The 216,675-nt window shown below is 49.8% G+C and overlaps 12 protein-coding genes across 31 annotated transcripts in view; 8 read left to right on the forward strand and 4 right to left on the reverse strand.

The window, feature by feature from the left end:
- TIMELESS (timeless circadian regulator) overlaps window positions 1-17,746 on the forward strand; it is a 22,629-nt gene extending 4,883 nt beyond the window's left edge. Inside the window, exons 1-29 of one of the 3 annotated variants that reach the window (XM_075551465.1) lie at window positions 3,078-3,621; window positions 5,484-5,643; window positions 5,794-5,947; window positions 6,044-6,158; window positions 6,234-6,296; window positions 6,590-6,691; window positions 6,863-7,018; window positions 7,245-7,378; window positions 7,580-7,667; window positions 7,932-8,108; window positions 8,698-8,915; window positions 9,138-9,241; window positions 9,362-9,531; window positions 11,238-11,375; window positions 11,472-11,623; window positions 12,759-12,856; window positions 12,945-13,071; window positions 13,175-13,376; window positions 13,636-13,781; window positions 14,364-14,446; window positions 14,530-14,647; window positions 14,725-14,807; window positions 15,195-15,337; window positions 15,485-15,656; window positions 15,729-15,797; window positions 15,904-16,022; window positions 16,553-16,751; window positions 16,902-17,009; window positions 17,142-17,746. In XM_075551465.1, the coding sequence (XP_075407580.1) occupies window positions 3,595-3,621; window positions 5,484-5,643; window positions 5,794-5,947; window positions 6,044-6,158; window positions 6,234-6,296; window positions 6,590-6,691; window positions 6,863-7,018; window positions 7,245-7,378; window positions 7,580-7,667; window positions 7,932-8,108; window positions 8,698-8,915; window positions 9,138-9,241; window positions 9,362-9,531; window positions 11,238-11,375; window positions 11,472-11,623; window positions 12,759-12,856; window positions 12,945-13,071; window positions 13,175-13,376; window positions 13,636-13,781; window positions 14,364-14,446; window positions 14,530-14,647; window positions 14,725-14,807; window positions 15,195-15,337; window positions 15,485-15,656; window positions 15,729-15,797; window positions 15,904-16,022; window positions 16,553-16,751; window positions 16,902-17,009; window positions 17,142-17,215 (3,699 nt within the window). In that variant the 5' untranslated portion in view covers window positions 3,078-3,594 and the 3' untranslated portion in view covers window positions 17,216-17,746. Of the gene's footprint in view, window positions 1-3,077; window positions 3,622-5,483; window positions 5,644-5,793; window positions 5,948-6,043; window positions 6,159-6,233; window positions 6,297-6,589; window positions 6,692-6,862; window positions 7,019-7,244; window positions 7,379-7,579; window positions 7,668-7,931; window positions 8,109-8,697; window positions 8,916-9,137; window positions 9,242-9,361; window positions 9,532-11,237; window positions 11,376-11,471; window positions 11,624-12,758; window positions 12,857-12,944; window positions 13,072-13,174; window positions 13,377-13,635; window positions 13,782-14,363; window positions 14,447-14,529; window positions 14,648-14,724; window positions 14,808-15,194; window positions 15,338-15,484; window positions 15,657-15,728; window positions 15,798-15,903; window positions 16,023-16,552; window positions 16,770-16,901; window positions 17,010-17,141 lie in introns of those variants that run through there. The other 2 variants (XM_075551464.1, XM_075551466.1) reach the window with 2 other exon arrangements.
- Window positions 17,747-36,780: 19,034 nt separating this feature from the next.
- APOF (apolipoprotein F) lies at window positions 36,781-37,575 on the forward strand. The gene has a single exon (XM_075553241.1). The coding sequence runs from the start codon at window positions 36,781-36,783 to the stop codon at window positions 37,573-37,575; it is 795 nt and encodes a 264-aa protein (XP_075409356.1).
- Window positions 37,576-39,086: 1,511 nt separating this feature from the next.
- On the forward strand, window positions 39,087-66,949 carry STAT2 (signal transducer and activator of transcription 2). Its single transcript, XM_075551467.1, has 24 exons — window positions 39,087-39,244; window positions 46,510-46,646; window positions 46,805-46,958; window positions 47,275-47,370; window positions 48,966-49,055; window positions 49,147-49,222; window positions 49,628-49,713; window positions 49,871-50,022; window positions 58,876-59,034; window positions 59,133-59,225; window positions 59,437-59,496; window positions 59,912-59,932; window positions 60,112-60,205; window positions 60,365-60,412; window positions 60,492-60,575; window positions 60,762-60,860; window positions 60,976-61,111; window positions 61,225-61,274; window positions 61,392-61,486; window positions 62,342-62,478; window positions 62,673-62,867; window positions 63,101-63,158; window positions 64,951-65,243; window positions 65,518-66,949. The coding sequence occupies exons 2-24, from the start codon at window positions 46,516-46,518 to the stop codon at window positions 65,661-65,663; spliced, it is 2,553 nt and encodes an 850-aa protein (XP_075407582.1). The 5' UTR covers window positions 39,087-39,244; window positions 46,510-46,515; the 3' UTR covers window positions 65,664-66,949.
- A 1,549-nt stretch (window positions 66,950-68,498) lies between these two features.
- Window positions 68,499-73,145, reverse strand: IL23A (interleukin 23 subunit alpha). 2 transcript variants are annotated; one of them, XM_075552815.1, is made up of 6 exons: window positions 73,078-73,145; window positions 71,411-71,507; window positions 69,566-70,133; window positions 69,238-69,339; window positions 68,960-69,106; window positions 68,499-68,860 (listed from the first exon to the last, which is right to left on the reverse strand). In XM_075552815.1, exons 3-6 carry the CDS (start codon window positions 69,740-69,742, stop codon window positions 68,699-68,701), a joined length of 588 nt encoding a protein of 195 aa, XP_075408930.1. In that variant the 5' UTR covers window positions 69,743-70,133; window positions 71,411-71,507; window positions 73,078-73,145; the 3' UTR covers window positions 68,499-68,698. The 2 variants fall into 2 exon arrangements, with proteins under 2 accessions (XP_075408930.1, XP_075408931.1); XM_075552816.1 differs by having other exon boundaries at window positions 71,411-73,116.
- Window positions 73,146-73,376: 231 nt separating this feature from the next.
- PAN2 (poly(A) specific ribonuclease subunit PAN2) lies at window positions 73,377-87,732 on the forward strand. Of its 10 annotated transcripts, none has more exons than XM_075551474.1 (26): window positions 73,377-73,509; window positions 74,110-74,501; window positions 77,700-77,869; window positions 77,974-78,094; window positions 78,262-78,339; window positions 78,722-78,989; window positions 79,339-79,681; window positions 79,853-79,949; window positions 80,647-80,766; window positions 80,894-81,013; window positions 81,265-81,393; window positions 81,520-81,719; window positions 81,795-81,946; window positions 82,074-82,180; window positions 82,322-82,420; window positions 82,537-82,610; window positions 82,715-82,862; window positions 83,596-83,739; window positions 83,860-83,919; window positions 84,157-84,247; window positions 84,811-84,968; window positions 85,069-85,212; window positions 85,318-85,497; window positions 85,621-85,714; window positions 86,555-86,752; window positions 87,100-87,732. In XM_075551474.1, exons 2-26 carry the CDS (start codon window positions 74,220-74,222, stop codon window positions 87,132-87,134), a joined length of 3,612 nt encoding a protein of 1,203 aa, XP_075407589.1. In that variant the 5' UTR covers window positions 73,377-73,509; window positions 74,110-74,219; the 3' UTR covers window positions 87,135-87,732. The 10 variants fall into 10 exon arrangements, with proteins under 10 accessions (XP_075407589.1, XP_075407590.1, XP_075407591.1 ...); XM_075551475.1 differs by having other exon boundaries at window positions 87,445-87,732; XM_075551476.1 differs by having other exon boundaries at window positions 81,810-81,946.
- Window positions 87,733-88,368: 636 nt separating this feature from the next.
- Window positions 88,369-91,022, forward strand: CNPY2 (canopy FGF signaling regulator 2). The gene is made up of 6 exons (XM_075551479.1): window positions 88,369-88,579; window positions 88,975-89,087; window positions 89,238-89,353; window positions 90,087-90,290; window positions 90,449-90,545; window positions 90,856-91,022. The coding sequence occupies exons 2-6, from the start codon at window positions 89,000-89,002 to the stop codon at window positions 90,897-90,899; spliced, it is 549 nt and encodes a 182-aa protein (XP_075407594.1). The 5' UTR covers window positions 88,369-88,579; window positions 88,975-88,999; the 3' UTR covers window positions 90,900-91,022.
- Window positions 91,023-98,670: 7,648 nt separating this feature from the next.
- CS (citrate synthase) lies at window positions 98,671-131,313 on the forward strand. Its single transcript, XM_075551480.1, has 11 exons — window positions 98,671-98,878; window positions 116,330-116,380; window positions 116,778-116,885; window positions 117,946-118,011; window positions 118,628-118,759; window positions 118,941-119,129; window positions 127,855-128,054; window positions 128,550-128,679; window positions 128,779-128,880; window positions 129,261-129,470; window positions 129,843-131,313. Exons 1-11 carry the CDS (start codon window positions 98,837-98,839, stop codon window positions 130,011-130,013), a joined length of 1,401 nt encoding a protein of 466 aa, XP_075407595.1. The 5' UTR covers window positions 98,671-98,836; the 3' UTR covers window positions 130,014-131,313.
- Window positions 131,314-131,954: 641 nt separating this feature from the next.
- COQ10A (coenzyme Q10A) lies at window positions 131,955-135,497 on the reverse strand. The gene is made up of 5 exons (XM_075551481.1): window positions 135,228-135,497; window positions 134,615-134,758; window positions 133,544-133,736; window positions 133,051-133,152; window positions 131,955-132,753 (listed from the first exon to the last, which is right to left on the reverse strand). Exons 1-5 carry the CDS (start codon window positions 135,338-135,340, stop codon window positions 132,586-132,588), a joined length of 720 nt encoding a protein of 239 aa, XP_075407596.1. The 5' UTR covers window positions 135,341-135,497; the 3' UTR covers window positions 131,955-132,585.
- A 6,311-nt stretch (window positions 135,498-141,808) lies between these two features.
- On the forward strand, window positions 141,809-158,568 carry ANKRD52 (ankyrin repeat domain 52). The gene is made up of 28 exons (XM_075551482.1): window positions 141,809-141,956; window positions 142,290-142,373; window positions 142,781-142,859; window positions 143,043-143,113; window positions 144,059-144,259; window positions 144,780-144,867; window positions 144,965-145,107; window positions 145,328-145,540; window positions 145,752-145,830; window positions 146,329-146,443; window positions 146,651-146,733; window positions 146,828-146,945; window positions 147,157-147,225; window positions 147,601-147,741; window positions 147,823-147,903; window positions 148,848-148,959; window positions 149,152-149,223; window positions 149,435-149,636; window positions 150,184-150,271; window positions 150,354-150,471; window positions 150,875-151,094; window positions 151,261-151,348; window positions 151,478-151,561; window positions 151,664-151,809; window positions 152,030-152,112; window positions 152,240-152,322; window positions 152,460-152,551; window positions 152,974-158,568. The coding sequence occupies exons 1-28, from the start codon at window positions 141,930-141,932 to the stop codon at window positions 153,222-153,224; spliced, it is 3,231 nt and encodes a 1,076-aa protein (XP_075407597.1). The 5' UTR covers window positions 141,809-141,929; the 3' UTR covers window positions 153,225-158,568.
- A 71-nt stretch (window positions 158,569-158,639) lies between these two features.
- On the reverse strand, window positions 158,640-162,665 carry SLC39A5 (solute carrier family 39 member 5). Its single transcript, XM_075552817.1, has 10 exons — window positions 162,382-162,665; window positions 161,734-161,917; window positions 160,829-160,991; window positions 160,538-160,707; window positions 160,180-160,323; window positions 159,742-159,838; window positions 159,487-159,660; window positions 159,300-159,380; window positions 159,000-159,190; window positions 158,640-158,783 (listed from the first exon to the last, which is right to left on the reverse strand). Exons 1-10 carry the CDS (start codon window positions 162,663-162,665, stop codon window positions 158,640-158,642), a joined length of 1,632 nt encoding a protein of 543 aa, XP_075408932.1.
- A 1,329-nt stretch (window positions 162,666-163,994) lies between these two features.
- Window positions 163,995-168,462, reverse strand: NABP2 (nucleic acid binding protein 2). 2 transcript variants are annotated; one of them, XM_075552820.1, is made up of 7 exons: window positions 168,357-168,462; window positions 167,913-168,014; window positions 167,326-167,464; window positions 167,136-167,207; window positions 166,876-166,957; window positions 166,713-166,782; window positions 163,995-164,530 (listed from the first exon to the last, which is right to left on the reverse strand). In XM_075552820.1, the coding sequence occupies exons 1-7, from the start codon at window positions 168,460-168,462 to the stop codon at window positions 164,331-164,333; spliced, it is 771 nt and encodes a 256-aa protein (XP_075408935.1). In that variant the 3' UTR covers window positions 163,995-164,330. The 2 variants fall into 2 exon arrangements, with proteins under 2 accessions (XP_075408935.1, XP_075408933.1); XM_075552818.1 differs by lacking the exon at window positions 168,357-168,462 and adding an exon at window positions 168,166-168,314.
- Window positions 168,463-168,588: 126 nt separating this feature from the next.
- RNF41 (ring finger protein 41) lies at window positions 168,589-206,960 on the forward strand. Of its 7 annotated transcripts, none has more exons than XM_075551484.1 (7): window positions 168,589-168,767; window positions 173,392-173,576; window positions 195,810-195,922; window positions 202,936-203,207; window positions 204,205-204,340; window positions 204,876-204,979; window positions 205,736-206,960. In XM_075551484.1, exons 3-7 carry the CDS (start codon window positions 195,833-195,835, stop codon window positions 206,085-206,087), a joined length of 954 nt encoding a protein of 317 aa, XP_075407599.1. In that variant the 5' UTR covers window positions 168,589-168,767; window positions 173,392-173,576; window positions 195,810-195,832; the 3' UTR covers window positions 206,088-206,960. The 7 variants fall into 7 exon arrangements, with proteins under 7 accessions (XP_075407599.1, XP_075407604.1, XP_075407600.1 ...); XM_075551485.1 differs by lacking the exon at window positions 168,589-168,767 and adding an exon at window positions 170,812-170,963; XM_075551483.1 differs by lacking the exon at window positions 168,589-168,767 and adding an exon at window positions 170,824-170,993.
- Window positions 206,961-216,675: the final 9,715 nt, after the last annotated feature.

A 216,675-nucleotide genomic window follows, 5' to 3' on the forward strand; every position in this document is an offset into this window, starting at 1 on the left:
TCGTTCTCAAAACATTTGCTTTCCACTTGAGCCCTTGGTATCAGCTCTTCATTTCCCCCTCCCTCCCCGCCCCCATGTACCAGTGATTTCTAGGATCCCTCATCTGCTTCAAATCATTTTCTCTTTATGTACCTAGATTTTATATGGTGGTTCTTGTAAGCATTCATTTCATATGCTTTTTCTCTCTTCCTTCTTTTATTGAAAAGGGCTTTTGGGTTTTGTAGTCAGCATTGTTATTTTTATGTACAGTGTTTAATAATATACCAAAGTTTCTGCAGCTCTTCCCAGCTTTTGACTATTTGGGCTGTTTTCAAGACTAACTGTCAACCCTGATCGATGTGGTGCTGTCGCGTTCTTCCGAGCCGGACCTAAGCCGCGCCAGACGAGGAACGGACATTCATGGCGAATGGGACCGCTCCTCTCGCTCTGTCCGCGGGCCCCTAGCCTCTTCCCGCCATTCGCTTGTCGGTGCGTGGGGGAGGCAGGGGTGCGGAATCCGGCTTGCCCTCGCACGTGTGCTTTTTAAAGAAATTGTTATTCATCTGTCTTGCTTTTGCACGCTAGCTGCTTCCGCATCTGTGTCTGTGTCAATCTGTATTTTTGGCTGGTGTGATGTGTGTCTGCAGTGAATAAACCGAGCATTCGAAAACGTCAACAACAAAAAAAAGACTAACTGTCAAGAGACCACTTACCTTCACACATCTGACTAGGGTGTTTATGCTCTGAGCTTGTTGCTCATCTGGAAAATGAAGATGGCTGCACTTGCCACCTGCAACTGCGGCCAGAGTCAAAGTGGAACAATCCGTGGAAAGCGTGCACTAGAAGTACTGCTCTGGTCCAAGTAGTGTTCTCTCCTGCCCCTCCCTCCCTCATCTTTTCCTGGATTTTCCGTTCTCCAAAATAGGCTCACTCGGTCAAAGGCTCTGACGTAGAATGATCTGTTCGCTCATTCAGCAAGTTATTTATGGCATGTTGACTATGTTCCAAGCTCTGTTCTCTGCACGCGGTGGGGTGGGGATGCTGCGCCGAACAGCAGCAGGAAGCCATTTCTCAGGGAGTTTCCTGCCCGTTAGTTTAGCCGCTGACCTTTCTTACTCGGGGTCCCGATGTGGCAGCCAGAGGATAGACATGCTGTCTTCATTCCTTATCAAGTGGAACAACAGGCGTAGTTTATGGACCCTGATTGGACGATAGGCCCTTATACTGAGATTGCATAGATACTTTCTTGATGTTAAACATTTTTATGAAACAATGGTGCTAATAAATGTTAGTGTGTTTTGTTCTCATTTTTAATATCTGCCCAGAAAAAATACCAGGACGTTTCAGCCTTTTGTTGGTGCCTCCAGTGCTGAGGGACATATTCTGGTTCGTGCAACCCTGGCGCGTGGGGACCCCTTGATCTGTACGTTTGTATCATCCTTCAGAGTTTACAGAGTGCTTTCTTCGGGGGGGAGGGGTCGTGGATTCTCAGAGGGACTGTGTAAGGAGGTTGAGTAGCCATTCCTGTCAGCCTGGATTCTCTAGGAAGCTGACTCTGGAAGGGTAGGAGTGCGCGGGGTTATTAAAGGGTATCCCTGTCATAGAACAAACTTTGGGTAGCCTCGAGGAGAAGGGGATTCTAGAATGCTTTGCTGTGCTCATGCGGAACCTCTCCATTGATCAGAGGCAGTTGTGCAAACAGAACAAGGGAATACTGCATACTTTTAAAAAAAATCATTTTATTAGGTGCTCTTACAATTCTTACCGCAATCCATGCATCCATCCACTGTGTCAAGCACATTTGTACATTTGTTACCACCGTCATTCTCAAAACGTTTTCTTTCTGCTTGTGCCCTTGATAGCAGCTCCACTGCATGCTTTCAAGTCCAGGAAGGTGTGCATCGGGGTTGTATCCTCACCATACTTACTCTTCGCTTTTTAAATTAATAAGTCATTTTATTGGGGGCTTCTACAGCTCTTGTAACAATCCACACATCCATTGTGTCAAGCACATCTGTACATATGTTGCCATCATCATTTCAAAACGTTCTCTTTCTGCTTCAGCCCTTCAACCACACTTAGGCCATCTGTAAACAAGCAAGTGATCAGCGACTGCCCCCACCTGGCAGCTTTACAATGGTTGCCTGACCCATTTTCCCCTCGCATTCTGCCTGTTGCTCCGCAGCCTGGTTTTTGTCCAAGCTGCAGGGGATTAGAACCTGAAATCCTAGATCTCTGACATAGCCTCTTCTCTTCTTACACCTGCCAGGACTGGGCCTTCCTCATTTCCTATTCTTCTTCCCCACATCCTCCTCTTGGTAGCCAGGATGATGCCGTGAACCACCTCTGATTTTTGTTTTACAGGTGAAGAAAGAAAGAAAGCACAGATTTGATTGATTTGCTGGGACTTTTTTTTTTTTTTTGAAAGAGTTTGGGAGTTTTCAGTCTTTTTCTATGCCCTGGAAGAGGTTTGGTTTTTTAAAAATCATTTCCTTGGGTGGGGGGGTCTTACAAATCTTATGACAATCCATCATTCACTTGTATGAAGCTCACTTGTCCATATGTTGCCATCAACATTTCCAAAACATTTTCTTTCTGCTTGAGCCCTTGGGGTATCAGCTCCTCTTTTTTTCCCCTCCCCCCCCATGACCCCTTGATCAAGTATACAGTATTGTTATTTCATGTCTTTTGTCTCCCTTGTTCGTCCCCCTGGGGGGTGGGCTATATATATATCCAGCCTTGTGATGGGCTCTCTCTTTCTCCCCCTTCCCTGCCCCCACCATCCCCTACCCTCATGACAATCGCTACTCCCACTGCTGTCCCTGAGGATTTTATCCGTCCTGAATTCTGTGTGTCGAAAGCTCTTATCTATACCAGTATGTGTACTCCGGTCTAGCCAGGTCTGTAAGGTAGAACTGGGTCATGGTAGAGCGGGGAGGAAGCAGCGGGGACTCTTTATAAATATTAAATCCTTATTTGGAATTGGGTGAGCAGCCAGAAGGACTGAGGGAGGTGGTCAGCCCGGGAGCCGCCTCTGCTTTATTGGCCCCGTTCAAAGACTCCCCTGTCACACCTTCCAGGACCAGCGTGAGCGGTGGTCTCTGGCTCAGCATCGGGACAGACTGCCCTGCTCTCTGTTGTTAGCTTCCTAGGCTGCCGCTTGGAGGAGAGAGCGGACGGGGCAGCCCTTCAGTGTGTGTGTGTGTCCATACGTGCACACATGAGGGTGTCTGGTTTCTCTTTGAGGAGAATCGGAAGCTCACCCACAGGTGTCGGGTTGGCAGGTGCCATGAGAAAGGGCTGGGCACAGGGTCTCCCTTCGGCCCTCCTGGTCCCCCAGCGAGTGTTTTCACTGATGCCCGCTGGGCTGAGCTGTCAGAAAGTAGGCTAGGGCTGGGCACGGCGGGGGTGGATGATGGCAGGCAGCTGGCAGACTGGGAGCCAGTGACGCAAGTGCGGGAGCCACAACAGGCTCTAAACCTTAGGCCTGGCACACGACCCCCTTCCTGTGGGGGGGCGGGGGTGGAGTCAGGCAGGAGGTGGGTAGGAGCATGAGAAAAGGGCTTTTCAGAAGATTCTGCGCTGGCCCGGGAGCAGTGCCGACGGACAGGATGGATGGATGGTTCTGATCCCCGGGCCAGGGTAAGCAGCCCCGTGGGCTTCTGGTTGTGTCTGTGTGTGTCTGTTGCGAGTGCTGGGATTCTGGGTCCGTGTCTACTCCTTTCTCAGAGGAGGGATCTTACTAAAAGGGGGGGTGAGGGGTGCTTTTAGAGAGAGCCGACAAGCCAAAAACCAAACTCATGGCCATTCATAGCGACGCTATATGACAGGGTAGAACCGCCTCTGGCCTTCTGAGAGCATCACTCTATGGAAGTTGAAAGTCCCATCTCTCTCCCTTTCCCTCCACCTTCCTGGCTTCTACCCTGATGACCAGAATTTAGGGTCACTTTGGGGAGCAGAGTGAGGGCGCTCGGTACACCCCTGGTGCTGCATGCAGAAGCCTCGGGGCTCCTCAGACCCTGCTGAGCAGAGAGGCAGCATGCTCAGAGCTGGGTTCCCCTCATACCCGTGGCACGTGATGTTGAGCGACGTCAGCGTGTGTGGAGGGGCTCGGGAAGGTGGGGGGGTCTTGAAATACTGAGCGAGAAGCCTGTTCCCCCCCCCCTCCCAGGGGTGGAATGCCCAGTGAGCATGGGTTTACCCCAAGCCGCGGTGAACAGCCTCGGGAAACTACCGCTTAGTAAGTTCGCCCAAGGCAGGCCGCGCTCCCCTTGCTTACTGGGTACACCTTTGGAAAGAGGCCTGATTCTTACGGAGGAGCTTTGGGTCAGGAGGCAGACTGGGGCAGAGTCTGGTGTGGTGGGAACTGGGGTGCGAGTGTTCGTTGCTGGTCTGTGAGTAGGCACCATGAGCCCGGGCTGGAGCTCTGGTGGTGTGGTGGGCGCCACGTTGAGCTGCTAGCCACAAGGTCCAGCCGTTCCCTGGGGAAAGCTGAGCCCGTCTGCTCCTGTGAAGGCTGAAACGCAGAGGGGCAGTTCCACCCTGCCCCTCCCTAAGGCTGGCTCTCTGAGCGCGAGACTCTGAGCTCGTGTGCTTCTTTCTAACCAGCCTTCCTTTTGACGAGGCTCGTGGGCTCTGAAATAGACTGGCTCCCGTTTATCAGAGCAGGCCAGCATAGGGGCCAGTTGTTCATGTTTAGCTCGGCCCCGCGCTGCGTTTCAAGGTTTCCTGGAGCGGGAAAGAAAGACACAATGCACAGGGGGCCCTGAGCTTCGGTTAAGGGTGATGCTGAACACATGCGGAACTTAATGAACTGAACTCAGTCCTTGAGGACTCTAGAAACGGCAGGCGTTTTAGGCCCTATATGTGTATCACAAAAATAAAATGGAATATTGAAGAAGAATTAAAGGTTTCCTTGGGGTTTTGGGTTCTGAGCAAAGTGAGGCCGTGTGTTCAGAATAGTCTAGAGCAGTGGTTCTCCACCTTCCTGCTGCCGCCAACCTTTCTTATAGTTAAAGGGCCTAGAGCAGGGTCCTCAACCTTTCTAGTGCTGCGACCCTTTAATACAGCTCCTCCTGTGGTGGTGACCCCCCAACCATAAAACTATTTCCGTTGCTTCTTCATAGCTGTCATTTTGCTATAGTTATAAAGCATCATGTGACTATCTGATATGCAGGATGTATTTTCATTGTTACAATTTAACACAATTCAAGCATAGTGATGAATCACAAAAACAGTATGTCGTCATATATTGTGAAATATTTTTTCTAATGACAAATAAATGAAATTTTGTCTTGAAGCATGGTGTAGCATGCTCTTGACACCAGGTACTGGTATGTGGGCATATCTGCATGTGGGTGGACCCGCCTGGAGACAGGAGCAGTGTCTCGGTTCCCAAGACCATCAGAAATATGTTTTCTGATGGTCTTAGGTGACCCCTGTGAAAGGGGTTGAGGCCCACAGGATGAGAACCGCTGGCCTAGAATCTTTGCTTGTCTCTGCAGACAGCGTCCTTCCTGCCTCTCCTGCCTCCGTGGGCCGTCTCTCTGCTGGCTGGTCACTGTTGTATGGACTTGTACATGATGAATTGTGAACTCCTGGCTACGTGTAGTGCCCTGGGGTACTTGGAGGGAGACACTTACCACAAGGAGCCAGATTGCTTAGGTGAGTTCACCTTGTGAAGGAAACAGGTTTGGGGTGTGTTTTTTTAAGCTCCAGCTAAGGTGGTCTGTGGAATTTCTCAAGCCATTAGTATGACAAACTCCTGGAGCTGCTGGCAGAATTCCATGTCTTTGTCTTGTTCTGCCCCTGCAGAGTGCGTGAAGGATTTGATTCGGTACTTGAGGCATGAGGATGAGACCAGAGACATACGACAGCAGCTGGGGGCAGCCCAGATCCTGCAGAGTGACCTCCTGCCCATCCTCACCCAACACCGCCAGGACAAGCCTCTCTTTGATGCTGTCGTCAGGTTGAGTCCCCAGTCTTTAGTGTTCAAGCTGCTACGCTTGGGTGTGGGCTCGGGGAGGAGATTATACAACTTCTCTCACCGCCACTGTCCCCGCAGGCTGATGGTGAACTTGACTCAGCCGGCCTTGGTCTGCTTTGGCAGCCTTCCCAAGGAGCCCAGCTTCCGGCACCATTTTCTGCAAGTGCTGTCCTACCTGCAGGCCTACAAAGAGGTGCGGCTTTCAGTTCTAGGGTAGTAAGGCAGGAGCGAGAGGGTGGTATCTAAGGCCCCTTCCCCCATTTCGCAGGCCTTTACCAGTGAGAAAGCTTTTGGAGTTATCAGCGAAACCTTGTACGAACTGCTGCAGCTGGTAAGTGCGCCTCTACCTCACAAGATCCCGTGGGCCAGTTGACAGACACCTCATACCTCGCCTAGGCAGCACTCGGCCTAGGCACAAGAAGATGGGGTCGTGCCTGGAGATGTGATTCTAGCCTTTGGGAATATAGTAGTCCCCTCCCTGGCTCTGTCTGCCTCAGGATTGCTTGAACGTTTCCTCCTCTTGCTTCATGGATCCTGGTTCTCGTGCTTGCCCCGTCCTCCAGCCAGGTTAGGTGCTCCTGCGGCCGTGTGGAGCCTTCATCTCACTTTCCCGCTTCTGACCAGGGCTGGGAAGAGCGGCAGGAAGAGGACAACCTGCTGATTGAGCGGATCCTGCTGCTGGTCAGAAATATTCTGCATGTTCCAGCCGACCCCGATCAGGATAAAGTAAGAGTGTTGGGTAGGCTGAGTTCGCGGTCCTGGCTGGGTTTCCTGGCTTCTCTGTCTTCCGATGAGATGGGGCAAAGACGCGTGGTTATTGGAATGAGTGGAGCGCATCCCGGCAGGGCAGTAGACCTGAATGGCCCTCCCTCAATCCCCTGCCCACTCACTGCGCAGAGCATCGATGATGACGCCAGCGTTCATGATCAGCTTCTCTGGGCAATGCACCTCAGTGGCCTGGATGACCTGCTTCTCTTCCTGGCCAGCGCACCGGCGGAACAACAGTGGAGCTTGCATGTGCTAGAGATCATCTCCCTTATGTTCCGTGACCAGGTGAGGTCCTGGACTGTCGCCCCAGTCCCCTCTCCCCTGGTCCTTTCCCGCTCTGCTGCCAGAATTGTTCTCTAATTGCCAGCTACGTTGTCTGCTGTATCCAGGGGTCTATCAGCCGCACCCGACCATGAGTTCCCGTTAGTTACGTGGTCCTGTTGTGTTCACAGAGGCCCGAAGATGAAGAACGACCATCCTTTTGACTCTCCCCTCCTTTCTGCAAATCTAGAACCCTGAGCAGCTGGCAGCAGTAGGGCAGGGACGCTTAGCTCAGGAGAGGAGCGCAGATGTGGCGGAGCTGGAGGTGCTGCGCCAGCGAGAGATAGCAGCAAGGAAGACTCGAGCCCTCCAGCGAAGCAACAGGTGCGTGGCAGAGATCTGCGCTCCCCACTCCCTCTCGGGCTGTGCTTGCTGACGGCCGGGCCAGAGCCTCAGGCAGTGTCCGACAACATTCGCAGCTGCACTGTGCGCACGCGGATGTGCTGAGAAAATCAGCACAGGGATGAAGCTTCCAACGAATCGAGGAATCACCCCGAAGGTGGTTGTTTTTGTTTTCTCCTGTAGGCATTCTCGATTTGGGGGCTCCTACATTGTCCAGGGCCTGAAATCCATTGGGGAGAGGGACGTCATCTTTCACAAAGGTCTTCATAATGTGAGTATGCGCACGTCTGGGGCAGGAATGTCGTGGGGTTGAAGGACCAGACCTCAGAAGGGCCAGCTTCCCCGAGGGTAGAGCTTCTATGGACTTAGGCCTAGAGAGCTGGAGACGGGGCATGGAAGAGGGGCGTGGGCATTAGCCATGTTGTCCTCACTTCTGTCTTTGCCTAGACCCAAACTAAGGGAGATAATTGTAGCCCCAGGGAGAGGGGAGAGCGCTGGCCAGGATTAATTCTAGCCCCGCACCCCGTATCCCCAGCTCCAAAACTACAGTTCCGATTTGGGGAAGCAGCGGCGAAGGGTCCCTAAACGGCGCCAGGCTGCCCGGGAGCTGTCTGCTCAGCGCCGCTCGGCCCTCAACGTGCGCCTTTTCCTCAGAGACTTCTGCTCCGAATTCCTGGAGAACTGTTACAACCGGCTCATGGGGGCCGTGAAGGTGAGGACCTTGCACCTAGAACTGGGGAGGAGAGAGGAGGGGGTGGGGGGCATGGACAAGCAGAGCAACTCGGGGTGGGTAGCCGACCCTGGCAGGTGTGTGGTCCAGGTGGTAGGAAGGGTTTAGAGCAGCGGTTCTCAACCTGTGGGCCATGACCCCTTGGCGTGTCAAACGACCCTTTCACAGGGGTCGCCTAACACATCCTGCATATCAGATATTTACAGGACAATTCATAACAGCAAAATGACAGTGATGAAATAGCGACGGAAATAGTGTTAGGGCTGGGGGGTCACCACAACACGAGGAGCTGTGTGAAAGGGTCGCGGTGTGCGGAAGGTGGGGAACCGCTGGCTGCAAGGCTTCTGCCAAGTGTTTGGGAAAGACGTCAGCAGGGAGGTCTTGGTGACAAAGGAGGCTCTGGAGAAATTGCCCCCAAAGAAGGGGAAAGACTGTGGAGAGACTGGAGAGGTGTTGGAACTTGTGGCTCCCAGAGCCCTGTCCCAGGGTGTGCGGGGTGCCCCCTGCCGTGCCGGGACGGGAGGACGTGGAAAGCCTGAGGTCCGAGTGGCCTGTGTTCTCTGGACCTTAGGACCACCTGCTTCGGGAGAAGGCCCAGCAACACGACGAGACCTACTACATGTGGGCTCTGGCTTTCTTCATGGCCTTCAACCGAGCCGCCGCCTTCCAGCCAGGCCTGATTTCCGAGACCCTCAGCGTCCGGACCTTCCACTTCATTGAGCAGAACCTGACCAACTACTACGAGATGATGCTGACCGACCGCAAGGAAGCCGCGTCCTGGGCACGCCGGTGAGTCGGGAGGGCGCTGAGGTCAGCGTGGGGACTCTTGGGCAGACTCTGACTGCCCGAGTTCTGGGAGATGTCCCTGTCCCATCCCCTCTGTTTCAAGGTTGACGTGATCAAGCTGGCGAGGCGGGGACTCTTGGGGAGGAGTAGGTTTTTCATACACGGGTGCTGTGTCTGTGAGCCAGAGCCTTGAGTTAGTCTCCAGGTCATCCTTTGTCCTCGCAGGATGCACTTGGCTCTGAAGGCCTATCAGGAGCTGCTGGCCACAGTGAACGTGATGGATATGTCCCCAGACGAGGCCGTGAGGGAGAGCAGCCGCGTCATCAAGAGTGAGGCCCTCGTCTGGTCCCCCGGCACCGGGCCCGAATCTCTCTTCCCAGCCCCGTCCACTTCTTGCTCCTGAGCTGTGCAGACCAGCCCTCTCATGCCTCGCTCTTCTCTCTTCCTAGACAACATTTTCTATGTGATGGAGTACCGAGAACTCTTCCTAGCGCTCTTCCGAAAATTCGATGAAAGACACCAGCCCCGCTCCTTCCTTCGCGATCTGGTGGAAACAACCCATCTCTTCCTCAAGATGCTGGAGCGCTTCTGTCAGAGCAGAGGGAGCCTGGTGGTGCAGGTAGTGGGCAGCCCCAGGGTGTGCGAAGACCCACAGGGGGCTGGAGGGGCCTCTTCTCACATTCCCTGCAGCTCAGTCGTGTTCATTAGAACTGCTCTGTACCCAAAAGACCAAAGGTTGGTTTGTGTTGCCGCTCTCATCGATCCTTGTCGTGTTGGTGTTACCCCGATTTGGTGTTACTTTTGCCAGCGAGTCGATTCTAGCTCGTAGGGACTCCATACAGATGTGCCATAGTAACTGAAGTCCACACAGCAAGCGTTAACTGAATACCGATCATGTTCCTCGGCACACAGGCCCTGAGAACTAATTTCAGAATTTAATTTTGCTGTAGGATTTCCTAGCTATGCCCGCAACATTGTCCTGAGACGGTGAGAGCCAGAAGGGCAGGAGCTCTGGGACCTCGTCCTGTGGTGGTTACTGGTAGAAAAAGTCAGGCTGCTGCACTTGTTCGTCCTCCAGCTCCCCCAAACTGGAATGATAATCTGGCCCCGATTTACTCCCACTTACCACCATAGAGCCGATTCCGACTCAGCAACTGCAGGGCAGGGCGGAACTGCCCCTGTGGGTTTACGAGACTGCATTCTCCCTGGGAGTAGAAAGCCTCACCTTACTCCCGAGGAGCAGCTGGTGGTTTCAAACTACTGACCTTGAAGCTATCTGCCCGGCAGGAAGCCACCACACCCCCAGGGCTCCTGGTTCTCTGAATAAGGGACTTTGTGGGGGGGCGGGACAGCGGGGAATGGAATGTGAGTTTTGCATCGGAACCTTCCTATAATTTCAGTTGTTGCTGCTTAAAATCCTGTTAGAACTAAACTGGGAGGTGGTGCCGGTGAGGCTTTGTTAAAAGGGATTTTTCCGCTCAAAGTTCTGCGGTGTGATCAGTAGCGATAAAACAGAAAAGAAAAGCTCCTCTGGCTGTCGAGTCGATTGAACTCATCAGTAGCACCCCTGCAGGGCGGGGCAGAGCTGCCCCCTCGGGTTTCTGAAGATAGGCTTCTCACCCCCCTCCTGTGGAGGGGCTCGTGGGTTGGCACCACAGTAGGTGCTGCTGGGTACATGCTGCCTCCGACTGTGCCGAGACTTTCACGCGATTCTCACGACCGCCCGAGGGGCTATGCAGCGAGCTGTTCAGCCACTTGGTGTCACACGATGCTTGTGAGTGTGCAGAATCAGGTCTCAGATCCAGACCTTCTGGGCCTTGAGTGTCTGTGATCACTTCCTTGAATGGAGCATGTGTTCTCTGTACTACGAACCTCAGCGGTCCCAGGCCACCTTATGGGGCTTTTGAGGTCCCGTGCCAGAGCCGGTTCACAGCTGTCACCTGTGGGCAGGTAGGATTTGAGTATTGACTCTACTCTCTTGCTTTTTAAGAGAGAGAGAAAAAAGCAGCGGTTCTATTCATGTAGTGCTTCCCATATTTCAAAACCTTTTCGTGTGGAATTTCTTCTATAGGATCCTCCTAGCCCCTCAGCTTCCTCCACAGGCTTCTGTTTCAGGTGGAATCTCTGAACTGGGCCAGGTGCTGTTCCTGTGTTCTAGTCCCACATTCTATGCTCACCCGTCTTTTAGCTCTCCTCCTCCCGCCCTCTCATCCCATTGCTTGGTTATTGTTCTGTCCGGTTAGTTAATTTTCCGATCAGGAAGGCCGCCCTTGGAGAAAGGCCTCCGTGCCACCCTGTGCCCTCACACGGTTCTCTTCCCTCTAGAACAAACGAAAGAAGAGGAAGAAGAAGAAGAAGAAGGCGCTAGACCAGCCTGCTGCTTCTGGCAGTGTCCCTCTCAGCCCGGAGGAGCTGGAGGCTAGGTGGCCAGCCCTGGCTGAACAACTACAGTGCTGCCCCCAGGTAGGTGGTCGCAGAAGTCCTGTCTTTCCTGAGGGGCCCTGGGTAGGCCATCCGGGTCTCCCTCCTCTCAGCCCCCATAGCCTTGTCTTCCTCTAGGCCGCGGAGCTCAGTGTGGACTCTGTGGTTCCCTTTGATGCCGCCTCGGAGGTGCCTGTGGAGGAGCAGCGGGCAGAAGCCATGGTACGGATCCAGGACTGCCTCCTGGCTGGCCGGGCACCACAGGCGCTGCGCCTCCTGAGGTCTGCCCGGTAAGAACCTGCCTCCCAGCTCCTGGGCTTCGGGGCCGCAGAGGGCTGTCAGTCTTCAAAAGAGAGGCAGCCTCAGAATCTCGGGGCTCAGGACTGAGCAGTAGGTCCTGGGGGGTTTGATGGTGGGAGCTGTTTCGAGACTGACCAGAAAGCACAGTTAATTAGGGGGAAAAAACAAACTAACGATACGTGTCAGAGATAACCGCTATTAAATTTTAATGCGTAGCCTTCCGGAGTGTTTCTCCCCGACTCTGTGTCCTGTTTAAACTGACCACACACATGCCTTCTTTACGAAAATGAAATGCTCCACGTGCTGACTAGTACCTTCTTTTCTTCACTTCTCAATCCATTGCAGCACCATTTCTGCTCAGATAGGTTTCTCTAATTGTTAATGGCTGTGAAATACCATTATGTGAATATGCACATTTGCATAAATCAAGTGTGAACATGTAGATTGTATGTATTTTGTTCTTCTGTGCTTTCCATTGAAAGGTGGCTTAGAAGGAGAATTGTTTTATTTTCTCCGAGAGTTTTGTGGGGTTTTTAATTGGAGAATCTTGTTGTGTGTGTGTGTGTGTGTGTGTGTGTATACACATATATAGTTGTTTGTTCATCATTTTATTGGGAGCTCTTACAGATATCACCGCCACATTCCATAATTCAAATAGATCACGCATACTCGTACAATTGCTATTCCAATCAGTTTCATAGCATTGACTTTCTCCCTGGGCGCTTCCATAGCAGCTCCCCTTTATCCCCTCCCTCCCCGGAACCCTTGCTGTTGTTATATATAGTTACTAGGATTCTATTGTTTATATCTATATGCATATGATTGATAGATGGTCTTAATTATACATGTGAACATACGTAGGTCTAACAGTATTGATGAGGTGAAACCTATGCCTTAATAGTAAGGGCAGGAAATGGTAAAGAGCCTGAGGAGAGTTATGTGTTTTATCAGTGCAATCCGCACCTCGAATTCCTCCCTCCCCCACCCCGGGGCCCCTTTGTGGGGGCCTGCCCCTAGAGTTCTTTGCGGTCCCACTGCATTCTCTTTCTGGCTAATGAATGAGATGACTGTGACTCGCTTCTCCCGGCCCAACTGTTGCTCAGCGCCTGTCTCTCCGTGCGGCAGGGAGGTGTGGCCGGAGGGCGATGTGTTTGGCTGTGAGGACATGTCCCCAGAGGAAGAGGCCCAGCTGCTGAAACAGGTCCTCTTGGCTCCGCTTCCCCGTGAGTTTCCACTCCCTTCCCAGCCGGGACCAGCCCGCTCCTCCTAGCAGGTTACTGACCCAGTCCCCCCCACCCCTTCTCCCTATAGGGCAGCAGGGGCCAGAGGAACATGGGGCGGAGGAGGAAGAGGAAGAAGAGGAGGAGGAGGAGGAGGAAGAGTTGCAAGCGGTGCAGGTGTCGGAGAAAGAATTTAATTTTCTGGACTACCTGAGACGGTGCGGGCCAAGAGGACTGAGTCGGTCCGGGGGTGGCGACTGGAGCCACGAGGATGGGCCCTGTCCGTAGGCTGACGCCCTCTCCCGCCCTGTCCTGCTTCAGCTTCGCTTGCTCGTCCGTGGTCCGAGCCTACGTACTGCTGCTGCAGAGCTACAAGCAGAACAGTGCCCACACGAACCACTGCGCTGCCAAGATGCTGCACCGCCTGGCCCACGACCTCCGAATGGAAGCCCTGCTTTTCCAGCTCTCCCTCTTCTGCCTCTTCAATCGTCTGCTCAGCGACCCTGCAGCTGGGGCTTACAAGGTGAGGGGCCCCCACGGGCTGGTGCTCTGGAAGAGTACGGGAGCCCTGGGATCAGAGGAATCTTCAGGGAGCTACAGGATGCTGAGGGGTGTCAGGGCCTGGGAGTGACAGCCTGAGAGGAAATGGTTGAGGGAACTGCACGGGGCAGGGTGCTGGAGAGAGTCACGAGGGAGCAGGAGCAGAGGTAGAAAATACCGAAAGGGCTGGTTTATGTATCCCTTTGAGCCAGACTCCTCCAGCCAGCCCTCTTCTTCCCTAGGAATTAGTGACTTTCGCCAAGTATATCCTGGCCAAGTTCTTTGCATTGACTGCCGTCAACCAGAAAGCCTTTGTGGAACTGCTGTTCTGGAAGAACACAGCTGTGGTTCGAGAAATGACCGAGGGATATGGCTCCCTGGATGGCGGGTGAGCTTGAGGCTGGGGGACGAGGGGCAGAACGAACGGGTGGATGCAGTCACAGCCCGGAGCCTTTATTTGCTCTTCCCAGGGTACCTCACTCAGCTCCTCTCGGTCCCTGCAGAATGGACCTTCACAGGGCTCGCTTGGGAAATCGCTTCATTTGACCTTTGCTTCTTATGGGCGGGAGGCAGGGGTGGGAGAGCGAGGGGAGGGAGGAAGCGTGCCCTTGACTTCTGCTAACTTGCTTCTTTGAGTTAGTTGCCTCACTCTTTAGATCAGGGCTCCTCAAACTTTTTAAACAGGGGCCAGTTCACTGTCCCTCAGACCCGTTGGAGGACCGGACTATAGTTTAAAAAAAACACAAAAACTATGAACAGATTACTATGCACACTGCACGTATCTTATTTTGAAGTTAAAAAAACAAACGTGGCAAAAACACCCAGTGGGCCGGATAGATGTCCTCGGCGGGCCGCAGTTTGAGGACTGGTCTAGGTGGTTTGTTCCTTGCAGAGCTGAGTAGGACGGGCCTTTGGTTTTCTCCCTTGGGGTAAAAGCCCTGTGTTTCCCTTTACCCCGTCCACCATGAAGGTCTTCCGGTCGCAGACCTGCGTGGAGCCCAGAGGAGGAGGCCCAGCTTCGGGAACTGTACCTTGCCCATAAGGACGTGGAAGGTAGGAGGATGCCCCGAGCCGAAGTGAAAGTCAGCCTGCGCTCCTGGCCCCCGATTGACTGCCGACTTCCTTCTCCACCGCAGGTCAGGATGTGGTGGGTGTCATCTTGGCCCAACTGACCACTGCCCCTCGAACCCGCAAGCAGGTCATCCACCATCTGGTGCGGCTGGGGCTGGCCGACAGTGTCAAGGACTTCCAAAGGTAGAGGACGTGCCCGGGAGGAAATGGGGGTAGGGAAGCCTCTGTTCCCTCCCTGAGCCCCCTCTCACGCTGATCAGGAAAGGAACCAATATTGTACTGTGGACAGAAGACCAGGAGCTGGAATTGCAGCGGCTCTTTGAGGAGTTCCACGGCTCGGATGGTAAGTGGGGTGGAGCCTCTAAGTCACAGCGGCTCCCAACCTGGGGGTCGGGCGACCCTCTCACAGGGGTCACCCGATTCATAACAGTAGCAAAATGACTGTGTTGAAGTAGCAACGAAAATAATGTTAGGGTTGGGGTGTCACCACAACACGAGGACCTGCATGAAAGGGTGGCAGCCTGAGGAAGGTGGAGAACCACTGCTCTGAGATGAGAGCCGTGCCGCTCAGTGGTCTTCCCTCTGTGTCTTGTTCCTTCTTCTCCATTCGCTGTGTTTCTAGCTTCACATTTGGATGCATTAAGTGAAGTTCTTTCTAGAGAGCTCTGATTCTCTTTAGGAATCCCTTCCCCCATTGCTGTTGGCAAGTCACACATTCCCTCCCCTCTAGATGTCCTGGGTCAGATCATGAAGAACATCACAGCCAAGCGCTCCCGGGCCCGGATAGTCGAGAAGCTGCTGGCCCTGGGGCTGGTGACTGAGCGGCGGGAACTGTACAAGAAACGCCAGAAGAAGTTGGCACGCTCTAGCGTGGTAATGATCTCATTCCGCTCTGCCCACATGGGCCACTGAAGTGCCCCTGAGAAGTAGTTGGAGTGATTCTCCCCACCTCAGGCTTTTTAGGTAGATCAGCTCCTCATCTGGCCTCCTTTTCTCATTTCCCACTCCCATGAATTTCAGCCCAGTGGAGAGGAGCCTCCAGAAGACTTTGACCAGGAAGATATGGAAGAAGAAGAGAACCTATCAGGGGGAAAGAGTGAAGAGGAGGAAGAGGAGGGCTGGGGAGTCGATGAAGGCCAGGGGAGCACAGTCCTGCCAACCGAAAGCCTTCAGCAAAGCCTGCAACAGGAAGGTGAGGGCTTGGGGTGGGGAGAGGCTGGGACGAAAGCCTTGGGGCAGGGCCAACGACTTCTCCTCCTCCTAGGCCTTTCTGCTCCCATCCTGTGGCTCCAGAGCTGCCTGGTTCGAGTAGCAGATGACCGGGAGGAGGATGGTGAGTGGGCACCTGAGGATGGCGGTGGTTGGGGACCTGGTCACGGCACAGAAGACGGGTTCTCTCTTCTCCACATCCTCACCATGCAACCACTGTCCCCGGCCAGGTTGTTCCCAGCCAGTTCCGTTGGTGCCGCTGACTGAAGAAAACGAGGAAGCCATGGAAAATGAACAGTTTCAGCAGCTGTTACGCAAACTAGGGGTTCGGCCCCCCTCCTCTGAGCAGGTAAATCCGCCAGTGCCGTCGCTAACACGGGAATCACTCCTGCCTCCAGAATGCAGCCCTTCTCCCTCGTTACAAATTGCTTTGTTGCTGCTGACCAAGACTGGCAGCAGCCAGACTTCTTCTCTCGTCGCCCGTTTCTGGGTCCATCTTGTCTTCCATGCTGCCCGCCCGAGTTGAAGTGTCCACGTGGGCAGTGGGATGTATCCATTCCCTTGATGTGTCCCCAACTGTATCTTACTAGACTGTGGAGTCCTGGGGAGCAAGGTTCATGTCCTGTTCACCTTCAGTCCCCAGCATCCATCCAGTCACTTCTTCATTTGACCAACAATAGATTCACTGGGAACCTTGTGATATCGCAGCCATTGGTTCTAGACTTGGACCATAGATAAAGGAGCGTAAGTGAGGTTCACGGCCCTTGTGGTTCTTGGCGAATGTACGCTCAGATTGAGTCAGTGAATGCTATCAAAATCTGAAGAAGGAGATCCTGATGCTTCCCCTCTGCTGTGGTTTCCGCCGCTTTGACCCTGTAGGAAGCCTTCTGGCGAATCCCAGCCAAGCTGAGCCCCACGCAACTCCGCAGAGTGGCAGCTTCCTTGAGTCCGCAGGAGGAGAGGGGACCGCTGCAACCAGACGCGGAACTTGCAGGCCCTGGAGAGGAGGCAGGGCATGAAGCGGAGCACCGAGCGCAGGCCCTGAGAGCCCTCCTGTTAGCCCGGAAAAAGAAAGCAGGTGTGGCGCCCCCCACAGGTAATGGTGCCACTGTCCCGCTCCTGGGTGCTGACTCTGTGCCAACCGTGTTCATCCAGGGGGCGGCTGGGGCATTTCAAGGGCGTGAGGACCCGGTCCGCTCAGTCTCTGCCTCTTCTGTGGCTCTTCCAGAGGAAGGGGCTACTACTAGTGGGACGGAGCAGCTGCCGGTGGCTCCCGCAAAGCGACAGCTGCTGGACAGTGATGAGGAACAGGATGGAGAAGAACGCACGGGCAGAGGTAGGCAGTCAGCCGGAACCTTCGTCTGTCTTCTTCCCTCGACCACGCTGATATTCAGCCTTCCAGGCAAACTCCCAGCCTCTTCCCCTAAACATACTTCGGCATTCTCTCTCTCCCGTACCATCCCCTTAGCACCGGAGCTGGGAGCTTCAGGAATCCAAAGGAAGAAGCGACTTCATATTGAGGATGAAGACGAGAACGACTGAAGAGCCCGAGGCCAGGGGTAGAGACAAGCGTGTTTGTAGGTGGTGGATGAATTAAAATCAAAGTTGAAAAGGGATCACCCAGGAGCCAAGGTCACTCCTGCTGGACTGAAGCAGCACATCTAGGTGCACGGCACTTGCTGGCAACAGTGCTGAACCTCTCTGCACCTGTTTTTCTTCTCCCGGTTTGATCCATAGGCCCTGGAGAAATACTCCTCTTACCTCTACAAGTGACTCTGAGAGCGAGCCCCTTAGCTACCGAGAGGAGTGAGTGAAGTACAGAGGGTTCCCTGCATCCCCTATGGGTCTGTTCCTCTGGGCACTCTGCTGCAGGTCGGTCCCAGGACCTAACGGGAGCTTTATGATCCCCACCAAGGGCTCCCATGGTCATTTTTACCCCCTGTGGGTACTCCATAGACACTGCATTTAGCACACATCCTCTAGTTGATGTAGGCTTGTCATGTGGTCACCTCCAGTTGACGAGTGTTTTGTTTGTGGTTTGTACTGAACTGAATTAAACAAGTAAAATTAAAAGTTGGTCTGGTTTGTCAATCTGCCCATCTCCAGGTCCTCCGAGCCCTTCACCAGCTATGCTCTTGAGAGAGCTGTACTTAACGATTAAAAGAATCAATAGTGCTCCTTTATGTCGCCACCCCACCCCAGAAGTCACAAAAATTCATCTTAAGTTCTTTTGTGTGGGATAAATCTGTGTATAACCGAGTACAGGACAAGGCGAAGACCCTGGTGAATGGCTGATCCACCTCTATCGAGGCATTGGCCTGTTATGGATATTTCATATACGTGAGATTAGAACAATGTTTGCCCTTTTGTGTCTAACTTACTTTACGCCGCCTGATGTTTTCAAGGTTCTTTCTTGTTGTAGCTTATATCAGAACTTAAATTTCTTCTTATGGCTGAAAAATACTTCATTTTTTTATATCTGCTTCCTTGTGATAGGGTTTTTATCACCTGGGCGGAGCTCGACTTCTCAGTGGTTTGGTAGCTGAGACATGGTAATGCCCCATGAGCTCTCCTGAGGGATGTCGCCTGCTCCCAATAGAAGTGAACATCGTGGGAAAGCTTGGTTGCTCGCTTTTAGCTGGAGCTGGGTCCTGCATCTGACCTCTGATTCTTTGGACTTAGTGACCTGCTGTCTATATGACTTGCTGATCCGAGTTTCTTCTGACATCCAATTTCATCTTTTCTGCCTTTGCCTTTTCAGTGGCCTTTTGATTTCTTCATGATGATGTCTTTGTCACTGCACACCTAGTCTGGTATTCAGTTATTAATGTTCATTCCACCAAATCTATTCCTGAGATGGTCTCTAAATTCAGGTGGGATGTACTTAAGGTTGTACTTTGGTTCTCGTGGCCTTGTTTTCGTATTCGGTGTTTGGTTATAATGGCTAAGGGTAGTTCTTATTCAGAAAAATTTCAATCTGGACCTGTGTTAATCTGGGTAGAGAAACAAAATTCATAGACACTCGTGTGTAGAAGAAAGAGCTGTATATAAAAGACCAATTGTATCTTGAGAAAACATCCCAGTCCAGTCCATAAGTCTGATATTAGCTTATATGTCCGATACCAATCTATAAATTCCTCTTCAGACTCATGAAACACATGCAATGACACCAGATGCAAGATCACAGGCCAGTAGGTGGAAAGTCTTGTGGATCCAGTGGCAGTGTAAGCATCTCAGTGCTGGCGTGAGTCTGCATGTGGTTCCTCCAGCTCCAGGGCACTAGGGTAGCTCCATGTGTCTTGTCAGCAGGAATGTCTCACAGGGAATGAGTGAGTGAGTGAGTGTCCTGCCTCCAGCAAGCTATTTATCTCCTTAGTGCCTCCGGATGAGGTCATCAAGCTGAGACCTGATTGACAGGCCAGACTCCACCCCTTCCTGAAGTAGACAGATGATGTAACTGCCACAGGACCCCAAGGTCAAAAGTGGCGATCAAACTGCTGTGCAGCAGTGCGATTCAGGATGTCCAACTAAGATTCCTGGAGGTGACAAGGGCTAAGTCCTTGAGCGGAAATGAAGATTGTTGCTAGCACTACTGGGTCAAGACTGCGTGGTGGATTCAAGCACTTCCTGCAAAATCTGCTTATGAATAATACAGTGAACGGACACCCATAGAATGGCGACACAATGATCTGTGCGAGTAAAAAATTGTGAACTGGTGTATGTTTGGGGATATTACCACCAAAACGAAATAATATGAACAGCCATAGGCTTTAAACATCCACCACAAGCTTGTTTTTAACTCGTGATTTGGCTAGTGTAGGTTATGTGTTAAGGGTTTGGACCCACCAGTCACTTGATGGGAGAAAACAGGCTTTCTGCGCCCCTAAGGATCTACTGCCTTCGAAACTCTAAGGGCAGTTCTGCTCTGCCTATCGGGTCGCTGCGGGTTGGAGTTGACAATGACAGTGAGTTTGTTGTTTTTTTTTAACAGAGCAAATTGGTTTTCCACTCAATAGCTCATACACATGTTGTTTCATGCTGTTACTTGCAACTCCCATAGCTCCCATAATTGTTTTCCCACTTCCTCCCTATAATTACCAGTTCTATTCATCTGTGTTGGCTAGCCCTTCCTTCCTTCCTTTGGAAGTTTTATCTCTGGATCAGTGCTTCCCCATTGATCTCCTGTGGCTGATTATTGTAAGCAGCAGCTCTCAACCTGGGGGGTCAAACAACCCTTTCACAGGGGTCGCCCGATTCATAACAGTAGCAGGATTACAGTGATGAAGTAGCAAGGAAAATAATTTTATGGTTGAGGAGTTGTATTAAAGGGGTGGCGGCATTAGGAAGGTTGAGAACCGCTGTTCTAAGCAATGCATGCAGTACTTCCCTGGTTACTGTCCACTCTATAGGCCAGTCGTTCATTTGGCTGAGAGCTGAATTACAGGGTTGGGCTGGGTTCCAGACTGAAGCATGCCTGAGGATCATAGTCTCGGTTAGTCCACTAGTCTTTGTCCCACCATGAAACCGGGTCTTTTTAAATTTGTGAGCTTTTGAGGTTTGTTCTTCATTTCTCTCCCACTCCATGCAGGGCCTTTGAGAGTCGTCAGTCGTGGTACCTGGCCACCTTCCAGCTCTTTCGGGCTCAGGATCAGGGGGGCTGGTGCTTGTGGTCCAGTCGTCCTCTGGCCCCGTTTTTGCCATGTAACTTTGATTTTTGTTACTCTTCTTTGTCCTGGGCAACCAATAGTTGCACCTCTGATTTCTGTTCACAGCCTTGAGAATTGACTCAACAGCAGTGGGCTCTTTGACTTTAGCCGGGTTCTGTTCCATATGGTTTTAATACCACCTGCTCTATACTGCTTACGTTGTGCTGAATCGGTGTCTACTGTGCTTCTACAAGACTCTCACCTGTCGTGCTGCACAAACTATTCCTACAGGTGAGTCGGCAGTCCCTTCATCACTCCTCAGCTAGACAACTGAGCAGCATTGAAAGTATGAATGCGGCTACCCAGTAAGAGTCAAGGGGGACCATTCAAAGTCATTGCCTTAACTTTTAGTTGAATAATGATGTTTCCAATGTCAATTGTTGAACAACTCTTAACAAAAGGCTAATCATAATTTTTTAATCATTTTATTGGGGCTCATACAACTTAACACAATCCACACATACATCAATTGTGTAAAACACACTTATACATTCGTTGCCCTCCTCATTCTCAAAATGCTTTCCGCTTGGGCTCCTGGAATCAGCTCGTTTTTCTTTTCTTCTTTTTTTCCCCCTCCCCCCTCCCTCATGAACCCTTGATAATTTATAAATTATTATTTTATCATATCTTACACTGCCCGACGTTTCCCTTCACCTACTTTTCTGTTGTCCATCTGCCATAGAGGAGGTTATATAATTGGTTCCCCCTTCCTACCCACCCTACCCTCCTTCCTCCTGGTTTCACCACTCTCACCACTAGTCCTGAGGGGTTCATCTGTCCTGGATTCCCTGTGTTTCCAGTTCTATCTGCACCACTGTGCATCCTCTTGTCTAACCAGGTTTGTAAGGTAGAATTGGGATCATGATAGTGGGGGCGAGGGGGAAGGAAGCATTTAACAACTAGAGGAAAGTTGTGTGTTTCATCGATACTACACTGCACCCTGATGATTCATCTCCCCACTAACCCTCTGCAAGGGATGTCCAGTTGTCTACAGATGGGCATTGGGTCCCCATCCCGCACTCCCCCTCATTCACGACAATATGACCTTTTCTTTGGTGCTTGATATCTAGTCCCTTCGACCCCTCGTGATCACACATGCAGGTGTGCTTCTTCCATGTGGGCTGTTGCTTCTGGGCTGTGGGATTGAAAGGGGTGCCGGCCCCCCACCACTCATCATGGATTCAATAGGCACAGTTGTACGGTTGAGATATATAAATATGAAAGTCATCAAGAGCATGAGGGATAGAAGAGAGATACAAATAATGGAATCTGACACATTTCATGATAGCAATGCTCACCTCAGCCTTGCTTGGTGGTCCACATGGAGAGAGGGGGAAGGGAAGGAGGACAGGAGAGGAGAGGGGTAGCTGACAAGAGGTCAAGGGAGAAGCCCAGAGAGCTCTTTATTGCTAACCCAGGCCTATATATCTTTGGGAGGAGTGCAAGCCCACTAATTACAGGTAAAGACATACTTCACAGGAAGGGGTTGCACTATAGGTTATACAGCAATGAGGAGGACAATCTAGGATATACACACAATAGGAAGAAAAGAGGAGGGATTGGGGGCACACGTGATAAGAAGGGCGGATCCTAGATTCAGGATGGCAGCCTAACTTTGGATGTCATGGAGCTGGTTTGACCTGTTCCCTGGCACCATTTTCAGTAGGGTGTGAACTCCACCAACAGGAACCAAATCCATGACTGCAGGCCTTTAGAGAGAAGTAGCCCATTGTCCTTAACAGCAGGGAGTGGAGCCTATAATTGCCTTCAGGGAGGATGTCTGTAAGCATCTGACCACCCCCCATATGCTGGCAAAAAGCCCCTAATGTTTGGCATGTCTTTCGGGGAGACAGAGCTGGGGGAAAATCTCTTTATAATCCCACACTGGGCTGGATGGCCGCTTGTTTACCTTCAAGCCTTTAACAAAACCCCTATATCTCGATAGCCGGGCACCATCAGCCTTCTTCACCACACTTATGCACACATTTGTCTTCAGTGTTTATATGGGGAAGGTGAACACAATAATGACAGTTTTTGTTCTTCTGTGTCTGCTACCTGATCCCTTCAAAACCTAGTGATCACACAGGCTGGTGTGCTTTTTCCCTGCGGGCTTTGTTGCTTCCGAGCTAGATGGCCACTTGTTTACCTTCAAGCCTTTAAGACCCCAGGCACCATCACAGCTTTCTTCACATTTGCTTATGCGCACGCTTTGTCTCCAGCAATCATTTCAGGAAGGTGAGCATCATGGAATTGTTAGGCAGATAGGCAGGGATGGGATGTCCATTGACACATGCCCAGGAGAGCCAAGCATAGAACAAAGGCCTAGGTTACCCCCGCCCCCGCCGGTGGGCAGGGGTGGGCACTAAACCTGGATCAGCCCACCTGGGCCAGGTGATTGCAATTCAGCCAATGGGATCGACCTGGGGTCGTTCACCACGCCTTCCCCGGGAATCCTTGAAAAGGCAGGAGCCAGGGGGAGAAAGGAGAAACGAGAGAAACGAAAAGAACTGGGGAGAGAACCTGAGAAAGAACTTGAGACAGGTCTTTTTTTCGGAGGAAAACTTGAGAGAGATCTTTGCATGACCCCGAGCAGTCTCTGCCAGGCTGCATGGTCAGGAGGAGTCCTAGGGGTGCTGCGTAAAACCTGAAGGTTCTTCTAACTCTCATTAAACTCACTTGGATCACGAGCCCGGCTTCCGCATGAATTCTTTCTCGTGGGGGCCAAGGACCGAGGTGTAACTCTAGGGAGAGATCTTACATAAGTCCAGTTTAATAAAACAAAGTGTTCTTGTATTGAGGGAGGCCCAATGTCCATCTGCTGCCCTACTACTAAACCTATAAATATATGCACACAGATCTATTTCCCCCATAGTCATAAATATATTTGCATGTGTACATGCCTGTATTTAGGCCTCCATGTATGCTCTTTGCCTCCTACTTCTTTCCTTTATTTCCTTTTACTTTCCTCTTGTCCCACTACCATGCTCAGCCTTCATTTGGGTTTTAGGAATTCCTCTGGGTTACATTGCCCTTGATCACTCCCTATCAATTCTCCCACCCCCTCCCTGCCACTGGTTTTGAACCATTGTTGTTCCCTTGTCCTTGGGCTGGCCAACACCTCTTCCCTTCCCCCACCTCCCACTCATCCAGGTCCCCCCCCCCCCACTGTTGGTCCCATTGTTTTCTCTCCACATTGTTTATCCAGCCTATCTTATCTAGAGGGACCTGCAGAGATAATATACACATAAAATTGCTGATGGCCTCCACAGACAGCACCAAACAAAGTGGCACATAAGAAACGGAGACACCTACACACTAACAAACAATAAAACCACCGACATACAAAATCTAAAAGAAGGGGGGGGGGAAGAAAAGCCTGTTAATAGTTCAACGTCTGTTTGTTGATGTTTACGAGTGTTTTCTGGATGAGTCTGGTGGGGTGCCACACCCTGGTCCCAAAGTCCATCCTTGATACTCCCTCCAGACCTCCTTGCTCTGCTTCCCCCGCTGCTTTATTGCACACCCCCAGTGTTTGCCTCAGTGTGGGGCGGCCAGCTTGGTCACAGACCCCACACTGTCCCCGGTGCTGTCCTGTGTAGGGCCATGGGTCTGCAGGATGTCGCGTCTCGCAGTGGGGCTGGCCATATGGTCCTCTCTGTGCATTGGGCGCTCTGAGCTTGGTGGGCCCTGGTGTGCTCCACTGCCTTCCTTCCCCTTCATTTGTTTCAGCTTCCTTCTGGGTGTGGTAGGTCAGTTCCTTCCCCTCACCAGACAATCTATTTTCATTTTCTGTGGAACTCCATGGTGGGGGTCAGGCTGGTTCTGGCTGGCTCCAGTGTTTTTATGGATTCCTCCATGCTTTGCATTGCCCTCCTGGTTTGGTGCATTATGGTGAGGTCTATATGCACATTCCAGTTCTGTGGGGACACAACCAATACTTTCCCCCTGGGTGGGTTAGTGCCCTGTTCCCTGCACGTCATCATCTCAGTTTCTCCTCATCCCGGTTCTCCGTCCACCTGCCCCCCTTCTCCTTCTTTATGTTGGACTCACATGTACCTCTCTAGGTGTGGCCTGCCCTCCCCCCAACTATCTAGACTTCCACCCCTTTATTGCGAGATTAGTGTCTATTCTTCTATTTATAACTTTAAATAACTATTTTGTCTGTACACATTTCTTTGACTCCTAATTATCAAATGGAATTTAATTCCTTACTGCCAAAGAGTTATCCTTGCTTGGCTGACACTTGGAAACTGTTTACAGCTTCATTTTTATTAATTATTTTTGTGAAGAAATTCTATGAGGAGACTTTTTTTTTTTTAATTTCTAAATGTTGCCTTCTGTGAGTTGGGAATAGTATTATGAAGAATGTGATGTGTTTTTTTAACTCTTCATTGTAAATTAGAGAACAGTTGACAGGTTAGATGGTCATTTTTACATGCAGCAGACCCCCCAGTGGCTTGTCTGTTTCTGCCCCCACCCCCCATCTCCCTCCTGCTAGATCTTACCTTCCCCCAAATCTTAGCTTATTATTTCTCCTTTCCTCCCTTCTTTCACCTTTGGTAATTGTTAAAGTTGTTTCTTTTGGTGTGAAAGCTTTACCCTGTCTATTTTTCAGCACAACTGTAGTGTCGTGGAGCCTGGTGGTGTAGTGGTTAAGCACTGGGCTGAGATCTGCATGGTCAGCAGTTGGAAACCACCAGCCTGGCCTCGGGATGAAGCTTTGCCATCTAATTCAGTAACAAAACAACCCAGGTTCCATTGTTCCATTCTGTGCAAGGTAAAAAAAAAGTATGCGAAGTGATGAGAATGACACACCTGACCTCTGTTGAAGCTCCCCCCACCCACCCCGTTTCCACCGCCCATGCTCATAGGTCTAATGAAACCATTGTTTCAGCCACAGCTGCTACTGAAGTTGCTCAAGCAACTGAGCCACCTCCTAACGAACATTGTTCCACTTCCAAACGAATCCCCTCCTTCATTTCTGACCGAACCTATTGCACTAGCTAACCCTCTCAGGGTCCTGCCTCCAATCTCCTCTTTTCTAGTCTATTTTCCATGCTGCCAGCAGGATTTCTTTCTGAAATGGTTCTTTTTTTAACATTTTATTACGGGCTCACACAACTCTTATCACAATCCATACATATACATACATCAATTGTATAAAGCACATCTGTACATTCTTTGCCCTCATCATTTTCAAAGCATTTGCTCTCTACTTAAGCCCTTGGCATCAGGTCCTCTTTTTTTGGTTCCTCCCTCCCCGCTCCCCCCTCCCTCATGAGCCCTTGATAATTTATAGATTGTTATTTTGTCATATCTTGCCCTGTCCCACGACGTCTCCCTTCACCCCCTTTTCTGTTGTCCGTGCCCGAGGAAGGAGGTCACATGTAGATCCTTATAATCGGTTCCCTCTTTCCAACCCACTCACCCTGTATTGCCTCTCACACCCCTGGTCCTGAAGGTATCATCCACCCTGGATTCCCTGTGCCTCCACCTCCTATCTGCACCAGTGTACATCCTCTGCTCTATCTAGACTTGCAAGGTAGAATTCAGATCATGGTAGTTGGTGGGGAGGAAGCATCCAGGATCTGGGGGAAAGCTGTGTTCTTCATCAGTGCTACATCACACCCTGACTGTCTCATCTCCTCCCCTAGACCCCTCTGAGAGGGGATCTCCAGTGGCCAACACATGGGCTTTGGGTCTCCACTCTGCACTTCCCCCTTCATTCACTATGGTAAGGTGTTTTTTCTTTTTCTGATGATGCCTTATAGCTGATCCCTTCAACACCTCATGATCGCACAGGCTGGCGTGCTTCTTCCATGTGGACTTTGTTGCTTCTGAGCTAGATGGCCGCATATTCACCTTCAAGCCTTTAAGACCCCAGATGCTATATCTTGATAGCCGGGCACCATCAGCTTTCTTCACCACATTTGCTTATGCACCCGTTTGTCCTCAGAGATTGTATCATGGGAGTGTGCACCCAATGATATGATTTTTTTGTTCTTTGATGCCTGATAACTGATCCCTGCACCATCAGCTTTCTTAGCCACATTTGCTTGTTCACCCACTTTGGCTTCAGCGGTTGTGTCGGGAGGGTGAGCATCACAGAATGCCAGTTTAACAGAAGAAAGTATTCATGCATTGAGGGAGTGCTTGAGTAGAGTCCCAAGGTCCTTCCCCCACCTTAATACTAAACCTCTAAATATAAGCACATAGATCTATTTCCCCATCCTCATATATATTTACATATGTATACGTCTTTGTCTAGACCTCTATAAATGCCCTTTGCCTCCTAGCTCTTTCCTCTATTTCCCTTGACTTTCCTCCTGCCCCACTATCATGCTCCGTCCCCACCTGGGTTACAGCTATACCTCTTCTTTACGTTACCTTACCCTTGATCATTCCCTACCAGGCCTGCCACTCCCCCCTCACCACCAATTTGGATCCCATGTTGTTCCCTTGTCCCTGGGTTAGTTAACACCACTTCCTTACCCCCACGTCCCCCTATCCTAAGTACCCCCGGGACTGTCAGTCCCGTTGTTTTTCCTCCAGCTTGTTCATCCAGCCTGTCTTATTTAGACAGACCTGTAGAGATAATAACATGCACAAAAACAAGACAGAGCAAACCAAGCAACAATATACAACAAAACAACAACAACAAACCACTGACAAAGAACAAAACAAAACACATCAAGAAAGAAAGCTTGTAGTTAGATCAAGGATCGTTTGTTGGCCTTTAGGAGTATTTTCCAGTCCAGTCTGTTGGAGCACCACACCCTGGCTCCAAAGTCCACTTTCAGCATTCCCTGGGGACCTTGCCGCTCCATTCCCTTGCTGTTCTGCTGCGCTCCCCCAGTGCTTTGCCACTGTGTGGTGGGATCAGGTCAGGCGCAATTCCCACACTGTGTCTCTGGTGCTGTCCCCTGTAGGGATATGGGTCAGTGAGGGATGTCGTATCTCTTATTGGGCTGGCCATGTTGTCCTCTCTGTGGACTGGCTGCTCTAATCAGGAATATCATCCTCAGGCCTGGTGGGCCAGGCTGTGCTCTACTCTCTCCTCCTGCCCCTTCATCTGCTCCCGTGTGCTCTGATCAGATATGTCCCTCTCCCGGAGCTGCAGATTCAATGTCATCCTTTGAAGCAAATTCTTCTGGGGGGAGTCTGAAACGGTTCTGATCATGCCATTTTCTTCCCGAGAGAATTTGATGGCTCAGCCTTTCTTTCAGGAGAGAATCCAGAGCTGGAGTGTAAATAACACGACTGACCTTCACCCTCTTTCCAGCCTCACTGCCATGCATGACTCATCTTTTCCACTGCTGCCTCCCTGAGCCACTTATTTCTTTGTTTTAACTATTTTACTGTTGTTTTGTTTTAACTGTGGACATTTAATTCACCAATCGTCCAATTCAATGGCTTCAACCCAGCAACAAGAGTTGTGCACTCCCTGACCCACTTCCCGTCAGCCCGTCCGAGCAGGCCTCTTCATGCTGCTCTTGCCACTGAGCCGTCGCTCACGCCTGCTCCTTTCTGGGAGTCTGTCCAGCCCAGCCCGTCCTTCAAGGCTCAGCCCGCCTGTGATTTCTTTGGGGCCCTGGTCACTGAACCCCAGAGCACAAGACAGCTGGGAATTGTTCACTCCCTTCACTTGATACAAACCTTACAGCGTCACACGTCTTGTTGTTTTTCATTCAATACACCATGCACTGTTAATGCAAGGATCATGTTTCACTTGCATTTAGAGCCCAAAGTACATTGATCATCACAACCAATTAAGATAACGTGTGTAAAGAAAACAATAGTGTGTGTGTGTGTGTGTGTGTGTGTGCGCGCGCGCGCACACACATCAGAGGCCCTGGTGCCGTAGTGGGTATCAAGGCATCCCAGCCCAGTCCAACTCAAATCCCTAAGTCAAATACTAGTCCATAAATCGCACTTCAGACTCATGCAGCCACATGCAATGCTGCAAACTGCGGGAAGATCCCAGGCCAGTGGGTGCAGTCATGTGGATCCAAGGTCAGAAACATGGCGGGGCACTAGCCACTGTCAAGGTGGCCACCAGGTCCCAGCAAGCAGGAAGGCCGCAGGGTCCTCCTTAGAAGGCCACGGCATCAGGCTGTGCCGTGATGGACAGGTATGGCTACCCTGGCAGGAGTGTCTAGCTGACAGAATCATCAGACTACCACAGTGGGTTATCCGTTGGGCTGCTCCCCTTTGTTGCCATTTTTAAGGTTTTTGTCATTGTAGGAAACGCTATAGAGGCCAGACATGATAGTAGTGGTGAGGAAGCATTAAAGAACTAGAGGAAAGTTGTATGTTTCATCGTTGCTACATTACACCTTGACTGGCTCATCTCCCCGCGAACCTTCTGTAAGGGGATGTTCAGTTGCCTACAGATGGACTTTGGGTCCCCACTCCACACTCCCCCTAATTCACATTGATATGATTTTTTGTTCTTTGATGTCTGCTACGTGATCCCATCGACACCTCATGATCACACAGGCTGGTGTGCTTCTTCCCTGTGGGCTTTGTTGCTTCTCAGCTAGATGGTCGCTTGTTTACCTTCAAGTCTTTAAGACACCAGACACTATCTCTTTTGATAGCTGGGCACCATCAGCTTTCTTCACCACATTTGCTCATGCACCCATTTGTCTTCAGCGATCATGTCAGGAAGGAGAGCATCGAGAAATGCCAGTTTAATAGAATACAGTATTCTTACTTTGAGGGAGTACTTGAGAAGAGGCCCAATGTCCATCTGTTACCTTAATACTAAACATATGAGAAAATATTCTCAATCTTTAGCCATAAGAGAAATGAAAATTAAAACAACAATGAGGTACCACCTAACACCCTCAAAGGTAGCCCAATTCAAAAAATCAGAAAGCAACAAGTGTTGGAGGGGCTGTGGGGAGACAGAAACTCTCATCCACTGCTGGTGGACCTGTACGTATGAACAGCCACTATGGAAATCAATCTGGCGATATCTCAAATAGATGGAAATAGAGTTACCATATGACCCAGCAATTCCCCTACAGGGCATATACCCAGAAGAGGCAAGAAACAAACCAAAGCCAGACATCTGTGTTCCAATGTTCGTTGAGGCACAATTCACAATTTCAAGGAGTTGGCCGCAACCCAAATTTCCATCAACTGACGATTGGATTGAAAAACTGTGGTACATATATACAATGGAGTACTACACATCACTAAAAAGCAGTGATGAATGTAAGAAGCACATAGCGGCATGGGAAGAACTGGAGGAAATCATGCTAAGCGAAGTAAGTCAGGCACAAAAGGACAAGTACAACATGAGCCCGCTGAGGTAAGAATTTTTAAAAAATGCTAAAGGGGCATAGGACTGTATAGTATGACAGAGACCAGATCAAATCCAGGGATGCACATGGTAGACAACTGGGGAGGAAATAGGGAAAGGAAGAAAAAAAAAAGGATGAATATAAGGAAGAAAAGGGAAGTGGGGTCATGGGGCACTAATCCACCCAAGGGGAGGGTATTGTTTATATCTCCACAGGGAAAGAGGGCCCAAACTGCAACCCAGTGTCTCAAGGTGTGAATGCAAGATTCCGGCGTGGAGTAGGGAACTAGTGGAGAGGTCTGGGAGGCTGGCCCCAGTACCAAATATTAAGTGGATGCCTGCCCCTCCCCGCAGAAGAATTTGTTTCAAAGGACGACATTGATTCTGCAGCTCCGGGAGAGGGTCATATCTGATCAGAGCACACGGGAGCAGATGAAGGGGCAGGAGGAGAGAGTGGAGCACAGCCTGGCCCACCAGGCCGTGAGGATGATGTTCCTGAGTAGAGCAGCCAGTCCACAGAGAGGACAACATGGCTGGCCCCACTATGAGAAATGATGCCCTTCAGTGACCAAGGGTGATACAGGGGACAGCACTGGAGACAGTGTGGGAATTGCGCCTGACCTGATCCCACCACACCGAGGCAAAGCACTGGGGGAGTGCAGCAGAACAGCAAGGGAATGGAGTGGCAAGGTCCCCAGGGAATGCTGAAAGTGGACTTTGGTGCCCCAAGAGACTGGACTGGAAAACACTCCTAAAGGCCAAATAAAAATCCTTGAACTAACTACAAGCTTTTTTTTCTTGATGTGTTTTGTTCTTTGTCAGTGGTTTGTTGTTGTTTTGTTGTGCACTGTTGCTTTGTTTTCCTCTGTCTTGTTACTGTGCATGTTATTATCTCCACAGGTCTGTCTAAATAAGACAGGCTGGATGAACAAGCTGGAGGAAAAACAACGGGACCGACAGTTCCGGAGCAGAAATGGGATAGGGGGAGGTGGGGAGTAAGGAAGTGGTGTTAACAAACCCAGGGACAAGGGAACAACCTGGGATCCAAATTGGTGATGAGGGGGGAGTAGCAGGCCTGGTAGAGAATGATCAAGAGTAAGGTAACGTAAAGAAGAGGTATAGCTGTAACCCAGGTGGGGACGGAGCATGATAGTGGGGCAGGAGGAAAGTCAAGGGAAATAGAGGAAAGAGCTAGGAGGCAAAGGGCATTTATAGAGGTCTAGATAAAGACATGTGCAGATGCAAATATATATATGAGGATGGGGAAATAGATCTATGTGCTTATATTTAGAGGTTTAGTATTAAGGTGGGGGAAGGACCTTGGGACTCTACTCAAGCACTCCCTCAATGCATGAATACTTTCTTCTATTAAATTGGCATTCTGTGATGCTCACCCTCCCGACACAACCGCTGAAGCCAAAGTGGGTGAACAAGCAAATGTGAAGAAAGCTGATGGTGCCTGGCTATCAAAAGAGATAGCGTCTGGGGTCTTAAAGGGTTGAAGGTGAACAAGCAGCCATCTAGCTCAGAAGCAACAAAGCCCACATGGAAGAAGCACACCAGCCTGTGTGATCACGAGGTGTCAAAGGGATCAGCTATAAGGCATCATTAGAAAAAGAAAAAAATCTTACCATAGTGAATGAAGTGTAGATTGCAGAGTGGAGACCAAAGCCCATTTCTCAGCCACTGGAGATCCCCTCACAGAGGGGTCTAGGGGAGGAGATGAGTCAATCAGGGTGCGATGTAGCACCCATGAAGAATACAGCTTTCCTCCAGTTCCTAAATGCTTCCTTCCCCCCAACTACCATGATCTGAATTCTACCTTGCAAGACTGGATAGAGCAGAGGTTGCACACTGGTGCATATAGGAGCTGGAGGCACAGGGAATCCAGGGTGGATGATACCTGCAGGACCAGGGGTGTGAGGGGCAATACTGGGAGGGTAGACGGTGAGTGGGTTGGAAAGAGGGAACCGATTACAAGCATCTACATGTGAGCTCCTCCCTGGGGGACGGACAACAGAAAAGGGGGTGAAGGGAGGCGTCGTGGGACAGGACAAGATATGATAAAATAATAATTTATAGATTATCAAGGGCTCATGAGGGAAGGGGGAACGGGGAGGGAGGGACCAAAAAAGAGGACCTGATGCCAAGGGCTTAAGTGGAGAGCAAATGCTTTGAAAATGATGAGGGCAGTGAATGTACAGATGTGCTTTACACACTTGATGTATGTATGGATTGTGATAAGAGTTGTATGAGCCCCTAATAAAATGTAAAAAAAATACCCAAAAAACAATAGAGGTACATACACTGGTTCATACTAACAAACAAACAAGCAAAAAGAGTGAAGGGGTAAAATTTAGACTGTCAATCAGGTCACCGCTTGATGACCTTATTTGGAGGTGCCACAGATAACTAGCTCGCTAGAGGCCAGACCCACACTCTGCTTCATATTTCTGATGACCAGCCACATGGAGCTACGCTGATGGAGCCTGAGCCTTGGAGCTGGAAGAGCCAGGTAGAGACCCACACCAGCATTGAGATGCTTTCATCACCACTGGATCCACAAGAGTTTCCACCCACTGGCCTGTGATCTTCCTGCATTCAGAATCATTACATGGCTACATGAGTCTAAAGAGGAATTTAGAGACTAGTATCAGACATATGGGCTAATATCGGACTTACGAACTTGATCTGGACTGGGCTGGGATGTTTTATTAATATACAATTACTCTTTGATATAAAGCTCTCTCATATGGATATATGAGTGCCCTGGATTTGTCAGTCCAGATGAACACACCCACCATGGCTCTAGGGCAACCCTGGGGATGTCAGGCAACAATATTGGGAAGAATGAAGGAGACCTTCTCATTGGCCTCTTCCCTTTGGCCCCATCGTTAGAGAGGAAACTTTGTGGCACAATGTTATATGGGTGTTTGCATCGGTTTCAGAAGTCATGGTTTCTGTCTCTGTTTTCCACAGGGCAATTCCTCTTAGATGCGAAATAAAGCCCGCTTGCTGTAGGTTTGATGTAGACTTAGAAATAGGTACTGAGCACCATGGCAATGAAGCTGTTTTGTTTATGGATTGAATTGGAATTTAAAAAGATCAGATTGAAAAATCTGTTCTGATTCAGTCAGACTTGCCAGGAGGACCTACCTAGTTTCTCAGTCCTCCATCTGAAATGTCATTGCATAAGAATGATTTCAAGGTCACCTACCCTGAAATTGAGATCCCTGGGTGATGCAAACAGTTTGTACTTGGCTATCACCCTAGGAAAAGTGACTCAAAGCCACTGCAGAAAAAACACCTGTCAGTCTGCTTCCATGGAGCATCCTGTGGAGCAGTGTTACTGTGTGACACGGGGTACCATGTGTCAGGATGGACTCCACGGCTGCAGCTTTTACTTTGTGTTGAGAACCTGAAACCACTGACATTCCTGCCTTCCTCTACGCTTATGCCTAGGGCAAACCTTAGGGATATGGGCCAGGCAAAGCAGGAGCCACCAAGAGAGAAGGCCCGGGGCTCACTCAAAGTAGCATGCACATGCTGATAGTGATTGTGGCATTATGACTTTTTAAACAAGAAGGCCTGTTTGTCAGCATGGGACAAAGGTGAAGAAGCCAAAGTTGGTCCCAAGAGATGGGTAAATATTTGTGGCTGTTATGACCTTCACTGTTCTCTGAAGGGGCCAACTGTTGCAGCCGTGGTAGGAAGCAGGGCTCAGGGAGCAGCCTTTCCAGTGAGGGAGGCATCAGGCAAGAGGACGCGTGGGGACCATCACATCCCTTGCTCTTTTTCCAAACCGTTGAGGATCTTTCCAAGCCCTCCAGGCTGGAGATTAAGGTATGTCCAGGGTCACTGAAGTTTCCACGGATGAGACACTTTCTTGCTCTGCCTTCTCTTGGTGACTCTTTGTCCTGAGCCGCTCCGCATTTCCTAATTGGAGCACTGCTCCTTTCCAGTGACTTACTCCTGCTGTGCCTCCGCAATGCCATCCGTGCTGCCCTGCTGTGTCTTGCTGTCATCAGTGGCTGCCTTTCCAAGAAATGCCCAGAATGGGGCCCTGCCCTTCCAGCCATCTTTCCCAGAACCTGGGCCTCCACCAAGCATGCCCTCCAGCCAGATCCCTCTCCTGGATGCCAGGTCCTGCCAGGCTCTCTTGCATAGAGTCCCATCTCTAGCCCCACTGCCTGAACACCTGTCTAGCTTAGCTCTGAGTGTAGCCCTGAAGGAGATTGGCTGCCCAAGGGAGGCCCACCTTTTGCAACTTCAGCAGTTTTCAAGGGAAGGAAAGGACGCCTCCGAGGTCGTCGCCCGTGAGATTCAAAGGTTCAACGAGGAGGAACGGATTGACGATGCTGAGCTGATTCTGCAGCATCTGGAGGGAACCTCAGGGGAGGGTGGCCGGGCCCGGCGTTCCGCTGAGCTTCCTGAGGGTTGTGCCCATGGGCCCGGGAGGCTGCGGCATGACATGGCAGTGCTGTTGATTGACTACATTGAGAAAGTCCCTGCTACAGAACTGACGACCAAGCTCAAGACTGCTGCCATCCTTGTCACCCAGGACTGCACTTATGAGGCTTGGGTGCACGTGGACGAAGTAAGCAAAGAACTGATAAAGAGCCAAGAATTGAAGAACATACCATTGTCTATAGAGAATGAAGTCTACTTTTCAATGCGTGCTGTCGCATATCTGACTCGCTTTTTCTTAGAGGAGGCACAGAATCTTTTCCAGGCTTTGCTCGGGTAGCGAAGGCCTCCTGGCAATTGAGTTCTTTCCTCAGAGGACTCTAGAACGATGCATAGAACTAGGCACAGTAGCTAGTGAGCCATGTTGAGGGCAGCTTAGAATCAATATATGCTTTTCATTAATCCTAAAAGAAACACGTGGCCGCAGGTCGTCTTGTCCCTCTGTGAGTAGGGCCTCGTCCCTACTGTCCCCCAATATCTCTTTCTTCCTTTAGAAAGTTATCAAATAATGTGCCTTTAGTGAGAACGAGGGAAACTGTTACTTGGAGGACTAAGATGTGCCTGCCCCGAGCATAATATCTTCAGTTGCCCTCTATGGATTTGGAAGTTGGACAATGAGTAAAGAAGACCAAGAATCGATCCCTTTGAATTACGGTCTCGGAAGTGAATCTGAGCTATATCACGGACTGTCAGTAGAATGAACAACTCTGTCTTTGGAAGAAGTCTGGCCAGGATGCTCCTTAGAAGCAAGGTTGGCAAGACTCCGGCTTTCATAACTTGGACGTGCTGTAGGAAGGACCAGTCCCTGGGGAAGGACGTCATGCTTGGTGAAATAGAGGAGCAGCAGAAAGGAGAAGGGCCTCCGCGAGATGGACTGACGCCATGGCCACAGTCGTGGGTTCAGCTGGAACCACTGTGAGAATGGGGCCGGCCGGGCAGTGGTGTTCTGTCGTCTGTGGGGTCACTGTGAGTCAGAACCGACTCGATGGCACCCTACCATTAGCAAAATCATCCCTGTTTTCCCTCCATTTACCGTGTACTTCCTCATTCTGCAACCAGATGCTGTGGCCTGCTCCTTGTCAAAACAACAAAGAGATGCTCTATACAATTGATGTATGTATATGTATGGACTGTGATAAGAGTTGTGTGAGCCCCTAATAAATTGTTTAAAAAAAAAACACAACTTTGATAACTGTAAAAAAAAAACAACAACAAAGAGAAATAAAAGATGCTTCTTAAATCTGAATCACAGCAAAAAAAAAAAAAAAGCGATCTGTGAGCTCCCTGGACTGTGTGTCTCCTTGATTCCTGTCGTGGACTACAACGGGTATTTTGTGTGGGACAAGGTCGGCAGTTCAAACCCACCAGCGGCTCAGTCAGAGAACGACGAGGCTGTCTGCTCCCCTGGTGACTTAGAGTCTAGGACCCTCTATCGAGCAGTTCTACTCTGGCTTATAGGCTGGTTGTAAGGTGGAGTTGGGTTTAGCAGGCAGACGTTGTGGGTAGTGCACACATTAGGGAGCCACGCTGGGCCACATGCGATTTCCTCGAGTCACGGTAGACGCAAAGGTCGTGGGCTTGAGGAGGGAGAGGCATTTTAGCCTTTCCTTATTTAGCTTCCCTACACTTTCGAAATGCCAAACTAGATGGTTATTTCATTTTTAAGCTGAAAAGAGAAAACAAAAGAGAATTACAGATGTCTAATCTCTCCTCAAGGAGCCCTGGTGGCGTAGTGGTTACATCTTGGGCAGATGTTCAAAACCACCAGCTCATTGCAGGAGAAGTGGGGGCTTTCTCCTCCTATCAAGAGTTACCATCTCAGAAACTCACAGGGGCAGTTCTACCCTGTCCTGCAGGGTCGCTATGCGTCAGCATCAACTTGACGGCAGGGAGTTTTGGGGATCACTCTTGACTCTGATTCTGCCTGGCTTCTAGCAGGGACATACCCCGGGAGGGACAGGGTTTTCAGGATTGAGGGTGAATGTGTCACCAGAGGACAAGGCTTGAGCAAGCAGGACAAAGAGGCAAATATTTGCAGAGGTTATGTTACTTCGGATCCCGATCATCCAGCAAAGCAAATATCTCCATCCTCACGGGCAGGCCACTGGGCAGAGCGTGGCTGAGAAGCAACCAAACCTACCAGGGTAGTCTCACTTCTCATTGACTGGACTGTGCGGTAATCTGGGACCCCTGGAAGTGGGTGGGGGCCCCGGGGGGGGATTGCAAAGGGTTAGCACTTGACTACTAACCTAAAGCTTACCTGGTGGCGCTGCAAAAGAGAGACCTGGCAGTTTGCTCCTATGAGAATGACGTCCCAGGACACTCAGAGGAGCGCAGTTCTCTGTAACAGGCGGGTGGCCGTGGGTCGGCGTTGATTCGAAACCAGTGGGTTTGGCTTTAGTTGACAAGGGTGTGGAAGAAAAGCCGGGGAAGTCCCTAGTGACCTGAAAACGGGGTAGGGGGAGCAGGTGGGAGCAATTGGGTCCCACTCATTTCCTAGGCCTGTCCCTTGGGGGTGATGGATGAGATGCCTTGAAGTCACGAGGCTCCCTTCAGACCCCAAAGCTGAGGGGAACACTTTGTGTTGTGTGCCTCTCCCCGCTCCAGAGTACTCTGTGCCAGGCATGGGTGGCTTCAGACCCGTCATACCAGCCGCACTGCTGCTTTGCTCCTGCCTGCTCGGCCATGTCAGTGCCACTTCATATGGAACCCAGGCAAAGACCCTGAGGAGCCCTCCCTCCGTGGGGACCCAGCCACCCTTCTCTGATTCCCTGCTCTGCCAGACCCTGCTCCCAAAGTCCCTGCCTGGCTTCACCTACATGGCCCCTCTGCCCAGGTTCCTGGTCGGCCTGGCCCTCAGTAATGCCCTTGAGAATGCTGGCTGCCAGGCTTATGGCTGGTCTGTGAAGCGTCAGCTCTATCGCCTGGGAGGTGTGAGAGCCACACAGCTCCTCATCCACCATCTCCAAGGGCCCCAAAGAGGTGGAAGTGTACAGAAGGCAGTGTCCCTGGATGCCCTGATATTGGCTTTGCATCGGCTGGCTGGGGAGCAGCCAGGGCCAGAGAGAGCCCGACGCTCTCTCCACCCCGAAGACTGTGAGCAAGAGCAAGAAGAGACTGTGCACAGTATCCTCCGCTGGGTGCCCAACGTGGGTACCTACTACAACTTGGGCACGGCTTTGTACTACGCCACTCAGAACTGTACGGACAAGGCCAAGGAACGCGGCCAAGAAGGAGCCATGGATCTGGGTTATGACCTTCTGATGACCATGGCCGGCCTGTCTGGGGGTCCTACAGGACTGGTGGTCAGCTCTGCGCTGAAGCCTGCAGTGAAGGCTGGGGTCCAGCAGTTGATCCAATATTTCTATGAGAAAGAGAGGACCACCCCAGTGCCAGCAACTAGCCAGGAGTATTGGTGAACACTGTCAGGCAGAAGCAGGAGCTAGTGGGGTGGTGGTGGTGTGGGGGAGATAACCCGAGCTGGTGAAAACACTATAAGGATGTTGTGAGAGGCCAGCCCCACCCTCCCCACTTCGGTGGCCTTCAAGCCCAGATGTGAGGAGCTGGCTGTTTCAGATAACATTGAAGATGGTTGCTTAGCTCTGGGTCTGCCGACAACAAACTTGCAGTGGAAAATTTCCTAGCTACTCTCTCCCCATAGACCTGAGCTAGAAAACTCTCCACCTCCCCTCCCCACAGTGCCACTTCACAGGCCCCCAGCTAGGGATCCCTGAACCTCCCAGTCAGAGCTCAGGACGCCCCAGTCCCTTTCTTTCCTTTCCCCTCCCTCCCAGTGGCGCAACTTCTCTGACCCCAATTTAGGGACCTGTGAACCTCACCAGCGAGCTCTGAAATAAACCTTTGAAACTGTTTTCTGCCTTTGCCTTCTTTCTTTCTGTCGTCAAATCAACCTGACAGACACCACAGATGCCAGTGTCAAGTACTATGGACGCAGGTAGTCAGTTCCGCTCCTGACCAGAATGGACCGGCTCAAGAGCCATTTCTTAGACTCTGAGGCTGAGGTGTGTGTGTGTCTTGCCTAGGCTATACAACGGCAGCAAACACAAAATAAAAGCTCCTTAATTAATAATGATTCCGTGCTTGGCTGCTAACCTAAAGGTTGGCAGTTAGCACTCACCCTGTGCCCCCAAGCGATCTACTTCCGTAGCGCTTGCAGTCAGGAAAGTCCTCTGCGGGCAGTTCCACTGCCCCCGGGGTCGTTATGAATAATCAAACACCGACTCAAAGGCACACAGACACGGAATAAATGTAATATTCGGACAATTTGTATGTGCATGTTCAAATTCCAGATCTGGGGTTTATTATTCAGGGGGAAGGCGGTGCTGTAAACTGCAGCAACTTAAAAAATCTGCAGTTTGGAGTCAGAGGATTGGGGTTTGGATCCAGGCTCCACCTGTCAGTGCCTCTGGGATCCCTGACAAGCCATTGAACTTCCTACTCGACGCTGAGTTTCTTCATCTGGAAAACGGGGATAATGGTTCTCACTTCCGGGGGCTGCTGGAGTAACGGAAATGTACGATGACGAGCACCCTCAGCAGCTGTTATTGTTTTGATTTCCTCGACCCTCCTCTTCCTAGTTCTGCATGGCGACATTCCGGTTCCACCCCTTCCGTTCAGCTCGGAGCACCTCCACGGCTCGGAGCTAGTCTCGCTTCCCAGGCTGCGGCGCAGATTCTCCGAAATCAGCTGGTGCCCACGTCGGCTGCTCCTTTCGGTGGACTGCCCCCCTCCGCAGGCAGGGGGCGGGACGAGAGAGGCCTCCCCCACCAATCGCTGGAGCCGGGGGTGTGGTTTCCCTCCCCGCCCCCGACGTCGTTTGTCCCGCCCCCACCGTGGCTGCACCAATGAGCTCGCAGCTTCGCGGAGCGGAGCACCGGCTCGCGGGAGCGGCGTCCCGGGCGGGGCGCCTGCCGCGTCACTGGCTCTCGGAGGCCGGCTCGGGAGGGCAGGCCCGCGGGGCGGTCCGAGGCCTAGGGCGGGGCGCGGGGTGCGGGTGGCAAACTCGACTTGGGCACTGGAAGCCGCGTCCGTAAGCCGCCGGAGGGAGCGGGGCCTGCGACCCAACAGGTACTCGCTCTGAGAGGGCGCGCGGGCGTGGGGGCTCGGGTTCCTCCGGCGAAGGGAGACAGGTCGTGAGGGTAACCACCTGGAGGGGTCCCTTTCGCCCCCCGGTGTGGAGTCGGGGTGGTCTGCCCTGCCTTCGTCTGCCCCCCTCGGCCGGCCTAGTGCCTCCTTCCCCAAATTCCTCGGCAGCCTCGGAGCCCCAGAAGCCGGCCCTCGGGCAGAAGCTGCGTGTCGCAGCCAGCGCATACCAAACACATCCATGTACCGCCTCCGATGCGATTTCTCCCTGTTACATAAAAAGTGTAAAACACAGAAGGGCGAGCGCGAGCCGTGGTGGTATCGTGCTTACAAACTGGACTAGGAACCCCGAGGTCCGCAGTTCGAGAGCAGCAGCCGCACCTCTGGAGAAAGGCTTTCTCTTCCAGTGAAGATTTGCAGTCTGTGGAGACCCACGGGGACGGTGGGGGGGGGGCGGTCAGCTCTACCCTCCCCTGCAGGGTCACCACCCTGAGTCAGAATCGTTTTTTTTTTAGTGCAAGTGTGTGCCTGGGAGAAGAGACTGGAGGAAAATGAGGGGTGCAGCCCCTCACCTCACAATGTTTTTGGCCATTGGGGGAGACCAGGTCTTTCATATTTAAATCTTAAGCGTCTGCTGGCTGTTTTCCTCCTTGATTTTCAGCTGATCACTTCCTGGAGAACTGAAACCTCATGAGTTTTTTTTCTGAACAGCAGTGCAGGTACATTTGGTGTAAATTCTGCCATAAGAGTACCATTTACTAGCTCCAGCATGTGAGGCTTCTAGGTTTAATGATAATTGTCAAACACACCCCAAATTAGAGTAGGACAATGATCGCCTGTCTGCCAATCATTTCAACACATAATGGCAAACCCACCATTCTTATCGATGTCACCAAGCATGTGGCGAATGTGACACGTTATTGAATTGTACACTTGGAGGGAGTTAAAATAGCAATTTTTAATTATATGCTCATATTTCTTACCACAATCAACTTTGTTTTTTTAATCCAAGCACTACTAAGAACGTTCAAGTTAAAAATAGGAGTCTCTGGGCCGGGGGGTAGGGAGGGTGGTGAAAAAATGAGGAGCTAATACCATGGGCTCAAGTAGAAAGAAAATGTTTTGAAAATGATGATGGCAACGAGTGTACACATGTGTTTGACACAATGGATGGATGGATGGGTTGTGATAAGAGTTGTACAAGCCCCCAATAAAATGATTTTAAAAAGAAAAAAAATCAAAGAAAAAATAGGAGTCTCATAAATAAATTGCAAAAAGGAGGAGTCTCCCCCTGCCTGCCAGCGCCCCACCATCCCCAACCCCCAGCCCCAGCCCTGCCCTTCCTGGTTCGTACTTCCCAGTGGTAGAATGGAATCTTAACCATTGCAAACATTTTGCTTTGCTTTGTAATAAAAGCATGGGACTTTTTAGACCGCAGAGGTTCCTGATTTTGTGTTACTCTGTTGTGTTGAGGCTGCAACAAGAATACATGTTAACTCCCCAAACAGACATCAGATGTCAGTGGACTTGGAAGGGTGGGAAGGGAAGATGCTGGGCCCAAGGTGCTTGGTGATAGACAAAAACCAGTTTTGAGTGAAATATCAGGGTTCTTCACAAAATGAACAGAGGTGCGCAGAGGTCATAGTATTTTTAGATTGAAAGCATTACACTGAAATGAAGTAAGTCAGCTACAAAAGGACAAATATTGTATGAGCCTTGCTTATTTGAAATAGCGAATAGGTAAGTAGACAGACCAACCTTTGTTAATGGTTACCAGGGATGGGAGGGAGAAGGAAAAGGAGGAACCATTATTGATCAGGCAGTGGGTATCTGTTAAGGAGCCCTTTTGGCACTGTTGGACTGCTAACCTCAGGGTTGGTAGTTCAAATCTACCAACCATTCCTCGGGAGAAAGAAGAAGCTGTCCACTCCCATAAAGATTTACAGCCTCAGAAATAGGGTTGGAATCTACTTGATGGCAGTGGTTGAGTATCTGCTAGTGGAGATGGAAATTTTGGTAACAGATGTAGATAGTGCTCACTGAGTTGTACATGTGAACAATGTTGAGCTAGTGAATATTGTGGTATACAGATACAGATATTTATCACAGTATTTGTTTTTGTTTTAAATCATTTTATTGGGGCTTATACAACTCATCACAATCCATCCATCCATTGTGTCAAGCACATTTATACATTTATTGCCATCATCATTCTCAAAACATTTGCTTTCTACTTGAGTCCTTGGTATCAGTTCCTCATTTTTCCTCTCCCTCCCCACCCCCCGCAGTATTTGTTTTTTTGAGAACATTATTTTTCCTAATCATTTTATTGATATAAAATTAATCTATCATACATAATGATGGAAGTTAAATCACTTTTAAGAGAGTTGTGTGTACATCACAATCGCTTCTAGTGCTGCTTCCCCTCCTGCTTTCATTATCTGCACCCTAGTTCCCCACATTCTCACTCCCCACCCTAGATAGACCGTTGCATCAGTTATTATCTCTGCATTTGCTCCCTCTGTGTTTCTTAAACTGGAAAACATAACAGAAACTATGAAAAATCAAACCAAAACAAACAAGCAAAATAAATTTTTTAAAAATATAATAAAAATAAAGAGGAAGAAAGAAAAGACCACTAGCAATATTCAAATAATCCAGAGAGAAAATTTCTGTCATGGAACAAACGAGAGATCTTTAAACCCAGTGCAAATCAGGACGGGCCAAGGTCAACTGACCAGGTATAGTCCCATCCGCCATAATCAAGCTTACAATTTATCACAATTTTTAATAAAGTATTTCTAAAATTTCCACGTGATTTGATTGAGAATGATGTTCAGATCAAGACAGGGAGCAAGGGCCTGAAGGTGCATTAGAATAGAGCCAGTCACACTTTGCATAGTAGGTAGACATCTTCTAAAAGGAAACTCCTTCCTACATGGAGGGCTGTTTACAGGGTGGACTTGAACCTTATATCCAAGGAACCTATAGCCCCTAAAAAGCTATGCGTCAACCAAGATTATGCTATAATAAAAATTAAGACCAACACTTATCTTTAAGTCCTTCATCATTAAAACACGCACACACACAAGCATACACAAATGAAGGATTAACTGGATGCGGGAGGAGAGTGATAGGTGAAATTAGAATGATGGGCATGTCATTAATGGATGTGGAATTAGATCATGGATCTATAGGTGATCATGGTAGGATGAGCAGTTTGAAACTACCAGCCCTCCGGAGGGAGAAAAACTGGCCTTATATCTAGGAAAGAGTGAGTCTTTACTTCCCCTGGAAGCCCAGAGAAGTTCCAGCCATGTTGTGAGTACTCCATACTAGCATCTTTGGGCGACGGAAAATAGCCTTTTGCCATCACTGCCGCTACAGGTACGCGGTGAAGATAAGCGCATGTGGTGTGGAGGAGAGCAGACACTGACCTCCCCAGAGTCGAGGTTGAGTGGGTCATGACCATCATGCAGAATCCAGGGCAGCACAAGGTTCTTGCAGACTGGTTCTTGAAGAGACAGACAGATGTGAAGGGTGGCAAACAGCCAGCTCCTGGCCAACGGTCTGGATAGCAAGCTCCATGAAGGTCTGGAACGACAAGAAAGTTCTGGCCCCACAGAGAGGTGTGTCGCTTCTGGGGTCTTCAAGTTTGAGACCAGCAGCAAGGCCACTGGCTGCCATGGTGGAACCATTAGTGCTCCAAGAAGAAATAAGGACTGTCAAGCTTGTCTGTTAATAAATAATTCACACACATACACACATAAAGAGTTGTCTTAAAAAGTCACCAAGGAAGTCCCCCCTGATCTATAGCGTCTTATGCACTGGCATCGATTGGATGGCAGTGATTTTGAGCTTGTACTCACTCCCTCAAACGTGAAGCCATTGAATCGATTTCGACTCCTGACTAATTTGGTATGTGTTTGACAGTTACCATTCAACCAAATTAACATACACATTGGAGCGATTAAACTGGAAGAGTTTAATATAAACTCCAAAGTATAATAGTGGTTACTTCTGGAGAGGAGGGAGGGGCCAAAATTTGGGGTGGGGTCAATATGGACCTTCAAGTTTTCCTGGCTTTCTTTTTGGCAAGGAAAAGCATATTCATGTCTCCCAAAACCCAGCTCCCTGCAGTCAAGTCAATGCCAAGTAGGTAAAGTCAATTTGTAGTGAAATTTGCATAACAAAACATCACTATCTCAACAATACCCTTTTTAAAAAAATAGTTTTATTGGCATATACTTACATATAATACATTTTAGTCATTCAATCTTATTAAGAAGATTTGGACATTCTTCATCATAATTTCGTAATTCTTTTTTTGAATGTACAAAATTAATGTTTATTCCACTTTTGTTTTTATTTAATCATTATATTGGGGGCTCATACAGCTCTTATAATATATACATGCATCCTTGTGTTGAGCACATTTGTACATTTGTTACCATCATCATTTTCAAAACATTTTGTACTTGAGCCCTTGGTATTTTTTCCTCTCCCTCTCCCCCCCTCCCTCCCTCCCTCCTTCCCTCACCCTTGATAATTTATAAATTATTATTTTTTCATGTCTTACACTGACCAATGTCTCCCTTCACCCATGCTTCTGTTGTCCGTCCCCCACGTAGAGGGTTATATATAAATCACTGCAATCAGTTCCCTCAGAATATTTTCTTTTCGTGTTTGTTGTTGGCTCCCCATTTGTCTCCCAAACCCCTAGACAACTATCAATCCAGTTGCTTAATGTCTCTATAGATCTACCTATCCTGGACTTCATATACAGAAAGTCATACAAAACACCAACAAGAAGTAGACAAAAGCCAACAACAATGACTAGACAAAACCTAGAAAACCTCAATCAAAAATAAAGCAGAAAATGTTAAAAACTGAAACAACTTCAAAATGGATCAAAAGGGAGGGCAAATGATAGCCTAAATCCATCTGCCATCATCAACTTGACAGCGCTCTGGTTCTGAGAGCACGGTTACTCAGAACTGGACGCTGGTTGGAGGTGTGTTCACTGGAGACAACCCTGCCAATGGGTTTTGAACTTTCACCTTCACCTGTAACCTGTAAAAGCAATGTAAACTCTGGCAGCATTCCCTCCTTGGGATCTGGATTTGATTTCTATAAAATCCATGGCTGGTGTGCTTCTTCCATGTGGTCTCTGTTGATGCTTTACTTAAATGACTGCTTGTTTGAAGATTAGCCATTAAGACCTGCAATAGTTTATTGTGCCATCTGGCCGATAAACACAAGTAGGATTGACTGAAGGGCAGAGGGATAAGTGGCTCGGTGAGCCTCGCCTTGCTTGTTCTTTGCCTCGATTTAAAGGCTACACTACCTGTGGGATGCCTAGCCTGTGGACTGTGTTGCTGTAAGTCAAGGTCCCTTTAAGCCCACACGATTGAAATGTTCGTCTCTGGAGCTGGGGACTGACAGTTGATGACAGTTGGGGACCTACCTTGCTGTTTGCTGCCTGGATATATATAGCCCAGCTCTCTCTATAGAAAAGGGACTGGCAACTGGCAGCTCTCAAGCCTTAAAGGACTGCTAGTGTCTCACTGCTTTATAACTTAACTGTTAATTTCTTGTATCATCTATCTGTATATAATTTAACGGTTCATTTCTTGTATTATATATCTATCTTTATAAATATATTTATATATAATTACTAGCACTCTGGTTTGTCTCTCTAGAGAACCCTGTCCAACACAAGACCCCAGACACTTACTTTGTTATTATTATTTAATCATTTTATTGGGGGTTCGTACAACTCTTATCACAATCCATACATCCATCCATTGTATGCCAAGCACATTTTGTATATTTGTTGCCTTCATCATTGTCAAAACATTTGCTTTCTACTTGAGCCCTTGGTATCAGCTCCTCACTTTTCCCCTCCCTCCCTGCTTCCCCCTCCCTCATGAACCCTTGACAATTTATGAATTATTATTATTTTGTCATATCTTACACTCAGACACTTATCTTTTCTGACAGCCAGGCACCATCTGGTTTCTTCACCACACTTTGCTATGACCCCCATATCTTAGTGACGAGAGTGAGCTCTTCATGAGGTTGAGCAACGAGTAGAGGAGCCACTCATAGTACTTAGATTGGGGCTAGAATTAAGTGTGAGCCCCAAAGTCACGCATGTGTTTATGGCTTCTACGTGTCTCTACTTCACTTACAGGATATCATTATCATGTTATGTTAGAGAACTTTATCAAATATCCTCCTGGGATATAAGGTGATTCTACTGATTAACTTAGTAATTTAGCCAATGATACAGGATTTCAAACACTGTTGAGAAGACAAGACAAAATTGTACATATGTAGGCTGGCTTCAGACTGTAATACATGAATTATTGTACAGAGTAAACTCATCAGTGACTGGGCACTGTTTTCACAAATAATGGCTGCCGGGGCAGCAACAAGGGGCTCAAGCATAAGAACAGTTGTGAGGACGGTGCAGGACTGGGTGGTATTTCTGTGCCACTTAGGGTCACTTGCGTCAGAACCAACACAACAGCAGTGTGGCCTCAGTCAATATTTGCCCTTTTGTGATTGACTGACTTCAGTCAGCATCATGTTCTCCAGGTCTGTCCAGGTCACAAGAAACTTTATGGTTTCATCACTGTTTTTCCAAGATGGATAGTATGTTACTGTGTGTGTATGCACCAAAGTTTCTCTACCCAGTCCTCTGCTGATGAACATTTGGGCTGTTTCCAACATCTTGCTGTTGTGAACAGTGTGGCGATGGACATGGGAGTACATACGTCACTTGTGTTGGGCTCTTACATTTTTCCGTGTAGACCCAGTCGAGGCACTATTGCTGGATTAGTTAGGATTTCGAGTCCAGTGATTTTAGGTCGCACCATATTGATTTATGCAGTGGCTGTACATGTAATTAACACTTTTTACATTAGCAAAGAATCACAAGACGGATGATTTAATCCAATATTTCCCAAAGTGGATGATACCCAGCCCTCAGGAGTATCAGGGCTGGAACAATCCAGAGGTGGTGGTGGTGGTGGTGCATACTGCAAAAACAAATTCCTACCCTTTATCCAGGATTATGGGCTATCATACAAACGTGTTTATTTGTTTGTTTCATACAAACGTTTTTAATTGTCAGTGAGGTTCAGAGTGATTTTTTTTTTTCATGAAAAGGAGGCAGTAGGCCAAAGTTTAGGAACCTATGATTTAGTCCATCCAATTTCCCAATTGGGACTATGTATCCGCAGATCCAAATGGCCCAATGGGAGATGCTGCAGAATCTCAACAGCCCCTTTTTGGAGAAGCTTCACCAGCTGTACTCAGATAGCCTCCTGCCAATGGACATTCGACAGCACTTGGCCGCCTGGATTGAAGATCAGAACTGGTGAGGCCTTCAGGCAATTGGGAGTTGGGGGGGAAAGGTAGTTTCTTTCTTTGGAACCCCAGGACCCTGGAGACACCGAAGGCAGGAAGGGGTTGGGCGGCGTCAGGACAGCAGCACCCTTTGCTGGGACATTAACATTGACCCTTGCTGGTCCCCAGGCAGGAGGCTGTCCAGAGCAGTGATGACTCCAAGGCTAAGATGCTCTTCTTCCACTTCTTGGACCACCTCAGCTGTGAATATAGCCCCTACAGACACGACCCCGAGCTCCTGCTGCTGCAGCACAACCTGCGGAAACTTGCCCGGGACATTCAGGTGTTTTAAAAGCTCAGGCGGGAGTGGGATCTCAGGATAGTGGTATAAGGGCTGAAATATGGAACAGAAACTGGAGGGCCAAAGGGAGGGGGGTTGATCTGAGAGGAGGGGGCAGAGTTTGGATTGCAGCCAGTGGCAGAAAGAAAGGTGACCCTATGGGAGTGGGGCGGGGAACCAGGGTCCAGGGGCCCACTGGTGAAAGAGGAAAGGTCTAGATACTCTGAAGGAGGGAGAAATATGTAGGGGACGCTGGTGGGAGACTCCGAGGTGGTGGGTCATTGGGAGTCATTGGATCCTGTTCCTTTCCCTCCTTCAGGCATATTCCAATGGCCCTGCCCAATTGGCTGAACTGATCTTTAATCTCCTTCTGGAAGAAAAAAGAATTCTGACCTGGGCTCAGAAGGCTCAGTCGGTGAGGAAAATTTGGTGGTCACCTAGGGCGTTCCTGGGCAGAAAGAGACATGGGAAGTCTGAGGGGAATGTGTCTCTGAAGAGGGTTCACCGCATCCCATCATGGAATTTTAGGCCCGTGGAGGAAAGGCCAGCCCCCCACAACTAATCGGGGTTTGATAGGCGCAGTTGTACGGTTGAGATATGTACAGATTATAATAAAGTCATAGAGAGCATGAGAGATAGAAGAGATTGAAAAATGGAGTCAGACACATTTCATGGTAGTATGCTCACCTCAGCCCCACTTGGTGATCCACATGAAGAAGGGAAACTGGAGGGCAGGAGAGATTGGGAGGGAAAGGACAAGGGAAAGGGAATAGGGGAGAGAGGATAGGAAGAGGGGAGAGAGGCCAAGGGGAATCTTTATTGCTAACCAAGGTGTAAAGGGGAAACTGAGGTACAGGGAGGAAGACAGACATAACTGACAGGACAAGGGAGAGCAGAAACAGATAGCTTTATTAGGGGGTGGGGGAGCTCCCAGACAAGGTTCCCTGACCTAGGCCAACAGGTCAGGGAAGTCTGCTCAGCAGCTGGGGGCTCAGGTTTTTAAAGGGGTGGTGAGGAATGTATGGCATTATGTATGGCATTATGGCAATTAGCACATGGGGCCTGGACACTCCGAGAATTGCTTGTTGACTCCGAGCACCATCTGGTTTCATTGGTTATCTTATCTGGCGCCCTCTGCTGCTGACCTTCGGGATGTACAGGGAAGGATGTGCAAGGCCTGGACCTGCTTCAGCTTAGTCCAGACAGGGCTGCCTAGTTCGGACCTGGCCCAAACACAAGATTTATATATCTTTGTGGAGCATGCAAGCCCACTAATTACAGGTAAAGACATTTGTCACAGAAAGGGGTCGTACTATAGGTAATAGAGCACGAGAGGGGGCCAATCTAGGGACATACACGCAATAGGAAGAGGAGGGATTGGGGTACACATGTGACAAGAAGGGCGGATCCTAGATTCATGATGGCCTAACTTTGGATGTCATTGAGCAGGTTTGACCTGTTCTCTGGCTCTCCATGGAAACCATTATCAGTAGGGTATAAACCCTACCTACAGGGACCTGACTAATGGTCCCAAGCCTTTAGGGAGAAATACCCCATTGTCAGCAGGGAGTGGGCTCCACCTGTGGTGGGCCCAGAAAGTAGTCTGGCAACTGACTGCCTTCAGGGAGGTAACTTGACAATCATTTACCATTAACTGCAAGCCGTGTCCTAAGTCTAACATATATTTGGGGGAGGCGACTTGGGAGAAATCATTCTGTTTCCCACATAGGCCTTGATCTCAGGGATGAAAAGTCAGAGCTAGAATGTACTAAACCACACAAACGGCAGCGACATAAGCCCAGCTGTGGAGGAGTCAGTTCTGACTTGCTCTGACTCGCAGTGGCACACATGCACAGAGTAGAACCGTACTCCATAGAGCCTTTTGGAAACAGAATGCCAGGTCTCCAAGGCATCTTTGGGTGGGTTTGCAAGCTTTTGGTTCGTAATAGAGTACTAAGCCTTTTGTGCCAACCCGTGGCTCCAAAATGTACTCAGAGCCCCTTATTTCAGGACCAAAGAGAGCCAGTCCTCAGCCCACCTGTGGAGAGTCAGCAGCATGAGATTGGATCCCGGATCCTGGAGTTAAGGACTATGATGGAGGTTGGTAGAGAGGAAAGAGATGGGGTGAGGAGGGCTCGACCCCATTCCCTCCCACAGAAACAGCCTCACCTGGGTCCCTTCCCTTTTGCAGAAGCTGGTGAAGTCCATCAACCAACTTAAAGACCAGCAGGACGTCTTCTGCTTCCGGTACAACATCCAGAGCTTGGGTAGGCAGCACATGGAGGAGTGGGGATAAAAGATAGGTACCTGCTGGGAGGCCAAGGGTGGAAGAGAAGAGAAGGGAAGGGAAGAGGTCCTGGAAATTTGCTGGCGACAGTCGAGAGCTGCCATGCAAATAATAAAAGTGCCAGGGTATGTGAGGGTACCAGTAGTGACGACTGGAGGAGAGGCATAGAAACCACCTTAGTGGATTTAGTGGGCATCTGCTCCAACCCTAGAAGTGCCTGTGCTTTGCTTGGTTTCTCCTCCTTCTCCCTCCAAATCCCCCCCCATCCCCCACTCCCCGCGCCCCTGGCCTGACTGACTGAGTTGGACAAGGGCCCAGTCAGGAAGGGGAGGGACCCCAGGCCTGGGTCCAAGCACTGGTTTGACTCCTGCTTTCTCCCATCCAGTGAAGACATCCTCTTCGAACCCCCATCACAACAAACAGAAGCAGATTCTACAGGAAACGATCAATGAAGTGGACAAGAGGAGGAAGGTAGGAGGCCAGGGACAGGGCATGGGGAGTGGGGCACGGGAGGAAATGAGGGTCCCGGAGCCCTGGCCTTTTCGCCTTGGTTCCTCTGTCTGCTCACCCTAGTGGGTAGGCAAGGAAGAGGGTGAGAAGTGCTCAGCGCTCACGTCTCTCTCCCCAGGAGGTGCTGGATGACTCCAAAACCCTGCTGGGCCGGCTCACCACGCTGGTGGATCTGCTGCTGCCCAAGTTGAAGGAATGGAAGGACCAGCAGCGACAAGCTTGCATTGGCGGCCCACGCCCGAAACACACGTTAGAGGAGCTGGAGAAATGGTAAGAGGTCCCTCCTACCCCAGGCTCGCTCCAGGGCGGCCACTGCCCTAGGCTTTGTAAATTGTCATGTTCTGTATCCATCAAGGAGCCCTGGCACATAGTGGTTATGAGTTGGGCTGCGGTTTGTAAGGTCAGCAGTTTGAAACCACCAGCCTCTCTGAGGGAGAAAGACAGTCTTTCTACTCCCATAAACGGTCACAGGATCGAAACCGACAGCAACAGTTCTACCCTGTCTGAGCTTAGGGTGTGAATTGGCCTGCACTCAGTGACAGTCAGGATCCGCTCAGAGAGCGTTGCTCTCATCAGTCTCTGCTTCTCAGAACGACAGCCCCACGGCCCTGACTGCTGCTGGACTCTGCAGCTTCTTCCTCGCCCCCCAGGAGCCCAGAGCCCACTTTGTGAAAGAGAAGTTAACTCACAGTTTGGTTTCTCTTTCCTTTTTTAACCATCTGGGAGTTTCTGCTTGTTTTTGTTTTGTACTACAGTGAATATATATTTCTAAAAAACCCTATTATCTTATTTCTCAAGATATAGTTACTGTAATATTACCAAAAATTATATTTTACTTTTATACCACTTGGAAATCTATGTTTTGTTTTTCACTTAAAGCATTTCATAACGTTCCCCATGTTCTTTTTAGCAGCTATATAAAACTAAGAACTCCTGTGTTTGGACATTTAGGTTTTCTTCAATTTCTTGCCATTTCCCCCAATAAACTATCTTATGTTAGTTTTATTGTGACTTGGGGAAACTGTCTTTGAGCAACTGAAAAAAAAAAGTATTCTTCTAAATATTTTCCTATGAGAAAATTCATCATAATTTAAGCAAAAAAAACCATTACAATTGTGAATTTAAAAGCACATGTGAGTAAATAAGTGGCCATCTAACTGAGAAGTAACAAAGCCCACATGGAAGAAGCACGCCAGCCTGTGTGATCATAAGGTGTTGATGGGATCAGGTATCCAGCAACAAAGACCTAGAATAAATGTGAATGAGGGGAAGTGTGGAATGGAGACTCAAAGCGCATCTCTAGACAGTTGAACATTCCCTTACAAAAGGGTCACAAGGAAGAGATGAGACAAGCCCGTCAGGGTGCAGTATAGCATCGATGAAACATACAACTTTCCTCTAGTTCTTTAATGCTTCCGCCTACCCCACCCCATTATCATGACCCCAGTTCTACCTTACAAATCTGGCTAGACCAGAGGATGTACACGGGTACAGATAAGAGCTGGAAACACAGGGAATGCAGGACAGATAAACCCCTCAGAACTGATATTGAGAGTAGTGATACCGGAAGGGTAAGGGGCAGGTGTGGGGAGACAGCGGGAACTGATCACAGTGATCTATATAAAACCCCTTGCCAGGGGATGGACAACAGGAAAAGTGGGTGAAGGGAGACCTCAGTCAATGTATACTAGTTTATCAATTATCAAGGGTTTGGGGGAGTCAATTATCAGTGACCGCTTCATGAAGGTGAGTATCATATAGGGCCATGTCATAAGAAATAATTAATTGTTCTTAGATCAGGGCTAGAATCAAGTGTGAGCCCAAATCCTTACATTTATCTATGCTTTATATATGTTTTTGGTTCACTTTTTTAAAAACTATTTTCTGTTTTAGAAATATTTTGTGATAGAGAACATTGAACATCACCCCCTGAGGCATAAAATGATTCTATTGATAGCATCATTAATTTAGGCATTGCTATAGAATTTAAAACTTCTGAGAAAAAGCAATTACACCTATATATAGGCCGACTTTTCAGACCACAGTACATGAATACTTGAGTTATATAAATCAAACTCAAAACAAAACAAAACAAAACAAAAATCAAACTCTAAGTGACTGGACACTGTTTACACAAACAGTGAGGTTAGCGATAGGGCTAAACTTGCAGCAGTGTCCTTCACAGAGACAGAACCTTGCCTCCCAGACTCATATATGTGCTAAGAAAGCAAGGAGGGCATTAAAATAGTAAGTAGATGATAGTCCTGAGCTGCCATTCATTGGACGCCCATAAATCAAGAGATCTGAACTGAAGTCTAGCAACTACAAATTCCAAGACTGCTACACTTTGGGGTAGCAGTCACCTGCTTCTTCTCACACTTGGACATTTCAGCCTCAAGTCCAAGGAACTGTGTCATTTCCTTAAATCTGCCACAGGTGAGTTTCAGGTAAAGCCCAGTTTTTTCAGTGGGGTATCCATATTGAGTTCTGTATGGCCTATGAAGGATGCTGTGCATCTCAGAAGGACAGTCTAAAACCCCAGTATCCTATAGCACAAGGCCTGGCTTACAAAAGGCTAGATAGAAACTAGGTCAGAAGTCTCCACTTAGGAACATAATACTGGGCATATATTTCCCTTGGGTCCATATAAGTATTGTTACTGTTTTTTTCCTGATGGTAAGTTGTGTCACCTGATTCACCCACCAACAGAAAGAAGTGTAATCTCCTTCTCTGAGACACACGTAGCTCCCACCCCTCATCTTGACTTGAATTTCCAGTAAGGTTCGCTGACCTTGTAGGACTGTCTGTTAATTTGGAGTAACCTTATCACACTGTTGTCTGTCACCAACTCAATGCACTTCTCCCTCTCCCCGGCTTGGAAAACTGCCCCCGTCTGAGGTGGGGTCTCCTCCGTCAAAGTTGTTCTTAAGGTGTACATATACGAGGGTGGGGTGGGGAGTGCTATATGGTGCATATGCACGAGGCAGGCTCTCTACCTCATTGCTTGGGAGACTGGATTGGGAGGTGGAAGATTATGTGCCCTGGGAGCAGATGCACTGACTTGCCTTACTGTTGGGGTCTGTCCTTACAGGAGTGCACTCATACACCATTTGCCCTGTCGTGATTGACTAACTTCACTCAGCACAATGGTTCCAGGTCCATCCATGCCATGCGGTGTTTCATGCTTTCATCGCTGTCTTTCAGGGATGCATACTACTCCCCTGTGTGTATGTAGCATCATTTCTTTAAGCATTCTTCACTGGTGGGCATTTGGGCTGTCCTTCACGAAAATCTAGCAAGATTACACCGTTGGGATCCCCAAAAACAACCACCATAACCTTTTGAGCTGATTTCTTCACCTTGAATTGAACGGGTCCAGCCAATCCCCTCCGAAGGCACTGTTTCCCATGGGCCTTTTTGAAAGCATCCCCGCTGAGGTGAAGACAAGTAGATTCCCACGAGAGTTGGCCTGCTGCCAGCTCCTGGCTGCAGAAACGCGTTTAAACATGTTTTGTTTGGAATACACTCATGCATGTGTGAACTGGGACTCTAGTAGCAACACTGTTTGACTTATCCTCACTTCTTAGAAACAGAATGCAGCAAAATATAAGCACTTTTTGATATGGACATCTTTTTGAAGCTTTGGAAAAATGGTTTCAAGCCATCTCTTAGAAAAGTTGTTTTCAGTGTGTCTCCTTACACGTAGTGTTTGAGTCCTCCCTACCCCCACAGTGCCTATTATAATGTTGCATTATACAGACAGAAAGATGCCATGGTTGGACGCAGGGACTCTGCAACCAGGCTATCTGGGTTCAGAATGTGGGCTTTGTCTCTTAGTAGTTAAGTGACTCTTAGCAAGTCAGTTGGTGATACCTCTCTTGTCATCTGTCACATAAGGATAAAAAAGTAGCTATTTCATAGGATTAGGAATCCCTGGAGACATAGTGGGTTACATGTCAGCAGCCCCTCTGCTGTAGGAGGAGGTAAAGATTTGTATCTTGGAAACCCATAAAGGCAGTTGTAGGCTGTCCTGTGGGGTCGCCGTGAGTCCGAATGGACTGGCTGGCAGGGAGTGTGGTTTTTTGTCTACCTCATAGGATTGCCTCCCCAGTCATCGCTCACGGAAGTAGCAGTCAAGAAATCAAACTGGGAATTGCATTGGGCAAGTCTGCTGCAAGTAAGTTCCTTAAAGTGTGAAAGTGGAAAGCTGTCACTTTGAGGGCCCGCTGTCACTTTGAGGGCCCAGGTACGCCCGACGCAAGCTGTAGTATTTCCAGTCGTCTCCTGTGGCTGTGAAAGCTGATCAGAGACGAAGGAAGATCACAGAGGATTGGTGCGTCGGACTGTGGTGCTGGCGAGAGGCAAGGAAAGTACGATGGTGGCCAGTCTGGAAAGGAGTGCAGCAGCATGCCCCTCAGAAGTGAGGAAGTGACTTTGTGTCAAAGTGTACTTTGACCTTGTAGCAGGAGAGACTAGGCCCTGGAAAATATCACTACACTGACAAAATAGAGAGTCAATGAAAAAGAGGAAGATCGTCAAGGAGATGCATAAACACAGTGGCTGCAACAATGGGCTCAAGCATAACAATTGGGAGGACTGGGTGGTATGTCGCGTCATTGGTTCTGTTGTACATGGGAGAGCTAGGAACTGCCCAACAATAACCTCCAAGAATTGTCGTGAGAATGAGATGCAGTAATACGGGTGGAGCACATGGATTCACTAGTACATTCCCTACTGCCATCAAGTGGATTCTCACTCATAGTAAACCTGTGTAGGGATTGTGAGACTTTTTTTTAAAAAGATAAATGAATTTTTTATTGTGAATCAGGTAGGGGGGTTTACCTTTCACACCATAAACTCTAGATTCAACTGTTGAAATCACTCATCGACAACCCCCTATTCTATCTGTTCTCACTCCCCGAATTCATCTTCTCCTCCTTGTTGATCTTATCTGTCAACCCTCTAGTCCGTTGCTTCCTCTGCCCATCCACTCTCCCTCCCTTGGGAACCTCCTCAGTCTGCTCCCGTTGGTATGCAAGTCTGCCGTGTGTTTTGTACGTACAGTAGCGATCTCATCCACTGTTGGTTCTACTGTGATTGACTGGCTTCACGCAGCATGATGGTCTTCAGGTCCATCCATGTTGTGAGGGGCGTGGTGGTTTCATCCTTGTTCTTTCATGACGCATAGTATCCTGTTGTGGACACATACCAAAGTTCCTTTTTCTAAATCATCTCATTGGGGGCTCTTACAGCTCTTATAACAATCCATACATCAATTGTATCAAGCAGAGCATGTACACATGTTGCCATTATAATTTCCAAAACATTTTCTTTCTACTCGAGCCCTTGGTATCAGTTCCTAGTTTTTCCCCTCCCTCCCCACCCTTCCCACCTTCGTGAACCCTTGATAATTTATAAATTATTTTTGTGTTCATATTTTACACCATCTGCTGTCTCCCTTCACCCACGTTTCTGTTGTCCGTCCCTTTGGGGGGCGGGAGGGGGTGTTAAACATCGATCATTGTGATCCGTTCTCCCACACCAAGGTTTGTTTACCCATTCTTCCACCTGTGGGCATTTGGGCTGGCTCCCGCTCCTTGCGATTGTGACCAAGCTGCAGTGAACGTGGGGAGCGCATGTGTTTACAGTGTGGTGGCGCTTGCTTCTCTTGAGGGCAATGGTTCTCAACCTGTGGGTCACGCGGCTCCGCTCACATGCAGATACACCACATACGAGTACCTGATGTGATAACATCATCGTGTCAATCCCATCACATACACCCCTTACATTACAAATACAGGTGTATGTGACAGAGTTGTGCCATAATGTACTTATGTGAACCAGTCACACGTGTGTAGAGAGCAGCAACTGTGTAGGAAGCAACTGCTGTATTGAAAGCAGCTACTCTGTTAAAAGCAGCTACTGTGTTGAAAGCAGCAGTATTGGGGGGGTAAAACGACACTTGAATTATAATTACTGGGTAAATGTAAAATCATGTACTGTAAAATCATCAACTACTGCAAAAAATATATCTATATCTCTGTACCATGGGAACTTAATCTGGATGCTGATCGGTCTTTTTATATTTAGCTGACCCCTTGTGATAGTAACAGGTATGTGTAAAAAAAAAAAACCAACCCAGAATGGTAAATCATAGGAAACTCTAATGAACTGTATTGACTGAACTATGCTATGTATCATCTTTTGTATTATTAAAGCTATTGTTATATATTATTTTAATTAGCAAACCATCCCTTGACAGTGGATTGTTAGAGAACATTAAAAAAGAAAATATAGTGAGGATTTTTTTTAACATTTTATTGGGGGCTCGTACAACTCATCATAATCCATACATCTATCCACTGTGTCAAGCACATTTGTACATTTGTTGCCATCATCCTCAAAACATTTGCCTTCCACTCGAGCCCCTGGTATCAGCTCATTTTTCCCCTCCTTCCCCATTCCCCACTCCCTCAGGAATCCCTGAAAATTTATAAATTATTATTTGTCATATCTTACAGTAAGGATTTTTAAAAAATCATTTTATTGGGGGCTCATACAACTTTTATCACAATCCATACATCCATCCATTGTGTCAAGCACATTTGTACATTTGTTGCCCTCATCATTCTCAAAACATTTGCTCCCCAGACTGAGGATTTTTTTTACAGTATGGTTTTACCTCAATAATTACAGCAGAAATTGAGAAAACGCAATGTGTTATTTGTTGTGAAGTTCTATCAGCCAAATCTATAATGCAAGCATCTGAGCTTTGCCAGCAAGGTTACCAACTATTTTAGAAGCAGCGCTGATGGACTCAAAAAAGCCAGGCTTGACACTGGTGACAAGTACCACAAGCAAAACGTAGCAGCCATTGAAGCTTCATATTTGGTGGCACTCAGAGTCGCCAGAGCTAAGAAACCTCACACCATCCCTGAGGATTTACTGTTGCCAGCAGCCAAAGACATTGCTCCAGTTGTGATCGAAGATGAATTTGTTACGAAATTGAGTGTAATTTCCTTATCTAACGGCACTGTCCATAGAATAGATGACATGTCTGCTGATATCCTTGAAATTAAATCTGCTCCACTTCCAATAGTTAGCATCCAGCTTGATGAATCTACAGATGTTACAAACTGTTCCCAGTTACTGGTTTACGTGAGGTACATTAATGGCGACTTTAAAGGTGAGTTTCTTTTTTGCAAACCTCTTGAAACAACAACTACTGCATGTGATGTGTTTGACACAGTTGGTTCATTTCTGAAAGAGCATAAGATCTCTTGGGAAAAGATTTGTGGTGTTTGCACAGATGGTGCTCCAGCTATGCTAGGATGTCAGTCTTAATTTCAACTTTTGGTACTGAACGAGTCACCAAAAGTCATTGGAACTCACTGTATGATTCATGGGTAAATATTAGCAATGAAGACACTGCCACAAGAGTTACCAGAAATAATTAAAAACGTCCTACGTTCTGTCAAATTTGTAAAGGTGAGCACTTTAAACAATCAACTGTTTACGCAACTGTGCAATGAGTTGGATGCACTGAATGATGCGCTGCTATTTCACACTGAAGTGAGATGGTTGTCAAGAGGAAAAGTATAAAATGTGTTTTTGAGCTTCGGGATGAACTCAAAAAATGTTTTTTAATCAGAAAGCAAGCTGCAGTTCAAAGCACTTTTCAGCGATACAAGTGAAGTGCAGAAAATAGCTTACTTGGTTGCCATCTTTGCCATCTTGAATGAGTTAAATGTATCACTGCAAGGACCAAATGCAACATGCCCCCATTTGTCTGAAAAAAATCCGACCATTCCAAATGAAACTTCAGCTTTGGCAAAAAAAAATTTTTTGATAAAAATAAAATGTATTTGTTGCCTACTTTATCTGCTTTCTTTGAGGAATATGAGATTGAACCGGAAAAAAGGATTACAATGATAATTTATGTGAAAGAGCACTTGCACGTGCTTGTAGATGATATTTCACCATACTGCCCAAATCTCCCTGACACCCCATTTGCACTTTCCAGAAGCCCATTCACAGTCAGAGTGGAAGATGTTCCTGAGACAGCACAAGAGGAGTTCATTGAACTTGTTAGCAGCAATGCAGAACTGATTTCTTGACAATGCCAGTTACAAAATTCTGGATCAAGTGTTTGCAGTCATATCCTGATCTGTCGGAGACCTCCTTCTTCCATTGCCAACAACATATCTTTGTGAAACAGGTTTTCCAGCGTGTTGGTTATCAAGTCTAAATACAGAAGTAGACTTGTGGAAGATATTTGTTGTGCTCTTGCAAAGACCGCCCTGAGAATTTCTGGTCTGGTGAGAAAGAAGCTCTCTCAACCTTCCCACTGACGTTGGCTTTTTACGCATACTGCTGCAAAATGTCGCAATGTGCTTTAATGTTGCTATATTAAGACTCTTCTCCATGCTATACCATGCTTCAAGACAAAATTTCATTTGTCATTAGCAATATATATTTCACAATATAGAATTACATACTGTTTTTGTGATTCATCACTATGCTTTAATTATGTTCAATTTGTAACAAGGAAAATACATCCTGCCTATCAGATATTTACATGATAGTTCAAAATGACAGTTATGAAGTAGCAACGAAATATATTTTATGGTTGGGATCACCACCACACGAGGAACTGTATGACAGGGTCGCAGCAGGAGGAAGGTTGAGGACCACTGCTGTAGGGTATGTACATATATTATTGTTGGATGGTACGGCATTTCTATCCAGTTGTTTGAGGTAGCGCTGTCTTTCTTTCCATAGTGGTTGTGCAGAGACTGAATCTATGGGAGCAGATAGTCTATTCTTTCTGCTAGTGGGCAGCTGATGGGCCCCCAGTGAGCGGCCCCCACATCTCACCCCCAGTGTGACCAGGCTCCTAAAGAGTACAGAGCAATCAATCATACAAAATTGGCTAGGATTTTAATCCTGTACCTGTTATCCATTTTAAAAACGGCTTGACTTGTTGGCTGTTGAATCATGCTGCGTCATCGTTCATCTGCCCCTCCGTTCCTGGCTCTCCACTGGGCTGAAGGAGAGCCCTTGGCACCTGGATCAGGCCCAGGAAGCCCATTAAGCCCCTCTTGTTTGGCCTCTCTCCCCCAGGTTCACCGACGGAGCAAAGCTGTTGTTCCACTTGTGGCAGCAATTGAAGGGGCTGAAAGGGATGAGCCTGGAGGTTAACTACCCCAAGGACCTTCTGGCCAAAGGGGTGTGCTTGCGGGAAGCTCAGGTCACTGAGCTGCTACAGCGCCTGCTCCAAAGGTCTGCAGTCAGGGAGGCCTAGGGCGGGACAGCGGGGAGGGCCGCGCAGGGCCATTGGTGAGATGATGAGCTGTGCGTCCTCACACCTCTCGCCCCAGTGCCTTCGTGGTAGAGATCCAGCCGTGCATGCCCCAAACGCCCCATCGACCCCTTATCCTCAAGACTGGGAACAAGTTCAGCGTCCAAACAAGGTCAGCATTCCCAAACCCAGTCCTGCTTTTCTCCACCCCACCCCCGCCCCACCCCAGGGCACTGTGCGTTTTCTGCCTTCACAGGGTTTTCTACTCTAGACCATTTCTCCAGCCTTTGCTCCTCTGTCCCCTACCTCCTCGAATCTCCTTCTCTCTTTCAAACACCTGACTCTAGAAGATTGAGCCGCCCCCCTCGCCCCTCTCTGTGCAGGCTGCTGGTGAGGCTGCAGGAAGGCACCGAGTTGCTGACTGTGGAAGTCTGCATCGACAGGTAGCTCAGGGCCGGGGGAGAGTGGGACCAAGTGATGGTCCGCCTGTGGGCGGTGGGGCTGGGGAAGTCCCCACTATGCAGAGTGGGGCCCCTTTCATTCCTACCCCGGGGCCCCTCTTGTGAGACACTTAACTTGGTGGCATGCAGCGTGTCCAGTCCTAATTTCCCTGTCACAACAAACCTGTGCATTCAGGCACTCTCAGAGCACCAGGCAAACAGAGGACCCACGCAGAGAGGCGACATCTCCTGCACAAGGCCACAGCGCTAGGCCTGCACCCACATCTGTTACTCCCAAAGACCCAACTCCTGACATGGACACTATTGTTTCTCAATTATTAATATCATTAATCTGTTATTCTTAATGCATTGTTTTTCAATTACAGTATTTTTCCTGTGTTTTCTTTTTTCCCCCCAGGAATCCTCCTCAAATACCAGGGTAGGTACCTGGCCAGGATGCGGTTAGCCACGGGGTACCACACGAGCTGCCCCAGCTGTGGTGGATCGGGGTTCGCGTGGGGAGTGGAGGTCTGAAAGGTAGCGAGACTCGGGCTTCGCCTGCTGGGTCTGTCATTTAACTCTGCTCTTGCCCTCCACATCTCTTCTTCCTTTTGGCAGCTTCCGGAAGTTCAACATTCTGACTTCAAACCAGAAAACTTTGACCCCCGAGAAGGGGCAGAGGCAGGGCTTAATTTGGGAATTCAGGTTCTTGGTAAGAAGCTTCGGAAGCTTAGACTGAGCTTCATCTCCAGTGGGACAGAGGTGCCTGTGAAAAGTGTCTAGGCCTTGGGTGGTTCTGGGGGCAAAACAGGGCTTCCAGGGCACCTGGAGGCCCTCTTGGGCATTGGCTCTCCTCCCTCTCCACGCACAGACCCTGGCAGAGCAGCGTTCCACCGGTTCAGGAAAAGGCAGCAACAAGGTGAGTTCTGGATGGACAGAAGCTTGCAGGGGAGCCTTGCTAAAGGGCCCTGGGCTCACTGTCTTCTTGGCTGCCCCAGGGCCCGCTTAGTGTGACGGAGGAACTGCATATCATCAGTTTCACGGTCAAGTACACCTACCAGGGTCTGAAGCAGGAGCTGAAAGTGAGTGGAACTGGAGGCAAAGAGAGACGATGCCGATGTGGGAAAAGGCACAAGATAGGAATAAGCAGAAGCCTCGCTCGGGGTGGGGCGTCATCACTCCTCCCTCCCATCCTCCCCCACACACAATGTCTGCAGCTAGAAACACCAGCTTCCCTGCCCTCCCAGTGACTTCCATCCTCTCCCCAGACGGACACCCTCCCTGTGGTGGTGATTTCTAACATGAACCAACTCTCCATTGCCTGGGCCTCCGTTCTCTGGTTCAACCTGCTGAGCATAAACCCCCAGGTAGGAGATGGGGAAGAGACCACCCCCCAAGGGAAGGGAGGGAGAAAGAGGGTGAAGGTTGGTGGGGGCAGTGGGGGCTGCATCTGAGCCATCCTGTTCTTGCTCTACCCTGCAGGACCAGCAGTTCTTCTCCAACCCCCCGAAGGCCCACTGGGCCTTGCTGGGCCCTGCTCTCAGCTGGCAGTTTGCCTCCTACATCGGCCGCGCGCTCAACAAAGAACAGCTGAAAATGCTGAAGGACAAGCTGTTTGGTACGGACTTCGTTTGTGCTCAGCCTTTCCCCAGCCCGTCTGCCCAGCCCTTCAGGCCGCCTAGCCTGGCCTCTGCCTGTGACCAGAACCCTCTGTGGCTACTTGTTCCACAGGGCAGACGTCTGACTCGAAGAGTGAGCTGTCTTGGGCTAACTTCATTAAGGTAACTCCCTGCAGGTGGATTCATCCTTCAGCTCCAATTCTGAACCCCCCACCAATTCCTTCTCCTTACCCCAAGGGCAATTCCATCTCTCTTCCTGTCTTGCTCTTCCACCTTTAGAGAGAAAGCCCCCCTGGAAAGCTGCCCTTTTGGACTTGGCTGGACAAAATTCTGGACCTGGTACATGACCACTTGAAGGATCTCTGGAACGAAGGGTGAGGCCATGGTCAACCCTCCCTGGTTCTCCTAGCACCCTTTCTGGCCCAGGGAAGACTCCCATGTGGCAAACCAGAGAGAGGAACCTGGGACAAAGTCACACCCCCTCATATGTAATCATCCAGGGCAGGAAGCGGAGCCAGTTTTTGTCCACCCCTACTTGGGGGAAGGGGTGGTTTCTCATTTAATCTCTATAGGCTCCTCGCCCTCACATTCAAGTGAAGAAATCAAGAATTTACCCAAGGAGCACAGTTGGCTTCAAACTCAGACTCAGCAACACTGCCTGCAGATCTGGGTAGAATTAGCCCATAGATAGACATGCACAGGGTGGTGCTCTTAACCACACGGAATCCTCCCTCTTCATTGAAAAGTGACATGGTCGATACCAGGGGGGTGGAGGGAGGGAGGGTGGGTGGAAAGAGGGAACCAATTATAAGGATCTATGTATAACCTCCTCCCTGGGGGATGGGCAACAGAAAAAGTGGGTGCAGAGAAATGTTGGACAGTGTAAGATATGACAAAATAATAATAATTTATAAATTACCAAGGGTTCATGAGGGAGGGGGGAGTGTGGAGGGAGAGGAAAAACTGAGGAGCTGATGCCAAGGGCTCAAGTAGAAAGCACATGTTTTGAGAATGATGATGGCAACAGATATGATGACCCAATGGATGGATTGATGGATTGTGATAAGAGTTGTAAGAGCCTCCAATAAAATGATTTAAAAAAAAGAAAAGTTACATGGCTTGGCCAAGGTGGGACAATGCATAAGTGGCAGAACCAGCCACAGCCTGGCATGTTCCCCCCTTGCAGGGGGGAGGGAGGGGCAGGCCTCACACATGTTCTCTGTGCTCAGCTTCATCATGGGTTTTGTGAGCCGGAGCCAGGAGCGCAAGCTGCTGAAGAAGATGCTCTCTGGTACCTTCCTGCTACGCTTCAGTGAAACCACGGAAGGGGGCATTACCTGCTCCTGGGTGGAGCACCAGGAAGACGGTCAGCCCTGCCCTCGGTTCCCCCAGCCTCTGCCTTCTTCCTGGCTCACCTCTGGTCCTTCTGCCTGCCCTGGGCTTCGCTGACCCTGTCTTGAACCCCTCCCTCGGCAGGTTTTTGGTTGGGAACCAGGGAGGGGAGCTGCCAGTCCCGGCCGGCCGGCCTCGTCATCTCGCTGCCCCTGTGCCCTTTTCCAGAGAAGGCAGTGATCTACTCCGTGCAGCCCTACACCAAAGAGATGCTGCAGTCCCTCCCGCTCACAGAGATCATCCGCCACTACCAGCTGCTCGTGGAGGAGAACGTGCCCGAGAACCCGCTGCGCTTCCTCTACCCCACCAGCCTCCCCACCATCCCCCGGGACGTGGCTTTTGGGCGCTACTACCGGGAGAAAGGTGGGAATCCTGGAATGAGGCACTGCTTCCTTGCGTGAATCCTGGGGCGTCCACAAACCCACTCCTTTTGCAAAGATGGAGAACCAGCACACAGAAAAGTTGAGGGTTTGTTTTCCCAGCAGCCCTCCTAGTTACAGAGGCGTGATTTCCAGGACTGTCTATACTCATTTCTTGGGCCTGGGACTATGCTCAGCCTGCTGACTCCCTCTGCCTTCCGTATTTGCCCTCCACAGTTAATCTCCAGGAGCAGAGGAGATACTTGAGACACAAGCTCATCGTGGTCTCCAGCAGGTGAGATGTGACCTCCTCACCCGTCGTTCCTCATCCTTTTTGACTCCGTTCCACTCCCCCGGCCCTCTCTCCACACCCCCCACGTCCCGGCCCTCTCCTCTTCCCTCCAGTCGCTCTCCTTCCTCGTGTTTCCCTGCTTCCCTCCTGACCTTGGCTCCACTGATGAAAATGAGCACCTGCCGGATGCTGCCCACAGTCGTGGTTGTTTTTAAAACATTTGTTTTCATTTGTTTTGTTTTATGACAGCCTCTCGGAAGAGGCAGTGATGCTCAGTAGAACAACTACCACATCTACTGAAAGTTTACTAGGTGCCAGACACGCTCAGACCAAAAGTCGTTTCCCAGGAAGCAGATCAGCACAGCCATCCTGGACCATTGACATGGTTCTTTCTGCTTTCGGCTGAGGACCCTGAGGTGTAGAGGGCAGTGGTGGTTGTTAGGCACCATCAAGGCAGTTCCGACCCACAGCGACTCTGTGCACAACGGAACGAAACACTGCCCGGCCCTGCCCCGTCCTCGTGATGGTTCCTCTGAACCCAGGACGGCAGCCACAGTGTCCATCCTCCTCCTGGAGGACCTGCCTCCCCTTCACCGCCCATCCACGTGACCAAACATGATGTCCTCCAGGGACTGCTCTCTCCACACAAAGTCTCGCCATCCTTTCCACGAAGGAGCCTGGTCGTACTTCTTCCAACACACACTTGCTTGTCCTTTGAGCAGTGCCCTGGTCTTCTCCAGCACTGGAATTCTAACACAGCGATTCCCCCAGCTTTCCCATGCACACGAGGCCATCGAAAGTACCACTTCTAGGGTCAGGCGACCTTCATCCTCAGAGTAACGTCCTTGCTCTTCAGGGCTCGAACGAGGTCCTGCGCCCCAGATTTCCCTCCTGCAGCACTACTCGGGATCTCTTGACTGCTGTGTCCATGAGTAGTTTGTGGGCCCAAGCAAAAGAACATCTTGGACAGGCCCTAGCGTTTCTCCGTCTCTTACGACGCTCCCGGTGGGTCCGCCCAGTGGTGAGCAGGTGGGTCTTTACACTGAGTTGTCATCCATCCTGAAGGCTGCAGCCCTTAATCTGCATGCACAGGTGCTTCTCATGCTCCATTTCAGCCAGCACAGTGGGTCATCTGCACACTGCAGGTTGTTAACAAGCCTCCCTCCAGGTCTGAGGTCACAGTCTTCGTATCATGCAGCTTCCTGATGGTTTGTCCAACATGGAGATTGAACAAGTGTGGTGAGAGGGTACAACCCTGACTCCACCTTTCCTGACTTTCCTGATTTCAACCCTGCAGCATTCCCTTGTTCTGTTTGCCCAGCTGCCTCACGAGCACAATGAAGTGTTCTCGAATGCCCATGCTCTTCAAGGTTATCCATAATTTACTATGGTCCACACACTCAGATGTCTTTTGCAGTCTCTGCTTTGAGCCAAGAACCATATGACATCAGCAAGGCTATGCCTTGTTCCACATCCTTCTGAATCTGGCCTGAGCATCTGGTTAGATGGTCAATACATGACCCTGGTCTGTCAGACTCCAAAGCCCAGCTTTTCACAACCCTGCTCTGCCTCTCAAGTATTATTAAGTAGCATTGTTTCCGTCTGAGCCTCAATGAAATTTGGTAACTTGCTTGAGGTCACCCAGCTAGTAGTTGATAGGATTCTAACAGCAAACCTCACGCCTAAGCTCTCACGCTGCCTGCTCCACGGACTCCGAACTCTTCCTCCTGCTCTCCTATTCCTTGCCACACCTCGCCTTCTGAGCCCTGCCCTTTCCCCGTCTTTGCCTATCCAGACAGATGGACGAGCTGCAGCCAGCCCTGGAGCTCGTACAGGAACCCTTAGACCCAGGCCTGCCACCAGGGCCAGACCCCGAGGTCAGCGTGGAGTTGGGGTCAATGCTGGATGCAGGACTGCATCTGGGGCCGGCGATAGAGCCCGCGCTGCTGGAGCCTCTCCTGGAGCCCACACTGCCACCACTCATGGTACCACAAAGAGCGCCCGCGGCACCCACACTGGGGCTAGAGCAAATGGCAGAGCCAGAGTTGCCGCCCGATCTGATACACCTGGACACGGAGAGAATGAAAAGTAAGTGAGGAGATGGACCTAGGGCAGAGGGGACCCATCCCTTTTCAGCCCCTCCGCACGCACATCCAGAAAGGACTGTGCTCAGGCTCTTCATTGGAGGGAGGCTCGCTCGCTGGTGAACCCTTTGAAAAGGAAATGCACAATCCTCTGCTCCCCTACCCCCTGGAAGCTTCTGTGGGCCCCATCCAGGGACACCGCCATCCTCCTTCACTTCCCCTGCGGGGTTGCTGACTCCTTGCTGGAGAGTCAGCAAGGTTTCCCCTGGTTCCCCCAGTTTTCAGAAACGATGCTATCAAGATTGAAGAAATCTTGATGGGCGAGGACCCTCTGTTGCCTGCCCCGAACACCGTGGATGACGCGTACAGCTCCTGTGCCAGCCACTTCCAGTTGGATGGATGCTGGAATCCCACCGACTTCTAGGAACTGCATACCGCCTCGGTCCTTCTCCCTATGTCTTGACCCTCAAGCCCCCTCCCACACGCACGCCCATGTCATGGTGTTCCTCCCCAGTGTTGGGAAAGCAGGCATGTCTAAACTCCGCCTAAACCGGGGAAACCCCGGGCGTTTGGGGTGAGGTGAAAGCATTGCACGGCTACGTACAGGCGGGTAAGAAGCTGCCAGACCGCTGGCCGTTGTTCTAGCCACTGTGCCTGGTGTGCCCATGAGGTTCAGGGGTGCCAAGGATGAGCCCAAATAGTTGGAAGTGTACTTGAGGAGCCTAGGGAAGTGTCGGATTTCCAGTATGGAAGCCTCTCATGAGCTTAATAACTGGTAAAGTGCCCGACCCTGCAGCCAGGCCAGGTGCCATGGGGAAGCAGTTAGCAGCTAACCAGACGGCCAGTAGTTCCCACCCAGCAGCCCCTCCAAAGGAGAGGGCCGAGGCAGCCTGCTCCCTTAGAGACGGAGGCCCTCTGGGCAGCTCTCATCTGCCCGGTGATGTTGCGATGAGTTGGAATCAGCTCAACCAGCAGTGGGTTTAAGTTTGGTGTAAAGGAAAATTGGCGCACCCTGACACTGCAACCTCTCAGTGGGGAAACACAGACACAGGAAAGGACTCCTCTTCAGTCCGGGGCCTCCCTGGTGTCTCGGGTCACTGTTCCTGTAGTTTCCTCCTGACTCAGGCCCATACTGGCTTCTTCTCCCTCGGGGGCAGAGGGCTCTCTGCCTCACCCCACCATGCGCAGCTCTGTCCTGAAGAAGGCCATCAGGAGGCAGGCCTCCTGCCCTTGGCAGCCTCCCAGCTGCCCCTAAGTAAGCTGCATCCTGCCCCCCCCTGCAGACGGGTGCCGCCAACCCACCAGGCTCCTGGAGCTGGGCACCCCGTCTCCTCTTGCCCATGGCTGAGGGCACAGAGCACTCCTGGCGAGCATCTTCAGAGGAAAACAAGTGTCCTGGGCCTCAGCTCTTTCTCTAGTAAGGTAGCACCCCTTTTTGTCCAGTAACAACGCTTACCTGAAGGAAGGGCATCTCTTCCTCGGGTCTGCGCCCAGGTGTCTGGCGCCTAAAACCTTCAAGGTTCTTCATGGCATGGTGGCCCGCCTCACACTCTCGCCAGCCCGGGAGCCCCAGGGTTGGCTGCTGGTGTCCCGGGAGGGGGACCTGAAAGTGAGACCCAGAGCTTGTAGCTCTTTCCTGCCTGGTGCGTCTGGAGTGGCCCTGTTTGGAAGGGGCCTTCTGAGCAGGTGTGACCAATAAACCCTGTACTGACCCAGGAGTGTTTCAGCTTTGAATGCCTTCATTTCTCTGCACACACAGACTCATGTCCTTTGGGACACGGGCAGGTCTGAAGGACAAGGTCCACAAAATGGACAGCCTGTCCCCCCCCCCCCCCAATGCCCCTAATGTCACGGTCCTTCCTTGGTCTTCCCTCCTGTTGAGGGCAGCCCTTTCTGTCTCTTAGACTCTTGTCGTGGGAGCTTTGAGCCGTCGAGCGCAACTCTGGTGGTGCTGTGGGGTTAGCACTGGATTACTAACCACAAGGCCAGTGATTCAAACCCACCCATCCCTCCTGGGGAGAAAGATGAGGCTACCTGTCCCGTAAAGATCCACCACCTTGGAAAGCCTTGATAGGGCTCTTTGAGTCAGACTCGATGGTAGTGGGTTTGCCTAGGTGGAGTGAGCACCAAAGGTGTTGGGAGGGGACAGATACTTACACAGCCCAGTGGTGGTAAAGCCAACATACAAACCTGATTCCGCATGCCTCCAAACCATGTCCTTTCCAACAATGCATCTATGGAGAGAAGAGAATCACAGGCCCCTTCTTCTTTCCCAAGGCAGTTCAGTTAGCACCTCGGGAACCACATTTCCTTCCCCAGGGGCCAGCAGATGGCCCCCTTGAAGGGGGAACCCTCTTGGTTAGGAGCGTTTGCCTTCATCTTCCGGGAATGCTCTTGCGCAAGAGGGAGTCCGATTTTTGCGCCTGCAGTGAGCAAGGCTCTTTTTAGTTTGTTTTTTTTTAATTTTTATTTTAAAGCTTTATTGGCACCAAATTCGCATATCACACAATTCAATAGTTCGATCATATCCAGGAGAGTTGTGTAGCCATTACCACAATCAATTTTAGAATATTTTTTCCACCCCACCCCCATGGTTAAATACATAACTTTAAAAATGAGTGTGTAATCATCAGTTCTAGAGTGCTCCCTCCCCTCTCCCACATACATTGCTCCCTCAACCCCCGCATCCTCCCCATCTCCCACCCATACTCCTCCCTTCCCTATAAATCCTTGTAACAGTTCCTATCTCTACACCTCTACTTCTGTCCTTCGAAAACTGGAAAACTCAACAGAAACAGTGAAGAGCAAACAAAGTGGTAAGGATGAAATAATAGATAAAAATGCAAATAGTGGATAAGAAAAGACCACCATAAATATTTAGCCAGCGAGGAATTTTTGTCATGGAACAAGCAAGAAATACTCGCTCCTAGAAGAATCTTGTGGGGATCTGCCAGAGGCTTGATCGGGCTAGATGGTGAGCAAGGCTCTTGTCCTTGGCCAGAGAGTGAAGGAGGCCCTGTATGATCTAGCCTCCATCTCTACAATCCCATTCTGCTTGCTCAGCCATTCAGGGATCAATGTCGGGAAGATCCCAGCTATTTCAATCTATTCTAAGGGGTCATGGGAAAATACCACTCTTCACTATGACTCTTCAGAGAAAGAAAAAAGGGATACATATTGTAGTCCTTTGGCCTCGTTTTCCATTTCATGCATCTCTCCCAACCCAGCCTAGAAATTTGACTCGGACATTCACATAAATAAATCTTTATTGAAAAAGCACATCATTCAGTATAAATATAATAAATAATCCTCCCATGAGCATAAAGAACAAATATTCCCACCAAATAAATACTCAGTCTTGTCATCGGTCAGCCTCATCAGTCATCCCATTGCTGGCTCGGTAGATTTGATCTCGCCCTTGTTGAGCCATGGAGACGGCATCACCAGAAGGCGTTGGTGTTAGGGGCTCAGAGTGGCTGCTCCGTGGGCAAAGACCCGGGCAACCACAGCCACAAAGGCCTGCAGGTTCCGTAGGATTTTGAGCCTCAGAAGGCTGCGCTGCCAAGGCAAGCTGGGACTGGGGCTGGGTGCCAGCTGAGTCTCCTGAGGGTGGTCCTCGGACTGAAAGGACAAGACACAGTGAAAGAGGGCTCCAGTCCCTGGGTCCCCCAGCCCGTCTGACATCTGGAAGCCCCCATCCTCCGGGTCCCCAGTTCATACCTGCACAAGGTGACGGAGGACCAGGAGGGAGGCATGCAGCTGGCTAACGGGGCCATCAGGGTGTAGGGAGGGCTCCCCAGTGAAAATGTCGGAGCCTAGCAGGTTCTCATAGAACACTAGGCCCTGGTGGATCCTTTGCAGGCAGAACTAGAGGGAAGATGGCAGTCAGGGAGGTGAGGAGCTCCACCCTACTCGGGTGCTTTACCATCTCAGACCATCCTGCCCAGCAGGCTTCCTGGGTGCCCCTCCCTCGTGGCCCAGCCCCATCTTCCTGCTACCTGACTATTGTCTCGGAGTCCTTGGGGATCACAGCCATCCCTGCACTGGATATGAGGACCATCCTCTGTCGTCTCGTCCTCGCCCTCCTCTCTTGGGAGCTCCTGAAACGTAGGGAAGAAGGGGTGGGAAGAGTGAAAAGGTGACCCGAGTCCTTTCAAACAGGTCCGTAAGTCTCCCTGGGACCCCACTTCCTGGTCACCCTCTCGCTCTTTGATGGCCATGAAACAAACCACCCTCCCCGCCGCCCCCCGCCCCGCCCTAGCCCCCAGCCTCCCCTCTGCCACAGTCCTTGAGGATTTGGAGAGGCTCGCTGAAGCTGCCACTCACCACGTGTCCCACTGATGGATGTCCACTCCAGGCCAGGGTGCAGAGCTTCTGGGAGAGCTGTTGGCCCTCAGCCCAGGCCGGGCTGCTGCTCCCAGGTACGGGCGCGGCCCGGCCCTCAGTGGTCCAAGGCAGCAGCCACAGCAGCAGCATGGCTATGCTCCCCTGCGGCGGCCGCATCTCGGTGCCTGACACCAGTCCCTGTGGAATCTGTCCACTTCCCCGTCTGAGCCGATGCTCTCCGGTTACTGCTGTCTTTTCTCAGCTGCTTCCTGTTCTTTTCCTCCTCTTATCTCGGAGTCTCTTTTTAAGGTCCCTGCATGGTGGGCCCGCCCTTTATCCCAGAGGTGATTCACTGCAGGTGGGATTCCCCTCCCTGCATCATCCGCGGTGGGGAGCCCAGGTATGCAGCCTCCGTTCCAGGGGATTTGAATCTGGTTGCTGTGGCTGGAGGCCAGGGACGGGTCATATGTGTAATGCTCTCCAGGAATCACAGTGCACGTATGTAGACAGGGCGGAGCTTGTCTTGATCAAGTTCCTTCCTGAATAACCTTTCCCTGATCTTTTTGTCCTTCAAAAAGAAAAACGGGAAAAAGCTATGACCCAGGTGATCTCTTATTTTCTCACCTCCCGCTGGGGAAACAAACCAAGAGAGAAAAGCACATTCATTCATCTCACAGTAGATTGACAAGCTCAGCGTAGAAGGCCTTTGGGGTTCCCACCTGATGCCCCTTATTTCAGAACAAACGAGAGAGGACCGTGGGTGGGGGTCAGGCAGCCCTCCCTGCAGAAGTTGGAAGTGTCGCTGCGGGGGGAGAGAGAGGGTTGATGCTAAGGACCACCTGCTTCCTCAGCGAAGGGCTGCAGCCCACAGCTGTGTTGGTTGTAGCTGAGGCGGCGCGGATTGCCAGGCTTTTCTTCAGCACCATTGTTTGGTGGGTTTCAATGATCCGTCTTTTGCGTTAGCACTTAGCAGGGACCCGTTGTGTCATCCAAAGGGCCTGCCTTACAATGGTTACTTTTCTCTGTTGGGAATGGTGTTATTTTCACTTGGTGGTTCTGCTTTCGGAGGAGACGGTGGCTGTGAAGGCACCTTGTGGACAGCGGCGACGTACGGATGCTGTACGCAGTCTTACTGCTCTCCCACGGCAGGCCTCCCGGCAGAAGTCAGAAGGGTGGCTGCAGAGGGAGGGTTGATGCTAAGACCCACCGGAGGCCTCAACCCTAGCGGTCCAAGGGTTCTGGTTCTTTGGGAGCTGCAGTGATCAGGGGCTGAGAATCCGACTCTGGTATTCCAGCGGCCAGCGCCTAACCTTAGCCTAGGAAGGGCAGGAGGTCTGGGAAGGGGAAGGTACACAGAGCCAGGGAAGTAGGCCAGTCCTTGAGCCTGTTGCACCCCTGGGTAAAATCCTGTCACCGATGGCGTCACCCTCCACGATGCAACCCACAGGGAGACAGCTCAGAGTGTGAGATTGGGCGTGGGAGCAGGGGGAGGGGGGGTCCCAAACTGGGGCTGCCCCAACCCCAGTGGAGGGTCCCAGGGCAAAAGGGACGTCAGTATGAGGCCACAGGTGACCACACAACCGGCTCCCCCAGCCTCCCCTAGAGGATGACCCTTTTCCTCTGAGAAACTTGCCTTCAAGGGGGGTCTCCCTTCCCTTCAACACTGCCCAATGAAACCTCTGGCCCAAATAGTATGACTCGGTGGTGAATCTACCCTTTGGATGAAACGTAGTTTCCGCACCAGAGAGGTTACCGAGGTTTGTTGGGCAACGGTTTGCCTCCCACGCACGCAGAGGGGACACGGGTGGCATAAGGATATTGGAGGCAGTAGGGTGGGGACCTCACCTCACTTGTGTATCGTCTTTCATGCTCTTCTCACCTCTGGGAGCCATGAAGGATAGTGGATGAAAAGTGAAGAGGAGGAGGAGGAGGAAGTAGGACCCTGGGGGTGAGAAGGGCAAGAGTGAGTTGGAGGCACGGGGCTGGGTCACTTTGTTTCACTTCCTGGTGCTGCCGGAGCTGCACAGGAAGCAACGCTGGTGGGGCAGCTGTGGGGCTGTTGTGTTGCAGGAACTGCTTCCAGGGCGGCATCGGACTTGGAGCTACTAAAGGCACTTGACGTCAGCTGAGACAACCGGTATGCAAATCACATTTCCCAGACACTCCTAAGCTAGCCTTCCTAGTTAGGTGTTCAGACTCTAAATCCAGGTGAAGATGGTTAATTAGTAACCTAGATGATAGTAATAGCCAGGGCTAAGATCTCTCCAACTCTGACTTTACAAACGTTCATGCTCACAACCACTTTGGAAGATTGGTTCTATTGTGATCCTTCTGTTACAGCTACAGGGAGCACTGGTGGCAGAGTGGTCACGAATTGGGCTGTGACCCTCAAGGTCTGAAGTTCGAAGTCACCAGCTGCTCTGAGGGAGAACGATGTGCTTTCTGTGATAAAGAGTTAGTCTTGGAATCCCAGGGGCAGTTCTACCCTATCGGGTCACGATGAGTCGGAACTGACTGGATGGCAGTTGGGTTGAAAGAGCTGTGTTACAGATAAAGAAACCGAGCTCCAGCGATCACTGACTTGCGCACACAGCTAGTACGTAGCCAGAATCCCAGGGCAGACAGTTTGGCTCCCGAGAGCCTGTATTCTTAATGACTGCATTACATTTGAGTACTGCCGAGAAGCCGACTTAGAATAGAGCTCATTTTTTGTAGGATCTCAGGGTCCCTCCGGTTCTGTAACTCTTAGGGGTCTGCAGCAGGGTCTCTCTCGACTGGAAACCTCTGCATGCGCTATAAAAACAAGTCAGCAGCTGAGTTAAAGTGCCCTGCAGACACGCCACATTCCAGGTCCCATCCAATGCAGTGTAAGACCCTAGAACTCCCTTGGAATTGTTGCTAAAAAAACTCACTGCCATCGAGTCGATTCCGACTCATAGCGACCCTGTACGACATGACAGACCTGTCCCTGTGGGTTCTCGAGACGGTAACTGTTTCTGGGAGTAAAAAGCCACCTTTTTCTCCCTTGGAGGAGCTGCTGTTGAAGCTAATGCAGGAGGCAAATGTCTCCCTCAGCTAAGCGTATCCCCCTCTAGCCGATAAAGTCCAGGTCAACCGGCCAGCTGGAGGAGGCAGCTTGTTCCCTGGCAGGGTTCGGGCCGGGTGGAGGGTACAATCACGGCGCCAGTTTCACATGGATGTCTTCACGGGAATAACTTGAACCACGTAACAAGCCTGGCTCCCACTTCCTTTTTTCTCTTGCTATCTGGAAACGAGAGGAAATGCCAGCGAGTTTCAGGAGCAGCAGTCAACGGCTGACTGTGGGGAGCGCAGTACAGCCCGTCCTGGGAATGCCCGGCGATCGTTTTAGTTTCCAGAGGTGGTTTTTTTTTTTGCCTTTTTAAATCATTAAAAAACCCTCTCAAACCCACAACTCGAGGTGACGACAGGCCGAGTGCGGCTGCAGCCGAGGGTTTCTGAGGCTGCAGATCGTTCGGGGACAGCAGCCTCACCTTCCTCCCGCAGAAGTTTCCTGTCCAAGTTTGGAGCTCGTATTTTCTGTTAAACATTTTTAAAAAGCATGTGTGGGCGGGTGCTTAAAACGGAAGTGTTAGCATAGCGCTCCCGCCCGTCCAGAGGCCGACTGCGTTTGTCCCCGTCGGCGCCCCGTAAGCGCGGGGCTGCCCGGCGCGCGCGTCACTCGAGCTTTCCCGCAGCCGTTAGTACTTGGCTCCTTCTGATTGGCTTAGACGCCCGCCGGCTCCTCTCTGATTGGAGGGTGTGACTGGGAGTTGGCCGTTCTTCCCTCCATAGGGCTAGGTTGAGCCCGAGGCGCGGGGGAGAATTGGGGAAACTGGGATTTCCCGCGGACCTGACGGCGCTTGCTCTCCCCCTACTCGTTTTAAGTCCACGCGCTCCAAAATATCCGCCATGGAGAAATCTTGGTAATGACCCATTCCCCAAGCACCCCAGGAACACATCTGACCTCTGCCCTCATCCCTCCCCTCCTTGCCGCCGGGGGAGAATTCTGGGTAACCGATTTCTCTGGTCTCCCCAGAGGCTTCTGGGTAACTAGCCGTGTTCATCCCCCCCCACCCCCCACCCCGCCCCAATTGTGGGTAACTGGCCATTCTTATTCTTCCCCAAGGAACATTAGGTAGTTATATTGCAGAGAGTTTTAGGAAACGGACTTATCTTGTTCTCTTTACCTCCCAATTCCCCGCCCCCAACTCTGGGGAACAACCAAGCCCCCTTCCCTGCAATTTCTGCTCCCTTTATCTGATGCATGGGACAGAACCAAACATATGAAGCCAGATGGGAGGTACAAAAGAAATCAAGGATTAGGTTAAATAGGGGAGTGGGGCGGGGAGGATGGAAAGAGACATTGGCCGTCCCACCTCCACCTACTGCAGTCCCTTCCTGCCTATTTATCCTCCGCCTGACAGCCTTACCCTTTTGCCGGCCATGTGTCCCACACAACCGAGAAGACACAAAGCATCAATAGCTGGGCCTACCCTCACTCAGCCACCTTTTTCCCATTGCAGGCCATGATGCCAGCTGTGTACCTCCCGGTGCTGTGCTGTCCTGCTGAAGGTGGGGTCAGGCATCTAAAGGGGCCGTGGCAGGGAAGGGTCTAATTGCTGCCAATATCATCATGAACTTTGAGAGTCTGGACCCTGGTCTGGCAGAGTATGCCCCGGCCATGCATTCTGCCCTGGACCCTGTCCTGGATGCCCACCTGAACCCAAGTCTGTTGCAGAACGTGGAGCTGGATCCAGAGGGAGTGGCCTTGGAGGCTCTTCCGGTCCAGGAGTCAATGCACATAATGGAAGGTGTCTACTCAGAACTGCACAGTGTGGTGGCTGAAGTGGGCGTGCCTGTCTCCGTCTCCCACTTTGACTTACACGAGGAGATGCTATGGGTGGGGAGCCATGGGGTAAGCACTGTACTACTAACAACAATAGCAACAAAATAACTACTCTTTTGTGAGACCAGAAAGGAGATGGTGGAGGTCTTTTGTCTGGTTTTATCCCCAAGATAGCTGCTTTGCAGAGTCTGAGTGAGTTGAGGTGATTGATGAGTTAGCTGTGTCTCTTAAGACAACAGGAGTGTGGAAGGAGCAATGGGGAGCCAGAGGCTACAGAGAAGACACCCTACTTTTACCACAATTTGCCTATCCCCGTGCTTTGATTAACCTTGATAACCAGTTCTGTAGCCACCCTAATTCAACCTGGAATGCCCCTCCCTCCTGTCTCTTGTTTTTGTAATGATAGACTGCTTAATGCATGTTTCCACATATCTTACATGGGCTATTTATTTTGCCATTTGGTTCGTAAACTGTGTTTTGCCAATATGGGATGGAGCCCAACGGTTCTGTAAGAACTAATATGCATATAGTCTACCTTCCACAGAACGTAGCTTGTTCTGCCAAGAAGGGACGCATTTGCTGTGTATGATTCATTCAGTTCCGTAGGCAGTGCCTGGTACTATAAGGATGAGTTACACATAATTCATGTCCTCAAAGAGTTTACAGGAAAGTAAGGGGGGGAAAGGCAAATAGCGAATTCCCCAATACTAAGTGCCATTGTGTAAGTAAGTGCTGGATCCTAGAAATCATAAAAGAGAGTCAGGGAGAGCTTCCACAAGGATGTGACATTGAACTAAGCCTTGAAAGAGGAGCAGGAGTCCAGGTGGAGAAGCAGAGGAAAGGCTGTCTTGGCAAGAGCAACAATTGCAAGAGAAATATATTACCCTGCATGGGGAGCACAGCGAATATAAGCACTCAGGTTTATCTGGACTGGAAGCCAAAGGTAAAGAGACATTTATTCATTAAACCAGTGCTTTATGAACATTTACTCAGAACAACCCTTGTTCAAGGGTCTGAGTGTGGAATAAGTCAACCTCCGACCCCTCCAAAATCAAACAAAGCCCCCTGGCATCCAGTGGTTAAAGAAAGCCCGGGAGTGTTTCTGAGATGTGACGTGACCGGAGCAGGGCGGGAGAGGCTGGTGGGTTGCAATGCTGACGCTGTGCCCAGCCGCCCAGCATGCCACCAGTGTGCTCCTCACCCCTCCACGTGGAATAAGCAGTTAACAACAACAACAGAGACTGCTAGGCCACAGCACATCAGGGAGTTGAGGTGGGAAATGTTGCTATTTTAGATACTGGCAAGGGAATTCTGCTAAAGTAACATTTGAGTAGAAACCTGGATGCAGGTCCATTAGCAAGGCTGCAGGGAGCCCTGCAGATAGCTAGGGGAAGAACTTTCCCAAGAGCCTCCAGTGCCGTTAGGTGTTTGAATTTGCTCCTTCGGATCTATAGTGACAAGTCTGATTTGCATCTTAGGTGGAATGCTGAGGTCGCAGTTTGATGTAACGGGGAGGGGTCAGGGAAATGAGTAGTGAGGTCAATTTATAGCCCATTGTAGAAACTTGACATAAAATATGAAGACCCGAATGAAGCCCCATAAAACTGAATGCATAAGATTAGATTCGGGAAATGTTAAGGGAATAAGTAGGATTTAAGTTGGTCACCAGATATGTGGCTTAGATCATGTTACCACAAGGGATATAACAACTGAAGTAGGGGAAGATGATGAACTTCGTTTAAGATGGAATGGGTTGGAGGTTTATAGAGGCTATCGAAGGAGAAACATTTAGCAAGGATTGGAAGCATTTTACTATAAAATGCTTTAGGCACTGCCCAAGGGCTTAGGCAGTGGTCTGGGCTAGGGATAAAGAAATTGGGGATCATCAGCTTGAAGTGGATGCAATCTGTGAACAGCTGCCTCCTTTGCTGGGACTCCGGAAAACTGATCAAAGATCCTGTAGAAAAACCCTTGTGGACTCCAGGCTTTCTGGAGCCCCAGAGGGTAGATGAACCTATGAAATGATTTCCTAGAGGTAATCTTTAAACTGAAAATAACTCGGGAACAATTCTTACATGAAATGATGGTTTAGTTGAACTAGTAAAGAACTTTGAGCATCATGCTTTTAAAATCCATTTGTCTGGAGTCAAACTGAGGAGAGCAACCTGGAAGATTAGGTAGGCACCTTTGAATTTGAGGGCAGTGAGTGTGAGAGGAGGAACAACCGGGCAGGAAGTGAGAGTTGTTGCACAACAGAAGAACATAAGCAGTGTCAGTCACCTACATGCTCACAGAAGAACAATCGAACTGTGTGTATTTTTGCTGTGTATATCCTCGATAACCACAAAGTGTTATTTTTTCTTCCTTTTTTTAAATTAAAATTTTTAATTGTATTTTTATTTTATTTTTTTTACAAAGTGTTATTTTTAACAATAGCAGTGAATGGTTGTCAAAGTGGATGAGATTACCTAGGAAGACAGTGGAGCGAGGATCTAGTGGGCTGGGCACGGCCATGTTTGAGGAGGAGTCTGACTGGAAGAGGGGAGCCTATCAGGGGAAGGTGTGAAGTGAGAGAGCAAGGGAGCAATGAGTTTCACCCTCTGTCTGCTCCAGCCTGTGACTCATAGTGCAACTGGTATGAGGACCTGACTGTGGAGCATGAAGTCAGCCCGCCAGCGGAGGACTGGACTTGTCTCCTGACGTTTCTGGGAGACGTTGGAAGGCTGGGCTAAATGGATTCATTAGAGCAACGCAGGGGTACAAAGGGTCCTCTTCTTGCCAGTCCTTGCCTGGCCCTTAGAGCCCTGCTCTAACCAACTGAGCTGTTCCCTATCCGAGAGAGTCATTGTAAGGATGAAGTAAGGTTGAGCTTACAAAAGTACTTGTAAAGCTTTAAACAAAAGTAATCCCCCCCCAAAAAAAATCAATGCCATCGAGTTGACTCATAGCAACCCTATAGGACAGGGTAGAACTGCCCCGTAAGTTTCCAAGACTAACTGTTTACAGGAGTAGAAATCCCCATCTTCCTCCCTTGAAGTGGCTAGTGGTTTTGAACTGCAAACCTTGCGGATCGAAGCCCAGTGTGGAACCACTACACCACCAGGGCTCCTAGCAAACACATGGTAGTGTTTATTATCAATGTCTTTATCACTGAGATTGACTTGCTAGACATGGAAAAAGGCTGAGTAGTGCCCAGTCCCAATCTGTATCTGCAGTGGCCCTTCCTCTCCACCCAGAGGTGTCCCTGTCATCTTCTATCCCATGCAGGGCCACGCCACTTCTTTTTTTGGCCCCGCCTTGGAGCGCTATTCATCCTTCCAGGTCAATGGCAATGATGACATCCGGCAGATCCAGAGCCTGGAGAATGGTATCCTTTTTCTCACCAAGAACAACCTCAAGTATATGGCCCGTGGGGGCCTCATCATATTTGATTACCTGTAAGTGGCTCCTTAGGCATGGACTGAGGGTTTCTCAGAGAGTGGGCAGGCTTAGGGTTGACAGTGCACGAGACCCCGAGCCTGTGCCCCTCCTGTGCCCACAGGTTGGACGAGAGTGAGGATATGCACAGCCTCCTGCTGACTGACAGCAGCACTCTGCTCATTGGTGGGCTGCAGAACCACATCCTAGAGATTGACCTTAACACTGTGCAGGAGACCCAGAAGGTACGAGGCCGAGGCAAGAAAGGGCCATGTGGGGCTTGGGGTTATTGGGGAACGTGGGGTGTGCCTGGGTTGGCAAAGTGCCTGCAGTGGTCATTGGCCTTTCTGTTCTTTAGGAGTCATTCTTTCACACTGCTTTCTCCTGTCCCCCCCCCCCCCCCCCCCCGCAGTACGCAGTCGAGATGCCTGGGGTCACCATCATGAGACAGACAAACCGCTTCTTCTTCTGTGGCCATACGTCTGGCAAGGTGGCCAAGTTCCGTTTCTCCTCACAGCCTGGGCTCCCTCTCACCAGTTGTCTGATTGGGGTCTGCCCTTTCCCTTACCTCAGAGAATGCAGTTGGTTGGAGAGGCGGGATGAGGGAAGGGCATTCACTTCCTGTGCAGCCAGCCAGGTTCAAGTTGGAGGTTCTCTTGCAGCCTGATGGTTTCTGTCATAACTAGATACCTCAGAGGCAGATGGGCGAACAAGAGTTCTCTTTGGGGTCCCTGGCAGCTCTTGGCTTGCCCTTTTGCTTTTTCTGTGCTTCAGTTGTCCGTACCCTAGAGTTCGGGGGCCCACAGGATCAGGTAGGCCGTAACTGCTCTTCTTGATAAGGGCCTTAGCTGGAACAGCCCTCTCTTCTTCAGGTTTCCCTGCGAGACCTCCGTACTTTTAAGGTGGAGCATGAATTTGACGCCTTCTCGGGGAGTCTGTCAGATTTTGACGTGCACGGCAACTTGTTGGCTGCCTGTGGCTTTTCCAGCCGCCTCTCTGGCCTGGCCTGTGACCGCTTCCTCAAGGTGTACGATCTCCGTATGATGCGGGCCATCACTCCCCTTCAAGTTCACGTGGACCCTGCCTTCTTGCGCTTTATCCCTACCTATACTTCTCGTCTTGCTATTATCTCCCAGTCAGGTAGGAAGGGGATGCGGGATGGAGGAGGAAGGGTTGGTGAGTGATGGGAAACTAGGCACTCCCAGAAGGGGTGGGGGTGGGACAGAAAGGAGCCTTTCTGTGGGTCCCAGGGTCTCCCTGAGGTTCGGACAGGGAGCAAAACTGTCCTCTTTACCCTCGGCGTGAAGAATGGGGAAGACATGAAAGGTGGCGTAGGCAAAACAGCTCTAGGCTTTCCGTTGCCGTATGAGAACGTAGCAGACACTGTTCTGTCACCAGGCGGAGTGTGGAACCCCTCTGGCTGAGGAAGAGGGTAGGACTGGCGCTTTGGCACTTTCCAGGGCACAGCGGGCTTTCTCCTCTCTCCTAGGGCAGTGCCAGTTTTGCGAGCCCACAGGCCTGGCCAACCCAGCTGACATCTTCCATGTGAATCCCGTGGGGCCTTTGCTGATGACGTTTGACGTGTCAGCCAGCAAGCAGGCCCTGGCCTTCGGAGATTCTGAGGGCTGTGTGCACCTCTGGACTGATTCCCCGGAGCCTTCCTTCAACCCTTACTCCCGGGAAACGGAATTCGCTTTGCCCTGTCTGGTGGACACCCTTCCTCCTCTGGACTGGAGCCAGGACTTGATGCCTCTTTCCCTCATCCCGGTCCCACTCACCACCGACACCCTGCTCTCTGACTGGCCTGCTGCCAACTCTGCTCCGGCTCCCAGGTTGTACCTCACATCTGGGCCAAAAGGAGGGAGTGCGGGGAAAGGGTGATGTGCAGGAATTCTCTGTTAGCCCTATAATTAAGCTCCTTTTCTGATTTTTTCCCCACCTCTGCATTTTCTTCTGTACCCTTTGGGGCTGGGGATTGGATGGGTGGATAACGTGCACTGCAGGCGAGCACCTCCGGTGGACGCGGAGATTTTGCGCACCATGAAGAAAGTGGGCTTCATTGGCTACGCACCGAACCCCCGCACCAGGCTGCGCAACCAGGTATGCGCAGCGGAGCCTGGGGGCAGGGGGGGGCAGGAAGGGGGGGAGCTCGCCTCTTTCCTTTGCTCCTTTGTTCTCAGTCAGCAGCCTAGGCTTTGAGAGTGCTCGGTATTGAAAGTATTATGCCAGTGAGAAGTAGCCATCAGAGAGGGTCCAGAGGCAGAGAAGGCAGAGGCCCTGCGTGGTTGATGAAGACACTTACATCAGAGAATCTGGGGCTCTTAGAGGCAGTCAGTGCCAGCGCTGTGTGACGGAGACTGTCTCTCTGGCCTGAAATGGCCAGAGAAGACGGAAAGAAATGGGGTGTTGCCCTGGAGAGGTTGGCTGTGGGTCGCAGTCACGGGAGAATCCTTGCAGTGCTAGAACGGTGACAGTCAGGGTGTCAAAGAGACAGACGTGCAGAAGGCGTGTCTGAGGAGTAGCCTGGGTGGAGTACTGGGAAGTAGTACGAGATTGAAGTTTAAGAAGGGCCATGCTGGGAAGCTTTGAAGAAGGCAGAGAAGGCGGACCTGGTAGTGGGCTACTGGACAGAGTGTGGAGGAGATGAAGTGGCCTGATGGCCGTGGGGGACAAAGGAAAAGTGCTGTGGAAACACGTGAAGAGAGACGTTTCAGGACTTGGTGGCTCGCTCAATGCTGGCAAAAGGTAGGGAAGTCAAAGATAAGTAAGATGGCCTACAACTTTTTTAAAACCCTAGATTCCCTACCGACTCAAGGAGTCCGACAGTAAATTTGACAGCTTCCACCAGGTCATGGAGTCACCAATAGGGCGGGAAGAGGAGCCGCATCTCCACATGGTCTCTAAGAAATACCGAAAGGTGCTGGGCCATCAAGCTGGGGCCCTGTGGGTTGTGGGGAAGGGGATAACGTGAGGAAGTGGGGCGCTGGGGGAGGCTGGGGACTGGGAGGCCGTCCTCAGCCCGGCTCAGACTCCTTCTGCCGCAGGTGACCATCAAATACTCCAAGCTAGGGCTGGAGGACTTTGACTTCAAACAGTACAACAAGACGCTGTTTGCCGGCCTGGAGCCCCACATCCCCAATGCGTACTGCAACTGCATGGTCCAGGTGATGCTGCGGCGTCCCCGTGGCTGGGACCCATCCACTGCCTGCCTGCCTCCCTCCCTCCCTGTGCCCACAGCTGCTACCGTCTTACCTGGTCTCTTCAACCGTTCCGTATCCAGCCCTCCTCTCTGAGCGCCGCTTCTTCAACAGACTCCTGCTTTGTATTCTCCACCAGCCCCCTCACCACCTCCTCGCCCCCACTCCCTGTCCTGGTTTCCTGAACCTGCCATCTTGTCCTTCCTTCTCCCTTCCAGGTGCTCTATTTCCTGGAGCCTGTTCGCTGTCTAATCCAAAACCACCTCTGCCAAAAGGAGTTCTGCTTGGCATGTGAGCTGGGCTTTCTCTTCCATATGTTGGACCTCTCCCGTGGTGACCCATGCCAGGTCTGTGCTCGGAGACGTGGGCTATTTTAAATGGAAAAGGGAGGGAAGTAGGCGGTCGGCAGGGATCCTGCTGGGAAAGTGGCCACAGAGAGAAAACTCTCTCCTACCAACAAACTTCGTTTCCAGGGCAGTAATTTTCTTCGGGCCTTCCGCACCATTCCTGAGGCCTCAGCCCTTGGTCTGATCCTGGCAGACTCAGACGAGGCATCAGGCAAGGGCAATCTGGCCAGGCTCATCCAGAGGTGGAACCGATTCATTCTCACTCAGCTGCATCAGGATATGCAGGAGCTGGAAGTACCCCAGGCCTATCGAGGTGCTGGAGTCAGGTACGCAGTTGGGGCTGTGACAAGTCTCTCTCTGCCTTAACGCGTCTTCTAATTCCCTCGGTGTGCATATGTCAGTGTTCCCACTTTCAGCAGCATTTGCTCCTCGGGGGACTCGGTCATTGGGCAGCTGTTCAGCTGTGAGATGGAGAACTGCAGCCTGTGCCGCTGTGGCAGTGAGACTGTGCGAGCCTCGTCCACCCTGCTCTTCACACTCTCCTACCCCGAGGGTAGCAACAGTGGTTTCCCTGCGGCAGCGGGAGGGGGCTCCTTCAAGCGTCCTGTAATGGCAGGAAGGGGTCTTGGGGGTTGGGGGGAGATGGGAGAACCCAGAGTGAAGCATCAGTTTCCTCTCAGATAAAACCGGGAAGAACTATGACTTTGCCCAGGTACTGAAGCGAAGCATCTGCCTGGAGCAGAACACACAAGCCTGGTGTGACAACTGCGAAAAGTTCCAGCCCACGGTGAGTGGACAAGCGCCTGCCGTGTTAGGGACCCGTCTGGGGTCAGGTGCGTCAGCAGCATTGGCAGCCAGGTGTTAGTGTTCCCGCCAGGCTGCTTTCCCTGTAGGCACCCTGCCACTCCTGGCTTGTTCTCTCGCCCAGATTCAGACCCGCAATATCCGACATCTGCCAGATATTCTTGTCATCAACTGTGAGGTGAACAGCTCAACAGAGGCTGACTTCTGGAGGGTGCAGGCTGAGGTGAGGACTTGGGCTCAAAAGCGGCCTTTTAGGCCTGCCTTCTCATGTCCCCTCCCTCTGATCTCCACACACGACTGTGTCCCTGAGGAATCGGATGGCTTTCCCTTTGTGTTCAGTTTGCCTTCAAGATGGCAGTAACGAAGCCCGGAGGGGAGCTCTCCAAGAACAAGGACTCCGCTTTGTCCGATTGGTAAGTCTGTCACGGGAGCGGTCCAAAGATTGAACTAGCCAGTGGCTCCACTGGCCAGGGGCTAGATCTTTTCGCAACCAAGTTCCGATTCCCATGTCCTATAGGAAGGACCTAGGGAGTCCAGAGGGCATGCTGATATGCCCCTCCACGGAGGAGATGAAGGATATCTGGCTTCCTTTCTCCATTCGCATGAAGATGACCAAGAACAAAGGGCTGGATGTTTGCAATTGGACTGATGGAGATGAGGTGCAGGTTGTTGAAAAACTGGGAGTAAGGGGAATAAGGGAGAGAAGGTTGGGCAGAAGGAAATGCCTGCGGAGGACTTGGTAGAGGGGAAGGGGAGGGGAATAAGGCTTAGTATTGACAAGTTGTGGGGTTTTCTAGAGCACTGGTTCTCAACCTTCCTAATGCTAGGACCTTTTAATACAGTTCCTCAGGTTGTGGTGACCCCCAACCATAAAATTATTTTCATGGCCACTTCATCACTGTCATGAATCATAATGTAAATATCTGATGTGCTGGTTGTATTTTCATTGTTACAAATTGAACATAATTAAAGCATAGTGATGAATCACAAAAGCAATATGTAATTATATATTGTGAAATATTTCTAATGACAAATAAATGAAATTTGGTCTTGAAGCATGGTGTAGCATGGGTCACAGTCTTCACGCCAGGGACTCATATGTGGGAAAACCCACCTGGAGATGGATAGAGGAGCTGTCTTGGTCCCTAAGCCCATCAGAAATGTGTTTTCCGATGGTCTTAGGCAACCCCTGGGAAAAGGTCGTTTCGACCACCAAAGGGTTGAGACCCACAGGTTGGGAACCGCTGGCCTAGAGTGACTCGGTTAATGTTCAAAGCCACTGGAGGGAGCTAATCTACCCTAGCCTATAGTCCCCCATGCTCCCACCCCCTGCCCTCTATCCCCTCCCCCTTCCTTCCCCCGCCCTTGAACTTAGCAGCCTGGGTGTCCCCTTCGCAGTGGGGCCCAGCCAGGGCAGAGGAGGAGCATGGTGTCTCTGTGTATGACCTGATGGCCACTGTGGTACACATCCTGGACTCACGCACAGGGGGCAGCCTGGTGGCTCACATCAAAGTTGGAGAGACCTACCACCAGCGCAAGGAGGTGAGCGAGGTGTGGAACGGGGCATGGACACGCCTGGGGATGACCCTAGTGGAGTCCCAGGTCTGTCCCAGAGCACTCCAGCCACCATTTAAGGCTCCACCTTTTTCTGTGTCTCCCCAGGGCGTTACTCACCAGCAGTGGTATCTCTTCAATGACTTCCTTATTGAACCTATTGATAAGGTGAGTTGCAACACATCCCACAACCTTTTCCACCCCCTGATTTTCTAGTGTTCTTACCCTCAGAGCCCTAGGGAATGCCAAGCAGAATCAAGAGAGGGTGTGTGTGTGTGGGGGGGGGGGTGCAGGGTGCAGGGTGGCCCCAGGAACTAAAAGTAGCAGTTGAGTCCTGTCCTCTAATTTGGGAAGAAAGAGAAAGGGGTGTGTAGTAAAGCCCTGAGTGCTTTTTCTCTTCTACAGCATGAAGCTGTGCAGTTTAACATGAATTGGAAAGTACCTGCTATCCTTTATTACGTCAAAAGGAATCTCCATTCCAAATACAACGTACACAGTAAGTGGGTGGGTCAGAATAGGTCCAAGGGTATGTCTGGGCAATTTAAATTGGTCTTTGGAAAGAGACCAGGGAAATACCTTGTTAGGATTAGGAATACTACCTAGTTTTATAACCTCCGGGGAGATTAGAGATAGAGATTGAGAAGAACGTGGGAAAATGGTGAGGGAGGGACAACAAGGGTGGAACAAATCACTGAAGTCTTGTCAGAATGTCTTATGTTTATGACTGCAGGGCTAACCATTCCACGTTTTATTGCCAAGAGTTCTTCTTTCTTTGGAGATGAACTTGTTCTTAAGTGCTTTCAGCCCCTAAGGTTATCTGTTAATTTATTTTTCTGGATTTCTAAGCTAAGGTCCAAAATGAAAATTTTGCTCGCTCTTGTGTATCTCCACAATTTTCTTTGCCAATTTCCTGATTTGTCTCCCGCTGTATTCGTCAGGCATCTTATTGCTCACATGCTTTTATCATTGAGGGATCACAGTGTAGACCCAGTCCACCTGGACTTTCCTCCCCTGGTCACTGCCCTGCCACCAGGTGACTGCCTTCTGCCTTTCCTCTAGTCAAGAACCCTATAGAGGCGAGCGTCCTGATGGCTGAAGCCTCTCTGGCACGGAAACAGCGCAAAACACATACTACCTTCATTCCACTCATGCTGAGTGAGATGCCACAGGTTGGGGACCTGGTGGGCCTCGATGCTGAGTTTGTCACCCTTAATGAGGTAACCAAGACCAGAAGGATAGGGGTTGAGTGGCACTTGGAGAACGTCCAGAGCAGCAGGCATGTCTTTGATTTCCTTATGAGCTCTTCTTCGCATGCAGGAGGAAGCTGAGTTGCGCAGTGACGGCACCAAATCTACCATTAAACCAAGTCAGATGTCAGTAGCAAGGATTACCTGTGTTCGGGGCCAAGGACCCAATGAGGGTATTCCCTTCATTGATGATTACATCTCTACACAGGAGCAGGTATTGGGACATGGGGTGCCAGTGAGGCAGACCCTGCTCTAGGACCCAGCGAAGACTGGCATGGGGAGACTGCACACTCCTTCGGGTGACTTGTTTTCTCTCCAGGTGGTGGACTACTTGACTCAGTACTCAGGGATAAAGCCCGGAGACCTCGATGCCAAGATCTCCTCTAAGCACCTCACGACTCTCAAGTCTACCTACTTAAAACTCCGTTTTCTGATAGACATTGGAGTCAAATTTGTAGGTCATGGTCTACAGAAGGACTTCCGGGTCATCAACCTCATGGTTCGGACTGAGCTCTTTTCAAAGTTTTGGCGGGTGGGCCCTCCAGGTATAAACTTGTGCTTTTGGAGAATGGGATATTTTGGATCCCCTGCCCTCAGTCTCCCCCTCTTTTTCCTTTGCCAGGTGCCCAAAGACCAAGTGCTTGACACGGTGTACCTCTTCCATATGCCTCGAAAACGAATGATTTCCCTGCGGTTTCTTGCTTGGTACTTCCTGGGTGAGCGTTCTACCTGTGATGCTCATACAGAGTAGGACAACATGTTGGGGGCCAAGTTAGAATAGGGAATAACCTGAGTTAATGGTGAGAGTCACTGGGCAGAGATGCGAGACTGTTTCCTGAAGAGCCCTGTTGACGTTCTGGTTATGTGTCAAAGGGCTGCAGTTTGAAACTACCAGCCATTCCAAGGGAGAAAGCTAAGGCTTTCTACTCCTGAGAATTACCATCTTGGAACTCACCGATGCAGGTCTACCCTGTCCTATAGGGTCGCTATGAGTCAGCAGTGAGTGGATGGCAATTGAGATCACTTCTTCACTCAGTGAGCTATCTAGTCTCCAATCCTAGGGCTGCTGCCATTTATTTGACCCCATTAGCTTACTCAAGAACCTGGTCTTGCACTTTGCATCCTTGAGTGCCTGGCATGGGCTTTAGACAGAGTAGTGCTCAGTAATTACTGTTGGGATAACCACTTCCTTATTACCTTCTGATTGAGTCATGTTCCAGAGATTTTGGAACAAACTAGATCCTTCATCATGTAGTAATTCATCCAAAAAGGCTTCCTCAGCACTTATGTTCAAGGCAACTTATGAACAGCACTTATGTTCAAGGCAACGTCCCCATGTATGCTCATAAAAGTAGAGTGACCTCTAGTGTGTCACAAACATGTACTATGAAGCCATTGTTTAGAACTAAAAAGTGGGGTTCCTCTGGCCACAGTCACAGTAGTAGCACTGGCTGGTTAGGTGTTTTAAAATTTGCGTTTCCTAACGTCAAGAATAGGGGGAGGAATAGGTTCCCACTCTGCTGGGTCCCAAATGCTTCCACTTCTGTTTCTGCTAGACCTGAAGATTCAAGGAGAGACCCATGACAGTATTGAGGATGCCCGCACAGCCCTTCAGCTCTACCGAAAGTATCTGGAGCTAAGCAAGAATGGGACTGAGCCCGAGTCCTTCCACAAAGTGCTCAAGGGCCTCTACGAGAAGGGCCGCAAGATGGACTGGAAAGTGCCAGAGCCTGAGGGCCAGGCCAGTCCCAAGAGTAAGCCCTGGGATGGGCCAAGGGAAACTGGACTGGGTGGGTTTCATTTCTTAGGTGGGGACTTTACTCATCTCCGTGACAGTGATGATGATGTTGACGCCAGCCCAGGCCTATATTTGTAATGCATCTCAGTTTACAAAGTACTTGATCTTCCCACCAGTCAGTGAAAACATTTTTTATTAAAACTCTCCACAGGTCTCAAAGCTTCCTCTTACCCAGTTGTAAAGTGGTTGGGGCAGGCTCACTCCTCTCCTTGCCTGTGTATTTTGTCTCCCAGGAAGCACCCAAGTTCTTTTACTTCACAGACCTGAAGGGTCGGTCATGGCTTTTGCTTTTGTCTCTGACAGATGCAGCTGTCTTCTCCTCCGTGCTGGCACTCTGACCCACGTTCTCTCAACACACTACTCCCTCTCCTTCTAGTCTTTGTGGCCCCAGAATTGGAAGATGGTTTTCTAAGTGGGCTATCTACCCCTTCCACTTCCAGTCACGGACCCGATCAGGGTCTGCAGGTGGTGCTGTGAAAGGAGTTGGAGTGCATCAGAATTGTCACACAGGGTCCTTCTCTACCTTTGCAAAACCGTGGACCAACGATACGAGTCTAGAGCTGACCCAGATGGGTATTCTTAATAAACACCCTCCTGGGTAATTAATCCAGGTTAGAACACCCTGAAACCAAAACTCTCTTTTCCCAGCTGGCTGGGGACTGAAGCCCTAGGCAGTGGCCGAGGATCCAGCAGTAGTCCAGGACTTAGCTCAAGTCTGTTTGAGGGATGTCTGGAGCAGCCAGCACACCGGGTGACCAACAAACAGCACCATTACCAAAAGGCCTGTGGCTCGTGGACAAAGCCTGCTGCTGGCGTCCCGCTGACAGCTAAGCAGCATCTGTCTTCCATCCACTCTCCTGTCCCAAGTTTTGTTTCATGATTTTAAAATTTTTATTTTAAACCGCATGTTTTATAAAATAAAACCCAAAAACACGATTGGCTATTGTTTTCCCTTCGGTGGATTGCTAGTGTGCCGTCCTCTGAGCTTCCCTCCGTTTTCTGTTAGCTTCCTGTTAGAGCTGGAAAGAGGACGGGAAGGCTGGGTGCAAACGCCCACCTAAAAGTGAAGACAGTGCCCTGGGCTACACAGCCCCGCTCTGGAGGTGCAGGGCTTTACGTTTTCCCTGGGAGGGCTTTGCCAGAGCGAAGGTCGGACCTCTAATAAACAACAGTACCGTTTCCCATTAATTCAAAGGCAGTCGGATGCGGACAAAGTACATCCATCCAAACACACACGTCTCAGACCAATTTAGGGCAGGGTGGCGTGCCCACTCGGCGTCGCAGGTTGTAAACTCCGGTGAGGCCGCGGCCCAGGCCCAGCGAGAAGCGCGAGCGCTCGTTGGCGCAGGCGCCACGCGGCGGCTGCCTTCCGGGAGGCGAGGCCGCGCACCTGGCCGACGCGCGTCTCCGCCCCCCCCCCGGGCGGGCGCCCCGTCCGGGTCAGCGGGCTGCAGGCCACCCCTCGCCCCCTGACCCCGCGTGGTTACGTGGCGCGCGCCACGCAAGTCGGGGTCCTTCGGCGAGCGCCGGGGTCCTCGGCGCGGGGCGGCCCGCCGCTGCCTGTTCGCGCGAGCACCTGCGGCGCCGGGCCGGGCTCCGCGGCAGCTCCGGAGCCTGCACCGGGCGCGGGCCGAGGGCGCGGAGCCGTGCACGGGAGCAGCCTGGGCAGCCGCCGCCCCCTGCCAGCCCCCAGCGGCGCGGTGCCGGAGTCGGAGGCCGGGGAGGCGACGCCGGGAGCCCCACGGGTGCCAGCGCCTGGGCCGCGGCGGCCCTCGGAGCAGAGGTGGGGCCCTCGGGGAGGCTGGTCCGCTTCGGCTTCGCGTTGGCAGTGCCGTTTCTTCCGCGCCGCGGCCGAGAGGGTCTCGTTCCCGAGCGCGCCCCCCGCCTGCTGCTGCTCATAAATCAGTCAGGACGCAGGCTCCCTTGCACCCGGTCCCGGCGCCTAGTTGCCGGCGTCCCTTCTGGGGCTGAGCCCGAGCATCCAGGCCCCCAGCTCGTGCTTCCCGAGGAATGGAAGCCGTCCAGAGAGGCCACATAGAAGCCCCTTTGTGTTCGGCCACTTCCTGGAAGAGAGTCCTGGGGAGCCCTCTGAAGGCCTTGGAACCGGAGTGAGAATAGGACCGGGAAAATCTGGGGTTGGCCTCTCACTTCATCTGTTGTACTCCCACCCAAACCCAGGTGGAGCGGCCCCGCTACCCTGAAGATGAAAGGCTGGGGTTGGCTGGCCCTGCTTTTGGTGGCCCTGCTGAGCACTGCGTGGGCCCGGAGGAGCCAGGATCTACACTGTGGAGGTAAAGGCACACGAAGAAGTGGGAGGAAGGTAAAGGCAACGTGAGGCTTTGAGATCCAAGGACTGGGAGAAGGACCCATGAGAATCTGAGTTGCACCCAGCGTCCACCCTCCTCTTCTTCCCCCTTCCCCCATTCTCTCCTGTGTGCCAGCTTGCAGGGCCCTGGTGGATGAACTGGAGTGGGAAATTGCCCAGGTGGACCCCAAGAAGACCATTCAGATGGGGTCTTTCCGGATCAATCCAGATGGCAGCCAGTCAGTGGTGGAGGTAACTGCTACTGTTCCCCCACATAAAATCGCTTTGAGTGAGACCTCAACTAATTAGAAAATGCTTTGATTTAATACAAATGGGGGGAAAAAAAACACTGACCTACAGAGCTATCTAAACAATTTTGGAAGAGGCCGGGGTCTATTCCTTATGTACTTATTTCCCGGCTTCAGACCTTAAGACTTAAGGTTCTATTGAAGTGACGAGCAGACAGAGACCCTTGATCAGTCAGCCCTCTTCTCTGTGTACTTAATCCATATGACTCATCACATTCATGCTTTGGTGGTATTGCAGTCATTCAAAAAAGAAATAGAAGAACTCGTAATTACAAATGTCTCTAACATTGAAACACAACGTACACACGCACAACAGTACTTAGGGAAGATTATGTAAAGAAAGATGTCTTTGAAGTGTTTCGCTAGTCATTATCTTCCCTCCTTCAAATGTTCTCTCAATAAGGGCAGGTAGTAACCTCATCCTAAAACCAAGAAATAACATTACCTGAGCTCTTTAAGAGCAAATGAAGAGAACATATAGACTAGAGCTCATCAACAAGATCTCTGGTCACTGAATTGAAAGTCCTTTGGAAATATGTCAATAAACTATATTGTGTTTAATTTGGGAAAGATTTTTGTAATATGTTGGTTGAGCTAGCTATGGAAAGAGATTAAGGGCATAAATCACTGATGTGCCAAGGTAGAAGATAGTGACCCACGGCTGAGGACATTTCTAGGTGCCTTATGCCCGCTCAGAGGCCCACCTCACCGAGCTGCTGGAAGAGGTGTGTGACCGAATGAAAGAATACGGGGAGCAGATTGACCCTTCCACCCACCGCAAGAACTACATCCGTGTAGTGGGACGGAGTGGAGAAGCCAGTGAGCTGGATCTCCAGGGCATCCGAATTGATTCAGACATCAGTGGCACCCTCAAGTTTGCGGTGAGCTATGGGAAGGGGGGTTACAGCTGTGTGGGAGTTAGCTTGTGGGGTGGGGCCCACGTAGAAAGTTGGATTAATGTCCTGGTCCTCTCTGGAGGCTGGGGCACAAGACCCCTTCCTGCTGCCCGGTCTCAACCATTTCTCTCTCGGATTGGTAGTGCGAGAGCATCGTGGAAGAATATGAGGACGAGCTTATTGAATTCTTTTCCAGAGAGGCTGACAATGTTAAAGACAAACTGTGTAGTAAACGAACAGGTGAGCTACCCCTCCTTTATCTCCCCTTCTCAGAACTCTGTAGAGCCTGGCACATGCCCGAGTTCCCCAGTAGCTCTATGATGTTAGCCTTGGAGTTGGCTTCCTTTGCCCTCCCTATTCTCTCCCTGTCAGCGTTCAGATTTTGTGGCTCCCTGAACTAACATACATGAGAGGGGTGGTGGGGAAGTTACGTCGCTTGTTACTCACAAACATAACATCCTAAAGAATGGTGGAAGATATGCAGGATGGTTGGGGGTATTTTTTTGATAGTGGCGTACATCAGTTTGAGAGTGTGATGTGCTGTTTACAGATCTATGCGACCATGCCCTGCACATATCTCATGACGAGCTATGAACTATTGGAGTGACCCAGATGGACAGGCTTGATGGAGCACCCCCAGGAGGGGAAGAGGGTGGCTATGCCTTTTATATTATGTTTTTACTGAAATGAACTGGAAAAAATATGAAACAAAAAGTACATTCTGTCTTGTCTTTTCATGTCTGAATTGACCCTGGAAACTAGGGGATTCCAGACAGGAAAGAAAAGGGGAAGGGAAAGAAGACCGTTGTGGTTGGTGCAGAACAAGAGGAAAAGGAAATGGAACCTGTAACTCTTCTATCCCACCAGATTCCTACTTCATTCATAAACTGGATAAGCATTCATCCATTGCCTACGTAACGCAGTGGGCTTAGCGTCTACTCGAGAGAAGAATGTCTGAATAAACAAGGGAACTTAAGTGTATGTTACTAACAGGATTCTAGAAATTCTCGTTATTCATACTGATCAAACATAAAGTAAGACAGGACTTAATCTTGAAGGAAATAATGGACATGCCTTATTCTTCCCTTCCTGCCCCCTTCCAGATGTAGAGAACAAGCAAGAGCAGAGACAGGAAGGGGAAAGTGGCTGTGACCAACTCAGCTGGAAAGTAAGGGCTTTATCGGACAGGGAGAAATGAGGGAAGGAACATTGAATGAAAAGACCTTGCTTGCTGGCCAAAGCTTTTCAGTGGGATGCCAACAGCAACAACAGAGATTGTCTTCCTTATTTCTGTCAGCTCATTGTCAGTCTGGAGTATAAGTGTGCCTACTTTCTGTGCACCGCAAACCTCTACAGGGAGACAGGCATCAGCACCCAAAGGAGGCCATTCGGGAGCTGGTTAAACACCATGGTGCTGAGTAAACATGCCAAGACCTTTAAACTGCAGCAGTGAATTTTAGAATCTAAAGAGACCTTGACGATCATCAAGTTCACCTCTGCCCATTTTATAGATGAACAGGCTCAGGCCGCAGGTCTCAAAGTTTTGTATTTAGTGGCAAAACTGGATTCATAAGCCAATGTTACCAGATCTTCACTATTACTACTGTAGAGTGCCTTCTAACTTTTCTATTTTTAAGACCTTGCACTTGTATGCCTGACAGTATAAATATACTCAACAAGGCTTGCTTATACACACACACTTAAGAACTCTAGCACATCACCTACCTCTGAGCCAGCGCTGACTTTAAAGGACAACTAAATGCACAGCTGGGTGGATGTTCTCATTGTCTCACATCAGCCACCGGAAGTACTCCATCATAGCATGTTTTCCAGACCAGCTGTGTGTGTGTGTGTATGTGTATACATGTCTGTGTGATGCAGTTGAGTGATGTTTACATGCTTCACCCCCACCACCCCACTTTGAGTATGCTCAGGCATCTGGCTCTTGCCTGCTTGGCATCTAAATACTGCTTTCTTTTCCATCAAAAGCTTATCAGAAATGTTTATGTATTCTTGTAGGGAACTTGAAACTTGATAAAAGATGCAAAGTATTCACAAGTTTTAATAAATTTAATGTTCGCTGAGAACAGTTTATTTGTGCTGTACCTCACTAGGTAGTCAGTACAGCTGTTGAGCGCTCCAGCCTGAGAAGCTGTCATTGATAAACAGGTGTAGGAGTTCTGGTGGCTGCTAACCACAAAGTCAGCAGGTTGAATCAAATGACAGCTCCACAGGAGAAAGAGGAGGCTCCTCTCATAAAGATGTTACAGCCAGATTAGGTGCAATTCCTGCACTGTCTCCAGTGTTGTCCCTCGTAGGGTTATGGGTCAGTGAGGGATGTTGTGTCTTGTAGTGGGGCCTTCCATGTGATCCTCTCTGTGCATAGGCTGCCCTGAGCAGAGATAACGTCCTCAGGGCTTGGTGGGCCAGGATGTGCTCCACTCTCTCTTCCTCCCCCTTCATTTGCTCCCGTGTACTCTTACCAGACATGTCCCTCTCCCCAATCTGACCCCCACCACACTGAGACAAAACACCTAAAGGGCGTGCAACAGAATAAAGCAAGGGGAACAGCAGTGAAGTCCCCAGGGAATACCAAAAAAAAATAGACTTTGGGGCCAGTGCATGGCATCCCACCAGACTCAACCTGGAAACTCCTAAAAGTCAATAAACGTTTATGTTCTTTTGTTGTTTTGCTCTGTCTTGTTTTTGTACATATTATTTGTGCAGATCTGTCTAGATAAGATAGGTGGGATAAACAAACTGGAGGAGAAAACAACGGGACTGATGGTTCCGGGGGTCATGGGAGAGGGGAATGCAGGGGAAAGGAAGTGGGGTTAAACCCAGGGACGAGGGAACAAAAAGTGATCCAAAATTGATGGCAAGGAGAGTATAGAAGGCCTAGTAGGGTTTGATCAAGGGCATTGTAACCAAGAGGAATTACTGAAACCCAAATGAAGGCTGAACATGATAGTGGGACAAGAGGAAAGGAAATAGAGGAAAGAACTAGGAGGCAAAGGGAATTACAGAGAACTAAATATAGGCATGTACATATGTAAATATATGATAGTGAAATAGATCTATGTGCATGTATTTATAGGTTTAGTATTAAGGTAGCAGATGGACATTGGCCTCTACTCAAGTATACCCTCAATGTAAGAACACTGTTCTGTTAAATTGGCATTCCATGATGCTCACCTTCCTGACAGGATCACTGAAGACAAAGCGGGTGTATAAACAAAAATGTGAAGAACACTGATGGAGCCTGGCTCTCAAAAGATGTAGTGTCTGAGGTCTTAAAGGCTTGAAGGTAAACAAGCAGCCATCTAGCTGAGAAGCAACAAAACCCATAATGGAAGAAGCACACCAGCCTGTGTGATGACGAGGTGTCAGTAGGATCAGGTATCAGGCATCAAAGAATAAAAAAATTATATCATTGTGAATGAGGAGTACAGAGTGGAGACCCAAAGCCCATCTGTAGGCAACTGGACACCCCCTTACAGAAGGGTTGTGGGGAGATGAGCCAGTCATATAGCACTGAGGAAACATACAACTCTCTAGTTTTTTAATGTTTCCTCCCCCCACTATCATGATCCCAATTCTACCTTACAAATCCAGCTAGACCAGGGGATGTACACTGGTACAGATCAGAGCTGAAACGGAATCCAGGACAGATAAACCCCTCCGGACCAATAATGAGAGTAGTGATATCAGGAGGGTGAGGGGAAGGTGGGGGTAGAAAGGGGGAACTGATCACAAGGATCTACATATAACCCTCTCCCTGGGGGACAGACAACAGAAAAGTGTGTGAAGGGAGACGTTGGACAGTGTAAGATATGACAAAATATAATTTATCAAGCGTTTGGGAGGGAGGGGGAAAATGAGCTGATACCAAGGGCTCAAGTAGAAAACAAATGTTTTGAGAATGATGATGGCAACAAATGTACAAATGTGCTTGACACAATGGATGGATGTATGGATTGTGATAAGAGTTGTACGAGCCCTCAATAAAATGATTTTTAAAAGGAAAAAAACGTGTTACAGCCTCAGTAATGCAAAGGGACAATCTACTCTGTCCTCTAGGGGGCGTGAGTCAGAATGGCATGTGGGCTGGTTCTAGTTAAGCAGGACCCAACTGGAGGTTAGGAGGACACACCTGGTATCGCTCTTAATTCCTATCACAGTTTACCATAAGCAGTCCTTCATGAACTTATTTCAGCCCTTCTGAAAATTTGCTGTAGTATAAATCAGTTCTAGCTTGTTGTGTGTGATGGAGTGTTTAAGCTGTACAAATTTGGTTGTACTTTAAAACTTTAAATGCCTTCTAAGTCGGTGAATCAAGAAGATTGGGCCTTGGAATGATATGCCCAAAGACAGTGTTAAAGGAGGCCAAAGTGTAAGTAGGAGCATATGCTACGTGTTAATCGAGTCCTTGAAATTTTCTTAAGAGGATTTTTGTGGTGTTTTAAAAGGATTGACAGTGGAGCAAGTCTTTTCAATACAAAATGAACGAATAGCAAGGTAACTGATACATGTTCAGTACCCAGATAACAAGAAATACATGTTGGCATGTCATCTTTACATCTCCTGAAAGATTTCACCTCTGGGTGGCAAAAACGGTTAAGCTTGGCCATTAGTCAAAAGGTTGGTGTGAGCCACTCCACTGCTAGGCACTCCGAAGACAAGCGGCCATGGAGCGGAATCTGCCTCCTAGCGGCCCTGTGTGGTTCTGAGGCTTTCGGGAGCAGACGGATTCAAACTGCTGACCTGACAGCAGCCCAACGCATAACCCACTGTGCCGCATTACCTCAGAAGACCACAAGAAAGGACAACAACCCTTCTGCCATTGAGTCTGTTCTAACTCACAGGGGCTCTATAGGACAGCAAAACTGCCTAAGGTTTTCTGAGACCATCACTCTACGGAAGTAAAAAGCCGCCTAATCTTGCTTCTGCGAACACAGCTGGTGGTTTTGAAATACTGATTTTGCAAGTTACAACCCAACCCTTGCTCTCCGCAGCTGAGAGGCCACAGCTGGGGAACCCCTATGGACTGGTTCTACTCTATACACACGTGTCACGAGTCAGAATGAGCAATAACATTCTGAGTTTACAGCTCTGAGAAGTTGGTTTCTTGCTACTCCACAGGGAGTTAAAACTTCAACCCCAGTGGCGATCTTATCTCCATTCATGTAGAAGCTCCACATGTCTCTCGTGCCTATATAAAATAGTCCTTTTCTTGAAACCTGCCTCTAGATTTGAAGGCATCCCCTCGAATTCTAGTATTCTGTAGTGACAACCTACCCCTCTTCAATGGTTTCCAGACCGGTTGCTCCTTGTAAAAGGCCCGTTTTGTCTCTGTGCTGGTGCTGTTGGAGTTGAGCATTGGGCTCCTGACTGAGCACAGATGAGGCTTTCTACTCCAGTACAGGTTAGTTCTACCCTGTAGTATAGAGTTGCTATGGGTCTAACTTGTTGGCAGTGATGGTTTTTAAGCATGAAGAAAACCTTCCCTTTATATATAAACCTTCTACTGATACATATTTTAGGGGTCTCCAATTATGTATTTCAGATGTAGATAAATGTACCAAGGCTTTACAGATGTGCAAGACTACATATAGTTTTGGAAGAAGTACAGTCAGAGAAGGGAGGATGGCAGGTGTTTGTCTTACAATACTTTGGACTTGTTAGTAAGAGAGAGTAGCTCCTGGAATGGGGCATCATGAAGTAGACTCGGCTCCAGCGAAGAAGCGGAAGATCTTCAAGAGATGGCCGGGCACAGTGGCTACAACAATGAGCTCAAACGTACCTACCTACCATTGTCAGGACGGCACAGGACCAGGCAGCGAGCGTTCTGTTTGTTTCACCTAGGAGGCTTAAGAGTCAGAACCGACTCAATGACACCTAAAAAGAGGACTACTTTATCTTTCTAAGTATCTCTAACAATAAAAACAAGCTCATGTCCCCAGGAGGCAATGACTCAGCAGTCCCCTTCCTTCATTGCAATGTTAAGTCAGTCCATCACCTTATAAAAAGTACAACATACAGGCTCTGGGATGAAGCCAACTTCCGTCTGAACTCTAGTCATGCCAATTATGAGCTGTGTGACTGTGAGCAGGATACTTTTAGCTTGGGTTTCCCCTTTAAAAATAAAGGGTCACGAGGAAATCCTCTGTGAGATGAATCGGGAGCAAATACTGTTGAAGAGAGATTTGATGCTTTCTCTGGGCATTTGGAGTTGTGAGGATCAGTAAAGTACTGTACATACCATGTTTATGTAATATTTGGAAGTTGTAAGTCCTCAATACATTTTCGCTATTAAACGCAGGTGGTTTGGATTACTGGTGTAAACAGTTGAAAAGGGTTTTTAATTTAGCTGCATTCTTTTACTTGCCCTCGACCACAAGGGGGCGCCATTGCCCCATGTAGATTTTAAAGTGGTCCTCCCTCCCAAGGTCAGGATGACCTCAATAGTTGGGCCTTCAACCTCCCTTGCCCTTCCGTTGTAGTTGTATTTGGAGCTAGCGCAAACTTGACTGCTGTAATCATGCCAATCTCTCCACGAGATCTTCATCTTGCCAGACCCCACGCGCTGTATGTGCATACAGCAATTCTAAGCCAATGGGTGGGAGATCTTAGTCCCTAGGTTTTCCTATTGGCCATTGACACCGGCTATCACAATCTGACAACAACAACAAAAACACACACTAACCATTCAGTCTTCATAACCCTAGGCTCCAGGATGCCAAGAGGTTTAGAGCATTGCTGTTTCCTACCCTCCCTCCAAAAATAGGTAATCCTTCCTAGGCCACCCAAGAATTGTCCCTTTGGAAGCGTCACCCTGATGATGCTCCTATCTGTTGGCACTGACTGGAGTTCCGTCTTCTGATCTGTTGACTAGTCTCTGTGGATAATTAACCAGAGGGAAGAAGCCAGGTCAGACTATTGTAGGGTTACGAGGAAATCCTCTGTGAGATGCTAAATTGGGAGCAAATATTGATCAACAGAACTTTAAAGGCACCGATGAGGTAACTGAGATCAGTGCTTGCTCTGGGCATGGCTTTGTTTCTCTGTATGAAGTTCTTTCCTAATACCCACCCAGCTGGTTCCCAAGCCAAAGGAGTATTAGTTGGTAGGTATGAGACTTGTTATGAGAACATAGGGAAATTTTGTTTGCCCAAGAAGTACAACCAGAATGCTCCTTAGAAGGGAGGACACGAAGACTGTGCGTTATGTACTTTGGACATGTTATCTGGAGGAATGCATTCCTGGGGAAGTTTCTCAACAAGATGAACGCACACAATGGCTGCACAACTGGCTCACACCCCAACGACTGTGAGCGGTACAAGACTGGGCAGTTCTGTGCATAGAGACACTGAGTGGGACCTGACCTAACAATATAGACACTCAGTCTATTAAGACCTGACTCAGATGGGTATCGAAACCTGTGAACCTTGTTAATGAGGGTTTGGAGCTAAGCTATACATTTCCCTTGCCCTTGGGTCGATGGCAATGACAGGCTTAAGGCAGTATAAAGGTCCTAAGGTCTTGTCCACCCAGAGGGATTAGTCAGGGTGGTGCGGAAAATCACTAGTGCCATGGGTCATTCAGGTCTCTGGGGAGCACAGGATAAGAACATACATAACACTGCCAAGGCCCCTTGGGTCCCCAAGGCCCTGTGGAAGTGGTATGAAAAAGAGAGGGTGCCTGATGCCTGGTTTCGGATAGGGGATGATCTGCAGCTGCTGATCTTGAGGGGTGGTCCCGCTCTTCCAAGTGTGCTCCTGGAGCGGCAGTGAGCCCAGTGTCCAGAGGTGCTGGAAGAAGGCCTTGCATTAGCTAGGCATTTTTGGATTTTGGATTTTCCAGCCCACATAAAGCACTGGATATTCGGTCTCTTGCCTTTGCGCCCATTCTCCATACATAGTAGTCTGTTCGAGTCTCTTGAACTCGAGATCACTGCCTATGTCCTCGTGATGTCACCTCCATATGCGTGCAGTCATTAACCAAAGACATTCTTCAGGAGACCACGGAACAATAATATATTAAGGGATAGGAGCTCAAGAACTTTCCAAGATCAAGGTTCTGAGGCTTTTTCCTCTACCACTCACCTTAGAATTCACCTCGCTTGGCTTTAGTGGTAAAGGGGAAACCCGAAAAAGGAAGTTAACTGAGTTATCAGGCATATTTTTAGCCACCTACACGATCCCCCGCCTCCACCCTTTCCCTTCATTAGCCGAATTCCGGCGGCCCAATCCTCCCCGCCACAGCCGCTCAAGCCCCGCCCCCCTCCACAGCGGGCCAATGGCCTTGGCCCCCCAGCGAGGGGCGGGATCCGGCTCGGTGCAGTAGGCGGGGCCTCGCCGAGGACCCCGAGCTGGGCGCCGCCGCCGGTTCGTCTACCCTCTCCCTCAGCCGCCTCCTTTCAACCTTGTCCACCGGTCGGCGCGGCTTCTGGTGCAGCGGCGGCGGCTCCCATTCGTGCCGCAACTCACCCCCTCCCTCCCTCCGTAGCCAGATTCCCGAGTGCGCCGGCCATGGCTTTACTCACTGCGGCCGCCCGGCTCTTCGGAGCCAAGGTGAGCGACTAAGGAAGGAGCGTGCTGTCCCCGGGTGGGGCTGAGGCGACCGCCCGGCCCTCGCGCACCGGGGTCTCCCTCCCCCATCCTGGCGCGCCTTAAAGGGGCCGAGCGCTGGGCCCGCAGCCCGCCCTGCGAGGCGCTCTCGGGCCATGTGTTCCTCTGGCCATCCAGCCCTGGGTGTGCCCGGGGCTGCCCACCGCGCGCAGGCGGGTCTGGGCGGGGTGGGGGCCGGACCTTCTTGCCCCTTCGCGTGTCTAGGGTGGTGGGAGGTTAGGCATGGCCCTGGTAAAGGAGACGCCAGTAAGGGAAAGGGGTGGTTTGTTCCTAAAGAGACTGGGAGAGGGGGACGGGGGAGGAGGGGGGAGTGGGAGGGAAAGCCAAGGCGTTCACTTTGCCCTTGGGCAGAGGCTTTCCGACTTCTGCTTTGTAGGGAGGACCTTGTCAGTTCCCGAACACCCTCCTGCTGCACCCCCAGGCCCATTATCTACACCTTCAGTGACCTAGCCTGAGTCGTTCCTGCGCCAGGCGTGGGACTCCTTTTTATCCTTGGGACGCGTAGGCTTTCCGCCTTAGGAGGAGCTAGGGCGGGGTGGAGTGGCCTCTGTAAACCACCTCCGGGATTGTCATACGTGGTCGGCATCCGCAGTGGTGTCCGCCTCGAGCGGGAGGCGCAGCTGGTGAAGCCGCCCCCCAGGGTTGGCAGCTGCTAGCCAGCCTAAGGAGAAGAACTTCCCGTCGCCGCTCCGGACCCTGGGATGAATGTCTTTTGCCTCTGGGAATCCTAAGAAGGCTTTCCGAGGGATTTGCTGCCAGTTTTCAAATTGCCAGTAGTGTGGGTCCTGGTGTAGGTTGGCCCTTTAAACGGAGCAACTGCTGCGCCGAGGGAGTACCAGCCCTCTGATCCAAGCCGGGATGACCTTGACTTCTGTATAAAGAATGTATGCTTTCTCTTCTGTAGACCGGTTCAAGCACTCCACACCTGAAGTGTAGGCACTTGTAAGAATGTGTGTTACCCTCGAGGTTGGCTGAGATAAGGTGGAAACTTGTAGGGTTTGCCATTGGGGCTTCCGGACCCCTAGCCCGTTTGGGACTTCCTTGGCTTAACTTGGCTGTTGCTTCTCTGGCTGCCAGGGAACAGAGAAGGGAAGCCTCCTGGGAAATGAAGCAAGTTGGAGAGAGTGTTTTGGCAGAATAGGGGACTCTATAATTAGTTCATTCCAGAACTGCTAACCCAAACCAGAGAGTCTACCCTTGGTGTGGATTTGAGAAAGCCCTCAGACTTTACTTATTGGATTTGTTTTCTCATACACCTTCAGAAGACATTGAAGGCAGCTGCGGTCTCTTGCTGTCATTCTTGTTTTTTCTACTTGTTAAGAGCTAGGCCTGTGGATCCCAGGAACCCATGGATTTTGGAAGCAGGGATGGATTACTCCGTAAGCAAGGTAAACATGGACTTGTGGTCTTACTCATCTGTAGTGAACAATTTCACATATAAACGTACTGTGCATGGTGGGTACTCCACCCCTGTCTGGGGGTGTAAATTGGAAAAGAGGCTTTGATTCTGTAGGAAGGTGCTGTGGTACTGGGACTGAGACAGATGCCAGACAACTAGAAGCACAGTATCTTTATTGGGAAAACAGTAAGATTGTTCATTCACTACAGATTAGTAAGTAAGCCCATGCTTACCTTGTTTGTCGGGTAACCTGACCCTGAATTGGAAGACCTTAGACTGCCTTTGGCTCTTGAAACTAGCAAACTACCAAAGCCTGGTAATCTCAGGAGTGGAAATTTCCCTTGAACTGAGCAGTGTGACAAAGGGAACCAAGAAGCCTTTCCATTTGTCAACTTTGCTAGCATCGGAGCTTTCCAGGTTAGCCTGCTACTTAATTGTTAGCTGATTTTATTTTGGTTGTTAAGGCAAAGTAGACATCTCACATGGAGGAACTGACCCCTGCCACTTTGCTTCTCAAGGACAGGTACAGTTTCACTTTTCTAACAAGTTTTCTTGTGTTCTGTGTTTTTGTTTGTTTTCTAATATATATTATATCTATATAATATGTTAGATTACTGTATATACACTATATCATGTTATATCACTAATATATTAACATGGTAGTATATATTATATTGATACACACACAATCCTTTCTGGGAAACTCAGATGTTAGCCATCGTTCTTGTGTTCCGGCTCACTGGCAGGTAACTTAAATGAACACTTGAGTTGTTGAGACAAACTGATTTAAGACATATGACTAATTTATTCAAATGAAGTAATACAGGGGGACTTTAAAAAGTTTGTGAAAAAGTGTAATTAAAAGGTAGTGGAATTTTTGTATGAGCTTTTCTGAAAGCTCCCTCATACTAAGCAAGGGCCTTTTCGTTTTGGCTGTTATGTTAATACATCACGATTAGTTTCGTGATCTTGAAAGCTGCCCGTTCACAGATGATCTGGGTTTGGCTTTGGGCTAAGAATTAGGCCAGCTGTTCATGAATGGGTTCCTGAAGTCATGTGATTTAGCCAACCCTGGCTAAAAAGAGTTATTCCTTGTCCTGTTGAGATGATTTGATAATTTCCAACCCCAAAGTGTTTCTAGATTACTTCTAGCCTTTTCTGGATAAGAAATTGCAGTTCCTTCATTGTACCCGCACTGTTTCCACTTCCTCCCCGCAGTCCCGTTTCTATTTGCCCTTTTCTGCCTTCTGAACTTTGTTTTTTGGGAGAATTCCTGTGACCTTTTGGTCTCCTGGTTGATTGTTCTGGGGCACATGTTCCTTGGAGTGTGATTGTTAACTTTAAAGGCATTTGTACTCATATTGTCTGAATGTTATCTCTGAGGGTTGAGGATGCTTAAAGACCACAGTTTCATCAGTCTCCTGACAAGCCAATAAATTGTTTTTTTCTATGATTTTATATTTTGCTATACTTTTCTTACTCTGTCCAAGAACTCCTCTTGTGACTTGGATCAGAGCAGTCCTCAGTGGTTGCCAAGATACCATCTAGTTCTGGTTTTAGGCTAGTAGAGGCTGTGATTTGCATGGTCTGTTACGCCTTTGGATTACAGTTGATCCTTCAGCATCATGGAGTGTTGCAGGCCCACTTACACACATTTTTCTTTTGGCTACTATAGCGAGCCCTGGTGGCACAAAGATCTGCTTAAAATGCTATAACACTAATCATCTCCGTGTGTGCTGGTGTTTAAGCAGATACTTAAAACACTTCAGTTGACCACATCGCCATGGAGAAAAAATCCTCTTAAGCCTGTGTTGTTCCATGGTCAGCTGTAAGTTTCACGCACATTTTCAATTGTGGGAGGCTGACACGCCCAACCCCTGCTTTGTTCAAGGGTCAGCTGGGATTGTTTCCTTGAGTCTTTTATTTTCTTCACCCTTTGCAGAAAGAGATCAGTAGCTGTATCTTCGATGGCCCTTTGCAAGCTCAAAACTTTTAAAGGCAAAGGCACAGTTAACTTCTGGTGAGTGTGCCTTGCCTTTGGTTATCAGTCTGTCCAAAGTGATGTCAGTGGGCAGCAGGTAAGGACTGTAGTCAGTCAGCAAGGAAGACTGGTGTTCTGGTTCTTGTAATTCCAGTGGGCAGCAGGCAGAAAATTGGACTCAAACCACACCACCTTCTGTTTTGTCCCAGTGTGTTCTGTAGTTCTGTAGAGTTCAAGTAGGATGTGAATTTGTTTCTAACTGTAGGGGACTCAGAACAAGCTCTTTCTTAGGATCTAAATAGATTTCATCTGCTTCCCCGCTACTGCCAAAATCCTTTAGCGTCCTGATTTCTTTTTAACATTCTGCTGTTTTTAAAGGTTGCTAATTCAGGTTTCTTGTGGCTTTCTATTACTGAGGGTGAATGTTCTGCTGATTTCCAGAATCTAATTTCTAATTCAGATTTAACAGAAGGGGGGGGGGAGAGATCTAGAAACTTACATTTTTTCAAGGACTTGATTTGACTAATGGTCATTGCTTGGTGGCCCAAGATCACTGTTGAGTAAGATTCTGCCCTTTTGACAACTTACTAGATGCATTCTGCACAACTGTTGAGTGTTTTGGGTGGGGGTGGGAGCAGGAGGGGTCTTTTTGGGAGATAGAGAGTATTTTAAAGATCAGTTACAGAAATGACTTTTTTTTAATTAGGGGTTCATACAACTCTTATCACAATCCATACATACATCAATTGTGTAAAGCACATTTGTACATTCATTGCCCTCATCATTGTCAAAACATTTGCTTTCCACCTAAGCCCCTGCCATCAGCTCATTTCCCCCTCCTTCCCTGTTCCCCCCTCCCTCGTGAATCCTTGATAATTTCTAAATTATTATTTTGCCAGATCTTGTACTGTCTGGCATCTCCCTTCACCCACTTTTTTGTTTGTTCCCTTTTACCAATCCACTCCCATTATCGCCACTCACCTCACTGGTCCTGAAGGGTTCATCTGCCCTGGATTCCCTATGTTCCCATTTCCTGTCTGTACCAGTGTATATCCTCTGGTCCAGCCAGATTTGTAAGGTAGAATTGGTATCATGATAGTGGGTGAGGAGGAACCATTTAGAAACTAGAGGAAAGTTGTATGTTTCATGGTTGCTACATCACACCCTGACTGGCTCATCTCCTTCCTGAGACCCCTCTGCTAGGGGATGTCCAGTGGCTGACAAATGGGCTTTGGGTCTCCACTCCACATTCCCATCCTCATTCACAATGATATAATTTTTTGTTCTTCTGATACCTGATAAGCGATCCCTTTGGCACACCTAGTGATCACACAGGCTGTTGTACTTCCATGTGGGTTTTGTTGCTTCTGAGCTGGATGGCTGCTTGTTTACCTTCAATCCTTGAAGACCCCTATATCCTTTGCTAGCCAGGCACCATCAGCTTTCTTCATCACATTTGCTTATTCATTCGCTTTGTCTTCAGCAATTGTGTCAGGAAGGTGAGCATCATAGAATGCCAGTTTAATAGAACCAAGTATTCTTGCATTGAGGGAGTACTTGAGTGGAGGTCCAGTGTCCAACAGCTACCTTAATACTAAACCTATAAATATATGCACATAGATCTATTTCCACATCCTCATGTATAAATATATTTACATATGTATATGACTTTATTTAGACCTCTATATTTAGACCCCTTGCCTCCTACCTCTTTCCACTATTTCCTTTGACTTTCCTCTTGTCCCACTATCATGCTCAGTCTTCATTTGGGTTTCAGTAATTCCTCTTGGTTGCATTACCCTTGATCATGCCCTACCAGGCCTCCTACTACACCCTCCTCACCACCGATTTGGATCACTTGTTGTTCCCTTGCCCCTGGGTTTGTTAACACCACTACCTTTCCCCCACACCTCCCATGTCTCCCTGGAACTGTCAGTCCCCTTGTTTTCTTGAGATGATCAGAAATGACTTATCTAAGTAGTCTGTTTTCTCTTCCCCCTCGCCCCCCACCCCCCCAGTGCCTTGTTTCTTGCTTGGAGCTGAAATTTACAGCAAAATTAAGAACAGCTTCTACTTCTAGGCTGGCACCTTATTCACTAGTATATACATGTATATCAACAGAGGGTCAATAAATATTGAATAAAAGAATTACGAGGGTTTTTACAAAAAGGAAAACTAAGACTAATCCTTTTTTGAGGCCAGAAATGGCCTCATTCACTGTCTCAGAGTGGTTGATGAACCTTTCGTGAAGAAATTGCTGGGGAATGACACTTGGGTAAAAAATAATAAGGAAATGTCATGAATATAAGGGGGGGCCAGCTTTTCTCAGTGACCTGATCCAGTAGTACAGGACAAGTTCAGTGTCACCGTTGTGAAACATGTTGAATGGCGTTAGTTCTCTGACCTGTTCTGGGGAGACAAGAGCTGTTGTCCTGTGCTTACTCCCTAGTGCAAGTTGTTCCTGCTGTGTCGGGGGCCTCTGTACAAGTTTATGCCTTCCAGTCGTCGGTACATTATATTGGCTTCATTAGCTAAGCTAGTCCAGCTTGCTTGGCAAGCTCTGATCTTTTGTTGAAGGATGATGGCTTTATTATTAAATTAAAAGCAGGAGTTTCTCTCAGAAACCTTTTACACCAGGACTCCTGTGTCAGTAAACCAGCCTCTAACAATCGAGGGGTCTGTAGGCACAATTGTTCGGTTATATTAGCGATCATAGTAGAGTCATAGAAGAGAGAGTAAAATAAAGCAGTTGGACACATTTTGTGGTAGCATGTTCACCTCAGGGACGGCCATGATATAGCAGCCAGGTCTGCACAGAGAAAACACATTTCCAATCATGGCATATATACACATTCAGGGACATGCAGGCCCCTCTGATTACATCATAATGGGAAGGGGTTGTACAATAGGCATACATCAATCGGAGGGGGACAAGCTAGGGACCATCTCAGAACCAGAAGGGGCTGCACTAGGGGAACACATGCAACAAGATGGGCCCGCCCTAGATTCAAGATGACAGCCTACCCTTGGTCGTCTTTGAGTTGGCTTGACCTTGTCCATGAGCTCTCCTTCAGGAAAACGATTCACTATCCTTATCAGCAGGGGGTGGGACAGACTGTAGAGTCTGATTGCTCTAGTTGGCTGATACCCTTGGAGATAACCTCTAAGCAGTTTGCCTTGACCTCCAAGTGTGCAATCAACTACGATGTGATGTAAGCAGCACCTTAGGTATGGCATATATTTCGGGAACAACCTTTATGCATCCCACACTCTTGGATATTTGGCAGGTCATAGTCCTGTTCCTGGAGTGGAAGTAAAAAATTGCTTAGCTTATCCACTGTAGAGGTGAGGTAAGGGTTCTGAATGTGGATCATTACTGATGATAGGCTAAGAGGGATAATTGGGGCGTCATTATTGAGCAAGTGCTTATCTGAGTAAAGTTCTATTGTTTCTGGAACTTGGGGAAGGGGAGGATAGTTTTAATTGATTTTTGATAGGTAATCTAGCCAAAACTCCTCTAGGAATGCGCTTTGACAGGATCTCCTGTGTTCATTTTTTTCTCACTTTTGAAATAGAGGTTCTTTTTATTATCTATATTTTTACCTCCTAGCTCATTGGGGAACTACAATCCACTCTTTAGTAATCATCAGTAGAGGATTTTGCCCAGGAGTGTCAGCATATGAGGTTTCAAAAAACCTCTTAGGAATTGTGACACCCCACCAATAGAGAAGCTGGTCACCAGACCTTGTGAGCCAGACAGACCCTTGAATTTGGAAATGTCTGGCATCATCTCACTAATGAATGTACTCACCTGTTGAGTGAAGTGATTACCTGAGTCACCTGACAGCTGCTGTTCCACCTGTGGTGTGCACCCAGAACCAAGCCAGGGCCAACAGTCTGAGCCCATCAGGCCCCCTCCAGAGTTGGGGGAGGAACAGGAAGGTGAAAGGTGTGGGGTGTTACCTGCCAGTCTCACCAGTGAATGTAGCCTGTCTGGGTGAGTGAGTTGTGAGGTCTGGAGTCTGATAGTTCTTCAGCCCTTCCTGTCTAGTCATCTTTGCTGTGCTTTGTTGTTGTTTGTTGTTAGGTGCCACTGAATCACCCCTACGGAAAACAACAAAATACTTCCTGGTCCCCAGCCAGGCTCTGTCTTTGTGTTGCTGCTGACTCATAGTGACCCTATAGAACAGCAGGGTTGAATTGTTCCCTCGTTTCTGACTCCCATGAGAGTAGAAAGCCCTGTCTGTCCTCCCTGGAGCGGCTGGTGGTTTTGAGCTGCCGACTGTAGCTTGTGGCCTTTCTCATAACTACATCACCATCGGTTTGTTGAACGTCTTCCTGTTTCTCACACACTCTTTACTAAGCCTGGCAAGGACTGGTCACCCCGATAACATGTCTGAAGTAAGTGTGATGAGGTCTCCCTAGCCCTGCTTCTACAAATCATCTGGCTGCATTTCTTCCGAATCTGTTTTGTTGTTCTCTCATTTTATGATGTGGACAAAACTGTAAATCAAAGATACTAGTTCTTTGGTTTTCCTTATTCATTCTTCAGCTTTCACATGGATATAGAGCTATTGAAAATAGCATGGCTTGCGACAGGCACAGCTTACCCTCAAAAGTGACATCTTTGCTTTTTAACACTTTAATGAGGTCTTTTGCAGCAGATTTTACCCAGTACATCATTTGATCTCCGGACTGCTACTTGCATAGACATTGCTTGGGGATCCTAACTAAGGAACCTTGGGTTTTTGCATTATGTTGAGGTGTAAACCGTATTGTAGACTTAGTGTCAGTGGCCTTGTGTAGTCAGTAAAACAGGTAATTATTTTAATACTTTGCTCTTAACTAAGATCTGACGATATCCTTGGCTTCCCTAGTTTCACATCTTCTGAACCTGGCTTGAATTTCTGGCAGCTCCCTATAGATACCCTCTTTGCCCGCCCCTGCCCCCCAAATAGAATCCCACCCAATCTTTTTTTCCCCCGTAGTCAGTGTGGATGTACCCACCCAGTCTTACAGGTGCGCTTCAACAACTGCTCTTTGAATAGCTTAAGCAACGTTTTATTTGGGTGGTTGTTCAGGAGTGTCTGCATTAGTTTGCTCACCTTGGGAATGGGCACGGATAATAGATCTATTCAGTTGGTCAGGTAGTTGTCTTCCAGATTTCCTGGCATAGATGAGTGAGTACTTCCAGTGCTGCACCCATTTACTGAAACACCTCAGCGGGTGTCCTGTCAGTTCCTGGAACCTTGTTTTCTACTTTTGCCCTTGATGCACCTTGGATTTCTTCCTACAGTAGCATTTCCTCTAGATTATGTGCCACCTCCTGAAATGATTGAATGTCAAGCACTACTTTTTGGTACAGTGACTCTCTATTCCGTCATCTTTTGATACCTTCTCTAATTCAGTCAATCCTTCAATACTGCAACTCATGGCATGAGTCCCACACCCCCTTTCGGTTTTCTAACTCCAAGTCTGCACATTCATTATGCTTTACCTCATCTCTTCTACTTCATTAGTCCTTTTTTGATTTTTTTTTTTAGTCCTTTTTTTCTTTAGCCTCTCTATGTTCTGGAATCTAGAGCAGGTTTCAGACTGTCTTCTGACATCTCTTTTGGTCTCTTCTGTCTTGTTTTCTTCATGACCGATTGCTTTTTTCCTGCCTACATACATGATGTTATCCTACAACTCAGCTGGTCTTCAGTTGATTGAGTGCATCAAATCTGTTCTGGTTTCTTAATTCAAGTGGGATATACGCATGATTATGCTTTTGCTTTTGTGGATTTGCTTTTATTTCCTTCAGCTTTTACTCCAAACTTGCATTTGAGCAATTGATGATCTGTTCCATAGTTAATGCTCTGCCTTGTTCTGATTGGTGGTGTTAAGCTTCTCCCTGGCCTTTTCCACAGATAACTGTTTGATTTTAGTGTATTCTGTTTGGTGAGTTCCACGTGTGTATGGTTGCTGTGTATGTTGCTGGGGGAAAGAAAAAGTATTTCTAATTTCATTGGTCTTGGATAATTCTATATTATGTTCTCTGTTGTCAGTTCTGTACAGCACCAAGGCTGCATTTAAGCACTACTGATTCTTTGTTTCTCAACTTTGGCATTCCATTCACCAGTAATTATCAGTGTATCTTGATTACACGTTTGATCGATTTTAGGCTGAAGAAGTTGGTAGAATTCTTCAACTGCCTCATCACTAGTTGGTTGGTGCATAAAATTGATTAATAGTTGTATGCATATAGATATTATCCAGACAGCATTGTACTTAAAGGTACATGCACTCATACTTCCCTGCCATCGAGTCAATGCTGACCCTTATCAGCCCTATTACAGGACATGGTAGAACTACTCCTGTGGGCTTCCAAGACTAACTTTTGGCGGGAGTAGAATTTTTTTTTTAACGTTTTATCAGGGGCTCCTACAACTCTCATCACAATCCATACATACATCAGTTGTGTAAAGCACACCTGTACATTCATTCCCCTCATATTCTCAAACATTTGCTCTTCATCAAGGCTGTAATTTTTTGCAGAAGTAGACTGCCACAGCTTCCTGTGTAGGATGGCTCGTGGGTTTGAACCACCAAGATTCCTCATTTAAAAAATCGCTGATTTTTTTTTCCACCGCCAGCTTCCAGCATTGTACAGACCCAGTTGATGGGGGAGATAAGAGCCATAGCTGCTTCCTCTTCTAATTTTCACTATTAGCTTTGCACCTTGAATATTCTGACCACAGCATCGGATCATTAGAAGAAAAATTATTCCCAAGCAGGATCTGTATTTCTGTTATTTACGGCATCTGCAGCCTTGGCAGCTTTTAAGTTCTAAAATTGTTTGTTTCTGCACCATTATTTTTTACTATGAGGAATGGATGCAGGATTTGGAACATATTCTTTTATATTTGTATTGCTGTTAGTAATTTGAACACAAGCAATATTATATTAATTTGCCTGTTAAACTTGATCATTTAACAGAAATGACTTGTGCTTCATTACATTATAAAAAGGAAGGTAATTTAGGAATTGACTTTAGGGGTTTACAAATTCTTTTTTGTATCTTCTATGAGCTTTTTTTGTCTTCACCTAGTTGGCTGTAAAATTATGTCACTTTTCAAATTCCATTTATAGAAATAAATTTGAATTATCTGACAATAGCACAAAATTTTATATTTGAAAATCAGTATATAAAACAAAATTATTTAGAACCTGTAATTTCATTATTCAGATTGGCGATACAGTCCAAAAAAGTAGGTACTTATAAAGGCAATCAGAAGTAATTTCATTCATTTATCATGTGTTTGTAGATAGCAGGTATTTTTCGTCTTGAAATGATACTTAAAAACTTGTGAACTCACTTTCCATCCTGTAGCGCTGCCCTTCCTAGCTCACTAGCCTGCTACTGATAGCCACTGGTGGGGAAGGCCATGGTGCACATAGAAGGGCATGTTCTAGCTGAAGAGGCATTCAGTTTGGCATTTAGGACCAGAATGAGATTATACCAGATTGGTCCCAAGTGAACAGGAAAATGTAATTGTTACCACATACAATTATATAATGTATATTGTCTTTCTTTGTGGACTTTTCCAACTTCCATAGTCAGAGATACATACACAATTGAGGTAACCATGTTAGCGTTGGACAAGCATGTTTTTGAAGTCATAATAATTTCAATTTCATAAAGTCTGAAGGAAAATGGAAAATAGAATACATTCATATCGCTTATTCTCTGGATGGTCACTTATTTCTCTGTGATGCCTTTGGTTCCTCTCTTGAAAGGCAAATATAGAAATGCAATCACTGTTGCAATACAAATTGATTTTACACAATCAATACTGACTTGCATCCTTTCACTGTACCTCCTACCATGTTTATGAGCATATAACAGTAATGTCAGCACTTGTGTCTCAGACAGCAGACAATAAAAGTACAAACTCAATGCACAAATTAAAATTTTTCATGTTAGATAAATATTATTTCCAGTATTTTTCCCCAACAGTTTTATTGGCATATAATTCACATATCGTACAATTCAATAGTTAAGTCACATCAAGAAGAGTTGTATAAGCATCACAAGTTTTAGAACATTTTCTTTTTTTCCCAAAGTATTTTATTAAAAATAAAGGCTATATTTTATTAAAAATAAAGGCTGTTAACCAAGCCCTCATGTTCCCTCTTTCCCAATGAGCCATTAGGTCATTAAAAGTCTTGATGTCATTTTCATTCTTATGGATTTCATATACAGAAAAATATTAAAAACAAAAAATAAGAATAGCCAAGTAAAACAGAAAAACCTCAAGCAAAAAGGAAGAAAATATTAAATGGTAGAACAAATTTAAAAGGATTATAAGGGAGACCAAATGATAGGGTGCTAAATTTTAATCTACCTGCGTCTGCAACAATTCACTTTTTTTTTTTAGTTGCAACAGCTTTAAAATAGGTTAAAGGGGAGATTAAATGATAAGCTATTACATTTAGACTCAACTAGGCCTGCCATAATGAACTTTATAATGTTCTCTGTTAAATACCCGGGCTATTTACATACCTCGACTATGATTGGAGGGATTCATCAGAGGTTTGATCCATGTGTGGACCCTACAAATAGATTTTTATATTCCCAGTACCTTTTTGACATTCACTATGTTCATATGATATTAAATTATTATTTGTTAGTATTACATTAAGTATAGATACTGTCTGTGTGTGCCAAACATTTTAAAGTTACAAATATTACTGTTTACATAATGTAGGCTAGAACTGCAATTAGATGCTGTCCTGTTAAAAAGTGACCTGGTGCTCTTACTCTCCCTCACTCACTCTCACTCTCTCACTCTCTCTCTCACTCTCACTCACTCACTCATTCTCACTCACTCTCACACACTCTCACTCACTCTCACTCGCTCGCTCGCTCGCTCTCTCTCTCACTCTTTCACTTACACTCTTAAAATAAATAAATAAAAAGTGACCAGGATTCATTGCAATGGTCAACTTACTTGAGGTTCCCTTGTTTTCTACGTCATCCGCGATTAGTGTTCCTGTTACATGACAAAGGGCATGACTGTCCCTCTGGTCTGGAGTTGTTAGATCAGCAAAGGTGTACGTATGGATAAGACACTTTCAAAATGGACCAGAGAGCTATTATCTGTTCATTAAATTTGACTTGCTTGAGTGACTGCTGTGTCAGATCCAGTTTCGTCCTGGGCGAATGTAACAAGAGTTAGGTTCCAAAGGCCACCTCCATGTCTTAGAAGGAAATAGAATGCTCCCACGAGACCCACCGAGGTAGGAGTTTCAATTATATGGTGCTTTCTATCCCTGTAAACAGGGGTCTCAGAAACCTGCAGCAGGGTCACTAGGGGTCAGCATGGACTCAGTGGTAATGAGTGCTTATCAAAGTCACATCAGTTATATGGAGGGGACCATAGAAGACATAACTATGAAAGCGTTGAAGTGGTAAGGGCCTCATAGCTTAACCTAGTACCTGGGCTCCCTCGTGACCCTGCTGAACTTTATCCCCAGCACACTGAAGCTGGGTCTGTTTCCTTTGGGCCTGCCAGGTGCCTCAGTGTGGTTTTAGCTTTTCCTTGTGCCTTATCTGCTTGGCTTGGGACAACTGATGCCCTTGTTTGGTGATGCCCTAAGCACCTGTTTATCTTGCTTTGGGAGTAATCCATCTCTGCCGACACTGAAGAGTACTAGAAAGTGGCCACACTATTTTATGTATTTGTTATGTAAAAAGTACCAAACACTTGTTGTGTGCCAAACATTGGTTTGAGTCCTTATTAAGTACATCAGTCCCTTGAGGTAGGCACTATTGTTTACATTTTCTAGGTAAGGAAAACAGACACATGTTGACCCAAGCCAGTAAGTGGCAGAGAAGCAGATTATACCACTTTTTTTTCCAACCATAGCCTGTCTACAACTGGCACTGTTCTACAGATTGGGAAATCTGGCGACTAGGACTATTGTTTTCAACTGGGTACAGACAGTTGAGGTCAGCGAGTGATAGGCTCCTCAAGAGGCTCTTCATTAAATGGTAAAGAAACGCTAAAGAAAATGAGGGTGAAGTGTGGCGATGGTTTACGCTCCCCTTTCATAGATGCTGCATTCTTACAGCTTTGCCAGGTAGCCTTCTATTCTTTCCTCCCCCTGGTTTTCCAATGATAAATACCATATGCAGAAAGAGCAGGTCACCACTGTCTGGACAGTTCTCTGGCACAGGGAGGGAAATAGTCCAGTGTGCCTATCACTGGAAGAGAGATCTTCCTCTGAGGGAGCCCCATTTTCAGCTTAAGATAGGGGTTGTTTTTCTATCTGTTGAGCTTGCCTAGACTTGTTTCTCCTAAGATGTAACCTTACAGTGTTCTTACAGTTCTTTATTGCCAATGAAGCTACAAGCCGTTGTAGAAATTTAAAGATAGTTTCAAAGTGGAAGATCTCAACTTTCAAAAGATCTTTTAAAACAAAAGACGCCAACATAACCACTACCCACCCACCATGAGCTACTGCAAAGCTGATGGTCGTCTCTGGGAGATGGGCTGCCAACTTTGGAGCATGCAATGGAGTTCAAGATAAGGTCTGTTTTCTTTCTGGTGACTAATAAAAGGCAAAGCTCTGTGTGTGTGTGTGTGTGTGTGTGTGTGTGTGTGTGTGTGTGTGTGTGTGTGTAAAGCGATTGTAAATTGGGTGATGGTTTACAGAGCAAATCATACTTGTACGTTTAATTCATACACACACCAACTCAACCTGCTTCATTGCAATCCCCTCAATGCACCATCACGTAGTCCCATTTCTTCCTTGTGTTTCCTGTTCCCTCTCTTCTCTTTTCCACCAGCCCTCTGAACTTTGACCTTGGCCAAATACTCCCTTTTGAGTTTATATGATTGGTTGTTAGTAAACTAAATACGGATTGTTAATGAGTTCATCTCCAGACCTGAAGGATAAGGGCCCTAGTCTTGGAGTGATTTCTTAAATACTAAGTTCAGCTTCCCATTTGCCTCACCTTCCTATAGGGTGTAGGTGTGAAACTGTGCTCAGATGGCCCACAGTGAGCTGGAGAAGACTAGGGAGGAAGGAGTTAGGACATCCCTGATTAACTCGTTGAGGTGTTCTCCCTTTGCTTTGGGACATACTAGCTAGCCTTTTGCTCTCTGAATTTGGCTTTGGGATGGTTCTTTAAAAAATAACCCTTTCTGAATGAATCTGGAGGAAAATATGTGGCTTAATAAAAGGACAAATAATGCAAAAAACTATTAAAAATCAAGAATAAACGTAGATACAGAGAAGAGCATTCTTTGTTGTGGTTACCAGGATGGGGGAGGGATCACTAATGCTTCAAGACAAAATTTCATTTATTTGTAATTAGAAATAAATATTTCACAATATATAATTACTTATTTTGTGATTAATCACCATGCTTTAATTATGTTCAATTTGTAACAATGAAAATATATCTGCCTATCAGACATTTACATTACGATTCATAACAGCTAAATGACAGTGATGAAGTAGCAACGAAAATAATTTTATGGTTGGGGGTCACCACAACATGAGCAACTATATTAAAGGGTCATGGCATTAGGAAGGTTGAGAACCACTGCTTTAGACACTTATACTGTTTTTGGCCTTGGGAAACTCCAGTACTGAATGGGACTGAAGTGTATTCAACTTGGCCAAGGTAAATGAAGTTGCTAAAAGTATACAAGTAAAAAGATCAATTTGCTATCTTATGTAAAAGTTTACAACAAAAGGAATAACAAAAATATATGGGTGGTTACATGGGTGGAGATGCATATTTGTGTTAATAGGAAGACATACGCAAGTACACATGTGCACATGTATGTATGGGTGTGTCTGTAAAACACAAAACCTACCACTGAGTTGATTGTGACTCAGCAACCCTTTAGAGGGTGTCTGAGGCTGTGCCTCTGCCTCCTCTCCTGTGGGTTTGAAGTGCTGACCTTTTGATGAGCAGTCCGGCGCATACTCAACAGTGCCATCATTTGTAGTGTGTGTGCACACTGGGAGTGCATATGTCTCCCAGCTGATCTACGAAAGGTTATAGGAGGCACGGTAGCAGACGAGTTACCTGGATATGTCTAAAAAGTTTATGTCAATTGGCATGAAATAGTTCATAAAGGTAATGTACACCTTAGTTCAATGACTGGGGTCTTTTTTTTTTTTTAAAAAATCATTTTATTGGGGGCTTGTACAATTCTTATCACAATCCATACATGACATCCATTGTGTGAAGCACTTTTGTATATTCGTTTCCCTCAAAACATTTGCTTTCTGCTTGATCCCTTGGTATCAGCTCCTCAGTTTTTTCCCCTCCCTCATGAGCCCCTGATAATTTATAAATTTTTATTTTTTTCCATGTCTTACATTGTCCGATGTCTTCCCTTCACCCACTTTTCTGTTGTCCATTCTCCCAGGGAGGAAGTTATATATAGGTCATTGTGATAGGTTCCCCCTTTCTCCTCTACCTTCCCCTTCCCCTTCTGGTATCTCTACTCTCATTATTGGTCCTGAGGGGTTTATCTGTCCTGGATTCCCTGTTTCCACCTCTGATCTGTACCAGTGTACATCCTCTGGTCTAGCCAGATTTGTAAGGTAGAATTGGGATCCTGATAGTGTGGGGGAGCGGGGGGAGCATTAAAGAACTAGAGGAAAGTTTGTTTCATCAGTGCTGTACTGCGCCCTGAATGGCTTGTCTCTTCCTTGTGACCCTTCTGTAAGTGGATGTCCACCTGCCTACAGATGGCCTTTGGGGCCTCAATCTGCACTCCCCCCTCATTCACAATGATACTATTTAAAAAATTATTTTTAATAGTTTTATTGTGAATTGATCAACATATCACACAATTCAATAGTTCAATCATATCAAGAAGAGTTGTACAAGCATTACCACAATCAACTTTAGAATTTTCTTTCCCCCCCCTCACACACACACCCCCATGGATATTTTGTTCTTTGATGCCTGATACCTGATCCCATCAACACCTCATAACCACACAGGCTGGTGTGTTCTTCCATGTGGGCTTTGTTGCTTCTCAGCTAGATGGCCACTTGTTTATCTTCAATCCTTTAAGACCCCAGACGCTGTATCTTTTGATAGCCAGGCACCATCAGCTTTCTCAGTGAGTGGGGTCTTAAAGTTTGCAAGCAGCCATCTGAGATACAACTGTCTAGAGCAAAAGAAAATGAAGGAAACCAAAGGCTCAAAACGTGAAATATGGCCTCCTCTCACTTGACAGACAGTAGAACTAGACAGTACTGGGCTACCACTACTACCAGTTCTAATCATTCTAAGAACTCTTAAGATAATTTCTCATTTCTTTGGGTTCTATTTGGTATTGAGTAGTTTTCTACCTTCGCTGGTTTTTTTCCAAGGGGAAAGAAAAAACAACAACACTGACAATGCCTGCCCTCTGCTTGTGGGCTCTCCTAGACTAGAAAGTTGAAGTGCTTTCGAAGACTAGTAGGTGATAGCACTAGTGTTAGGTTCCAACTCATAGCAACCGCATGTACAACAGAAAGAAACACTGCCCAGACCTGTGCCATCCTCACCATCTTTGCAGCCCCTGTCGGTCCACCTTGTTGAAGACTACAGGAAGGGTCTTTCCAGTGAGGTTAGGTAACGGCCCAGTCTCGATTTGCTTTCCTTGGGACCACTTAGAATACTGGCAGCTAGGTTTGGGTGCTCTTAACAGTTGCCCTTCTGACCTTTTCTGCAAAGTCTTCTGTCTAGCAAAGCCCTGCCCTGGAACCCCCAGATAATCGGAGAGTCTCGTCAAAGAATGCTAATGAAGCTATAGATGTCAGAAACTGAATTACACCTGCAGCTGCTTCCAGATTGGTGGCTCCTCCCAAGCTGCTCAGGGCCTGTTACAGCTTTCTGTCACACTGTCCTAAGAGGCTAAGATGAAGAGAAAAGCGGTCGTCACTTCTTCCTGTTAGTACACAGTAGCAGGAGGAATTGCTGTGACATGGTGTTTTTGTGCTTTCTTTGCAGAATGCATCCTGTCTAGTTCTTGCTGCCCGGCATGCCAGTGCTTCCTCCACGGTAAGGTTCAGAAAAGAGGACTAAGAATCACTGGGGTGGCCTGACCTAAGGATGAGTGATTAGGAACACCTGGCCTTTTGTCGCTATCTTGGCAATAAAACCAAACTGCCCTCCCTTACCACTACCCAATTACTAAATGGGGAAAGCTCTTCAGTGTACATTGTTGCTGTAGCTGTTGCCGCTGTTCCTATTCTAAGAAATCTCTCATTGGCATAATGAGGTGTAAATATCCGGTGCTTTTGTTTAATTCTTTAACCCTCATCTGTGCAGAATAGTTGACTTTCTTGGCAGGTAAAGAAAGTCACATTCCCAGAAGAAAAGTTTTACCCACTCCCACTTCGCAGGAAATCTAGCCGGCTTTCCGACCATCACTTAACTCTTGTACTTCTCATTTTAGAATTTAAAAGATGTACTGGCTGATATGATACCTAAGGAGCAGGCCAGAATTAAGACCTTCAGGCAGCAACATGGCAAGACAGTGGTGGGCCAAATCACTGTGGACATGGTAAGAGCTCTGGGAAAGTAACTCAAAGTGCCGTTCTTTACTTGGCTGTTCACAAGTGCAGAGGTTATGGTATTTGTTAGCGATTCTAAAACCCACTACATCAAGTCGATTCTGACTCAGAGTGACCCTATAGAAGATTTCAGTGGCTGTAAATCTTTACAGGAACAGACATCCTCATCTCTCTTGAACTTAGTCTCTAATGGATTTGAACTTCCAACCTAGCAGTTAGCAGTCCAATGCTCACCTGAGCTCCTTTCTTTTTTCCCCTACATATTTTTAGTAGTTGATCTTAAACTAATTTACCCAGGGTCAGAATGATTGAATTACCTGGTTACCCTCTGAGGTGGAGGAGAGGGGGAGGGAAGAGAGACTAAGTCTCAGTAATAGGGAAATGGGCATCAATCAATCTGTTGCCACCTCCTTTTCCATCTTGATGCTCCTAGTCAACCTTGTTCCTGTCCCCTTCATTTGGGGGTCGAGGACTCTGCCTTTGTGGTGATCGTGAGCCAACCATCTATAGCCCTAGCTGCTCTCTGGATCATTAGGTAAAACAAAACACCTATTGCGATAAAATAAATTCTGACTCTCAACACTGTTCAACAGAGTTTAACTGCCCATCTTTTTCCTGTAGGTTCAAGCCACCAACCTTTCAGTTAGCAGTCAAGTGCTAACTGCTGTGTCACCAGGGCTCTTTAGTACATATGTAGGGTGACTATTTCCCTAGTTCTAAGACTCAGTCACTCAGAGCATAACTCTTCGGCAGTGCAAGCCATTCATTCTCTACCCCTGTAGGCTCATTCTGTTTACTCTCATTGGTCAGAATGAGAGGGTAGAGTACGGATGACCCAAAAAGGTAAAATACAATAAGAAAGGGAAGCAAACAAATATTAGACAAAGGGATTTGTCGGTTTAATATTTTCATTTCCAAAGTTAACTCCTCAGAAGGGTTCTTCCTCCAGATAAAGTCTTAAGAATCAGAATAGATTTTTTCTTCCACATCCCATGCAGCCCTGCCACCTGTAGCTTGAGTAATTCTCACTGGTCACATCCTTTTCTTTAGATGTATGGTGGCATGAGAGGCATGAAGGGATTGATATACGAAACATCCGTTCTTGATCCTGATGAGGTAAGACATCTTCTTGGTAATCATTGTAGCCGTCGTGTTTACTGACCTGTATAGATTAAGTCAGAGTTAAGGGGAGTAAAACAAAACACCTGTCTTCAGATGTTTGTGTGGCGGAGGACAGGAGTAAATGAATGAAATACTGTGCTTTTGTGTGTGCAGATAGCATGCGTATTACATTGTTTTTACAAACCATGCAACCCCTCCAACATCCTATTCATATTATATGTGAAATTAAGGTAACTAAAAGGACAGTACTTTTTATTTAAAACACCGGTTCTCAGCTTGTGGGTCATGACACCTTTAGGGGTCAAACGACCTTTTCACAGGGGTCGCCCAATTCATAGCCGTAGCAAAATTACAGTTATGAAGTAGCAATGAAAATACAGTTATGGTTAGAGGTCACCGCAACATGAGGGTCTGTATTAAAGGGTCTCAGCGTGAGAATGATTGAGAACCACTGATTTAAAAGAGCAAAGATAGTAACCTGTGTGACCATTGTAAGTTTTTAATTTCTATTGTAATTTGAGAGGTCTGCTTTGACATTGAACTAATTGATTGTGTGAAGTCCATACTGATACATTTAGGAGATTATAAATTGTCGCTCTCTTCCCTCCAGGGCATCCGTTTCCGAGGCTATAGTATCCCTGAATGCCAGAAACTGCTCCCCAAGGCCAAGGGCGGTGAAGAACCCCTGCCGGAGGGCTTATTCTGGCTGTTGGTGACTGGAAAGATTCCAACAGAGGAGCAGGTGAAGCAGAAGAGCACCAGCCCTCTTATTCTTTCTCTAAGCCCTAACACTTAACCCTGATCATCAGGCTGTGGGTGGGGGTTAGCGGGGGACTCAGCAGAATCTCTTGTGTAAATAGGTTGGATTCTTAATTCTCTCCTTTTTGCTGGCTAGTCTTTGAACAGTGTCTTTGTCTCCACAGGTATCTTGGCTTTCAAAAGAGTGGGCAAAAAGGGCAGCTCTGCCTTCCCATGTGGTAACCATGCTGGACAACTTTCCCACCAATCTGCACCCCATGTCTCAGCTCAGTGCAGCCATCACAGCCCTCAACAGTGAGAGTAACTTTGCCCGAGCGTATGCAGAGGGTATCAACCGAACCAAGTATTGGGAGGTAGGAAATTTGGTGGGGGGGGGGGGATTCAGACGATTTGAATGTGGAGAAAAAGGATGATATAAAATGTTTAGAATAATTACTATGCCAGAAACTTCCTTACCAGACCTTTGTTGAAGAGTACTGTGCATCAGTTGCAGGATTACAAAGTAGAAAATGGTTTCTGTCACTCGGGAGATGTGCAGGCCTGTGTGACATGACTGTCGCTTCAGCAAAGAGGCCCAGCTTGACAAGGTAGACCAGAGAAACAAAGTTCTTGGACACTCACTGAATAAGGGAGAGTTTTATGTAAGGGGTAAGTGTGCATTTAGAAAGCAGCCCAGTCTAGTCTCGCCCATAATTCTGACATTAGCCCATATGCCTGACACCGATCTACAAAGTCCTCCTCAAACTCACAAAATACACAATGATGCTGAATGCAGGAGGAAAGCCGAATCAGGGAGCATGTAAGCATCTCAGCACTGACAGGGGTCTCCACATGACTGCTCCAGCACCCAGGGCTGCATCAGGATAGGGCCATGTGGCTTCTCAGGGTTGTCTTGCAGGAAGTAAGCCTTACCAGCGGAAACAGGGCACTAGCTCAGGCAGCTGCACCCTGGTCCAGCCATCATAGAGCAAGAGAGGCTCATCGAGCCATTTATCTCTGCCCTTCAATTAATCCCACATGTGTTCATTGGCCAGGTTGGCACAATAAGCCTTAACTCTCACCAAGGTCTCTGAATATCCGTGACAAAGGTTTCACAGAGCAGTAACACTTTAGCACCAGAGAGCCACTCATCCCCTTCTCCCAGTGCATGAAAGCAGAACCTTGAGACATTTGGCACGTGATTAACAGCTAAGCCATACTACTGTGCTAGCCCAGCCATCTCAGGGATGGCAGCATGGTTAGTCCATGGACTGGAATCCAGAAACAAGTGAACTGTTTTCCAGCAAGAGGTGACCTGCAATGGTCTGAATGCTGTGGGTTGGGTATAGGGTGTCATCGCCTTCTCTAGGTGTGAGGTTCACATTCCTTCCTCCTCTTCCCCTTGCTCCCTATGCTCATAAACACTCGATAGAGTAACAGACGCAACAACTGCGCATCACAGTAGAGCTGCCCTGTGCCCTTTCCCCCCCCCCAGGCTGTAGTCTTTCCAGGAGCCATGTGTTAGGTTTCCCAGGAAGCCTTGGTTAAATTATGAGCCAAGTGCGCAACCATTGTGCTCCTAGGTTCCATTTTGCATACGAGATGAAAAGGCACCGGAGAGTTCACTGTGGTGCACGCACGACACACAGTAGCATGACCCCTGGGTCTGATGAAACTAGTTTGGGTTTTGGTCAATCTGCTTGATTTGGTTGGTCAATATTTATTCAGTGCCAGCTGTATATAGAGAATGGTGTTCATTAGGGGGAAAAGTGAAGAAAGGTTTGAAATTATTGATCTGCTTGGAATCGAGGAGGAAGGCATGGGAATGGCACAAAACATTCACAACATCTTAGCACACCAACAAGCATAGAAAGAGAGTCCTGTAATTTGCACCTTCTTAAAAAAATGCTGTTTGACTAATTATTTACTGTACGGGTCACAGCATTCTGATCATGTCAGCCTCATCCTCACTCAAGGCAAGCCGAGACTCAAGATCAGCACAAAGGGGATTCTGGTTAGTTGTAGGTCAGGCGCACACGCCAAGTGTTTCGCTGTTTCTGATACTTTGTTGTAATGGACACACAGAACTCAGCTATACTCGATGTTGTGGTTTATTAGGGAAGTATAACAGGTTACAACTTGAGATCGGGATGGCTTTTTTTTTTTAATCGTTTTATTGGGAGCTCATTTTAACTCTCCATGCATCAAATTGTATCGAGCCCATTTGTACATATGTTGCCATTATCATTTTCTATTTGGTATCAGCTCCTCTTTTTCCCTCCCACCCTTGTGAGCCCTTGATTAAATTATTTTCATCAGGACAGCTTCTTCAAAGACATCTCTCAGCTGCCTTTCAGCCAGGCCTACTGCTGGGCCTATGTGTTCGTAGAGAAGTTAAGAATCTTTTGAGGTCTGCTTACCAATACTGATTAGCTGAGAGGGCAGGAGGCAGAGGTACCCAGTGGTCCATCCTCCTTGCTTGAAAACTTCCCATTGGTGTGGAAATCTCACATGGTCAGTACTATCAATGATCCACTATTTAAGATCTTTATGTGGCTCTTGCCTTCTCTACAGGATAAGCCTCTTTTAACCTTCTCCAATAGGTACCTCCATTAACGTAATTTATTTTCATTGCTGATACAGCAATAAAGTAATTGATATAATCATTTAAAAAACTTAGGAACAGTATTACATCCTTAGCAGCTAATAAACCTTGAAAATATACCTTGTACAGACAGTTCTTGTGTTAAAGTATCCAATTCATGTACATCTACTTGCACTTTAATATAAAGACTTTATTAAATTTAAAGCCCTTTGGAGCCCTGGTGGGAGAGAGGTTATGCCTTGGGCTGCTAACCTCAAGGTTGGTGGTTTGAAACCGCCAGCTGCTCCATGGGAGAAAGACGGGGTTTCTACTCCCAATAAAAGTGATAGCCTCAAAAAATAAAAATAATGAAAAAAAAATTTAAAGCCCTTATCTGGCTTGATTATCTGATTTAACTCACAGAACAATTCTATAGGTAAATGTTTTTTGTTATTCCCATTTTACTGAATTGTAAAACTATTAGAGAAATTAGTAGCTTGCCCGAAGTGACACAATAAGTAAGGGGAAAACTAGTACCTGAATGAAAGAATCTTGGCCAGGATTTTACTACCAATAGAAATGGGGCCTCATCCATCTAGCTCAGAAACAACAAAGGCCACATGGAAGAAGCACACCAGCCTGTGCGATCACGAGGTGTCAAAGGGATCAGGTATCAAGCATCAAAGAACAACATACAATTTTCCTCTAGTTCTTAAATGCTTCCTCCCCCCTCCACTATCATGATCCCAATTCTACCTTACAAATCTGGCTAGACCAGAAGATATACACTGGCAAAGATAGGAACTGGAAACACGGGGAATCCAGGGCGGATGATCCCTTTAGAACCAGTGGTGAGAGTGGCGATACCGGGAGGGTGGAGGGAAGTTGGGGTACAAAGGGGGAACCGATTACAAGGATCTACATTTAGCCCCCTCCCTGGAGGACGGACAACAGAAAAGTGGGTGAAGGGAGATGTCAGACAGTTAAGTCATGACAAAACAATAATAATTCATAAATTACCAAGGGTTCATGGGGGAGGGGAAAAAAGAGAAGCTGATACCAAGAGCTCAAGTAGAAAGCAAATATTTTGAGAATGATGATGGCAACAAATGTACAAATGTGCTTGACTCGCTGGATGTATGTATGGATTGTGATAAGAGTTGTATGAACTCCCAGGCCTCACGATGCTGTTTCTGGGCAGTTTTGTTACCTTTATTCAAGATTATTGAGATGCTAACATGCTTTAACATCTTATAACACTTTACAAATGAAGACTAAATGGGTACAAATAGCGCTTTGGCCTCTGTTTATAAAGGAATAAGCAGGATCTCTGTCAACTTTTCTTTAAAAACGGCTCTTAACTGTACACTGTAGGCCACTACAAAAGCAAGGATCCCATGCTGTCATACCTTTCTTGCTTCGGTAGTGGACATTGAAAGTCTCCCTTTTGTAGTTTCTTTATGATTTGGCATTTAAACCTTCCAAATTGTTTTGAAAGTGAATATGTACCCCCAGATACCAACCAGTATATCTAGCTCAGGATCACACCCTTCTTGACCTTTTGCTCACCATTTCCGTTTCCTTAAAAGTACATATCCTGGTACAAGCTTCTGGAAGTGATTTACTTCTTGGGGAAATATAGGTCTGCAAGGAGGTATAATTAAGTGCAGGCATCCTCAAACTACCGCCCGGGGGCCACAATCGGCCCGCCAGGTGTTTTTTGCCCCATTTATTTTTTACTTCAAAATAAGATATGTACCGTGTACATAGGAATTTGTTCATAGTTTTTTTTAAAAACTATAGTCCGGCCCTCCAACGGGTCTGAGGGACAGTGAACTGGCCCCCTGTTAAAAAAAATTTGAGAACCCCTGGTTAAGAGGGTGATTATTATGTAAGCTATCTCCAGAAATAATTTTTTAATTGTTTTATTAGGGGTTCATACAACTCTTATCACAACCCATACATACATCAATTTTGTAAAGCACATCTCTACATTCATTCCCCTCGTCATTCTCAAAACATTCGCTCTCCACCTAAAACCCTGGCATCAGCTCCGCATTTTCCCCCCTCCCTCTGTGCTCCCCCTCCCTCATGAACCCTTGATAATTATTATTTTGTCATATCTTGCCCTGTCCGAAATCTCCCTTCACCCACTTTTCTGTTGTCCGTCCCCCAGGGAGGAGGTCACATGTAGATCCTTGTAATCAGTTCTCCTTTTCCAACCCACCTTCCCTCTGCCCTCCCAGTATCGCCACCCACAGCACTGGTCCTAAAGGGATCATCTGCCCTGGATTCCCTGTGTTCCCATTTCCTATCTGTACCAGTGTACATCCTCTGTTCCAGCCAGATTTGTAAGGTAGAATTGGAATCATGATAGTGGGGGAGGAAGAGCATTTAGGAAATAGAGGAAACTGTATACTTCATCGTTGTTACATCGCACCCTGACTGGCTCATCTCCTCCCCAAGACCCCTCTGTAAGGGGATGTCCCGTGGCCTACAAATGGGCTTTGGGTCTCCACTCCGCACTACCCCCCTCATTCACTATGGTAAGATTTTTTGTTCTGATGATGCCTGATACCTGATCCGTTCAACACCTCGTGAGCTCACAGGCTGGTGTGCTTCTTCCATGTGGGCTTTGTTGCTTCTCAGTTAGATGGCTGCTTGTTTACCTTCAAGCCTTTAAGACCCCAGACTATAAAATAAAAATGAAAAAACAAAACCAAAAAACCCAGACTCTATTATATCTTTTGATAGCCGGGCACCATCAGCTTTCTTCGCCTCTAGAAAGAATTCATAAGCTAAATGTTTCTTGTTTTAATTTTGATATTCTCATTGAGCCCTGGTGACACTGATAAAAACTGAGTATTCCGATTACTTCATAGAAATACCCATTTGCTTTAGTTATTATGAATTTTGCTCTTGGTTGCAACAGAACTACTAAAATGCGAATGAATTACTGCAGGGACACCTAGCTAGCTAGCTTGTTATGGAGTAACACTAGGTAATACCGTCTTTCACTTTTACTATGCTTTCTATGTACTTGAAGCTGGATTAAAGCAAATTATTAACAACAATAAAGAATTTTCTTGAGAACAAGGGGGATCAGAGCAGAGACCCAAAGCCCCTCTGTAGACCCCCCACAGAGGGGTCACAGGGAAGAAATGAGTCAACCAGGGTGCCGTAAAGCACTGATGGAACACACGATATTCTTCTGGTTCCTTGAGACTTCCTCACCCTCCACTATCACGACCCCTCACCCCCCACTACCATGACCCCAGTGCTGCTTCCCACTCTGACTAGACCAGAGTGTGTACACAGGTATAGAGAGGAGATAAAAGCTCACGCAGGACACAGGGAATCGAGGAATGGGAATAGCGATACTAGAAGGGTGATGTGTGTGTGGGGGGCAGGCGATCCCAATGATTAACACATAAGCACACACACCCCTACAGGGGGACGAACAACAGAAACCTTGGGGGAAAGGAGACAGCGGTCTGTGTAAGACATGAAAATAATTTGTAATCTCTCAAGGGGTCACGGGTGAGGGGGGGAGCTGATACCAAGCTCAGTAGAAAGTAAATGTCTGGAAAAGAACAGTGGTATGACATGCAACTAAGCTTGATACAATTGATGTATGGATTGTAATGAGAGTTGTAAGATCTCCCAATAGAATGATCTTTTAATTTAAAAAATAATAATAAATTTTAAAATGTTCTCGCTCCTAAAAAGTCCTTTGAAGAAAACAAAAACCATGACTTAAAATTTAAAATAAGAGATAGCCAGGTGTTATATGATAGGATAATCTGAACACAACCCTACATACAAGTAGTCCTGATAAAAAATTGAGCCTGATGAATGAAGCCTTTAAAGCTATCATTAGATATGAGGAACATGTTAAATGACAGTCTGTTGTACTTACGTAGCCAGTCCTAATCTGTGGACAACTCTGCAGAACAAACTGATTTTTACAAAATCAGTGCAAGGATGAAAGGGGGAAAGAGAACCTAAATATTAAAAGAAGCTTCAAAGACAGATAATATTTTAGTTCTGATCAAACAAATGAAGCAGTGCGAGACTAGAGGGTTTATTAAAATATTTTTAGATGTGAATATCATATAAAGTTACATGCTTAAATATTGACATGCCAAAATATATGATATCTGAGATTTGCTCAAAATAGGAAGTGAAGTAAGGGTAGAGAAACAAGAGTGGCTATGAGTTCCTTAATCTAGGTAATGCATATTAGCTAAGTCACTCACTGCAAAACGAAGGGTGAAATATAAAGGATTATTCTAAGAAAAATATAATGCAAATAATATACCTAGCATGGAACTTGATACCATAGATACTGTGTTTAACCCGAGTATTTTCAGCACATTTTAATGCAGTTTTTGTGGTAAAATTAGGTACCTTTTGATTAAACCCAAGGGCCACTAGTAATTCTCAATTAAAATGGATGTGGCTCCTGAAAAAAAAGGAGGGAAAAAAAAGATACCTTGGCTGTTATTCAGGTTGGCTTATACTCAAGTATATATGGGGTGTGTGTGTTGTTTTTAAATGTGGTTATTTGTTATTAGAACAGTGAAGTTCTGTTTGATTTGTGGTATATTATGGTGAATTTTCTTTGGATATTAAGAACAACAAAAACACTGTCATCAGAAAACAGAAAATTATTAAAACCTGTGTCTAGGCATGTTGCGCCAAAGGACTTAGTCTTCCTGCCACGTGTGAGGGGGAATACAGTTAGACTCAGCGTTCAGTATCTCAGGGAGTACTCTGGTGAGCCTTGTTACTTTTATAAAGTGGAGGTCACTTTAAATACCCACGCCTAATATAACTACATGGTTAGCATCCGATGGTAAATGTTTTATTATGTACATTTTTGCCAAAAAGGGGGTGGGTGGAGAATTACATGAATAAGAATGATTATGAGGAAAAAAGAATAATCTAAAATTGATTGTGGTAAAGATTGTACAACTCTTCTTGATAAGAAGAATAATAAATGGATGAAGTGCCCATTAAAACTTAAAAAAAAACGAGGTCATCATGCAAAAATTGATGGTGGGAAAATGGCGGGTGACTGTTTCATTACACAGGTATTAAACACTGAGAATCGTGGCCCACCGGAATATATTCTCTGCCACCTAGCTCATTCCTCTAGCCATTCATTGTCCATTACTGGCGGGTATAGATTATGAATGCACAAAATAGTCCAATTGTCAGTTTTCCCTATGCCATTAATATGAAATGTCAGGTGAGCTCGTTGAGTAAAATAAGGAGTGGCTGTTCTTTGTAGTCAGCTTTAGAAGTGTACGAGGGGTACCCACCAAAAAAAAAACAAACCAGGAACAAGCTCAGCCGGGCGCTGGCTGCTGTAAGAACAAACAGCGAGCTGCTGTGAAGTTTTCCTGCTCGGGAATGGTGCTGCTGAAAAACAGCTGACCAGGACAGCGCTACAGGAGGAACACAGTGTTGGAGAAGTTTTCCCATTTCAAAAATAGGGGAAATGTCGACCTGATGACATAGCTCCTTCTGGACATCTGTCAGCTTCCCGATTGGACGAAGATGTGGACAGACTTCATGCACTTGTGCTCGAAGCCTGGCAGGGACCATTGAGAGGGGAAGTTACTGGACTGTCGTGGAACTCAGTGCAGTGAATGTTCAGATTTGGAAATGAGAAGGATCCCTGTTAAATTTGTTCCTTGGGTTCTGACTGACCTAGACAAAGCCTCGAGTGGAAACATGCTGTGCTCCAAAGTGACCCAGGATTTTTTCCCCAAAGTCATTACTGGTGAGACAGACAGGACACTAGTCTTACAACCCCAAAGCAAGCATCAATCAAGCCCGTGGAAGATGCCATTCTCACCTCGCCCACAAAAGCTCGTCAGATGATGCTCATTTGTTTCTTTGATGTGAGTGGGGTAGGACATTATTGTTGGCGTTTGCAATTTGACGATGTAGAAGAGGTGAAGAAAAAACGAGGGAGGTGTTGTCAGCCATCCAAACAGATGAGTTTGAAAAATGTTTCCAAGGACGGAAGCACAGATTTGAAAATTGTGTTAAGTGTAATGGAGAGTACTTTGAAGGTGATAAAGTTGTTTTATTTAAAAAAAAATTTTTAATACATAACTTTGAAAGAAAATTCCGGTTTTGAGGGCATACCCTTTTTGTATGCGCTAAAGCAGACTCAGTCATCAAGTCTCCTCTCTAACAGTAACACTGTACGATAGCATAGAAGTGTCTCTGGGTTTCTGAGACTATCAATCCTGGATTAGCTTGTGGGTTTCAACTGCTGACCTAGTGATTAGCCTGACTCCTGACTCACTATGCCACCAAGTATATAGTTCATACAAATTAATTAGTGCCATGCTGGGTCCTGATAGTTATTAGTTAGTTGTTCAAGGCATATTCTGTATATCACTTGGCATAAAACTATCAGCCCAAATGGAGGGCAGCATCCCTACCTCAATTCTTAATTTCTAATTTTTTCTCTTTCTTTACTTTTGTCCCATCAGTTGATTTATGAAGACTGTATGGATCTGATTTCAAAGCTACCTTGTGTTGCAGCAAAGATCTATCGGAACCTCTACCGGGAGGGCAGCAGTATTGGGGCCATCGACAGTAAACTGGACTGGTCCCACAACTTCACCAACATGTTAGGCTATACTGATGCTCAGTTCACTGAGCTCATGCGCTTGTACCTCACCATCCACAGGTGAGCTAGACAGTAACCACCAACTTCCTGGGTTTGTGGGAAATACAGGAACACTTAACATTCCTATCTTCTGGGATTAAGTGGTAGGCACAGAGATGGAAACGTGGCTTAAAAGGAAGGAGGTCAAGAGGTCTAGTGAAATTGCCAAAACCATACTAAGGACAAGATGGTGCCCCATCCAGATGGGACCAAGGTATTGACTTTATATGGCAGTGGTCCTATAGCTTTCCAGGAGCGCCCTCTTCTGGCCGTTGCTATTACAATTGCCCTGGGAGTACGGGAGTGGCCTAAATTAAGCATTGTCAGCCAATAACCTCCAGCTCTGTGGATTAGTCAACCAAGTTTTAATGGGATTGGACCCGCTTTATGTACATCTGACTGGCTGTAGCCTAGTTTCAAATTAGTATGTGACAGTAGCAAGGTCTGTGGTTCCATAATCCACCCTTCTTCCTCCTCCCTTTGACCCTGACTCTGACCCTCCTTTCTTCTCCACAGTGACCATGAGGGTGGCAATGTCAGTGCCCATACCAGCCATTTGGTAGGCAGTGCTCTTTCTGACCCCTACTTGTGCTTTGCAGCTGCCATGAATGGGCTAGCGGGGCCCCTACATGGACTGGCAAATCAGGTAAGACTATTCTTTTTCATTTCCCACTGTCTTTCTCACCGTGCCCTCTCTTCTGGCTTATGTATTGAGGTTCCCTTGTTCTCTAACCCTGACCCATAGGAAGTACTTGTCTGGCTGACACATCTACAAAAGGAAGTTGGCAAAGATGTGTCAGATGAGAAATTACGAGATTATATCTGGAACACACTCAACTCAGGACGGGTAAGGAGAGGTACTTCGTGACTAGGAAAGACCCATGTCCTGCTGTTGGGAAGAATTAAAGAAGAGAGGTCCTTGGCTGTAGACATTTTGGAGTGGGTGGGTTGGTGGGTTGGACGGATTTAGGGTTTCAGAGACTAACTCCTTACAGGAGTAGGTAGCCTTGTCTTTCTGTGTCCCATTCGGAAACGTGGTAGGACAAAAGTCTCTGACATAAGTAGCTTACAGGGTTTATGTTGCCTTCACGTTTGTTAATGGGTGATGACTAATTCTGAAAAGCATGGTAAGGGTGTTTGCACAACTTAAATGTAATTAAATGTCGCTGAATTGTACATGCAGAAATTGTTGAATGCCAACTGGCTTCTCTCTTCCATCATTTTCAGGTTGTGCCAGGCTATGGCCACGCAGTACTACGGAAGACTGACCCGCGATATACCTGTCAGCGAGAGTTTGCGCTGAAACACCTGCCTAATGATCCCATGTTTAAGCTGGTTGCTCAGCTGTATAAGATTGTGCCCAATGTCCTCTTAGAGCAGGGCAAGGCCAAGAACCCCTGGCCCAATGTAGATGCTCACAGTGGGGTACTGCTTCAGGTGAGTTCTTCTTTCCCACTTACCTTACAATTGCTACCAAACCCTATTCTCTACCAGCCAACTACCGGGCGGACCACGAATTCTTAGACCTCTCCCTTATACTTTTGGTGAAGTTGCCTATGGAGGGGTAGTCTCTGATTTTTTCAGAATCCAAACCTCTATAATGCCCAGTGTTGGTGTCCTTGCTACCAGGCGGCTTCAAAAAACTCTAAATCTTTTCACTCCATTTTTCTGTGAACTTTTTAAAGCCCCTGTGTGTTTAAGGCTGCCTCTGGATGAAAGGGGGAAAGAAAGTCTAGTCACCACCACCCTGACCTGCGTGCCTACCTTGGAACCTTAATTAAAACATTTTTTTTTCCTTCTACCTTACAGTACTATGGCATGACGGAGATGAACTACTACACAGTCCTGTTTGGGGTGTCGCGAGCACTGGGAGTACTGGCACAGCTCATCTGGAGCCGCGCCCTAGGTTTCCCTCTAGAGAGGCCCAAGTCCATGAGCACGGATGGTCTGCTGAAGTTGGTGGAGTCTAAGTCAGGGTAAACCTGGAGTGGAAGGAAAAAGTGATTACCGGAAGTGAGGGAATGTTTAAAAAGTATACTTTTATTTGAGGGGCCTTTAAAGATTTAAGATTGTTTTCTAAGGCACTGATAAAAAAAGTTTGAAGTTAAATATAAATTAAGACTTTAAGAAATGAAACAGTGACCTCTACTCCTCTAACCAGATCCTATCCCCTACCCAGTCTGAGGTGCCCATCAGCTGTCGGCTCACCAGGACGACTAATGCATGTGATAAGGTTCAGGCTGGCGTCCTGCCACCTCTAGAGTTGGGAACCTGGCCCCTTTTCCCAGATCAAAGCTGGTCACAGAGACTCTGCAGCCACCTTTGGAACTTTTGGTTCTGCTCTGCCCAGCCCTCAGTTTGCCGGCAAGTTAGGGCTCTGTCCCTTCTGTTTCTATAAAAATCATGTTGGATTATTAGCTATACTAAACCCATTACTCTGTCCCATACACAAACACCTCCAGCAAGACCTGTTGATTAGCTGGACATAGTATGGTGATTTCCTAAGCTAACCAGTGAGCGTAGAGGTCATTGCACTTGTGACTGGGTCCCAGTGTTTGGGGTGATCCATTTGCCACTACTTTAGTACTCGCCTCCTTTCAGACTCTCCACACTTGCCGTGCCTCTGGCTAAAGGTGGGCTAGCCATCTCCTCTTGGCCCTTTCTAGACACCCCTATCAGCAGGTTATATACCACTGTCAGACCTTTGGTGTCTCCTGGTCATTTGACTTTATCAGTGCTTACTGTGGTCCATCCCTTCTGGAACATATGCCACCGTTTATTGTGTTGTGGGGCAGAGAGCAGGGACTTGGGAATGACTAGTGTGCTGTCTTCATGACCTGGCCCTAGGGCAACTGTCACGTTTTGAGCAGGGAACTGGACATGGTTCCCTCTGAATTACAGCTCTTGGATCTGAGACAATGAAAAATAATAAGCCTCCTTTCTCATCCCGTTTCACAAGAACTTACCATCTTATTTATCAAGGTCCTCTTCCTGCCTCTGCCCCCAGAGCTCAGAGTGTTCCTTTTAAAAACCCCATTGACACAGGTGTTCCGTGACTCAGAATGCTGAACTGCTGTCTTTTCTCTCAGAAAGGACTGATACACACTCCTGCCGTGTCCCCTGCCTCCCTCCCAACTCCTGCCTGTGTTTGTATGGGTCCCCAGTTCCCAGAAACATGCTGTTGAGATGGACACACTGTCTGTAAACCCCCGGGTAACTGTCCTGTTGCAGACTTCAGGTTGTTCTGTATAAAATGCAAAATAAATGTTTTTATTAGCAATTTGTGAACATGCTATTAAATAAGACCTGGGAGAGTCCATCTTGAGGTTAGTTCATCGAGCTCATCCTAATCAGAGGCCGGGCTCTCTGGATCGCCAAAGGAGACTTTGGTTTTTTAGGATTTGGGAATCCTTGAATTTTAGCTGCCATACCATCCTCCTTAATTTTGCCATAAGGCAGAAATACGCCTAAAGCCTCACAACTGCTGATGCGACTCATCCAAAGACTCTGGTGAAAGGAACAAACTGTACGGAGGACAGAATGGGATAAAATGCTGGCTCCAGATCTGAGCCACTAGAGGGCTTCATTAATTCATGGTGTGCCTATCGTCTACAGCCTCCCTTAAGCATGCACCCCACCTCACCCCCCAATATCAGGTGGTGAGTGGTCTATTGGGCATTGGATACATGGATGGCCTGAGACCTTCTGTCCTGAGGCTCCTGCAGTAATTGACCTTCTGAAAGGTCTATAAATAGGGCAAGGGGGAAGGTCCTAGGTCCTGGCTTGTAGATTGTGCTACTAAAGTTAGCAGGGACATGATGTCCAAACTTGCTGTACGTTCACTCCCCTGGGGAAGGAATCCATGACTGCCCAGGTCTTACATACAATATTCCCTAAGCAGCAGTACAAGAAAGCAGAACGCACACTGTCATAATTTATTGAAATCTTATAAAAACTCAGGCCAACTGGAAGAATCCGTACAACCCAAGAGTACAAAGGGACCTCTTCGGTACTTTTTCCCTCCTGGGCCTGAGGCACTGATGGCAAGTTCCTTACGCTTTACCAGCCAGATGGCATGGACATAATCTTCAAAGTTAAGTTACATGACATTCAAGCTACGGGGGCAGGTTGCCTTTTAACCTGGACTCGAAGGCAGGGCAAAGGTCATGTACCACCCAATACCTGTGCCAAAGAAAAGGGAACTAGCTCTGCTTATTCAGTCCCCCAACTGATGAGCCACTGAGGCACCCCGACAGGGCCCAGAGACAACCTTGGAGTCCTGATTCTAATTCCATGTGAGAAGGCTGCAGGCCCATGGGGCTCTCCTGATGGGCCTGGGCCTTTTTTAGACATGTCCCCATTCCATACCCACTGCCTTTTCCTTTCCCCACCATTCCCAGCCAGGCCAGAGCTCCGTTTCTGGGGAATTGACAAGAAAGGAGCGCTGCTATGACCCGAAGACTCCTCTCTCAGGCTGCAGCGGAACTAAACCAAATAAATACGAGAACTGAATGGGAGGGGTCATCAAGAAGCAAAGGAACAATCCTTTGCCTCAAGTCTGGTGCACCTCATGAAGCATCAGTTCACGGGGGATGGCTGTCTCTGGACCAAACTTGGTGGCTGCCCGGCGCTCGAAGGCAGCAACATTCTGTTTGACAACCTCATCAAAAAACATGGTGGCCAGCTGGGAGTGCAGCAGAGAACGAAATTCAAAGGAAATCTGAGAATGGGTAAGAAATAGTCAGAAGTTCTTCAAGACTGGGCAAACGCAAGGATGCTATTCCTCAGGGCCTATACCCAACCCCCTCCCCTCCAGTTTCCTCAGGTACCCTCAAAAGCCCAATTTAGGGCTAAGCACAGGGCAAGTTGGATACAAGCTCAGAGATTTGTGGAAACTTGCTATCATTGACTTAGGAAATACTAAGTCCTAGCTATGCTTAAAGAATAACCCCATCAGAACTTCAGCTTTGCTCCCATGCCCAACCCAAGCCCTTTGCTGCACAGTCTCCTGACTCACCGAAAAGTCCACAGTGCAAGTTCTGGGGTATGCAGGAATTCCCGGGCTGAATCGCCAAATGGTCTCTAAGTGGTTGAAGAGTTTGCCGTCAGTGCAAACAGCCTGGAAGAGGTTACAATGGAATAAAGTATATTTTTATACTACGTACATTTTAAAACACTTGACAATGTCAACTCATGGCTACCCCAGATGTTCTGCTCCATTAGGATTTCTTGTCCTTAATCTTCACGGAAGCAGATCACTAGATGTTTCTTACACAGCACCACAGGGTGGGTTTCAGCTGCCAACCGTTAGGTTAGTAGGCCAGCACAAACCATTTAATGCCACCCACTGACCTTATGCTAAGTATAGGACGTGAAGAGGAGGTAGATATATATGTGTATGAATATATATATCTGCCTTCTAATACTGAGGGGCAGTTGACACACAATAGCCCTTCAGTGTGAGCAATGCTAGACAACACACAAACATGATCCTCCCTCAGAGGCCTTACCTTGACCATGTGGGGTTTTACCATAGAAACAGATGAGGTATAGCGTTCCAAGATAGGCGGGAAGCCAACCTCCAGTTGAGCCTTCAGGTGCCCCTTACGGCTGGATACCACCAAAGACTTCTTACACCAGGGAACAAACTCTCGATAGTCTTGCACGTTGGACACCACCTCGAACATTTCCTGCATTGAGTATCTAGGGGAAAGGGAGTCACAGGTCAGGACATTGCCCCGTACCTCTGTGCAACGAACCATGCAACTACAGGAGCTACAGGTACCAGACAAGCAATATTGATATCACCTGGTGGCATAGTGGTTACACATTGTGCTGCTAGCCACCAGCCAGCTCCTTGGGAGAAAGAGGAGGCTTTCTTCTCCCGGAAAGAGGCTCAGAAACTCAGGAGTCAATGGACTCAGCAGTGGGTTTTTGAGTTTCTATGCTCTCGTTCACAGACTGCTTCTGCATTCATGTTGACCTTAAGGGGGACTATCTGGGGAGAACAGGCTGTGATCTCAGCTCTAACAGTGTGACCTGAGGGAAACTATTTGTCTCCATTTCCTCATCTACAAAGTGAAAGTAAGACAACCTGATCATTGGTTTATTGGGAGGGTTAAAAGATCTGCATAAAATGTCTAGCTTCTAGCAAACAGCAAGTGTTCAATGTAGTGCTCACAGCACATCAAGCCGGGTCACCAGAGAAATCCTACCCTGTAATCCGACTCCCAACATGTGCTTGGCTGATACTGGGAAACTCCCTCAGTTCGAGCCCAGCAGCTTTGGGAGAAGAATGTGTTTGTTCCCATCAAGATTTTATGGCTTTGAAAACCATGGGGAAGTTCTATAGGGTCCCTAGAAGTCAGAATCAAGTTTTCATTTTTTAACTCAACATTAGCCATGTTTCATTTAATACAGATGCATAGCAACTAAGAAGGGGGAATTAAAGATTGGAAGGAAGGCTGAGAGGATAGAGCTGGAAAATGAGTGGTCAGGGGCCAGTCCTGCTCCCTAAAGCTGCCCTGATGTTTCAGCTTGGTTGGCCGTAGGGAAGGAGTGCAGGACAGGAAGATGCTCACCCCATGATCCTACGCTCCGAGTAGGCCTTTCGCTTGTTGGTGAAGGGGGCAGTGAAGCCCATGAAGGATCGGCTGGGAGGTACGCCACCCTCTGAAGCCAAGATCTGTGCAGCCCGGGGCAAAAGGCTGCAGGAGGTCAGACACCTAAAACCAATCAGAAAAGAGGGCAACTTGGTCATTCTCGAATTCTTCCCCTGTCCAATGCTGGGGCCAGGGGCGCATCCCCGACATCCCCGAGGAAGGGCGTCCGGAGAGCTTCACCCTGGCACTTGCTGCATCCCGCCAGGCTCCGCTGGCCAGGCAGTCACGAGTACGAAAGGTCGAGGGCGGCTGAGGACAAGCTCGGGTCCTCTGGAACACCACGGTCCCTGGGGTCCCTCCCACCCTGTCGTTACCCGGGCTCAAGAGGTGGGTGGGCGCCCAGCCCAGGGACCCCTCCCCCCGGTCTAACTAGCCAAGACGTCTCCAAAGCGCTATTCCAAACCCGAGGGCAAAGCCGCCCGCGCACCGCCGCGCCGGCATCCCGCGGCTCCAGCCCTCGGCGCGGAGCTGGAAGGCTCCGCGCGACCGCTCCCCGCCGGCAAGGACACCCGCGCCCGCGCCTCCCTCTCACCTCATTGGTCGCGGAGGGCCCGGGGGCGGGGCCGGGCGCGGGGGGGGGCCGCGGCAGCGCTGGGCGGCCGCGCGTGTCCCCGCCGGGAGCCGCCGCGCGCTGGCCCAGGCCATGGGTGCCCTCGCTCGGCCCTGCGCGCAGAGCCCGCGGGCCCGCCTCCCTCCAGGGCAGTGGGCGGCGGGGCGCAGCCGCCGGGGGTCCGGCGCCCGAGCTTCCGGCGGAGGGGGGTGCAGCTCCGCTCGCCCCGCGCCCGCCCGCCCGCCCGCCAGGCCGCCCGGGTCCGCTAGAACTGAAGTCGCGACCGCTGCTCCCGCAGCACCCGGTATCCCCACGTCACCCGTTGCCATGGTTCGGGAGGAGGAGAGGGAGGAAGTCGGGGCGCAGAGCAGCTTGTCGGGAGCTGTAGTTTCACATCGCCGGCGGGCGCGGAGCCGCAGCCCGGATTCCCCTTCGAAGCGAGAGGCGGCGGACACTTGCGCTCGGCGTTCGTACGCGTTACCACGGAGGACCAGTCCTCGCAAAGGGGCATCGGGCTTGGTGGAGGGTCAGCGTCGAGGGGGAAGACCCTCGACCTGCACCAGTTCACGTAGTGACTGCCGCAGTCACCCAAACCTAGCGGAGATGGCGCAGGACCGACCGGGCGGGTGTCCTTCCGTTGTACCGACAGCCCTAAGACAGTCCGGGCCACGACCTCACCAGGCAAACTCCCTGGCTCGTCTGTGGTCGTGAGACCCGATGCAGAGGCCCAGAGGCGACTTCGTGGGCTGGCTGGTCACAGTGTGCGGTCATCCTCTGCACGCTGACAGCCGTCATCACATTCATCACAGCCCAATGCGTCCCTGTAGACCCGACAGTGCTGACGCTTTACCTCTTTGCCTTTGCAGTTTTCACTTTCAAGAGCAGAGGGAAGAAACTGATGTGGGAGCACTGGGAGTTATCATACGGGGAGAGAACTCTGTTCCCTGGAAAACTGCACGGGATGAAAGGGAAGGCCCCTTGGGCAGGAACCTAAGCCATGCACTTTTACTCTACTGTTTTGCTTTCCCTGATCAAGGAGAAAATAAAATTGGGGCCAGGGGAGAAAACATCAAAAGGGAGTGGGGGACCAGCACTGAGAAACCCAGGATCTGTGGTTGTTGGGTGCCACGGAGTCCTTTTCGACAGGTCTCCCACAGAACCGGAGAAGAACGTAGCAGGTACCATGAGCTGCTAAAAAGGACAAGCCAATATGTTGGGGAAAGTACAGCCAGAGTGCTCCTTAGAGGTGAAAATGGCAAGCCTTTGTCCTACATACTTTGGACATGTTGTCAGGAGAGGCGAGTCCCTGGAGAAGGACACCATGCTTGGTAAAATGGAGGGGCAGCAAAGGAGAGGAAGGCTCTCAAGGGGATGGATTGACACAGTGGTTTCCCCGTGGGCACTGGCACAGGGACAATTGTGACCATGGCCCAGGACCGGGCAGTGTTTTGGTCTGTGGCACAGAGCGTGCGTGTGTCGCTGTAGCCAACTCCACGGCACCTAACCACCACCACTCACAGAGCCCACTGAGTGGGTTCAAACCACCAACCTTTTTGTTTGCTGATGAGTCGTCATACACCATCTCTCATGCCTCCTCCATGTCAGTTGCTGCTAGCTCAAGAAGTATGACCTTTCCTTCCGTCCTATTTTCTTCTGCCTACTACTGAGAAGTTAAGAAGCCCCAAGATAGGAAATGACCTGCCTTCTTTTGCCCTCGGCAGTCTGGGAGGGCATGTCAGACCTGTTCCCTCTCACCACCATCACCAGAGTAGCTTATCGGCTTCCAAGTCAAAGGTGCTCATCTGAAGCCACCTTCCGTCGGGCATGTCACCTTGAGGGGCAGATTGATTCTCTCCATCCCCACTCTCTTGCCTGGCCCTGCCCTTCGGACTAAAGGCTCACACATGTAAGGCAGCTGCTTCGCGGAGCGTATGGGCCTGGCTGAAATTAACTGGGATCCAGGACCGAACTGCGACCTCATTAACCCTCTGCCTTAACCGAGTTAACTGCTGCAGAATCCCCGAAGGACAGTCAGCCTGCTGAGCCAATTGGCTTGCCCCCATAATTAATTAGATGAGCTAATTACTGCCATTTAAATCTTTCCCAGTTCATACCCTGTGCTTGAAATAACCAGTGTCCTGCCACTCCCCTGCCATGCTGCGTCCATGTTGTCCTTCACTGAAACACCCCTCCTCCAGGAAGGCCCCTGAAGGAAACCCACCCCCTACCATGCAGTGCTTTACATCTTTGCCAAAGGGCCGTGACTTTCATAGCTTTTACACAACATTACTCTGGACACACACATGACATGTCTATACGTCTACTAGCTGACAAGTTTCACAAAGATGGTGGCAGTGGTGGTGCTGTCAACTAAATGTTGACTCAGCTCGGCAACCCAACCCCCCCCCCCCATGTGACAGAGTGAAATGTCCCATAGGGTCTTCTAGGCTGTCATTTTACGAGAGCAGACCCTCTTTCTCCCACCGAGTTGCTGGGTGGGTTCAAACTGCCGAGCTTTGGGTTGGCAGCTTAGCTCTTGACTGCACCACCAAAGCCAACCTTCATTTGTTGTTGTTTTTAACATCCTTAAATCTTGTTCCTGATCATTAACAAATCGGTCACAATAATTAGTCCTCAGTCCACACTGGTGGAACATGAAAACTGAGGCTGGAGATGGGCAAGTGTCTGTCTGGAATGCCCCAATAGGAAATGAATGCTGCAGTTGAATCCAGTGGGCAGTGCAAATAACAGTGCTTTGCCGCCAATTCCAGCCGGAATTCCCCAGCTCCCACTTGTGGGTTTCCCTGAGTCCTGGAAGTATGTGATTCCTACCTATCATATCTCTTACTTTCCCTGCTGGAAAAGCATCTTTCTGTGTGCTGAATAATATTAAAAATAACTCTTGTAGCCCTTCCTCCTCTGCCCAGCTGCCCAGAAAACCTGGCTGGCAACCTCCTTGTTCACCTCCATCCTTGTGCCAGGCTGAGGCACGTGACCCAAGCGCAACCCCTGACCAATTCCTCAGGTTACCAAGAGCTATTTTTGGCAATAGAGTTCGTGTATTCCCCTCCTCCTCATCCTCTGGGCCATGCCCCAGCTTAGTCCTTCCGGCAAGACCCATCCGACCTAATAGTCCCTCGAGGCAACCAATGTGTCCAACAGCTGATCCCAGCTACCTTCAGTTCCGCCTTCATCACCATCCTCGCTCCTCATTATCCAATACCAAGTGCCCTGTTCCCATGTCCTGTTCTGCTAGAACTACAAAGAACTTAAGGTCTACCTTGCCCTTGGCAGGGACTCAAAATCCTTCTCTCCTTCAAACGAAACAAAGTCATTTACACTCATCTTGGGAAGTAAGAAAGGAAGTTGAACGGTTACGAGTAAGTTTAAATTTGTTCTGAAAATTCTGGGCACCTGTGTGTCGTGAAGATGGACAAGAGGAAACAAAGGTGTGCAGTTGAAAGCAGATTGTAGTGGTGTACACGCAGTGGGTGGTAAGGAGACCGAGCCAGAGAGAAAGGGCCTGGAGGGAGCGCTGGTGGAGTCATTGGAGTAGGGAGACGCAAGGTTTAGACATTCGAACCCACCAGCTGTTCTGTGGAAGAAAGATGCAACTGTCCACCTCCATAAAGACTTAGTCTCCGAACCCTAAAGGGCAGTTTTATTCTGTCCTGTAAGGTGGCTGTGCGGTAGAATGGGCTCAATGGCAGTGAGTTGGAGAGGAGACTCTGTTAACTTAGCAAGTCTTCCTGGGAGAACTGAGCTTTTAAGAAGCATGTTGTTTTCATTTATGTTTTTGAATCTTTTATTGCTTTTCTTGAGAATATATCTTTAATGCCACTTTCCACAAACTTTATTAAGCCCCCTTGTACACAACAAAAACCCAGCTGCCAATTCTACTGGACAGTCCAGTGGCCTTCCCTTCCCCACCCCCACCGCCACCCCACCCCCAGCCTTGAATACATTCTCTTGAGTTGTACAACCACTTTCATTCCTCCCTTGCTGAGTTGTTCTTCCATCATTAATATTAATTCACTGACATTGAAATTCCTAGTAAGCACGATTTTAATATAGTAAAAATTCTAAAAGGTAGATATTATGAGGTACCCTCAACCCCTCACCCCTCAAAAAAATCTCCCTGCCATTGAGTCAATCGTGACTCCTCGTGACCTTATAAGAGAGGGTAGTTCTGCCCTGTGTGCTTCCAGGCGTTTCTATTCCTAGTGACTCCATGTGACAGCACAGAACTGTGCCATGGAGCTTTCTAGTGGGAGGACAGATCTGGTGACATATTCCCATCAAGATAACAGCCAAGGAAATCTTGAGGCAATTCTCCTGTCACATAGGGTCACTGGGAGTCTGTCACAACAGTCTTTATCAGAGCATCGATAAAGACTGATAAATCTTCCTCAATGCCAGTCTTTTTTCCCAAGTAACTTCTGGGTGAGTTCAAGCTGCCGACTTTCCAGTTAGCAGTCAGGTGTTTAACCATTGAGCCACCAGGTTCCTTAAAGAGTGTATAAAAACCACTGCCACGCAGTTGATTGTGACCCATGATGCTTCTATAGGACAGAGTATATAACTACTCTAGTGGGTTTCCAAGGTTATAAATTTCCAGAGGTCAACAGCCTCATCCTTCACCCTTTCCCTCAGAGTTGCTGCTAAGTTTGAACTGTCTACCTTGCAGTTAGAAGCCCAACGCTTTATCCACAGCTCCACCAGTGCTTTTGAAAAATCATTTATTGGGGGCTCGTACAACTCATCACAATCCATACAGCCATCCATGTGTCAAACACATTTGTACATTTGTTGCCATCATCAGTCTCAAAACATGTTTTACTTGAGCCCTTAGAATCAGCTCATTTCCCCCACCCTTCCTCCCTCCCAAACCCTTGATAATTAATAAATTATTGTTTTCATGTCCTACACCGACCACTGTCTCCCTTCACCCACTTTTCTGTTCATCCCCTGGGAGGGGGTTATAGGTAGGATCCTTGTGATCAGATCCCCCCTCTCCCCACACCCTCCTGGTATTGATACTACTCTCAATATTGTTCATGAAGGGTTCACCTGCCCTGGATTCCGTGTTTCCAGGTCTTATCTGTCCCCATGTACATATTCTGATCTAGTCGGATTTGCAAGGTAGAATTGGGTTCATGGTAGTGGGTGGGGGAGAGCAATCAAGAAGTAGAGGAAAGTTGAGTGTTCTAACGGTGCACCCTGATTAGTCTCTTCCTTGTGACATTTCTGTAAGGGGGTGTCCGATTTTCTACAGATGTACTTTGGGTCTCCACTCTGCACTCCCTCATTCACAATGATACAATTTTTTGTTCTTTGATGTCTGATACCCGATCCCTTCAGCACCTCGTAAACACGATCAAACAGGCTAGTGTGCTTCTTCCATGTGGGGTTGTTGCTTCTGAGCTAGATAGCCCTTTGTTTATCTTTAACCCTTTAAGACCCCAGACGCTGTATCTTTTGATAGCCGGAGGCACCATCAGCTTTCTTCACATTTGCTTATGTACCTGCTTTGTCTTCAGTGATCGGGTTGGGAAGGTGGGCTTCATGGAATACTAGGTTATTAGAACAAAATGTTCTTGCATTGAGGGAGTACTTGAAGCCCAATGTCTGTCTGCTACCTTAATACTAAACTTATAGATGTACATAGATCTATTTCTCTATTGTTATATATATTAACATATGTACATGCCTGTATTTAGATCTCTGTTCTTGGCCCCTGGTTCTTTGCTCGATTTCCTTTTACTTTCCTTTTGTCTCACTATCATGTTCGGCCGTCATTTGACCTTCAGTAAGGAAACAAGTGCTCTTTTTTCTTATGATTTTACTTTTGAAAATCATTTTATGGGGGGGGGCTCGCACAACTCTCATCACAATCCACACAAGCGCTCTTTTGAAGGGTGCATGCCAAACCAGTTCCACTGCCATCCCGTTGACTCACAGGGTTTCCAGAGATGGAATGTTTGCAGGAGCTGTCTTAACCTTCCTTGTAGGGGCTGGTGGGTTCGAACTGCCAACCACTCAGTTTGCAGGCCAACCCTCACTCAGCCCACTGCACCCATCAGGCCTCCTTCAGGGAGTGATGGCGGTTCAGGAAAGTGAAGTCACCGCCGTCGACGGTCAGGTAGCTTGGCCCCTTATTTCCTTCCTACCCGGCTCATGTCGCCCGCAGTGACGGGGCCGCACCCCCGCTGGGTCTCCCCTGGGCTCGGCGGGCAGAAGCGCTGGGCGAGGCCTGAAGGTCGGGTGCGCCCAGGCTAGCGGGTTGTTCCTCGTGCGGAGGCGCCTCGGAGCCAAGGCCAGGTTGCTGGGGAGCCGTGCGGGCGCCGGGGCGCTCGGAGGCGGCGAGCGCTCGGCGATGGACTTGGGGCGCCGCAGAGCCCGTGCCCGCGGTGCCGGGCGCCGGAGAGAGCCGTGGCCAGGGTGGGGCGGGGGCACTGCGGCGCGGCCGCCCGGGAGGCGCACGCCCTGCGGCGGGGCGGCGCGTGGCCGCCAGGGGGCGCTGCGGGCTCCCGCTCGCCCTCCCCCCCCCCGTAGGCGGGGCCGCGCTCTCCCCGCAGCCGCCGCCGCCGCCGCAGCCTGGGCCGCCCCGTGTCCCCGGTGGAGCCGCCGCCGCCGCCGCCGCCGCCGCCGCGAGCTCAATGCGGACGGAGCCCGGGCCGGGCCATGGGGATCCTCAGCATCACGGATCAGGTCCGCTCCCTTGCCCATCGCCGCTTCCTCCTTCCGGGGCCCGGCGCCGCCGCCGCCGCCGCCGCCGCCACGCGAGCCCGGGGATGTGCGGCCTAGGCAGGGCCCGAGCCCCAGGCTCCCGCGGCTCCCGCCCCGCCCCGCGCCGCGCGCTGCTCATCCCAACCGGTGCCCTTGGGGGCTTGGCGATGGGCCGCGGCGCCGCGAGGACCCGCTGCGAGCGGGCACCCAGAGGGGAGCCCCCTCCAGCAACGCCTCCCTCCCCGCAAGCTGGGCCGCCCCCTCCCCCTCTGGTCCTGCTCTGGCCCGCTCGGTGACCGCCGGTTCTCCCCGCAGCCACCCCTGGTCCAGGCCATCTTTAGCCGAGATGTGGAGGAAGTGCGCTCCCTCCTCTCGCAGAAGGAAAACATCAACGTGCTGGTGAGTTGGGAGCCGGGAGGATGGCGAGCCCAAACCAGGCTCGGGGCTCTGAACTCCTCCCCACCAGTGGGGCGGCTCCGTGCCGCTTCAGCGCCGAGGAGCCCGCGGCTCTTGTCGCCCATGGCTGTGCATTTGGGGATGTAGAGCTGGTCAGACTCGGAGTACACACCGGAGGGACTGGCGGTGCCGGGAAACGGGGTTCTCAGCCACCGTGCAGCGCCCCCAGCCCTCCCCTCTGTCCCTGGCCCTGACTCCACCCTCCTCAAGTGCTCGTCTTTGACTCGGTTCTGGTGGCGTTCCGGAGGTTGCAGAACCGATTCGAAGAACTTGAAGCGCCAAGGCTTGGCCTGGGGTCCTCCAGCCGGCATGGTTCTGGCCACAGCCGCTTCTCTTTTCTGCCCTCCCAGGACCAAGAGAGGCGAACCCCGCTGCATGCTGCTGCCTACGTAGGCGATGTCCCCATCCTCCAGTTGCTACTGATGTCAGGTGAGAGCAGGTAGCTGGAAGGTGTGGCACGTCGGGGAGGCTGCTCCTCTCCATCCCAGCAGATCCCAGGGCTGCTCTTGGGGACCTGGTGCCGGGGAGGCTCTGATGCCATCCAGGTCGTCTGGGCCCCATTACTGACTTCTCACTTCCTCCCATTTAAGAAAGGAAATGATGTTCCCACAGGTGCTAATGTCAACGCTAAGGACACACTGTGGCTGACCCCACTTCATCGGGCTGCTGCTTCCCGAAATGAGGTAGGGGCTTCTGCCTTCTCTCACCCCTCCACAAAGGAGGAGTAGCTGGAAGGTGGGGGTTAAGGCCTGGCGCGCCTCAGTCCTGTGCCCTGAAAGCAGCTGTACCCCCCAAGGATAGTGAGGTGACCAGGCTTTGGCCTTTCCTCCTACCCCTAGAACTGGCTGGGAAGGGGGAGGCTGAGAGCTGGCAGCTGGTGTGACGTCAGGGAGAGCTTAACACCAGGCTGGCAGGCTGCAGGGGGCCTTGCTGCCAGGCCTGAGTGACTCATCCCTCCCTGGGGGGCCACCTTGGAGTCTGATCCCCTTCTGGGCACTGAGGTTGCTCTCCTTGGGAAGGGGGAAAGGGTTAGTGATCAGTTGCATGCCTGCTTCTTGAGCACAGTAGGCAAACCGACTGCACACGGCCGGATGGGCTTCATCCCATCCACTCCGGAGAGGGTGAAGGACAACCGTGGTTAGAGCCACTGCCCCGGCTGCACACGCCCGCCTGGGAGGGTCTTGGGCCAGTGGGTGGCTGGGGCCGGTGACGGGCGCTTGAGCCTCGGTTTGGGGGCAGGAGAGTCTGTTTCTAGGGGTGATGGAAACAAATCGCAGTGGCTGTGGAAGGACTGGCGAAGGGTGTTCAGGGCACTGCTAGAGCAGGAGGGTTGATTGGTCTCTAAAATGACCGGGGCCTGGCATCCTCCACGGGTGAGGGTTTGCTTGGGAGTGGATGTGTGTGGGAGTCTGGGTTGGGGGGTGACGCTGTGCTAAGGGGCGCTTAAAAGATGTAGAAGGCAGAAAAGGGGGGTGGAGAGGCTGGGCATTTTGGAAAATCCAGAGCAGAGTCCATGCTGGGGTCTGTGTGGCTATGTATGCCAGGCTGATTTACTCCTCTTGCCATATCCTGTGGTTTTACCTCCTGCTCCCTCTCTGTCTTCTCTCTTGTTTCCTGGTTCTCAACAGAAGGTGCTGGGGCTGCTGCTGGCACATTCAGCAGATGTGAATGCCCGAGACAAGCTGTGGCAGACACCACTGCACGTGGCGGCTGCCAACCGGGCCACCAAGTGCGCTGAGGCCCTGGCACCCCTTTTGAGCAGTCTCAACGTGGCTGACAGGAGCGGGCGCAGTGCCTTGCACCATGCAGTTCATAGTGGGCATCTTGAGGTGAGGACTGCTCCCAGCCAGCCGCAACCCCATGCCTTCCCCCGGGCCTCCTCTCTCTGCTCACCTCTCCCCCTGTTTCTGGGACCTTGGGCTCGGGGGGTGGGGGGGCGCAGGCGGGGGGCTAGAAACCCAGCCCTACAAGCATGGTTGGCCTGGCTCGGGACTCTTGACCTGGGATAATCGGGTTGATAACAGCCGGAGGAGTGCCACAGCAAACGTTTGCACACATGCTTCCTTCTGAGGGGACGAGTCCATGCCCTTCCGCACGTAGTCAACGACTCCAAGGAGTCTTACGAACCAAGGCACCAGAAGCGACTCCCGTGAGGTCTCCTTTGAGCCCCCACATGGATCTGGTATCTGCTCGGTGCCTGTCCCCTCTGTCCTCCTCCTAGCTCTCTGCATTGTTCTGCCTGGGGACACAAGCAACAGGCAGCCTCCTGTCCTGCCATGGCCCCTGCTTTTAGAGAGGTTGAGGGCACGTACCTGGCTCTGAACAGGTGTCTTCCATGTCCTGCTACAGACGGTGAATTTGCTGCTCAACAAGGGAGCCAGCCTGAATGTCTGTGACAAGAGGGAGCGGCAGCCTCTGCACTGGGCAGCTTTTCTAGGTGAGAAGGAATGCTGGGGACAACGGGGATTTTACAGACAGGAGATTTCAGAGTTCACCTCAGACCCCCTCCTGGTGACCATCTTTTTGCCCCCCAGGGCATCTGGAGGTCTTGAAGCTGCTGGTGGCTCGGGGGGCAGACCTGGGCTGCAAGGACCGCAAGGGTTACGGGCTGCTCCACACGGCCGCAGCCAGTGGCCAGATCGAAGTGGTGAAGTACCTGCTCCGCCTGGGAGCCGAGGTCAGGGAGACACCAAAGCGCCCAGCTTGTCGGTGTGGCTGGGGAGGTGGGGAGGGGCTCTGCTTCACTAGTAACAGTGCCCACAGTCTTCCCGTGAGAGGGCTGAGACAGGCGCCAGCCGGAGTTCTGTCATTCTCTGGGCTCTGTGTGCCGGCTTCCACCTGCTGAAACCAACCCAACGCCCGCCGTGCCGCCTCACCCTCACCCCTTGGCAATGCAGATCGACGAGCCCAATGCTTTCGGAAACACAGCTTTGCACATCGCCTGCTACCTGGGCCAGGATGCCGTGGCCGTCGAGCTGGTGAACGCAGGAGCCAATGTCAACCAGCCGAACGACAAGGGCTTCACGCCGCTGCACGTCGCTGCGGTCTCCACCAACGGCGCGCTCTGCTTGGAGCTGCTGGTCAATAACGGGGCTGATGTCAACTACCAGGTGCCTGGGGAGAGGAGGGCCTGCTCTCATCCATCCCCACCTGAGAACGCTCTTGGGGACTCGCCCCTCCTGGGACCAACAGACCTGGCCTGAGAGTGTGGGCTGAGACCACTCTTTCCCCAGAGCTGGGGGGCGCGGTGGGGCGGGGGGTGGGGAGAGAGGGTATTCCTCTGGGCCTCGAACTGAAAAAAAAAATGCCCGATTCCCACAGAGCAAAGAAGGGAAGAGCCCTCTGCACATGGCTGCGATCCACGGCCGCTTCACCCGCTCCCAGATCCTCATCCAGAATGGTATGCACTCTGGAAGCTGTGTGTCCCCACCCCACCCCGGGAGCTCAGCTCTAGAAGCCCTCCACCTTCTTACTGTCACCCTCTTCCCACTAGGAGGGGCACCTGGGTCCCTGTGCAAACGGGCCTGGCCCAGGGCCCTTTGGGCTTACAGAGAAGGAGATGCACACAGGGCAGGGTGCTCCTTAGCCTGTCCCCCTGCACGCCAGCCCTTCTTCGGGTTTCCGAGCCTAAATCTCAGTTGCGTCTATCTCCTACAGAAAACCTGGGGGTAGGGGTGGGAGGGCAGGGGCACTACCAGGACCTCTTGGCACACCCTGAAGCCCACTGCTCTTAAGTCACTTCTGACTCCTAAGCCACCCTGTTTATGGGAGCAGGCAGCCTCGTTTTTTTCCCCAGGGAGCAACCGGTGGGTTTGAACCCCAGGCCTTGCCTAGCTAACTAACTAGGGTGAGCAGCCTGAGGTTCCCCTGGGCTTCCATGCCTCCATTTACCCCTCAGGCAGCGAGATCGATTGTGCCGACAAATTTGGGAACACGCCACTGCACGTGGCTGCTCGCTACGGCCACGAGCTGCTCATCAGCACCCTCATGACCAATGGCGCGGACACCGCCCGGTGAGTCAGCCCCCAGCTTCTGGGCCAACCTCAGACCTGCCCTGACCCCTCACGCCAAACGTGGGGGCATGGAGAAGTTTGCCCTCTCCTCCCACCCTGACGCTTCTTCTGGCGGGGGCGGGGGCTGGAAGCACCGAAAAGAGGCCTATAACTGGTGCCTCCTGGCCTCGAGGGAGGACTGAGCCATCCCCCCACCCCCTCCTCCAGGCGCGGCATCCACGACATGTTCCCCCTGCACTTAGCTGTTCTCTTCGGATTCTCTGACTGTTGTCGCAAGCTTCTTTCCTCAGGTGCGTGCTGTGGGTGGGGGCCCTAGGGCAGCAGAGGCCTGTCCTCTCTCTGCTCCTGGCCCCCTGACGCCATCAGTGCCGCCCCGCCCTCCAGGTCAGCTGTACAGCATCGTATCTTCACTCAGCAACGAGCACGTGCTTTCAGCTGGGTTTGACATCAACACACCTGACAACCTCGGCCGCACCTGTCTCCATGCTGCTGCTTCTGGAGGGTGAGCCTGGAGAAACCAGCAGGCAGGCAGGCAGGGGGCGGGCGGCAGGCAGGGGGCGGGCGGCGGGCAGTGTCTGCCCAAATCTGTTCCCCATCGCCCACAGTAACGGTCTCAGCAGCAGGTGGCTGGCTGCCAGTCTCCGCCCTCCTCGGCCCCTCCCCTGACTCCAGGAGGCTCAAGTTCAAGCGGCTTTCTCCTTCCTTCTTCTCAGGAATGTTGAGTGTCTGAATTTGCTGTTAAGCAGTGGGGCTGACCTGAGGAGGAGAGACAAGCTGGGAAGGTATGTTAGCAGGGTCCTCGGGGGATGTCCGGTTAGAGCAGGGGTGCTCAACCTTCCTAATGCCACGACCCTTTCATACAGATCCCCATGTGGTGGTGAAACCCCCCCCCCACCAATCATAACATTATTTTCGTCGCTACTTCATCACTGTCATTTTGCTACTGTGATGAATTGGGCGACCCCTGTGAAAGGGTCGTTCGACCCCCACAGGGGTCTCGACCCACAGGTGAGAGGCCCGCTGGATGTGAGGGACGGCAGGCCGAGGGGAAAAGTGCGGGCTGGAGGCTGAGTGAGGAGGATCCAACAGGCTGGCGCTGGGCTGCCCTGCGATCGGGCCCTGATCCTTGGACTTGCCCTCTTCCCTCTCTCCCTCAGGACCCCACTGCACTATGCGGCCGCCAATGGCAGCTACCAGTGTGCCGTCACGCTGGTGACAGCCGGGGCCGGCGTCAACGAGACGGACTGCAAAGGCTGCTCTCCCCTCCACTATGCGGCCGCCTCTGACACCTACAGGAGGTAGGCTCCCGCCATGCCCCACCCCCGGGACGTCACACCCCTCCCCGAGCTTCCCCCGACTCCCCCACCCTCTCCCACCAGGGCGGAACCCCACTCAGCTTCCAGCCACGATGCGGAAGAGGACGAGCCACTGAAGGAGTCTCGTAGGAAGGAGGCCTTCTTGTGAGTTCCCAGGGGAAGGCTCCCAGGATGCACTGGCCTCTTCTCCCGGCGCCCCGGCGCCTCCCTCCGCCGCTGCCCTCCGTCGTTCTGAGCAAGCACTCTGGGGCAGCCCTGTCCCCAGCGCTGGGGCCACGCAGGTCTGCCCCTCAGGAAGCAGGCTAGAAAAGCTGACCACACACAAGCATTAACTCCAAGGCGATGCCGACCCACGGTGGCCCGTAGGGCATGGTGGAGCTGCCCCTGTGAGCTGCTTAGGCTGCTGCCTGTACGCAAGCTCAGAACCTCGCCTTTCTCCCAAGGAGTTGGCTGGTGGTGAGCGGCCCAGCAGTGTCACCACACCACCACCAGCGCTCCTAGGGCCCTGCTAGATGGTAAAAGTAAAAGGTGGATGACCCCCAAGGTAGGCCCCCGGGCGCTTGTTGGGTGGGGGAGACAGCAAGCACAACTAACAGGGCTCGGAGGAGTGTGTGACGCTCCGGCAGAGGAAGCTGGCTAAGGAGCACGTGGCAAGGCTGCCTGCCTGCCCAGGCTTTGGGTAAATCCAAAACTATTGTAAAAGGAGCAGGGCCTCACCGAGACCAGGCTGAGGCTGAGTTTGGGAAGACTAGGATTGCTTGAGGTGGCTGGGAGGGGATGGTCTTCTAGCCAGGGGCACGTGTGCTTAGGAACAGAACAGAACAAGCTCAAGGTCAGAAGCCAGGTTGACATGCTGCCCTCCCCCCCCCCCAAGTTCAAGGGTTAGAGGAGGGAAGTTCAAGGAGGATTCTGAGGAGGAACAGAGGCTGAAGAATGGGCAGGAGTTAAAGGGCCCCACCTGGAGCAGAGGATGGGTGTGGGTTGGCTAGGCCCACCCTGGCCCCTCTCTCGCCTCTCTCAGAACTGCCCGCTGGGCTGGGCCTGCCTCTGCCTCTGCCTCTGCCTCACAGTCGCCCTCTGCTCCCCAGCTGTCTGGAGTTCTTACTGGATAATGGTGCGGACCCCTCCCTGCGGGACAGGCAGGGCTACACAGCTGTGCACTATGCAGCCGCCTACGGCAACAGACAGAACCTCGAACTGGTATGTGTCCCACCGGGTGACCCGGTGAGTCGAGGGGGGGGGGCATCGTATCCCTCAGGGTGTGTGTGTTCTGGCACGGGGGTGGTGGTGGTGGTGGAGTTGAGGATTTAGGGAATTGCTGTGGTGGGGGACAGGGCTAAATACCCTGGGGCCTGACACCCCACCCAGCATGTCCTGGCCTGTCAATTGCAGCTCTTAGAAATGTCCTTTAACTGCCTGGAGGACGTGGAGAGCGCCATCCCAGTCAGCCCTTTGCACTTAGCTGTGAGTTCCACACCTGCTTCTTGGGCCTGCTTTCTCCTTACCCGTCCTTGGGTGTCACCGAGGGCCTGGCACTTCAGAGAGGACCCTGCACCTGAGTTCTTGTAGGGGGATGGGAGAGGCGAGGGAGCCCCAAGAGCAGGGCCAGCGGGCGGCGCAGGGAGGGGCAGGACGTGTCTGGCGATGTGTGCATTGGTTGCCTGTATGCACCCAGGCCTACAATGGTCACTGTGAAGCCCTGAAGACTCTGGCCGAAACGCTGGTGAACCTGGATGTAAGGGACCACAAGGGCCGGACCGCGCTCTTCCTGGCCACTGAGCGAGGCTCTACTGAGTGTGTGGAGGTGCTGACGACCCACGGTGCCTCTGCCCTCATCCAGGAGCGCAAGCGCAAGTGGACCCCCCTGCACGCTGCTGGTGAGTTCCACGGCAGGCCTGGGGTGAGATGGCGAGCCCCAGCTTACTCCAGAGCTTGCTGCCCCTCCAAAGACCTCCCTCTGGGCCCCGGCCCTTCCTTCATCCTCGAGGTCAGGGGGCTCTCAGGCACAGGCGGCTGCCTCTGGGGTCAGAATAGCAGAGCCAGCGTCGTACCACTCTCACACAGTGGCGCTTTCGTTTGCTTGTAAATATGTGCTTATGGCTCTGGGATAATTTCTCACTGACTGAGCGGGACAGGATTTTGCTCTTCCAGTTTACAAGTTTGCCAGCCCCTGCTCTCGTTCCATGACCAGCTGAAAGGTTGGCGGATCGAAACCACCCACAGGCACCTTGGGAGCCAAGCCTAGCAATTTGTTTCCAAAAGGGCACGGCCTTGAAAACCTCGTGAAGCAGCCCCCCCTTCCCCTATCATGCCCCCCATCCCCTGGGGCCACCAAAAGGTGGAATTTGGATAGCCAGCAGCCCCGCAGTGGAGTCTCTCAGGCAGGCCTGGCCTCCCCCCTGACCTGGCTTCCTTTTCTCCTAGCTGCCTCTGGCCACACTGATTCCCTGCACTTGCTGATCGACAGTGGGGAGCGGGCTGACATCACAGATGTCATGGATGCCTATGGACAGTGAGTGCGGCCCAGGGCGGGGCACAGCTGCTGCCTTCCCGCCAGGCCCTCACCAGCTCTCCCCCCCCTCCCCCCCGCACAGAACCCCACTGATGCTGGCCATCATGAATGGCCATGTGGACTGTGTACACCTGCTGCTAGAGAAAGGGTCCACAGCCGACGCTGCTGACCTCCGGGGGCGCACCGCCCTCCACCGCGGGGTGAGCGAGCTACCGTGGCAGGGCTTGGGGGGCACAGTGCTCATTATTAGCAGTCAAATCCTGGCGGGGGGGGGCTTCCTCTGTCCTCTCCCGAGACGCTTCCCAAAGGGAGCCTGCTGGCTCGGTCCTTTGGATCGGGAGATGGACGCTCCCACTGGAACCTTGGGCACCATCCCCTGCCTCCATTCTCTGGGTCCTCTTCCTTGCGTCTCCCACTTGGAGATCCTCCCCAGGTAGCTCTGGCCACCTAGAGGGAGACAAGTGAGGGGCTCCTGTCCCTGGACACTCAAAAAAGTCCCTGTGTTAAGACAAAGACCTTAGTTCTCCAGCGGCCCTTGCTTGTTGGGCAGCCCTCGGCCGGTGGCTGGGGAGCCCCGAGCATGCCCTTGTCCCTCACTCACAGGCAGTGACTGGCTGCGAGGACTGCCTGGCTGCCCTGCTGGACCACGACGCATTTGTGCTGTGCCGAGACTTCAAGGGCCGCACTCCCATTCACCTGGCCTCCGCCTGCGGCCACACTGCAGTCCTGCGGACCCTGCTGCAGGCTGCCCTGTCCACAGACCCATTGGATGCGGGGGTGGATTACAGCGGCTACTCGCCCATGCACTGGGCCTCCTACACTGGTAAGGGCCTCGTGTCGGGGAGGGCAGAGGAGGGTCACACCTAAGGATGAGGGGCCGTGAGAAGTAGGTGGGGTGGGGTGGAGTGGCATGGCATTCAAGAGGGGAGAGACGGCAGGCAGAAGGAACCTGCCTTCTCTTCATTGTCCCTTCTCCTCCCGGTGCCCAGGACACGAAGATTGTCTGGAGTTGTTACTTGAACACAGCCCGTTTTCATACCTGGAGGGAAACCCCTTCACTCCTTTGCACTGTGCAGTGTAAGGCCCTTCCTGTGGGTGCCCCAGCTCTCCCTCAAGGGGTGGTGGCCTGGCGCAACGCCATGACGGGCTCTCCGCTTCTCTCGCCGCCTGGTGACCCCTCCAATCTCCCTTCCCCTCCCCCTCCAGAATTAATAACCAGGACAGCACCACCGAGATGCTGCTGGGAGCTCTGGGTGCCAAGGTGGTGAACAGCCGAGATGCCAAAGGAAGGTGAGTGGTACGGAGCGCAGGAAGGGGCTGGCAGCCCCCACATGCCCTCTCCTTCCGGCTCAGACTGAAAAACTTCCTTCTCTCCTGGACCCCACTCTGCAGGACCCCACTTCACGCCGCTGCCTTCGCGGACAACGTCTCTGGGCTCCGGATGCTCCTGCAGCATCAAGCCGAGGTGAACGCCACCGACCACACCGGCCGCACGGCGCTCATGACAGCGGCTGAGAACGGGCAGACCGCTGCTGTGGGTGGGTAGGGGCCCCGTGGGAAGCAGCAGCTCCCCGCCCCTGCCCTGGGTTTGTGCTGGAAGGGCCAGCCTTTGGGGTGGTGAGGCAGGGGCTTGATGGGGCCAGGGCTCAGGTAGCTGGAGGGGGGGCTTTGGAGAGTACACTGCAGATCAAGACCAAGGCTGCTGGCCACGGGCGGGGGCGCCGGTGCCAGGCCCTCTGTGTCGCCTTTCTCCTGCAGAGTTTCTGCTGTACCGAGGGAAGGCGGACCTCACTGTGCTGGATGAGAGCAAGAACACAGCCCTCCACTTGGCTTGTAGCAAGGTCCGTACGGCCTAGGGTGGCCTTCATGCCGAGCCTGGCCTGCCTGTCTCACGGGGGGGTGGGTAACTCGCGGCCCTCTGCCACCCTGGCCATCTTCACAAGCCTCCACTCTGCTCCCTTCCCTCAGGGCCATGAGAAGTGCGCCCTTATGATCCTGGCAGAGACCCAAGACCTTGGCCTTATCAATGCCACCAACAGCGCCCTGCAGATGTGAGTGCCCGGGGCCAGGGCTCCTGGTGGGTGGGAGGCAGGCAGGCGGGTGAGGAGAGTCTCTCCGGAGCACCCTTCGTATGTATTTGTAGTGAAGCCCGCTGACTTCCATTTCCCTCGTTTCCCTTCCTGCCCAGGCCACTCCACATTGCTGCCCGGAATGGTCTTGCCTCTGTGGTGCAGGCCTTGCTGAGTCGGGGGGCGACAGTGCTGGCTGTGGATGAAGAAGGTGGGTGGGGTCCAGAGCCCCCCGCCTCTCCTGGGTTTGGGGTCAGGGACATTCTTCAGGAGGTGACTTCTTAACCTTGTTATACATTTTAGATTTTCTTCCCAAGGGAGCTCCTTAGAGCAGGGACCCAACACCGAGGCCAGGGTCTCTGGGGGCGGGGGCAGGGTGTCTCACAAAACCGAGTGAAGCCAGCAGAGTCCTCCGGAAGACAGCCTCCTGTCCCCATCTGCCCCCCACCCAGCCTCGGGTCCTTGGCCCCCACTCTCCTCCACACTCTTAGAATACGCCTGTGGACACCCTGTACCCTCACAGCCCCTGACTTCCCACCACACTACATGCTTGCCTGCTAAGCTCCCCTCCACAGATAGGGAATGGGGGGCCTGGGGGCCCTGTGCCTCAGTTCCCCGACCTTTGCCCTGCAGGTCACACCCCAGCACTGGCCTGTGCCCCCAACAAAGACGTGGCAGACTGCCTGGCCTTGATTCTTTCCACCATGAAGCCTTTCCCACCCAAGGACACCGTCAGTCCTTTCAGCTTCAGCCTGCTCAAGAACTGCGGCATTGCAGCAGCCAAGACGGTGGGTGGCTGCGGGGCCCTGCCCCACGGGGCCTCCTGCCCCTACAGCCAGGAGCGTCACGGCGCCATTGGGCTAGATGGCTGCTACTCGGAGTAGCCCCTCCAGTGTCCCTCTCCCTGCCGGTGGCTTGATATCTTATTCTATTTATTTAGAAAAAGTCTATACATTTAGGGCACTTTAAAGGAGAACACGACTGGGCGGGGGGGTGGGGGTGGGCAGGGGCAGCGGGGGCACAGAAGCCCTGGGGAGAAGCTGCTCACCCCTTTGCCACACCATCCTGGCCTGGCAGGGGTCTGGGACTGACAGGGAGCACCCCAGGCCCTTAGTACCCCCCAGGGCAATCCCCTCTGCCAAGTGTCCCCAAATGATTGCTAAATGCCTGGCTCCCCTTCTCTTGGACCCCCATCTTTCAGTTCCCCCTTTCTGCTGCCAGCTTCTTCCTTCTGTCCTCTGGCACTCCTCTCGGTGCCCCCTCCCCTGCCCCTGCTGCCAGGCAAACACCCCCTTTTTCCATACCCATCACTGCCTCCCTGCTCGGCCGGCCCCTCCATCCCCGCAGCAGTGAGAAGCCTTAATTTCTGGTACTGTGTGAGCACTCTGGGGGTGCCCCCTCCCCCTTCAGGGGCAGCTAGAGGATGAGGGGGGAGGGTATTTAGCACTGGGGCCTGGAGCTTTCCCCCCCCCCCACTTCTCTACCCATCACCCCTTAAGTTCAAATGCAAAACACTTGAAGCAGCAACTACTGTACCTGGGCCCCATCCCCACCCCCACTCTCCCAGCTCCTCATATGCAAATCAAGGGCTGGTTCTGCCCTCACAGCCTGTCCCTCCTGTCCCCAACCGTCCTGGCCTGGCCCCTAACCACGCACTTTAACCTTGCTTCTTTCTTTTAACTTCTTTTGGGAGGGCAGAGCCTGGCCAGTCCCTCCCTGGCTTGTCTCTCCCATGAGTTTGAGGCTTGTCATGAATTTTTAAGTAAGCGTTTTATCCTTTAGGGGGAAAAAAGTCAAATTAGTTTCCTGCCCATTTCAAAACCACAGCCCTAGTATGTCCTCTTGTGTTTTTGGCATGTGTTTGCATGTGTGTGGAGGGAGGGACTGGGTCCCTCCCTGCGCCCCAGCCCCAACCTCCTTACCCCCAGTTCCTGTGCCCATGTCTGCCTCCTCTCGTGCTGTCTAGAGTACCCACTGCCCTCAGTCACTCCTGATCTGAAGCCAAAGATGGTGGCAGGGGCAGGGCAGGCTGGGGACCGTGGCTACTCGGGCCCTTGGACTTCCCATAACTCCAGTGGACGAAGCTCTGGGCCAGGGTGTGGTAAAGACTTACTGCAGGTGCTCCCTGCCTCCTGGCCCTGGGGAGAGATGGGATGGAGCCAGGACTGCACTGAGAAAGAGTCCTAGAAATTGTACCCCAAAAAGCCAAGCTGGGCTGGAGTGAGGAGTGGGGGCAGTTTTCTCTCTACATGTAGCATTGAATTTGGCCCTGGTCCCTTCAAATGCTCTGTTCACGCATCTCCTAGCTCAGCCTCCTGGACAGGTGGGTCCCACTCCCTTCGCCCAGTGTTCCCTTCCTCACACTCAATACCTCAGCCAGGGGCCAAGACACAACTTGAATAGCGGTCCTGCCCCTCCGCCCCCACCTTGCACCCTTGCCCAGGTTGGCTGCCATCAGTATTGTCCCCTGAGAACTGGACAGGCTTCGTTTACACAGTATGGGGGGCCTCTCCCTTGGAGACCACCCCCCTCTGGCCTCCTCCCCCAGCCCTAGCTTGCTTTATTTACACTGTTACCCACTTTCCAGATTATTCCCTGAAAGTCTTTCAGCCCAGGGATCCCTCCCTCCCTTGGTAGAGCGAGCCCCTCTCCCCAGCTCCCTGGAGTCTGGTGGGGTGTCCAAGTGCTGGTCCTTGGTTCCGGTCTGTTTTTGGTGGTCCTCTTTGAACACCAACTACCCCCCCCCCACACACCAGCCAATCTCTCTGTCCTGTTCCCTTCAGCCCTCAGTTCCTCAACCATTTCAAAGCTTCCAAATGACCATTATTGGTGAGAAGGATTGTGTACCTTGTAGTTGTTATTTTTGTTTTCGAAGCCAAAGGGCCTTGTGATGCCCCTCTTCCTGGGCCTCCCCCTCACACCCTCCCTTCTCCTCCCCTCTACGACAATCAATGTGACCTCTCTTAAGGGCTGCAGCCCCCCCCCCCCAACCTTGCTGGTTCTGCAAAGCTTGCTCCCTAACTTCAATTCTCTTTCCTCAAATCCTCCCATCCCACCCCTCCCTCTTCTTTTGGTGCTGGGAAATAGGTGGTGGCGGACAGGGGAGCAGGGTGCTGGCTTCTGGGGAGGCTCCAGGGGCGTCAGTCGTGTTCTCCTTTATCAATGTTGGCTGAGGACCGAAGACTCCTGCGCATCTGCCAGGAGCCCTCGGTTTGCTCCAAGAGATAGCTGGTGCCTAGCCCTGTGGCACACCATCGATGGGTCCGTCCGTCTGTCCGTCCATCCGCCCGCCCGCCAGGCAGGGGGTGGCTGCAGGGTCCTCCCTCCCTCGTCATGTGGCTGAGAGAGGCCTGTGGCACCTGCAACCTCCTCTCCGTATGCCAAAGGAATCCCCTACCCACCCCCAGGCGCCCCGCGGCCCCCTAGTGTTTGTTGAAGCATTCTGACCATTCTCATGGCCACTGCATATTTATTTTTAATGTTTTCAGTTTTTGTTTTAAAAACCTCTTTGACTTAAGCGGGTGTGGAAAAGTGAAACAGGCAGAATGCCCCCCCAATCTTGAGGGGGTGGGGAGGAACCCTGTCCTCCCCATCACCACCCCCCTCCCCACCACAGCTCTAAAGCACTTGCTTCCAGTCATAAGCACTTTTGTGGAAAGGCCTCTTTTAAGTGAGGACCCTGGAGCAGCCCCAGGATCCCAGCAAAGGAGACAGAGTGCGGGCTACCCAGGAGACGGAAAGCAACGCGAGACCTGACCCGAGGGAGGGCAGATGGAGAGAAAGAGCCACTTTTTAGCTTCTGATTTTGCGGGCCGTTTCTGGTTGGGCGGTGGTGCTGGGAGGTCGTGTACTAGCTACCCTTCAGACAGACAGATGGCACAAACTGTGGGTCCCAGGATGGACCAGGAGACCCAGGTCACTGCCACCGCCCAGCCAAGGTGGGGGGCCACCTCCCCCACCCGTGGCCCCCTGAGCCATAGGACTGCTGAAACCGCTGAATGTACAGCCCAGGGCGGGTGGGGAGCAGCCCCTGGGGGAGGGGCATCTCCCTTTGTTCGGTGCTGTGGGGGGGTGGAGGAGAGGAGAGACTGCTACCCCACTTAGATACGTGTTCCTTGGGGTGGAGGGGCTGAGGAGGGCCTGCCCCCTCCAGCCCCGGCCAGGGCGCTCCTCCTTCCTCACCCCTATCCGTTTTGACTGTAAGTCCAGCTCACCTTTGCCTTCAATACGTAACCAAAGGAAAACTCGATACTGTTGCCACCACTGTCCGCCCGCCCAGCTCCCTCTTACTCCCTGGGCCCAGAGAGGGAGAAGAGGCTGGGGGGGGGGGGCAGAGTGAACGGTTCTACAGCTGTGTCCCCCTCACCTCAGGACCCTCCAAAGGGGCCCTGAGAGGTGGGGTGGGGGTCTGGCTGCAGGGGCTGGGGGACGGCGCACTCTGTCTATTATGCACCCGAGTGCTGCTGTGTTCAAATGTCTCCGACTTTCCGCTCCATCCTGCAGGGCAGCCCCTTCCTCCTTCCCCTGCAGACATTTCTACCGCTCCTCCCACACCCAGTGTTCAACCCCCACTGCAAAGGAAAATAGCCTTACAGACCCTAGCCCAGAAACCCTGCTCCTGGGGCACACCAGTATGCTCCCCGCCCCCACTCCCCTAGTTTGACCTTCCCTTTCCAGGAGGAGGGAAAGGAGCAAAGCAGCCCCACCCCGCACCCTCGAGTGGTGGTGGCCCCCAACCCTCCGCCACCTTGACCCAGCTTGGGCAAGGGCGGAGGTCAGGAATCTTTGAGGACCAAGCCCAGTGGTCTGGGACAGGGAAGCGGTAGAGAGGGAAGGGTCTGATGTGGGGATTCCGCCCTCCTGACCCAACCCCAAGAGAAGCGACCAAATCCCAGAGCTGGGAGGGAGCTAGGTGGGGGGGGGGCAGCGGGGGGGGGGTGCCCTGCTCTTTGAATTACTTGAAGGTACTGACTCCAGGCTGCTGTTGCCCACTGAGATGTGAGGTGGAGGGGACGCTGTCACTGCATCTGGGAGGTAGAGGGTGGCAGAGTGCAAAGAGGATCCATACCCCCCCATGGCCTGCTCACTTCTGCTGGGCCCTTCCTGGGGGGAGCCTTCCCCTCCCATGCCCACCCCTCACTCTGGGCACCCTCTCCAATTGCACTAAGTAGCTGTTGTGCCAGTCGAACCCCCACACCAGGGTGGGGGAGTCTCTGCTTCCAGCCCTTCCCGCCTCCACCCCCATCCCTGACAATCGCCTTGTTCCCTGTATTCCTGGATAGCTCAGCTTTGTACGTGTGTGTTGCGGGGTGGGGGTGGGGGTGGTGACTCTCCCGGCTGGAATGGATGTGGCAGGAGTTGGGGAAGGGCTAGGGGGTAAGATGGTGGATGTCGCCCCCCCTCCTCCCTTCCCCAACCCCAAGCTGCAGAGGCCCTGGAGGGAGGGTGTCTGCTCTTGCTGCCCTGTGTCTTGCAGATGTGCCAAAATGGGGGTGGGGGGAGGGGAGGGTGCCTGGCAGAGCAGCCCCCAGAGTGGCTCTCTCAAAGCAATACAGTTTCCCTGCCCCGGGGGGACGGCAAGACAGGGGATAGGGTTTGGGGTGGGTCCCCGGGTTTCCCCATGTACAGCTGTGTGTAGTCAGGGTGGTCTGTCTGGTACCCGCTGTGGGCGTCTGTGTGCGTGTGCACCTCCTCCTCCATGCCCTGCATGACCTGTGATGCTGCAGACACCACCCTCCCTCGCAGGTGTGTGTTGGGGGACACAGGGCGCAGCCCGTGTCCTGTGCACCCCCCCACCCTGTGACCCATGTACTCGGTTGTAGGAAGTAAAGCGAACTGAGCACAAGTCACTGGATTCTAGTCGAATCTTTCTCTAAGCAATTTTCCCATTCCTGCCCCTCCCCCTGCCCTGGGTCCACCTGTGGTGCTAGTGTGGGGGCGGGGAGCGGGGGTGTTGATGCTGGTGGGCAGCAATAAAGGGCAGATCTGCCCTGATGCCTGTGTCCCCTGGGTGCTGAGGGCAGCCGGAAAAAGGGGGGAACCTGTGCATATTTACCCCGACCCCCCCCAGGCTAAAGCACAATGCTCTCCCTGCAGATGGACGCCCCGGCCCTCCCACCTCTGCCCCCCCCCCTGCTGGTTTTCTATGCTGTTTTGGTGCAAGTACAGCTGTTGTAGTCATGGCTTTGGGGTGGGTTCTGTTTATTAAAATCCTGATTGCTCCTACTGGCCCGGTGTCCCGCCTCCATTCCTGTGGTTGGGGGGAGGGAGGGGCAGCCTCAGCCCATGGGCCCTGGCAGTCAGCCCTCTGAGGCCAGTGGCCAGAGCCGCTCCTCCAGCAGAGCGATGGTGACCATGAGGCTGCCCCCCAGGAGCAGCCCCAGCCCCTGCAGCAGCACTGTGAGCGGGCTGGATGGCTCAGCCGGGCGGAGCAGAGCGGGGAGCTGAAAGGAAAGGAGACATCAGGATGGACCCCCTTCCTGAAAGGGCCTCAGGGTGCTAGCTACCCCCACCGCCCAGCCTCTTCCAGAGCCCTGCAACCTCCTGCCTTGATGTGCACTGACCCCTGGGGAGCTGGCGGCAGGAAGGGGGCACCTGCCACTTCCCTATCGCCTTCCCGCTCACATCCCTTGGTCACCACTCCATCCCACACCTCTCACCATGTCCACGAGGGCCACGTAGAGGAAGACCCCCGCCGTGACCCCAAACACCCAAGGGGTGAGGGGGACAGGGCCCAAGCTGAGCCCCACCCCCAAGGCAGCACCCCCCAGCCCCAGGGCTCCAGACAGCAGACTCAGCAGCAGCAGTTGCCGGAAGGACAGGCCGGCCTGGAGCAGCATGGCAAAGTCACCTGGCGGGGAGAGATTGGTGCTGGTTGGGCCGGGTGGGCAGCTCCTCACCCATGCCACCTGCTAGCCTGCACGTTCCATGCCCACCCTACCCCCTGCGGCCTGGCCTACCCAGTTCATGGGGCAACTCATGGCAGAAGACCGCCAGGCTGGTACTGAGGCCGCTGGAGAAGCCATCTGAGAAGGCTGCACCTGCAGTGGGCGGGATTGCCGGCGATCAGTCGTCCTGGGAGCACACAGTCCTGAGAAGCAGGGTAGACCTCACATCCCCCACTCTCTTGGCCCCAGCACCTCGCACCTATGGCCAGTCCGTCGGTGAGGTTGTGCAGGCAGTCTCCCAGGAGCACCATCCACGTGATGTGGGTGCCCCCAGCACCACCTTGGTGCCCGTGACTGTGTCCTCGGTGCCCGGGAGGAGCCAGAGCTGGTGAGGACTGGGTGTCCTGCTCCCCCCGACCCTGAGCCCCTGGCTCTGCAGGGGGACAAACAAGGACAGGGTTGGTTGCTGCAAATGAGGACTGGGAGCTGGGAGCCCGCGCTGACCTCCAGTCACCTGGAGCCGCCTGCAGGGGCTGAAGGGCCACCCTATGGCCGTCCTCTGCATCTGGGTTAGGCCTTTCTCTGTCCCGTCTTCGCCACCTGCAGCATCTCTGAAATAGGAGGGCATCCCTCCTGGTGGAGGAGGCAGCAGAGCCGGGGACTAAGGGGCGGCCAGGTCACCAGCTGGGAAAGGGAACACCTGGGTCCACCTCTACACCTGGGGACATTCTTTGGCTTCTCTGCCTTCCTCAGATCGGCACCTCCCTCCGTATTGACTTGAACTCACACAGGAGTGGAAGGCCATTTGGCCCGTGCCCCTGGTCTGCCCTCATTGTTAGCACAGTGGGGAAGACACAGAGTTCCAGGGCCACACTCTCCCTCGCAGCTCCTGGGGCCTTTGGCCAGCTCTTGGTCCCGGCAGGAGGAGGAGGAAAGGGTCTTTGTCACTTACTAGCCTCAGTCCTCGGTGTCGCAAAAGTCCTAGCATGTTCTCCAGGACGAAGAGCAGGAAGAGGCCTCCAAGCACGGACAGCCCCGCACCTAGGTCCTCCTCCTCCGGTTGCCCGCCGAGCCCTGCATGCTGCCCCCCTTGGGCCTGACAGAGAGACAGGGCAGACCCTGGAAGCCCCCCGCACCCAGCAGCACCCTCCCTCCCCCGGGGAGGTGGCAGGCCTTTCCCCCCTACATGACAGTGACACAGGAGCGGGCAGGAAGGTGGGTGGGGGGTGCCCAGTGGCTGAGAGCAAGCACCTTGGACCAGGGAGAGAGACCACCCTAGGGGCAGGACGACAGGGAGGGGTTTCACATACGTGCGGCAACAAGTGTAACAGCGCGTCCCCGCAAAGAGTGCCCACGGCCAGGGCCCCCAAGAAGCCCAGCAGGGGCCGCAAGAGACGAGGTCCCAGGAGCCGCAGCAGCAGCAGAGAGAGGGGTGTAGGGAGGCTCAGCAGCAGGACTGCCAGGGCACTATGGGCCAGGGCTGGGAGGACCAAGGGCTGGATTAGCCGGAGCTGGGCCGGAAGGTGGAGGGTGAAGGCAGGGTGCGGACACTGCAAGCAGACACAGGACTGCCCACCCCGCCCACTCTTTCACCCACTGACCGGCTAGTTGGTCCCCTGGGGGTGCTGGAGCTGGGCCCCGGATGCAGACTCGGCTGTCAATCTGGTAGAGCAGGGCTGGGCACAGCAGTGCAAACTGGCGCGGGGTCAGAGGAGCAGCGGGGCTCAGGCCAAAATTGACCAGGAGCTGGGAGCCATTCAGACACTAGAGGGGTTGAGGTGGGGTTTCAAACATGGGGAAATTACCAGCAACCGCGACTGTGCTTTCAGGGCAGAGCCTGCCAGGCTCCCCTCTGCTCACACAGGCAGTGCCTCGGACACAGAGAGCTGTGCAGTCGTGTGTGGTGGATGGGTGAGAATACAGCCCCCATACAGTTTGGGCATAGATGGATGCTGCTGCCACCTCCCGCCTTCCCAAGCCCTGGTGGTTTTGTGGACTTGGTGTTGGGATAAGAGCCCTCCATTCCAGAAGCTTAGGAGGCAAGGCCTGAAAAGCCAGCCCACCTCCTTCTTCTCCACAGCCTTGTTCCTTGGCCACTCAGCCTGAGCTGGGCGCTCCCTGACATGGGAAGCTCATTGGGCCTGTTGTGTGTGGTCAGGCAGCTTTGGCCGAACAAGGTCCACAAGGTCAGTGCCTTAAAGGAACACATCCTACAAGTCTCCTCTCCAGGTAACCAGTCCCAGCCCCTGGGCTACTTCTTGGGGTTCTCTGCTTGGCCAAAGATAGCCCCAAAACTGGGTCTGGGAGCCTTGGGTGTGGGCTCACCTGCTCTGAGCTCAGTGGGCAAGTCTTTCACTGCCAGAATCATGTATCCTTAAGAGGACATTAAGATGTTTTGGGGTTGGTGTTTTTTTTTTTTTTGAAGCAACTATTAAATGGCTGACTCTGCACTTGGCCATCACAATCCCCAGTCTCTTTTCCGGTCTCCGGAGACCATCAAACTCACATCCTCATTCAGGTGGTCAGCCAGCGAATGGTCCAGCAACAGAAGCCTGTGGAAGAGGTCCAAGCCCGAGGGGGCTGCCCCATGGGGGGTATGAGGGGCATTTGGCTCCTCCAGGTCACCCCATCCTGAGGGACCCAGGGGCAGCCCTCCCCACACGTCCACACTCAGCTCGGGGTCCTGCGGCCTGGAAGGGAGGGGAAAGCAGGTCAGACTCATTTGTGCTCTTAGCCTGCTTGGAGAGGTTCCCACAAAAGTCGTGGGGGAAGTGTGCTCTCCCTGCTGGCTGGGGCTTCTGGGGCACATAGGCCAAGGAGCATCCATGCTGAGAAGTTGGGGGACTGGACCAGGTAGAGGTACCCCTGGGAGTGGAGCATAGGGGAGGGCAGCCCCAAGTGCTAAGAGCCCAGACAGCCCAAAGGCACCTAGCATTGGAACTGAGGCGTTGGGAGCTTGCTCTTGGGCCTAGGAACTTGGAGGGGAGCAGCAGAAGGCAAGAGGGGTCTGGGGGCGGGGGTGATGTGAGGATGGGGGACTATGGAGAACATGTCATTCCAGGAGTCTGGTTTTCAGAAGGCGAATGGAGACAGAGGTAAGCCCTCAGAGGAAATGGACGATGAAGCATTATGGGACGCTGGAAGGGGTTAGTACCTGTGTGTGGAATTGTCTCCGGTGGGGGGTGTAGCTCGGCTGGCTGGAGGCCCATGGTGTCCCAAGCGAAGCCCCTGAACCCGGCCAAGCCCCAGGCTGTGCAGAAGCCGCGCCAGGCCCCCTGCCGTCAGCGTCCCGTTCTCCCCGTACAGGCCAAACAGCTGGGCCAGGTAGTGGTTTTGCTCCTGCTCAGCGGGACCCAGGTTGGGGGCTGAGCCCCCTGCCCACGCCAAGACCACTGACACACACAGGGCAGCCAGCAGGTGACTCACTGGGGACCCCATCACTGGGGGAGCAGGACTCAGAGGCTTGGGTGCTGGCTCCTACTTCCCCTGGAACATCTTGAAGCCCGTGCCCTGGAAGGACAAGCAGGGTGGGCAGGGGCCGGAGGACTGCAGCTCTGTTCTCAGGGAAGGGCAAACCTCCTCCACACACCTGCTCTCCCACCTGGAATCTAGCACCAGCCCCTTTCCTGCTCCGTGTTTGCAGTTCCCAGAGCTTCTGCCCTGACCCAGAGCTCTATCCAGCCCTCCTGTTCTGTTCCCCACCTTCCTCCTTTCCGCCACTTTGACCCCTCTGTCTGTTACCATGGCCTTACCCCCACTGGCAGTGTGAGGCCGTCAAGCACCTCAGGTCCACGTCCACGTCTGGCCTTGCCCGGGCGGTGGTTTCCTGCGTGGGGGTGGGGAGCCCCGTATCAAACACTGGTGCCCAGGTAGAATGGAGGCCACGTCGGGTAGAAAGCTGAGATGGACAAGCACCCCTCCTGCCCCCCCAGCCCACCTGCCTTGGGGCGGGATGAGGGGTGGGGCCAAAATGGGAAAGCTCACACCAAGAGGAGTTAATGGTTCACTGGTCTCTGGGGTGGGGGTCAAAGGTCAGTCTTAGCTGGGCCCCCTGAGTTGGGAGGGGCCATCCTCTGCCCCTAGAAGAGCCACGTGGCTAAGGAGAAGTTGGGTTGATTCCCCTGTAAACAATCCATGCCACCCCCAACCCAGCTGGTACCGCTGGAGCCCTTTGCCCACATATGCTGCCATCCCTGGGCGGTGACTTTACAGCCGGCACTGGGCTCACCTCCTATCTGCCCCCTTCCACTCCACACCCCCTTCCTCCTCTGCCCACCCATTTCCTGAAAAAGTTGGACCCATGTGTCTGTAAGCTGCAAAGGAGGGTGAAGAGGCAGAAAAGCAACAATCTCAAGGGCACCAGGGATAACTTGGTCCCAGTTGCTCAGCAGGCCGGAGCTCTAGCAAAGGGTGAAGGCAGGGGAAATGGGGGAGCAAGGTTAGCTGGGGCAGTTGGTCTGGAGGGGCAGAGGTCGGCATCGGCATTACCTGAGCGAGAGCGCAGAGACAAGACGGGAAGGACGCTCAGAGGAAGGGGGACTCAGCCTTCTTGGTTCCAGCTGGGGGTTGGGGGTAAGTAGGCAGGCGGGCAAGGGTCACCTGCAGGGAGGGTGTAGGGGAGGGACGCCACCTTAAAGGGGCAGGCCTGCTTTGCTCAGAACTCCTTATCTGTAACCTGTGTCCCCTCCACCTCCTGGGGGCACCCCACAGCTCCACATTCCCGGCTGCTAACCATTTCCTCTCCCCGCACAAAGCACAGGAGTCCAGTCGGAATGATAACATTTATTAGGGAAGGGATTTCAGTGAGGCTCCCCAAGCGCGTGCGCGCACACGAGAAACAGACCCGTGACTGCCGCTTCTAAAGAGGGGGGCGGCCAGGCAGGATGCCCGGAATTGGAGGGGACAGGCAGCTCCAGCTGGTCAGGGGGGACCTTGGGCTAAGGGTGGATAAGGCCACTGCTCATTGCCCCACCAAGGCAGCTTAGTGGCAAAAAAGTACCGCTCCCTCCCCCCAGCAAGCCAGCAGCCCAGTGTCCGGTTGTCTTGTTTTCCGCAGACGCCTGGGTTGTGTCTGGAGGCAGGAAGGGAGGAAGAGTGTCTTTGCTATCTCTTGCTGCTCCTTCGGGTTTCTTTGCCATTGCTGACAGGGTTGCTGGTGGGGCCAGGAGGGGCAGCAGACGTATGGTTGGGCTGGCTGCGGGTGATTCGGGTGCTCGGTGGGTGGGAGGGAGCGTGAGGTGGGTGCGGGCCACTGCCGGGACCTGGCAGGGCGCTCAGTCCATTCCCATTCTGGTTCTCAGTGGCTAATGGTGGAAGAGGAGAAACAGGAATGAGAGCACTCAGGGAGGTGAAGGGCCAGCCTTACAGCCTTCACCAAGTGGAGCCCAGGGAACCCCTTCACCAAGCACAGGGGCACCAGAACGCCGAGGGGACCTCAAGAACACTCAGCAGTCACATCGCGGAGCCGACACACGGGAACCTGGCTCTCACCCCCTGCTCGAGGGTCAGAGTCAGGCCCGGCAGTCACTGTGTGGCTCTAAGCTCAAGGGTCTTCGACAGAACACCCTTTACCGAAGTGACTGCAGAACTTGGGAAGCAGGTGGGGGGACCGCAGCTTCGGGGGTCTTCAAAACAGAAGAACTGGCACGCATGTGTGTATACATGGACCTTTTTTGAGGACGCACACGTGTTTGCCACCATAATAATAATCATTTTTCACAAAAAACAGACAAAAGAAGCAAAAGCAAAAACCCACAAACAAAAGAAAGATAGCATAAGCAAGGATATTGTTACCATAATCTCACTCCTACTGAGAATAACGTTTTGTATGTATTTTAAACGTTTGCTTAGAAGCAGCTGTGTGGGATGTCCCTTATTTCTCTGCACATCACTACCTACCCCTGCCCTCCCTACACTGTCTTACAGTCATTCTATAATCTCCGTGGATGGCAGTCTCCTAAAGGCAGGTGTTTTGTAACCCCGGACACCTATCAGGTACTCCACAAGTGCTTCTGAAAGGAAGACAGCGGCACGGCCATAGGCCTCTCAATGGGGTGGATATCGTAGACTCCTGAAGCTCAAACCATATCCCTCCCGCACCCTGTCACCCCAGGGAACAAAGACATCTGCTGTGAAAACCCCAACAGAATGTCCTTTCCCCAATTCTCTCTCTCTCTCTCACACACACACACACACACACACACACACACACACACGCTTGGGAGTGGACAGAAGTCCACATGAAGTTCTTAAGCCTTTTCTTTGTTGTTGTGAAACCTCTTGTACCTGGCTGGCAGACGAGGGCGTGAGGCCACGTGTGGCAAATGAACATTAGGGGTAAGCAAGCTGCAAATGTAGCATCCTAGAAGCACAGTTTTTTATAAATTACTAAGCCACAGAGACAGGGGAAATTGTAACAAAGATACTTTCTATTGGAACCATAGATGCTAATCTGTGTGTGTGTGTGTGGGGGGGGGGGAGTTAAAAATCATTATTTCATGGTCTTCTAAAGAAACATCATGACCCTCAGTGACTCTGAAATGCCAGTGATTCAGAATACCATGGTAACCGGGGATGTTAGGCACAAATGGGAGAAGGGCCGAGGTAGCCTGAAACCTAGGCAACTGACCAGAGAGGGCAAGAGCCAGACAAACACCCGGATAGGGCCAACTCGGGAGGTGTGTGGTATAAGCCAGGCTCTTGGGGAGAAGCCTGGGGGCAGCGATGCATTGGTGAGGGAGGGGCCAACAGTGAGTGGCTTTCCTCCCCAGTGGTGACCTGCACTAGGGTCCCCATTCCTCAAGAAACCAAGAGGGGGGCTTGAAGTCTATCAGCTGGAAGCGTCATGACCCCAAGGTGCGCCTGTATTCCGAGAAGAGTGGGCATGCCAGATGGGCACGATTTGGGGCTGTCAAGCATGTTGCGGTGTGTAAGTCTGTCAGGATGTACTGAACCCTGTGACGAGTCACAGTGGACAAGCTTTTGCCCGAGAGGAAGCAGTGAGAGAGAAGATGGAGAATGTAGGAGGGCAAGCTGTGAAGTACCCTCCCGTTTGCCTTTGAGTGACATGGCAGCCGCGGCAGCCAAATAGGTCCCTGCGTTCAGTGGCAGGAACCCTTCCACCGCAGGACTTGTCAGTCTCCCAGTCAGAGGGTTTGGAGAAGAGCTGGCTGGAGGGGGTTGGATGAAAAGGACTGAGGAAGGGAGCAAAGGAAAGGCTGCAGGCACAAACCAGTAGTTGCTCCCCTCGGGCAGGTGAGCTAGGAAGTATTCAATTCACATCCACCCTGAGGCTCCTCGGAGAAGATGTGGATAATGTGTTTAGGAAAGATCGCAGGTTTATAAAGGCTACCAGGCAGATCTATGCTGACACCACAAAAGACACACTATAGTCAATTCCTGGTGACAACAAATACCACAACAGGAGGAGGAGGAGGAGGAGGGGTAGCCAGGAGCGGCCCAGTGGAGGAAAGGGAGTAGGTTTACCTGGAGAAGCAGCAGGGGGTCCGGTGGGAGGCTGGGGGGCTGCGGGGCTGCTGTCGGTGTTGTTCTGCACCTGAAGGCACACAGCAGATACTCAGCTCCTGCTCCACACTGTTTTTCCATCTGGCCTGCCCTCCTTCCCCACCATCGCGGCTATGGGACTTACCACCTTGTTGGGTGGCTGCTGGGCACTGTATTCTGGGTTCGGCTCACTGAAGTTAGGCACCTCAGAATAAACCATACAGAACCTGCCAGGGGAGAAAATGGCCAAAGCCTTAGACTTATCCTTTGGGGTCCATGCGGGAACCCCGGAAGGGCCTAGATGCAGGGGGAGTGGTACACCCTTAAGCTCTTTCCCTGCAAACCTCCACTCTCCCTCCTCAGGCGGAGGCTTCTTCAGCCCAATTCATAGAAGCAGGAACTTACTCTCCGATTTTCTGCAGGTCCCCTCCACGCCCAGTGTATAGCGTCAGACAACCTTTAAACACTGAAGCGTACCTGTGGAGGTAAAAGAAAGCAAAAGTTCAGAGTCTTCACAAAAGTTACAAGGACTGTGAACCTCCCCCCACGCCCACCCCCACCCCTGAGTGTTGCTGCTTATCCTGGGCCGGCTTACCCCTTAGTGAGGCGGATAATGTCCCCTGGCTGGATCAAGTTGCCCACATCATCCCACACGGAGATGTTGATGCTGCCTGTTTTGTCTGCCACTTTGCAGGTCCGCACCTCGTGTCCGTCCTTGGTCTTGGTCACTCGGCCTGGAGGGAACAAACAAATGGGGGTGGAGGAGATGCTCCATGTAACTGGGGGGAGGGGTGGTCAGAGGGATGAGATCTGGATATTGATGGGGTGAAGGGAAAAGTGTACAAGCAGTGCAAAGTCCAAATCATCCTGGGACAGGGATGGGGTGGAGCTGGGGGGTGGGAGTGCGGCGGAGAGGTGGGGGTGAAGGGCCCAGTACCATGGAGAGGGCCCTGAGTGGAAAGACCCGAGTAGCAACAATCAAGAGTTCTAGCTACTTTGTACCCAATCACAACTTAGGGACGGGAGTGAGCTGTCTTCTGGGTCAGCCCTGTCATCAGGGTGAACGCTAAGGGCCGTGACAGGGTCTGGACTGTGTCCTCCCCTGTTCCACTTGCATCCCCCCTCCCGCCCCCTCCCCGCCCCCGCGGACCGGAGCCCCAGGCCCATCACCCAGCAAGCTACCTGTCTCCAGAACAATGAAGATGAGGTTCAGATTCTTGAGCCCTGGCTTGATATCCTTCACAAAGGTCTCGGTCGTCATGCTGCCCGGGCCGCGGCACCTCACTGGCAGGGGGAAGGGAGGCTCAATGCCTAGCGCCCTGACCCCCATGCAGCATTTCCCAGGACCCGCTGCACTTCCCCGGAGCCTTTAACCTCAAGATCAGAATTTGGGAATCTCGGGCTAGACGGCTTAGGAGCTGAAAGGTCCCCTTACCGGGATGCGGGATGCGCTTCCAGTCTTAAGCCCCGAAGTGGGGGAGCTACAGGAGATGGGGGTAGGGAACTTGTTGCAGAGCCAGGGATGGGAGTCTTACTCGCCAAATATCCCTGAGCCCTCCTAAGAATAACCCGGGAATCGGTCTATCCCCGCCACCCCCCACCCCCACCCCCCACCCCACCACCCACCTAGCCAGTCGGCCTGACGGTGCACGCTGCCGAGCTGCCCGCAGGGGGAGCCACAGGCCGGCCGCCGCGCCGGATGCCACCCGATGGAACGCGGGAGTGGGGACATTCCCGGAAGTTTGTCCAGGATGGCTTGCTTCGTCCAATCAGTGTCCAGCCGCCCGCGCTGGCCCAGCCAATCACAACCTAGGGCAGACGCAACGGGAAGGGGCGTATTGCAGCTATTAAAGGGGACTACGTGGGCCCCCGGGGAACCCTGGTGGCGAGCGGTGGTCTTCGTTGGACTGCTAACTCTGAGGTCAGCGGTTCAAAACCACCACCGTACGCTCTGCAGGAGAAAGATGGTGCTTTCTACTCTTGCAAAGAGGTACAGCATTGGAAACTCTCGGAGACAGTTCTACTCTGTCCTATAAGGTAAGTCAGAATTGACACTAAGGCCACTGGGTTTTTTAGGTGGGGGCCCTCGTGGCAGAGTGAGCTAAGCCTTGACCTGCTAGCAAGCAAGGTTGGCAGGTCAAATCCGCCAGGGAAAAAGATAAGACTGTCTGCTGAACCCGTAGGGAGCAGTTTTCTATGAATGAGAGTCTGCTCCATGGCACTGAGTTAGGGTTAGAGTGGGTTTAGGAGATAGTCATGAGTTGGTATCCACCTAAGAGCACTGAGTTTGTAATTTAGACTGGTTTTGCAAGGGAGAGAGCTACACGACCATATGGCCACTCAGCTCCCCGTTTTTCCAAAACTTGACTGGGAGAATCCACTTCACCACATAGGCTGTTAAAATTTTGTTTGGGGGTCGGGAGAAGGGATGAGCTGATACCAAGGACTCAAATAGAAAGAAAATGTTCCAAAAATGATGGCAAAATATGTACAAAGGTGCTTGATATAATGGATGTTTGAATTGTGATGAGCTGTAAAAGCCCCCAATAAAATGTTTAATAAAAAATTTTGTTTGTTTCCCTCCAAGACATGACACAATGGAAAAGGACAAAGGGCCTGATCGACTAGGTGATACAAGTTTTGAGTCCTGCTTATGCATGCTACATTGTTCCCTGTTCTCACATAAAACCATGTAATTTTCATGCCCCTTTCAGAGATGAGAAAACAGGAGTGATATGATGTCCTCAGAGTAGGTGCTGGACTTAACCATGATGATGGCAGTTCAAACCCACTAGCTGCTCTAGAGGAGAAAGATGAGGCTATCTGCTCTGGTGAAGACTTAGAATCTCTGAAGCCATATATATAGTGTTCCTATAAGTGGGATTGAGTGGGTTTGCTTTTTGGTTTTGAGTCAGAATCTACATGATGGCAGTGTGTTGTGTGGTTGGTTTTGCAATCTGTCAGTCTATCCCTGGAGAAAGATGAGGCTGTAAAGATATAAAGTCTCTGAAACCCAAAGGGGCAATTCTACCCTGTCCTCTAGGGTCTCTATGAGTTGGAATCTTTGCAAAGGCTGTGAGGTTTTTGTTTTTAGACCCGACTACCCAGTCATCAAGTTGTCTAGCTAGTTCTGTACTATTGTATACAAACCAGTTACATAAAGACATTTATATGCATTACAATTTTACTGTGAATGCCCATACCAGATAGCCTTTTAAACTAGATTCATCTATGCTTAACTGTAATACCTTGGCTTGCTTAATTAACCCCATAGAGAGGTTTAGGCTCCACCTGGACTTTCCTCAGATCCCAGTAAGGGAATGGTTCTGTCCCACCCACACCTCCAATCATAAAGTTGTATCCTAAAGAAATCAAACCACGGCGGAGGAGTTCAAGTTATAGGGCATCAGAAGAAGTAAAGATGAAGACTGGTAGAAGGAAGTAACACTGGGTGAGCTGGGAGGTGGGGAGGGGAGCTAGCGAAGGGTTATTGGTCCAGGAACGGCGTTGTTTTCTCTCCTTGTCCTTCCCCCTCTGAGGCGCTTCAGGGAACTCCCTGAGCGTTTGGGGCAACCATTGTCTGGATACGACAGGGTGCGTGAGGCGGGCACTTGGAGCACTCCAGGTCAAAGCCGAGCTGTGGGACACTGCCCAGCCCTCCACCCTGCAGCCGCGGGTCGACTGCAGTATCCAATCCCATGACTATGAGTCATTGGGTTGGGAGTGAAGCTGACCACAGTTGTGGAAACGGGACAGGGGCGGGTCACGGGGCCGAACGGCCTCCCCGCGCCGTCACGCGCCACGATGCCTCAGTGCGCCCGCCCGGAGTCGCTTCCCGCCAGAGGGGCCGGCTCCCTTCACTTCCCCGCCCCACTTGGTTCTCTCGTCCCGGCCAGGCCCGGGACAAGCACCCTGGGAGGAACAGAGAGTAGTTCCTCCAGAGTGGCTACACAGTCCGCGTTGGGGCCACATGAACTTCCGGCCGAGAGCGGAGGCCTGGCTAGCCTCCACCCCTTCTCGTTGGTCGGCCGCGGCAAAGAGGCGGAGCTTGGTGACGGCTTCCGTCGGGTTGCGTAGCGTCAGTGGGTGGGGCGGGGGCTCCGTTTCGGACGGCGGCGAGTGGTCAGAACCTTTCCCCCTCCTTCTACTTCCCCTTCCCCTCCCGGGAGATGCTGGCACTCGGCGGCGGGGCTGTCCCGGGGCCGCCGCGGCCTCAGCTGCAGCCTGCGCGGGGTACGGAGAGTCTAGACCGCTGCCAAGGCGGTGCGTACTGCGCCTGCGTGGGCACCCGCCTAAAAAAGAGGGAGAGGGGAGCGATGCTGTGGGGGAGGGGGAGGTCGTGGGGTGGGGTGAGAAGGGATGGGAGTGAAGATTAGAAATGGAGGAAGGGGCAGCAGTGGGGAGAGTTGGGAGCTGAGGGGGGGCTCTGCAGGAGGGCTTTCTCGGGGGGCCGTCTGAGGGGAGGCTTGAGAAGTGTGGGGTGCGGGCGGGGGGCTTGGGTTCGCTGGAAGGAAGACTGGGAGGAGGGGGGCCGAGAACGTCGTATTAAATAGGCAATGATTGACGGACTGAGAGGAGGGGAAAAGACCATTGGCGGAGGGGCAGCCTGGGCAAGGGCGGTGGAACCTGAACCTCCCGCCCTCGAAGCCCTGGAGCTTGGCTCCTCTCCCATGCCTTGTCTTTGGCCGCCCTTTGCCTGGTTCTCCTCCTTCATTCCTTCCCCACTCCGCCTCCTACCCCTCCATGAAGGAATCTCACATTCCTAAGTCCCTGCCTTTAGTTTGTAGCCAGGCCCTCTTCTGCTGCCTGCACACACCGGACAGCTTTCCTCACCCAGGCTCACCCTCGCCCCCCAGGAGCAGGCAGCCCAGACGGATGCGGGCCTACTGCCTAAAGAATTGAAGGACCTTCCCCAGACCAATTGCCTTCTTTTTCATCTAACAGCAAATGGGCTGTTAGTGAGCCCACCAAGCTACTGCCTTTTGAGAGTGAGCTGTGATAGTACAGTGGTTTGAGAGTGGGACAGTAGGACTAGAGAGAGACTGGTCGTTTGTTTGTCTGTAGAATGGAGGTGGACTAGCAGGGGGAGCGTGAGTGATGCAGTAGTGTTGTATCCAGCCAGCCTTGTGCTGTGCCTGGTTCCCACCAGTTAAAAAGGAGGAACAAGTATTTTTCAAGCCCCCCTCTACTGTAAAATTATTTCTCATTTGAGTGCTATAAACAAAGCCTTACTCTGAGGGTAGCTGTATTCAGGATGCTTTCACATTTATTATTTCATTTTCAGAAGTACATGCGCCTAATTACAGGGTAGATCAGGCAGGTGTCATTTTCCCCCACCTGACAACTGAGGCAGTTGAACTCCTGCAGGGTGACAGGGCTTTTTTATAAAGGTGCATAGTTGCCTAATGGCAGAGCCAGGACAGGCACCCGCGTCTCCTGACTCCTCGTTCTCCTCTTGGTTGAATTTTTGTTTTGTTCTAGCCAAGGAGGCTTCGTCCGAAGGGTAGTACAAAGTACCATTGGTTTTCCCAGCCAGGGCAGCTGGCTGTGCACTTCCCGCGTCTGGACCTTGTCACTTGTGACGGTGCGTAGCCAACAGCACTGATCCTGAAAGCGTTTCCCAAGCTACAGTGCATATGCCAGGGTGTTGGGCAATGGGGCTTGGTCAGATGAAATGCCCATCATGGGTGGGAGAGAAAAGAGTAATGGGGAGAAACACATCAACCCCTCCAACCACAGGGATGAGAGAGGGTGGTGTGTGCGACATTATGCTCCTGTCTCTGATTAGCTTAAAAAATGCCACGCTGATGCTGACAAACATATGCATCAGCCTCAGAAAATGAACTGGTCCCTGTGTTCATGTCTAACAGTGATCTTGTCCTTGGCTCTGATCACTGTGATGGTGAAGAGTACTTTGAATAGTTGCCATTCTCCTGGATAGAGTAGACCAGATTTTTTCACCCCCTTCACCCAAAACCCTGTCTTTCTCTGCTTGATGCTCTCTTGCTAATGATGAGAGTCTTCCTAATCACACTGGCATTTGCAGTCTGCCCAGTTGTCCACCTTGGAAAAGGTCCAGATTTTACTGCCTCTTCATTTCCTTCCTTTTTAAGAAGCCCAATCCTTCCAGGACCATTTCCTGACTTGGGAAGTAGGGTTGCGCCTATAACATTCTTGGGTGTTTTCTCTCTATAAAAGTAGTATTTCCCATTGGGAAGGTAGGACCAGAATTCTTCTTACATGATTCGTTGATGTGAAAGCCCTGTGGAAGTGCTAAAGCGTCACCTGCACATGGAAGGCACTCTGATGGGTCTGGGTCTGGTCTAACCACAGTTTTGGAATCCCTAGGATTCCTGTCATTCTGTGTATGGAATAAAACAGACTTTTCTCTCGCCAGCAGCTTTTCTTCTCTACCTTTCCTCTGTGCCTTCCCCCCACCCCCCAGCTCAGTTAGAATCTGCTGGGCCAAGAATCTGCTTCCTTAGCCAGTGACCTTCCTTCTTTGCAGGTAGTCCTGTATACCCAGCCCTGAAACTCTAGTTGTTAATGCAGTTGTGTCATCCTCCCCGAAAGACCGCCGGACCCAATTCTGTCCAACCTCGCTGCCAAGTGGAGGTAGTTCCCTTGACTCACTGTTTCTCTTCCTTGTTCCTATTAATAGAGTGTTCCTGATTGTGACATCACGCTCATCCCCTTGGCAATGGAGCTTGTCACTAGGAAGGAAGACTCATTTGGAAAATAGCCAACAAGATGGGCTCCTGGGAGCGTCTCCAGAGTGGCACTGAGTGGAGGCATCAGGGGGTTGGAGCCTTGTGAACAGGGAACCTGCCCCCCAACACTTGGAAGGTAAAGAGTCTTGATTCAGGATCCCATTCCAGGCCTCCGCCCTCTTTGCTCCAGTCAGGGTTCCTTCTGGGCTTGAAACTCCTGTCTGCCAAACCTTTCTGTGGCTGTCCCACACCTGCCTCCTTTTTACGTATTTAAGTCTGACCTGAACTCTTACCTTGTACTTGCTGGCATGTTACTTAGGACGTTTTATGTCTTTTATAAAAATCTTACATACCCATTGGATGCAGACCTAGACCATGTTGTTAACTGCTGTTTGAGGACAAAGATTGTGTTTTCTTTTTTAATGTGTCAAGGAGAGTGGGTACGAAGGATGAAGATGAGGTTTGAGGTGGACACACAGAAAGGTCGGTTGGTGGTGACCAAGTGAGTGTCCCTGACTGGCTTTTGAAGGGCTGAGCCTCACTTTCAGCTTTGATGAAGCCGTGAAGAATGGTCCCCTTCTGGATTCTTCCGTAAAACAAGTCAGTTCTAATGTGCTGAAGAAGCCAAATGTCAGGGTGCTCTGGGCTCGATGCAGTATGGATGAGAATCCTCTGCTTCAGCAGGGCCTTAGAGCCCACACAGCCCAGTACCTCATCGCACAAGTGAGGAAACTGAGTTCCTAAGCGGGGAGGGGAGGAAAAAAGAGGAAGACCCCTGGCAAGGTGGAGTGAGTGCCACAGGGGCGTCATGAGTGGGCGCCAACATGAGAACAATGGTGAAGACCAAGACCAGGCAGTGTCGGCTTTCATGGTGCCTGGGTTGCTGGGAGCCGCCCGAACAACAGGGGGCGCTAGACGATTTCAGTGTGCGGACTTGACTGCGAAGGCAGGCAGCTTGCTTTTACTTAAGACGGCCCGGCCCGTGACTTGCCTAAGGAGAGCAAAGTCATTAGCGGTCAAGCCAGGCACCTTTTAGATCATAATTACCCCCTAGTTTGCCCCTAGTTTTGCTTTATATGCTGAGTCTTAGAACTCATAGTACAGGAGCTTCATTTCACGTTGGGACTGAAGTAATTTTCCCAGTGTCACGCATTGGATCAGTTACAGAGTTAGCACTAGTTCTCAAATGTTTATGGGCTTGATTCAGTTATTTTATTTGATCTACTTTATTTCCCCCTTAAAATAGGATACAAATTATATGCCCATAAAACTCTTTTCAAAAGAAAAAAAATAGGGTACTTAGGCATTTTTTTCCCGAGATCCATTCCTTCATTGAGATATCAGGAAATGTGAAACTTTAGGAGCACACCATGAAGTTCTTTACCACTAATACTTTCATGAGGCTGAGGTGACTCAAGTTGTCTTTTTCATTAGACAGGGCCAGGCCCCTGTGTCGCTGGCTGTTTGTAGCAAGTGACCCTAGAGACTCCCAGCGCACTCTGCACCTAACTGGGCAGAATTCAGACCCTCTGCACCTAACTGGGCAGAATTCAGAGCAGGAGGATACGGAATTGGTGAGATACTACATCACATGCCTCAGATTTTTGTCCCCCAACTTTTGCCAAAAATTGTTGACAGCATGCACCGTTACCCTAAAATAAAAATTGGGGGTTGAGGCCTGTGTGTGTGTAAGAGAGAGAATATATATGATTGACATGTACATGAGTTCCAGAAATTGAACAAGTGAGGATAATATGCGTGCTCCTTTGAGAACAGTCTTTTTCGATTTCCAGCTCTGTGGGCATTGATCAGAGAAGACAGCAGGAAGTGTCTGATGAAACCCAGCACCCTTACAGTCAGACTCAGGCTGTCGTCTGATCGGGAATGTGGGGGACCTGTAGTAACATAATTTACTTGCTTTGGCTCTGGCCAGCATAGTAGGAGGCTGGAAAGGAGTTTTCGCTCTGGGTTGAGATGTTCAAAACGGGGAAAGCCCAAAGGGCTCCCTCAGTACCACCTCGGTCCAGCCCCCAAGTTTGTGGGAAGCCTTCTGAAGCCTGGTCCAGGAGGAGCGTCAGTGGCCATAGCGACTGCCTGAGGCTTGTGGTTCCGTTGGGTCCCTTGTGGTTTCAGTTGTGTTAAATCATCTGCCTCAGGGCCGTTGTGAGTAATGTAGTTCTTTGATAGCCTGCCCAGGTGACAGCCTGTCAGCAGTGCTGGGAGTTCCAGAGATTAGAAGGAATAGTCCAGTGAGCCCGATGGCCAGCTTCAGGTTAGACGGGACAAGGCCGTCTAGCTACGATGGCTCCCAGGCTCCTGGTGACCACATCAGAGGTGACAGACGGGGGATACTGGAGCCAGACTAGAAACTAGGTTTCTCCTGGATCCTTGAGGCCAGAGCCTGAAAAGATACAGGTGTAGGAGGGTAGATAAAACGGGGGGTCTGAAACAGATAAAGGTTTATACTTTATAAATGCAGGGCCCAGCATCTCAGCCTGAGGGTTGTAAACCTTCACTTCATGGTGGGAGCCTTGTGCCTTCTGCCCCCACCCTCTCCCAGCACTCCGCCCTCTGGCCAACTGTGCACTAATCCAGACAAGTTTTCTGCAATTTTTTTCTTGGTGGAGGGGCGGTTGCCTCTGGAGACCCCTTAGAAATAAGCATTGATTTTAAGTCAGTGCAGGGGTATAGTACAAGCAGGAAGCCTGCGTTCTACATTGCTTCACAGCAAAAAGGGAGAAAAGGGTAATATTGTTTCATTTTTTTTTGTGCCTCGCTCCGTGGTTGGTGAATGGATTAAAAACAGAAAATTAAGTCTTGCAATAAATGATCTAGGTCAGAATTATAATCTGAACATAGGTTTTTTTCTTTAATCATTTTATTGGGGGCTCATACAACTCTTTTTTCCCCCATACTCCCTGATGCTCATACAATTCTTACTACAATTCATACATACATCCATGGTGTCAAGCACATTTATACATTTGTTGCCATCATCATTCTCAAAACATTTGCTTTCTTCTTGAGCCCTTGGTATCAGCTCCTCATTTTTCCCCCTCCCTCACCGCTCCCCCCCAGCATAGAGATTTTTAACATGAATACACTAGGTGTATTACTTGTTCCTGTTTAAATTGTACTCTTGGTTTTTGCCATTTGCATTTTCCAGTGTGGGAGGGAGTTTTAGCACGGAGGTTAAAAGCTTGGGGTCTGAAGCCAGTTTGCCTGGTCTTGAATCTGGCTCCACCACTTGTTGGCTGTTTGATTTTACACAAGCTGTTTAACCTCTCGATGCCTGTGTTGTACACCTGTAAAATGCGGATAGCAAGAGTCCTGACCTGGTAGAACTGTAAGGAGTAGACGAGCTAAGAAGCCAAACGTGCTTCCCATGGTGCCTCGCTGGGAGTGGCATTCCGTGTGGGTCGCATTAGTGTTTAATTGATAACCATCCTTGTATACACAGGAAGAACCAATAGAGCAAAAATGAGAGTGAAATTCCAAGCACTAAGAAGTCAACCCTTGGTAACTAACAGCTTCTGTAATATATAAGGGGATTCTAAAAGCTCGTGGGAAAACCCATTAGGTTTCGATTCCATTTTTCCATGAACTTTTGGAAGTGATCCTGATCCTGTATTTCCTGCTGTAATTTAACATATAAATATATGTATATTTCATCATCATCAAGACACCGAATGTACTCGTATGTAAGCTGAGTTTTTCAGCACATCTTTTTTTTTAAATCATTTTATTGGGGGCTCATGCAACTCTTTTATCACAATCCATACATACATCCATTTGTCAAGCACATTTGTACATGTTGCTCTCATCATTCTCAAAACATTTGCTTTTTTTTTTCGATCATTTTATTAGGGGCTCATACAACTCTTATCACGGTCCATACATACATCAATTGTGTAAAGCACATTCGTATATTCATTGCCCTCATCATTCTCAAAACATCCACTTTCCACTCAGCTGCTCATTTTTCCCCTCCCTCCCCGCTCCCCCCCCATGAACCCTTGATAATTTATAAATTATTATTTGTCATATCTTGCACTGTCTGATGTCTTTCTTCACCCACTTTTTGTTGTCCGTCCCTCAGGGAGGAGGTTATATATAGATCCTTGTAATCCGTTCCCCCTTTCCAATCCACCCTCCCAGTATCGCCCCTCTCACTACTGGTCCTGAAGGCATCATCTGCCCTTGATTTCCTGTGTTTCCAGTTCCTGTCTGTACCAGTGTACATCCTCTGGTCTAGCCAGATTTGTAAGGTAGAATTGGGATCATGATAGTGGGGGTGGAGGGGGAGGGGGTGGCGGTTGAAGGGGAAGCATTTAAAAACTAGAGGAAAGTTGTATGTTTCATCGTTTTCAGCACATTTTTAATGCAGCTTTTGTGGTAAAATTAGGTATCTTGACTGATATTTAGTCGGCCTTTACTTGAGTTTATACAGTAGTCCCAAGTCATCATAATTATGCTACTTAGTATGCCATCTTTTAATGAATTTATTATATGGGATATTTATTATTTTTTTGTTGTTCTTTTGAACACTGCTTAAGTTGCCTGATTTCTCTTTTGTACCCTTTTAAAAAAGGGTTTATTGGCATGTAATTCACATGTCATATAATTCAACAGTTGGCTCATATTAAGAAGAGTGGTATTAACATTCTTTTCTGTATTCTTGTCCATTTGTTAGGCTGAGTTCCTAGAAATGGGATTGTGCTGTAAAGGGACATTTTTGGCACATTATTATTATTTTTTTTTCTTCTTTTACATTTTATTAGGGACTCATACAACTCTTACCACAATCCATACATATACATACATCAATTGTATAAAGCACATCCATACATTCCCTGCCCCAATCATTCTCAAGGCATTTGCTCTCCACTTAATTGGCACATTATTTTCTTGTGACTTTTTCTGATCAACTTTTTCTCTCAAGAGTACATTCTTTTCAGAGCTCGCTGGGGCACATTGTGTGTGTGGTATTTGTCACATGACATTTACGTGGAATTAAGTATTTTGGACTTGGTTGCTTTTGGTGCCTCTCTTTCACTTTCTCTCACAAGGATAACTATAGATGTGTTTATTCTTCATTTGACTGAGCGCTGCCCAGGACACACACACACACACACACACACACACACACACACGGGGAAGTCTAAACTTCTCTCCTGCCCTTGTTCTCTGCATTGCTTTTCTTAGAGCTGGCTCCACCAGCAGCTTCCTCCATAGCCGTCTGGAGGCTTCCACACCCATGTAAGAATAGACACATCCAAATTGGTTTGGGCACCCCCAGGTGCATACTTTATGTATAGCATTCCAAAATCTATGTGTTTTCTCTAAACAGTGTAGCTTAGGAATTTTTTCATACTTGGTACACTTTAAAGGCAGCACTGATTTTATTTTCCCTCCGATGAATTATTTTCCTTATTGCAGTGGAACCGAATCGCAGCTTGCTTACGTGACACAGACATCAGGGCGTCGTCATGTACCTGTCTCAGCTCTTCCTTTTGATCTTTTTTCTTGCTCCTTGCCATTTTCCCCAGGCGTGTGCGTGTGTGTGTGTGTGTGCGTGTGTGTGTGTGTGCATATGTGGGTGTGTGGTAGAGGATGACAAGAGCTTATCATCTAGGGAGCTCTAATCAGCCTGTACTGTGGTTGGTGAACCCTTGAATGATTCTCTATCAGTTCCCCCAAACCTGAACACAGTGCCATCAAGCTGGTTCCCAGTCATAGCAACTCGATAGACTGTTTCCAAGACAAACCCTTCTCCTGCCGACTTGTGGTGGGTTTGAACTGCTCACCTTGCAGTTAGCAGCCCAGTGCTTACCCCACGGTGCCATTGAAGGAGACATAAAACAAGGTGATAGTTGTATTGTGTCCGTGTCAGGCATTTGCTTGTGGACCTCTAGCTACCTTACTTTATTGGATAGTGTTTTGTTGTGCTTTTTGGTGAAAGTATACACAGCAAAGTAGGTTCCATTAAGCAGTTTCTACACACATGCTTCAGTGACACTGATTCGGTTCTTTGTATTGTGCCGTGTGCTCATTATTTCCAGAGACCTAGTCTCCCTGCCCGCCTACATTCTCATCTTCGCTTTAGAGTACTTGTTGACTATTTGGTCCTATGTAGATAATTTTTTAAGAGTATAATGTAGGTGATGCTCTTTATTAACTAATCTATATAGCTAAAAGGGATAGTTGGGTTCAGAGATTAAAGATTATTTCAGGGCAGTACTCTTGGGCATTCCCCCAGTCCCAACTGGTCTAGTAAGTCTGGATTTTTTTTTTTTTAAGAATTTGAGGTTCTGTTTCACATTTCTGTGCTCTTCTATCCTGATCAGAATTCATGATTGTAGGAGCCGCCACCATCTAGTTCTTCCAGCCTCACGTGAAAGAAGGCCATGGGTCCGTGTAGACCATCAGTTCTCAACCTGTGGGTCGTGACCCCTTTGGGGGAGTTGAACGAACCTTTCACAGGGGTCACCAGATTTATAACAGTAGCAAAATTGACAGTGATGAAGTAGCATTGAAAATAGTTTTATGAAATTGGTGAAGGGAGACATCTGACAGGGCAAGATATGACAAAATAATCATTTATAAATTATCAAGGGCTCATGAGGGAGGGGGGATCGGGGAGGGAGGGGAAAAAATGAGGAGCTGATGCAAAGGGCTTAAGTGGAGAGCAAATGTGAGAATGATGAGGGCAGTGAATGTACAAATGTGCTTTACACAATTGATGTATGTATGGATTGTGATAGAGTTGTATAAGGGGGGAGGGGACAGATTTTAAAAATGTTTAAGCCCCTAATAAAACAATTTTTAAAAGAAAAAGAAAATTTTAAAGATAATAGTTTTATGGTTAGGGGTTACCACCCCATGAGGAACTGTATGAAAGGGTCACGGCATTAGGAAGGTGGAGAACCACTGCTGTAGACGGTTATAGAGACTAGTTTCTTCTGGAATCTTGGATTTCCTTTCTCTTTTGTGTCCGATGAGTAGAGAACCAATCATGGTAGCGTAGAGGACTGCTAGTAAGCTTTTACGATCCTGGACCCCGCCTCCTCAGAAACCTAGGATGTGCAACATAAACTCTATAAACTACATCCTGCCGACTGGCAGAGTCGTCCCATGAACCACGGCTCTGGTCTTTCAAACTAAGGACACCGATCCCACGGGGTGAGTGGGCGTTAGAGGGACCTTCGTGCACTGCGGTTTGATGAGGGAAGGGAGTCAGTCTGTGCTAAGTGCCTCTCGTTTGTGCTCTCACTGCACTCTGTCTTGGCTTTTCTAGGAGGGCTCTGAGCCCAGGGTGACTCACGTGTCAGGACTGTGGAGGGGCCTCTCACTCTGAGCGGAGCCTCAACTACATGGTTCTTTAATGATCCAGTCCAAAGTCTAACTCTAAAGGCATATAGAAGTCTGTCTTAGCCAGACCAATGGGCAAAACTCTTAGGTGATCAAATTCGGTCTTCTCTTTTATACATAAGGCAAGAAAACATTCCTATTTGTGTGTGTGTGTGATCCAACTGAGTTTACCGAGGATAGAAGCCGTTTCAGGTTCTACAGTAAACGGAACACAAGCCAGACAGAGTCCACCGCACTGCGGCCTGGCTGCTCCCGCCCCAGCCCTGCTGTGCTACAGTGTGTAGCAGCCACTGGGAGAGAGCGCCCAGAGCACACCTGGCCCCTTGGGAGCCGTGGTTAACAATACTGGTCGACCCCATTGGCTGAATCAAATTCACCTGGCATAGATGGGCCAATTTTGGTGTAAGGCCCACCTAGGTGTACCCCCTTCCTGGCCAGAAGCCCCTATTTTTTTAAAAGTAATTTTCTAAATTTTAAAAATTCTTTAACCCAAAGGAACTATATTTTTTCCATCTACATGGAAGACTGTTTAAACTTGAATTGTCACTTTTTAAAAGTTTATATAAACTCATTTAAGATTTAAAAAAATTAAAAGCACAAGACCTACATCCAAATCAAACCACTGTGACATTTTGATATTTTCTTCTCGTTCTCATATGTGGAGTGTATGTGTAGTTTTAAAATAAATATGTATTCAATTTTGTGGCCTCCTTTTTTACATATTGTTTTATCGTGTTGTTACATAGTCTATAACTAGCATTTAGAATAGGCATGTTCCATCGAGTGGGCTTATGTAATCGTACCCTTAGTACAGCTGGTGTGCAGGTAGCCCTGGTGTCATGGATTACGTGTTGGGCTGCTACCATGGGTCCGCGGTTCAAAACCACCAAATCGCCCAGTGGGAGAAAGATGAAGCTTTCCACTCTTGTAGAGATTACGTCTCAGAAACCCTGCCCTTTGGGGTCTCTGAGTCAGAATTGAGGTTTGGCAATGAGAAATGAAACTTTATACTTGTGTGGTTTTGTTGTTTTTTCCCCTGTTGTTGTTTTTAACGTTTTGTGAATTGGATGAAGGTTTACAGAGCAGCTCAGTTTTCCCATTCAACAATTCATACATGTTTTGTTTCATGTCACTCCTGCAGTCCCCTCCTTGTCTGTCGCTTCCCACTCCCTCCCTGTGTCTCTGGCCTCGTGCCTCCTTTCCCCCTAAGCCTTCTGCGGGAAAGGCTGCCTCTTTCCTCTCACAGGACTGGGTGTCCTGGGCGTGCCCTCCTCCCCACTGCCACTGGTCCCTGAAGAATAGACCTGGAAACGGAGCAATGGGATGAGTTCATCTTCAGACCTAAAGGGTGACAAGGAGCCGTGTGGTTTTTGAGACTTCTGTATCTCTATTTGTGTGCATCCTTTCTTCATGCTTTAGAAACGAAATGTCCCCCACTGCTGCCTCAGTGACTGTTGGCGCCCGTTCCTTCCTCTCCGTATGTAAACATGCACACGTCTTTCTCATCTGAGGGAAACAGACTCCCCGCAGCCTCCCTGCCTTCTAGCTAGTTCCTGCCCCTTCCTTTCCCTCCCTTTGAGACCAGGCTTCTGAACAGAGTGGTCACTTCGAATCCCTGCTCTGTACAATGCCATCTCACTCCCTGGCACCTCTCTCTGGTGGCCTCTGCTCTTTCTGATGCACCCCTGCCGCTGTTCGTACCTCCTCTCCCTCTTCTAAGAGCTGCTTCTCTCAGAACTTTCTCCTGAGAATCTTTTCTCTCAAAGACCATTGTTAAAATATTCGCATGTAGGCAAGGGGCGGGGGGGGGGGGGGGGAAGCTGATACCAAGGGCTCAATAGAAAGTAAATGTCTAGAAAAGAATGAGGGCAACATATGTACAAACAGGACTGATTCAAAACAGGACTGATTCAACTGATGTATAGATTGTGATGTGTTGTACGAGCCCCCAATAAAATGATTTTTTTTTTTTAAAAAGCAATCTAAAAAATTCTCATGTCTTGTTGGTGGTAGTTGAAGTTGAAAAGAGGGCAGTATGTCAATGTAGCAAAATAAATAGCACGCCCTTCAATGTAGCTGTTCCACCACTAGGTGTCTCTTCTAGGGGACACAGGTTTGTTCAAGTGCTCACAAAAGTTGTTCCAAGAGCGTTCACGGGGATATGGTTTGTTTCTTGGGAAAGCGATAACAACGTAGATTTCTAGTTGTGAGGAGAAAGGTGGCATGTATTTAAGAGTTAGACTGCTGTATTGAAAACTTTTACCCTAGACTGGAAACGATGGGAGTAGAGATTTGCCTGCCTTGCTTGTGTGTCTACATGAATCTATGTACAGTGGAGAAGGGCGTTGGAAAAATGGACTACAATAGGCAGTGAGTGGGGAGGAGAAACTGGGAAGGACTAGTACCATTGTTCCTTGAATAAAAGGAGAATATAGGAAGCTTCAAGACGTGCCCTCCCTCCCACCCCCTTTATCAGTTCTTTTTTTTTTTTTTTAACAATTTATTGGGGCTGATACAATTCTTTACACAGTTCATACATATACATACATCAATTGTATAAAGCACATCTGTACAGTCTTTGCCCTAATCATTTTTTTCTCTTTTCTTCTTTTACATTTTATTAGGGACTCCAACAACTCTTACCACAATCCATACATATACGTACATCAATTGTATAAAGCACATCCATACATTCCCTGCCCCAACCTTTATCAGTTCTTTATCGATGGACCATCATCTTGTAATTCAATTCTTCCATGAACTTTTTGAAGGCCCTTGGAAAAAGAACTTAAAAACTACGCAAAGAATTCGTGTTTCCCCTGGAGTTCTGTGTTCCTCAGAACCACCCTCTTTGTTTTCGTTCTGTGTACTTTGCTAGTGTGGCCTCTCAGAGCCCATGGTTCAACTCCCTCATTCAGATTCCTCCTTAGAATCTCAAACGCTGCGTGTCCCACCTCACTAGGACAGTCGGCGTTAGAACTGCGCCGTGTTCTCCAAGGAGAAACAGAGGAGTCTGCGTTTATTGCATCCGCAGCCAAAGCACTCTGCTGCTAACTTGGATGAAAGGTCAGCAGTTTGAACCCACTAGCCACTCTGTGGGAGAGACGTGGCCTGGAGAGCTTGCAGTGAATAAAGACTAGCGGGCATCAGCTCTCATGGAGGCCACAGTAACCATGGTAGACTCCGCCTCTTAAACGCCTTAGTTCAAGCCTGGGGACATTTTTATTTTAAAGCATCTGAACTCTTACAATCATCTCCCGAAATAGTCTTAACTTTCTTCTCTCTTTCCTATCCCCTGCTTTTCTATACAGCTGCCAGAACCACCTGTCTAAAATAGGATGCCGACCCTGCGAATTTTAAAAGATCCTCAGGCGTACATAGCTTCAGCGCTTCTCCCTGCAATTGTCTTAGCGGTTTCAGATAGTGGCTGTGCAGACACCCCAGCCAAGTCATGACACTTGGCATCTCCAATAAGGATCAAAGTTAGTGTCACAACTACTGCCCTGAGACAGTCTCTAAACATTTAAACCAAATTGTCCCATGAAAGTCTTCTCTCAGCCAATCAGTGGTTTAGTGTACTTCATGGCGAATGCCTCCCGCCTCAAGGATAGAGTTCTTCATCACTGGGGGTCTGTGGAACTGCAGATGGTAATTGAGGCTCCCGGTGGCTGTGGAAGCTGATGGTCTCAGGGCCACACCTGGAGAGGCAACTGTGGGATAGCTGCGGACAGCAAGAGGACCGAGTGCTTCACAGCACACGTTAGGCCTCGGTGAGGGAAGGAGTGAGCAGTACTAAAGATACTAAGCAGACTCGCTACAGTTCTAATTATTAGGAGCAGTTACATGTTTAACGTGGTGCCAGTTTGTGGTCAGTTTATCATTTGAAAAACATCTCCACCTATTATACTCTTATTTCAGACGTTTCAAAATTATTTGGATTATCGTTAATTTCCAGTGCTGTTTTTCCTGTCTTGATGTTTGTGAATATTACCCAGTTTATTAATAAAAATGTGTCAAACACACAGTGTTAGGGTTCTCTAGAGAGACAAAACCAGATTGCTAGTAATTTTCTATATATATTTATATAGATAGATAAATACAAGAAATGAACAGTTAAATTATAAAGCAGTACAAATGGTTCAGTGCCGCTCACTCCTCTGAGAGAGTTGTGAGTCACTAGCAGTCCTTTAAGTCTTGAGGGCCGCCAGTTCCTTCTCTGTAGAGAGAGCTGGCTATATATATACCCAGACAGCAAACAGTAAGGCAGGTCACCAACTGTCACCAACTGTCGGTCCCCAGCTCCAGAGACGAACATTCCAATCGTGTGGACTTAAAGGGACCTCAACTTACAGCGACACAGTCCACAGGCTAGGCGCCCCACAGGTAGTGTGGCCTCTAAATTGAGGCACAGAACAAGTAAGGCAACCACACACTGGTCTGATGATCAAAGAAGAAGAGTCAAGAAAGGCGAGGCTCACCGTGCCATTTATCTTTCCGCCCTTCAATTAATCCCACTTATGTTTATTGACCAGGCTGGTACAATAAATTTTCGCAATCCACACTTTGCCAACCTGGCACCTGTACACAATTCTTTAGCCGTATATACTTATATAATTTCTGGACATTGATGAAATCACACTTACACATCATCAATCATCTGTCATACATATAAATGAAAACACACTGAGTCCAATTGTATCTGATATATCATACCTGAACAAAGCAAAGATATGCAATAAGCACATAAAAATAAAATACATTGACAATTACAAGCCTCGCTTTTGCAATTGATCACGTGGTCGTAATCGATAGGTAGAACTACCTTCTACAACCCATTCTGTATTACCTTTGCTCTCAGCAAGCACCTTAGCTGGCTGTGGTTTTTTGCCTGGTGGGGTGACCCAGACCTTCATTCCTTTGGGGTCTGGGTCATTATAAGTCCTGTTAGGATTGGGTGGGTTGCTGTAACTTACCTTACCATTTACTTTAATCACAGGGCATGGTAACACTAAGAGTCGGCCTATGGGATCTCCTTCCAGACATATTCTTCTTTACCTCCATTATGTAGTACCAGTCCAATTTCTCCTTGGTAATCAGGATCAATCACACCACTTAGTACAGTGACACCCTTCCTGACCTGTTGATCCAAAGGTATGAGAAGCCCAAAGTGCCCAGGGGGCATTCTCAGCTGCCAGTTCAGTGGAATCCATGCTGTTTCCAGGTGGGAGAGTTCCTTCCTTGGGGACCAGGACCTCCAGGCCTGAGGAACACAGGGTTGCTGGGACAGGAAGCAAAAATGCTGCAAGGGGATCACGAGGAGTAATAGTGAGTGGTGCCACTCCAGCTTCCACCCCTTGGTTCCTGGACCCATGAATTCTGGCTATTGGAGACACAGCACCATGTACTGGCCACTGGTTTAGAGCGCATACAACTTCCTGGAGAACATTGCCCCAGCCCCGCGAGTTGTTGCCACCTAGTGGGCGCCGTAATTGTGTCTTTAGGAGCCCATTCCATCGTTCTATCAAGCCGGCAGCTTCAGGATGACGAGGAACATGATACGACCAGTGGATTCCATGGGAATGGGCCCATTGCCGCACTCTATTTGCTGTAAAGTGAGTTCCTTGATCTGAAGCAATGCTATGTGGGATGCCATGCCGGTGGATGAGGCATTCTGTAAGTAGTTTTGGCAGAAACATCACGTGCAGGGAAGGCAAATCCATATCCAGAGTAGGTGTCTATTCCAGTAAGAACAAAACGCTGTCCCCTCCATGATGGAAGTGGTCCTATGTAACCAACCTGCCACCAAGTTGCTGGTTGATCTCCCTGAGGAATGGTCCCATATCTGGGACTTAATGTTGATTTCTGCTGCTGGCAAATGGGACACTCAGCAGTGGCAGTGGCCAAGTCAGCCTTGGTGAGTGGGAGTCCATGTAGCTGTGCCCATGCATAACCTCCATCCCTGCCGCCATGTCCACTTTGTTCATGTGCCCATTGGGCGATAACGGGTGGCAGAGGAAAGAGGAGGACCAGTCTCCACAGCGCGTGTCATCTTATCCACTTGATTATTAAAGTCTTCCTCTTCAGAGGTAATCCTTTGGTGAGCGTTCAGTCTCCACCAAGGAATGCTTCAACTTACAGCGACAAAGTCTACCGGCTATGTGTCCCACAGGTAGTGTAGCCTCTGAATTGAGGCACAGAACAAGCAAGGCAGCTGCACACTGGTCCAATGATCAGAGTAAGAGACAAGAAAGGTGAGGCATGTGGAGCCATTTATCTCTCCGCCCTTCAATTAATCTCACTTGTGTTTATCAACCAGACTGGCACAATAAACTATCGCGCGCGCGCACACACACACACACACAATGGTGCACTTTTAAGAAATATTCTGTGCACCTATCGAGTCAAATTTGACCAGAGAAGAGATTAGATAGAAACTAGGGAACGTGAGTTTATGTAAATGGGAAGGAACAGCTCTTCAGTGTGGCTGCATTGTACATGTACTCTTTAAGAGTTGGTACATTCACTTCTGTTGTATTTTTGTTCAAAATGTAAACCAGAATCAAGGGAGTGGCAGATAAACTAAAATGGAGGGACATTCTAATTTGACTGGTCAGTGTGCTAAAAATCAAGGTCATGAAAGGTAGAGAGACTGTACGTTTCGAGATTCAAGGAGTCTGAAGCGTGTCTCACTCAGTGGCGCCTGTGATCTCCCATGGTCTTTGCTAGAGGATCTCATTAGCACAATCGTCAAGGGTTAGGTAAGGTTTATTGATTAGAGAACAGTGCTATTGTCAAGTTCTTGGCTTTTGATAATTTTACTACAGTTACATAAGAGAATGTTCTTTTAAGGAATATCCATAATAACATATTTAGGATATCAATGGTGTCTACAACTTACTCTCTGGGAGTTCAGGGAGAAAATTGAAACAGTATGTATCCCCACGGCTAGCAAGTTGATTTCAACTCTTAATGATTCTATGTAGCACTTCCCAAGGGTGGAAGTCTATATAGGAGCAGACAGACTCATTTTTCTCCCAGAGAGTGGCTGGTGGGGGAACTGCCCCGAACTTGCAGTTCATAGGCCCAGAACTGGCATGCCCTTGGGGAGGGAGACCCTTACCCTCCCCTGTCATTAGGAGCCGGGTCAGAGAGAGCAGCCTTCCCACAGCCAGGAGATTTCAAGGCTCTGGCTTGGGAGGCCTGATTGATGGTATTGGTTGACCCCATTGACTGGGTTGAACCCACCTGGATGATGTCATGAGCCTGGGTCTAATTTGGACTGCCCAGGTGTACCTCCCACCTGGCTGGGGCTTGAGTGTGAGCATGCTCAATTTGGGGTCTTCATAGGCATCTAATGGTTGCCTGATTTCTTTCAATGGGGGCCTTTGTAGGCATGGGAGAGACAACTCCCTGTCCTAACCCTAGATACCTAACAGATACAGCCCTGCTACACACCTTGATCTTAAGCAGGCACAAGGTGTCCCATGTTCTCTTGGTCTGACTGCCTCCTGGTCTGTGTACAGATTCTGCATGAGCACAACTCAGTGTTCTGTAATCCCTTTATGATCCATGCAGTTGATTGTCTCTATCATTAAGACAGAACTAATGGTCTTTCTGGCATTGTTTGTTTTCAGTCGGCAATGATACTCCTCTGCAGTGCTGTGAATTGCTTCTTAGGATCCTCCCAGCTATGGTCTTTATAACTAACCTCCACTGCATGCCTAGGTCTCGAGGTCAAAGCCACTCTCTAGGACAGGTGTCAAACTGGCTGCCACGGGTTGCATGCAGCTCCTGAGGTAATTGTAATTTTTTGTGGCCCACGATGCTCTGAAATAGATAAAAATAGAAAAAAATTGTTAATGAAGAAAATAGCGCTTAGGGGAGATTGAGGCAATACCGTACGCACAATTCCTTCATTACATTTTATTTCAGAGCATTGTAGGTCCTTGGTCGCCAGTATGACACCCCTGCTCTAGGACAAGGTAGACCTGCCCCTGTGGGTAGAAAGCCCTCAGGTCCTATGCAAAACGAAGTGCTTGTGGCCCACCAAGGGGATTAGACAGCTTGTAGATAGGCAGCCTGGTAGAGTGGGGCTATTCAAATGAAATGAATGACACCCTAGCGAAGGATTAGTCAGTTTGGCCAATTCTACTAGGTTTAAAATCCTATGACCGTCCACCCTCAGAAGTGAAAAGGGGGGATCATACTGTCCTGGACAAAAGAAGAGCCGGCGTGAACCTGAGGTCCCTGCATTGAACCTCCTCTATCCAGGAGACAACTGTGCCATCAGTAGCAGTGATGGGAACCCACCCAAGTCCTCTGTCCTGGCTTCAGTTCTGACTCTTAACGACCCTTTATGTGCTTTCTGAGACTAAATCATTAGCGAAGCTGACCCCTGCAACTTTCTCCCTTGCAGTTAGCGGCCCCAAACCTGACTCTCCGTGCCACCAGGGCTCCTTGGAGAGGGTGATAGTGACAAGTAGTGGTGGCAGCAGAGACAGGAGAAGCCCAGCAGGAGCCAGGGTGCTGGGCTCCCTGGCCCAGAGTTAAGAAAGCGTAGTCCCTTCAGGCGGGAGGTTTGCTGGTGAAGTGGGGTGTTACTTGGCACCACAGATTTAAGAACTTTTTAACACTTGTCCAACCAAGCAATCCAGGGGACAGGCTAAGGGGCTCGGGGAACTGGTGTGCTGTGGGCACTGCTGAGAAATAGCTGTCTTTAGTAAACTAGCCTGAGCATTCCTGAACTTGTATTGTAACCTAGGACTTTGGGTTTCCTCACTCCAGCCAGGCCTTTACATATTTCATTATACTAATGACCTTTTTTATTCTCGAAGTATGTTTTTGATGTCACCCCTCAACGCATGTGGTCTTCAGTCATTAGTGTTCAGTGTGTCAAGTTTAACCTTGAGCTAGTCATTACATTCAGGTGGAATAAATAAAATTCCGGTATCACACAAATCAACACATATTTAGTGAATGTAATTGTTAAAAGTATGACATCTGAAGTAGAATACATAGATTTGAATTAAAGATTTATCAGTACCTAGCCAGTTATTTAATCTTACATGTATGTATAGGTAGTCCAGTTAATCAATGTTCCTAATGCTCTCCCAAATGTTTGTGTTATTTTCCCCCAGGCATTTAGACAAGGTAGATTCTCCATATTTTTGTATGATGAACATTTTAGATACTATATCGTTTGTGGAAAATAATGATCTTTTACAATAAGCCCTCCAAATAGCAGTGTATTATATATATATATAAATATAGTCCTTAGGATAAATGAGAGTTGGAAGAGATGAGCAAGTCAGGGTCCAATATAGCACCAATGAAACATGAAACTTTCCTCCCCTATAAGCCCTTGCATAAATTCTTTGTGTTTCTACTCCTCTGTTCTTGGCAAACTGGAAAGTCCAACAGAAACAAGAAAATTAAGTGGTAAGGATAAAATAATAACAGAGTAAAAACACAAATAGTGGGTAAGAAAGAAAAGACCACTGTGAATATGTAAGAGGTCAGGGAAGAAATTTTTGTTGTGAAACATGCAAGTAATACTTGCATCTGTAAAAATCTCATGGGGATCTGCCAACGATTTAATCAGGCTAGAGTGTTCACAGTGTCGACTCTGATACTATACCCTTTGTCCTATTTGAATTTTGTTATTGTCGTCTTTGGATCACACAAGCTGGTGTGCTTCTTCCATGTGGACTTAGATGGCTGCTTGTTTGAATATGAATTTTTAAGGCCCCAGAAATATTCTAATTGATAGCTGGGCACCATCTGCTTTATTCATCACAGTTTGCTGTAGCAGCCTTATCTTCAGCGATCATTTCATGAAGGTCAGTATTGAGCAGGGCCATGTTATCAGAACTAACTGTTCTTTAATTGGGCTAGAGTTCAGTGGGGGCCTGTGGGGCTACGAGTCCCCCACACTCAAAGGGTCCTTGGGAGCAACTTTGCGGTTGTGGAAAATGATAAAGACCGGCAGACAGTAGTGCACAGGCGCTCCTTGTCCCTGTGTTGGAACCAAAAGAGTGAATGTACTTTCAATGGGTATATGTAATCGTGGGGCTTACAGATCTTTCAAAAGCATACACATCATACAATGAAAATATTACATAGTTGATGGGTAATATCACAAGTGGGTAACATAAACAAGCAATGAGGTGAATCATCATTTTGACCTAGTGCTAGCTGACTTCAGATGCCCCTGAGCCCTCCCCAGGGGAGCACTCTCTGATCTTTATCAGAAAAGGACTTCAGATGAGACTGCTACACTTTAAGGTGGGTGGAGCTATAGCACCCCATTGCTCTTGTCTACAGATAACCTTCAGGCACAGGGCGTAGCCAGATGTAGGTAGGAGACATCTTTTGTCATAGCTCCTTTATGACTGCTCCTTAAGCGGGGGTTCTTGGAGGGATGCTGTTCGGTCATGAGAATGTATAGTAGGATTTATATCTCAGAACCATGAGGGTCTTCTCCTCAACAGCATTGTACTTTAGGATCAATCTTGAAATGTTCTTTTTGATAATGGATGTAACACTATTTCTTCTCAGTCCATCGTTCCCAGGATGGTCAAACACAATTGTCCAGTTCAAAATGGCCATTACCAATATCTTTCAGCTCAGCAGTGCCTTGGATATTGATCATTTTATGTTTAATTTCATTTTTGGCAATGTCTGATTTTTTAAAATCCAATACTTAATGCATTCCACGTTATGATTATTAATGGTTGCTTGCAGCTGTTTCAGGACTGTCCGCAAATGAGAATCCTGGACGGTCTAGTTTGTGGGAAACCAGGAACTGGGAAGAGAGTGTGTGTGGACAGATTGTCCACGCTCATGTTTTAAGGAGTCTGGGAGGCCGAGACACTGGTGGAGGGAGGCCTCACGCAGTTACATTCTCCAGCTGAAGTCCTTCCCCGTGACGTCGCCCGTAATAGTGCCAGTTTTAGGGTGCTGCTTGCAAGCACATGGTTGCTCGTACATACACTTGAAGGTCAACTGCGTGAAGGCTATTCCTGAAGGCTGTCTGCCTTCAAGACCCATCAGACCACCCACCTTAAGGACAGCCCCCTCCCTTCCGATAGGGGTCACAGACTGCTCCCCTGGAGAAGAGCTCTGGAATACCTAAGGTCACGCCAGCTCAGAGACGACCAAGGGGAAACCACCATCTCAGAACTCTAGAACCCACCCCTCTGGTTGCATATGTACCTTCCTGCCACATCAGTGCCCTGGCATGTCCCCTTCATGTTAGGCCTCTAGTACATCCCGTCCCGTTGCACATGTGTATGATGGGGCTGGCTGGCGTGCCTGAGGTTATGTAAGCCCTTGCTCTCATCCTGGCTCCGGGCCCCATAGAAGAGGTGAGCCCTTGCACGCGTTGTCTGATGTTCCCTTCATTTACCCTGCAGTGACACCAGTTGCCTGTAGGACCCGTTCTCGCTGTGGAGGCTGGTCCCGCCCATTAGTCCTCCACTGTCGTGGAAGCCGGCTCTGCGGTGAGGAGGCGGCTCTTCGTTCGTTGTATTTTAAGTGCCTTCCAGAGTCGGTCTGCTATTGATAGGCTGCTCACTTGCCATTTTGGGGCGTGGGAAGCAGGCCACTACATCCTTCTTCTCAGTCTATCTTTGTCTGGAACCTCTGCTGAAGCCTGTTCACCAGAGACCACCCTGCTGGTAGGTAAAGTCCCTCTGACATAGCTGCTAGCACCCTAGCAGCGCCAAAGCCACCACAGAAGACAAGCTCATCGGCGAGCTGTGGGCTAGGGTGTCCACCATTGCCCAGCGGCTGGGCAGTAGCTTTTAAGCCTACCGTGTATTTTGTTTGTTACATATATGGAAAGAACTGTGACTGATCTGTTTTGGATGTAGATATGAACACGAATTCCTTTTCAAGTTGCAGAATTGCTCATCTAATAGTGGAAATTTGATATCTACACAAGTAATTATAACCACGTATTGAGCACCTCCTGTGGGCTAGCAGGCACTTACCTGATGTTCTACATGCATTACCTCCTTGAGGACCACGCAGAAAATCACTTTTATTATTCCAGCTTTATCTCCTCTTAAAAAGCAGAAACCTTTAGTCTTATAACAGTACCTGGCCTGCCTCCCAAGGTCACACAGAGAAGTAGATTTGAGTTGTCAACCCAGTACTGTACTTTGCATGTACCTGTTAAGACCTCTTGGAAGGGTTCGGTAAACGTGATGTGGATCAGCAACACACTACTAACAGAGTAGGGAAGCTTCTGGATCTAATTAGACTTAATTAGTCTGGATGAATGCATTTATGGGATTACATGCTTATGATCAGTACTTAAATAAGATGTTGACAGATGTGGCAGAAACTGACTACTGTAGAAATTGTTGAACAAACATGAAGAGATAAATAAAGTACTGAAATGGAATATTCTTTTTTCTTTTTAAAATTTTATTGAGGACTTGTGCAACTCTTATCACACTCCATACATCCATCCGTGGTATCACGCACATTTTTAAATTTGTTGCCTTCATCATTCTCAAGACATTTTCTTTCTACAGGAGCCCTTGGTATCAGCTCCTCATTTCTCCCCTCCCTTCCTACTCCTCCCTCCCTCCCGCATGAAGCCTTGATAATTTATAGATTATTATTTTGTCATGTCTTACATTGTCCAATGTCTCCCTTCACCCACCTTTCTGTTGTTCATCTCCCAGGGAAGGGGTTAAATGTAGATCCTTGTGATGGGTTCCCCCTTTCCACCCCACCTTCCTCTCTCCCCTCCTGGTATGGCTACTCTCATTACTGAGGGGTTCATCTGCCCTGGATTCCCTGTGTTTGGCAGTGGAATAGTCTGGTGCGCGTTGTTCAGGGCGGTGGTGGAGTGCTTGTTGCTCCTCCACCAAAAGTGACTGAAACCAAAATGTATCCAGTGTAGAAAAGAGAGGACTTAGTACCATTACTTCTTTGATGTAGGCCGTATTCAAGAAAAACCTCTGTGAACTTTGTCATTCAGAAATGACCAAGCGTTTGTCCTCTTCAGAGTTGAATTGATTTACAGATGATTTTTAGCTAACTCACAAGTTCTTAAACTAAATGGCATTTTATTTTTTTCTCGCCCTTCCGAGAAATGTAATCACAAGAGTGCAAAAACAAATCAATAAAAATCTCTGTGCCCCCAGCCCCCACTCTACATTTGGACAGCTTGTTCTAAGTTCCTGGGAACTGTTTGATGGCACAAGTTGATGGCTGGTCTGTGATTTGGTCGCCCTGGTCAAGAGCTCACTCTTAAGCCAGTGAACCCACTGGTTGGGTACACACGGGGAAGTTCCATCACTTGTCTTTGGTTGGCCCATGGCAGCATTGCTAGGCCTCGAGTGCCCCTGAGTATGCCCTTTATCCCATGGGCACTACTTATGGCAGGGGTTCTCAGCCTTCCTAACGCTACGCCTGTCAGTCAGTTCTCATGTGGTGGGGACCCCCCAACCATAACATTATTTTTGTTGGTACTTCATCACTGTCATCTTGCTACTGTTAAGAATCCGGCGACCCCTGTGAAAGGGTCGTTCGACCCCCAAAGGGGTCACTGACTTAGGTGCAAACGGTCACCACCTCTGCCTTGCCTGGGTGTTCTTCCTGTCCCTCGAGTGATTGCAGAAGGGCGCCTTTCCTATATCATCCTTTTTCTCTCTTCAGTGGCTCCCTAGCCTTCCGGATAAAGCCCAACTCCTCAGATAAGACTTATGGCCTGGCCTGCGCTTGCCTCGTCTGCACCCTTCAGGTATAAGGAATATACCATCATGTATCTGCTTGCATCTGACCTTGATGTACTCTTCCGTGTGCTAAAACCTTAATGTGCTGGCCACCAGAGACACCTCTGTCCTTCCTGTAGGACTGACTCAGAAAACTTGCCAAAAGCACTGCCTCCTTTCAGTTTCGAGCCTGTGTGCTTGTTTTCGTTCTCGCTGCCCTCAAGTCAGTGCCGACTCACAGCGAGCCCAGGGTTTCCGAGACTATACTGTTTACGGGACTGGAAAGTCCAGTCTTCCTCCGTGGAGCTGCTGGCGGCTTCAAACTGCTGACCACGCGGATCGCAGCCCAGGGTGTGACCACGACACCCACGGGGCACCTCCACCCTTGTCCTCATGCCCTGTGCTGACCTCTTACCCAAAGCCTTTCATCACTTTGTACTTTAAATGCTCTTGGGTTTGGGGGAGCCATTGGATGTATGCTCATATTGTTTGAATAGTAAGTTTGGTTGATTTTCCTTTATAGTTCCTAGACTCTGTGCCATAACAGAAATATTTTTCCAGAGGATAACAATATAACATAACAGTATTTTTATGCTTACATTCAAATGTCTAAACTCCTTGGAATGTATTTTTATGTGGAATAAAATAGAATTCAAACTTATTTCTATTTGCATAGCACATTGTTCTAGGATAGTTGATTAAAACTGATATTTTCCTATAATTTTTGATAAAGGACATCTGTAATATATAATAATTTAATATATTTGTTTCTGAATTCTCTTTTCTGTTCCACTTTTTAATTCCTAAATCTTTTCATTGTTTTAATTTCTTTCTTTTTAAAATCATTTTATTAGGGGCTCATACAACTTATCACACAATCCATACATACATACATCCATTGTGTCAAGCACATTTGTACATATGTTGCCATCATCATTCTCAAAACATTTGCTTTCTGCTTGAGCCCTTGGTGGCAACTCCTCATTTTTTTCCTTTCCCTCCCCATTTCCCCTTTCCTCATGAACCCTTGAAATTTTATAAATTATTATTTTGTGATATCTTACCCACGCCCTTCACCTACTTTTCTGTTATCCATCCCCTATTTAAATGTATTTTTATTTAATATCTTTCCCCATTAGAATCAAGTTTCGTCGTTCAGTTGTTGGTGTTTCTGCCCCAATAACTGGCACAAAGTAGGGGCTCAGTAAGCATTTGTTGGCCATATATTTTGTTAGGCTTTCCCTGAATGGCTCTCTTCTTTCTTCCAGGATCTGGGTTTCAGTGATGAGACATGGGGTATGATGTAACCCGCTTCCAGGGGGATGTTGATGAAGACCTAATCTGCCCTATTTGCAGTGGAGTCTTGGAGGAGCCGGTGCAGGTGAGTTGGCCTGGTGACAGATTTGGGGGGACAACAGTAGCAGTGGGGCCAGTAGAAGTTGGAGAAACTGTCTCCAAGCGCGAGACCTGGAGGAGCCACTGTGTTCTGGCTCCCCATCGGCCGTGCCCGCCTCTGCCCCCGTGGCAGCGGGGTGCAGACGAGCAGCAGCTGCGAGAAAGATAGACCTTGGAGATCTGTCCACAGTGAACGCCGTGAAGGCTCCTGTCTCTTGTGCGGCAACAGAGAGAACCTGGTGACCACACCTCGCACGTGTGGTGAGTGAGGCGCATTCGGACGGGACATCTTCCTGCGTGGATCTCCTTGTCCTCACTCTGGAAGGACCAGTGGATTTGCTGTCATTGCTGGCTAGCTGGAGATGATCTCATCTTCCACACCAGTCGGTGAGGGTCCCTTAGGGTGTACTGTTTGACCCTCTGCTGACTTGCAGTCCCCCAAGGGGACACAGATGCCAGTGCAGAGCAGCCCGAGACCTGTTTGTTTGCTCTCTAGGCCTTTGTAGCTTGTTGCCGTCAGAAGCAGATTTCAGGGTGTGGAGGAAGCTGCCCTGAAAGTGTCGAGAGTTCACAGGGTGTGGGTGTGTCGGGCTCCCTCTACCTGGGCAAGGCCTTGTTTATTTCCTGGCACTCATCCAGGGTGGACCACACATGGAGAGGTCAATGGCAGCTGATGACCCTAAGCCAGAAGCCATCCCCCATCTACCCAGACTCCAGAGTTTACTTTCTGGGGACCAAGACAAGCAAACGTTGTGAAGTTAGGCACATTTCCCAGGGGACAAGGGATCTGCTGGGGATGCCGGTTTATCCCTGGCATATTTATTTCTTAATGAGTAAGAAATTCAGGAGGACCTGATGCCAGGGGCTTAAGTGGAGAGCAAATGTTTTGAGAATAATGAGGGCCATGAGTGTACAAATGTGCTTTACACAATTGATGTATGAATGGATGGTGATATGAGTTGTATAAGCCCTAATAAAATGATTTTAAAGAAAAAAGAAAGGGCAAAAGGAAATGAAAAACAGGGAGGACAAGGGAGGAGTGTTGTCACCGTGTGGAGACCGAAATCAGTGTCTCAGGAAACATGATGTGTATGAACTGTTGGATGAAACACCAATTTATTCTATAAATTTCCACCGAAACCACAATAAAAATTATTCAAAAAAAGAAATGTTCAAAAAAAAAGGAATTCAAAAAGTTGGAGAGGTCTGAAGGGCTGTCTCAACTACGTGGACAGCTGGCCCTCCCTCCCAGAAGAATTTGTTTCAGAGGACAGCACTGTATCTGCAACTCCGGGAGAGGGACATGTCTGATCAGAACACACGGGAGCAAATGAAGGGGGAGGAAGAGAGAGTGGAGCACATCCTGGCCCACCAAGCCTTGATGAAGAGATTCCCACTCAGAGCAGCCAGTTCATGGAGGGGACCATGTGGCCGGCTCCACTATGAGACACGACATCCCTTACTGACCCATGGCCCTACAGGGGATGGCACTGGAGACACTGTGGTAATTGTGCCCGATCTGATCCCACCACACTGAGGTAAAACACTAAGGGCGTGGAACAGAACAGCAAGGGGAACAAAGCAATGAAGTCCCTAGGGAATACCAAAAATAGACTTTGGGGCCAGGGCTTAGCGCCCCATCAGACTTAACTGGAAAAGACTCCTAAAGGCCAACAAACAGTTCTTGAAGTAACTACAAGCTTTTCTTGTGTTTTTTTGTCATTGGCTTGTTGTTTTGTTTTATTTTGTTGCTTGGTTTTGCTCTGTCTTGTTTTTGTGCATGTTATTATCTCTGCAGGTCTGTCTAAATAAGACAGGCTGGATGAACAATCTGGAGAAGAAAAAGGACTGACAGGTCCGGGGGGACATGGGAGAGGGGGAGGTGTGGGGAAAGGAAGTGGTATTAACAAACCCAGGGCAAGGGAACAACAAGGGATCCAAATTGGTGGTGAGGAGGGTGTAGGAGGCCTGTTACGGTGTGACCAAGGGTAATGTAACTGAGAGGAATTACTGAAACCCTAATGAAGGCTGAACATGATAATGGGACAAGAAGACAGTAAAAGGAAATAGAGGAAAGAGCTAGGAAGTAAAGGGCATTTATAGAAGTCAGAATACAGGCATGTACGTATGTACATATATTTATATATGAGGATGTGGAAATAGATCTATGTGAATATATGTATACATTTAATATTAAGATAGCAGATGTACATTGGGTCTCCACTCAAGTATTCCTTCAATTCAAGAACACTTTGTTCTATTAAACTGGCATTCCATGATCCTCACCTTCCCAACACAATCGCTGAAGACAAAGTGGGTGCATAAGTAAATGTGAAGAAAGCTGATCGTGCCAGGCTATCAAAAGATACAGCGTCTGGGGTCTTAAAGGCTTGAAGGTAAACTCGAAGCGGCCATCTAGCTCAGAAGCAACAAAGCCCACGTGTCACTGTGCGATCACGGGGTGTTGAAGGGATGAGGTATCAGGCATCATCAGAACAAAAAAAAAATCCTATCATTGCGAATAAGGGGAAGTGTGGCGTAGAGACCCAAAGCCCATTTGTAGGCAATTGGACATCCCCTTACGGAAGGGTCGGGGGGAGGAGATGAGCCAGTCAGGGTGCAGTGTCACAACGATGAAACATACAACTTTCCTCTAGTTCTTAAATGCTTCCTCCACCCAACCACTATCATGATCCCAATTTATCCTATAAATCTGGCTAGACCAGAGAATGTACACTGGTACAGATAGGAACTGGAAACACAGGGAATCCAGGGCAGACGATCCCTTCAGGACCAGTGGTGAGAGTGACAATACCAGGAGGGTGGAGCGAAGGTGGGGTAGAAAGGGGGAACCGATTACAAGGATCTATATATAACCTCCTCCCTGGGGGACAGACAGCAGAAAAGTGGGTGAGGGGAGATGTTGAACGGTGCAAGATATGACAAAATAATAATTTAAAAATTATCAAGGTTTGAGGACCTGATGCAAGGGGCTTAAGTGGAGAGCAAATGCCTTGAGAATGATTGGGGCAGGGAATGTATGGATGTGCTTTATACAATTGATGTATGTATATGTATGGATGGTGATAAGAGTTGTATGAGTCCCTAATAAAATGTAAAAAAAGAAAAGAGGAGAAAAAAATGATTAGGGCAAAGACTATACAGATGTGCTTTATTACAATTGATGTATGTATATGTATGAACTGTGATAAGAATTGTATGAGCCCCTAATAAATTGTTAAAATTAAAAAAAATAATAATAAATAAATAAAAAGAAAAGAAAAAAAATTATCAAGGGTTTATGAGGGAGGGGTAAGCAGGGAAGGAGGGGAAAAATGAGGAGCCGATGCCAGGGGTTTAAATGTAGAGAAATATTTTTGAGAATGATGAGGGCAATGAATGTACAAATATGCTTTACACAATTGATGTATATATGGATGGTAATAAGAGTTGTATGAGCCCCTAATAAAATGATTAAAAAAGAAACAAAATCAACATGCATCAAGGAAAAAAAACAAAATCAAGATTTCTTCAACATATCATCTATAATGTCCAATATACCATAAAAATTACTAAATGTCTAAAAAATAAAAAAGGAATTCAGAAGGCATAGCAGTATAAAAAGGTATACAATGTGACATCTATCCTTGCCTCTGCACACTCAGTCCTCCCATGAGGACCTGTCTGTCCACTGGATATACTTCCAGTGTATATATCGGCATCTGTAAGCAAATACAGTAGTCGGGGAAAGGCCTTGGGGATAGAAAGGAATTCACATGGTAGAATTTTGCAAGACCAGCGACTTCATCACAATTCCCTCTTTCCAAGCACACGATCAGTGACGACACGCATGGGCTTCTCCAGATGGCATACACAGAAATCAAGTGGACTGCATCTCTGGGAAGAGGTGGTGGGGAAGCTTAATGTCAGCAGTTACAACGAAGCCAGAGGCTAACTGGGAATTAGATCATCAATTAGTCTTGTATAAGTTCAGATTGAAGCTGAAGAAATGAAAACAAGTCCATGAGAGCCAAAATAATGACCTTGAGCCCATCCCGTCTGACTTTTGAGAGCGTCTCAAGCACTGATGTGACGCATGCAACAGTAATAACAGCCCTGCAGGGCACCAAGAACCCACCTCAGACTTGGGAACAAAAGGGCGCTAAAAAACAACAGCAAAAACAGGAAAGAGAGAAAGAAAGACGCGATCAAAGTAGAAGTCAGAAGAGACTGAAACATGCTCCTAATTGTAGAGTAGCTAAAGCAAGAGGAAGAAATAGATGAAATCCAAGCTGAAGAGAAAATTCCAAAGGGCAGCCTGAGAAGACAAAGTAAGATTATAAGGAAACGTGCAAAGACCTAGAATCAGAAAACCGAATAGGAAGAACCTGCTCAGCACGGCTTAGTGGGAAGAACTTTAGAGAAAACTCAAGCCTCAGGTTGTGATACTGAGACTGTGGCAAAATACGGAGCAGTACAGGGGGCTTCAAAAGAAGCTGGAAAGGGCGCACAGGGCTGTGCCAGAAAGGACTAGCAACAGGCCGCGTGTGGCCCAGACCCACGGTACTGAAGGAAGCCGTCCGGGCGACACGCGAGGCACCCGGCATTGTGGCTGCGTAGAATGCACAAATGGTGGAACAGTACCATTGACATCATGCAAGCAAAATTTCCCTGTGGAATATTCCAAAAAATGGTTGCAGCAGCACGTTGATGGGAAGCTGCCAGAAATTCAGGCTGGATTCATAAGAGGTCAGAGAAAAAGGGACACGTCATTGGTGGTGCCCGATGGAGCCTGGCAGAAAATAGAGAAAGTCAGAAAGATGTTTACTTGTATTATATTGACCCCACAGAGGTCACGTGTGAATCCTGACAAACTGAAGGGCCTGGAGAAGAGAGATTTGAGACGCGAATGGCGTGCGTGTGGAACCTATACACGGATCAGGAGGCGATTGTGCGAAGGAACGAGAAAGCCGCTGCAGAGTGCAAAATCAGGACCAGTGTGTCACAGTTGTGTCCTCACCATGCTGGACACATGATCAGAGAAGCTGGGTTATACAAAGAAGAATGGAATTAGGACAGAAGGCGGACTTAGAACCTTCGATAATACACACGGTTTTCAAATCATTTTATTAGGACATACTCCAGACATATTCAGTAGTTTAGCCATAACAAGCAGTGCTGTACAATCACTACCACCATCATTTAAGAAACCTTTTCTTCCTCCTCGGATTCCTTGATGTTGGCTCCGCGCTGTACCCTCCCAGGAGTCCCTATTTCTGGTTACTGTCCCTGTGGACTCACCCAAGCTGGGTTTCATATGCCGAAAAGCATAGGTGCGTCACAGTCAAGCATGCCATCCAGAATAACAAAATGCAGCTGAGATAGGCTCGATCTGTAAACATGAAACCCAGGAAATATTAAATACCAGATCAAGCTCAAAGTATATCCACAGGAAGATCAAATGACAAGATTTCAACCCCTCAAATCAGGTTTGTCATTTTAATCTACTCTAATTGTCTCTCCAAGACTCTCTTCTCTGCCTGCTAACTAGGCTGCTTCCGTCTTTCCATTGTGGCTAGAGGGAAGTCGTCGGAGACACAATCTCTGTAGACCCTGCAAGTGGATTTTGGGCTCCCACTGTCACCATGCCTTTTGCAAACAAGAATTTCACAATTGAAGCTCTGATACCATTCCCGCCTTTGGATTTGGATGATATTTTCTCCACTCCTTGAATCACAGGTGTTGGTGTGCTTCTTCCACGTGGACTTAGTTGGCACCTCACTCAGATGGCTGCTTGTTTCTAAGCAGCCTTTAAGACCTCAGTCACTGTTCTCTCCGATAACCAGACACTATTCCAATTTCTTCACCACACTTTGCTATCGCACCGACACCTCCATGTTTCTGTTGTGAGACGTTTTATAATCCAGGGGAGGGATGATAGCTTGGTGGCAGTGGGGATGGAGAAAAGGACTGGTTTAGGCAGTTCTGGAGGTAGGGCCTCTTCGACGAGGAAAAGAATCAGTGCGCCTTTGAATGAAAAATGACCTTTGACAGTTGGATTGGGGAGAGTGAGCAGACTTCTTGCCTAGGTATCAGCCTGAGCACTTGAGGACCAAATGGCTTGAGCTTTGGGGGCATAGTAGGCATGCGAGGCCTTCCTTCATCAGCCTCTGCTGAGTGCCCGAGGCCTCCCTCGTGCTAGGTGCCAGCTGCGGCCACAGGACAAGGCAGCCCTCTTGAGACGTTACCTGAGTGACCAGAGAACCTGCGCCCTGTGGTATTCTGAGAAGAGCCCTGCCCTGTTTTAGAGGTTACTCAGGGCAGCCTCCCAGAGGATTCTTCACCTTGCCAAGGGAGTCCCGAGCTGCTAAAAGGTTGTGGGGTTTTGTTTGTTTGTTCTCATTTTATATTGAACTTTGGGACCCTGGTAGTGTAATGGTTTTGCATTGGACCGTGATCTCCTGGTCGGCAGTTCAAAACCACTAGCTGCTCTGGGGGGAAAAGACTGGGCTTTCTACTCCCGTAAAAAGTTATAGTATCCCTTGCTCCCACATGGGCATCGCTGTGAGTCAGCATCAACTTGACAGCGGTGAGTTTTTATATCGAACTTTAGCCAGCAAATCTCCGTTCCTCTCCTCTCTCCCCCTGCCGTCACTGTAGTAACTTCCCTGACTGACCCAAGCCCTTCTCTGGACTCGCGGTGTCGGGAGAGCAGTGTCGTTGGCATTTGATAATGGACTGGCGACTTTGCCATCCGGGCTTTTGTCTACAACGTTGTTGATCGCTCTTATTGTCGAAGGATGTTCTGCTTGTTTGCCTGGTCTTGCAGCCCTTCTGTAATCTTGGTGGGACCCCACATGCCTTGCTCATAGTAGACCCGTACTCTGTGATGCTGCTCAGGGACCTGTAGTTCTGGAAGCTGCTCAAAGGCTTGCCTGGAGATAAAGGTTCCTAACCCCGCTAATGCCCTTGTGCCCCTCCCGCCTGTCGTCCCTTTAGGCCCCTCACTGTGAACATGCTTTCTGCAATGCCTGCATCACGCAGTGGTTCTCCCAGCAGCAGACGTGCCCGGTGGACCGCAGTGTGGTGACGGTCGCCCACCTGCGCCCCGTGCCCCGGATCATGCGGAACATGCTGTCAAAGCTGCAGATTGCCTGCGACAACGCTGTGTTTGGCTGCGGTGCCGTTGTCCGGCTTGACAACCTCATGTCTCACCTCAGTGACTGTGAGCACAACCCGAAGAGGCCTGTGACCTGTGAGCAGGGCTGTGGGTGAGTCTCCTCGCCTGGCACACATGGGCCCCCATGTGGCCCTCGGCCTCTGGAGCCTGCCCGCTGGTGCCTGGAGCAGGAGTGCCCCGGCCTCCCGGCTCCTTGCCCTGATGAGTTCTAGTCATCATCTTTTCCAGCTAAGATTTATTAAACTCTTGCTTTGCTTAAAAAAGGAGGAAAAAATCAAGGGCAGAGTGGGAGAAGCTGAATCAAGAATTGGTGAAGGGCAAACTCTTGGTGGGGTTGATCAGTAGTTCAAACTGTTGAACACAAAATCGATGACTAGAAATGCAAAGCACCACCTCCCTGACTAGCAAAGTAAAGACTGTTTTAAAGACGGGGGCCCTGCACGCCCTCCCCCCAGTGTGTGGCAATACTGAACTGAAGGTGGCTTCTCTGCCCCTCTCTTACTGTCAGGTGGCTGAGCGGGCAGCCTTGTCTCTCCATGCCCCACCCCGTGGGGTGTGAGTTACTTGATTAAATAAATGTTCTCGCTGGGGCCGTGAATCTCGGGCTTCCCGGAAGGGCTGAGTACCAGGCAGGGCCTCTAGGGCAGCCCTTCACAGCCTGTGGTCTGCACCCCTTTGGGGGTCGAACGACCCTTTCACAGGGGTCACCCAGTTCATAACAGTAGCACAATGACAGTGATGAAGTAGCGATGAAAAAAATGTTATGGTTGCGGCTCACCACCACACGAGGAACTGTCTTAAGGGTCACGACGTTAGGGAGGTTGAGAGCCGCTGCTGTAGGGGCACAGAGAGCCGGGGAGTAAGGAGGTAGGACAGTGTGCCTTGGGGAGTCCAGAAAAAGTTGGTAGCAAAAAGGTGAGGAGGCGCCTAGAAGAGAAAGAAGGAAGGAAGGGGCAGGAGGGAAGTGCATCCTCAAGGTCAGACATTTGAGGGCGGAGAGGAGGCGCCCCTCAGCAGTTCTGTGTCAGAATCGGCCTTTGACCCCGTGACCTCCTTCCCCCCCCCCCCCCCCCCCCCCCCGACCACAGCCTGGAGATGCCCAAAGACGAGCTGCCAAACCACAACTGCATCAGGCACCTGCGCTCCGTGGTGCAGCAGCAGCAGACGCGCATCGCAGAGCTCGAGAAGACGTCTGCTGAACACAAGCACCAGCTGGCAGAGCAGGTAGGGCCCCGCGGGCGCGGTCCAAATAGGCGATGACTGTCCACCGTGAGTGCAGACCTCTGCTGGTGTGTGGGTGGGATTCTGCGTGTGTGGGGGCCCTGTGCCTGTGACTTAGGTGGGAGGCAGCGTGGAACTCTGCCCGTCTTCACCCAGGAGTCCTGCTGGTGTAGGGCTCAGCAAGGGGCTGCGGTCCGAGTGGTCGGCAGCTGGAACCCAGCAGCAGCCCTGAGCGCGGGGGAAGGGCTGGGCTTCCTGCCCGCAAACTGACCGTGCAGGAACCCACCGGGGAGTCACTGTGAGTCACCATTGACTCCGTGGCAGTGAGTTTGGTTTGCCTTTGGCCCTCATCCCCCTCAGTCTCCACACAGCTCTCCAGCACCTTCCCTCTGGAGCCACTTTGCTAAGCAGTGAGGACCCAGCCGTGGCCCCTCCACTCGAAGGTCACAGTCCGGTCACTCCCCAGATCGCTCTCAGTGAGCTTTGCCTCCCTCTGCTGTCCGCCTGACCCTCCTCCTGTTTCTCGTCCCTCCGACAGAAGCGAGACATCCAGCTGCTCAAGGCCTACATGCGGGCAGTGCGCAGCGTCAGCCCCAACCTGCAGAACCTGGAGGAGACCATTGAGTACAACGAGATTCTAGAGTGAGTGTCAGTCGGGACGTGGAGTCTCTCGCTCCGCGTCCTGGCAGAGGCCGGAGAGGAAGAGCAAGGGAGGGGCAGGAGGGCAGTCAGCGCAGGGCCGGGCCGCCACTCCTCAGCTGGTGGGCTCACAGACAGGGCCAGAGAGGAGGGCACCCCTCAGCCCCAGTACAGGATCTCTTATTCATATGGGTGGGTGGAAGGGAAAGCCGACCTAAGGGTGCAGTTTATCCAGAATTAGGTGACACGCACCATGTCCACAGCCCCGTGTCAAAGGCAAAAAAGAACTAGAAGGTCTTATCCCTGTCTTCAGGCAGCTTACAGTCCAGAGAAGAAGAGACAGTGCAAAATCCAGCAAAAGCAAGTGAAGTGTAAGATCCCTTCCAGTTGTGCAGCCCCAGACAGCTCACGGAGTAAAGTGTAAGTGAGTCGGCAGAGAGGACAAATAGTGCTGAGTGTGGGTAACTGCCTCGTTTAGTAAACACTGGTGAGCACTTACTGTGTGTCGGGTGCCAGGCTGCCAAGTCTTGGAATTCCCGGGGAGATAGGGGGCTCCAACTCCTGGAACATTGTTTGATGAGTCTTGGTTGGTGTCCTTGATGGGAACAACTAGGGAGAGATTGGGAGTTGCCGAGTCAAAGCCAGAAGAAGGAAGAATAGGGGCAAGCTGAGCTCAGAGTGGGTGGTCACACCCGTGAGAAGTGCCAGTGCAGAGAAAAGGGATGGACGGGCATGACCCCTCCTGCCCCCTCCACACAGGTGGGTGAACTCCCTGCAGCCAGCAAGAGTGACTCGCTGGGGAGGCATGATCTCCACCCCGGACGCTGTGCTCCAGGCTGTCATCAAGCGCTCCCTGGTGGAGAGCGGCTGTCCTGCCTCGATTGTCAACGAGCTGATCGAAAATGCCCACGAGCGGAGCTGGCCCCAGGGTCTGGCCACACTAGAGACAAGACAGATGAACCGGCGCTACTACGAGAACTACGTGGCCAAGCGCATCCCTGGCAAGCAGGCTGTGGTGGTGATGGCTTGCGAGAACCAGCATATGGGCGACGACATGGTGCAGGAGCCGGGGCTGGTCATGATCTTTGCGCATGGCGTGGAGGAGATATAGGATTGGTGACGCTCTGTCCGGACAGAATGGAACCCGAAAACCACATCATTCCACCAGCTGGGGCTCTGTGCCCACTGCACCCCCACTTCAAATTCCACGGCCCATGAGCTCACATCTCCCCCTCCTCCAGCCCTCAAGGGCCCCAGGGCACCTAGCTCCGCCTTTCAGATGGGAAGTGACAGTGCCGCTGCACCATCCTCCCTCCCCTAAGATGGCTATACTAGCTCAGTGCGGTGAGGAGGGTCCCCGCCCTGTCCGCTATCCTGCCTGGGTCTGCTGCCAGGTGTTTTCAGAAAGCACAGAGAGCTCTCTCCCCTAGAGGAGGCCTGCGGATTGTAGCAGCAGTCGGGCACGCTGAGGAGTGGGCGAGCCGAGCAAATGGTCAGGCTAGGCCAGCCCCGAGAGTGAGTGAGGCCCGCACGCGCTCCAGGAAGGGAAGATGGACCCCGTGCCCGCCCACCACAGAGGCGTGTGCAGGCTGCAACGTAGAACTCTTCCAGAGGAGCACTGCACGCTCATTCCTCGTTTCGGGCCGGTGGGGGTACCCTTGGGCTTGCCGACGCCACCAGGCGCTGCTCCCTGGCCTTGGAGCGTAGGCACTGCCTGTGGCGGCATGGCCAGTGATAGCCCGTCGTCCCGCCAGCCTGCAACCGACTGTAGGGAGGTAGTTTGAGAAGTTCCCTTGGCCATTGTCGTTTGTATTTCAACATACCCCTAAACACACACACACACACACACAATTTTGTAAAAAAGAAAAAAAAAAAGGCCTGGTTGCAGCCCCATTTTTCAGCCCCAGCCACATCATTGGCAATTTTATTTATTTACTTTTTTTTTTTAAAGAAAGGAAAAAAAAAAACTCAAAAGTAAAGCTTTCATTCCGCTGTGGCTGTTGTGGGGGTTCTGGATGGGGGCAGGGCTGGGGGTCTGTTTGATACGTTCTCTTTTCACTTGATGGTCAGCGGTCAAGGGTGTCCTCCCCGAGCGATCGCTGGCAGCCCCAGCCGAGGGGAGAAGCCGGCTTCCTCCACTGCCGGGAAGGACACGCCAGCCCAGCATCGGGGCCCGGCCTCCCGGCCCTCAGAGCCTCAGACTACGCCTCTGAGTTAGAGGGTCAGTCGTGAAGGCCAGCCGCCCGCCTTGCTTTCAGACACATAGCCAGGCTCAAAGCCTCTCCACAGGAGAGGGGACAGAGATGAGGTCGCTGGTCACTGCTGGACACAGGCTCTGCCCTGCCTCACCCAGACCTCAAAGACTTCAGTTCCCCTTGCAGCCACCAGCACGGTGGCTGTCGGAGTCAGGGAAGGCGGAAGGCAGCGAAGGTGTTACTGGTGGAGTTGTGGTTATTTGAACATGGCGATGAGAGGAGGATTGAGAATGAAAGGTGTGTCCCCCACCACTGTGCCCTCCGGGTCTGGGCCCGCGGGGGTTTACTGGAGGCTGGTGAGTGTGGTCTGTCATTGGGTCACAGCTCCACTGGCATTGGGGGAAAATCAGATGCTTCAGCCCTAAGACACTGTGCTCAGGAATTTGAAAACTCGGCTACACTTAGTGTAGACTGCGGCTCTCTGCCCCTGCCTCCTCTGTTCCCCAGGCCGTGTGCGCCCACCCTCTCCCTCAGGCGGGGCGGGGTGGGGCCGGGAAGCAGAAGTGCAGGCAAGTTTCCCGTCCTCCTCACTCTCGGCTGCAGGTTGCTGGTCACCTCGTATGCGCTGTCCAGTGGTGCTGACCGCACTGATGATAAATCTTTGCTCAACTCAGTTCTTAAGTCAACACCCCTCTCCTAAAGGCTTCTCCTCTGCTGCTTGGGCCTTCCTTAGTTCAGCGTCTGTTTCTTCCTTGTTGTGTGACCTGCTCCTGTCTTGGAACTAACCTCTTTGTGGGAGGATGTCTGCCGGGAGTAGTGTCCCCTCCTCCATCCTTCCTGCCTGTCTCCTGCCTGCAGCTGCCAATTGTCCTCCTAGGGCCTCCCTTCACCCCTCATCCCATGCCCCCCTTCACAGGCACCTTGGATTGTAGGTTTTCATCGCAGGCAGGGAAGCCGCCACCCCATGTCCAGGGTCTCCTGAGAATACGGATGTGAAGGAGGGCCCCTGAAACACCTGTATGTACCATACAAATACGGTTGTCATACTTTGGTAAACTTTCATGGGATTAAGATAAAAGATCGTCCCGCACATACAACCTGTATTTTAAATGAGAGCCTTTATCGTGCCAAAAGCCAGACCCAGCACCATGGAGTGGAGTCCAGCTCCTAGTGGCCTGAGAGGACGGAGCGGAGCTCCCTGTGACGGTTTCCATGGCTAGAGGTCATTGCAGAAGTCGACGGCCACCTCTCTCTGCCGGAGGTCCCACAGCCAGCCCGTCTGCTAATCTGCTGAGCATTCAAAGCACAGTGTGGCCAGGGCTGCTCATTTATGATGTCAGAGCAAGCCTCACCAGTCGAGGGCCAGCCACATGAATCACCAGGATCTGAATAGTGTCTTTCAAATCTTTCCAGTGTCACTTCAGAGCCCAGGTCCATGCCGGAAGAGCTGCCCCAGGACATGCGAGCCGCTGCGGGCCTGGGAGGTTGAAGCGGTCTCCTTCACCCACTGGCTCTACACTCACAGTAGCCCCGAGAGAAGGGACACCATGGGCTCCACGGACGAGTGTGTGTGTGTGTGTGTGTGTGTGTGTGCGAGAGAAGGGACACCACGGGCTCCACGGACGAGTGTGTGTGCGTGCAGCTGCTTCAGAATTGCCACGAGAGCTGTTCTCTCAACGCGCCCTGCTAGATACCGTGGGGTAAGCTGGGGCTTTGGAAATGGTGGCTGCCCATTCTGAAGGGACTCCTTAAGGTGGAGATGAGGGGAACAGCTTGGTCTCCGCCCTCACAAGTTGACTCCCAAGCGGAGACAATCATCTCTGGCACAGTGATCCTACAAAGGGGGTTGATAGGTAGAATGAGCTGGAATCTCCCTGATGGCAGTGGGTGTGGTTTAGGTGAGCAGAAAGGGACCCTGAAGGGGCGGGGGGACGGCTAGGGGCTATGACCAGGAGGCTGGTGGGGGCGGGCGGAGGCAAGGCGTGACCCCACTAGCTGCTCAGCAGGAGAGACCAGCAGTCTCCAGCAGACACTTCCTCCTTGGACCCTGGTGGTGCAGCAGGTAAGACTTGACTGCTAGTTGATGGGGCACCAGTTGAACCCCCAGTTCATCCCGGGAGAACGATGATGGGCCCTCTGCTTACATCATAGTGTGTGACCGGGAAGCTTGGGGGGGGGGGGGGGGATGCTACTCGGCCTCCCAGGGTCCTGGAACTGACTTGGATGTGAGCAGAGAACACAAAGCCGCTGATCCTGCTGGGTATCAGAAAATGCTGTTCAGAAGTTTCTAGATAAAAAAAAAAGGTTTCTAGATCGGAGGTTTACAACCCATAGCTCAAAGCTGCCACCTGACTTTGTAGTGTCTATTGGAGCACGCTGGGCCCGATTGTTGTCTGTGGCCGCCTTCGTGTGAGAGTGGCTGAAACAAATGGGGTTCTTGAAACCTATGTATGGCTCAGGAAGCATTACCATGTACTGTTTGGTTCATTATAGAAAGTTTACCTGTCCTACATGAGGGGCTAGGGTGGGGCCTGTTGGCCCTTAATTTTGTATATATGTGAAAAAAAATCTGGATATTCTCCTACACTGGGAATACAACAAAGGGTTAATTCAACCCCATATTCGCATTCCCCCCACCTCCCTAAGAATAGTCTTTACAAAAAAAGGAGCTGAGCAGTCCTTTTAGCTTGTCTTGTCCACACCTGGAAGACCACGCATTACATCCTATCAACTCTCCTACCATCGTCCTCTGAATTCCCAGAACCCTCGGCAGACGTGACTGCACTCGCGGTTCATCTTCACCAACAGGCCTGCTTGTTGTCTCGAGCCTCGGTTTCCATTAGAAACCTCGTTCCTTCGCCAGTTAGACACTGAGGACCAACACTGAGCGGAACAGCTGCAGCCAGATGTTGAGCGAGCACGGCAGACAAGCCAGGAGATGGCTGCGTGCTGACAGCTGGGGTGGGGAAGCTGGGCTGCTGTCAGGCCAGCGGTGGCAGAAGCATCTACATTCCACGCCAGCCTCTCATCCACTGGGTAGCTCATGTTTTGTAATTCAGGTAAGCGTTAAAATCGAGCAGGAAAGGACAAGAGATGGCTGTGCGGCAGGTCCTTCTGATTAGATTGACTCAGCCAATAATTACAGCACACTGTCACATGCCAGGCATATGAAGTAATATGCAATTGTAAGCTACATTTGATATATTAGTAAATTAGAAACAGGACAGACTTGGACTGAGTGTGATGGACAAAGAAGCAAGTAGTCAACGACACGGTGGTATGTAGGAGGGAAGGCTGCCCACAGGCCTAGGGAGGGCTGAGTTCTGAACAGGATGGACATTGTCAGTAAAGAGGGTAACACCAACTGGACATTTGCTGCGAGTGAGGCCCCATTCTAAGTTTTAAACATTAATGTCCAAGAGCTTTTTAGAAGGAGGTACTATGACCACCATTTCCTGTGTGATGACAAAATTCATAGTTAATAAGAACTGAGAAACCTAGAGTCGTTCCCGAAGCTAAACTTGTGACCGTATGCACATGCCCAATGATGGATCACGATGGAGACAGGTCTCCATTCTTCATAAATGAGGAAATGGCGTTCCCGGCCGGAGGAGGAGGAGGGGATGAAGTAATGAGCTCATGTGGGGCGCGCCAGTTGGAAGTGTCTAGCCAGCAACAGGAAATGACCTGGAGCTTAAGGGCAAGCAGTTGGGGTTCCAGATGAGGCCAGGGGGTACAATATAGAGCACTAAGAATAAGACTTTGGATTTCCAGACGTAATCTAGAGAATAAACGTGTAAGAGGCTTCAAAAAGTTCATGGAAAAGTGGGGTTACAAGATAGAGATTTCCCCACTAGCTTTCTAAAGACCCCTCACATAATAAAGTTCACTTATGTTTCAAGGTGGGGTTTTTGTTGCTGAAGTAAGTAATTACTTGAGCATGTGGCTTATAAACTTCAATGAAGGAATTCCAGAGCCGTTTCGTGGGATGACATCATCCCTGCGTACGTCCAAATCAGTCCCAAGTCCGCTGATGGTTTGCTCTACTAGAAAAACTGCAGAGATCAAGCCTTTTAAGATTTGGAACAAGCCAACAACCTGGAAGGGGAGGGTCATGTATTCGATTCTCCTCATGTTGGCTTTTTAAGTATTAGTCATAAAAGCAATTTTATGAGAGCTATGAATTTGTACTCAAAATGATACAGTGATATTAGCTCCTTATAAAGGTGATAAGACAGGAATTAGGCTCTCATGGTCATTTCCATATGAATGACCAGTCAGACTATAGATATCTTCAAATAATTAGGTGGAGGGAAATGTGCCTTAAAGATGATCTTAGACTGGGTTCTCAAGAGAAGCAACCCCCCCTCCCAAAAAAAAACACCAGTGAAACTTGTATGTATGTCGAGATTTATTTCAATAAAATGGTTCGTGTAGTTGTAGAGGCTGGCAAATCCCAATGGGGTCAGACTTGTCTCATAGCTGCAGAGACTGATGAATCCAAGCTCGGCAGGTTAGACTGGCAGGCTGCTGGCTCATGGTTCTGCAGCATCTTACTAATCCCAAGAGCCAGCGGTGACCGACCAAGCCATATGCAGGTCTAGCACAGCAAGGGAGCCGTGCCAGCGTGACCATCTGTGTTATTAGCTGCAGGCCACACCCCGGAGGAAACTCCCCTTACAACTAATTGGCTGACCACATCAGATCACACCACGGAGAGGATGACATCGTTTCATAATTGCTAAACCACTTGGAACTCCAACAGCTGAGCCAAGTTGACACAACTGTCATTACAGCAAGGCTTGAATTTGCTCAGCTGCTGGAGTTCCCGGGCAGGGTGCACTGCGATAAGAGCAGTGTGGTAGAGTGACCACGTGAGTGAGTGGTGTTACATGCTGTCTCTGCTCTACTCCGGCTCCGAGCAAGCCTGTGCTCATGGAGACTGTCGGCCCTGCGCCATCTCACACTGTTGATCCATCCAACTGTATCAATCATGTCCTTTTCCCAGAACTGGTTTCTCCTGAGCTTGTTTCCAAAAGTCAGACGAAGTCTGGCCATTCTCACTTCCAAGCATTCTGGTTGCGCTTCTTCCAAGACAGGTTTGTCGGTGATTCTGGTAGCTTTTCCGTGGGACTCTCAGCACCAGAATTAAGTGCACGTCACTCCAGTCTTCCTCATCACTTACCCAACTTTCACATGCCTATGAGGCAACAAAGTACCTTGGCTTGGGCCAGGTGCACCTTATTCCTCAAGGAGATACCCTTGCTGCTCAGCACTTGACAGATGATATGCTACAGACCTGCCTAATACACCATGTCTGTTTTCTTGACTGCTGCTCCATGAGCATCGATTGTAGATCTAAGCAAGATGAAATCCCGGACAACTTCCATGCTTTTCTGCTTATCTTGATACTGTCTCCAGGTCCAGTTGGGATGCTTTGGGGTTTATGTTGAGGTGACATTCATGCTGAAGGCTGTCCTCCTCCAAGTGCTTCAAGCCCTCACTTTGAGCAAGCAAGGCCGCGCCGTCTGCACCTCAGGCTGCGAATCAGCCTTCCTCCAGCCCTGATGTTACATTCTGCATATGGGCCACTTCTCAGGGGGGTTGTTCAGCAAGCAGATCAAATAGTATGGTAAGATGATACAACGCCGATGAACCCCTTTCCAGATTTTAAACTGGGAAGTGCTCCTCCTGTGCACTACGACCTCCTGACCCACAGGAGCAGAAGCAAACAAAAGCCAAGGCTCAAGTTGCAGCCACACTAGTAGGAGAGATTCAAGCAGAAGTGAGGCACCCTCACCATCACTGTGACAGACATGCATTGAGACAACATGAGGAGAAGCACTAATGGTGACTGGTAGGTACGGCAGGAGAGTGTCAGATCACGCTGAAGGTTAAACACTAGAAGGATTTAGAAGAGGCTTCAATAGAAATGAGTGAAACCACTAAGACTGATTGTGCGAGAGGAAGAGAGCTTTGCTTTCCCCGTGCCCATTGCAAATTAAGGTCATCCAGCAGAATGACAAATCCAACAGTAATACGTGCATGCAGAATTCTGAAGATAATTAAACAATGACTGTAACAATACATCGACAGGGAACTTCCAGAAATTCAAGCTGAGTTCAAAAAAGGACATGAATCCAGGGTTACCATTGCTCATGTCAGAGGAGAATTCTGAGCAAGAATATCAGTAAGATGATTTGCTTGTGTTTTATTGGATGTGAAAAAGCATTCCACTGGTAGGTCAGAACAAATGGTGGATAACATCGCAGAGAACGGGCATTCTAGAACCATTCATCGTGCTCATGCAGAACGTGTACATTGACGACAAGGCACTTCAAACAAAACCCAGGGAGACTGATGTCAAGTCAGGAACGACGTGTACTGAGCAAAGAGTTCAAGAAGCTGGACGATATAAGAACAGCATCTGGATTGGGAGAAAACTTGTTAACAACCAATGGTTTGCATATGAAACAACCTAGCCTGCTGGCAGCCCCGAGCATTTAGTGATGGACAGACTACAGCTTCAGTGGGCGGACCTCAACATAGGGCAAACCCTCACACCTGCACCGAGAAACAACACATTCACACAGGAAGTACTGACGTTGTCAGGGATGCGTTTTACTTGGATTCACCATCAAAACCCACAAATGCACACACGTGTGCACGCACACATCCATGGGAGCCCCAGTCAAGAAACCAATGATGCATTGCACTGGACAACTCTGTGTTCAAGTGTTAAAAACCAAAGTGTCACTTTGAGGACGAAGGCATGCCTGACTCAAACCTGGTGTAGTCTATCGCCCTTAGAGACATGCAGACGCGGACAGTGAAGAAGGAAGGCCAAAGAAGAGTCGCTTGCAGTATATTGAGTTGCATACATATCGAATATACTGTGAACTGCCCGCACAAGAAACTTGTCTTGGAAGGAAGTACAGCTAGAATGCTCCTTGGAAGAGACAGTGCTGAGATTTTGTCTCACACAGTTTGGACTTGTTATTAAAAAGGACCAGTCTCTGGATCAGGACACCACGTTCGGGAAAACAGAGAAAAAGCAAGCCCCTCAGTGAGATGGATTGACACAGTAGCTGCAACTTTGGGCTCTTTGTCAGGACGGTGCCTCTCGGGCCACGTCTCACTCAGCGTTACCTCCTAGCTGGGACCTCAAAACGAACCAGCCATGTGGACACACAACCGGAGGTACCAGACCAGGGCTTGGTCTCCCCAAGGGGAGAAGGGAGAAGAATGGGGCTCTAAAAGACTTAGCTACAACGGAGGGGTGGGTACACGGGATGGAGAAGCTGGGCTCTGAGGAGGGCATTTGCCTAATTTGAGATTTTAAAAACAAATGGTTTCAAATAGAAGGAGGAGACTGAGAAAGACTTGGATTGGGCCGGTAGTGTCTATCGAACATTCTTCAGTTACAGAAACCAGCTAATAGGACGTTAAAGTGGTCTAGGGCTGGTGGCTGCGTGTATATATGTTACTTGAAAAAGAAAGCAACACAATTATTTGGTAGGGTCAGGTGAAGGTGGGGTTTTGTCTGAATTCCTGAAAGAATCATCTGGCAGAGCAGGAGCATTTGAGGAAGAGAGAAGAGGAGCCCTGGGAATGGAGTGGTTATACAGGCTGCAACCTGCCAGGTCAGCAGTTCAAAACCACCAGCTGCTCCACGGGGAAAAGACGGGGCTTTTTCCTCCTATAGAGCTCCGGCCTCAGAAACTCCCTGAGGCAGTTCTAGCCTGTCCTACAAGGGCAGGATGAGTTGTCATCAACCTGGTGGCAGTGCGTTGTTTGTTTGTTTTCCTGCAATGCTGAGTAATCCTTACATCAACCTTAGAGATAGGTACTGCTACCATGGTCAGTTTACAGATTAAGAGACTGAGCCTGGAGGGTCAGCTCAGGACTGTCTCCCAGAAACTAAAGCACACCAGTGAGTGAGATGTCAATGTCTTAAGAGTAGGGAGGGAGGGGCAGGGTCAGGCAGCACTAACAGAGGGGTGGGTTTGTTGGGAGTAGAAGGAGGAGGGGTGGGGGACAGGAGCTTGGGGCTGGTAACACTTTGAAATTAGCCTGAACTCACCGGCTGCTCTGCAGAAGAAAACTGGTGACCTAGTTCATAAGGATGGTACCCTTGGAAACCCTGTGGGGCAGACAGGCCTGCACCCTTCAGCCTCCTTTGCCCTATTTGGACACCGACTAGCCCTTAGACAACACACTACTTCTCAGCTGGCTACTGGTTCCTTACAGTCGGCTCACAAAACTCATAAACCATATTCACAATTAAAAGGCATATTAGGGAAGTTAATAGGTTACCATTCAGGATCAGAAATGCTCAGGATACCGTTCTTGGGTCAAGGCAGTCTCTTAGCCACCCCTGCACACTCTCTCGGCCTCAGCCTCTCAGCCATGAAGCTCCCTGGGCTACAAACTCAGTGCTGCCAACAAATGCCCTCAGTGCACGCCACTCCACTAGTCAGTCTGAAGGCACCCAGCTCTAGCTCAGTGAGTCAGCAAACCTAGCTTCCCCAAACTTACTTGGCAGGGATAAAAACCTAACAAGTCCCCTGCGCCCCATGAAAAACTTGTGTATGATAGCCCATAATCCAGGATAAAGTATCAGTATCTGCTTTTGTATGCCCCCCTTTGATCTTTCTAGCACCCCCCAAGGAGCAATATCACCCACCCAGGGGAACACTGCTTAGAGAGGAAGGTCCTTCCACTGGGGCGGGGCTGCAGGGGAGATGGGTAACTCCTTGTCTTAGCTTCTGTTCCTTGTAGCTCTCCAGGTGGCTTCCATCTTCCTTTCTCATACTTTCCTCAGTGTCTAATGTGTTCTTCTTATAAAGTGGTTGCCTGTGAAACACACCATCCTGAAAGGGCTATCTCAAGAGAACAAAACCATTCCCACGTGGGGATGACGTTGCCGAAGGCACCGTGTCCTTGAATGGTACACTAGCTCAGTGTGCAATTGCTGACCCCCCTGGCCTTGTCCGGTAAGACTGTGGCGTGGATGTGTTTCAGGTCCTGTACCTGCACAGGAAAAGGTGCCTTTTGCCCACCTGCTCTCTTGCAGCTTGTCAATGCAAAATGAAGCTGGCCGAGTTAAAACTTAAAGGGGTAGCAAGCAGTTCTCTGACCTAGAGGGTGAGTCCACTCAATAGCGATGGGTCTGGTGCTTTTTACTGTGAAGGTTGAGGTCTCGGCTTCCCATCCCCAAAAGTGACAGGGTAGGTCGGTGGCGGGAAACCCCGGGCAGTTCCTGCCTCTCCATGCAGATCCTCCATTTTGTAAACCACGACTCGGGCCTTTCTCCCTCCACCGCACGGTCATCGGGTGCCCTCTGCTGGTCCGCTCTGGGATAAACACAAAATGGTAATCTGCTCGTTGGCTTTTGTGAGTGTGGAGAGCAGACACTCAGGATGTTTACACTATACAAATAAAATAAAAGCTCTTTGAAGAGTTTTATAGTCCAGTGTAAGGGAAGATTAAAACAGGTACCAA

Source organism: Tenrec ecaudatus, chromosome 6 (genome assembly GCF_050624435.1).
Source record: "Tenrec ecaudatus isolate mTenEca1 chromosome 6, mTenEca1.hap1, whole genome shotgun sequence".
NCBI lineage: Eukaryota > Metazoa > Chordata > Mammalia > Afrosoricida > Tenrecidae > Tenrec > Tenrec ecaudatus.

Bases quoted from the DNA above. Each gene is read 5' to 3' on its own strand.
- CS (XM_075551480.1), top strand. From the start codon at position 98,837: ATGGCTTTACTCACTGCGGCCGCCCGGCTCTTCGGAGCCAAG. The intron at 116,886-117,945 runs GTAAGAGCTCTG...CCTTTTCTTTAG, and splicing joins GCCAAATCACTGTGGACATG to ATGTATGGTGGCATGAGAGG. The intron at 128,680-128,778 runs GTAAGACTATTC...CCTGACCCATAG, and splicing joins TACATGGACTGGCAAATCAG to GAAGTACTTGTCTGGCTGAC.
- COQ10A (XM_075551481.1), bottom strand. From the start codon at position 135,340: ATGGCCTGGGCCAGCGCGCGGCGGCTCCCGGCGGGGACACGCGCGGCC. The intron at 134,759-135,227 runs GTGAGAGGGAGG...GATTGGTTTTAG, and splicing joins GGCCCTCCGCGACCAATGAG to GTGTCTGACCTCCTGCAGCC. The intron at 133,153-133,543 runs GTAAGGCCTCTG...AACCTCTTCCAG, and splicing joins TAAAACCCCACATGGTCAAG to GCTGTTTGCACTGACGGCAA.
- IL23A (XM_075552815.1), bottom strand. From the start codon at position 69,742: ATGCGGCCGCCGCAGGGGAGCATAGCCATGCTGCTGCTGTGGCTGCTG. The intron at 69,107-69,237 runs GTAGCAGGAAGA...TCTTCCCTCTAG, and splicing joins GACTCCGAGACAATAGTCAG to TTCTGCCTGCAAAGGATCCA. The intron at 68,861-68,959 runs GTATGAACTGGG...TTGTCCTTTCAG, and splicing joins TCCTCCGTCACCTTGTGCAG to TCCGAGGACCACCCTCAGGA.
- PAN2 (XM_075551468.1), top strand. From the start codon at position 74,220: ATGAACTTTGAGAGTCTGGACCCTGGTCTGGCAGAGTATGCCCCGGCC. The intron at 78,340-78,721 runs GTGGCCAAGTTC...TCTCTTCTTCAG, and splicing joins GTGGCCATACGTCTGGCAAG to GTTTCCCTGCGAGACCTCCG. The intron at 82,181-82,321 runs GTGAGTGGACAA...TCTCTCGCCCAG, and splicing joins GCGAAAAGTTCCAGCCCACG to ATTCAGACCCGCAATATCCG.
- ANKRD52 (XM_075551482.1), top strand. From the start codon at position 141,930: ATGGGGATCCTCAGCATCACGGATCAG. The intron at 141,957-142,289 runs GTCCGCTCCCTT...TTCTCCCCGCAG, and splicing joins TCCTCAGCATCACGGATCAG to CCACCCCTGGTCCAGGCCAT. The intron at 152,552-152,973 runs GTGGGTGGGGTC...TTTGCCCTGCAG, and splicing joins GCTGGCTGTGGATGAAGAAG to GTCACACCCCAGCACTGGCC.
- APOF (XM_075553241.1), top strand. From the start codon at position 36,781: ATGGGTGGCTTCAGACCCGTCATACCAGCCGCACTGCTGCTTTGCTCC.
- SLC39A5 (XM_075552817.1), bottom strand. From the start codon at position 162,665: ATGGGGTCCCCAGTGAGTCACCTGCTGGCTGCCCTGTGTGTGTCAGTG. The intron at 160,708-160,828 runs GTCAGTGGGTGA...TGGTCCTCCCAG, and splicing joins CCCAGGGGACCAACTAGCCG to CCCTGGCCCATAGTGCCCTG. The intron at 159,661-159,741 runs GTGACTGGAGGT...GTCCCCCTGCAG, and splicing joins GCCCCTGCAGGCGGCTCCAG to AGCCAGGGGCTCAGGGTCGG.
- STAT2 (XM_075551467.1), top strand. From the start codon at position 46,516: ATGGCCCAATGGGAGATGCTGCAGAATCTCAACAGCCCCTTTTTGGAG. The intron at 60,861-60,975 runs GTAGGAGATGGG...TCTACCCTGCAG, and splicing joins TGCTGAGCATAAACCCCCAG to GACCAGCAGTTCTTCTCCAA. The intron at 61,487-62,341 runs GTGAGGCCATGG...CTCTGTGCTCAG, and splicing joins AAGGATCTCTGGAACGAAGG to CTTCATCATGGGTTTTGTGA.
- RNF41 (XM_075551484.1), top strand. From the start codon at position 195,833: ATGGGGTATGATGTAACCCGCTTCCAGGGGGATGTTGATGAAGACCTA. The intron at 195,923-202,935 runs GTGAGTTGGCCT...TCGTCCCTTTAG, and splicing joins TCTTGGAGGAGCCGGTGCAG to GCCCCTCACTGTGAACATGC. The intron at 203,208-204,204 runs GTGAGTCTCCTC...CCCCGACCACAG, and splicing joins ACCTGTGAGCAGGGCTGTGG to CCTGGAGATGCCCAAAGACG.
- NABP2 (XM_075552820.1), bottom strand. From the start codon at position 168,462: ATGTCCCCACTCCCGCGTTCCATCGGGTGGCATCCGGCGCGGCGGCCG. The intron at 167,208-167,325 runs GTAAGCCGGCCC...TTACCTCCACAG, and splicing joins ATTATCCGCCTCACTAAGGG to GTACGCTTCAGTGTTTAAAG. The intron at 164,531-166,712 runs GTAAACCTACTC...TTCCACCATTAG, and splicing joins ACCCCCTGCTGCTTCTCCAG to CCACTGAGAACCAGAATGGG.
- CNPY2 (XM_075551479.1), top strand. From the start codon at position 89,000: ATGAAAGGCTGGGGTTGGCTGGCCCTGCTTTTGGTGGCCCTGCTGAGC. The intron at 89,354-90,086 runs GTAACTGCTACT...GGACATTTCTAG, and splicing joins GCAGCCAGTCAGTGGTGGAG to GTGCCTTATGCCCGCTCAGA. The intron at 90,291-90,448 runs GTGAGCTATGGG...TCGGATTGGTAG, and splicing joins GTGGCACCCTCAAGTTTGCG to TGCGAGAGCATCGTGGAAGA.